The sequence below is a fragment of the Oncorhynchus tshawytscha genome, linkage group LG26, assembly GCF_018296145.1.
Source record: "Oncorhynchus tshawytscha isolate Ot180627B linkage group LG26, Otsh_v2.0, whole genome shotgun sequence".
NCBI lineage: Eukaryota > Metazoa > Chordata > Actinopteri > Salmoniformes > Salmonidae > Oncorhynchus > Oncorhynchus tshawytscha.
Window position 1 is genome coordinate 37,388,227 of NC_056454.1, and position 288,358 is coordinate 37,676,584.

Below are 288,358 nucleotides of genomic sequence, written 5' to 3' on the forward strand. Positions count from 1 at the left end.
TGTCACAGAGACAGATATTTTCCTGCTTTTCCTGCTGTGATCCCTTAAAAGACCTGCTGGAATTGCATGAGGATGCCCTGCACCATTACTGTTCCAGACTTGAACACATTGACAGAGGTTGTTTCAATTTCCTCTAGTATTGTGAGTTTCCACCCTGGGCCAATACCCTCTCTCTTGACATAGGGGTAGTGTGCTCTGATAGCACTGTGCCATGCCAGGGGACGGTCTGTATGGAAAATTCAGTTGCTTACGTTCCCCTCAGCAAATAGTGTCTGTCTCTGGATTGTCCTTGAGGAGCTTTAAAAAATATATTTATTCCGTGCAGTGTTATTTTTAATATCCATGGGGTGCTGTATTGTAATGACCTCTCCACAGGGATAAGCCATGAGGGCTTCAAAGGCCTCTGCATTTGGGTGGTGGGGGGCTGTGAAACTCTCCTGCCATTGTTGGGCTCAAGAATCTTCACACCTCTCACTTCACACTTCAGTGCTAATTGAAGTTGCAGCCAGATCAGTTCTGTGTAACTGACAGATTTCCTCTTCTTCATCTGAAGAAGTGTAGCAAGGATCGGACCAAAACGCAGCGTGGTAAGTGTCCATGTTTTAATTGAAAAACTGAACATGACAGAATACAAAATAACAAAGTGAAATTAAACTAAACAGTCCCGTGTGGCACAAACACTGACACAGGAAACAAACACCCACAAACCAACAGTGAAACCCAGGCTACCTAAGTATGATTCTCAATCAGAGACAACTAACGACACCTGCCTCTGATTGAGAACCATACTAGGCAGAAACAGAAACCAAACATAGAAACACAAAACATAGACTGCCCACCCCAACTCACGCCCTGACCATACTAAATAAAGACAAAACAAAGGAGATAAAGGTCAGAACGTGACATTCTGCCCTAGCAGTTTGGTAGCCTTATTCATTAAGCTTTATATAACACAATTACCTAGAAATTATTGTCTTTTACTTTTTGGCTTCAGAAGTAGAGCTCTCTCTCTCTTAAACACACATACACACGCCTGGACACACACAATGAGGCAGGGTTGCTGTGTCATGGTCCTGGCAATCTCTTAACACATCTTAAATCTTTAATTATGTTATGCCATTCTCCTTAATCACACATCCTGACAATGATGTAACAAAGACCTAATTAAAAAGAGCTTCCCATTCATTTGCAATGTATCCTGAATAGCGCTGATCTGTCCCTTTAAATATATCAGTCCTAAAAACCCCAGCAAAAATCTGCTTTTAATTTATCTGTCCCACCCTAATATTTTGCCTCACAATTATGTGTTTGGCCATTTTCTTTTAAGAACAACCAGGGCCACAAGTAAAATACAAAACAATTTGACATAAACAGTTGCATTCATGAGTTTTATTGACAAATGTCAATAAAAAAACAAGGTCAGCCAAAGCAAAAACATATGAATGCTGTAAGTTCAGAAATTGTCTTCTTAGTAGGAAATGAATATCCAACTAGTCAGTGATAACTGTGTGGAGTTTGTAGTTTGTGAGAGCAACTATGTGAGCTTATTACAGTATTATAGACACCATGTCCTGAGATTTCCTATGATCTTCTATGTAGAAGAAATCCTTCGGGATCTGCTCACAAAGACAGTTCTAGCTCAGTCCCCATTAATCACACAGACTAATGGTTGGTACCAACGGATGCAGAGGGAATAGACGGAAGTCTGTCGCACAAACACACAAAGTTTAAAAGAGGTTAGTAGTCCTAAGTCACGCTGGCGTGACTCATTGGGTTAACTGGATACAATTATGAACTGAAAGTGTTAATCTAAACAAATGAATGTAATAAAATGCATATATATATATATATATATATATATATATATATATATATATATATATATATATATATATATATATATATATATATATATATATATATATATATATATGCATTGATAATATATATACAGTTCTACATTGTAGAATAATAGTGAAGACATCAAAACTATGGAATGGAATCACAAAGCAACCAAAAAAGTGTTAAACAAATCAAAATAAATGTAATATTTCAGATTCTTCAAAGTGGCTACTCTTTGCCTTTGCTTCAAATCAAATCAAAGTTTATTTGTCACGTGCGCCGAATACAACAGGTGTAGACCTTACAATGAAATGCTTACTTAAAGGCTCTAACCAGTAGTGCAAAAAAGGTATTAGGTGAACAATAGGTAGATAAAGAAATAAAACAACAGTAAAAAGACAGGCTATATACAGTAGTGAGGCTATAAAAGTAGCGAGGCTACATACAGACACTGGTAAGTCAGGCTGATTGAGGTAGTATGTACATGTAGATATGGTTAAAGTGACTATGCATATATGATGAACAGAGAGTAGCAGTAGCATAAAAGAGGGGTTGGCGGGTGGTGGGACACAATGCATATATATATATATATATATATATATAGTCAAAAGTTTGGACACACCTACTCATTCCAGGGCTTTTCTTTATTTTTACTATATTCTACAGCCATGTGTCAATACCATCTGACCTTAGAAAAACACCAGTTAGACTGCTTCCTTGTTTATGTTTGGCCTCAGTAATCCACCAGTAGAGCAGAAATTAGAAGCCTTGGCTTCAGCATCCAGTCTCCTGTCCTCTATCAGTATTCAATACAGCTCCAGGCCTGGCCTCTCACTCTCTCCCCAGGGAGGGGGCTACAAACAGCTACAGCTCCAGGCCTGGCCTCTCGCTCTCTCCCCAGGGAGGGGGCTACAAACAGCTACAGCTCCAGGCCTGGCCTCTCGCTCTCTCCCCAGTGGGGGTCCACATACAGCTACAGCTCCAGGCCTGGCCTCTTGCTCTCTCCCCAGCGGGGGCCACATACAGCTACAGCTCCAGGCCAGGCCTCTTGCTCTCTCCCCAGGGAGGGGGCTACAAACAGCTACAGCTCCAGGCCTGGCCTCTCGCTCTCTCCCCAGTGGGGGTCCACATACAGCTACAGCTCCAGGCCTGGCCTCTTGCTCTCTCCCCAGCGGGGGCCACATACAGCTACAGCTCCAGGCCAGGCCTCTTGCTCTCTCCCCAGGGGGGGCCACATACAGCTACAGACCTGGCCTGTGTATAACATGCATCTGTTGATCAGCCCATTCAATTTAAACATCACTACATGCCAGGGAGATGACGCTAAAGGCGAGATGTTGGCAGGATGAAATGCCTGTGTGTGGCATTCAGCTTTGGGGCGAGAAATATTTTCTCTGGGCTGGCTGGTTAGCTGGCTGGCCGACTGCCTTTATGGCTTGATTAGGTGGCTAGCTGGCTGAATGCCTGTATAGTTAGCTAGCTGGCTGCCTGTATGGCAGGCAAGCTGGATGGCTGACTTCCTGTATGGCTTGATTCGATGGCTAGCTGGCTGACTGCCTGTATGGCTGGTTAGCTGGCGGATTGCCTTTATGGCTGTCTTGCTGGCTGGCTGGCTGACTGCCTGTATGGTTGGTTAGTTGGCTGGCTGGCTGACTGACTGACTGCCTGTATGGCTGGTTAACTGGCTGGCTGGCTGACTGCCTGTATGGCTGGTTAGCTGGCTGACTGCCTGTTTGGCTGGCTGACTTCCTGTATGGCTGGCTGGCTAGCTTGGTGGCTGAATGTGGTTTCTGGGCTGAGTCTGACCCGCTAGGGGACAGAGGGGTGCAGGTGTGATGTGCGTCCACTGCCCCACTCTGTCCGACCCGGCTCCACCACCGGACTCAATAATGCACAGGGACCGAGTCACAGACAGCTTTTTAGAGAGAGAGCGAGAGAGCGAGAGAAAGACAGAAAATTACCTCAGAGAACTTGTGTCACTTTCTTTAGGATTCTAACTGGCGCATGATGACTCAGGGGATGACAGAGGGACTGGCACAGAGAGAAAATAATGCTGAATTATGGGTGCCTCTTTCTCAGGGCAGATGTACTGTATGACGTTAGGAGACGTACAGTGAGCTCCAAAAGGAATTTGGGACAGTGACACATTTGTTGGTGTTTTGGCTCTGTACTCCAGCACTTTGGATTTGAAGTGATACAGTTAGAGGCATAAACATTACACCCCCCCCAAAAAAAATGCTAACCTCCCCTGTTATTGTAATGGTGAGAGGTTAGCATGTCTCGGGGGTATGATATAAAATGCTAACCTCCCCTGTTATTGTAATGGTGAGAGGTTAGCATGTCTCGGGGGTATGATATAAAATGCTAACCTCCCCTGTTATTGTAATGGTGAGAGGTTAGCATGTCTCAGGGTATGATATAAAATGCTAACCTCCCCTGTTATTGTAATGGTGAGAGGTTAGCATGTCTCGGGGGTATGATATTTGAGTGTCTGTAACTTTCTCACTCATGATTATTCACGATTCATTAAGGATTATCTGTAATAATAGTAGCATCCACATTAATGTAGAAGTAAAAGTGTTTAGAAACATATTCTATTATTTTTTACAATTAAAAGTGACTCCAAAATTACACAACACATTATTTACCATACATTGCTATTGGGCACAACATAATCTGAAACAAAACCAAAACAAACAGCAAATGCAGTTTGTAGAGTGAGAAGCTTGATGTATTCATTGCATGCTATGAATATGGGACCAAATACTTTTGCTCAGTAAAATGGGGGGACTATGTACAAGAAGTGCTGTAATTTCTAAGCGGTTTTACCCCACATGGATGAAAATACCCTCAAATTAAAGCTGACAGTCTGCACTCTAACCCCTTGGTCATTGTATAATTCCAAATCCAAAATGCTGGAGTACAGAGCTTAAACAACAACAAAATTGTCACTGTCACAAAACCTTTGGAACTCACTGCATATATATATATATATTTTTTTCACCATTATTTAACCAGGTAGTCTAGTTGAAAACAAGTTATCATTTGCAACTGTGACCTGGTGAAGATAAAGCAAAGCAGTTTGACACATACAACAACACAGAGTTATACATGGAATAAACAAACATAAAATCAATAATACAGCAGCAAAAGTCTAGATACAGTGAGTGCAAATGAGGTAGGATAGGAGAGGTAAGGCAATAAATAGGCCATGGTGGCGAAGTAATTACAATATAGCAATTAAAACACTGGAATGGTAGGATGTGCAGAAGATGAATGTGCAAGTTGAGATAATGGGGTGCAAAGGAGCAAGATAAATAAATAAATAAATAAATAAATACAGTATGCGGATGAGGTAGATTGGATGGGCTATTTACAGATGAGCTATGTACAGGTGCAGTGATCTGTGTGCTGCTCTGACAGCTGGTGCTTAAAGCTAGTGAGTGAGGTAAGAGTCTCCAGCTTCAGAGATTTTTGAAATTCGTTCCAGTCATTGGCAGCAGAGAACTGGAAGGAGTGGCAGCCAAAGGAGGAACTGGCTTTGGGGGTGACCAGTGAGATATACCTGCTGGAGTGCGTGCTACAGGTGGGTGCTGCTATGGTGACCAGTGAGCTGAGATAAGGTGGAGCTTTACCTAGCAGGGTCTTGTAGATGACCTGGAGCCAGTGGGTTTGGCGACGAGTATGAAGTGAGGGCCAGCCAACGAGAGCATACAGGTCGCAGTGGTGGGTAGTATATGGGGCTTTGGTGACAAAACGGATGGCACTGTGATAGACTGTATCCAATTTGTTGAGTAGAGTGTTGGAGGCTATTTGTAAATGACATCGCCAAAGTCGAGGATCGGTAGGATGGTCAGTTTTACGAGGGTAGGTTTGGTAGCATGAGTGAAGAAAGCTTTGTTGCGAAATAGGAAGCTGAATCTAGATTTAATTTTGGATTGGAGATGTTAAATGTGAGTCTGGAAGGAGAGTTTACAGTCTAACCGGACACCTAGGTATTTATAGTTGTCCACATATTCTAAGTCAGAACCGTCCAGAGTAGTGATGCTGGACAGGCGGGCAGGTGCAGGAAGTGATCGGTTGAAGAGCATGCATTTGGTTTTTATTGCATTTAAGAGCAACTGGAGGCCACGGAAGGAGAGTTGTAATGGCATTGAAGCTCGTCTGGAGGTTAGTTAACACAGTCTCCAACGAAGGGCCAGAGGTATACAGAATGGTGTCGTCTGCTTAGAGGTGGATCAAAGAATCACCAGCAGCAAGAGCGACATCATTGATGTATACAGAGAAGAGAGTTGACCCGAGAATTGAACCCTGTGGCACCCCCATAGAGACTGCCAGAGGTCCGGACAACAGGCCTTCCAATTTGACATACTGAACTCTATCGGAGAAGTAGTTGGTGAACCAAGTGAGGAAATCATTTGAGAAACCAAGGCTGTTGAGTCTGCCAATAAGAATGTTGTGATTGACAGAGTCGAAAGCCTTAGCCAGATTGATAAATACGGCTGCACAGTAATGTCTCTTATCGATGGCGGTTATGATATCGTTTAGGACCTTGAGCATGGCTGAGGTGCACCTATGACCAGCTCTGAAACCAGATTGCATAGCGGAGAAGGTACGGTGAGATTTGAAATGGTCGGTACTCTGTTTGTTAACTTAATATATGATGTTAGCAGCCCATGATGCTGTGAGGATATACAGTTGAAGTCGGAAGTTTACATTCACCTATCTCAGCTTTTATTTCTTTCATCACATTCCCAGTGGGTCAGAAGTTTATATACACTCAATTAGTATTTGGTAGCTTTGCCTTTAAATTGTTTAACTTGGGTCAAACGTTTCGGGTAGCCGTCCATAAGCTTCCCACAATAAGTTGGGTGAATTTTGGCCCATTCCTCCTGACAGAGCTGGTGTAACTGAGTCAGTTTTGTAGACGTCCTTGCTCGCACACGCTTTTTCAGTTCTGCCCACACATTTTCTATAGGATTGAGGTCAGGGCTTTGTGATGGCCACTCCAATACCTTGACTTTGTTGTCCTTAAGCCATTTTGCCAAAACTTTGGAAGTATGCTTGGGGTCATTGTCCATTTGGAAGACCCATTTGCGAACAAGCTTGAACTGAAGACTGATGTCTTGAGATGTTGCTTCAATATATCCACATAATTTTACTTCCTCATAACGCCCTCTATTTTGTGAAGTGCACCAGTCCCTCCTGCAGCAAAGCACCCCCACAACATGATACTGCCGCCCCCGTGCTTCACGGTTGAGATGGTGTTCTTCGGCTTGCAAGCCACCCCCTTTTTCCTCCAAACATAATGATGGTCATTATGGCCAAACTGTTCTATTTTTATTTAATCAGACCAGAGGACATTTCAGAGGACAGTGGCTTCTTCCTTGCTTAGAGGCCTTTCAGGTTATGTCGATATAGTACTTGTTTTACTATGGATATAGATACTTTTGTACCTGTATCCTCCAGCATCTTCACAAGGTCCTTTGCTGTCGTTTTGTGGAGGTCTACACATTAAAAAAAAAAAAAAAAATCTGAGGTCTTGGGCTGATTTCTTTTGATATTCCCATGATTTCAAGCAAAGAGGCACTGAGTTTGAAGGTAGGCCTTGAAATACATCCACAGGTACACCTGCAATTGGCTCAAATTATGTCAATTAGCCTATTAGAAGCTTCTGAAGCCATGCCACAATTTGACATAGCCATGACACAATAAACAATTGTTGGAAAAATTACTTGTGTCATGCACAAAGTAGATGTCCTAACCGACTTGCCAAAACTATAGTTTGTTAACAAGAAATTTGTGGAGTGGTGGAAAAACAAGTTTTAATGACTCCAACCTAAGTGTATGTAAACTTCTGACTTCAACTGTAAATGCAGACAACAGGAAATCCATCCACCACACACACAGGATATAAGATTCTCCTTAGGACCATTACCATTTGTGGATCTTTTCAATTATGCAGAGAGGAGGAGGAACCATTTTACAGGCACTGTGTTTACAGTCACACTGATTAAATTAACAGAGCACCCCTTCTGCCTCATTCTCTTACATTCAGGACCATCAATGGCTACTTGTGTGTTCCTCCTACAGAAGAACAATGCATTGTCTGTGACCTCACTGTGGCTACATGGAAATGTTTGCTTACTGGGATGAGCTGAGGGGGATACCTAAAATGCAGGACCACAGTACATCTCAACAAATGTCCTCTACTGGTCTGGTTTGTTTTGCAGGAGAGAAGGACAGGGATAACATGTTCTGGGCACTTGGCAAACCACTAGGGCAATGTGGGACACAATGATGGTCTTTGATGATCAGCCCATGAGAGAGAGACAATCAATTGATCAATTGATAGATGAATGCAATGTGGACAGACAGACACAATGCACAAAGAACACAGTGAGACAAGTCGATACATACAGGAAAGGCTCACACACTGACATGTACAGTACATAATCACATAATTGGTCATTTGGTTGTGTCCTTTAAATGAGCTGACACGGGTTAACATAAGTTTTCTATTTTACTTATACTGTGGCTGGTGGGGAATTTCACAACAACAACACAACTCACTCATGCAATGTGGTTAAAATGTCAATGTTATTTCCCAATATCGCATTGTATTACGGACACATATTGACTATGAATACGCCTAACACATGGTCACACACACATCGTGCTAGATGGTTTTGTACACACTAACACACAGCAGAGTGTGTGTGGGGTGGGGGGCAGTGTTATGGCTGTGATGGCTGGGGGCAGCATGGGAACTGGCCCACATTCTTCAGCTGAAGAGCATTCATTGAGTCATGATGATGTTTGTGTGTATGTGTGTGTGGATGCATGTGTGTGTGTTTGTCCAGTTGAATGTTCAGGGATGCATGGACCTGTGAACATCCAACCGTAATGTTAAGGGCACTGCTTAATAAAAAACTGGCATCTATCAGGTCAATGTCAAATGACATCCCTAAAAAGCACATCAGCACACAAACCAGACAAAAGCAATAGCGTAACTATCCAGAATGAATCCATTCCTAGTAAGTGTGATAGGAGTGCCTGCATTAACCAGTAAAGAGACATGTCATCCTTTGTAGAGAGACACCCCACTGAGCACAGACATCAGTTCAACGTTACATTTGGTTGAGTTGTCATCTAATGTGAATTCAGCATGAAGTCACCAGAAAATGTCATCATGTCATTGGATTTAGATTTTCTTAAATGTGGGAGAAAAATACAAAGTGCCCCAAATGGCACCCTGTTCCCTATAGGGGTCTGGTCAAAAGTAGTGCACTATATAGTGAATAGGGTGCTAATTGGGACATGGCCTCTGAGCCTGTCTATGCATACTGTGGCTCTCTGGCTTCCTGCATACTGCATACAACACAGTATGCAGCACAGTATCTCTAGATCGTCCTGATTAAATGTCCAGGGAGCATGCTAACACAATCATGCTAGCAGCAGCAGTACAGTACAGCAAGCCTCCCGATGCGAACCCATGAAATCCAATTTCCCTATCTATCCATTCTCTCTCTCTCTCTCTCTCTCTCTCTGCAGTATGCTGCCTGGGAATATGATCCAGCTAAAGGAAACAGCCATGTCTCACGTTTAATTTGACTACTAATCAGTTGCTGCCCGATACCAGTCACGTAATACAATTGCTGTAAGGAAATGATAGCCACTAGCCTAACACAAATACAAATCATCTGGTGGCTACCAGTCCTATTATTACTACAACTAGGAATACTGGATATTACCAGGTTGTCTCCACAGGGAAATTACATGGTTAATCATCTCTACAGGACATCACAGTAGGATGGGGTATCACTCATTTAATGGCTGACAATTACGTTGGGAAGCCTAATCAACTATCTCACCAGATATGGAATACTGGCCCCAAGCCACTGAGGATGCAGAGGAATGGGGTGGTGCGTATGGGTGTATGTGCACACGTGCGTGTGTGTCCTCATAAAAATTCAAACCGACCCAGTAACCTTTATGGTAATAGCACGGAGGCAGAATGGCAGGACACTTTTGAAGTTGTGTTGATATTTACACAACAAAGCCCGGGAAACCTTGGAAAGTCCTTTCAGCACAGATCCAGCCACCAGGATGGGAGAAACATTATGCAGAATATTTAATGTGCTCAAGAGTCCTGAGAGATATTGTTCTGGGCTGATGAAGGATTTATGAAGGCAACGGGCAAGGATTTGTCCATTACAGACAATATGGCCCATCTGCATATGAAGATTGCTTTTGAAACCATATTCTCAGCCCCTAATGACTTGGCTTACTAAAGAGGACAACAAGTATCATTGATGACTTGTTCATTGCTCTCCAGCCTCCTGCGTCTAGAACACAGCACAGAACACTCAGTATTACTGTGAAAACCCCTCAAGGACACACAAGGCTGTTTTACTAGGAAATGCACCTGAGAAAAAAGTCCATTCCCGAGAAAAAGATCTTGACTACTGAGAATCAACAATGTATTTCTCCTCAGGGACAGATGAAACGAAGAGAAGCATCCATGTGAATAGAAGCTGCTATGACCTGAATAAAAAACCCTGCCCCTTTGAAAAGGGATCATGTTAATTTAGAGAAACAAAACAACACCATTTGACGGATATTCCTTTGTTAAGGCAGGGAGAGCTTCTGTAGCCTCAGGGAGTCAAAGAGAGAAAAAAGGGACATGGTTCCAGTCAGACCAACAGTTTGATTATACTGCTAAACCAGTCACGAAAACATTATTAAATGCAGTGCAGAGTAGCAACTATCAAAGGATGCTATTAAGCCAGACAGAATGCTTCAGTCGAGCAGCTCTCTTCTCATTGGGAGGGACGCTGATTGACAGACTGGCACTAACACTTTTACCTAAACACAGTCAGTAGAGAGCAGAATCAGAAGAAAGCCGATTCAGCTCGTTTGAGAATAACCCTCCCAACTCAACCACAAAGAGCCAGAGTCTGAAGCCTGACCTGAATCTCAATAGATCTCCTGCTGTACTGGGAATCAACAATGTATTCCTTTGCCAGGAAATGTATTCCTTTGCCCGTAGGTTACACATTGCCCGCCTTCAACCGTGCATGTAAAGGAGATATGCCGCATGGCTCTACAGTCATTACCATTCCACATCTGTGTGCCGATTGCTCTCTCGACATGCTCACTTGCACACGGAGCGCATCTCCCTCTGTGAGGAATACCTTCCGGGGTCATTAAGAGACTGTGGAGATATTCTACATCAGTTGAAAAACATGGAGTATAGGCATAAAAGAACAATAGCTCTATGTATGAGTTTTTCTTTGTTCTTTCCTCTAAAATGTACTTGAGGCAAAAACCCAATCTGCTCAGTTAGAATGGTTGAGTGAATGGTGGCTAGCAGCTAATTCCACCAGGGGAACTGATGGGAAGTTCCTGGTGAGCAACTCCCTTAAAATCAGAGAGTGCCGTGGCCTGGAACTGCTATTATTTGGCTGAATGCAGTCTGTAGGCTGGTTCTGGTCCTGTGTGCTAGGCTACTAGCATGGGCAGCACCCCACAGAGAAGAGTGAACAGTCATGACCTTCCAGTCACTCAACCACAGCCAAAGTCTACAGGCAGGCAGGGAGAGAGACCGACCAGTCAACCAGGGCTGAGGTGGAGGGCTATGGGCTGATGCAGGGCTGAGGCACAGGGGTGGGACAGAGCACAGCTGGAGCCTCTCTCTCTATATTTACTCATGGCTAGTCCAATGATGTGTACACACAGAAAGCAGAGAGAGAGCACATTGGGGGAGCTTTTACCGATCAGAGAGCTGTGAACTGTGATGTGTCTGCCTTTCAGCACAAGAGGGACTTTCATCATGACAGAACAGCTATAGGCTACCACAGGTATAGAAAAATAGCTACAGGCCTATCCCTATATAGATTTAATCAACATTGAATGTTCTTTACAAAACAAAGAAAATACCTAAAACATGCATTGGAAAAACATAATGCTGCTATTTTCTTTGCTCAGAAATATGCTAATGCTATGCAGTAATAAACTTGGCTGGATTAACCTAGCACAGCAGTTCATCTCTGGGTTATTAATGGGAGATCAAGGCTAAAATGGAGGTTAATATTTATGCAGTGGCTCAATCAGACACCAACAATGGGTGCTATGGGTAATATTTTCCCGCTGGTCTGCAAGCTTATTAATATCTTGTTAATTGTGTTGTAAATGAAATACATTGTAGTATCATAGGCTAGGATTCATCGTAGGCAGCAAAGGTACTGACATCATAAAAAAGACTGTCAGTGGACCAGGGGTATCATGTGATAATAGAGTAATCGATAGCGAGTGTATGGGAATGTGATAGTGGAACTCCGATGGACGGTGAAACAATATACAACATGACAGGTACAGTGGGGACCGTTTGTAGGCCTACAGTAGGAATGGATTGACCATTGAGACCACGTCTGTGTAGTAACTAGTTTATATATATATATCAGTATCTGGCTTAGAGGCCCATGATGTATGTTCTGTAGCCAGTCCCATTTACAGAGGTTCAACCCCCAACTGATCTCAACAACCGACTGGTGCTGCTTTCCACTTTGACTAAGTGTTATTAAGTGGTGACTGACTGGTGCTGCTTTCCACTTTGACTAAGTGTTATTAAGTGGTGACTGACTGGTGCTGCTTTCCACTTTGACTAAGTGTTATTAAGTGGTGACTGACTGGTGCTGCTTTCCACTTTGACTAAGTGTTATTAAGTGGTGACTGACTGGTGCTGCTTTCCACTTTGACTAAGTGTTATTAAGTGGTGACTGACTGGTGCTGCTTTCCACTTTGACTAAGTGTTATTAAGTGGTGACTGACTGGTGCTGCTTTCCACTTTGACTAAGTGTTATTAAGTGGTGACTGACTGGTGCTGCTTTCCACTTTGACTAAGTGTTATTAAGTGGTGACTGACTGGTGCTGCTTTCCACTTTGACTAAGTGGCATTTATGTTCCACTTGGCTTTTTTTTCTCCTTGTTCGCGGATGTGCAAGGAAATGAAGACAGCTGACAACAAGCCCTGTGTGTATGTGTGTGTGTGTGTGTGTTAATTAACCATTTCACTATCCTAAACAGATAGAAATCAGAAAGCTGTATGTCATTAGTGGTGTGTTGTTGCCCCAGCTGCATAATCTTTAATTATCCCAGCGATGGTAATTAGTGGGTCCCCACAACAGCCGTGTGTGTGAGAGAGAAAGAAAGATAGATAGAGAGAAAGAGAGCTCTGGGGCACCTTCCGCACCACAGCCCCGGGCCTGCCTGTCAGCAGCCTGATGTTGACTGTCTGTTTGGGAGGGTGATCCTCCTCTGCCTTCGTCTCCCTCTCTTTCTTTCTCTTTCTCCCTCCTCTCTGCATGCAGCTGTGATGGATGTTTTAACAAGACACAATGGGATCTGTTTAGCCACCAGCTTGGAACAAAGGTTGCTCTTAGGTCCCTGTGGAAGAGGTTACTGTGAAAGAGGTCCCCGGGGAAGAGGTTACTGTGGAGGTAGGGAGGAGTGTGCCTTCTAAATGAACAGTTGTTATTTACCTGGCTGACACTATCAAATTGCCATTGTATTGTTCTGTTTTTCCATTAGCACGGTGACCTTTAACCAATGAATGACAGCAATATGAGGCAGCCATATCAAAGGAGTTTGATAGTGGATAACCAGTTATGTTTTAACTTTGTCATTTTCCACGTTCTTTCTACATTAGAGGGATGGTGCTGTTGAAACAAGGTAACATTCTTCTGATCAAGGGCAAGCAGCTGATTTGACGTCAGTGCTTTCGCGATACGGGGTACACGGTAGACCCTCCCCTCCATCCAGAGCTAGTGCACTGGGAACTAGGGCCAGAATCGCTCCAGTCTCCACGGCTGATAGAGGACCCAGACAATGACCATCTCCAAATAGGTTACACATGAAGTGATATTTATGGAAATTGGCAACCAATGATTTTCATCCAAGTATGAATATTCCCAGTCTGTCACAAATATGTTGGACAGCAGCAGTTGAGATTGTGTCAATAAGAAGCCAACTGATGACTCACACTGAAATCCAAAGACCAGTACAAGCTGTGTTTGCTAGCAACAGTAAATAGGCTAAATCTAAGCCATTTGAGAAAGAGAGATGAAGGAGCCTCAAACCTAACAGTAGGCTTCAGAACATGATTCTGCTCAGTTATGCTGCAACCGTATCTTATGGCAGAAAAGAGCTTCTGGATATCAGGATAGCGATCACTCACCTTGCATTAGACAAAGAGCTTCTGGATATCAGGACAGCGATCACTCACCTTGCATTAGACAAAGAGCTTCTGGATATCAGGACAGCGATCACTCACCTTGCATTAGACAAAGAGCTTCTGGATATCAGGACAGCGATCACTCACCTTGCATTAGACAAGGAGCTTCTGGATATCAGGACAGCGATCACTCACCTTGCATTAGACAAGGAGCTTCTGGATATCAGGACAGCGATCACTCACCTTGCATTAGACAAAGAGCTTCTGGATATCAGGACAGCGATCACTCACCTTGCATTAGACAAAGAGCTTCTGGATATCAGGACAGCGATCACTCACCTTGCATTAGACAAGGAGCTTCTGGATATCAGGACAGCGATCACTCACCTTGCATTAGACAAAGAGCTTCTGGATATCAGAACAGCGATCACTCACCTTGCATTAGACAAAGATTTTTTCAACAACAAGCAGGACTCACACGATATTCTCCAAACACCCCACAGGGCAGACATCCCAATTTTTCGCAACAGGAAGCGACGCAGAGGAAGAAGAGCCGGATGCCTCGTCCGGACCCGCAGAAGGCAAGTAGGAAAGCTGCCGTTACCGTCAATATTACTTACCAATGTGCAATCATTGGACAATAAACTAGACGAGGTACGATTGCGAATATCCTACCAACGGGACATCAAAAACTGTAATATCCTATGTTTCACGGAATCGTGGCTGAATGATGACAGGGATATTCAGCTAGCGGGATATACGCTGCACCGGCAGAACAGAACACTCTGGTAAGACGAGGGGGGCGGTCTGTGCATATTTGTAAACTGGTGCACGAAATCTAAGGAAGTCTCTAGATTTTGCTTGCCTGAAGTAGAGTATATTGTGATAAATTGCAGGCCACACTACTTGCCTAGAGAGTTCTCAGCTATACTTTTCGTGGCTGTTTATTTACCACCACAGACAGATGCTGGCACTAAGACAGCACTCAGTCAGCTGTATAAGGAAATAAGCAAACAGGAAACCACTCACCCAGAGGTGGCGCTCCTAGTGGCTGGAGACTTGAATGCAGGGAAACTTAAATCAGTTCTACCAAATCTCTATCAACATGTTAAATGTGCAACCAGACGGAAAACAATTCTAGATCACCTGTACTCCACACACAGAGACACGTACAAAGCTCTCCCTCGCCCTCCATTTGGTAAATCCGACCACAACTCTATCCTCCTTATTCCTGCTTACAAGCAAAAAGTAAAGTAGGAAGCACCAGTGACTCGGTCTATAAAAAAGTGGTCAAATGAAGCAGATGCTAAACTACAGGTGTAAGGGTTTTCCTCCTCTTCGTCCGAAGAGGAGGTGTAGCAGGGATCGGACCAAAACGCAGCGTGGTAAGTGTCCATATCGTTTTTAATAACAAAAACACTGAACACTATGAAATACAAAAACAATAAACGAATACGTGAAATGACAAAACCGAAACAGTACCGTGTGGTGAAAAAACACAGACACGGAAAAAAACACTCACAAACAGTGAAACCCAGGCTACCTAAGTATGATTCTCAATCAAAGACAACTAACGACACCTGCCTCTGATTGAGAACCATACTAGGCCGAAACATAGTAATCCCAAAATCATAGAAAAACAAACATAGACTGCCCACCCCAACTCACGCCCTGATCATACTAAATAATGACAAAACAAAGGAAATAAAGGTGAGAACGTGATAACAGGACAGTTTTGCTATCACAGACTAGAACATGTTCCGGGATTCTTCCGATGACATTGAGGAAAACACCACATCAGTCACTGGCTTTATCAATAAGTGCATTGAGGATGTTATCTCCACAGTGACTGTACGTATATACCCCAACCAGAAGACATGGATTACAGGCAACATTCGCACTGTGCTAAAGGGTAGAGCTGCCGCTTTCAAGGTGCGGGACTCTAACCCGGAAGCTGACAAGAAATCCTGCTATGCCTTGCGAGGAACCATCAAACAGGCAAAGCGTCAATACAGGACTAAGATTGAATCATACTACACCGGCTCCGACGCTCGTCGGATGTGGCAGGGCTTGCAAACTATTACAGACTACAAAGGGAAGAACAGCCGTGAGCTGCCCAGTGACACCAGCCTACCAGACAAGCTAAATCACTTCTATGCTCGCTTCGAGGCAAGCAACACTGAGGCATGCATGAGAGCATCAGCTATTCCGGACGACTGTGTGATCACGCTCTCCGTAGTCGACGTGAGTAAGACTTTTAAACAGGTCAACATACACAAGGCTGCGGGGCCAGACGGATTACCAGGATGTGTGCTCTGGGCATGTGCTGACCAACTGGCAGGTGTCTTCACTGACATTTTCAACATGTCCCTGATTGAGTCTGTAATACCAACATGTTTCAAGCAGACCACCATAGTCCCTGTGCCCAAGAACACAAAGGCAACCTGCCTAAATGACTACAGACCCATAGCACTCATGTCCGTAGCCATGAAGTGCTTTGAAAGGCTGGTAATGCCTCACATCAACACCACTATTCCAGAAACCCTAGACCCACTCCAATTTGCATACCGCCCAAACAGATCCACAGATGACGCAATCTCTATTGCACTCCACACTGCTCTTTCCCACCTGGACAAAAGGAACACCTATGTGAGTATGCTATTCATTAACTACAGCTCAGCGTTCAACACCATAGTATCCTTAACGCTCGTCACTAAGCTAAGGAACCTGGGACTAAACACCTCCCTCTGCAACTGGATCCTGGACTTACTGACGGGCTGCCCCCAGGTGGTAAGGGTAGGTAGCAACATATCTGCCACGCTGATCCTCACCACTGGAGCTCCCCAGGGGTGCGTGCTCAGTCCCTCCTGTACTCTCTGTTCACCCATGACTGCATGGCCAGGCACGACTCCAACACCATCATTAAGTTTGCAGATGACACAACAGTGGGTAGCCTGATCACCGACAACGACGAGACAGCCTATAGGGAGGAGGTCAGAGACCTGGCCGGGTGGTGACAGAATAACAACCTATCCCTCAACGTAACCAAGACTAAGGAGATGATTGTGGACTACAGGAAAAGGAGCACCGAGCACGTCCCCATTCTCATTGACGGGGCTCTAGTGGAGCAGGTGAGAGCTTCAATTTCCTTGGTGTCCACATCATCAACAAACTAGAATGGTCCAAACACACCAGGACAGTCGTGAAGAGGGCACAACAAAGCCTATTCCCCCCTCAGGAAACTAAAAAGATTTGGCATGGGTCCTGAGATCCTCAAAAGGTTCTACAGCTGCAACATCGAGAGCATCCTGACCGGTTGCATCACTGCCTGGTACGGCAATTGCTCGGCCTCCGACCGCAAGGCACTTCAGAGGGTAGTGCGTACGGCCCGGTACATCACTGGGGCAAAGCTGCCTGCCATCCAGGACCTCTCCACCAGGCGGTATCAGAGAAAGGCCCTAAAAATTGTCAAAGACCCCAGCCACCCCAGTCATAGACTGTTCTCTCTACTACCGCATGGCAAGCGGTACCGGAGTGCCAAGTCTAGGACAAAAAGGCTTCTCAACAGTTTTTACCCCCAAATCAAATGGTTACCCGAACTATCTGCATTGTGTGCCCCCCAACCCTTCTTTTACGCTGCTGCTACTCTCTGTTTATCATATATGCATAGTCACTTTAACTATACATTCATGTACATACTACCTCAATTGGGCAGACCAACCAGTGATCCAACACATTGGCTAACCGGGCTATCTGCATTGTGTCCCACCACCCGCCAACCCCTCTTTTTACTCTACTGCTACTCTCTGTTCATCATATATGCATAGTCACTTTAACCATACCTACATGTATATACTACCTCAATAAGCCTGACTAACCGGTGTCTGTATATAACCTTGCTACTCTGATTTTCAAATGTCTTTTTACTGTTGTTTTATTTCTTTACTTACCTACACTCACACACACACACACACACATACCTTTTTTTCGCACTATTGGTTAGAGCCTGTAAGTAAGCATTTCACTGTAAGGTCTACTACACCTGTTGTATTCGGCGCACGTGACAAATAAACTTTGATTTGATTTTATGCAGTGAATATGGCGGTGTACAACTGCACCTTGATTTGTATACTATTCAAAGCGGAACATGAGTTATTACTGTAATCACCTAAATACTGTTCTCTAATGACCATTACTTAAATATTTGGATGTCAATGGACCTAAAAGTCCTGAGATCAGCCAATAGCTTAATGGAATGAACACAATTACACTCAGCGCAGTAAAGTACTGCCAACTTGCCCAAAATGAAAATAGAGTGCATTACGATATGGTTCATGTCTCAAATAGGCATCAGCAATAAACATTAGGATGCCTGTCTCAAGTATACATCAGTATTAGACCCCTCACCTACCTGCCTGCCAGGGATATCTGCAGGTTCAGCCTGAGCAATCTGCCTGTCTCATTAAGTCTAGTGCTATTGACTCCTGGTAATGAGCCACACTGTGTGTGTGTGTGCGTGTGTGTGTGGCCAGCTAGAGACAGACTGTAGGAACCAACACGAACATTACTTGACCTTAGTCCACGGCACATCGCTTGATTAAATCCCTGTTGAGCTCTGTGAGGCACAGCGTGAATGATCCACCTGTTAAGGCTATGAGACAGCCCTGATCCTGCTCTATATTCAATGTCAGTCCTGTGTCTTAGTAGTGCAGACCGCAGAGCGAGTTTAATTTAAGCTGGCACTGTACATAGAGTCAAAGAGGGAGCAATGTTCATTTTGGTAGATTGAGTTCAGTAGACCACAGCAACCCTTTCATTTTAATCAGGCCCCGGAACTGTATTGTAAACATAACCTTGAAAAACCAAGGGATATTCAATATGAATCCAGTTGTGTAAAGAAAACATGGGAGCATGGAGGGAGTGCCCTTGCAAGCCTTCCATCATACATGTGATGAGCGATGATAAACTCATCGAAGAGGTCCATCCAGTCATGTGTGGTGACTAGTGATTATTGATTACTGCATTGTTGGGTTTGGAGCTTGCAAGAAAGGCATTTCACTGTACTTGTGCATGTGGCATTAAAATCTTGAAACTTGACTCACGTTGGACTTTTTTTTTTACTGTAAGTGCACTCATGACCAGGGTCAATGCTGACCATGGGAGGTCTCATCTTCAACTTGTATCACTCCCCTTCCCATCTCCCCCCCCCTCTCTCCCCCTCACCATGGTGAAAAAAATACCCACCTTCATCTATATTTAATGTGCTGACAGGATGGAATAATGTTTTCAGATAGAATGGATACTGTTTTCTATCAATGATTTTCTTCCTGTACAGTGTGGTGTAGTCTACAAAGCACAATTGCCATCATTCCTGATCACTTCATCCTGACCCAACGATTCAACATTAAACAGGAGCTTCTGGCTCTATAAAACCTCTACCCCTCTTGGGCCCTATCGCACCAGTGACATGCATACAGCCTGTATGCCTGGAAGTTAATCATCATTTACCTTTGCCTTTCCCCTACATCCCTGCGGCTGGAGTGCACCTGCTCCTCCATCTCGGGAATGAGCACCAGTTAGTGATGAGGTGAGGGTACTCTACTATAGCCTCCAGTGCATGCATAAAGCGGCTGTATAATTGTTGCCCTACCAACAATGGAATCCTAATATAATGTAATAAAAACATATATAATATAAAGCATATCGTTTAGTTCGACAATAGATACAATCTCTGCTCGCATCGTTCCGTATTCCGTATAACAGAAAACCACTACTGTAACCAGCACGACACGTCATCTTGCAAAATTGCTACATTTTTAGCTCGTGGCACTTTACACGTTGAAAGAATAAACTCATGAACACACATTGATACATTGTTGCATTGATGAAGCTCAAACTTACATCTATAGTAGGCTACTTTTCAAAGTAACAACGAAACCCCCAGTTAGAATTGCATCACGAGCAGGTTTCCCTTCCGAATCCCGGACCAACAATTTTACTTGCAGCTTTTACTTTTAATGATTTGCTGACGTTTTAACGATCTCGTTTTTAAATCTTCAGTGTACTGTATGTTTTTCTTTTTGTTGTGGGAGCATGAGGGAGATCACTCGAGCGGTACCCCAGTGTACAACCGTGTAATTACAACTCTCTTCACTAACAAAATCTCCCAGGGTCGGCCCTAGATTTTGGGGGCCCTAAACAAAAATATTTGGTTGGGGGACCCCCCACTTTGTGGGCAAAACGTTTTTGTGACCCCCCTCTTGACAGCAAAGATAAACATTTAAATTTTACATTTAATTTCCTGAAATTCTGCACATTTTGCCAAGAGGCAGAGATAATAAAAAAAATCTACAATTTTACAGCTAATTTCCTGCAAATCTACCCATTTTGCCATGGGGTGGAGATACATTTTTGCACGTTTAAAGCTCATTTCATGCAAGTCTACACATTTTGCCAAGACATACATCCATGTTATTAATGATACCTGAGTGAGAGTGACTAACAAAATCATTGGACTAATTTACCAAACAAAGAATTGTTAGCTGAAATGGCTAATTGAGTGACTGTCAGTGACTGACAATACCAGTGTTTTACACTTCATATTAACTATGCTACTTTTCATTTTCAATTAGCTACTCTGTCGAGCCCTCTCCCACTATAATGAACAATATCCATCTTCTAGCAATCTATTGATAGGATAGGCGCCTGTCAGTCACAAAGCGAGCAGAGAGGAAGAGGCGAAGCGAGATGTTTCACTCTCGCCAAAATCTGTCCTAAATAAGACCAATGTGTTTCCATTGGCTTATTTTGGACCTAAGCTTGTCTCCTGTCTTCCCACTTTTAGGACGACTCCCATTGAGACATGAACATCTCATCCTTATATACAGGTCTCTGTTTGCAGTCAAATTTCTTTACGCGGAAGAGAGCATGATGCTCGTGATTTTGCACATCCCATGTAATGTAACTGGTAACAATGACTAGCACGCGGTAAATTGTTGCGTGAGTGGGTCGCTTGAGCGTGCTGGCAGCATATGGCAGCAGTTCGATTGTGCGTCAAGAATTCAGCATAGCACGTTTTTGTGAATGTCTGGTTATTAAATGGGTAAATAGTTTAATCCATTTCATGAATTTATTCACAGGTAACGCTCTCGTGACAAACACACTTTGTTGCCTTGTTTCCAATCGTCCACATGTCTGGGAGAACCTATTAATGTAAGTAAATACATTTCGATTTTTTTTTTAATAAGACGTATTATTAGCTAACTAGCTACATTGCAGGTTAACTCAAACAAGCTGCTAATGTAGCTAGCTAGCTATCTAGACAACTTAACATACTGTATAGATAGCTAGCCAAGTGAATTAAATATCACAGCTACCTAACTTCATATTAGCTAGCTATCTTGATGTATTTATCACTGTAACAAAAACTCCAAATGCATTTGTAGGTAGCTAGCTAACAGCCATGGAGGAGGGTGAAAGGATAGCAGCCCCAACTGTCAGTGAGAAAGTAGGCTATTCTGTATAGGGCAGGTACTTTAGTGTAGTTCCAGTCCCTAGAAGTGAGGATGGAAATAATAGTAACATAATATTCAGTGTGGTCTAATTTGAGTATAATGAAGTCTGTTTCTTGTGTGGTTTTCTGTCCCCAGATACAGAGAGCTGTGAAAGCCTGTCTGCAGATGAAGAGGTCCCAATGAAGAGCAGTGGTTCTCAGTCCTGGTCCTGGGGACTGGACCGGTTTTTGCCTTAGCTCTGATTCAAATGATCAAGTCATCATCAAGCTTCAAGTGGTATTTATGATTCATTTGTGATGCAATCCTTGATATGATCCTGCTATTGTCACATGCATGTGCACATGCATCTATTTATCAAATGTTATCATTTGTTATAAGAATTATTATACTTTAGTAATCCACAATGACCTGGTGATGTAAAAGTCTAATAATGACATTATCTTCCATATTCCTACAGATAAATTGTAACTGGAGATTCCTTCAAAATGATGATGCCTACAGTTCCCGTGTAGGGCACTGCAAGGTTGGGTGACCAGAGCCATCTGGGACTGCCTCCTGGAGGAATTCAGGCGTTTGAAGGCTACCTGTGTCGTGCATAACTTCATGAGGATGGACACGAGGACCAGGAGGGGGATCTGCAGCTCGCCACCGTGTGCCAGAGGAGAGGTCTGCTGCTCTACAGTATGTTTCAATGATTGGGGCCAACAACGCAGCATGGGAGGAAATCCGTGTGCGGGATATCTTCACCTCCTACTTCTTCAGAGGGTGCTGTTCCCTGGCAAAACCATAGACTACAATGCACAACCAAAGGCTATTTTAAGAGCCATCCACTTTGCAATAAGAGTATTCTTCCATTTACTTAGCTATGTCGACTGCAGTTTTTAAATTCCCAGTTTCTCTCCTTTTGATTTCTACTTCTCAGGTGAGGGTGCTGTTCAGGTAAGGGTGATGTCTGTACAAAACCAAAACAGGCTCTTTTAAGAGTCCCCCATATTGAGAAAATGTTGAACAATTAGACACCCTATAATATAAGACTTGTGTATCAATCTGATTCATGGATTGTGTTGGGCAGTAAGCAGGCTCAGGTGTGGCTCCTTCCACCTTCAAATAGGCAAGAGGACCAGCCACGGAGAATAGTAAGATACATCATTAGTTCTATAACTACGCTATATTGTTTGTCCTTGTGTGTCTGTGCATGTTTTTCAATAAAGTACCCTGCAGCCACTTAGTGTGGATACCAGGTGAGACCACACACACTGATTCCTGTTGAACACTCTTTAACTACCTTATTTTCTCAATAAGTCTCCTTCACTTCATCTCTCTTCTCCTATCACAACTCGGATAAGACCCAGATGCAGACAGCTAGAGTCACAGATGTTTATTGACCCAGACAGGGGGCAGGCAAAAGACAGGTCAAAGGCAGAGGTTCGTAAACGAGTCAGGGTTAGGCAGGTACAGAACGGCAGAGAGGCTCGGGGTCAGGACAGGCAGAGGTTCGTAAACGAGTCAGGGTTAGGCAGGTACAGAACGGCAGGCAGGTTCGGGGACAGGGCAGGCAGAATGGTCAGATCCGGGGAAACTAGGAAACAGAACTTGAGAAAGCAGGGAGACGGGAAAACATGCTGGTAAGACCTGGCAAGACAACTGGCAACAGACAAACAGAGAATACAGGTATAAATACACTGGGGATAATGAGAAACATGGGCGACACCTGGAGGGTGGTGGAGATGAGCACAAAGACAGGTGAAACAGATCAGGGTGGGACACCTCCCTTCTCCCTAAATCCTCTAGGTTATATCAGCTGTGTCGGTGAACCCCTCCCGGAGCTGAACTGGCACATAGAGGGCACAGCATGATCAGAGGTGTGAGGTCACTTGGTCGGGTCAACAGGAAGTATTATTAAAAATATGCTTTACATTGAAATACAGATAGAGATGTAGTAGTCCAAGAGTTAATGATAGGGAGGGTTTTGCATTACACCTCAAGATGATTATGATGACTGACAGTGTTAGCACGATTAAGCCTTTTTAAAATTCTATATCTCTCCATCTGTCTCGTCTGCAGGTATGTTTTGATGTGAGAGAGGATGCCACTCCCAGTCCCGTCATCACCCGCTCTTAAGATAACCTTAAGGACAACTGGGGACCCAAAGCTGGTTAGGAGACACCACTAGAGACACTTATGTACTTGTGATGAACTGAGACAATACTAGGGTAGCACTGTAATTCATTAAACATATGCTGTCTTCCCTGCTCCTCTATTCTTACTTCTTTTCCCTTGTGTATTTTACACTCTTTCTCACACCTCTCTACCCACCTCTTTCTTCCTCTGTTTTTATCATGAACACCAGATGTGCATTGAAGTACAGATTGAACTTGTATTTATAATATGATATTACAATGATAATATTTATAATGGATATATTATGTTTTTATAACACTTGGATAATGAACTTCTTTCAATGAAGTGTTTGACATTCTCTACTGGTTGAAATGAAGTCTCAGTTGAGGAAATACTACACCTATCCTGTGTCCTCAGATCAATGCAGATAAAGGGAGTTAGACATTGAGATGAACCGGTATTAGTGCATTTACAATTGAAGTCGGAAGTTTACATACACCTTAGCCAAATACATTTAAACTCAGTTTTTCACAATTCCTGACATTTAATCCTGGAAAAAAATTCTGTCTTAGGTCAGTTAGGATCACGACTTTATTTTAAGAATGTAAAATGTCAGAATAATAGTAGAGAGAATGATTTATTTCAGCTTTATTTCATTCATCACATTCCCAGTGGGTCAGAAGTTCACATACACTCAATTAGTATTTGGTAGCATTGCCTTTAAATTGTTTAATTTGGGTCAAACGTTTCAGGTAGCCTTCCACAAGCTTCCCACAATAAGTTGGGTGAATTTTGGCCCATTCCTCCTGACAGAGCTGGTGTAACTGAGTCAGGTTTGTAGGCCTACTTGCTTGCACACACTTTTTCAGTTCTGCCCACACATTTTCTATAGGATTGAGGTCAGGGCTTTGTGATGGTCACTCCAATACCTTGCCTTTGTTGTCCTTAAGCAATTTTGCCACAACTTTGGAAGTATGTATGGGGTCATTGTCCATTTGGAAGACCCATTTGCGACCAAGCTTGAACTTCCTGTCTGATGTCTTGAGATGTTGCTTCAATATATCCACATAATTTTACTTCCTCGTGACGCCATCTATTTTGTGAAGTGGACCAGTTCCTCCTGCAGCAATGCACCCCCACAACATGATGCTGCCACCCCCGTGCTTCATGGTTGGGGTGGTGTTCTTCAGCTTGCAAGCCTCCCCCTTTTTCCTCAAAACATAACAATGGTCATTATGGCCAAACTGTTCTATTGTTATTTCATCAGACCAGAGGACATTTCTCCAAAAAGTACGATCTTTGTCTCCATGTGCAGTTGCAAACCATAGGCTGGCTTTTTATGGCAGTTTTGGAGCAGTGGCTTCTTCCTTGCTGAGCGGCCTTTCAGGTTATGTCGATGTAGGACTCATTTTACTGTGGATATAGATACTTTTGTACTTCCAGCATCTTCACACGTTCCTTTACTGTCGTTCTGGGATTGATTTGCACTTTGCGCACCAAAGTACGTTCATCTCTAGGAGCGCGTCTCATTCCTGAGCAGTATGATGGCTGTGTGGTCCCATGGTGTTTATACTTGCATACTATTGTTTGTACAGATGAACGTGGTACCTTAAGGCATTTGGAAATTGCTCCCAAGGATGAACCAGAATTGTGGAGTTCTACAATTTATTTTCTGAGGTCTAGGCTGATTTCTTTTGATTTTCCCATGATGTCAAGCAAAGAGGCACTGAGTTTGAAGGTAGGCCTTGAAATATATCCACAGGTACACCTCCAATTGACTCAAATTATGTTAATTAGCCTATCAGAAGCTTCTAAAGCCATGACATCATTTTCTGGAATTTTCCCAGCTGTTTAAAGGCACAGTCAATTTAGTGTATGTAAACTTCTGACCCACTGGAATTGTGATACAGTGAATTTTAATTGAAATAATCTGTCTGTCAACAATTGTCAGGAAAATTACTTGTGTCATGCACAAAGTAGATGTCCTAACCAACTTGCACAAACTATAGTTTGTTAACAAGAAATTTGTGGAGTGATTGAAAAATGAGTTTTAATGACTACAACCTAAGTGTATGGAAACTGCACATGATGCATAGGAAGGGTAGCATACTGTTTTTTCTGTTTCTGTATATATGAATTCCAAATGAGCCTTTAATTACTTAAATCATGTTTCTAGTCTATTGCTTGGTTAAAATGTGTAACCATTCATGTCCCAGGACCAGGATCGGTAAATGCTGTTGAAGTATATAATTGTAATACATGCAGACACAGCATCATTCAAAGATTGGAGTTTGATACTCCTGGTATTGGATATGAAGGAAAAATAATGTCTCACAGACATATCTGAACCGCACCTTTATTTGCCAAGGTAGAGTACATGATCAGTGAATATATTCAATGTACAGGCTACAATGTGAGGATCTGTCATACCAGCCTTCGCTTTGGCTCCCCCTCCTGTCCAGCTCAGGCATACGGCATCGCCGGCCTTCTAGCTCCCCCTGAACCTGCTGCTGGCAAACGCCCTTCACTCATCATCCCCGGCCTTGTCTCGTCATCATTACACACACCTGGTTCCAATCCCCACTCTATACATACTCACTCTGTCATTTGTCTTTGTCGGCATTGTAAAAGTTGCTTCTTTTCCTTGAGAGGAATCTCTCCTACTATTTCCTGAGTACTTTATTATTTTGTACTTTGGGTTTCGTCCCGCTTTTAGAATTATAGTGCATTAATAAACTCAGTAGTTGTAAACCTGCAACTGCCTCCTGCTCTCTACACCTGTGACCGGATCTCATGCTTGGTAATAATTACATGTATATAGGACTTGCATCCTTGGCAGAATAAAATTATATTATATTCTACTTAATCTATAGGCTTCATTAACGCCATTTAGACTATATTGAAGTCGATACAACAGGCTATGATAGCTGAGGTTCATAGCTAGGTTCTGAACTAATATTTATACAAAATATTTTAGGGTCCATACACAGATCGGCTACACATCCATAGGCATACAGGTATTTTTATCCTCCACTACACAATAATCGAGAAAATAGTTAGGTAGCTATGTTACTTAAGCGACATTGCATGGGAAATATCAGCAAGGCAAGCTTACAAAGTTGTACATAAAATTTGCAGTAAATGCTTTAGCTAGCTAGCGTTAGATTCTTTACGTCCACTGTTTCACAAGACGACAGCCTGGTTTGCTGGTTTTCTAAAACATTATTAAACAACACGAATTACAATTTTTTATTAATGTCACAACACCCATAAAACTAGTTAGCTTGCTGGCAAATGTTAGCTTGTCAGCTAAATTGCTAAATAGCGATTTTCGTAAATTAACTTTATGACAAAACATATGCATAATAATTTGTCTACATTAACTAACATATTCCTCTCAACTGTATTTTTTTTTTGCATGACTCGTCATGACGTTATAATTACTTGCTATGTCAACTGCAGTTATTCAATTCCCAGTTTCTCTCCATTTGATTTCTACTTCTCAGTGAGGGTGATGTTTAGGTAAGGGTGATGTCTGCACAAAACCAAAACAGGCGCCTGGTGTATAATTGAGGGCTGTGCGCCTTCCATCTTCAAAGAATAGGCAAGAGGCCCAACGATGGAGAATAGTAAGACACTCCATTATTATGTGTGTGTGTGTTCCAGTATAAAGTACTCTGCAGCCACTCAGTGTGGACACCAGGTGAAAACACAGACAAACATACAGATTCCTGTTGAACACTTTGTCTCTTTCATGCCTCTTCCCCCTGCTCCCTAAACCCTCTAGGTTATATCAGCAGTGTCAGTGAACCTCTCCCCTTCTGGCCTGCCTGACATACCTTAATCACAGAGATGAGAGGTCACTTGGCTGAGTCAACAGGAAGTGTTACTAAAGAGATGCTTTACATTGAAATACACATAGGGATGTAGTAGTCCAAGAGTTAATGATCCAAGGTCAGTTTTGCATTTTACCTCATGATTATGATGACTGACAGTGTTAGAATGAAAAAAAAAAACCCACAAGGCTCTATCTCTCTATCGCTATCTCTCTCTACATCTGTCTCTTGTTTGCAGGTATGTTTTGATGTGAGAGAGGATGCCAACCCCCAGTCCCGTCACCATCTCACCCGCTCTTAAGATAACCTTCGGGTTAACTGGGGGCCCAAAGCTGGTTAGGAGACACCACTAGAGACACTTATGTACTTGTGATGAACTGAGACAATACTAGGGTAGCACTGTAATTCATTAAACATATGCTGTCTTCCCTGCTCCTCTATTCTTACTTCTTTTCCCTTGTGTATTTTACACTCTTTCTCACACCTCTCTACCCACCTCTTTCTTCCTCTGTTTTTATCATGAACACCAGATGTGCATTGAAGTACAGATTGAACTTGTATTCATAATCTAATAAATATTACAATTATAATATTAATAATGCATATATTATGCATTTATAACCCCTGGATAATGAACTTCTTTCAATGAACCTTTTCACATTCTCTACTGGAATTGGTTCACATTCTCTTCTGGTTGAAATTAAGTCTCATTTGATGAAATACTACACTTATCCTGTACAGTATTTACATGACGCATAGGAAGTGCAATGAAGTGTTTTTTAAAATTCTGGTCCTATACATTTGAATTACAAATCAGCATTTAACTACTTCAATCAAGTGTTTTAGTCTACTGCAGAGTTACAATGTGTAACCATTGATGTTACAATTCTACACTTCAACACTGTTGAATTGTAATTGTAATACATACAGTACATGCAGTCACAACCTTATTCAAGTACTGGAGTTTGATACTCCTGATATTGGATATGACTGGAAAACAATGTTTTACAGACATTATTACTTGAACAACGCCTTTATTTTCCAAGGCATAATAACTTACAACAATAACGTCAAACACACACACTACTGATGTGAGGTTGGTGAAGGACTTGACTGACTCGATAGTAATGATAAATTTTTTTAGTTATTTGTTTGACCTGGGTCTAGTGAGTTATTGGTTTCTGGGGGAGGACTTGTCTCTTGGCAGAGGATTGTGACTCAGCACTGGGAGGCAGCACTGAGTTGCTTGTGGTTGACCACTTCCTTCACCATCACTATCCTCACTCTGATGCTGTGGCTTCTCCTCCGTCTCTCTCCCCCCTCTTTTTCTCCTTTCCCCTGCAGCTCGTCCTCCGTCCCCTCCTACTGCTGCTCCTACTTCTCCTCCTCCTGCCGCTGCTACTGCTGCTCTTACTTCTCCTCCTGCCGCTACTACTGCTGCTCCTACTTCTCCTCCTGCCACTGATACTGCTGCTCCTACTTCTCCTCCTTCCGCTGGTACTGCTGCTCCTACTTCTCCTCCTGCTACTGCTGCTCCTACTTCTCCTGCTACTGCTGCTCCTACTTCTCCTCCTCTTGCCACTGATACTGCTTCTCCTACTTCTCCTCCTGCCGCTACTACTGCTGCTTCTACTTCTCCTGCTACTGCTGCTCCTACTTCTCCTCCTTCCGCTGCTACTGCTGCTCTTACTTCTCCTCCTCCTGTGGCTGCTAATGTTACTCCTACTTCTCCTCCTCCTGCGGCTGCTAATGTTACTCCTACTTCTCCTCCTCCTGCGGCTGCTAATGCTGCTCCTACTTCTCCTGCTACTGCTGCTCCTACTTCTCCTCCTCCTGCGGCTGCTAATGTTACTCCTACTTCTCCTCCTCCTGCGGCTGCTAATGCTGCTCCCTACTTCTCTTCTCCTCCTGCGGCTGCTAATGCTGCTTCTACTTCTCCTGCTACTGCTGCTCTTACTTCTCCTCCTCCTGCGGCTGCTAATGTTACTCCTACTTCTCCTCCTCCTGCGGCTGCTAATGCGGCTCCTACTTCTCCTCCTCCTGCCGCTGCTAATGCTGCTTCTACTTCTCCTGCCGCTGCTTTTACTCCTCCTCCTCCTCAAATCAAATGTTATTTGTCACATGTGCCAAATACAACAGGTGTAGACCTTACAGTGAAATGCTTACTTACAAGCCCTTAACCAACAATGCTTTAAGAAGTTAAGAAACAAAATGAAAAATAAGTGTTAAGTAAAAAATAGATAAATAGAAAATAAAAGTAAAAAGTAATTCAACAGCAGCAGTAAAATAACATGCGAGGCTATATACAGGGGGTACCGGTACAGAGTCAATGTGTGGGGTCACCGGTTAGTTGAGGTAACTGAGGTCATATGTACATGTAGGTAGAGTTAAAGTGACTATGCATAGATTATAAACAGAGTAGCAGCAGCATAAAAGAGGGGTCTGGGTAGCCCTTTGATTAGCTGTTCAGGAGTCTTATGGCTTGGGGGGTAGAAGCTGTTGAGAAGCCTTTTGGACCTCCACCTGGCGCTCCGGTACTGCTTTGACAATTTTTATGGCCTTCCTCTGACTGCCCGATATGGCTGATATGGATGGCAGGAAGCTTGGCCCCAGTGATGTACTGGGCCGTGCAGTGTGGTCGGAGGCCGAGCAGTTGCCATACCAGGCAGTGATGGAACCAGTCAGGATGCTCTCAATGGTGCAGCTGTAGAACTTTTTGAGGATCTGAGGACCCATGCCAAATCATTTCAGTCTCCTGAGGGGGAATAGGCTTTGTCTTTCCCTCTTCACGATTGTCTTTGTGTGTTTGGACCATGATAGTTTCTTGGTGATGTGCTATGTACATAGGGCAGCAGCCTCTAAGGTGCAGGATTGAGTAACCGGGTGGTAGCAAGGTAAGAGACAGAGGCTAAGTTCAGGGCAGGGTACTTGGTGGAGGTCAGCTAGTGATGGCTATTTAAAAGTCTGATGGCCTTGAGATAGAAGCTGTTTTTCAGTCTATGTCCCAACTTTTATGCACTTGTTCTGACCTCACCTTCTGGATGATAGAGTGGGGAACTGGCCATGGCTCGGTTGGTTGATGTACTTGATGATCTTTTTGGCCTTCCTGTGACATCTGGTAGTCTAGGTGTCCTGGATTGCAGGCAGTGAGCCCCCGGTGATTCGTTGGGCAGACCGCACCACCCTCTGGAGAGCTCTGCGGTTGTGGGCAGTGCAGTTGCTGTACCAGGCGGTGATACAACCCGACATGATGCTCTCAATGGTGCATCTGTTAAAGTTTGTGAGGGTTTTATGGCCCAAGCCAAATTACTTCAGCCTCCAGAAGTTGAAGAGGCGCTGTTGCACCTTCTTAACCACACTGTCTGTGTGGGTGGACCATTTCATATTGTCAGTGATGTGCACGCCGAGGAATTTGAAGCTTTTCACCTTCTCCACTGTTGTCCCGTCAATGTGGATGGGGGCGTGTGCCCTCTGCTGTCTCCTGAAGTCCACAATCAGCTCCTTCTTTCTGTTGGCATTGAGGAAGAGGTTATTTTCCTGCCACCACTCCGTCAGGGCCCTCACCTCCTCCCTGTGACTGTGTCGTCGTTGGTAATCAGGTAATCAGGCCTACTACTGAACAAACTTGATGATTGAGTTAGAGGCATGCATGGACACACTGTCATGGGTGAACAGGGAGTACAGGAAGGGGCTGAACACGCACCCTTGTGGGGCCAATGTGTTGAGGAACAGCATAGTGGAGGTGTTGTTTCCAACATTCACCACCCGGAGGCAGCCCTTCAGGAAGTCCAGGATCCAGTTGCACAGGGCGGGGTTCAGACCCAGGGACCCGAGCATAATGACGAGCTTGGAGGGTACTGTGTTGTTGAAGGTGGAGCTGCAGTCAATGAACCGCATTCTTACATAGGTATTCCTCTTGTCCAGATGGGATAGGGCAGTGTGCAGTGTGATGGTGATTGCATCATCTGTGGGGTGGTATGCAAATTGAAGGTAAGATGGAGGTGATATGATTCTTAACTAGCCTCTCAAAGCACTTTGTGATGATAGAAGTGAGTGCTTCTGGGCGATAGTAGTTTAGTTTAGTTATCTTTGCTTTCTTGGGCACAGGGACAATGGTGGACATCTTGAAATAGTGAGAGGTTGAATATCTCCGTAAACACTCCAGCCAGCTGGTCTGCACATGTTCTGACGACGCAGCTAGGGATGTTGTCTGGGACAGCAGCATTGCAAGGGTTAACATGCTTAAATGTCTTACTCACGTCAGCCACGGAGAAAGAGAGCCCACAGACCTTGGGAGCAGGCCACGTTGGTGTTCTCTTACTTAGAAAATAGTTCTGATCATACAGTGCATTCAGAATGATTCCAGACCCCTTGACTTTTTCTAAATAAAATTACGTTACAGCCTTATTCTAAAATGGATAAAAATGATTTTTTCCCCCTCATCAATCTGCACACAATACCCCATAATGACAAAGTGAAAACAGGTTTGTGGAAATGTTTAAAAATAGAAAACAGATATACTTTATTTACATAAGTATTCAGTCCTTTTCCTATAAGACTCAAAATTGTACTCAGGTGCATCCTGTTTCCATTGATCATCATTGAGCTGTTTCTACAACTTGATTGGAGTCCACCTATGGTACATTCAATTGATTGGACATGATTTTTTAAAGGCACACACCTGTCTATATAAGGTCCCACAGTTGACAGTGAATGTCAGAGCAAAAACCAAGCCATGAGGTCGAAAGGAATTGTCCGTAGAGCTCTGTGACAGGATTTTGTCAAAGCACAGATCTGGGGAAGGGTAACAAAAAATGTAGCAGTATTGAAGGTCCCCAAGAACACAGTGGCCTCCATTATTCTTAAATGGAAGAAGTTTGGAACCATCAAGTCTCTTCCTACCGCTGGCCGCCCGGCCAAACTGAGCAATTGGGGGAGAAGGTTTTTTTTCAGGGAGGTGACCAAGAACCCGATGATCACTCTAACAGAGCTCCAGAGTTCCTCTGTGGAGATGGGAGAACCTTCCAGAAGGACAACCATCTCGTCAGCACTCCACCAATCAATCGTTTATGGTAGAGTGGCCAGACAGAAGCCACTCCTCAGTAAAAGGCACATGAAAGCCCGCTTGGAGTTTGCCAAAATTCACCCAAAGATCTCAGACCATGAGAAACAAGATTCTCTGGTCTGATGAAACCAAGATTGAACTCTGAATGCCAAGTGTCACATCTGGAGGAAACCTGGCACCATCCTTATGGTGAAGCATGGTGGTGGCAGCATCATGCTGTGGGGATGTTTCTCAGTGGCAGGGACTGGGATACTAGTCAGGATTAAGGGAAAGATGAACAGAGCAGAGTACAGTGAGATCCTTGATGAAAACATACTCCAGAGCGCTCCGGACCTCAGACTGGGGCGAAGGTTGACTTTGCAACAGAACCATCATGACACAAGGCGAGACCCAGATGCAGACACAGGAGGCAGATGGTTGGAGTCTTACAATGTGTATTAATCGAAAAGGAGTAGGCAAGAGAATGGTCATGGACAGGCAAAAGGTCAAAACCAGATCAGAGTCCAGGAGGTACAGAGTGGCAGACAGGCTCATGGTCAAGGCAGGCAGAATGGCCAGACAGGCGGGTACAGAGTTCAGAAACAGGCAAGGGTCAAAACCAGGAGGACTAGAAAAAGAAGAATAGCAAAAAGCAGGAGAACGGGAAAAACGCTGGTTGACTTGGAAAAACATACAAGACGAACTGGCACAGAGAGACAGGAAACACAGGGATAAATACACTGGGGGAAATCAGCGACACCTGGAGGGGGTGGAGACAATCACAAGGACAGGTGAACAGATCAGGGCATGACAAGAACAAAGACACTAAGCACACAGCCAGGAAAACTTAGGAGTGGCTTTGGGACAAGTCTCTGAATGTCCTTGATTGCCCTAGCCAGAGCCCGGACTTGAACACGATCAAACATCTCTGGAGAGACTTGAAAATAGCTGGGCATCGACGCTCCCCATCCAACCTAACAGAGCTTGAGAGGATCCGCAGAGAAGAATGGGAGAAACTCCCAAAATACAGGTGTACCAAGCTTGTAGCATCATAGCCAAGAAGACTCAAGGCTGTAATCTCTGCCAAAGGTGCTTCAACAAAGTGCTGAGTAAAGGGTCTGAATACTTATGTAAATGTGATTGTTCAGTTTTTATTTTAAATAAATGTACAAAATTTCAACAAACCTGTTTTTGCTTTGTCATTATCGGGTATTGTGTGTAGATTAATGAGGGGGAAAAACAATGTAATCCATTTTAGAATAAGGCTGTAACGTAACAAATAGTGGAATAAGTCAAGGGGTCGATTAAATTAATCATGCAACAATTAACTCATTAGGATCTGGGGCACCACGATACAGGTTCTTTAAAGAGTTACCATCTCCCGAATGAACTCTAATAGGTCTTTACCTATCACATCTATAAACAGTCAACTTATTAATCATAACCTCGTATCATATCATAATTCTGAACAGTCGTAACTTCCTTGCATCTGCAAAAACCAGAGCCTTACTTATGATTCAGGACTACACAAATTGGTTAAAATATTTATTTACTAGCTAATTAAATCGGAACACAAGGATAAACATACAAACTTAATACATTAAAACAGGTCCCTAGCGGACTGACAACAATATGACTGCTTGTTACAAAAGACATGGGAAGGGAGAGAGAGAGGGACAGAGATACTTAAGATTGGTACATTTAGAAACTACTCTCACTTACAATAATCATATACTTTGCACACGAACCATCTGCCATCTTTGAGTAAGAAATCATGAATGTATTTACATTAAATGTCTGGGGTCGCCGTGTACCTCTCTCGGAACCAGGCCGCCTTGGATAGGGGGTAGGGACTATTCGCGGCACGCTTGTAAGGCTCTGACTGTCCAAAAGGGTTCCAAGTCTTCTACTGTTGTTCTTCTTGTCGACTTGTCGTGTAGTCCTGAACAGAACTACAGAGTTTATTTTCATTCCATTCGCTCCTGAAGATGCTTCTTTGAAGATAGGCGAGCCAACCGGGTTGATGATTTCTTGTCGGGTGATGAGAGTAGCTTAAAATACGATGGTATGAGCAGAGTGGTAGGATGGTCCTACTTAAATTCTCTTTCGAAGATACTTTACTTAGGACAGTTATTCAGCCATACTGGTGATTGTCCGGGAGGTGAGTTTACCGTCTCTACCACGTGTTGAGTTTCAAAGTTCAGACCACTTTAAACGTGCAGCTACAGCTTCACGCTTTTCTGGTCTGGTATGTTAATTTCGTTACCCATCATTTATGCAGTTTGTTTGAAAGGGGCGGTTCCGTCAGGCTGACATGCTCTCTGACCTCACTCGGGGGCGTGACTTGTCACTTCATGTAAAGTAATTATCTCTTATAGTTTCTCAAATCATATCCCTCTTTTAACAAAAACACTTTCATCATTGTTCATATTACATGCACAGCACATAGGATGGAAACTTTGTAGCGGGTATACTTTCCAAGTTAGGGTATTTCATTTCAATAACATCACAAAATATCAAACAAAATGACATTAGTGTTCTATAGATTGCCTTCGATCATTCCCTATGTTCTATGTTCGAAATATTGTTCCAGTAATTGCTTTTGAACGTGTTTGAGTTTCGGCGGGAAACAGTATCTTGAAACAGATCATTCCTTTGGTGAATATTGAAGAGGGAGGCCTGAATCTTGATTTACGACAGGACATGAGTTGTTAATCTCGTCTAATCCCGCCCCCTTCTGCGGGTGAGAGGGGTCTGAATGAAGTTATTTATAGCAAACCTGATCTGATCTATTTTGATTCTTCTGGACATTCGTGACACGGCCCAGACCTAGATAATATCCAAAACAACAATACACTGAATTCATACATTTTTTTGTAATTTAGATTGTAAAGTCATGCTTTTCTTCAGCAGGGATAGGCAACTTTGATAGGGGTGGGGGCCACAAAAAATCTAAACTCATCATGTAGGTCTATGTACCCACATACCCTTCACCACCACATTGTGATCAAAACATTTTAGCAGCCCCTCTCTTGACAGCGGAGAGAAATGTTTGAAGTTTTAGAGTTAATTTTGTGCAAACAAATTTTGCCATGGGGCATAAAGAACATTTAGCAGTTTTAAAGCAAATTTGCTGCAATTCTACATATTTTGCCAGGGGGGGTCCCCCATGCCATTGCCATTTTTGTATTAATTTCATGCAATTCTATTCATTATGCCATGGGGTGGAGAGGAAAATTAGTGGTTTTACAGCTAATTTCTGGCAATTCTACACATGTAGCCATAGGGTGGAGAGAAATATTTGCAGTTTTTAAGTATGATATCTGAGTGAGACTGACTAACAAAATCAATAGGGGCCCGTCGGCTGGTAATTCGACCATGTTTACTACATTTAGATGGCTGGCCACTAGACTAACTTACCTATCTAAAAAAATGTAGTTGCTGCTGGCTAATTTAGTGACTGTTAGTGACTGACATTAGAAGAGAAAAAATTCTGATGCACAACCAAATTTAGAAAATTGTAACTTGTGTATTCTACTATTCTAACTCTCAACAGTAAGTTGAGACCCTGTAATGTAGATTGAGAAGCAGGTGGTAAGTTTAATATAACAAGAAACGATACAACGTAGGACTAGACATGAATAACAGAAACAACACTGCACGGGGAAAGAACCCAAGGGAGTTCCAGATAAAGGGGAGGTAATGGAGTCCAGGTGTGCCTAATGATGAAGTGTAGATGCACGTAATTACCGGTGGTTAGTAAACCAGCCACGTCGAACACCAGAGAGGAGGAGTGGGAGTAGACGTGACAGACCCCAACTGAGTCAATATATTTATTTATTTATTTTTAATAGTGGTCGGGGGCCCACTGGCGGCCGGAGGACCGGAGGCCCTAGAGTCGGCCCTGAAGTCTCCTTAGAAACTGGACAAGCCTTTCTATAAGGCTGATAGGCCAGAATGAAAAAAGCTTTGTTCAAGTGTGGTGGTGTGTGTCAACTTGATCCCCTATCAGAAATCAAAAGAGCAGAAAGTAGAGGCTATAGGCCTACATTTGTTACCCCAAAAACATGCATTTAACAGAAATAAATACATGTTATTTGAGGGGGCATTTAACATAGGTAGGCTGAGGCTCATAGGCTATCCAAACATCCAAAAATCAATGTTAACCTCTACAGGATCGGTGTCTGGGGGGATCCGGGAAGGCTGAGCTAAAGTAGGCTAATGTGATTAGCATGAGGTTATAAGAAACAAAAACAATTCCCAGGACATAGACATATCTGAGCAGAGAGCTTAAATTCGTGTTCATCTAACTGCACTGTCCAATTTACAGTAGCTATTACGGTGAAAGAATACCATGATATTGTTTTTTCCCCCCCTTTATTTAACTAGGCAAGTCAGTTAATTAAGAACAAATTCTTATTTTCAATGACGGCCTAGGAACAGTGGGTTAACTGCCTCGTTCAGGGGCAGAATGACAGATTTGCACCTTGTCAGCTCAGTGATTTGAACTTGCAACCTTTCCTTACCGGTCCAACAATCTAACCACTAGGCTACCCTGCCGCCCCTTGAGGAGAGTGCCCAATTATGGACTTCAAAATGTATGAATTAACCAATAAGGCACATTTGGGCAGTCTTAGTACAACACTTTGAACAGATATCCAATGGTTCATTGGATCAGTCTAAAACATACACTGCTGCCATCTAGTGGCCAAAGTCTGAATTGTGCCTGGGCTGGAATAATACATTATGGCCTTTCTCTTGCATTTCAAAGATGATGGTACAAAAAAATGCACAAAAAAAGTGTTTTTTCCTTTGTATTATCTTTTACCAGACAGTTAGATTTGGGTATGTCATTTTAGGCGAAAATTTAAAACAAGCGGAAGATCCTTGATTATGTCCAGTGACAATTAGAAAATGTGTTATACACATTCATCACACTGTTTCCATTGTGTTGTTGTTTTGCTTCATTTATTACACTGACACTATTGCCATGGGGCCTATAGGCAGATTAATGCTCCGTTCAGCTCACAATAGTAGTTGAAACCTGATCCAGAATGGATATATCTTAGTGCATAGTTGGCCACTCGGCCTGCAATATCCTATTACACTAAAGCCTGACACTGGATCCTATAGTGAAGAAGGGGGCCTGGGGTATTCTCTCTCTCTCCCTGCCTGGGTGTTAACGTACTGCACATGGGGGAGCATCCTTTGTGGTCCACCAATAGGCAATACCATTATGAGAAGTGCCACCCTACCATTATATCTCTAAAGTCCTTTTATCCCTCTAACCTCACCTCATCCTTTCTCTTTCATTATATTGCCCATTCTCTCTCTCTCGTAGCCTCCCTTGTTTTCTCTCCCTCGTTTCCTTCCTCGTTCCCTCTCCCTCGTTCCCTCCCTTGTTCTCTCTCTCTCGGGTTGTCATTTACAGTAGCACACCACACTTGACCTAATTTTCCAATAACAACATCTAGACAAAGCAGGTGGGATTGGCACTCCAACCTTTCTCTCTGTGAAGTAATTGGGGAAATTGACACTGGATAAACAGTTACCAATGTTGTCATTATGGTCTTGACAAGCATAATCTTCATATTCTCTTTCTCTAAACTTACATCCTCTACTCTAGCCTACTGTTTGAAGGGGTTACATATGGCTTGGCTTGTACAGACACAGCAAAAGTAGAGACACAGCAGGCATTGAAGGATTATGATTCAGTTTAGGAAAGGAAAAGAGCTTATTTCCCCAGCTTTAGGGGTTAGAGCCTAAAGAGGTTTTTAGAGACTAGCAAACAACTGTTACTAATTCATTACTTAGACCACCTGCTCAGTGTATTGGCCTACTAGGCAACTGTATCAAGATGTCTCTCATTGTCTTGAGAATACCTTATTCTATTTTCCTTCAGCAATGCAAACATGGGCCTAATGCTGTTATGTTAAAAAAATATACATATATATATATTATATATACATGATCAATTCTTAGTTAGAGCTTTTCATTACGCTAGCCTATATTAAAACCAACAATATATATATATATATATGGGCTATTTGTTGGTTTTAATACAGGCTAGCGTAATGAAAATTTCTAATCAAGAATTGATAATGTTGTTTGGCTGCCTGTGTTTGGCCACTTAGAGGCCCATCGCTCATTTGGAGCCGGCCATAGACGCTCTGTTCTGTGTGATGTTGCCATATAGAAGCCCCATGAATATAAAACACTTGTAGTTAGTTATGATGAAGAAATTCTCAGCACGTTTTTTTTTTAAAGCAAACCATGCCATGTGACATGAGCTCTGAAGCAACTTCCGCCTGAAATTCTCAAAATGTTGATTGACAGGTATTTACACGAATCAAAAAAAGCAACTAGATCAGTCTGATCAATCACAACGAAGGAAGGGCAGAACTTAGGTCTAGAAGTGAGTTGGCTCGTTTTGCGTTAGATGGTATCGAATGGACGTGGAAAGTTTACTGTTATTAACATATGATTGAAAACGTTGATTAGAATATGAATGGAACAACATACTCACACTTTGACAGTCAAGAACATGTTTTGAAATTAGGCGAAACATTTGAGAAACAACCCAAAGGTGCTTACCACACGGTGCGATGTAAGTGGCATTTTGATCATACTTGCTAGCTAGCTAACTTGCTAACGTATGCCAATGGATAGCTAGTTAGTTAAAACCCCAAAATATTAGTTTTAAATGAAATAGCTAACTCGTTTGTCTAAATCACTGTCACTTTATTAAACATTTATCACATTTTCGTACTTTTGATTGGGCTTTTGGTTTGCATCACTTGCTGCTGGTATGCAGTTTGTTAGCAACAATAGTGGCCTTGTGGCACCATCTGTAGGTGAACAGTGGCGACTGAAACTTAATTCTGTCAGAACTAACCAAACCAAGAATCTTTTTGTGTGGAGCCTACAGTCTGCTTGTAAAATGTTTCTGTGTAATTCAGTAGTTTGTAACTTTACTGTTCTCTTATCTCTTTGATTCAGATGACTTCAAACCAGCCTCCATTGACACCTCCTGTGAGGGAGAGCTGGAGGTGGGAAAGGGAGAACAAGTTACAATCACACTGCCCAATCTGGAGGTAAGAATGAAGCATTATCATGTATTTTACAGTTGATTATTGAAAAGTGCACATTTTGATTGTTTTTTTCCCCTTTAACTCTTGATATCCAGAAATTAAAATATATATATATATATTGATTTTCCCCAGGGATCCACTGCCCCTGTAACAGTCTTCAAAGGATCCAAGAGGCCTTATATGAAGGAATGTATTCTCATTGTAAACCATGATACAGGAGAGTACCGTCTGGAGAAACTCAACAGCAACATTGCAGTCAAGAAGACAAGGTGGGTAGACAGAGTAGGGTCGACTTGTGTTAATTTGGGCACACTGTAGCGAAACATTAGTGCAATGGAAAATTATAATTTCTTAATGGACAGTAACTCCGTTTCAAACTGCATCCTTCTGTTTCCTTGGTTACCTGGGCTGTCCAGATTCACTTGTCATTCAGATTTGTATTACTTACGTAGTTAGGACCTATAAACTGTGTGTGTGTGTGTGTGGTCAGGGCTGAAGGCAGCAGTAAGATCCAGTCTCGTATAGAGCAGCAGACCAGTCGTCTGAGCCAGCAGATGAAGACTAGTGTTAGCAGCAGCAGCAAAACCCCAGCAGGCTCCAAGAGCTCTCCTCCCAAAGAGAAGATGTCCCCTGCCTCCCCCATGGATGACATTGAGAGAGGTATGTAGACCATCAGTACTGCACAGGGCTCTAAATTAAAAACATTAATTCCCGACAGAGACAGTGATCTCTGTCCCGACAGAGATTAATGCGGCGCGGTGGTCACTTTTTCATGCTGGGAGCGGGCGGTCAGACAAATGAAAACATTTTGTTGTTTGGTTTGGTTTAAGTAATGCAAAAACAAAGTGTTGGAGAAGAAAGTAAAAGTGCAATATGTGCCATGTAAAAAAAGCTAACGTTTAAGTTTGTTGCTCTGAACATGAGAACACATGAAAGCTGGTGGTTCCTTTTCACATGAGTCTTCAATATTCCCAGGTAAGAAGTTTTAGGTTGTAGTTATTCTAGGAATTATAGGACCATTTCTCTCTATACCATTTGTATTTCATTAACCTTTGACTACTGGATGTTCTTATAGGCACTTTAGTATTGCCAGTGTAACAGTATAGCTTCCGTCCCTCTCCTCGCTCCTCCCTGGGCTCGAACCAGGAACACAACGACAACAGCCACCCTCGAAGCAGCGTTACCCATGCAGAGCTAGGGGAACAACTACTCCCAAGTCTCAGAGCGAGTGACGTTTGAAAGCGCGCACCCCGCTAACTAGCTAGCCATTTCACATCGGTTACACCAGCCTAATCTCGGGAGTTGATAGGCTTGAAGTCATAAACAGCGCAATGCTTGAAGCATTGCGAAGAGCTGCTGGCAAAACCCACAAAAGTACTGTTTGAATGAATGCTTACGAGCCTGCTGGTGCCTACCATCGCTCAGTCAGACTGTTCTATCAAATCATAGACTTAATTATAACATAATAACACACAGAAATACGAGCCTTAGGTTATTAATATGGTCGAATCCGGAAACTATCATCTCGAAAACAAGACGTTTATTATTTCAGTGAAATATGGAACCATTCCGTATTTCATCTGACGGATGGCATCCCTAAGTCTAAATATTGCTGTTACATTGCACAATCTTCAATGTTATGTCATAATTACGTATAATTCTGGCAAATTAGTTCGCACCGAGCCAGGCTGCCCAAACTTTTGCATATACCCTGACTCTGCGTGCAATGAATGCAAGAGAAGTGACACAATTTCACCTGGTTAATATTGCCTGCTAACCTGGATTTCTTTTAGCTAAATATGCAGGTTTAAAAATATATACTTCTGTGTATTGATTTTAAGAAAGGCATCAATGTTTATGGTTAGGTACACATTGGAGCAACGACAGTTCTTTTTCGCGAGTGCGAATATTTGGTAACATTTGGGGGCACAGATGTGGGTAATATGGGTCAGGCCTTTTGACCTGGTTGGGATAGAAGCAAGTTGTTTTCGCTGTAGTAATGGTGCAACCACACTAGTGAATCTGCATTCGCTTTTTTCTCCAGGGCACTTGGAAACAAATTGGTTGCACTTTAGAGCCCTGGTAGAGTGTCACGTGTAATAGCTGTCCTAATCTCAAACCATCTAGATTGTAGTCCATGGTCATATAAATGCCCAGGCCTGATCTAGATTGTAGTCCATGGTCATATAAATGCCCAGGCCTGATCTAGATTGTAGTCCATGGTCATATAAATGCCCAGGCCTGATCTAGATTGTAGTCCATGGTCATATAAATGCCCAGGCCTGATCTAGATTGTAGTCCATGGTCATATAAATGCCCAGGCCTGATCTAGATTGTAGTCCATGGTCATATAAATGCCCAGGCCTGATCTAGATTGTAGTCCATGGTCATATAAATGCCCAGGCCTGATCTAGATTGTAGTCCATGGTCATATAAATGGAACATTTGCTATGTTTGTAAATCCTCTTGTGTTGTGATTCAAGGTCAGTCACTGTTTTTGTGTCGGTGTGTCTTCCTGTCTGTGTGTGTCCATGCGCACCAGAGCTAATGGCGGAGGCGAAGGTCATGGACCAGATGAGTAGTGGGGACTCGTCCTCAGACTCCCACAGCTCCTCCTCCAGTAGTGGGGACAGCTCCAGCAGTAGTGATTCTGAGGACGAGTCCCGGCACCCGCCTCCCCCCGGCCCCTCTGGGGGTCCCCTCACAGCGCCACCACCCCACCAGGGCATGCCCATCCTCACCACCGTTACCACCACCACCATCTCCTCACCACCTCGGGGTGGAGGACACCTCATGAGTACGCTAAGTAAGTTCATTCATTACGCTTTATTTTTCTTTGTCTGTCTGTCTGTCCCTCCCTCCCTCCCCTCTCCTCTCATCAGTATTTAGGGTATAGTTTGAATACTTTAATGTTATATCGAACCATTTTATATTTGCATTGCTAGATCAGAATTTCTATTTGCATTGCTATGGATATAGGCTATACTGTATGAGTTAGGCCTATGCCAACTCTATAAGGCTAGAATTGTGACATGTCTGTTGATGGTTTTATGATTTATGATGTTCGTACTTCCCCTTTTTTACAGAGAATGACCTGCAGTTAAGTGAGTCTGGCAGTGAAAGTGACGATGACTGACCAGTAAGAGAACACTGATTCTGTGGCGTGTCAGAGAGGTCCATCTGTGGACAGCTGCACTGACCTTCACCTGGATGGATGGCTGTCCTTTAGGGTCACAACAGGAGTGGAATGAGACTGGGGAATATGGATGTGATCTTCTTAATGACAAATAAGACCAAACCCCTACACCTTTTGGAAGCAACACCCCTCACCACCCCACCAGCATTTCAGTTGAATGTGTCTTCATAGTTCTATCAATAGTCTCAGTTGTCGATATCTGTTAGTGCCTTTTTGAAAGAAATGGGTCAATAGCTGTGATCAATTCTCTTATCTACACATTTGATCTGGGTTATTTTCACTGTTCATTTTAGGTAGTGGTTACTCTACTAGTTTAAGTTTTACTATTAGTTGGCCAAAGGGAACTGGGAACCATACTGCTGAATTGAACAGAGGAGGTATTTCTGTTATCAAGGATCAGCCACATCAATATCAGAATGGATTCCCCTTCATTCACTCATTTGGAAAGACTTCAAGTATCATATAGCGTCAATGTTTCATTATTTAGCCGTTAGACTGTGACTACTGTGAAATATTTACTCTTAAAGGGGATAGGTTGAAGCAGTCTTATCATGTCGTTGCTTTATTAGGAATTATCTTAAAATTGTACTTTTGTTTAATATATGGCCTAGCAATATATGGCCTAGCATATCAAGTCTGAGGGGTATTTGAGGAAACTAGTGCACTACTTGAAGTGGATTGATTTAGCCTAGTGTGGGGTAAACATAACTTAAAGATTTTGCTCAGTGATGCTACGTAATGTATTTGAAAGATTACTTGGCTTTGTTGCTTTAAACCTGCAATACTTGAATCTGATTTATGATTATATTTGACATATTTACTCAGAAAAACCAACAGCTTAATATATTCTATGGGTGTCAGAGCAATGGGAGTGTATGTATGCACCTATAGCCTGATGCCAGTGAAAGTCTTACAGCCCTGCCTTTAGAACTGCCATTCCAATGACTACTATCCCTTCTGTTGTTATGGTTACTGAAGTGAATCTCAAAAGTATTTCCTTGATTCCCTGCATCCTTGATTCATCGATTCTTTTACAAAATGCATTGGAGGAGAAGGTCGTTGGATCTTCTCTTCCAATGTGTTTTTAAAAATTAATAAAAAGAAAGAGGCTATTCATCATGGAGTTTAATGAGACGCGTGATGAATCCAGGAAATGCGTTTGAGACATATCCCAGGTCATATCTCATATCTTAGTGTTCGTCCCAATAATCTCTCCTTTCTCCTGAGGTGTGAACCTGTTCATGGATTTGAATGGAAATGATGGAAATGGAAATGCACTATTCTACAAATCAATATAGGGGGAAAAACCTGACTGTTATGCTAATGTAATGCAAAACCTATATACAAAGGAAAAATGCAGCAAAAATATGAATGGATGTAATTGTAATCTAGTTGAATATATTGATAAAAGTAATCTTGTCCTAGAGAGATTCACAAAACTTCACGCCAGGGTAAGCCTACACAAAACACAGTTTTAATTTGAATTGTTTCTAAAAATCCCCTATGGGAAAAATGAAAGGTGTAAAAATTATAGGAACAATTTGCCTGTTTGACCGCTAGCATTTCTGGGTATTATTACATCTCCACTGTGGGGCTCTGAGACTTGGATTTAAAAGGAATAGACTGGTGCAAAAAAATGAGGTGGAAGGAAACTTTAATTTTAGTAGTACATGTAATCTGGAATATTGGCCCATGGTACATGCACAGATAGAACAATGAGACAGATATTTCACCGGATGTATAAATGTGAAGCATCCACTTGGCGTTTCCACTCACTACCAAATATGGTAGTAAGAAGAAACCCACTGGCCGACAGTGGGAGAAGATGGATTTTGGCCAAAAATGTGGACATTTTCTCGTTGATTAAACATTTGATCTCAATACAGTTTCCCGTTCCCAAAACTATAATCTGTCGTGGAATAAGTTTTGTAAACTTTATCCTTTGCAAAAGTTTTTAAAAATCGAGTTGTTTAGAAGGAGTGCAAAGGCGAATTGAGTTATTACACAGGAGCACTTCACAGAGTAGGTGTTCCCTAACGAAAATATGCAGATGTTCTGCCCACTATGACTAATTTGTTCCCATTGGAAACGACAGGCTGTGTAATATATTGGTTTAGTTATAAAAATCTTTGGTACATGTTTTAGTTTGAAAAATCTGATTTTACGTGTCCATTTAAACCACTGTAAATCCACTCCACAGTGGCCTATCAATTTCAAACTTGTAATCTCTATCATGGAAACACCTAAAATGAACAAAACTGAATTTGGTATTGATACTTTTTTTTAAACAAGGTAACTGTTAACTCATTCTTTGAATATGTAACACTAATGCTCAAAATCATCTGCAGTCATCTTCTCCTCTTGAACCATACTCCAGATTTTGTATTTAGACTCATTACATCAGTTTTGAAAGGTTTTGAGTAAAACAAGTCGCTGCATTGTACCTATAGACGCACGTTACCACACATGCTAATGCTAAAAATACTTTAAAAATCTACTTCTCACTAACCATATCTAAGTGACTCCAGAGTTGGTAGGGTAGCCAAGTGGTTGGGCTAAGGTTGCAAGTTCGAATCCCCGAGCTGACAAGGTACAAATCTGTCGTTCTGCCCCTGAACAAGGAAGTTAACCCACTGTTCCTAGGCCGTCATTGAAAATAAGAATTTGTTCTTAACTGACTTGCCTAGTTAAATAAAGGTAAAATAAAAATATAGACTCAATGAATTAGCCTCTATTGAATTTGAGAATGATTAGATGCTTCATTTAAAGTTGGCCACACTTCACCAATAAATGGCACCATATCACACTAGGGCTACAGTGCCTTGAGAAAGTATTCACACCCTTTGACCTTTTCCACATTTTGTTGTGTTACAAAGTGGGATTAAAATGGATTTAATAGTTGTTTTTGTCAACAATTTACACAAAATACTCTGTAAAAGTGGAAGAAAAAAAATATATTTATAAATATATTTTATATTTTGACAAGATAAGTATTCCATCCCCTGACTCAATAAATGTTAGAATCACCTTTGGCAGCGATTTCAGCTTTCTGGGTAAGTCTCTAAGAGCTTTGCAAACCTGGACTGTTCAATATTTGCCCATTATTCTTTTATCAATTCTTCAAGCTTTCTCAAGTTGGTTGTTGATCATTGCTAGGCAGCCATTTTCAAGTCTTGCCATAGATTTTCATAACGATTTAAGTTAAAACTGTAACTAGGCCACTCGGGAACATTCAATGTCGTCTTGTAAGTAACTCCAGTGTACAGTATATAATTGGCCTTGCGTGCAATTGCTGTCATCCGTTTCCAGCTGCAATAGTCTTTTACAACATTAACAATATCTACAATGTATATCTGATCTATTTTATTTTAATGGACAAAAAATGTGCTTTTCTTTCAAAAACAAGAACATTTATAAGTGATCCCAAACTTTTGAATGGTAGTGTATGTTTTTCCAAAAGCAGACTATGATCAATAATGTCAAAAGCTGCACTGAAGTCTAACAAGACAGCCCCCACAATAATTGTATTATCAATTTCTCTCAATTTCTCTTGTTGAGTGTCCTTCCCTATAAGTGTGCTGAAGGTCTGTTGTCAATTTCTTTTACTGTGAAATAGCTATATTGCTACCACTGTATCATTACATGTATTATCTAAGTGAGTTTCAGAGATAGTCAGAATATGAATGTCATCTGTTACAAGCAAGTTATTGACTTCATGGACCTTGTTTCTCAGGTTGCATATGTTAATATGAGCTATTTTTTTAGCACTTTTCTGTGTTGCTTGATTGTTTTTAATGCAATACTGGGAAGCTTATCAGAGGTAGACTTGCTTATGTTATTTATAGTGGAGCTGATAGTGTAGGGTGAGCTTCATAAAGTGATCTTCCTACTAGGGCACAACGCCTCAGTGCTAACAGTGTAACTCTGGTTCATAGGCTCATGATTACCGCTTACAATAGCTGTAGGATAAACAGAAGAATTCGGTGCAATTAGGGGTACATAAATTAAGTTACTTACATTGTGTTTGCCAATGCCCTTAGGATCATGTACATTTGATGCAGCATTATGACGACTCATTTTTACAATGGTAGGGATTAACTGAGCTGGTCTTGGATCATTGAAAAGTCATTGTTTCAACGCAGCCTTGAAATGCGTGTTCAGAGTCCGGGAGCCAAGATGATTTGGATGGACTCCGTTATTCGTGTAGAACTGGGAACACACAACGCCGTCGGGGGTACGCCAAATATAAGGTGATTCACAGGAAAAAATAAAACATGTTTTCTATTTGTTATTCTTTAATACATTTTTTTTTTTTATCTTCACAATTTCAAACAAACAGTACATTTATATTTTCCAACGGGGCTATACATTTTGGTGAGGTTTTTTTCTCGCCTGAGTAGCCTTGCTTCACTGCCAAAAATAAAATTCAACCATACAGGTAGCCTAGTCAAATAATGAACATCCAATCACATTAACTGTTACTCTCTCGTGGGAAACCTTCACTCTACCGCAGACATGTAGAAATGAAACATGACAATTTGAAAAATAAGCCACAGAAGTTTTTTGAGCGAGAATAAAGACGACTTTCGAGTAGTAAGACGTGTATAAAAGCAACAGATACCGTTAATAAGAAGGGGCTAGAAGCGTCTTATATGGTGAGCTACCGAGTGGCTTGGACAGGCAAGGAGGACTTAATTCTTCCTGCTGCCACGGATATGGCTGGGACAATCCTGGGGGAAAAGGCCCAAAAAACTATGCAGACAATGTCTTCATCAAACAACACCTTTTCACGACGCATCATTGACATGGCAGGAGATGTTTTAAAACAATTACTGCTTTGCATACAAGCCAGTGAATTCTATGCATTACAGCTGGATGAGTTATCAGATGTGGCGGGCCTGGCACAGCTCTTGGTATATGTCTGTTACAGCTGGATGAGTCAACAGACGTGGCGGGCCTGGCACAGCTCTTGGTATATGTCCGTTACGTTTATGAGGGGTCAAATAAGGAAGACATCCTCTTCTACAAACCATTGGAAAATAGGACAACATGAGAGGATATTTTTTAACTAATGGACAGCTTTGTGACATCAATTGGACTTGATCAAGATGTGTTGGTGTCTGTACTGATGGGGCAAAAGCCATGACAGGGAGACATAGTGGAGTGGTAACGTGCGTGCAAGCAGTTGCTCCCGACGCCACTTGGGTACACTGCAGCATCCACCGAGAGGCTCTTGCTGCCAAGGGAATGCCTGACAGATTGAAAGACGTTTTAAACACTACGGTGAAAATGGTTAACTTTGTTAAAGCAAGGCCCATGAACTCTCGTGCATTTTCTACATTATGCAATGATATGGGCAGCGTGTGGTGTGAACTGCTCTCTTGAGGTCATGCCACAGCATCTCAATCAGGTTGGGTCAGGACTCTGAGCCACTCCAGAAGGCATATTTTCTTCTATTTGAAGCCATTCTGTTGTTGATTTACTTCTGTGTCGTTGTTCTGTTTTGATGTGCTGTGTCTTTTTTTCCTCCACACATAGTGTTGTGTGTTCCTTCCAAACACTCAACTGTAGTTTCATCTGTCCACTGAGTATTTTGCCAGTAGCACTGTGGTACATCCAGGTGCTCTTTTGCGTACTTCAAAAGTGCCACAATGTTTTTTTAAAGAAAGCAATGAGTTCTTCTATAGTGTCCTCCCATGAACACCATTATTGTTTCGTGTTTTACCTATCGTAGACTCGTCAACAGAGATGTTAGCATGTTCCAGAGATATCTGTAAGTCTTTAGCTGACACTAGGATTCCTCTTAACCTCATTGAGCATTCTGCGCTGTGCTCTTGCAGTCATCTTTGCAGGACGGCCACTCCTAGGGAGACTAGCAACAGTACTGAACTTTCTCCGTTTATAGACAATTTGTCTTACCGCAGACTGATGAACATCAAGGCTTTTAGAGATACTTTTGTAACCCTTTCCAGCTTTATGCAAGTCAACAATTCTTAATCTTGGGTCTTCTGAGATCTCTTTTGTTCAAGGCATGGTTCACATCAGGCATTGCTTTTTGTGAATAGCAAACTCAAATTTGGTGAGTGTTTTTTATAGGGCATGGCGTCTCTATCCAACATCTCCAATCTCATCGATTGGACTCCAGGTTAGCTGACTCCTGACTCCAATTAGCCTAGGGGTTCACATACATATTCCAACCTACACTGAATATTTAAATTATGTATCCAATATAGACAAGAAAAATACAATAAGTTGTGTGTTATTAGTTTAAGCACAATGTGTTTGTCCATTGTTGTGACTTAGATCAAGATCAGATCAAATGTTATGACAACTGTATGTAGAAATCCAGTTCATTCCAAAGGGTTCACATACATTTTCTTGCCACTGTATATTCAACACCTTATGGAACAGCAGGGTCTGTGAAACAACACAAACATTGGCACACACACACACACACGCATTATACATACATATGGATTTAGTACTATAGATATGTGGTAGTGGTGGAATAGGGGCCTGAGGGCACACAGTGTGTTGTGAATGTATTGTAATGTTTTTTAAAATTGAATAAACTGCCTTAACCTTGCTGGACCCCAGGAAGACTAGCTGCTGCTTTGGCAGGGGATCTATTAGGGGATTTAGTATGGGGGATCCATAATAAATACAAATACAATGTGCGTGACAAAATTGAGGCTATGATTAAGAAGTTGGAGCTCTTTTCTGTCTGCCTTAATTAACAAGGACAACACACAGGTCTTTCCATCATTGTATGATTTTTATGTGTGCAAATGAACTCAAGCTTACGGACAATGTCAAATGTGATATAGCGAAGCACCTGGTGCAAAATTACGCAGGTACTTTCCTGAAACGGATGACACAAACAACTGGATTCGTTATCCCTTTCATGCCCTGCTTCTCGTGCCCTTACTGATATCTGAACAAGAGAGCCTCATCGAAATTGCAGGAAGCGATTTTGTGAAAATTGAATTTAATCGAAGCCACTGCCAGATTTCTGGACAGGGCTGCGTTCAGAGTTTCTTGTATTGGCAAATTGCGCTGTTAAGACACTGATGACCTTTGCAACCACATACCTACCTATGTGAGAGTGGATTCTCGGCTCTCACTAGCATGAAAACTAAAAATGTAGGCACAGAATATGTGTGGAAAATTATTTAAGACTGAGACTCGCTCCAATACAACCCAACATTGCAGAGTTATGTGCATCCTTTCAAGCACACCCTTCTCATTAACCTGTGGTGAGTTATTCACCATTTCTGATGAACAAATACGTTATGTATGATGGCTAAATAAAGAGCAAAATGATTGATTATATTATTATTTATGCCCTGGTCCTATAAGAGCTCTTTGTCACTTCCCAAAAACTCACATTCATTCATATGTTTAATAAATGTATGGCAGGCTTACAATATTGGAAAAAACAACATTTGAGAGTGCACTGACCCTGGTGCTAGAGGGGGTACGCAGCTGGAGGTCGAATGAAGGGGTACGGGACTATAAAAAGTTTTGGAACCACTGTGTTAGAGCAACAGTTCTCAACCCTGGTCCTGGGGATGCAAAGGGGAGCATATTTTAGTTTTTGCCCTAGCACTACACACCTGATTCAAATCATCATCTCATCATTAGGCTTTGACAATTTGAATCAGGTGTGTAGTTGCTAGGGCAAAAATATGCACCCCTTTTGGGTCCCCAGGACCAGGATTGAGAACCATTGTGTTAGAGAAAAGACTTTAAAGTAATTGCACAGGGGTCTTTAGCCATGGTAGTTGATTAGATAAAGCATTGTATAGTGAGTGACTGATCGCTTGAATTCCCTTACAGATATGTGTGAGTGGTCAAGGGCAACAGAATCATCTCAGTAGGAGAGATGTTCCACCTCTCCCCAATCATCATTCTCTTCCCCAAGTCCACCTGGCCCTACCTCCCTTTCTGGAAACAGTTTGTGGCTGTCTGGGATCACCTCTTCAAAGCTGGTGAGTGAATGAATTAAATAATGAGTGAGTGTGTGAGTGAGTAAATGAGTGGGTGAGTGAGTGAATTAATAAGTGAGTGAGGGAGTGAGTCAATGAGTGAATGTGAGTGAATGACTGAATAAGTGAGACATTTGTATGGCATCACATGCTCTATCATGTACACTTAGAAAAAAGTGTTCCAAAATGGTTCTTCGGCTGTTGCCATAGGAGAACCCTTTTTGGTTCCAGGTAGAACCATTTTTGGTTCCAGGTAGAACTTTTTTGGGTTCCATGTAGAAACCTCTGTAAAAAGGGTTTTTAAATGGAACCCAAAAGGGTTCTACTTGGAACCTAAAATTCTTCTTCTAAGGGTACAGCCGAAGAACCGTTTTAGGTTCTAGATAGTTCCTTTTTTCAAAGAGTATAATAAAGATTGAAAAGGTAGACTGCACAATAACATTTCACATAACATTACACATTATCACATACCCATGAACTCAAGTAACCTCTACTGCAAACTTGTGAATGAGGAGGATGTAGGATTTTTTGAGGACGCTCTCACTCGTTTCACATATGAAAATGATGCAATGTGTTTAAGTTATTGATGATATGTTATGTGACATCATGTTTCTCATGTGCATGAGACTCAAAATTGAGCTCAGGTGCATCCTGTTTCCATTGATCCTCCTTCATGTTTCTACAACTTGATTGGAGTCTACCTGTGGTAAATTGAATTGATTGGACATGATTTGGAAAGGCACACACCTGTCTATATAAGGTCCCACAGTTGGAAGTGCATCTCACTGCAAAAACCAAGCCATGAGGTTGAAGGAATTTTCCACAGAGCTCCTAGACAGGGTTGTTTCGAGGCACAGATCTGCGGAAGGGTACCAAAACATTGCTGCAGCATTGATTGTCCCCAAGAACACAGTGGCCTCCATTCTTAAATTGAAGAAATTTGGAACCACCAAGACTCTTCCTAGAGCTGGCTGCCCGCCAAACTGAGCAATCGGGGGAATAGGGCCTTGGTCAGGGAGGCAGCTCAAGTGGGGACACTTCAGGCTGAAGTATGAGTTTCACACACAGGCAGCTGGTGGCACCCTAATTGGGGAGACAGGCTCATAGTACTGGCTGGAATGGAATACATGGACTGGTATCGACACATCAAACATGTGTTCGATAACATTCAATTTACTCCATTCCAACTGTTATGAGCCATCCTCACATCACCAGCCTCCTGTGGTTTCACAGATCCCCATCTGCTACACAAGGAATTGAGAAAAGACCTGAGATTCACCCTAAGCATCTATATTGTGCTGGTTACTGTAACCTCTGACCTCTGTCCCCATACAGCAGCGGAGCAGGTGCTTCAGAAGATGGAGGAGATTGAGCAGAAGGTTCATCTGGGCCAGCCAGTGGAGGGAGAGTACCTCACACACCTCCTGGTCAGTGAACAGATGTCTGTCACTGAGATACTGGGGTCCATCGCTGAGCTACTGCTGGCTGGGATCGATACGGTGAGGTGTGTGTTTTATGAAGCGCTGTTTCACAGTAGGGTGTGACAGGGTGGCAACAGTAGTGGAGAAAGGGGTGAAGGCCTGCTGGGGGACATGTTTTTTTTGTTATTTTAGATTGTGAACATTTCTAATATAACCACATTAGCTACCTACGTCAGACTGTCACAGTAAGCACCATAACAGTATCGGTACCATTGTCTCTCATTGGTGCCTGCCTCCCTAATCAGACCATAAAATTATAATTACCTCGCAATTAACATAATACTAATATTATTAGCCTACAACCTATTCCTATTGTAATTGTATTTCTATGCTGCAGACATCCAACACCATCTCGTGGTCTCTGTACCACATGGCCCTGGAGCCAGAGATCTAGGAGAAGCTGTACCAGGAAGTGACTGCCCAGGGGACAAGGTGCCTACTAGTGATGACATCATTAGAATGCCCTGGCTCAAGGCTGTTGTCAGGGAGACACTACAGTAAGTTGTCAGTCATTCTGTAAATTCACTCATTATAAAATTCATAATGGGTTTTTAAAGTTATTATATTCATAATGAGTTATGAATTGTGACGTGCAGTGTATGTCAATGTGCCTATAATTAATTCTTAATTAGTCAAATGGAGCCAATCCTTTCCTCTCTACCCCTCGTGACTCTTCTATACTCTCTCCAGGATGTACCGAGGAGTACCAGGAAACGCACACATCAATGTGGAAAATGACAGTTGTGGGGGAGCACCTCTAACCCAAAAATGTGACTTACACTTCTACCATCTTGTACTGTTGGAAATGTTTTCTATTGGTAAACTAAAGTACTTGTATTTTCATCCTGTGTGTGGAGATACAATCACACTTGTATATCCAGAGATATACATTACCTTTTGCCCTTAACTTCAGTATTTTAATTCATTAAAATCCAAGGTAGACTTTTGGTTTGTTGATATTGCTCACACCAAACAGTATACCACTGATCAGAGTTAGAGCAGCTGTATTTGGCTGTTCTCCCTCTCCTGTCCTTTCCCTCTATCTCAATTCAAGGGGCTTCATCTCTCTCTCCTCCTTTCTTTCCATCCCAGTCTTGTTCCACCTGTGTCACTATGTTGTGTCCTATGACCAGGCAGTGTTCCCGGAGCCCCAAGTCTTCCTGCCTGAACGCTGGCTCCGTGTGGGCTGGGGAAAGACAAGAACCAGCACCCCTTCAGCTCAGTGCCCTTTGGTTTCGGGGTCCGGGCCTGCCTGGGCAGGAGTTGGCCGAGCTGGAGATGTACCTCATCTTCTCCAGGGTAAGACATCCAGGCCTGCTCTGTAGTTGTATAGTACCCCTACTGTTATGCGGAGCAACACAGGGGAACCCAAGAACAGACTCAAACCAGGAAACGGGGATGAATGAACCAAGATATTTATTGTAACGCAGGGAGAGATGAAGTGCAGATCCAGGGAAGCTTGGATGAGTTGTAGGAAACCAGATGTGGAGGCTGAGGTTGGAGTGAGCTGGGTTGGGACAGGGTAAATGGGTCTGGAGGGGAATCCAAGGGAGTGATGATCAGTTGAATCCAGAACAGAGGAGCAGTGTGGTGAAATGTGGAACAGGAACCAGAGTCAGAGTGGCAACTGCAGTGAGAGGACAAACAGCATCAGGCAAGGAAATGGGCACAGCAGGATACAGGATCTTAAATGACGACAAATAGCTAGACGCATGACTGACTGAACAGAGATTATGATCTGGCAGAGTGGAAGTGGCGGAACTGAATATTTGTAGAGGTCTTGATTATGGAAGGGGTTGCAGCTGGTGGGGAACTGCTGACTCCAGCACAACTGTCTCCAACCACACACACAGAGAAGGAGAGGGAGAGAACTGGGGGAAATGGCTGCAGGTCAAGGAGACGCTGGATGTCCACTAGGGGGTGAAGCAGGAGCAGATGTGACACCTACAGCATATGCCCTTCATTCAACAGTTTTATGTAGAACTGTGATAGTAGCTTGGGATTCAGACCACATGCTTTTCTGCGTCTGGAAATGATCAGGCAACTGTGATAGTGCAAGAGACAATACAGCATTCTCTGTCTTTTATACATTTCCTTCAGTGACTTTCACATTTCATTTGCCAGTGCCTCTAGAGGGCAGATGGGTTAAAGCTACATTAGGTTATACATGTTTAACCTACTTTTTAGCTGCAGCCTCAAGACATTGAGTTAGTTATAATTGTTGATCTAGTCTGTAGTAACCCTCTAATATAATCAGGTTCAGCTGGTTGTGGACCCTCCCCTCTGGAAACCTTTTTCTCAAAGCTCTGGGCATGTTATTTTACACACACTATGTAGCTACTGCTCACACTCCCTATCCGTTTATCTTTCTCACTTTATTCACTCTCTTCTGAACCATGTTACTGTAGCCGATCTCTGCCTCATATTTCTGAACAGTTGAAATGATAAACCCTGTAGCGATTTGAATGACATCCCCCAAAATATTTATTGAAGGTTATACAACCTTCTGTCTGTTGTAACGGTTATTGCAGTTGCACAACCAGGACAGTCCCTACACATTGCATAGGAGCAAAAACAATTTGCGTTTTGTGTGATGTACACATCTATATAGTTGCTGTCATATTGTAGCCATTAGTCAGAGTTCCTGTACAAATGATGTAACTAGTACCGCATGGGTAGGCTACCTAACTGTTCCACCTCTGGGCAGCCAAATGTTCTAGGCAGCTCTAGCATCCGGACAGGTAACCAGAGTCTGACAATGGACGAGTTCATTTTGCAGTAGGCTGCACTATTATTCCTTATGTGGTTTGTCAACTACTGCCTACTAGTTGTCATAATATTCATTGTTATGTTGCGAGAGGAGTTGCTGAAAAAAAGAACTAGCCAATGTTTGCAATGATAATGAGGAAATAATTGCTATTTTGACTGCCTGTATGTCTTGCTTGTGTTTATGTTTGCCTAAATATACTGTTACAACAGACAAAGTTTGTACGAACATGTTGATCATGTCTTTTGTTTAGAACACGATAGCTGAATATCTTTGCATTGACCCCTCCCATTTTTACGCTGCTGCTTCTCTGTTTATCTATGACTAGTCAATTTCCCTCTACCTACATTTACAGTACCAGTCAAAAGTTGGGATTCCTACATGTTGGAGAATGATAGTTTTGATGTCTTCACTATGAAATAACACATGGAATCATGTAGTTACCAAAAGTGTTAAACAAATCAAAATATATTTGAGATTCTTTAAAGTAGCCACCCTTTGCCTTGATGACAGCTTTGTACACTCTTAGCATTCTCTCAACCAGCTTCATGAGGTACAGTAGCCACATGGAATGCATTTCAATTAACAGGTGTGCCTTGAACTTTTAACATTTGTGTAATTTCGTTCCTCAATGTGTTTGAGCCAATCCTTTTTACCTGTCCTTGTGATTGTCTCCACCTCCTCCAGGTGTCACTTATTTTCCCTGGTGTATTTATTCGTGTTTCCTGTCTCTCTGTGCCAGTTCGTCTCGTCAAGTCAACCAGCGTGTTTTTCCCCGTGCTCCTGCTTTTTACTTTCTCTCTTTTGCTAGTCCTCCCGGTTTTGACCCTTGCCTGCCCTGACTCTGAACCCGCCTGCCAGACCATACTGCCTGCCCTGACCTCGAGCCTGCCTGCCACTCTGTACCTCCTGGACTCTGACCTTGTTATGATCTTTTTGCCTGGCCGCAATCATTCTTGCTTGCCCCTTGGATACTAATAAATATCAGAGGCTCAAACCATCGGCATCTGGGTCTCGCCCTTATACAATCAGTTGTGTTGTGACGAGGTACGGGTGGTATACAGAAAATGGCCCTATTTGGTAAAATACAAGTCCATATTTTGGCAACAGCTCAAATAAGCAAAGCGAAACGACAGTCAATCATTACTTTAAGACATGACAAGGGCTATGATGAAACTGGCTCTCATGAGGACAGGAAAGGACGACCCCCTGTTGCCTCTGCTGCAGAGAATAAGTTCATTAGAGTTACTAGCCTCAGAAATTGCAGCCCAAATAAATGTATCACAGAGTTCAAGTAACAGACACATCTCAACATCAACTGTTCAGAGGAGATTGCGTGACTCAGGCCTTCATGGTCCAATTGCTGGTCCAAATTTTTGGTTCCAACCGCTGTGTCTTTGTGAGACGCAGAGTAGGTGAACATGATCTCTACACGTGTGGTTTCCACATGGAGGAGGATGTGTGGGGGTGCTTTGCTCGTGACAATTTCAGTGATTTATTTAGAATTCAAGGCACACTTAACCAACATGGCAAACACCGCATTCTGCTGCGTCTGGTTTGGGCTTAGTGGGACTATCATTTGTTTTTCAATAGGACAATGATCCAACACAGCTCCATGCTTTGTAAAAAAAATATTTGACCAATAAGAGTGATTAAGTGCTGCTTCAGATGACCTGGCCTCCACAATCACCCGATCTCAACCAAATTAGGATGGTTTGGGATGAGTTGGACCGCAGAGTGTGGGGAAAAGCAGCCAACAGGTGCTCAGCATATGTGGGAACTCCTTCAAGACTGTTGGAAAATAATTCCAGGTGAGGCTTGTTGAGTGCCAGGAGTGTGCAAAGCTGTTATCAAGGAAAAGGGTGGCTACTTTGAAGATTTTAAAATATATTTTGATTTGTTTAACACATTTTTGGTTACTACATGATTCCATGTATAATTTCATAGTTTCGATGTCTTCACTATTATTCTACAATGTAGAAAATAGTAACAATAAAGATGAATCCTTGAATAAGTAGGTGTGTACGATTTATTACCTCGACTTACCAAATGTGCGAGGGCAAAGGTGTTTTATTAGGATCCACATTAGCTGTTGCAAAATGAGCAGCTATTCCTGGGGTCCACACAACATGAAACATAATACAGAACATCAATAGACAAGATCAGTGTGGTGGAAATTCTAATCAACAGTGAGGAGAGATGAGATCAATCAGCAATCAGGATATTACTTTATTCAAAACGTATTAATAAGGAAAGCATAGAGCAATTGCTTCTATAATGATGAGGCCGGTCGGCTCAACACTTCCAAGTGTTGTGGTGAGTAGCTCTGACATACAAAAATATTTTATAGAAAAGATACGCCCTTTTAGTCTTCATGACAAACAGCAGATGTATGGAATGGGTCACAAGGTGAAACTTGATATATGAGAAAGGAGTATCCCGCAGCCAGATCATATTTGCCATGAAGACTGTTCTTATTGTTCAGTCTGGCCCCTAAGATGATGCTCCGACCTCGCTCCTGGTACTTCATAGCACAGAAACACCAATGCATTCTATGGCATAAATCAATTGTCGACTCCAGATACTCCCATCTCAAGTAAAACCCCTTCTTGACCCCACGCCTGGACAAACTCACCGAGTGAGCCTCTAGGTCATACACTACCCCAGGATAGGTGCAACATCAGAGAGGACATACCATGGTTCCAGACACTACCCCAGGATAGGCGCAACATCAGAGAGGACATACCATGGTTCCAGACACTACCCCAGGATAGGTGCAACATCAGAGAGGACATACCATGGTTCCAGACACTACCCCAGGATAGGTGCAACATCAAAGAGGACATACCATGGTTCCAGACACTACCCCAGGATAGGTGCAACATCAGAGAGGACATACCATGGTTCCAGACACTACCCCAGGATAGGTGCAACATCAGAGAGGACATACCATGGTTCCAGACACTACCCCAGGATAGGTGCAACATCAGAGAGGACATACCATGGTTCCAGACACTACCCCAGGATAGGTGCAACATCAGAGAGGACATACCATGGTTCCAGACACTACCCCAGGATAGGTGCAACATCAAAGAGGACATACCATGGTTCCAGACACTACCCCAGGATAGGTGCAACATCAGAGAGGACATACCATGGTTCCAGACACTACCCCAGGATAGGTGCAACATCAGAGAGGACATACCATGGTTCCAGACACTACCCCAGGATAGGTGCAACATCAGAGAGGACATACCATGGTTCCAGACACTACCCCAGGATAGGCGCAACATCAGAGATGACATACCATGGTTCCAGACACTACCCCAGGATAGGGGCAACATCAGAGAGGACATACCATGGTTCCAGACACTACCCCAGGATAGGCGCAACATCAGAGATGACATACCATGGTTCCAGACACTACCCCAGGATAGGGGCAACATCAGAGAGGACATACCATGGTTCCAGACACTACCCCAGGATAGGTGCAACATCAGAGAGGACATACCATGGTTCCAGACACTACCCCAGGATAGTGGCAACATCAGAGATGACATACCATGGTTCCAGACACTACCCCAGGATAGGTGCAACATCAGAGATGACATACCATGGTTCCAGACACTACCCCAGGATAGGCGCAACATCAGAGATGACATACCATGGTTCCAGACACTACCCCAGGATAGGGGCAACATCAGAGATGACATACCATGGTTCCAGACACTACCCCAGGATAGGTGCAACATCAGAGATGACATACCATGGTTCCAGACACTACCCCAGGATAGGCGCAACATCAGAGATGACATACCATGGTTCCAGACACTACCCCACACATCTTTTCTCAGACCTTATATTTATTCTGTTTTTATTTCACCTTTATTTAACCAGGTAGGCCAGTTGAGAACAAGTTCTTATTTACAACTGCAACCTGGCCAAGATAAAGCAAAGCAGTCGACACAAACAACACAGAGTTACACATTGTCAATGCCAGGAGGTTTGTCATTATTGATCAATAACAATACATTTTCCACCTCTCCCACACTAACTTTCAAAATTCACTGCTTTTCTTTCACTGCTTACACTGCTTTTCTTTCATAATTTTTTTTTTATACATGAATACAATTGCTCACTCTTCGTTGTTGGCATATCATGCCTAAGTTTGCTCACTTTGCCAATGAAGTAATCATACAAATAATTAGCAACATCAAATGGTTTTGTGATGAATAAGCCATCTGATTCGATGAAAGATGGTGTTGAATTTGTCTTTCTGGGCATAATTTCATTTAAAGTACTCAAGTTTTTTTTCTATTATTCTTTCTGTCATTGATCTTGGCTTCATAATACAGTTTCTTCTTCTTTTTGTTGAGTTTAGTCACACAATTTCTCAATTTGCAGTAAGTAAACCAGTCCGATGTGCAGCTGGATTTATTAGCCACTCCTTTTGCCCATCTCTTTCAACCATACAGTTTTTCAATTCGTCATCAACCCACAGAGCCTTAACAGTTCTAACAGTCAGTGTCAAACTCTGACCATGATTTGCGTTGTTGTTTCTATGTTTTGTTTGGTCAGGGTGTGTTACGGTTTTCTTCCGTCGAAAGAGAGTCGGACCAAAATGCAGCGTGGTTAATATGATACATGTTTAATGACGAATAAACACGACAATACAAAAACAACAAACAGAATGTGAAAACCTATACAGCCTATCTGGTGACAACTAACACAAAGACAGGAACAATCACCCACGAAACACTCAAAGAATATGGCTGCCTAAATATGGTTCCCAATCAGAGACAACGAGAATCACCTGCCTCTGATTGAGAACCGCCTCAGGCAACCATAGACTTTCCTAGAACACCCCACTAAGCCACAATCCCAAAACCTACGAAAAAACCCCATACCTAAACACAACACAAAATAAACCCATGTCACACCCTGGCCTGACCAAATAAATATAGAAAACACAAAATACTAAGACCAGGGCGTGACAGAATCCCCCCCCAAGGTGCGGACTCCCGGCCGCACACTTAAACCCGTAGGGGAGGGTCCGGGTGGGCGTCTGTCCACGGTGGCGGCTCCGGCTCGGGACGTGGACCCCACTCCAACCAAGTCTTAGTCCCCCTGTAACGCGTCCTTTGATTGGCGACCCTCGCCGCCGACCTTGGCCTAATAACCCTCACCAAGGACCCCACTGGACTGAGGGGCAGCTCGGGACTGAGGTAGAAGCTCGGGACTGAGGGGAAGCTCGGGACTGAGGGGAAGCTCGGGACTGAGGGGTAGCTCGGGACTGAGGGGTAGCTCGGCACTGAGGGGAAGCTCAGCACTGAGGGGAAGCTCAGCACTGAGAGGATGCCTAGTACCGAGAGGAAGCCCAGTACTGAGAGGAAACTCAGGCAGGTAGTAGGCTCTGGCAGATCTTGGCTAGCTGGTGGTTCTGGCAGATCCTGGCTGACTGGCGGATCCTGGCTAGCTGGTGGTTCTGGCAGATCCTGGCTACCTGGCGGATCCTGGCTGACTGGCGGATCTGGAAGATCATGGCTGACTGGCGGATCCTGGCTGACTGGCGGATCTGGAAGATCCTGGCTGACTGGTGGATCCTGGCTGACTGGCGGATCTGGAAGATCATGGCTGACTGGCGGATCCTGGCTGACTGGCGGATCTGGAAGATCCTGGCTGACTGGCGGCTCTAGCTGCTCTGGCTGCTCCATGCAGACAGGCAGCTCTGGCTGCTCCATGCAGACTGGCAGCTCTGGCTGCTCCATGCAGACTGGCAGCTCTGGCTGCTCCATGCAGACTGGCAGCTCTGGTTGCTCCATGCAGACTGGCAGCTCTGGCTGCTCCATGCAGACTGGCAGCTCTGGCTGCTCCATGCAGACCGGAAGCTATGGCTGCTCCATGCAGACTGGCAGCTCTGGCTGCTCCATGCAGACTGGAAGCTCTGGCTGCTCCATGCAGACTGGCAGCTCTGGCTGCTCCATGCAGACTGGCAGCTCTGGCTGCTCCATGCAGACTGGCAGCTCTGGCTTCTCCATGCAGATTAGCAGCTCTGGCTGCGTTGAACAGACAGGAGACTCCGGCAGCGCTGGAGAGAAGGAAGGCTCTGGCAGCGCTAAACAGGCGGGAGACTCCGGCAGCGCTGGAGAGGAGGAAGGCTCTGTCAGCGCTAAACAGGCGGGAGACTCCGGCAGCGCTGGAGAGGAGAAAGGCTCTGGCAGCGCTGAACAGGCGAGGCGCACTGAAGGCCTGGTGCATGGTGCTGGCACTGGTGGTACTGGGCCGAGGACACGCACAGGAAGCCTGGTGCGAGGAGCTGCCACCGGAGGACTGGTGTGTGAAGGTGGCACAGGATGGACCGGACCGTGAAGGTGTACTGTAGAGCCTGAGAGCAGGACTGGCACAGGACGTGCAAGGCTAGGTAGGTACACAGGAGGCCTAGTGCGTGAGGCTGGCACACTCTTCACCAGCCGACTAACACGCACCTCAGGACAAGTATGGAGCGCTGACCCAGGTGCCATCAAATCCCCGACATGCTCCGTCGGGCGAATATCGTATCTAAAGCACCAACCTAGCAACTCCCTCATAACTCTCTCCTCCACTTTCCCCATTAACTCCTTCACAGTCTCTGCTTCACTCACCTCCAACACCGGCTCTGGTTCTGGTCTCCTCCTTGGCTCCTCACGATAAACAGGGGGAGTTGGCTCAGGTCTGAACCCTGACTCTGCCACACTCTCCCTGAGCCCCCCCCAATACATTTTTGGGGCTGACTCGCGGGCTTCCATCCGCGTCGCCGTGCTGCCTCTTCATACCAGCGCCTTTCCGCTTTCGCCGCCTCCAGTTCTTCTTTGGGGCGGCGATATTCTCCAGGCTGTGTCCAGGGTCCTTTTCCGTCCAATATCTCCTCCCACGTCCAGAAGTCCTGTGATCGCTGCTCCTCACGATAAACAGAGGGAGTTGGCTCAGGTTTGAACCCTGACTCTGCCGCACTCTCCCTGAGCCCCCCCCCAATAAATTTTTGGGGCTGACTCTCGGGCTACCTTCTGCGCCGCCGTGCTTGTCTCTTCGACTCCATTCTCCTATAGCCCTCTTCGTACTGCTCCAGTGAATCCCAGGCGGGCTCCGGCACTCTCTCTGGGTCGACCGCCCACCTGTCTATTTCCTCCCAAGTCGTATATTCCAACCTTGGTTGCTCCTGCTGCCGCTGCCTGTCACCACGCTGCTTGGTCCTGGTGTGGTGGGTGATTCTGTTACGGTTTTCTTCCGTCGAAAGAGAGTCGGACCAAAATGCAGCGTGGTTAATACGATACATGTTTAATGACGAATAAACACGACAATACAAAAACAACAAACGGAACGTGAAAACCTATACAGCCTATCTGGTGACAACTAACACAAAGACAGGAACAATCACCCACGAAACACTCAAAGAATATGGCTGCCTAAATATGGTTCCCAATCAGAGACAACGAGAATCACCTGCCTCTGATTGAGAACCGCATCAGGCAACCATAGACTTTGCTAGAACATCCCACTAAGCCACAATCCCAAAACCTACGAAAAAACCCCATACCTAAACTCAACACAAAATAAACCCATGTCACACCCTGGCCTGACCAAATAAATATAGAAAACACAAAATACTAAGACCAGGGCGTGACAGAACCCCCTCCCAAGGTGCGGACTCCCGGCCGCACACTTAAACCCATAGGGGAGGGTCCGGGTGGGCGTCTGTCCACGGTGGCGGCTCCGGCTCGGGACGTGGACCCCACTCCAACCAAGTCTTAGTCCCCCTGTAACGCGTCCTTTGATTGGCGACCCTCGCCGCCGACCTTGGCCTAATAACCCTCACCAAGGACCCCACTGGACTGAGGGGCAGCTCGGGACTGAGGTAGAAGCTCGGGACTGAGAGGGGAAGCTCGGGACTGAGGGGAAGCTCGGGACTGAGGGGAAGCTCGGGACTGAGGGGTAGCTCGGCACTGAGGGGAAGCTCAGCACTGAGGGGAAGCTCAGCACTGAGAGGATGCCTAGTACCGAGAGGAAGCCCAGCACTGAGAGGAAACTCAGGCAGGTAGTAGGCTCTGGTAGATCCTGGCTAGCTGGTGGTTCTGGCAGATCCTGGCTGACTGGAGGATCCTGGCTAGCTGGTGGTTCTGGCAGATCCTGGCTGACTGGCGGGTCCTGGCTGACTGGCGGATCTGGAAGATCATGGCTGACTGGCGGATCCTGGCTGACTGGCGGATCTGGAAGATCATGGCTGACTGGTGGATCCTGGCTGACTGGCGAATCTGGAAGATCATGGCTGACTGGCGGATCCTGGCTGACTGGCGGATCCTGGCTGACTGGCGGATCTGGAAGATCCTGGCTGACTGGCGGCTCTAGCTGCTCTGTCTGCTCCATGCAGACAGGCAGCTCTGGCTGCTCCATGCAGACTGGCAGCTCTGGCTGCTCCATGCAGACTGGCAGCTCTGGCTGCTCCATGCAGACTGGCAGCTCTGGCTGCTCCATGCAGACTGGCAGCTCTGGCTGCTCCATGCAGACTGGAAGCTCTGACTGCTCCATGCAGACTGGCAGCTCTGGCTGCTCCATGCAGACTGGCAGCTCTGGCTGCGTTTAACAGGCGGGAGACTCCGGCAGCGCTGGAGAGGAGGAAGGCTCTGGCAGCCTTAAACAGGCGGGAGACTCCGGCAGCGCTGGAGATGAGAAAGGCTCTGGCAGCGCTGAACAGGCGAGGCGCACTGAAGGCCTGGTGCATGGTGCTGGCACTGGTGGTACTGGGCCGAGGACACGCACAGGAAGCCTGGTGCGAGGAGCTGCCACCGGAGGACTGGTGTGTGAAGGTGGCACAGGATGGACCGGACCGTGAAGGTGTACTGTAGAGCCTGAGAGCAGGACTGGCACAGGACGTGCAAGGCTAGGTAGGTACACAGGAGGCCTAGTGCGTGAGGCTGGCACACTCTTCACCAGCCGACTAACACGCACCTCAGGACGAGTATGGAGCGCTGACCCAGGTGCCATCAAATCCCCGACACGCTCCGTCGGGCGAATATCGTATCTAAAGCACCAACCTAGCAACTCCCTCATAACTCTCTCCCACTTTCCCCATTAACTCCTTCACAGTCTCTGCTTCACTCACCTCCAACACCGGCTCTGGTTCTGGTCTCCTCCTTGGCTCCTCACGATAAACAGGGGGAGTTGGCTCAGGTCTGAACCCTGACTCTGCCACACTCTCCCTGAGCCCCCCCCAATACATTTTTGGGGCTGACTCTCGGGCTTCCATCCGCGTCGCCGTGCTGCCTCTTCATACCAGCGCCTTTCCGCTTTCGCCGCCTCCAGTTCTTCTTTGGGGCGGCGATATTCTCCAGGCTGTGTCCAGGGTCCTTTTCCGTCCAATATCTCCTCCCACGTCCAGAAGTCCTGTGATCGCTGCTCCTCACGATAAACAGAGGGAGTTGGCTCAGGTTTGAACCCTGACTCTGCCGCACTCTCCCTGAGCCCCCCCCAAGACATTTTTGGGGCTGACTCTCGGGCTTCCTTCTGCGCCGCCGTGCTTGTCTCTTTCGACTCCATTCTCCTATAGCTCTCTTCGTACTGCTCCAGCGAATCCCAGGCGGGCTCCGGCACTCTCTCTGGGTCGACCGCCCACCTGTCTATTTCCTCCCAAGTCGTATATTCCAACCTTGGTTGCTCCTGCTGCCGCTGCCTGTCACCACGCTGCTTGGTCCTGGTGTGGTGGGTGATTCTGTTACGGTTTTCTTCCGTCGAAAGAGAGTCGGACCAAAATGCAGCATGGTTAATACGATACATGTTTAATGACGAATAAACACGACAATACAAAAACAACAAACGGAACGTGAAAACCTATACAGCCTATCTGGTGACAACTAACACAAAGACAGGAACAATCACCCACGAAACACTCAAAGAATATGGCTGCCTAAGTATGGTTCTCAACTAGAGACAACGAGAATCACCTGCCTCTGATTGAGAACCGCGTCAGGCAACCATAGACTTTGCTAGAACACCCCACTAAGCCACAATCCCAAAACCTATGAAAAAACCCATACCTAAACACAACACAAAATAAACCCATGTCACACCCTGGCCTGACCAAATAAATATAGAAAACACAAAATACTAAGACCAGGGCGTGACAGGGTGTGATAGGAGTGGGCATTCTATGTTGTATGTCTAGTTTGTCTATGTCTTGTTGCATGTTAGCACTAGGTTTCATTAGCAGTCACGTTCGTTTGTTGTTTTTGTTAGTTTGTTCAGTTTACTTCGTGTTTTTGGTCATCCATTAAAATGATGCATTCACGCCACGCTGTGCTTTGGTCCACTTCTTACGGCGATCGTTAGTCAGTTTCTTAACAGGTGCATGTTTATCAATAATTGGACAAAGCAATTTCATAAATGAATCTAGTGCAGCTTCTGGATACTCCTTATTAATCACATCAGACCAACAAATATTGTTTACATCATCTACATAAGAGTATCAGCAAAATCTTTTGTATCTTATACACTATTTTAGGCCCAGCTGTTGGAACTTTGGCTTTCCTGGATATAGCCACTATATCGTGATCACTGCATCCAATGGGTACGAATACAGCTTTAGAACAAAGTTCTACACTATTAGTAAAGATGTGATCGATACATGTGGATGATCTTGTTCCTGTAGTGTTTGTAAACACCCTGGCAGGTTGATTAATAACCTGAACCAGATTACAGGCACTGGTTACAGTAAGAAACTTCTTCTTGAGCGGACAGCTTGATGAAAACCAGTCAATATTCAGGTCCTCAAGAAAGTAGACCTCTCTGTTTACATCACATACACTATCAAGCATTTCACACATATTATTTACATACTGACTGTTAGCACTTGGTGGCCTTTTATTTTTTATTTTTCCCACCTGTATTTAACCAGGTAGGCCAGTTGAGAACAAGTTGTCATTTACAACTGTGACCTGGCCAAGATAAAGCAAAGCAGTGCGACAAAAACAACACAGCGTTACACATGGAATAAACAAACAAACAGTCAATAACACAATAGAAACATCTATTTACAGTGTTTGCAAATGTAGATAGAATATAACAACACCCCAAAAGAAAAGGCTTTAGATGTGCCAAGTGAACCTACAACCACAACACTTCAATAACACTCTACATAAGATCTTCTCTAAGCATTACAGGGATATGGCTCTGAATATATACAGCAACACCTCCCCATAAGCATTTCTGTCTCTTCTATAGATGTTATATCCTTGTATTGCTACTGGTGTATCATCAAATGAATTATCTAAGTGAGTCTCAGAAATGGCTAATATATGAATGTTTTCTGATGTAAGCCAGTTATTGATTTCATGAACCTTATTTCTAAGGCTACATATATTAATATGGGCTGTTTTCAGCCCTTTCCTGGGTAGCTTATCAGAGATAGACATAATACTGAGCAAACAAAGCAAGATATTTTGTTTTACATTCAACAGTCCATTAATCAATTGGTGTGTGTGTGATGCGGGGTTGAAGCTGTGCACCCATAGGCTTGGCTCTCTCATCCCTTACAGGCTTCTGGAAGGGAGGGTGGACAATGAGCCTGTCATAGCGGATGTAAGCAATGTCCCCACGCTCTCTGGCAGCTTTCATGGCTGGGATCAGTTCTTTCCACTTCTGGCGCACAGCTTCAGGATAGTCCTCGTTGAGGAAGATATACGTTCCTCTCAAGATCTTGGAACGTATATAGCACATTGACTCTGTACCGGTACCACCTGTAAATAGCCTCATTGATGTCATTTTATTGTTGCTCTTTAATTATTTTTAATTATATTTTTTATCATATATTTTTTAAAACTTCAGTTTATTTGAGTAAATACTTTCTTAACACGTATTTTTCTTAAAAGTGCATTGTTTGTTAAGGGCTTGTCAGTAAGCATTTCACTGTTGTATTCGGCGCATGTGCCAAATAACATTTGATTTGATGTTGCTCAACACCCCTCCTGAAAAAAATGACATGAAGTCACGCTTGAGGTACAGTATGGAATGCATAGTTCAAATGTGTCTACCATATCTTTAGTATAGCCTACAATATGAAGTTTCCCTCTACATGTCAAGGAGGGGGAAGCAGCAGCTACCTAAAAAATAAAATCCTGCACATGCGCAGAAATCTCCGTATCAACAGCCACGGCAAGTCAGGTTCCAGAAAAATCCGGAACAAATTGTGATTAATCACTGCCATTGATTGTCCCACTAGGAAAGCTCATATTTCTATGTAATTGTACTATTCATGGGTTGTTGTTTTTCTACCTTGTATCTATTCTTTATATCTCTTTTCATTTAACATGTGGAGAGCTGACATTCTATCAGACTAGGACAATAACACAATATAATCAATGTGTTTACCTCTATCCTCACAGTTGATAAAACACTATGAAATACGCACTGATCCTACCGGAGCCACAGTCAAGCCAGTCACAAGAACCCTTCTGGACCCTGCTACCCCAGTCAACCTGCAGTTTATTGATAGGACAGTCTAGCAGCAGGAGGAACCAATGGCAGTAGAAGGAGTTTCCTTGTGAACCACATTAGTATTCACACGGTGTACATCTTTCTGTCACCAAGCACTACTTTACGGATGGTCACTTGGTGTACTTTACCTCACTTAACTTTCCCATACCTTAAAAGACAGCAATGAACATTAAGCTAGCCTGCTAGCCCGAGGATAGTACCTTTCAGACGGGGCTAGTAGAAAATGTGCCTGTCTAACCCGACGGCTAGTGAAATCTGCCCTTTTTCAAGTATCGCATGGCACATATTTTGGACCTGGGCTAGTAAATACTGTGGTCTACTAGTCAGGCTGGCCACTGCCCAAAATCCTTAAATTCCATCCCTGTCATTAACAAGTGACCCACAAATGTATAACATCATGACCACAACACAGCGAGACCTCAGTGAGACCCTGTTGCTGACCATTTGATGTCATTAGTTTAACATGTATTTGTGTAAATAGGTTTATTTTAACTGCTCCAGTTGAGGCTATTTACTCTTTGTCACTAACAAATGCAGTGTCATTTTATTTTTATTTTTTAAAGTTATGTGATTTTAACATGTATTTTATATTAAAATGACTATGCACATACCATTATAGATGATAATTACCTAAAAATATATGTTGTTAATGTTATAAATTCAGTATTGAAGACCAACAGGATTTTCTCCACCAACCATGGCAACTTTAATTATTCAAGCAGTGGATAAAAGTCTTAGGCATACCGAACAGTATTTGATCACAAAATATATTCAGTAAAAGTCTGGTTATTCAAGTTTTCATAGTATAGTTTGATATGACTCCTCCCCATCCCTAGATAATCATTCTTTCTGGCATGATTTGGAGTTAATTGTGATATAAAATGCCCTTTCCAAGTCAGTATTCTGGATTCAGAGAGGTCATTTAAAGTAATTAGATAATAAGAGTTATAATAAGGAATATCACTATCATATCTGTTTCCCACTTGGCACAGACGTCAATTCAACGTCTATTCCGCGTTGGTTCAACGCCATTTCATTTAAATGACGTGGAAACAGTGTTGATTCAACCAGTGTGTACCCAGTGGGCTGCGTCTTTTAGTTACAGTGGTGGGAAAAGTACCCAATTGACATACTTGAGTAAAAGTAAAGATACCTTAATAAATAAAAAATGACTCAAGTAAAAGTGAAAATCACCCAGTAAAATACTACTTGAGTAAAAGTCTAAAATGATTTGGTTTTAAGTATCAAAAGTAAATGTAATTGCTAAAATATATTTAAGTATCAAAAGTAAAAGTAAAAGTACAAATCATTTCAAATTTCTTATATTAAGCAAACCAAATGGCGCCATTTTTTTTTTTTTTTTAAATTTACAGAAAGCCAAGGCACACTTCAACATTCAGACATAATTTACAACCGAAGCATATGTGTTTATTGAGTCTGCCAGATCAGAGGCAGTAGGGATGACCAGGGATGTTCTCTGTTTAGTGAGTCTGCCAGATCAGAGGCAGTAGGGAGGACCAGGGATGTTCTCTGTTTAGTGAGTCTGCCAGATCAGAGGCAGTAGGGAGGACCAGGGATGTTCTCTGTTTAGTGAGTCTGCCAGATCAGAGGCAGTAGGGACGACCAGGGATGTTCTCTGTTTAGTGAGTCTGCCAGATCAGAGGGGCAGTAGGGAGGACCAGGGATGTTCTCTGTTTAGTGAGTCTGCCAGATCAGAGGCAGTAGGGACGACCAGGGATGTTCTCTGTTTAGTGAGTCTGCCAGATCAGAGGCAGTAGGGACGACCAGGGATGTTCTCTGTTTAGTGAGTCTGCCAGATCAGAGGCAGTAGGGAGGACCAGGGATGTTCTCTGTTTAGTGAGTCTGCCAGATCAGAGGCAGTAGGGACGACCAGGGATGTTCTCTTGATAAGCATGTGAATTGTACCCTTTTCCTGTCCTGCTAAGCATTCAAAATGTACTTTTCGGTGTCAGGGAAAATGTATGGATTAAAAAGTAAATCATTTTATTTCGGAATGAAGTAAAGTAAAAGTTGTCAAAAATATAAATAGTTAAGTACAGATACCCCAATAAACTACTTAAGTAGTACTTTAAAGTATTTGTAATTCTCTCTCTCTCTCTCTCTCTTTCTCTTTCTCTTTCTCTCTCTCTCTCTCTCTCTCTTTCTCCCTCTCTCTCTCTCTCTCTGCCTCTCTCTCTCTCTCAACTGCCTCTCTCTCTCTCTCTCTTTCTCTCTCTCTCTCTCTCTCTGCCTCTCTCTCTCTCTCTCTCTCTCTCTCTCTCTCTCTCTCTCTGCCTCTCTCTCTCTCTCTCTCTGCCTCTCTCTCTCTCTCTCTGCCTCTCTCTCTCTCTGCCTCTCTCTCTCTCTGCCTCTCGCTCTCTCTCTCTCTGCCTCTCTCTCTCTCTCTCTCTCTCTGTCACTTTTTGAACAACCCCAGAAATGCATAACTTGTCCCAATTATAAGTACCAGAAAGCATGGAAATTGTCCACTTCATAAAGTGCTCTACTCTGCATCAGCAAACACGTACAGTTATGATCACTTCAGGCTAATTTCAACAGTCACTCCACGCCCAGGCTTGCGGGTTAAAAAACCCTCAACAATAACTCTATTGTGAATCCAAAGAGTGTGGTTCACAGGCGGGTTCCCATACTCAACTGTTCTCTGTAAAGTAAGATCCAATATTCAATTGACTTCGTGACAGGATCAGATCTGCACTGAAAAGTCCTTGAAGATTAAGTAAAAAATTCATGGATCTGGACTGGAATATTAACTAACGGGTTAAACATATGTTATAAGAAAGCTGCGTTTCCATTGCTGTGCTCACAGGCACAAACAGACAAGAGAGGGACGGACTTGGACGCACGTCAAGAAGCCCACCGACCGATGCGACGCTAGTGCCAAAAACACTTCAGAAAATACACGAGAAATGGGGAAACGAAAGGGTAATGCGTGCTCAGACTTTTGGAAAAATAAAGTTTTCGGAATGTGTTTTTTATTGGATGCATGGGCGGTGGATTATTGAAGGAAAGCGTTTTATGCACAAACGTTATCAATAGTTGTGACAACTGACACAAATTACGCGTTTGATAGTACTGTCTACAACTTTCAGACTGTCGTGATAATGATGTATGCATTCAATGTTTTCACAGGATGGATCTAGGCAAATTGCTAACATATGTGCTCGATTTATAGAAATGCTGAAATACTGTATGTGTAGTGGTTGACATTTTGCCTTCAGTAACCACGTTTCCATCCACAGTTTTTATGCAAGTAAAGTGATACTATAATGACAGCTGTGATGGAAACATGAAGTTTCCGAACAATTTTATAAATGCCGACAGATGATTAGTTCATTCTACATGGTGGGATCTTTTGTGTTGGTGAAATGTATTATGCGAGAAATGGCGGTGGAAACTTTTTGTTAAAATATTGATATAATTAACCGTCATATCGAAGTAAATTTGAAGTCACGCGATGATAATGGGTGTGTGGTCCTCCCACTACAACTCGGGAAACGTTGTCTACAGATAATAAATAAATGATGATGAATTTCACAGGGTGGTGAAAGTGCACGGTGATGTTCCTTTTTCAATAATAATTGAGGGTATTTTTATTCGGTACATAAAAACTTAAACGAACAAGTACATTTTGTGTGCACTATGTCATCACTCACTTATTTTTATCCACAGGTATGTTTGTTCGAAACACACCACTAGTGGGAAAATGCACATTTTCTTTATGTGGATTCTAGAATATTTGGATGAAAATCTGTCCATTTTTCTATTTGAAGTGTTCTACTCCGCTAGCTAGCACCTTGCCTAAACATGTGTGCGTTTCTTTCGCCTCCAGATTAGCCAATTGGAATCGAAATCTAGCTAGTGTTAGATTTTTACTGTAGAAAGATGTTTTCCATCACACCTGTCAATAGGCTTCTCAGACACCATCACTATTGTGAGGAAACAGATGCAACACGCACATTTTACTGAGTGTTTGTATTTGCCTATTTTCTAATTTGGCTATCTCAAAAAACACAGTTTATTAGCATCAACCACTGTTTTCTCTTAGACCATAGCCTAATAATAATGAGTAGTCCATCATTAATTATTATTTAATTATTTATAGTCAGTCATGTAAGAGAGTAATAATGACCATTTCCAAATTGACTTGTATTTGTCCCTCCGTAAATACTGCAATACGGGTTTGATTGCATAGTGCTCAAGTGAAAGTCTTACTCCGTCCATAGACCAGCATTAGATAATGTAGATGCAGTATGTCATGTCATGTCCTAGCCAGCCCTACAAATAGTACACCAAATTCATGATATTAATAATACACTTAATATTTGGATATTGTCTTCATAGCGTAAATACATTTAAAAAAAATCAAATCACATTTTATTGGTGACATGCACAGAATACAATAGGTGTAGACTTGTAATGTTAAATACTTATGAATGTTCATTTTGAATATCATGAATTTGGAGTACTATTTATAGGGCTAGTCATGTCCATGCATCTTGTGCATACAATACCTCTAAAATTATGTTATTTTGTGATTACTTGGCAGAGCTCAAATTGGAAATTCATGAAAGTGGAAAGACAAGCAAATCACAGGTATTATTTTATATTTCTTCCTGTTTTATTGCACAATATATTCATGGTCATGTATTTGCGGTCGAATTGAACAGGTAAAACAATGGATATTGACTGGAAAATTCTTGGCAAGATTTCTGGGTTTTCCTTAGTTGATAATTTCAACTTTAATTTCTTCTTCAGACATATTATTAACGTCTCTTTTCTTTGGACCACGATTCATGTCAAATTACCTGTCAGTTGCTCTTTAGTCTAATCTGTAATGTGCTGGTGTGATTAATGAATGACTCTTTATAATGTATCCTAAATGGCATCCTATTCCCTATTTAGTGTACTATTTTAGACCAGAGCTCTATGGGCCCAGGTCAAAAGTACTACCCTATGTAGTGAATAGTTTGCCATTTGGGATAGAGACATACTGACTCTTGCTCAGTAGTAAAGCATTATGGACAATAGCATCAATTCCTTGTTTAACTGACATGTTAGTATGAGACATGTATTACTCTAGAAAACACATACAGCTTTTAATGACTCTCTCTCTCTCTCTCTCTCTCTCTCTCTCTGTCTTTGTCTTTCATTCTCCCTTTCTTTCCCCCTCTCTTTCTCTCTCTCTCTCTCTCTCTCTCTCTCTCTCTCTCTCTCTCTCTATTTGTCTTTGTCTTTCACTCTCTCTTTTCATATTTCTTTCTTTCTTCTCCTCAGAAACTATGTGGAACCAACTACCCTGTCTGCATCTCCTTCATTGTGGTGAATGAGTTCTGTGAACGCTTCTCCTACTATGGCATGAAAGGTAGGTAACCTATAATTAAGAATGGTTCTCCTAACTACTCCTAACTAGAAATAGGACAGAACTCCAGTAAATAACTTAAATTGACATAGTTTTATTGCCGCACAAACGTTTGGGTATGAGCCCTTCTTCAGCGTGTCCTTGCAATGGCAATCAATATCACAACACCACACAGGTTCTAAATGATACACTCACAGTCAGTATTGGACCAATCAAGAGATCCCAGCAGAGGAAGCTGTGAATTATGGTGCATTGTGGAGAAATGTTGTGTGCGGGTAATGAGTCGCTGGCTCATTAACATATTTCGAGACGTGCCTTGTAAGTGGCTATATTTGTTGCACCTGTTAGTGTGAATGCTCTGCAATTTGAACTGATATGTGGTAGTAGTGCCCTAACAATTTAATGTGTATAGGCGACAGAGCAGAGTAGTTCAAGAATTAACACTGTTTTGGTGTCAATACGGGTCCACAGACACAACAGTCTCCATGTTCATTTTGTTTTTCTTTAACACTGGTGAATTTGCTGTGTAGTGTAGAGCAGGTGAGCTGGTTCTACTCTTGTTGCCTGTTTTGTGGTGGAAAACTGAGTGGGTCGAGCATAACACATCAACCCTGTTACCTATAGATAGACAGGCTAGAATAACACATCAACCCTGTTACCTATAGATAGACAGGCTAGAATAACACATCAACCCTGTTACCTATAGATAGACAGGCTAGAATAACACATCAACCCTGTTACCTATAGATAGACAGGCTAGAATAACACATCAACCCTGTCACCTATAGATAGACAGGCTAGAATAACACATCAACCCTGTTACCTATAGATAGACAGGCTAGAATAACACATCAACCCTGTTACCTATAGATAGACAGGCTAGAATAACACATCAACCCTGTTACCTATAGATAGACAGGCTAGAATAACACATCAACCCTGTTACCCATAGATAGACAGGCTAGAATAACACATCAACCCTGTTACCTATAGATAGACAGGCTAGAATAACATATCAACCCTGTTACCTATAGATAGACAGGCTAGAATAACACATCAACCCTGTTACCTATAGATAGACAGGCTAGAATAACACATCAACCCTGTTACCCATAGATAGACAGGCTAGAATAACACATCAACCCTGTTACCCATAGATAGACAGGCTAGAATAACACGTCAACCCTGTTACCTATAGATAGACAGGCTAGAATAACACATCAACCCTGTTACCTATAGATAGACAGGCTAGAATAACACATCAACCCTGTTACCCATAGATAGACAGGCTAGAATAACACGTCAACCCTGTTACCCATAGATAGACAGGCTAGAATAACACGTCAACCCTGTTACCCATAGATAGACAGGCTAAAAAGGTTTTTAGCAATTGTATATTTTTGGGGTGAAGCTTTCATTAAATTTACCCCTCCCGATTGCACAACCAGGTTCCACTCCCCTGTCACAAGGGGCTTTATCTCTGATTTAAGATGGAAACATCACATGATCTAGACTCCCTGTCTGACCTCTACTTCCTCTACTCCCTCTACTTCCCGAAACACACCTCTTGAAAAATAAAATCTGTTATTGCCAAACTCTATTCAACTCTACTCAATTTATTGATAACACATTCTCTTTTACAATAAAGACCTGACCAAGAGGGAGCAATGATATACTGAATTTTTCTCTGATCCCTGGTGATCCTTATCTATTTCTCCTTACTTCCCGGCTGTGCTTGCGTGAAGCGGTGCTGACGCTGTACTTCATCAATTACCTTCATTGGAACCAGAACCTGTCCACAGCAGTGTACCATGCCTTCTCCAGCCTCTGTTACTTCACCCCTATTCTGGGGGCCCTCATTGCTGACTCCTGGCTGGGCAAGTTCAAGTGAGTTAGATGGAGAAGTCAATGCCTCCAATCCCTCAGTGGGAAATATGGTGTCATTTTAGATTGGAGGATGGGCTGCATTCCATTCCAGCCATAACAATGAGCCTGTCCTCAGATTTCTCCCTCCACCAGCCTCCACTGTTATTGTTCCGATGTTGAATCTTGTCTTAGTTGACGAGAAGCTGAAGTAACTGTGAAAGTCACTACTGTGTCATGTCATCCACAGGACCATTGTTTACCTCTCTGTTGTCTATGTGCTCGGTCATGTCGTCAAGTCGGTTGGGGCCATACCGAGTGTGGGGGACTCGACCATACACATGTGAGTAGTCTGACAAATTGATTGATACAGTTGAAGTCGGGAAGTTTACATACACTTAGGTTGGAGTCATTAAAACTCATTTTTCAACCACTCCACAAATTTCTTGTTAACAAACTATAGTTTTGGCAAGTCGGTTAGGACATCTACTTTGTGCATGACACAAGTAATTTTCCAACAATTGTTTACAGATAGATTATTTAACTTATAATTCACCGTATCACAATTCCAGTGGGTCAGAAGTTTACACTAAATTGACTGTGCCTTTAAACAGCTTGGAAAATTCCAGAAAATGATGTCATGGCTTTAGAAGCTTCTGATAGGCTAATTGACATAATTTGAGTCAATTGGAGGTCAACCTGTGGATGTATTTCAAGGCCTACCTTCAAACTCAGTGCCTCTTTGCTTGACATGGGAAAATCAAAAGTAATCAGCCAAGAACTCATAAAAAAATTGTAAACCTCCACAAGTCTGGTTCATCCTTGGGAGCAATTTCCAAATGCCTGATGGTACCATGTTCATCTGTACAAACAATAGTACGCAAGTATAAACACCATGGGACCATGCAGCCATTATACCGCTCAGGAAGGAGACGCGTTCTGTCTCCTAGAGATGAAAGTACTTTGGTTTGAAAAGTACAAATCAATCCCAGAACAACAGCAAAGGACTTTGTGAAGATGCTGGTTGAAACAGGTACAAAAGTATCTATATCCACAGTAAATCGAGTCCTATATCAGTATAACCTGAAAGGCCGCTCAGCAAGGAAGAAGCCACTGCTCCAAAACCACCATTAAAAAAGCCAGACTATGGTTTGCAACTGCACATGGGGACAAAGATTGTACTTTTTGGAGAAATGTCTTCTGGTCTGATGAAACAAAAATTGAACTGTTTGGCCATAATGACCATCATTATGTTTGGAGGAAAAAGGGGCATGCTTGCAAGCCGAAGAACACCATCCCAACCGTGAAGCACGGCGGTGGCAGCATCATGTTGTGGGGGTGCTTTGCTGCAGGAGCGACTGGAGCACTTCACAAAATATATGGCGTCATGAGGAAGTAAAATTATGTGGATATATTGAAGCAACATCTCAAGACATCAGTCAGGGAGTTCAAGCTTGTTCGCAAATGGGCCTTCCAAATGGACAATGACCCCAAGCATACTTCCAAAGTTTTGGCAAAATGGCTTTAGGACAACAAAGTCAAGGTATTGGAGTGGCCATCACAAAGCTCTGACTTCAATCCTATAGAACATTTGTGGGCAGAACTGAAAAAGCATGCGCGAGCAAGGAGGCCTACAAACCTGACTCAGTTACACCAGCTCTGTCAGGAGGAATGGGCCAAGATTCACTCAACTTATTGTGGGGAGCTTATGGAAGGCTACCCGAAACGTGTGACCCAAGTTAAATAATTGAAAGGCTACGCTACCAAATACTAATTGAGTGTATGTAAACTTCTGACCCACTGGGAATGTGATGAATGAAATAAAATCTGAAATAAATAATTCTCTCTACTATTATTCTGACATTTCACATTCTTAAAATAAAGTGGTGATCCTAACTGACCGAAGACAGGGAATCTTTACTAGGATTAAATGTCAAGAATTGTGAAAAACTGAGTTTAAATGTATTTGGCTAAGGTATAGGACGGATACTTACTGACTCTTGCTCAGTATTAAAGCATTATGAACAGCAACATCAATTCATTGTTTAACTGACTCGTTAGTATGAGTCATGTATTACTCTAGAAAACACATACAGCTTTTAATTATTTTTAATGATTGTGAAAAACTGAGTTTTTATGTATTTGGCTAAGGTGTATGTAAACTTCTGACTTCAATGTGCATCTGAGATAGGAATGTTGACAAACCTTAAGCTCAACAATGTTCTCTCTCTCTCTCTCTCTCTCTCAGAGCATTGTCTATGATGGGGCTGATCCTTATAGCCTTTGGTACAGGAGGCATCAAACCCTGTGTAGCAGCGTTTGGAGGTGATCAGTTTGATGAAGAACATGTAAGAGATTCTATCAGTCTAGTCTAAAATACACACTAATAATACTCTTACTGCAACATATGAGGAAGTTCTCAATCTAATACCTGTTATTACTGAAGTATGTAGGCTTAGCTACGGAAGAATGGGATAACAATTATGCTACAAATTGAAGACCTGAAAAAGTATCAAATGAATTTCTGATATTAAACAATGTTCACCATCATTGGGTTTTGTCCCTTGTCACCTCAGACGAACGAAAGGAGGAAATTCTTCTCAATTTTCTACATGTCCATCAACGCTGGGAGTCTCTTATCAACAGTCATCACTCCAATACTGAGAGGTTCGTGTCCACATTAACCTTAACCCTTATCTCAAAGGTGAAAGGCATTGAGGGCTCAGGCCTCTCAGGTGAAAGGCATTGAGGGCTCAGGCCTCTCAGGTGAAAGGCATTGAGGGCTCAGGCCTCTGCCTTTGCTCATGGCTGCTGCTGTGTGTTCCTGCACTTACAGGAAATGTGCAGTGTTTTGGCGGTGACTGCTACGCTCTTGCTTTCGGAGTACCAGCCATTTTGATGGTCATTGCTCTAGGTGAGTGTGCTCTCTTCTTCACACCTTATCTAATCAAGCTAGTCTGGGTTTCTGTTGCATACTTGGAGTAGAATATACCCAGTGGGTAAACCTGGTTGAAATGACGTTATTAAATGACCAGATTACAACCTTGCCGGCTGGGGGTACAGTATGTATTGAATACATTCAGCACAGACCTGGTTGTGCAGCAGGCTTGTATACACGAGCTACTGCACTATTCATATAGCCAAGATACCATTATGGGTCACACCAGGGGGGATGTGGCCCCTCAAGTTGGAAAGCAGGATTTTGTTTTTATGGCACATGCTTTAGTGAGGTAGAGGCAGTGAACACTAAATCCCATATGGATCGAGAGGAATGGGATTCAGAGGCAGTCATCAGAAAGATCCTAGTGGACCACAGCGGTGTGTAAACATGGCTCCTCGCCAGTCAAAACAACCCAGGACTGTGTTACACACACACATACATACATACATACGTATATACACTGCTCAAAAAAATAAAGGGAACACTTAAACAACACAATGTAACTCCAAGTCAATCACACTTCTGTGAAATCAAACTGTCCATTTAGGAGGAGTGGTTCTGCAGGTGGTGACCACAGACCACTTCTCAGTTCCTATGCTTCCTATGCTTCCTATGCTTCCTGGCTGATGTTTTGGCCACTTTTGAATGCTGGCGGTGCTTTCACTCTAGTGGTAGCATGAGACGGAGTCTACAACCCACACAAGTGGCTCAGGTAGTGCAGCTCATCCAGGATGGAACATCAATGCGAGCTGTGGCAAGAAGGTTTGCTGTGTCTGTCAGCGTAGTGTCCAGAGAATGGAGGCGCTACCAGGAGACAGGCCAGTACATCAGGAGACGTGGAGGAGGCCGTAGGAGGGCAACAACCCAGCAGCAGGACCGCTACCTCCGCCTTTGTGCAAGGAGGAGCAGGAGGAGCACTGCCAGAGCCCTGCAAAATGACCTCCAGCATGTGTCTGCTCAAACGGTCAGAAACAGACTCCATGAGGGTGGTATGAGGGCCCGACGTCCACAGGTGGTGGTTGTGCTTACATCCCAACACCATGCAGGACGTTTGGCATTTGCCAGAGAACACCAAGATTGGCAAATTCGCCACTGGCGCCCTGTGCTCTTCACAGATGAAAGCAGGTTCACACTGAGCACATGTGACAGACGTGACAGTCTGGAGACACCGTGGAGAACGTTCTGCTGCCTGCAACATCCTCCAGCATGACCGGTTTGGCGGTGGGTCAGTCATGGTGTGGGGTGGCATTTCATTTGGGGGGCTGCACAGCCCTCCATGTGCTCGCCAGAGGTAGCCTGACTGCCATTAGGTACCGAGATGAGATCCTCAGACTGGTATGGTTGACCATATGCTGGTGTGGTTGACCCTGGGTTCCTCCTAATGCAAGACAATGCTAGACCTCATGTGGCTAGAGTGTGTCAGCAGTTCCTGCAAGAGGAAGGCATTGATGCTATGGACTGGCCCGCCCGTTCCCCAGACCTGAATCCAATTGAGCACATCTGGGACATCATTTCTCGCTCCATGCTTTAGTCCAGGTCTGGGAGGAGATCCCTCAGGAGACCATCTGCCACCTCATCAGGAGCATGCCCAGGCGTGGTAGGGAGGTCATACAGGCACGTGGAGGTCACACACTACTGAGCCTCATTTTGACTTGTTTTAAGGACATTACATCAAAGTTGGATCAGCATGTAGTGTGGTTTTCCACTTTATTTTGAGTGTGACTCCAAATCCAGACCTCCATGGGTTGATAAATTTGATTTCCATTGATCATTTTTGTGTGATTTTGTTGTCAGCACATTAAACTATGTAAAGAAAAAAGTATTTTATAAGAATATTTAATTCATTCAGATCTAGGATGTGTTATTTTAGTGTTCCCTTTATTTTTTTGAGCAGTGTATACACACACACACACACACACACACACACACACACACACACACACACACACACACACACACACACACACACACACACACACACACACACACACACACACACACACACACACACACACACACACACACACGGCTGGTATTGGCTATTTGCAAGTCTTCTTCAACATATGAAAATATAGTCTGAAGGTATTTTGGCTAGTTGGTTTTAGCTCCTGGGTTGAGAAAATGGCACACACCCAGATAACACACATCATCAACACTCCGTGTTAGACAAGAAGTTTACTCTAACAGGGAGTGTGTTTCATCCTTACCTTTCCTAGAATTCAGTTTTACATGAACTCCTAGAATTCAGTTTTACAGGAACTCCTAGAATTCAGTTTTACAGGAACTCCTAGAATTCAGTTGTACATGAACTCCTAGAATTCAGTTTTACAGGAACTCCTAGAATTCAGTTTTACATGAACTCCTAGAATTCAGTTTTACAGGAACTCCTAGAATTCAGTTTTACAGGAACTCCTAGAATTCAGTTGTACATGAACTCCTAGAATTCAGTTTTACAGGAACTCCTAGAATCTACAGTTTTACAGGAACTCCTAGAATTCAGTTTTACAGGAACTCCTAGAATTCAGTTTTACATGAACTCCTAGAATTCAGTTTTACAGGAACTCCTAGAATTCAGTTTTACAGGAACTCCTAGAATTCAGTTTTACATGTCAAAAGGATTTCAACGAGGGAACTCATTTCCCCTTGGATCTGACAGAAAGACAGTATTGATGGTATTTTGTTTTGCGGTCAGGCAATGCTCTTTGGAGGATTTTTTTTACTGCAATAGTACATTTACAATCAGTAAATTCTACTCAACATCTACTCAAATGTGTCTATGTCTTTGTAGTTGTGTTCATCTCTGGAAGTGGGATGTATAAGAAGAGTCCACCTGAGGGGAACGTCTTATTGGATGTGTGTCGGTGCCTGGGGGTAAGTCATTCACCTCTCTCAACAGTCACACATTTCCATAGAAAGATGAGTCTCTTGTGGCAGATTGTTAACATTGCTGGCTAGTACACTCAAGATCTGGCTCTGGGTTCTGAGATAATGGAAAGATAAACAACTGAAAAATACTACCCCTGGGCTTACTACTGGACCATGACTGCTCCTGTTCACTCCATCCTACAGTTGGCCATCAAGAACCGGTGGATGAGTTCTAAGTATGACTCTAAGAGGAAACACTGGCTGGACTGGGCAGAGGAGAAGTATCCGGTATGATTATCAAGAATGAAATAACTCCAGTGAGGACTATAATCACTTCATGGAGCTTTTAACTGTCCCATTAACAATGTTTCAGATTATAATAGGATAATATAATATAAAGATGAGGAACATTTATGGCGATCTGGCTTACAGATAAAAGGTATGTATCCATTCTAAGGAAAAGGTATATGTGTATGTATGAAGAAGTTTCTGGTGAAATGGACCCATACTGTATGTTCTCCTACTGTATGTGCTTCTCTACAGAAACGTCTGATCCATGAGATTAAGATGGTCCTGAGGGTTCTGGTGCTCTTCATCCCTCTGCCCATGTTCTGGGCTCTGTTTGACCAGCAGGTAAGGATCCAATGCGTACCCTAACCCGAAGCAGCTTGGACCTTCCTAAATAGAACAGTAACCACCACCCTAGCTGTTAAAAAGCCTCTAAACAGGACCTTTCATGGTTCCCAAACCCAGGATTCAGGCCAATACAGTAGATTCGGACCAAGTAAAGACAAAACGGTTTGAAATTACATCATTTCAACCAGATTACAACTCTTTACATTTTTTAAATGATATTATTCCAACAAGCTTTGCCCTCTGGGACCCCAAGTTCTGCTTGCCTCACTGCTTGATCTTGAGGCATTTTTCTGTTGTCTCCTCTCATCCCCTCTCTCCTCCTCTCCTCTGGTCAACGACCAAACCTCACCACAATAACAACTGATTAAGAAAAAGTGCAAATCCCAAAACCCCATCCATCCAACCTCCCTGGGCACATTCCTCTGATAAAACACTGTGATTAAATCTAACAAGAAGAACAAAAACCTCCATCTTAGTTTTAATGAAGGGAATCTATATTGTTTATAGGCAATGACATTTTGTTTGGCTTTGCATTAGGCATGTTAGAAGCCAAGGACATGTTGGATTGATGAGGTCTGATTATACCATTGAAGTGAATGGTGATGGCGAAGCAGCTATCCAGTGCTATAGAATACAGGGAATGGGCCAGTGATAACATGATAACATTTAGCCTTCTTTGTTATATGGTACTATAGGGATCCCGCTGGACTCTCCAGGCCACCCGGATGAACATGGCCTTTGTAAGTTGTTTGTCTTTCTTTCAATGTACAGGACTTTACAACAGTGGTAGGAGTCTCGTAGTGAATGGCCTTCGTAAGTTCCTTTCCTTTTCTAGCTTTTGAAACGGTGTAACAATGTGCCCTACAACTGTGGTAAAACCCAAGTGTACAACATTTATGATTTCATAGTATTTTGCATTGTTTTACTATCGTTGACTGTAATCTGAAATAGAAATCTTGTTTGGAATCTGTCTCTATGTTACAGGGATCAGCATTCGTTCTGAAGCCTGATCAAATGCAGGTGGCTGGAGCTTCTTACTCTCTTCCTAGTATTCTATAGTGCATTACGACTGCTGGTGATGTGTATACTGTACCTGTAACCATAGGTTCTCTCTATAATGGCTTTGAATAAGACCATGCGTGTTCTCTCCTGAACCCAAACCCTTTTATAATGGACATTATCACCATAATGCTATCTCACTATTGACAAAATAAATTGAGCAAGAATATTTACTAGTGTCTTTTCTAAGTTTGCTTCAGCAACCAATATGATTTGATGGTATTTTTTGTTGTGATTTTATATTGAGTCATCAGAAGCTTCCCTGTGTTTTGTTCTTCCTCGTTCTTTTAGATGTTAAACGCTCTGCTGATCCTCATGTTTGTGCCTATCTTTGACGTGGTTGTCTACCCACTCATAGGCCTGTGCAGGATCAATCTCACGTGAGTGGACCATGGTTGTGTCTGAAAACGTTACTATGCAGCTGTCAAATCCTTGCTTCCTCTGTCCTTATTTCCTCACTCTGTCTCAAAGCTCATTGGACGGGGATACCGTAGGGAGCTTGGACCTCGGCTCTTGGATCCTCACTTCCAATGAGCTTCAGGAGGAATTGTGGAAACAAGGACGGAGGAAGAAAGGTTTTGACGGCTGGACACTACAGTCTTCAACAGTAGTTGAAGGCTGTTTGGGGCGGCAGGTAGCCTAGTGGTTAGAGTGTTGGGCCAGGAACCTAAAAGGTTGCTGGATCAAATCACTGAGCTGACAAGGTAAAAACCTGTCGTTCTGCCCCTGAACAAGGCAGTTAACCCACTGTTCCCCGGTAGGCCATTATTGTAAATAAGAATGTGCTCTTAACTGACTTGCCTTGTTAAATAAAAAAACAGTCATCATTCATGAATAAGGAATGGGGCAAGAACAAGCATGTGGGTTGGACAACATTTTTGATGCGCCTCTTGGTCATAAAGAAAATGTTTGTAGCTGTTTTTCTACAGTACCTTGTGATCTTGCCAGCAGCATACCACCCTGCTTACCACTGCTGGCTTGCTTCTGAAGCTAAGCAGGGTTGGTCCTGGTCAGTTCCTGGATGGGGGACCAGATGCTGCTGGAAGTGGTGTTGGAGGGCCAGTAGGAGGCACTCTTTCCTCTGGTCTAAAAAATATCCCAATGCCCCAGGGCAGTGATTGGGGACACTACCCTGTGTAGGGTGCTGTCTTTCGGATGGGACGTTAAATGGGTGTCCTGACTCTCTGAGGTCATTAAAGATCCCATGGCACTTATCGTAAGAGTAGGGGTGTTAACCCCGGTGTCCTGGCTAAATTCCCAATCTGGCCCTCAAACCATCATGGTCACCTAATAATCCCCAGTTTACAATTGGCTCATTCATCCCCCTCCTCTCCCCTGTAACTATTCCCCAGGTTGTTGCTGCAAATGAGAACGTGTTCTCAGTCAACTTACCTGGTAAAATAACAGATAAATAAAAAAATAAATCTTATCAAATCACTGAGATGATAAGTGGAAGATACGCTCAAACAATGTTGTGCAAGCATCTTATGTAGTCATTCAGAAAGATAAAACAATTCACAGCATTAATCATTTCTAAGAATGGAAACCGTTGTTTCTGTGTAGTAGGGACAAAATTGAACAATGTGCGTTGACTCCAAGTTGTCTTGTTGGAGTCCATAGGAGTGTGGCTGAGAGACAGAATGTCTGATACGTCTCCATCTCCCCTTTAGAGACAGAATGTCTGATACGTCTCCATCTCCCCTTTAGAGACAGAATGCCTGATACGTCTCCATCTCCCCTTTAGAGACAGAATGTCTGATACCGTCTCCATCTCCCCTTTAGAGACAGAATGCCTGATACGTCTCCATCTCCCCTTTAGAGACAGAATGTCTGATACCGTCTCCATCTCCCCTTTAGAGACAGAATGCCTGATACGTCTCCATCTCCCTGTAGAGACAGAATGCCTGATACGTCTCCATCTCCCCTGTAGAGACAGAATGCCTGATACGTCTCCATCTCCCCTTTAGAGACAGAATGCCTGATACGTCTCCATCTCCCCTTTAGAGACAGAATGTCTGATACCGTCTCCATCTCCCCTTTAGAGACAGAATGTCTGATACCGTCTCCATCTCCCCTTTAGAGACAGAATGCCTGATACGTCTCCATCTCCCCTTTAGAGACACAATGCCTGATACGTCTCCATCTCCCCTTTAGAGACAGAATGTCTGATACGTCTCCATCTCCCCTTTAGAGACAGAATGCCTGATACGTCTCCATCTCCCCTTTAGAGACAGAATGTCTGATACCGTCTCCATCTCCCCTTTAGAGACAGAATGCCTGATACGTCTCCATCTCCCCTTTAGAGACAGAATGTCTGATACGTCTCCATCTCCCTTTTAGAGACAGAATGTCTGATACCGTCTCCATCTCCCCTTTAGAGACAGAATGCCTGATACGTCTCCATCTCCCCTTTAGAGACAGAATGCCTGATACGTCTCCATCTCCCCTGTAGAGACAGAATGCCTGATACGTCTCCATCTCCCTGTAGAGACAGAATGCCTGATACGTCTCCATCTCCCCTTTAGAGACAGAATGTCTGATACCGTCTCCATCTCCCCTTTAGAGACAGAATGTCTGATACCGTCTCCATCTCCCCTTTAGAGACAGAATGTCTGATACGTCTCCATCTCCCCTTTAGAGACAGAATGCCTGGTACGTCTCCATCTCCCCTGTAGAGACAGAATGCCTGATACGTCTTCATCTCCCCTTTAGAGACAGAATGCCTGATACGTCTCCATCTCCCCTTTAGAGACAGAATGCCTGATACGTCTCCATCTCCCCTGTAGAGACAGAATGCCTGATACGTCTCCATCTCCCCTTTAGAGACAGAATGCCTGATACGTCTCCATCTCCCCTGTAGAGACAGAATGCCTGATACGTCTCCATCTCCCCTTTAGAGACAGAATGCCTGATACGTCTCCATCTCCCCTTTAGAGACAAAATGCCTGACACCGTCTCCATCTCCCCTTTAGAGACAGAATGCCTGATACGTCTCCATCTCCCCTTTAGAGACAGAATACCTGATACGTCTCCATCTCCCCTTTAGAGACAGAATGCCTGATACGTCTCCATCTCCCCTTTAGAGACAGAATGCCTGGTACGTCTCCATCTCCCCTTTAGAGACAGAATGCCTGATACGTCTCCATCTCCCCTGTAGAGACAGAATGCCTGGTACGTCTCCATCTCCCCTTTAGAGACAGAATGCCTGATACGTCTCCATCTCCCTGTAGAGACAGAATGCCTGATACGTCTCCATCTCCCCTTTAGAGACAGAATGCCTGATACGTCTCCATCTCCCCTGTAGAGACAGAATGCCTGATACGTCTCCATCTCCCCTTTATAGACAGAATGCCTGATACGTCTCCATCTCCCCTTTAGAGACAGAATGCCTGATACGTCTCCATCTCCCCTGTAGAGACAGAATGCCTGATACGTCTCCATCTCCCCTTTAGAGACAGAATGCCTGATACGTCTCCATCTCCCCTTTAGAGACAAAATGCCTGACACCGTCTCCATCTCCCCTTTAGAGACAGAATGCCTGATACGTCTCCATCTCCCCTTTAGAGACAGAATACCTGATACGTCTCCATCTCCCCTTTAGAGACACAATGCCTGATACGTCTCCATCTCCCCTGTAGAGACAGAATGCCTGATACGTCTCCATCTCCCCTTTAGAGACAAAATGCCTGACACCGTCTCCATCTCCCCTTTAGAGACAGAATGCCTGATACGTCTCCATCTCCCCTTTAGAGACAGAATGCCTGATACGTCTCCATCTCCCCTGTACAGACAGAATGCCTGATACGTCTCCATCTCCCCTTTAGAGACAGAATGCCTGATACGTCTCCATCTCCCCTTTAGAGACAGAATGCCTGATACGTCTCCATCTCCCCTGTAGAGACAGAATGCCTGATACGTCTCCATCTCCCCTTTAGAGACAGAATGCCTGATACGTCTCCATCTCCCCTTTGGAGACAAAATGCCTGACACCGTCTCCATCTCCCCTTTAGAGACAGAATGCCTGATACGTCTCCATCTCCCTTTAGAGACAGAATACCTGATACGTCTCCATCTCCCCTTTAGAGACAGAATGCCTGATACGTCTCCATCTCCCCTGTAGAGACAGAATGCCTGATACGTCTCCATCTCCCCTTTAGAGACAGAATGCCTGACACCGTCTCCATCTCCCCTTTAGAGACAGAATGCCTGACACCGTCTCCATCTCCCCTTTAGAGACAGAATGCCTGATACGTCTCCATCTCCCCTTTAGAGACAGAATGCCTGATACGTCTCCATCTCCCCTTTAGAGACAGAATGCCTGATACGTCTCCATCTCCCCTTTAGAGACAGAATGCCTGATACGTCTCCATCTCCCCTTTAGAGACAGAATGCCTGATACGTCTCCATCTCCCCTTTAGAGACAAAATGCCTGACACCGTCTCCATCTCCCCTTTAGAGACAGAATGCCTGATACGTCTCCATCTCCCCTGTAGAGACAGAATGCCTGATACGTCTCCATCTCCCCTTTAGAGACAGAATGCCTGATACGTTTCCATCTCCCCTGTAGAGACAGAATGCCTGATACGTCTCCATCTCCCCTTTAGAGACAGAATGCCTGATACGTCTCCATCTCCCCTTTAGAGACAGAATGCCTGATACGTCTCCATCTCCCCTTTAGAGACAGAATGCCTGATACGTTTCCATCTCCCCTGTAGATACAGAATGTCTGATACGTCTCCATCTCCCCTTTAGAGACAGAATGCCTGATACGTCTCCATCTCCCCTTTAGAGACAGAATGTCTGATACCGTCTCCATCTCCCCTTTAGAGACAGAATGCCTGATACGTCTCCATCTCCCCTTTAGAGACAAAATGCCTGATACGTCTCCATCTCCCCTGTAGAGACAGAATGCCTGATACGTCTCCATCTCCCCTTTAGAGACAGAATGCCTGATACGTCTCCATCTCCCCTTTAGAGACAGAATGCCTGATACGTCTCCATCTCCCCTTTAGAGACAGAATGCCTGATACGTCTCCATCTCCCCTTTAGAGACAGAATGCCTGGTACGTCTCCATCTCCCCTTTAGAGACAGAATGCCTGATACGTCTCCATCTCCCCTTTAGAGACAGAATGCCTGATACGTCTCCATCTCCCTGTAGAGACAGAATGTCTGATACGTCTCCATCTCCCCTTTAGAGACAGAATGCCTGATACGTCTCCATCTCCCCTTTAGAGACAGAATGTCTGATACCGTCTCCATCTCCCCTTTAGAGACAGAATGCCTGATACGTCTCCATCTCCCCTTTAGAGACAAAATGCCTGATACGTCTCCATCTCCCTGTAGAGACAGAATGCCTGATACGTCTCCATCTCCCCTTTAGAGACAGAATGCCTGATACGTCTCCATCTCCCCTTTAGAGACAGAATGCCTGATACGTCTCCATCTCCCCTTTAGAGACAGAATGCCTGATACGTCTCCATCTCCCCTTAGGCCGCTGAAGAAGATGGCTGTTGGTATGATCTTTGCAGCGCTGGCCTTCGGTGCTGCCACCTTGGTGGAGGTCAACGTCATGGTAAGAAACAGCATCTCTGGCAGAGGAGGCTGGTGGTAGGAGCTATAGGCATATTGTAATGGGTGGAATGGAATAAATGGAACCGTATCCAACAAATGGAAACCACGTTAGACTCCGTTACATTCATTCCATTCCAGTCATTACAATGAGCCCATCCTACTATAACTCCTCCTACCAGCCTCCTCTGATCTTTGGGGGACTTCACTTCCGTAAGTGACACTCCAGTTCATCTTTTTTTGCAGTTGTGCTGCATAGATGGTCTGATCCCACAATGCCTGGAGAAGTGTTTATTGTAGCAGGAACAACATTAATTTGTCCACCTGGATTGCCACCTTTGTAACAGAGACAGTCACCTGTCCTCTGATGTCCCCTCTCTCTCTATTCCTCTGCTAGAAAACGGTGGTGGAGCCTGCACCTCGTGGACAGTGTCTGCTACAGGTCTACAACCTGGCTGACAGTGACGTCAAACTAAGCATCCCTGGGAGTAACCTATTCTCACAACCCATCAAATCCTATGAGGTAAACTGGGCTGGGGAGTTTTACCCTAGTTTTACTCTGCTACGCTAATAATGCTGTGACTAATAATCAACCTTGACCTCATAGAAAGCAGACCTACCAGATAGGATTGCCATGAGAAATGGCTGTAGACTCCGTAGACGCTCCATAGTCTGACTCCATAGGAATCTACAGCTACATCTCATGGCAACAGATGTGCGTTCTGAGGTCAACAGGTCCATTGTTCTACAGCTATTACAGCCAGACCTGGGTTCAAATACTATTTGAAATCTTTCAAAAAATGTGTGTTTGCTTTAGCCTGTCTGGAGTTTGCCGTTTTGTGACTATTTTATTGGTTCCATTGTGCCAGGAAAGCTCGATCAGGCCCAGTTGGCCCATTTGAAATAATTGTAATAATATTTGAACGCAGGTCTGATTAGAGCTGAACATTAATCATGGCAATACATGTAATACACATGCCTCTATGTCAGGATCCTCAAGCATATCAGCATCTTGAACTGGGGGGACACAACAAGACCATCACTGTGGGGATCAATCACAATGGACACTTTCATGAGTGTGGAGAGACTTTCACAGAGCAGAAAGCCTACAGTCTCGTCCTGCACAGCAAAACCTCGGGAATAGTGTGTCAACTAGTGAGTCTGAAGTTCACCCTATAATCTTACAGTCACTACAGAAATCATTTCTGTGTTTGCAATCTGTTTCTGTTTTCATTTTTTTATAATATAGGCGACAGACAACATACTTAAAAGTGAAAAAATGGAAGCATACCTGAGGTAATTATGTGTTTATGTTTGAATTGAAATAGGAGACGGAATAATGCTCCATTGGAAAGACTGACTTCCGTTAGTTCAGTGAATACGCTGCAAAGATTCAAGTATTGCTCTAACAGGTTCATAAACACGCGGAGTGAGGCTGTGAACGTAACGATGGCTGGTGTGGACTTTTACATACCCGCTGACTATGGCATATCTCCCAATAAGAGTGTGGAAAGAAATGAGTGAGTGGCCATATTTCTGTTCCATTGCAGTTCATCTTAAAATAGTGTAAAGTGTCCCTTCCTAGGCCACTGACAAAGCATTCAATAATTGATATTCCTAATTTTCTAACATTGAACATCTGACTAATGTAGTAATAAATTAGAAATAGATACAGTCCACAGGAGGCTGGTGGCACCTTAATTGGAGAGGACGGGCTCGTAGTAATGGCTGGAGCAGAATAAGTGGAATGGTATCAAATACTTCAAGCACGTGGTTTCCATGTGGTTGATATCATTCCATATGCTCCATTCCAATACATTATTATGAGCCGTCCTCCCCTCAGCAGCCTCCACTGATACAGTCAGTGCTAGATCATATCTCAGTATCCACAGATCTCTTTTACCTCTGCCCTCTCTAAATCCTTCACCTATGCCATCTCTCACAGGTATACAAGCGTGAGGTGTACATCAGGCTCACAGGATTTCTCCATCAACCTGGGCCTGCTCGACTCTGGAGCTTCATACACAGTCATCCTCAAAGGGGTGAGTCATCCCACTGCTTATACATGAGATCACAAAATACCATACTGTAGGTACTATTAAGTGCTGCCTGCTATGGCCTGAAACCACATTGGCAGTATAATTACATGGACTAGCTACTTCTAGTACTAGCTACCTAGTAAGTTACACTTACTAAAGATATGTGATCCCTGCGGGAATTGAACCCACGACCTTGGCATTGCTCACATCGTCAGTGCCTGCTCTGGTAGACAGTACTCATGACTTCCTTTACTTTTTTCCAGGGCTCTGGAGACATCATTCCCCAGAAGATGGAGGATGTGAAGGTTATTATTTCTCTTTTTTTCTCTCTGCATTGTTGGGAAGGGTCTGTAAGTAAGCATTTTACAGTTACCGGTAGTCCACATCTGTTTACGAAGCATGTGATTCAATTATTTTTTATTTGATTTGTGAAGGCCAACAATGTTCACATAGCCTGGCAGATCCCCCAGTATGCCCTGATGACAGCAGGAGAAGTCATGTTCTCCATCCCAGGCATCGAGTTCTCCTATTCACAGGTCAGTAGGTATCCAGTGATTGTTGATTGAGTATTGGTTGAGTATTGACTAATAAACCTCAAATGCTTACTTAGGCACCTCTGTAGATCTGAAAGAATTGGTGTCCAGTATGATGAACACTTAGTTTATACCAACCAGAAACCTTTCAGATCTACTAGAAGTGGCTAGGGGGTATAGACAGCTACGGGTTGATTACTAGGAATTCAGCCTCTACAAGGAGATCATGTTTGAGTGAAGAACATGTGATATGCTTTTCCCTGCCAATGATAAACAACATCTAGGTCTATGTTCAATACAGGCCCCAGCCAACATGAAGTCACTGCTGCAGGCCGGCTGGCTGCTGACTGTAGCCTTTGGCAATGTCATTGTGCTAATCGTAGCAGAGGGGGCAGGTCTGGATCAGGTAAGTCCCAATGGTAGAAGATGGTTTTTACTGTGCCTTTTAGGAAGCCTTGTCAGTGCGCCATTGAACCCATAGACCTCATAAATCCGTTAAAAAAGAGTCAAACAGAGCAGTGTCTGCAGTAGTCCACTAGAGGGAAACCAATCACAACAATAAGAATGGCTGGTTCCCTTTCTCTCTCCAGCTTGAGTAACGAGTACACCAGGATAATAAATATGGCTATCAAATAACCACCATAGTCCCCAGTGTTAAATGTGTTTAACATTGATTCTGACATTCCCAGTGGATGGAGTTCCTGCTGTTCGCTGGCCTCCTGGTGGCAGTCTGCATCATCTTCTCCATCATGGCTTACTTCTACACCTACGTAGACCTAGGCGAGCTAGACAAGCTGTTCCCAGACAAGACAGTCAATGAGGATGAAGATGACCTGAAGAAGGACCAGACAGACGACACTACTTGAACTCAATAGAGAAGAGCACCAATATGTAGTCTGGTGACTGAATTCAGAGTATTTCCCTCTCAGGAGATTTGTAAGCCCCCAGTGTGGAATCTTTTTTGTTTTATACATTTGTAAATCGAAGCAAAGTATTAAGATATGGGGATTGAGTGTATTTTACTTGCTGAACCTTACTATATGTTGTTAGTTATTGTCACACCCTGTCTGTGTGATCTTATAGTATGGACTAACCAGTCAGCACTCCAACTGAGACACTTCTCAAAATCTGGAGGTCACACCAGGTCCGGTGGTAACAAAACACATTGTTCAAACGCTGTATTTTATTTGTGTGAATTTCTAAAATGTTACTGAACATAGTAGAATGATCTGAAGTCCCCTGTTTAAATGATGGTCAAAGATGAAAACAACAGACTCTTGTAGTTGATAAACAAAACAATTACAGAACATTGTGAAAAGGGTCCTTCTTTAGCAGGCATGAAACTTAAGGATTTTGGTTACTAGTAGAGCCATTTTTACAAGTAGAACCATTTTTACTAGTGGCCTAGATTCATTTCCATCCCTGCTCTTTAGACTGGCTACCTGAGACAAATACTGGAGTAGACTTAACTCCAGTAATACTTGACTAAAAGAGCCTCATTCAAATGTCCTAATCATTTGATAGATAGACCTTCATAAAACGTTCCACTCCTGGGAACCATTTTACTCTAATTTTACTCTTGTGGTACGTAAATAAAAATGTGTAAATTTCTCTGAATATGATATAATTCTGTTTCTGAAATCTTGCTGCTCTTACGGTTTTGCAGGACTACCTCATTGTTGGTGGCTCTACATGTTTCTAGTCTTTATTCATTCAGAGCTTTGGTTTCCTTCCTTTGTCACAGACCCAGGACTATAGAGAGAGAGAAAAATAACACATCACTTCCTGGTAACTGGGACATAACACATCATCACTCCTTAGACAGCATTCATTAATCACAATACCATAACAGGCTGCCTTTCTAACATCTTCACCCCAACTGCCACCCTATATAGTCCTTCCACTTCAGACCAGAGCCCTTGGACACAAACAGAATGTACCAGCTGGGGAATGGAAGGCAGAGCCCTGGTCTAAAGAGGAAGAGTAGCTCCTGGAAGCTCCAGGTTGGCAGCAGCTAAAAGGAGATCCCAATAAATACCAAAAAACACTAAAAAAGGAGTGCACTAAATATAGAATAAGGTGCCATTTGGGACGCAAACATAACCTACCAGCTGGGGAATGGAAGGCAGAAAATGTAGCCGACATCTGAGAAATACTAGCTATCACTGTTATTATTACAAGGATTATACAAAGTTTAATTTTAAGTGCTATTTTGGAGCGCTATTTGCTCGGCATGGGTAGAAAATAAATGTCTAATATCACAAGACTACAAACATGGTAAGAATGGAAGAAATGCTCTTGACTTGGATTTGACCTCATGGAGTCGCCAAGACTATAACATACTACAGTAAACCATATACACTGAGTGTATAAAACATTAGGAACACCATCCTAAAATTGAGTTGCAACCTCTTTTGCCCTTAGCACAGACTCAATTCGTCGGGGCATGGACTCTACAAGGTGTCCAAAACATTCCACAGGGATGCTGGCTCATGTTGACTCCGATGCTTCCCACAGTTGTGTCAAGTTGGCTGGATGTCCTTTGGGTGGTGGAACATTCTTGATGCAAACGGGAAACCGTGCAGCGCTAAAAACTCAGCAGCATTGCAGTTCTTGACACAAACCAGTGTCAAGAACAGGTGACATCAATAAGGGATCATAGTTTTCACCTGGATTCACCTGGTCAGTCTATGTCATGGAAAGAGCAGGTGTTCATAATGTGTTGTACACTCAGTGTAGATGGGGTAGAAAAAGAAGGAGCAGAAGGGTAAGAAAAAGAGGAAAGTGTGAAACGTCTTTCCGTTCTCCCTTCTCTGACACTTTGGAATAACTATCAGCCAGGCAGGATTTCCCATGTGGGCACTGCAGAGCATGGCCGTTCATTCAGTGGTTTCTGAGTCACTGTTAACTCCACAGAGGCTTGCGTCCCAAATGGCACCCTATTCCCTATATAGTGCACTACTTTTGACCAGGACCGTTCTACTCTCGCCTAATCATCAAGCCGTTCTGGTCAATAGTAGTGCACTATATAGGGAACAAGGTGCCATTTGGGACGTAGCCAGAGACTCCCAGCAGCATTAGGGGAAATAAGAGCCAGTGTCAGAGGTATTAATACCATGATATACTCCACCTTGACTACCTCAGCTGTTAAAGTCAACTGAACCCAGTTAAACTCTATAGACTTACTGATGATGACTCCTTTCCCCATTTTTAACAATTGAGGGAAGTTACGTACAATCTACTTGTTAGGCTCTGTTTCAATATCCATACTAGCTTAGCACTTAGAATGAAGCGATGTATTTTGGCATTCAATCTCAGTAGCATACTAGTATGAACGTTGTAATGTAGATTATGAAGCTATGGTGTTGTGGCTGTCCCTGACTGGACTCTCTCCATCAGTAGCTCAGAGACTCTAGCAATGACCTCAGGGTGAACCAGGCACTGCAGTAGGTCGTTGGTGGTGATGGAGACGGGGCAGTGTGCTCTGTCACCCTTGCCCTGGTCTCTGTCCCTAGGTGGTGGCCTTCCTCCATCTCTGCACCCTGGCTGTGGTAACACTAGGGGGTCTGAGGCTGAACCGGAGCTGGACATGCCTTCCCCTCCATGCTGATGCTGGGCTCTACTTCCACTGACAGGTCTGGGAGGGGTGTTTTGGGTTATGCTGCTAGACCTGATTATGTCACAGTCTCTGGATGGTGACGGTCTGTCTTGGTTTTTGGGGTTCTGCTCTGGAGGTTCCTGGTTGGTGATCTGGTTCCAGGCCACGGGGATGAGGTGAGGGCCGAAGGGCATGGTGGATGGTGTGGAAGAGGAGGAAAGGCACTCTGCTGGTGGTGATGAAGAGTTGGTGTTCTTAGCTTGGCCCCTGGAGTCACGTTTTGCCCTTGGACATGCTGGGGTGTCCTGGGTCTGTTGGTCACGGTGACTTGTTAACCCTCTCTTCTCCATGCAGGCCCCCACAGCCAGGTTCAGGTACTGCATGTTCTCGTCATGTCCCACCAACCCCTCCTTTGGAAAAATACAAAAGTTGAAACTATAAACACAACCGTTATGAAACGAACCAATGTTTCGTCATTCTCCGCTTTACTCAGGGACTATGGTCAATACTGTGTGTTTACAGGGACTATGTCTCTTAACTTTGGGGAGGCAGGTAGCCTAGTGGTTAGAGTGTTGGGCCAGTAACCGAAAGGTTGCTGGATTGAATCCCCGAGCTGACAAGGTAAAAATCTGCCGTTCTGCTCCTGAACAAGGCAGTTAACTCACTATTCCCCAGTAGGCCGTCATTGTAAATAAGAATTTGTTCTTAACTTACTTGCCTAGTTAAATAAAAAAAAATAAAACTAGTCACAAACACTATGCTCTGCTTTGTCATCTCTGAGGAGTTCTTCATTTCTTAACTAAAAAGGCTGGTTTTAGGCTAGGTATTCTCCAGCACAAGATCAGTCAACAACTCAAATGCTAACTGGAGCTAGACAGATTGGTCAATCTGGGGGGGTTGGAATCTCCTCTGTTGTTCTATGCTGCATTCCTGGGACTTTTTCTTTCTCTGGACCTCAGCCCACCAGAACAAGTTCCTCCTTCTGATCTGTGCTCTTATAAGGAGAACAAATGGTCAGACTGCAGTCAGAATGACCCTGAGTGTGCACGGCAAATGTGCCATCAGATTCTGCACAGTACAAGGGGTTCGTTGTGGCTTGTGACGATGCTAACTGAACTGCCAATCTTTAGACCTAGAGTTTGAAGAGGTTAACTCAGGGTCAAGGTAGCCTGGTCCGAGATCTGTTTATGCGGTCAGATCTAGGACTCAGGCTAGTGTCAGGATACTGTACCTCAGTGGGATTGAGCCAGTCATCATCATTGTCATTACTAGGTGTCGTCTTCAGAGCACAGACGATGGCTTTGGTGAGGGCCTCGCCTACTCTCGCCTCATCGTCAACTTCCTGTATCAGATCAGGAAGTAGAAAGAAAAACTCCTATTAAGTTGCTGCTAAAGACATTATGTGCAGCAGGCATAATTGATTGTGTCTGTGACCTTGTCTCAGAGACAGTTATCAGGAGGCATCGAAGGTGACACACTACCTGAATACACATTCCTCTGATCTAGATACAGGTAACTTCCAAAATAAAGGAAACATCAACAAAGTGTCTTAATAGGGTGTTGGGCCACCACGAGCCTCCAGAACAGCTTCGATGCACCTTGGCATAGATTCTACAAGTGTCTGGAACTCGATTGGGGGGGGTGTGACGCTATTCCTCCACGAGAAATCCCATCATTGTTTTGTTGATGGTGGTGGAAAATGCTGTCTCAGGCGCCACTCCAGAATCTCTCATAAGTGTGGAATATGGTTTTCATCAAACCATTCAGTGACCACTCGTGCCCTGTGGATGGGGGCATTGTCATCCTATGGGGGCATAGCCATGATAGCCAAAATAATGGCCTGCCCAGCATCTTTATACATGACCTTAAGCATGATGGGATATTAATTGCTTAATTAACTCAGAACTTAATTAACCCACACCTGTGTGAAAGTACCTGCTTTCAATATACTTTGTTTCCCTCATTTACTCAAGAGTTTCCATTATTTTGGCAATTACCTGTATGTGACTGTGTTATGCAGCGCACCACTCCTCTACATGAAAACTCACAAATCATTATGACAGGGGTATCTTTACTCTGATGCCTGTTCATTACTCAAAAACCCACAGCATCAGAGAGCCTCAACACCCCTCACATCCATCACTGTGGCTGTGTCCTGAATAACACCCTATTCCCTATATAGTGCACTAATTTTGACCATGGCCCTATGGGCGGTAGTGGTAGCTAGTGGTGGGAAACTCTTCATCAAGCTGTACTGTAATTATGGCCCTCCTCTCAAACGTCCAATTTCCACATAAACAAACATACTTAACACCATTTAGTTGGAGGTGACTTTACTGTACATACCAACTCAATCCAGGAGTTGACACTGACGGTGATGGGGTCAACAGACTCCACATAGTGCCACCAGTGTCTGGGGACAAACAGCACCTATTGGAGCAGAAGGGCAACAGGGTCAGATCGCATCAGAAGAAATGCAAGGTGATCAGTAGGAATACGGATAAGGAACATATTACAGAGTAGAAACTTTGAAGGAGTCCAAAATATCTATAAATATCTGCTAGCAGCACAGCTCATAGTCCAGGGGATGGGAGAGCAGAGCATAGCCAGTCAATAAGTAGTAGAGCTGAAGGTGTGATCAGTTCGATAAAACATTTACTACATCGTATGGCGGTTTGTACTGAACGACACATTTCCCCAAAACGTTCTTGAACAGACATGGAGGTACATTTGGTGGGAGTGACAGGGTGCGTCTTGAAACAATGAGTGACTAATTAAAAAGGGCATGTTGACAGCGTTCCCTATCCTACAACCCAACCCCGCTTTACAACTGGTCATTCAGAACAGAGCGTTTCCGTTTAATTGAACGTTGCACACCGTTTTTTTCGCACTGAACGCCACCTAATTTAACACAGTGGGAGAGACTAGCCATTAGATGGCAGCTTGTATCCTCCCTCCCAAGTGCTTCTGTCTCATTCATGATGTGGATTTGGTCTTTATTAAAGTGAACAGCCCTTATTGATCCCCTGGTTCCACTGCAGTCTTAATTCATTCAGTCTACAAAGCTCTGACTGCTGCATGCTTTGTTTCATTTGCACAGACAGACGAATCAATATCTGATGTCAAGACAGACGCATCAATATCTGATGTCAAGACAGACGTATCAATATCTGATGTCAAGACAGACGCATCAATATCTGATGTCAAGAGAGACGCATCAATATCTGATGTCAAGAGAGACGTATCAATATCTGATGTCAAGACAGACGTATCAATATCTGATACGTCCAACTGTTTGTCGGGAGCTTCAAGAAATGGGTTTCCATGGCCGAGCACACAAGCCTAAGATCACCATGCGCAATGCCAAGCGTCGGCTGGAGTGGTATAAAGCTCGCCGCCATTGGACTCTGTAGCAGTGGAAACACGTTCTCTGGAGTGATGAATCACGCTTAACCATCTGGCAGTCCAACGGACAAATCTGGGTTAGGCGGATACCAGGAGAACGCAACCTGCCCGAATGCATAGTGCCAACTGTAAAGTTTGGCGGAAGAGGAATAATGGTCTGGGGCTGTTTTTCATGGTTCGGGCTAGGCTCCTTAGTTCCAGTGAAGGGAAACTTAACGCTACAGCATACAATGACATTCTAGACGATTCTGTGCTTCCAACCTTGTGGCAACAGTTTGGGGAAGGTCCTTTTCTGTTTCAGCATGACAATGCACCATTGCACAAAGCGAGGTCCATACAGAAATGGTTTGTCAAGATCGGTGTGGAAGAACTTGACTGACCTGCACAGAGCCCTGATCTCAACCCCATTGAACACCTTTGGGATGAATTGGAATGCCGACTGCAATCCAGGCCTAATCGCCCAACATCAGTGCCCGACCTCACTAATGCTTTTGTGTCTGAATGCAAGCAAGACCCTGCAGCAATGTTCCAACATCTAGTGGAAAGCCTTCCAGAAGAGTGGCAGCAAAGGGGGGACCAACTCCATATTAATGCCCAGAATTTTGGAATAAGATGTACGATGAGCAGGTGTCCACATACTTAACACTATATGACCAAACTTTTTGTAATGGTGAGAGGTTTGCATGTCTTCGGGGTATGAAATTTGTGCCTCTGTAAATTTGTCACTCATCATTATTCATTCAGCCGTAATCATGGAAGCATCCACATTAATGTAGAAGTGTTTAGAAACATATTATATTCTTATTTACAATAAAACTGGATGCTAACAATTACACAATACATTATATACCATTAATTTCTATTGGGCACAAAATAATCTGAAACCAAAACAACAAACAGCAAATGCATCCAACAACTTTGTAGAGTCACAAGCTTGATGTAATCATTAAGTGCTAGGAATATGGGACCAAACACTAAACCTTTGATACACATAAACCTTTAGTACACATAAGTGAATTTGTCCTAATACCTTTGGTCCCATAAAAAAACTTCAGTGATCTCTAAACGGTTTACCCGATATGGATGAAAATACCCTCAAATTAAAGCAGACCGTCTGCACTTTAACATCAGTCGTTGGGACAGTTATTTTGAAATGATACAATACTTTTGGAGCGCGATATATAGCGTGTGCCACTGTCTTAATATTTTTATACAGTTCACTCTCCGTTACTCAGCACCTCTACAAACATTTTGGGGTATGCCTCAGCTTATGCTTTTGATCACACCACAGAGACAAACATGTGCTCTATTGTATTTATGTAGTTCAAACACATTTGTCTCTGAGGAAATATTTTCTCATAAATTAAGAGATTAGCACTTTCACAGTGTCAGTTTGTACAAATAGCTGTGTTTCCTGAATGGATTCTCTTTGATACACTTGTAGAGAGAGTTACATATGTTGCCCCTGTTGGGCTGGTTTCCTGGAAAAAGATTAAACCTAGTCCTAGACTAAAAAGCATGCTCAAGGGAGAATCTCCATTGCGATAGTTTTTTAGTACAGATTAGGCTTAATCTATGTCCGGGAAACTGGTCCAATGTGTTGTACCTGTCCAGGCTGCAGGGTGACTGTGTAGGCCCTGGCGTGTCTGAAAGCAGGGAACCTCTGGAGGTCTGGTTGGAGCACGTCCACCTGGCTGAACACACTAGACTCCTCATAGGGGATCCTGCTGGGGTACAGACAACTCGTGTCTGCAGGGGGGAACAGGTGCCAACGCTTCCTAAAACACAACAGGGCATCTCAGACTAGGAGTGCTGATATAGGATCAGCTCATGTAGGATCTAGGATCAGTTTAGATTCATACTGAATGAATATTTATTTGAAAGGGACAGCAATCATCACCAAAGCCACCACAATGGTTACACCCTACGTAGTTGAGGAAATTTAAGAAACTATAGTTCAATACAATCCATCTCTATATTGAAAATATCATGTCATGCGAGTTCTTTGTTGGTTAGGTCATCACTTCAATGTGAAAGGTTTCAACAGCCAATTTAAACAAAACAAGGATAGAGTGATCTTCATAATGTGATATTTTTTGCTTTTGTCGTAGACTCAGTGCTCCACATGATAACTAATGTCTCTCTGTTCTAAAGAGCCTCACCTCATATACCCCCATCTCCCTCCCTCCAAATGGCTTTATTGGCATGGGAAACATGTTTACATTGCCAAAGCAAAATTACTTTATCTTTCAGGGGCCGGTGGAACAATCTGACTCTCTCACCAAGTGACCCCACCCACCACCTCTCAGCCCCCTCACCCCTCCCTAGCCCACATTTCCCCCTTTCACTACCTTACCCCCTGACTCTCACCCCTTCCCTTCCTAGTATCTGTCTCCTCTCTATCATCCAAAATAGGTTTTTAAATCCTTTCCTCAAAGTTAGAGGGATGGTGGGTAGATCACTACCGTACAGAGCCAGTTCTCATTGAATGGTGGGTAGATCACTACCGTACAGAGCCAGTTCTCATTGAATGGCTGGTAGATCATTACCGTACAGAGCCAGTTCTCATTGAATGGCTGGTAGATCATTACCGTACAGAGCCAGTTCTCATTGAATGGTGGGTAGATCATTACCGTACAGAGCCAGTTCTCATTGAATGGTTGATAGATCATTACTGTACAGAGCCAGTTCTCATTGAATGGTTGGTAGATCATTACCGTACAGAGCCAGTTTTCATTAGAGGGTTGGTAGATCATTACCGTACAGAGCCAGTTCTCATTGAATGGTGGGTAGATCACTACCGTACAGAGCCAGTTCTCATTGAATGGTGGGTAGATCACTACCGTACAGAGCCAGTTCTCATTGAATGGTGGGTAGATCACTACCGTACAGAGCCAGTTCTCATTGAATGGTGGGTAGATCACTACCGTACAGAGACAGTTCTCATTGAATGGTGGGTAGATCATTACCGTACAGAGCCAGTTCTCATTGAATGGTGGGTAGATCACTACCGTACAGAGACAGTTCTCATTGAATGGTGGGTAGATCACTACCGTACAGAGACAGTTCTCATTGAATGGTGGGTAGATCACTACCATACAGAGACAGTTCTCATTGAATGGCTGGTAGATCATTACAGTTCTCATTGTGTTGATTTGCTGAATCTATTGTCTGCCTCCAGCACTTCTTTCTTCTCAGCTATAATGCTGTTAGATTGTTTCATTTTAATCTATAGTGCAATTCCCTTGGTGAAGGGGAAACATTCATCATCTGCACCACTACTACAAGCAGCTCAGCGGAAAGGGAAAAGTAGTGTGTGGTATAGTGAGGTATGTAAAACTGGGTTGTGTTCATTTAGGATTCATTGGAGCAAAACAATTTGCAACAGAAACCTAAAACAATGCTTCTTATTGGACAAGTCCAGCTCATCCTGCTCGGTTTCACTGTGTTTCCCCCCGCTTTGTGCTACTGAACACAATACGACTCTGTATAATTACCTTCCTTGTACCTGTAGTACCACGTTATACCCATAGGAGTCCTATATAATTACCTTCCTTGTACCTGTAGTACTAGGTTATACCCATAGGAGTCCTATATAAATTACCTTCCTTGTACCTGTAGTACCAGGTTATACCCATAGGAGTCCTATATAATTACCTTCCTTGTACCTGTAGTACCACGTTATACCCATAGGAGTCCTATATAATTACCTTCCTTGTACCTGTAGTACCAGGTTATACCCATAGGAGTCCTATATAATTACCTTCCTTGTACCTGGAGTACCAGGTTATACCCATAGGAGTCCTATATAATCACCTTCCTTGTACCTGTAGTACCACATTATACCCATAGGAGTCCTATATAATTACCTTCCTTGTACCTGTAGTACCAGGTTATACCCATAGGAGTCCAGGTGGCACGGGGTATTGGCACCTTCGGTACCAATCCACAGTGTGCTGTCTCTCCCATTACGACCCGGGAACCCAAACTGAGACCACACTACGTCCTGTAAGGCACACAATACAGTTCCAATTACTAACACTGTAATTATCAATCATAAAACATATATTCATGCAGTTGCTACAGTCTCATATCAATTCCTGCTGTCATCTAATCGAACATTTATATATATCTGTAATTGTATACAACACAATTCATATTCATGGTACAAATATGACAAACCATTCAAACATGACAAACTGTCACGAGCAGTTTCAATGTTATGGTATAGCAGCAATACATCCTCTGGAGGCAAACCTCCATTATCACAAGACACAGGTGAAAATGCAAACCCCATTCCCCATCTCATCGATTGCTTAATAGACAGTGTAATGATTGGCAACAAGGTTGCGTCCCAAATGGCACCCTATTCCCTATATAGTGCACTACATTTGACCAGACCCCTATGTGCCCTGGTCAAAATTTGTGCACTATATATGGAATAGGGTGCCATTTGGGACAAACACTACTGTATAGGAAACAATATGTTTGTTGTCTGTAGGCTCTTTATCAAACCATTTAGTCTGTCAATCATTTTTCATGGAAAAAATAAAATGTAAAAAAAACTTGGATTCTGCCCAGCACCCAGGATAATGATCCCATTACCATATTCAGGCAACTGTAAATGATAGACTGTGCAATCTTCACTTTCAGCAACTTTTAAATGGCGCTATTCATCATGTAAAAAGGCCTCTGTCTGCCTGTCTCGAAGGCATGAATTTCGTCAGATCTGTCAAAAATGCAGGTCGCCCTATATGCATGTTTCATCATTGAAGGAAAATGAAAGAATGGAGTGGCCCGCTCGAACTAGAGTGAACTTTCAAGTCCTTTAGTACCCAAGGACTAAAAAGAAAAAAGCTGCTGCCATTGAAATGTCCCACTGAAAATGTCTATGCCATCACGACAGGATATCATTAAAAAGAGAGAGAAAATGTCTGTGCCATCACGACAGGATAACATTAAAAAGAAGAGAGAAAATGTCTGTGCCATCACGACAGGATATCATTAAAAAGAAGAGAGAAAATGTCTGTGCCATCACGACAGGATATCATTAAAAAGAGAGAGAAAATGTCTGTGCCATCACGACATGATATCATTAAAAAGAGAGAAAATGTCTGTGCCATCACGACAGGATATCATTAAAAAGAGAGAGAAAATGTCTGTGCCATCACGACAGGATATCATTAAAAAGAGAGAGAAAATGTCTGTGCCATCACGACATGATATCATTAAAAAGAGAGAGTAAATGTCTGTGCCATCACGACAGGATATCATTAAAAAGAGAGAGAAAATGCCTGTGCCATCACGACAGGATATCATTAAAAAGAGAGAGAAAATGCCTGTGCCATCACGACAGGATAACATTAAAAAGAGAGAGAAAATGCCTGTGCCATCACGACAGGATAACATTAAAAAGAGAGAGAAAATGCCTGCTAATGGCAAAAAAGTTGTTTTATTTGAATTACTATATCATTGTAGGTTTAGTTAGCTTCTGTTTTGCCGATGTAGCAAAGGAATTTATTAAAAATGACTTTCATGCATCTGTTTGAGATGAACAATTGTGTATTTTATTGTCAGGGTGTGGGAGTCACTTTTAGATCAGCTTATTGATAAATTAAAAATTCAAGTCATTACTTGATAATCATCCATTATTCTAGTGCTTTTAAAAAAAAATCCATGATTTTTTTTTCAATAGATCTCCTGACCTGAACTGACTGAGTTTAAAGCCCATAGGTGTGTCAGTGCTTTGAACAAAACAGAGCAGCCCATGTGTTACAATGACTTTAATTGAGCAGAGCGGTGGCAGATCTAGGTGAACACTCCATAGAACTAGCCCCATGGCCTGAATCCGTCTAGCACTAAACAAATCTAATTTTATTAGTCACATGCGCCGAATACAACAGGTGTAGACCTTACAGTGAAATGCTTACTTACAAGCCCCTAACCGACAATGCAGTTTAAAAAAATAGGAATAAGAAATAAGTATCAAGTAATTAAAGAGCAGCAGTAAAATAACAATAGCTATATATGTACCAGTACAGAGTCAATGTGCGGGGGCACCGGTTAGTCAAGGTAATATGTAGTTATTAAAGTGACTATGCATAGATGATAACAGCAGAGAGTAGCAGCGGCATAAAAGGGGGGAGGCAATGCAAATAGTCTGGGTAGCCATTTGATTAGATGTTAATTTGTGAGTGCTCTCCTCAGTTGCCCTCAAAGTTAGCCATCATTCATGGCAATCGTAAAACAAGTGATTGACAACTGTCACGACTTCTTCTGAAGTCGATGCCACTCCTTGTTCTGGCGGTGCTCGGCGGTCAAAGTCACCGGTCTTCTAGCCATCATTGATCCATTTTTCATTTTCCATTGATTTTGTCTTGTCTTCCTACACACCTGGTTTCAATCCCATTCATTACCTGTATTGAACCCTCTGTTTCCCATCATATCTTTGTCAGAGATTGTTTCTTGTTTCAGTTTCGTGTTTGTATTTGGTGCGAGACGGGTCCTCGTACCCAATTGGTTTAATTTGTATTTATGGTTTTGGAGTTATGTTTTGTTTTATTAAATTACTCCATTTACTGAGTTTATTCTCCTGCGCCTGACTTCCCTGCCACCTATACACACGTTTGTGACAGAATCTCTGACCACCAATGAAGTCAGCAGGAGAAGGTACCTCAATACCGGAGGTGGAGGAGCACGTCATGGAACATACGGCAATGATTTCCAAACTGAGCGTCGACATAGATCGCATTGTCCAGAATATGGACCTCTGGGAGACACAGCGCTGTGTATGGAGGGGGAGATGCAGCGTGGGACGATTTTGAGGAGCTCACCCGCTGTTTCCGGACAGTATTCGACCACCCACCTGAGGGCAGAGCGGCAGGTGAGCACCTCTACCAACTGAGGCAGGAGAAGAGGAGAACCCAGGAGTTTGCACTGGAGTTTAGGACCCTGGCTGCCGGAGCTGGATGGAGCAGCCGGGCCTTAATCAACCATTACTACTGTAGTCTACGTGAGGATGTCCGTCGGGAGCTGACTTGCAGAGACACCACCCTCACCTTCGACCAGCTGGTGGACCTGTCCATCCGGCTGGACAACCTGCTGGCTACTCGCGGACGTCCAGATCGGGGTCTGGTTGTTCCATCCTCCCGCACACCCTCTCCGATACCTATGGAGCTGGGAGGTGCGGTGCACAGGGAGAACGGAGGGGGTTCCTGCTCGTGCACCATATGTGGCCACAGAGGTCACACTGCTGGTCGGTGCCGGGATGGTTCCTCTGGGTATCGAGGCGACAGGCAGGGCACTCTGGTGTCACCCCAGGTGAGTAGGCACCATTCTCATCCAGAGCCCTCTGTTGCACATATGTTGGTCTCTGTTACCTTTCCTGAAATTCCCCCGTGTTCCCAGCATAAGGCACTAGTAGATTCAGGCACGGCTGGGAATTTCATTAATAAAGGATTAGCTCATAGTTTAGGGATTCCCATTGTTCCTGTAAATATGCCTTTCCCGGTTCATGCCTTAGATAGTCGACCATTAGAGTCAGGGTTTATCAGGGAGGCCACCGCTCCTTTGAGTATGGTAACGCAGGAGGGTCACAGGGAAAATATTAGTATTTTTCTTATTGATTCTCCTGCATATTCTGTGGTGCTAGGCCTACCCTGGTTAGCTTGTCATAACCCTGTTTCGTGGCCACAGAGGGCTCTCACGGGGTGGTCGCGAGAGTGTTCAGGTAGGTGTTTAGGTGTTTCCGTTGGTGCTACTATGGTGGAAAATCCAGACCAGGTCTCCACAGTGTGCATCCCCCCCAGAATATGCCGATTTGGCTACAGAAGGCGACTCAATTACCACCCCATCGACGGGGGGATTGTGCGATAGATCTCCTAGTAGACGCTGCACTTCCCAGGAGTCACGTGTATCCCCTGTCGCAAGCGGAGACGGTGGCTATGGAGACATATGTCTCTGAATCCCTGCATCAGGGGTACATTCAACCCTCCATTTCTCCCGTCTCCTCGAGTTTCTTTCTTTGTGAAGGATGGAGGTTTGAGCCCGTGCATTGATTATTGAGGTCTCAATAAAATCACGGTGAGGTATAGTTACGCTACCTCTTATCACTATGGCGATTGAGTCAATGCACGGGGCGCGCTTCTTCACTAAACCGGATCTCAGGAGTGAGTACAATCTGGTGCGTATTAAGAAAGGAGACGAGTGGAAGACGGCATTTAGTACACGTCACCCTCCTCTGGTCATCCTGGGATAGGTCGGACGGTGCGCTGTCTTGATGGGAGGTACTGGTGGCCCACTTTAGCTAAGGACGTGAGGATTTATGTTTCCTCCTGCTCAGTGTGCGCCCAGAGCAAGGCTCCTAGACACCTGCCCAGAGGTAAGTTACAACCCTTACCCGTTCCACAATGTCTGTGGTCACATCTGTCAGTGAATTTCTTAACTTCTTGAGTGTAGGGGGCAGGATTTTCGTTTTTGGCTAAAAAACGTACCCATTTCAAACTGCCTATTTCTCAGGCCCAGAAACCAGAATATACATATATATACACATATATACATTGTCAGATTAGGATAGAAAACACTAAAGTTTCCAAAACGGTCAAAATATTGTCTGTGAGTATAACATAACTGATATTGCAGGCGAAAACCAGAGGAAAATCAAACCAGGAAGTGGCTTCTATTTTGAAAGCTCCATGTTCCATAGCCTGCCTTCGCTCCATTTAAAGGGATATCAACCAGATTCCTTTTCCTATCGCTTCCTCAAGGTGTCAACAGTCTTTAGACATAGTTTCAGGACTTTATTTTGAAAAAATGAGCGAGAAAGATAACATTGCGTCAGTGGATAGCTGGGTGTTCGCATGAGTTTTGCTTGCGCAACAGAGTGGGGCAGCCATGGTCTTTCCCTCTCCTATTGAAAAAGTGACAGTCCCGGTTGATATACTATCGATTATATATTTTAAAAACAACCTGAGGATTGATTATAAAAAACATTTGACATGTTTCTGTGGACATTACGGATACTATTTGGAATTTTCGTCTGCGATGTCGTGACCGCTCGCGCCTGTGGATTTCTGAACATAACGCGCCAAACAAATGGAGGTATTTTGGATATAAAAATAATCTTTATGGAACAAAAGGAACATTTATTGTGTAACTGGGAGTCTTGTGAGTGAAAACATCCAAAGATCAAAGGTAAGCAATTTAATCTATTGCTTTTCTGACTTTCGTGACCAATCTACTTGGCTGCTAGTGTTTGTAATATTTTGTCTGCTGCGAGAGATGTTCTTACATAAACGCTTGTTATGCTTTCCCCGAAAAGCTGTATTGAAATCTGACCCGCCAGGTGGATTAACAACAAGCTAAACTGTGTTTTACTATATTGCACTTGTGATTTCATGAAAATGAAATATGTTTAGTAATTTAATTTGAATTTGGCGCGCTGCAATTCAGCGGGTGTTGATGAAAATGATCCCGCTAACGGGATGGGTGCGTCAAGAACTGATCTTCCACCTTCACAGGGTAACACCACGATCCTGGTCGTTGTGGATCGTTTTTCTAAATCCTGTCGTCTCCCTTTGCCCGGTCTCCCTACGGCCTTACAAACTGCTGAGGCTCCGTTTACACATGTCTTCCGGCACTATGGGGTGCCTGAGGATATTGTGTCTGATCGGGGTCCCCAGCTCACGTCAAGGGTCTGGAAGGCGTTCATGGAACGTCTGGAGGTCTCGGTCAGCCTTACCTCAGGTTTTCATCCCGAGAGTAATGGGCAGGTGGAGAGTTAATCAGGATGTAGGTAGGTTTCTTATTGCCAGGACCGGCCAGAGGAGTGGGGGAAATTCGTGCCCTGGGCAGAGATGGCCCAGAACTCACTACGCCACTCCTCCACTAACCTTTCTCCCTTTCAATGTGTATTAGGATATCAGCTGGCTCCATGGAAAGTTGGTGCAGACCGTCACCGCAGTGAGGCCCAGGTGTTTGCACCAGGGGACAGGGTCTGGCTCTCGACCCGAAACCTGCCCCTCCGCCTGCCCTGCCGGAAGCTGGGTCCGCGGTTTGTGGGGCAGTCTTCTGCCAAAGTCGATGCCTCTCCTTGTTCAGGTGGTGCTCGGCGGTCGACGTCAACCGGTCTTCTAGCCATCATTGATCCATTTTTTATTTTCCATTGGTTTTGTCTTGTCTCCCTACACACCTGGTTTCAATCCCATTCATTACCTGTTGTGTATTTAACCCTCTGTTTCCCATCATATCTTTGTCAGAGATTGTTTCTTGTTTCAGTTTCGTGTTTGTATTTGGTGCGCGACGGGTCCTCGTACCCAATTTGTTTCATTTGTATTTATGGTTTTGGAGTTGTTTTATTAAATTACTCCATTTACCGAGTTTATTCTCCTGCGCCTGACTTCCCTGCCACCTATACACACGTTTGTGACAACAAGAAATGCCTACAATTCAATGTAAGAAATCACAGGCACAGACAAATTGCAGGATGACAACTTGCAATCCAACACATATTCTGCGGTTGGTGTTTTTTGTAATGATTTAAGTGACCATTTTCTTCTGAGCTGTCTTGTATTATACACGACCGTAATCTAGCCTGGGCTAAAGCAAGGAAATCATGTTCTGATGCTGATTGGCTTATTTTTAGGCAGTTACGAAACAAGTGTTATTTTCTTCTCAGGAAGGCCAAGTCTGAATATTTTATGTCTGTTACCACTGATAACCTGAATAACCCTTAGGTTTTGGAAGGGAAAGTCTATGTCTGGTAATGTTAATGAATTACCATCATGTGTTTTGAAGGACTCTGTTGCTATATATATGACAAAACTGAAATGCTGAATTGTTTCAATGAGCACGTTGTATCATCTGGTAGGCTGTTTGATTCAGTGTCATCTGTCTCTGTACAACCCTGTGTGGATGAACCAGAGAGAGCTGGTCAAACTTTTAGCTTTTTGCCATTCTCAGTGCAGGTGATACATAAAGCCCTGAAATCCTTAGATCAGAGAAAGCCTGCAGGTCCTGATCTTTTGGATCTCTGCTTTTTAAATGTGGCAGCTGATTTCATAGCTGAACCACGTACATATCTGTTCAATCTAACCCTGGAATGTAATGAAATTCCAAAGATCTGGAAATCAGCATTTGTCCTACCACTTTTAAAAGGGGGAGATCCAACTCTTTTAAATAATTGTAGGCCAATCTCAAAGCTGTCACCCCTGGTGAAAATACTTTAAACCCTTGTAAGTGAACAGCTAAAATAGTAAATAAAAACTAACTCTATTTTGTCAAATGTACCAATCTGGCTTCAGGAAGAAGCATAGCACAATTACAGCAGCCATGAAGGTTTTAAATGATATCACTGAAGCCCTTGACAAAAAACAGCACTGTGTCTCACTTTTTATTGATCTCTCTAAGGCTTTTCATACAGTTGATCATGCTATACTAAGGCAGAGATTGTCAAGTGTAGGTCTTTTGGGCATGCAGTTGCATGGTTTGCTATCTGTCTGATAGAACTCAGTGCACTCAATTTGATGGGCTTATGTCTGTTAAATTGTCTGTCTTTAATGGTGTGCCCAAAGGCTCTGTACTTGGTCCTCTCTTATTCACTATTTATATAAATGATTTAGACAAAAATGTCCAAAATGCACAACTTCATTTTTATGCTGATGATACTGTTATTTACTGTTGTGCCTCGTGTCTTACAAAAGCTTTCCAGAACATGCAAACTGCTTTTTATACTGTTCAACATACCTTGTGTCAATTGAAGCTTATCCTCAATACTGAGGAAACGAAACAAATGGTGTTTTCTAATGCAAGAAATAGACCTCTGAACCTTTCACCTATTACTACCTGTCAGGGCAAGGAGATTGAGGTTGTAACCTCATAAATATCTTGGAATTTTAATTGATGACGGCCTCTCTTTTAAATTGCATATTTAACAACTTACAAAAAAATTGAAGCTGAAATTGGGATTTTATTTTAGGAATAAGGCACGTTTTTCTTTTGAAGCCAGGAGGCTAATATCAGCTACATTTATGCTTTTACTAGACTATGGGGATATTTTATATATGAATGCTTCCGCTCAGTGTTTGAGATCAATTGACACTCTTTACCATGGCACTATGAGATTTATTTTAAACTGCAAAACCCTTACGCACCACTGCACTTTGTATACCAGGGTTGGCTGGCCTTCTCTAGTCACTCGTAGGCTCAGTCACTGGTATACTTTTATTTACATTTTGGGTTTACTACCTTTTTATTTGGGCATTTTTATTGTTCAGATATGTGGTGGGTACTCTCTTCGGTCATGATGACCGTCTCAAGCTAATATTTTTTTTATGTTCAGAGCTTTCTCTGTGCACTACTGTATCAGTTCTGCCCCACATTTTGATGTAATTAAGACATTAAGATGGTTCCAAATGTCTGAACTGATTTTGGGAAAAGGGCTTTTATATACTCTGCGCCATCGTCTTGGAACGCCTTACAAAATACTTTTAAACTGGAAGAACTTGTCCCGATTGGCGTTTTTAAATCTCTGATGAAGGATTTTGAGACTGATTCCCTGACCTGTCAATGTTTTTAATTTTGTTATACTCTTGTGATTTCAAAGGTTTTTACTAGATTTCTTGTAGTTTTTCATGTCGGTCTGTAATTTTTGTAATGACTTGGTGCTGCCTATCTTGGCCAGGACACTCTTGAAAAATAGATTTTAAATCTCAATGAGCCCTTCCTGGATAAATAAAGGTTAAATAAAATACAAAAAATGTTTTTTTGTTTCCTTGATTATAGGATAAAGGTGCACTGTGTAGCATCCCTGTGTAGCACTGTGTAGGCCGTCATTGTAAATAAGAATTTGTTAACTGACTTGCCTAGTTAAATAAAGGTAAATAAAAGATTGTGTCATAATGTATCATTAATGTGACGACTGCTATTCATCGAATAATTAACGGTTTATAATTACGTGATTAAAATAATCGGGTAATCATTGACTCAGTAACCTGGGGCACCATGGGAAAAGTTTGTTTAATGAGTTTCCGTTTCCCAAATTAACTCAGAATATCCGAATATGGATTTTACAACTTTCACTAATGAATGAATTTCCTCTACAGTCTCATCCTGAATGTCACATAATTCGTAAATCTGCACAAACCCGGGTCTCACTAAATCCTCCCGTACCACACCAATTGAGTTGATTATTTATTTACTCACAAGCTAAATGATAGTGTAAAGATACACAAGCATACAGTCCAGGCTATTGATTAGAACGTAGTACAATGAAACAGGTCCCTAGCAGACCAACACAATTTGACACGTGTTACTCAAGATGGGGATTTAGAAAGAAAGAAAGCTTTGTGGGCCGAGTTCTGCTTAGTGAGAGACTTTCGGCCGACGTCCCGCTCTCAAGGTGGTCGTCTACTTCGGTCGCGGGTGTAAGTCTCTGATTGTCCACCAGATGTCACAATGTCCTTTTTCTTAGTAGTCGGTTTCCTTACCCTCGTTCTGTAAGAGGGGTCTTCTGAAGACGGCTAATCAGCCATGAAGATGGATCACCACTATTTTAAGAATGTGAAATGTCAGAATAATAGTACAGAGAATTATGTATTTTAGCTTTTATGTCTCATCACATTCCCAGTGGGTCAGAGGTTTACCTACACTCAATTAGTATTTGGTAGCATTGCCTTTAAATTAATTTCTAAGTTAAGCTACGTGAGAGATGTTCAGCCAACACACTGTTCTCAAACGTTTCGGGTAGCTTTCCACAAGCTTCCCACAATAAATTGGGTGAATTTTGGCCCATTCCTCCTGACAGAGCTGGTGTACGTTTGAGTTTATTTTATTTATACAGGGACAGTGCACATTAATCAAAGTTTCAACCGCAGTCCCTGGGCAGGTTATTAAAAACAATTACAATATAGACAATCATTAAGCAGTGAGCACACGCAGAGCAACATAGGACAAGCAAGACATAGCATACAGACAGAGCAACATAGAACAAGCAAGACGTAGCATACAGACAGAGCAACATAGAACAAAAAGCAGCAAGGCAAAATTCATAAAAGCAACAAAGTGTTTCCACACCTCACAAGCTACAGACAACAGACATAACTGAGTCAGGTTTGTAGGCCTCCTTGCTCGCACACACTTTTTCAGTTCTGCCCACACATTTTCTATAGGATTGAGGTCAGGGCTTTGATGGTCACTCCAATACCTTGACTTTGTTGTCCTAAAGCCATTTTGCCACAACTCTGGAAGTGTGCTTGGGGTCGTTATCCATTTGAAAGACCCATTTGCGACCAAGCTTGAACTTCCTGACTGATGTCTTGAGATGTTGCTTCAATATATCCACATAATTTTACTTCCCCATGATGCCATCTATTTTTTTAAATGCACCAGTCCCTCCTGCAGCAAAGCCTCCCCACAACATGATGCTGCCACCCCCGTGCTTTTTCCTCCAAACATAACAATGGTCATTATGGCCAAACAGTTCTATTTTTATTTTATCAGACCAGAGGATATTTCTCCAAAAAGTACAATCTTTGTCCCCATGTGCAGTTGCAAACCATTGTCTGGCTTTTTTATGGTGGTTTTGAAGCATGGCTTTCGACCTTCGTCTCTCCCGAGCCCGTACGGGAGTTGTAGCGATGAGGCAAGATAGTAACCACGAACAATTGGATACCACAAAATTGGGGAGAAAAGTAAAATAAAAAAAAATGAAAATAATAATAATGTTCCAACCGGAGAATTCCTGTGTCTGTAGAAAAGCAATGGAACGCAAGCTAACTTTCACATGACCGCGCGTCACGAGCTCGTGGCAATCTCCCAGACACCTGGCTCAATCCCCTCATTCGCCTCCACTTCACAGTAGAAGCCCCAAACAAAGTTCTAAAGACTGTTGACATCTAGTGGAAGCCTTAGGAAGTGCAACGTGGCCAATATCCCACTGTATCTTCAATAGGGAATGAGTTGAAAAACGACCAACCTCAGATTTCCCACTTCCTTGTTGGATTGTTCTCAGGTTTTCGCCTGCCATATGAGTTCTGTTATACTCACAGACATCATTCAAACAGTTTAGAAACGTCAGAGTGTTTTCTATCCAAATATACTATTTATATGCATTTGTTAGCTTTTATGGCTGAGTAGCAGGCAGTTTACTCTGGTCACCTTATTCATCCAAGCTACTCAATTCTGCCCCCCAGTCACCAAGAAGTTAACTCACATGTTTTATACCCCCGGGGCAAAAAGGGGCGTTTCCATCTTCATGGCAAGTTCTCTGGGGCGTATCTAGTTACGAGGCAAGGTATCACAATGTACTTTGATCTCAGACAACTAAAATTCACAGTTCATCTTTACAAAAACACGCTCTTTGATCTGAATATATTCTACACAAACGCACAGTAAGTAAACATCATGTACATATGAAAGCTCTTCAAGTTAATGTTTTCATTATAATGTTGTCTTAACTTTTAGTTACAAAAATGACATTGATTTTCATATTCCATCTATCGTTGTTACCACCAATTTGGCTGTTAAAATATATTGTCCCAAAGTCCATTTATTGCACGTTACCGTTCTGAGGTAGATTCTCCATAGACCCACCATTCATTGTAGTCCTCTACACTGAGAGGACAATGGATTTGTCTACTTGCCTTATGATTTACAATGAGCATGAGGTGTCATAAACCCCCCCCATCAATCTCTCTCGCCCACTGCGGGGGTGAGAGATGTCTCTGTAGGACTGTGATCCACTGTAACCTGACCCGAACAGTCATGACAAGTGTGTGTGTGTCAAACAGAGAGTGTTACCTCAAACATGGAGGGCTTTTCTTGAAGCAGCAGTGCAATGTATTTGTAGTCTGCATAGGCCCAGTACAGAGAGAGGGGGTAGTTCGAGAAACACCCCACATCTTCTGCACCAGTCTGACCCTCTGTCCAGGACTGAAACTCCTCCAGTTTGGCCTCCACATATGAGCATTGAGTCTCAAAAAGAGGTGCTTTGACATTAAAAAAAAGATAGAGGGACAGTTGGAGAGAGAGAGAAAGCCAAAGAGAGTGATAGAAAAGAGACAATGAAAGACAGACAGAGGAGAGAGAGAGAGAGACAATCATGATAACATGTAATGCGCTTCAATAAAGCTATTAAATCAATCAATTCCATGTCTAAACAACATTTTTAATCAAAAGACTATTATAAAGACTTGACATTTTATTTACACCCTGATTTCAATCATCTAGGCCTATTCTCTATTGGCTTCTCAATTTGATTTAGTCTGGTTGAACAATGTTTCAGTACCACGTGGCGGTATTCAAATGTATAATCAACCATGTTAAATTATACCTTGTCTGCTGTTGTCACAAATTATGTAGCTGTAATTGATTTAGCAGTCAAATTACCCCAGCTCCATATTATTGGAGGATACAGTCTCTATTGTTGCCCTTGAAATAAATGATCTCTTTAACATAGGCTACTGAAGGCTGGCAGACCAAGGGCAATATTTATGCTACCAAATGTACAAAGCAACTTTTATGGAGCTTTATTTAAGACCATATCCAACTGCAAAACTTGCCAGAGACGACTGGAGGAAGCTTGAGGTCAACTGTTCTGCAGCTGAACAATGACTAATAGGCCATTAACAATGGCTTGAAAACATTGGGAAGGCACAATATATCACCACCAAAGCAGAACTAAACTAAACATGGGCATACATTTGCAGTTTTCTACCATATTTTATTTGACCTTTATGAACATAAATTGTTATATACAACAGTAAACAACAAGGTCTTTGGTCCCAAAGAGGCAACTTATCAAGGAGAAATATTAACAACAACATAGCCATGCAGGATGCATAGCACAGTGCTCAATGGCTGACTGCACTTCAATTATGATGACTGGTGGAGTAGAATATCTTCATGACAAAGCCTAAAAAGTTTAGTGTACATTGCCTAAAGTTGTTAGTCTCAGCAGCTGAGGTGATACAAAGTACTCTGAAACACAATCAAAACTAACTGCAAATGCATCCAACAAGTTTGTAGAGTCAAAAGCTTGATGTAAATCATTGCATGCTAGGAATATGGGACCAAATACTAACATTTTGACTACTTTATTTATAATAGTTTTTAGGGGTGGCAATCATTTTGACCCCTACCTTTGAGAAAAAAAGTATTACTTGTTAAACAGTATTAGTGCCATACAATTAATATTATTAATGCCATACAACACTCCTTCCGTGGCCTCCAACTGCTCTTAAATGCAAGTAAAAGTAAATGCATGCTCTTCAACCGATCACTGCCCGCACATCTAGCATCACTACTTTGGACGGTTCTGACTTAGAATATGTGGACAACTACAAATACCTAGGTGTCTGGGTAGACTGTAAACTTCTCCTTCCAGACTCATATTAAGCATCTCCCATCCAAAATTAAATCTAGAATCAGCTTCCTATTTCGCAACAAAGCATCTTTCACTCATGCTGCCAAACATACCCTCGTAAAACAGACTATCCTACCAATCCTTGACTTTTTATTTATTTATTTATAATTTTTAATTTATTTCAACTTTATTTAACCAGGTAGGCTAGTTGAGAACAAGTTCTCATTTGCAACTGCGACCTGGCCAAGATAAAGCATAGCAGTGTGAACAGACAACACAGAGTTATACATGGAGTAAACAATTAACAAGTCAATAACACAGTAGAAAAAAAGAGAGTCTATATACATTGTGTGCAAAAGGCATGAGGAGGTAGGCGAATAATTACAATTTTGCAGATTAACACTGGAGTGATAAATGATCAGATGGTCATGTACAGGTAGAGATATTGGTGTGCAAAAGAGCAGAAAATTAAATAAATATAAACAGTATGGGGATGAGGTAGGTAAAATTGGGTGGGCTATTTACCGATAGACTATGTATTACTTTGGCGATGTCATTTACAAAATAGCCTCAAACACTTTACTCAGCTAATTGGATGTAGTCTATCACAGTGCCATTCGTCTTGTCACCAAAGCCCCACAAATCAAATCAAATTTGATTTGTCACATACACATGGTTAGCAGATGTTAATGCGAGTGTAGCGAAATACTTGTGCTTCTAGTTCCGACAATGCAGTAATAATCCAACAAGTAATCTAACTAACAATTCCAAAAAAAAAAGAAACTACTGTCTTATACACAGTGTAAGGGGATAAAGAATATGTACACAAAGATATATGAATGAGTGATGGTACAGAGCAGCTTAGGCAAGATACAGTAGATGGTATCGAGTACAGTATATACATATGAGATGAGTATGTAAACAAAGTGGCATAGTTAAAGTGGCTAGTGATACATGTATTACATAAGGATGCAGTAGATGATATAGAGTACAGTATATACGTATACATATGAGATGAATAATGTAGGGTATGTAAACATTATATTAGGTAGCAAGTGGCTAGTGATATATTTTACATCATTTCCCATCAATTCCCATTATTAAAGTGGCTGGAGTTGAGTCAGTGTGTTGGCAGCAGCCACTCAATGTTAGTGGTGGCTGTTTAACAGTCTGATGGCCTTGAGATAGAAGCTGTTTTTCAGTCTCTCGGTCCCAGCTTTGATGCACCTGTACTGACCTCGCCTTCTGGATGATAGCGGGGTGAACAGGCAGTGGCTCGGGTGGTTGTTGTCCTTGATGATCTTTATGGCCTTCCTGTAACATCGGGTGGTGTAGGTGTCCTGGAGGGCAGGTAGTTTGCCCCCGGTGATGCGTTGTGCAGACCTCACTACCCTCTGGAGAGCCTTACGGTTGTGGGCGGAGCAGTTGCCGTACCAGGCGGTGATACAGCCCGCCAGGATGCTCTCGATTGTGCATCTGTAGAAGTTTGTGAGTGCTTTTGGTGACAAGCCGAATTTCTTCAGCCTCCTGAGGTTGAAGAGGCGCTGCTGCGCCTTCTTCACGATGCTGTCTGTGTGAGTGGACCAATTCAGTTTGTCTGTGATGTGTATGCCGAGGAACTTAAAACTTACTACCCTCTCCACTACTGTTCCATCGATGTGGATAGGGGGGTGTTCCCTCTGCTGTTTCCTGAAGTCCACAATCATCTCATTAGTTTTGTTGACGTTGAGTGTGAGGTTATTTTCCTGACACCACACTCTGAGAGCCCTCACCTCCTCCCTGTAGGCCGTCTCGTCGTTGTTGGTAATCAAGCCTACCACTGTTGTGTCGCCCGCAAACTTGATGATTGAGTTGGAGGCGTGCGTGGCCATGCAGTCGTGGGTGAACAGGGAGTACAGGAGAGGGCTCAGAACGCACCCTTGTGGGGCCCCAGTGTTGAGCATCAGCGGGGTGGAGATGTTGTTGCCTACCCTCACCACCTGGGGGCGGCCCGTCAGGAAGTCCAGTACCCAGTTGCACAGGGCGGGGTCGAGACCCAGGGTCTCGAGCTTGATGACGAGCTTGGAGGGTACTATGGTGTTGAATGCCGAGCTGTAGTCGATGAACAGCATTCTCACATAGGTATTCCTCTTGTCCAGATGGGTTAGGGCAGTGTGCAGTGTGGTTGAGATTGCATCGTCTGTGGACCTATTTGGGCGGTAAGCAAATTGGAGTGGGTCTAGGGTGTCAGGTAGGGTGGAGGTGATATGGTCCTTGACTAGTCTCTCAAAGCACTTCATGATGACGGAAGTGAGTGCTACGGGGCGGTAGTCGTTTAGCTCAGTTACCTTAGCTTTCTTGGGAACAGGAACAATGGTGGCCCTCTTGAAGCATGTGGGAACAGCAGACTGGTATAGGGATTGATTGAATGTTACTACCCACCACTGTGACCTGTATGCTCGTTGGCTGGCCCTCGCTACATATTCTTCGCCAAACACACTGGTTCCAGGTCATCGATAAGTCTTTGCTAGGTAAAGCCCCGCCTTATCTCAGCTCACTGGTCAGCATAGCAGCACCCACCCGTAGCACGCACTCCAGCAGGTATATTACACTGGTCATCCCCAAAGCCAACTCATACTTTGGCCACCTTTCCTTCCAGTTCTCTGCTGCCAATGAATGGAACGAATTGCAACAAAAAAAAAATCAATGAAGCTGGAGTCATATCTCCCTCACTAACTTTAAGCATCAGCTGTCAGAGCAGCATACCGATCATTGCACCTGTACACAGGCCATCTGTAAATAGCCCACCCAACTACTTCATCCCCATATTGTTATTTATCTTTTTGCTCATTTGCACCCCAGTTTCTCTACTTACACATTCATCTTCTGCACATCTATCACTCCAGTGTTTAATTGCTAAATTGTAATTATTTTGCCACTATGGCCTAGTTATTGCCTTACCCCCCTAATCTTACTTCACTTGCACACACTGTATATAGACTTTTCATTTGTTTACTCCATGTGTAATTCTTTTGTTGTTTGTGTCGCATTGCTTTGCTTTATCTTGGCCAGGTCGCAGTTGTAAATGAGAACTTGTTCTCAACTTGCCTACCTGGTTAAATAAAGGTGGAAAAAAATCTAATAAATCTGAGCAATTGTATTAGTATAAATAAAGTAATTCCCAACTTTTTGGGGGCATACGATAAAGCCCAGTATTTTAATTATTTATTTTACACAGTCATTATTGCTGATCTTTATCAAGGGTGTCAATCATTTCAGACCCCACAGTACATACGGAAAGTACTCAGACCTCTTGACGTTTTCCACATTGGTTACGTTACAACCTTATTCTAAAATAGATGGAGAAAATAAATCCCCTCATCAATCTACACACAATACCCCATAATGACGAAGTGAAAACAGGTTTTTAGAATTTGTTGCAGATGTATAAAAAATTAAAATAACTTATTTAAATAAGTATTTAGACCCTTTGCTATGAGACTCAAAATTGAGCTCAGGTGCATCCTGTTTCCATTGATAATCCTTCAGATGTTTCAACAACTTGATTGGAGTCCACCTGTGGTCAATTCAATTGAATGGACATGACTTGGGAAGGCACACATCTATCTATATAAGGTCCCACGGTTGACAGTGCATGTCAGAGCAAAAACCAAGTTATGAGGTCGAAGGAATTGTCCGTAGAGCTCCAAGACAGGATTGTGTCGAGGCACAGATCTGGGGAGGGTAACCAAAAATGTCTGTGGCATTGAAGGTCCCCAAGAACACAGTAGCCTCCATCGTTCTTAAATGGAAGAAGTTTGGAACCACCAAGACTCTTCCTAGAGCTGGCTGCCCGGCCAAACTGAGCAATCAGGAGAGTACTCAGGATTGAGGGAAAGATGAACGGAGCAAAGTACAGAGAGATCCTTGATGAAAACCTGCTCCAGACTGCTCAGGACCTCAGACTGGGGCAAAGGTTCACCTTCCAACAGTACAACGACCCTAAGCACACAGCCAAAACAATGCAAGAGGGGCTTCGGGACAACTCTCTGAATGTCCTTGAGTGGCCCATTCAGAGCCCAGACTTGAACCTGAACGAACATCTCTGGAGAGACCTGAAAATAGCTGTGCAGCGACACTCCCCTTTCAATCTGACAGAGCTAGAGAGGATCTGCAGAGAAGAATGGGAGAAACTCCCCAAATACAGGTGAGCCAAGCTTGTAGTGTCATACCAAACGTGCATAAGGGGTAGGGGCTGTATGACGTGCATAGGGGGTAGGGGTGCATGACGTGCATAGGGGGTAGGGGTTGGAGTCGTTTCTGCACTGGGCCGTTCTCTTACTCTTCTTTTCATGCTGTCTCCTTCCCATTCTGAACCGGACAGCCTTCCCTCCAAGGCATCGTGACAGGTGGTCTACAGTCCAGAGGAGCACTGGCCAATCACAGGTAATGTTGAGGAAGACAGCAGGCCTCTGGAGAGATCCCAGGATCTTCTGGATCTCTTCTGGGCTGAAGGGCTTGGGGGTCATAGCTGAGCCTGAGGATAACAGGTAAACAGGGTCAGGAGAGAGGTTAATTAATACAATTATTATTCGCTAGTTGCCCAAATTCTATGTGATTTGGGTCTGACACACTTGTTGCCACATAGCCAAAATTTTAATGAAAGGCGACATGAGGAACGTTCTGATTGCCTGTCATATGCATCATCAGATCAAATGATCTTAAAAGGTAATTATACAATGGATGCTGAATGCCGATTGGTTAAAACCGCATTCCAGCCAGTGTCTATTTCATAAACAGATTTACTGTTCCATCTGACTGCACAATCCACTGTCATCAGCACAGCCAGGCAATTTATAAACTTGATCTCCACTATAAAAAGCGTCTAGACATTATCTCACATTTCTTTTAGACATTTTGTTTAACGGCGGAGATTTGTATAAACCTTGCTGACTGTCTCACCGACATTTGCAACATTGTTCTGATATTTCAATTTGATCTCCAGATGTCCCATAGTAATGAATGTGTCGGAAGCCGAGATGAGACAGGCAGACAGCTTTTCTCAGCCAGTCGAAATCATGAATCAGCATAATTTGTATTGATATGTACAAAGAACTATAAATAGAAAACATGTAAAACAAAATTAAGTGCAACTAGTTTGCAGTCTTTCCAGCTTCAGTTTGTGGTGATTGTGTTAGCTGTGTTGTTGGCTAGCTCCTCTGAACAACAGTGTCCTGCTTCAGTTTGAAGGGATTGTGTTAGCTGTGTTGTTGGCTAGCTCCTCTGAACAACAGTGTCCAGCTTCAGTTTGTGGTGATTGTGTTAGCTGTGTTGTTGGCTAGCTCCTCTGAACAACAGTGTCCAGCTTCAGTTTGAAGGGATTGTGTTAGCTGTGTTGTTGGCTAGCTCCTCTGAACAACAGTGTCCAGCTTCAGTTTGAAGGGATTGTGTTAGCTGTGTTGTTGGCTAGCTCCTCTGAACAAAAGTTTCCTGACGAGAGAGTACATTTTCTATGCAAGGTGAAATCGTGCATGATTAGTTCATTGTTATGGATGTATCAAAATTGTATTTGTCACATGTGCCGAATACAACAGGTAGACCTTACCGTGTAATGCTTACTTATAAGCCATTAACCAACAATGCAGTTAATTTTTTTTAATAGATTTTTTATTTCACCTTTATTTAACCAGATAGGCCAGTTGAGAACAAGTTCTAATTTACAACTGCGACCTGGCCAAGTTAAAGTAAAGCAGTGCGACACAAACAACAACAGAGTTACACATGGAATAAACAAACGTACGGTCAATAACACAATAGGGGGAAAAAAGTCTGTATTCAGTGTGGAAATGGCGTGAGGTAAGGCAATAATTATAAGCCATAGTAGTGAAGTAATTACTATTTAGCAAATTAACACGAGTGATAGATGAGCAGATGATGTGAAGTAGAAATACTGGTGTAAAAAAGAGCAAACAAGTAAATAAAAACAATATGGTGATAAGGTAGGTTAGATTGGATGGAAAATGTACAGATGGGCTGTGTACAGCTGCAGCTATCGGTAAGCTGCTCAGATAGCTGATGTTTAAAGTTCGTGAGGTAGATGCGTCTCCAACTTCAGCGATTTTTGCAATTCTTTCCAGTCATTGGCAGCAGAGAACTGGAAGGAAAGGTGACCAAAAGAGGTGTTGGCTTTGGGGATGACCAGTGAGATATACCTGCTGGAGTGCGTGCTATGGGTGGGTGTTATCGTGACAAGTGAGCTGAGATAAGGCGGAGCTTTACCTAGCAAAGACTTAGATGACCTGGAGCCAGTGGGTCTGGCGACAAATATGGAGTGAGGGCCAGCCAACGAGAGCATACAGGTGACAGTGGTGGGTAGTATATGGGGCTTTGGTGACAAAACGGATGGCACTGTGAGAGTGCATCCAATTTGCTGAGTAGAGTGTTGGAGACTATTTTGTAAATGACATCGCCAAAGTTGAGGATCAGTAGGATAGTCAGTTTTATGAGGGTATGTTTGGCGGCGTGCGTGAAGGAGGCTTTGTTGCGAAATAGGAAGCCTTATTCTAGATTTAATTTTGGAATGGAGATGTTTAATATGAGTCTGGATGGAGAGTTTACAGTCTAGCCAGACACCTAGGTATTTGTAGTTGTCCGCATACTATACAGTGGGGCAAAAAAGTATTTAGTCAGCCACCAATTGTGCAAGTTCTCCCACTTAAAAAGATGAGAGGCCTGTAATTTTCATAATAGGTACACTTCACCTGTGACAGACAAAATGAGAAAAAAAAATCCAGAAAAATCACATTGTAGGATTTTAAATGAATTTATTTGCAAATTATGGTGGAAAATAAGTATTTGGTCAATAACAAAAGTTTATCTCAATACTTTGTTACAGTGCCTTGCGAAAGTATTCGGCCCCCTTGAACTTTGCGACCTTTTGCCACATTTCAGGCTTCAAACATAAAGATATAAAACTGTATTTTTTTGTGAAGAATCAACAACAAGTGGGACACAATCATGAAGTGGAACGACATTTATTGGATATTTCAAACTTTTTTAACAAATCAAAAACTGAAAAATTGGGCGTGCAAAATTATTCAGCCCCTTTACTTTCAGTGCAGCAAACTCTCTCCAGAAGTTCAGTGAGGATCTCTGAATGATCCAATGTTGACCTAAATGACTAATGATGATAAATACAATCCACCTGTGTGTAATCAAGTCTCCGTATGAATGCACCTGCACTGTGATAGTCTCAGAGGTCTGTTAAAAGCGCAGAGAGCATCATGAAGAACAAGGAACACACCAGGCAGGTCCGAGATACTGTTGTGAAGAAGTTTAAAGCCGGATTTGGATACAAAAAGATTTCCCAAGCTTTAAACATCCCAAGGAGCACTGTGCAAGCGATAATATTGAAATGGCAGGAGTATCAGACCACTGCAAATCTACCAAGACCTGGCCGTCCCTCTAAACTTTCAGCTCATACAAGGAGAAGACTGATCAGAGATGCAGCCAAGAGGCCCATGATCACTCTGGATGAACTGCAGAGATCTACAGCTGAGGTGGGAGACTCTGTCCATAGGACAACAATCAGTCGTATATTGCACAAATCTGGCCTTTATGGAAGAGTGGCAAGAAGAAAGCCATTTCTTAAAGATATCCATAAAAAGTGTCGTTTAAAGTTTGCCACAAGCCACCTGGGAGACACACCAAACATGTGGAAGAAGGTGCTCTGGTCAGATGAAACCAAAATTGAACTTTTTGGCAACAATGCAAAACGTTATGTTTGGCGTAAAAGCAACACAGCTCATCACCCTGAACACACCATCCCCACTGTCAAACATGGTGGTGGCAGCATCATGGTTTGGGCCTGCTTTTCTTCAGCAGGGACAGGGAAGATGGTTCAAATTGATGGGAAGATGGATGGAGCCAAATACAGGACCATTCTGGAAGAAAACCTGATGGACTCTGCAAAAGACCTGAGACTGGGACGGAGATTTGTCTTCCAACAAGACAATGACCCAAAACATAAAGCAAAATCTACAATGGAATGGTTCAAAAATAAACATATCCAGGTGTTAGAATGGCCAAGTCAAAGTCCAGACCTGAATCCAATCGAGAAATCTGTGGAAAGAACTGAAAACTGCTGTTCACAAATGCTCTCCATCAAACCTCACTGAGCTCGAGCTATTTTGCAAGGAGGAATGGGAAAAAATTTCAGTCTCTCGATGTGCAAAACTGATAGAGACATACCCCAAGCGACTTACAGCTGTAATCGCAGCAAAAGGTGGCGCTACAAAGTATTAACTTAAGGGGGCTGAATAACTTTGCACGCCCAATTTTTTAGTTTTTGATTTGTTAAAAAAGTTTGAAATATCCAATAAATGTCGTTCCACTTCATGATTGTGTCCCACTTGTTGTTGATTCTTCACAAAAAAATACAGTTTTACATCTTTATGTTTGAAGCCTGAAATGTGGCAAAAGTTCGCAAAGTTCAAGGGGGCCGAATACTTTCGCAAGGCACTGTATATACCCTTTGTTGGCAATGACAGAGGTCAAACGTTTTCTGTAAGCCTTCACAAGGTTCTCACACACTGTTGCTGGTATTTTGGCCCATTCCTCCATGCAGATCTCCTCTAGAGCAGTGATGTTTTGGGGCTGTTGCTGGGCAACACAGACTTTCAACTCCCTCCAAATATTTTCTATGGGGTTGAGATCTGGAGACTGGCTAGGCCACTCCAGGATCTTGAAATGCTTCTTACGAAGCCACTCCTTTGTTTCCTGGGCGGTGTGTTTGGGATCATTGTCATGCTGAAAGACCCAGCCACGTTTCCTCTTCAATGTCCTTGCTGATGGAAGGAGGTTTTCACTCAAAATCTCACGATACATGGCCCCATTCATTCTTTCCTTTACACGGATCAGTCATCCTGGTCCCTTTGCAGAAAAACAGCCCCAAAGCATGATGTTTCCACCCCCATGCTTCACAGTAGGTATGGTGTTCTTTGGATGCAACACAGCATTCTTTGTCCTCCAAACACGACGAGTTGAGTTTTTACCAAAAAGTTATATTTTGGTTTCATCTGACCATATGACATTCTCCCAATCTTCTTCTGGATCATCCAAATGCTCTCCAGCAAACTTCAGACGGGCCTGGACATGTACTGGCTTAAGCAGGGGGACATGTCTGGCACTGCAGGATTTGAGTCCCTGGCGGCGTAGTGTGTTACTGATGGTAGGCTTTGTTACTTTGGTCCCAGCTCTCTGCAGGTCATTCACTCTGTCCCCCCGTGTGGTTCTGGGATTTTTGCTCACCGTTCTTGTGATCATTTTGACCCCACTGGGTGAGATCTTGTGTGGAGCCCCAGATCAAGTGAGATTATCAGTGGTCTTGTATGTCTTCCATTTCCTAATAATTGCTCCCACTGTTGATTTCTTCAAACCAAGCTGCTTACCTATTGCAGATTCAGTCTTCCCAGCCTGGTGCAGGTCTACAATTTTGTTTCTGGTGTCCTTTGACAGCCCTTTGGTCTTGGCCATAGTGGAGTTTGGAGTGTGACTGTTTGAGGTTGTGGACAGTTGTCTTTTATACTGATAAGTTCAAACAGGTGCCATTAATACAGGTAACGAGTGGAGGACAGATGAGCCTCTTAAAGAAGAAGTTACAGGTCTGTGAGAGACAGAAATGTTGCTTGTTTGTAGGTGACCAAATACTTATTTTCCACCATAATTTGCAAATAAATTCATAAAAAATCCTATAATGTGATTTTATGGATTTTTTTTCTCATTGTGTCTGTCATAGTTGAAGTGTACCTATGATGAAAATTACAGACCTCTCCCATCTTTTTAAGTGGGAGAACTTGCACAATTGGTGGCTGACTAAATACTTTTTTGCCCCACTGTAAGTCAGAACCGTCCAAAGTAGTGATGCTAGATGGGCGGGCGGGTGCAGGCAGCGATCAGTTCAAAAGCATGCATTTAGTTTTACTAACGTTTAAGAGCAGTTGGAGGCCACGGAAGGAGAGTTGTATGGCATTGAAGCTCATTTGGAGGTTTGTTAACAGTGTCCAAAGAAGGGCCAGATGTATACAGAATGGTGTCGTCTGCGTAGAGGTGGCTCATGGAATCACCCGCAGCCAGAGCAACATCGTTGATATATACATAGAAAACAGTCTGCCCGAGAATTGAACCCTGTGGTACTGCCATAGAGACTGCCAGAGGTCCGGACAACAGGCCCTCCGACTTGACACAGTGAACTCTGAGAAGTAGTTGGTCAACCAGGCGAGGCAGTCATTTGAGAAACCAAGGTTGTTGAGTCTGCCGATAAGAATACAGTGATTGACAGAGTCAAAAGCCTAGGCCAGGTCGATGAAGACGGCTGCACAGTACTGTCTTTTATTGATGGCAGTTATGATATCGTTTAATACCTTGAGTGTGGCTGAGGTGCAACCGTGACCAGCTCGGAAAAGAAGGTACGGTGGGATTCAAAATGGTCAGTGTTCTGTTTATTACTTTAATAATGACTTTAGAAAGGCAGGGCAGGGTGGATGTAGGTCTGTAACAGTTTGGGTCTACTGTCACCCCCTTTGAAGAGGGGGATGACCACGGCAGCTTACCAATCTTTAGAGATCTCGGACGATACAAAAGAGAGGTTGAACAGACTGGTATTACAGGTTGCAACAATGACTGTGGATAATTTTTAGAGAGGGTCCAGATTTTGTAGACCAGCTGATTTGTACAGGTCCAGGTTTTGCAGTTCTTTCAGAACATTTGCTATCTGGATTTGGGTGAAGGAGAAGCTGAGGAGGTTTGGGCAAGTAGCTGCAGGGGGTGCGGAGCTGTTGGCGGTGTTGGGGTAGCCAGGAGGAAAGCATGGCAAGCTGTAGAGAAATGCTTATTGAAATTCGATTATTGTGGATTTATCATTGGTGACAGTGTTTCCTAGCCTCAGTGGGCAGCTGGGCAGCTGGGAGGAGGAGCTCTTATTCTCCATGACTTTACAGTATCCCAAAACGTTTTGGAGTTAGAGCTACAGGATGCAAATTTCTGTTTGAAAAAGCTAGCCTTTGCTTTACTGACTGTGTATTGGTTCCTGATTTCCCTGACAAGTTGGATATCGTGGGGACTATTCAACGCTAGTGCAGTCCTCCACAGGATGTTTTTGTGCTGGTAGAGGGCAGTCAGGTCTGGAGTGAACCAAGGGCTATATCTGTTCTTAATTCTACATTTTTTGAAAGGGGCATGCTTATTTAAGATGGTGAGGAAATTACTTAAAGAATGACCAGGCATCCTCTACCGACGGGATGAGGTCAATATCCTTCCAGGATACCCGGGCCAGGTAGATTAGAAAGGCCTGCTCGCTGAAGTGTTTTAGGGAGCATTTGACCGAGATGAGGAGTGGTCATTTGACCGCAGACCCATTACGGATGCAGGCAATGAGGCAGTGATCACTGAGATCCTGGTTGAAGACAGCAGAGTGTATTTGGAGGGCAGGTTGGTTAGGATGATATTCATGAGGGTGCCTGTGTTTATGGATTTGGGGCTGTACCTGGTAGGTTCATTGATAATTTGTGTGTCCAGTGCACAGCTGGGGGCAGAAGGTGGTCTATAGCAGGTGGCAACGGTGAGAGACTTGTTTCTGGAAAGGCAGATTTTTAAAAGTAGAAGCTCAAATTATTTGGGCACAGACCTGGGTAGTAAGACTGAACTCTGCAGGCCATCTCTGCAGTAGATTGCAACTTCGCCCACTTTGGCAGTCCTATTGTTTTGGAAAATGTTATAGTTAGGGATGGAAATTTCAGGGTTTTTTGGTGGCCTTTCTAAGCCAGGATTCAGACACTGCTAGGACATCCGGGTTGGCAGAGTGTGCTAAAGCAGTGAATAAAACAAACTTAGGGAGGAGGCTTCAATTCTTAACATGCATGAAAACAAGGCTTTTACAGTTACAGAAGTCAACAAATGAGAGCACCTGTGGAATGGGAGTGGAGCTAGGCACTGCAGGGCCTGGATTAACCTCTACATCACCAGAGGAACAGAGGAGGAGTAGGAGTAGGATAAGGGTATGGCTAAAGGTTATAAGAACTGGCCGTCTAGTAAGTTCGGAACAGAGAGGAAAAGGAACAGGTTTCTGGGCGAGGTAGAATAGATTCAAGGCATAATGTATTGATTTTAAGAAAAACATTGGTGTTTATGATTAGGTACACGTTGGAGCAACGACAGTCCTTTTTCGCGAATGCGCACTGCATCGATTATATGCAACGCAGGACACGCTAGATAAACTAGTAATATCATCAACCATGTGTAGTTATAACTAGTGATTATGATTTAAGTTTAATGCTAGCTAACAACTTACCTTGGCTTCTTACTGCATTCGCGTAACAGGCGGGCTCCTCGTGAGGCAGGTGGTTAGAGCGTTGGACTAGTTAACCGTAAGGTTGCAAGATTGAATCCCCCCAGCTGACAAGGGGGATTTCGGCCAACTCACCCTTCTAATTTCCTTAATTTTGTGGCTAGAGTCAAATACTTTCTGTGGCACACACTACTGATCAACATGAGCTACCAAAATGATTCTGAAGTGTGCCAGGCCTTACAGTCCCAAGATAGAAGGCAAGAAAAAGGCCTTGCCGAAATCCTCCCCACCCCCTTCTAATTTCCTTAATTTTGTCACTATAATCAAATAATTTCTGTGGCACACATCAGTCAAATACTTTATATAGAACAAACTTCACGCCAGGATAGGCAACCTAAATTAATAATTAACGTATGTGTGTTACATTAAACATAGAGGGAGTAAAATGTAGGCAAGCAATAAACATTTCACAACTACTTGTCGAATAAGACATGGGAGAGATGAAGAATTTTGGCAAAGAGATTTATTTATAGACTAATACACTATAAACAAATGGCCAAACCGAAAACTGGAGACATTACTAGTGCCTCCCCCGCGATCAAATCGCCATAAAAAAAAAATGAAACGCAGCTTAACGGGATCATTGACAGCTGCCTTGAAGGACACACATAAAAAATGCCTTCTACTACGAAGATCAGTGAAATATAGGCTAAACTGACAACAGAGTGCACAAGCAACAGAGTCCATCAAGCAAGTCGCAGTAATGAAGAATTGCGTGTGTGCGCGTTCACGCGAAACAGGGGAGAATTCTGACTGGGGGAGATTTTCGGCACAACACCGGTTCTCTACTTCGTCTCGGGCCAACAACACCCGTACCAATATCCTCCAAACACTGGCTTCTCGGGCATTATCACTTAACCAGAGAGACTCAAACAAACACACATATTACAACTCTATTGTGACAACAGCATAGAAGACAATTGATAATAAAAGAATGACACATATCTAAACTCTCACCACACTTCACGAAAATAAACCTAAGTATGCAGCTTGGCAAGCACAGCAATAATTTGGGGCTCACCTTTCTTTACACGTCCACGAACAAATCAGAGAGGAAGTAAACAAAACTCACGTGAGCGACTTTTTCCCAATAATACCGTAATGTTAAACTAGGGGGCCATTCCGACTCAATAAGGGCTGAAAATCCCGTTCACATCTATTGAGGAAGGGACCAACATGGATGACAACGGGTTTAAGTTTCAAAATTGTGACCACTTCCGTTCAGGCATGCGCAGTGCAGTTTGATTTGTTGCAGCGACATGGGTTGTTATTGTTTCTCTGGGCAACTGATATTGAAGTTACATACATTTGTTGCCATTGTGTAATCGAATATTGGACATCGCGCGCGGATTAAGTCACTGCTGAACGAACGCTACGTTGTATGACATGCGATGGGTGCTGCATCGAGCACCGAGGGCGAAAGGGAACCACTTATTTTTCCTCCTAACCCCGAGACGAGCATTCAGCCAGTTTACAGCCGAGTCTACGGGAGAAGATGGCTGGTTCTGACTCTATTTTCTTTATTGGCGTTCATGCAAGGGATGGTATGGAACACTTGGGGCCCAATTCAGAACTCTGCCATTCACGCGTACGATTTCGCCAAATCTGACATCGCCGTGCTGGTTCTGTGGGGACCAGTAGGGTTCACCCCTTGGCTGCTATTTATGTGGCTGATGGACAAGAAAGGTGAGTTGTTTTGTTCGAGGTGGCAGTACGTCTTTACAATTGTATGTCCCCATTGCCAAATTATATTTCCCCAGGGTTGTGTCATTGCATGCTGCAGCGACTTGGGAATTGTTGACGTATACATCATGGGGAAAAAAGGAGAAGGTATTGATAACTAGATATCATAGGTCATAATTGATTGCCGTTTTTTTATCCAATCAACCATAAGAATGGGAAACAAACATTTCCCTCAACGTATACACAACATCTGTTGAAATAACTGGCCTAGTTTAATTTTGGTGGGCCTATGTTGAGATAAGAATAGTTAAGATATACATCCAGTCCAAAGACTACCTTACATTATTAAACTATGAGAAAGGGTCTGAAAACCAGGTAAACAATCAAAATAATTCCCTGTATTTACATCTGTCATCTCAATGAAAAATCACATGAATTTCACGTGATCACAAGTGAAGTGTTTCAAAAACACGTTTTCATGTAATGTTATGTGAAGTTAATGTGATGACAACAGTAAAGCAACATGTGAGAACATGAAACTGCACAAGATCACATGTGAAGTGTTCCACATTTGAAATCATGTGTTTTTTTTTCCCTCACCGATTGTCTGACACACAGAAAGAACATAATGCTTCTGTCTTTTCAGTAAGTTCAAGTCTTTTGTTGTAGTCATTATGATCTAGCCATCACAAAATAACATGTTCCTATACGAAATGGTGACTGACTGGCTGCCTAGTGGAATTTGTGCTGCCGGCCACTTATGTGTTATTTTGTGAAATTGTGAAATCTCTTTCATTGAGCTCTCAAACAACAGTCAAGTATTGTTTACTGACAGTTAAAGTAACACTCAGAAGTGCTGCCTACCAGTCATGCCTGCTAATCACCAAACCAGTTCCTCCACATCACCTGTTAAAAACAGTTACCATCTAACACCCTGACCACACTATCAGCTGACAAAAACAGTTACCCATCTAACACCTGGACCACACTATCAGCTGTTTAAAACAGTTACCATCTAACACCTGGACCACACTATCAGCTGTTTAAAACAGTTACCATCTAACACCTGGACCACACTATCAGCTGTTTAAAACAGTTACCATCTAACACCTGGACCACACTATCAGCTGTTTAAAACAGTTACCCATCTAACACCTGGACCACACTATCAGCTGACAAAAACAGTTACCATCTAACACCTGGACCACACTATCAGCTGTTTAAAACAGTTACCATCTAACACCTGGACCACACTATCAGCTGTTTAAAACAGTTACCCATCTAACACCTGGACCACACTATCAGCTGACAAAAACAGTTACCCATCTAACACCTGGACCACACTATCAGCTGTTTAAAACAGTTACCATCTAACACCTGGACCACACTATCAGCTGTTTAAAACAGTTACCATCTAACACCTGGACCACACTATCAGCTGTTTAAAACAGTTACCATCTAACACCTGGACCACACTATCAGCTGTTTAAAACAGTTACCATCTAACACCTGGACCACACTATCAGCTGTTTAAAACAGTTACCATCTAACACCTGGACCACACTATCAGCTGTTTAAAACAGTTACCCATCTAACACCTGGACCACACTATCAGCTGACAAAAACAGTTACCATCTAACACCTGGACCACACTATCAGCTGTTTAAAACAGTTACCATCTAACACCTGGACCACACTATCAGCTGTTTAAAACAGTTACCATCTAACACCTGGACCACACTATCAGCTGTTTAAAACAGTTACCATCTAACACCTGGACCACACTATCAGCTGTTTAAAACAGTTACCCATCTAACACCTGGACCACACTATCAGCTGACAAAAACAGTTACCATCTAACACCTGGACCACACTATCAGCTGTTTAAAACAGTTACCATCTAACACCTGGACCACACTATCAGCTGTTTAAAACAGTTACCCATCTAACACCTGGACCACACTATCAGCTGACAAAAACAGTTACCCATCTAACACCTGGACCACACTATCATGAGTTTAAAACAGTTACCATCTAACACCTGGACCACACTATCAGCTGACAAAAACAGTTACCCATCTAACACCTGGACCACACTATCAGCTGTTTAAAACAGTTACCATCTAACACCTGGACCACACTATCAGCTGTTTAAAACAGTTACCATCTAACACCTGGACCACACTATCAGCTGTTTAAAACAGTTACCATCTAACACCTGGACCACACTATCAGCTGTTTAAAACAGTTACCATCTAACACCTGGACCACACTATCATCTGTTTAAAACAGTTACCCATCTAACACCTGGACCACACTATCAGCTGACAAAAACAGTTTCCCATCTAACACCTGGACCACACTATCATGAGTTTAAAACAGTTACCATCTAACACCTGGACCACACTATCAGCTGACAAAAACAGTTACCCATCTAACACCTGGACCACACTATCAGCTGTTTAAAACAGTTACCATCTAACACCTGGACCACACCATCAGCTGTTTAAAACAGTTACCCATCTAACACCTGGACCACACTATCAGCTGACAAAAACAGTTTCCCATCTAACACCTGGACCACACTATCATGAGTTTAAAACAGTTACCATCTAACACCTGGACCACACTATCAGCTGACAAAACAGTTACCCATCTAACACCTGGACCACACTATCAGCTGACAAAAACAGTTACCATCTAACACCTGGACCACACTATCAGCTGTTTAAAACAGTTACCATCTAACACCTGGACCACACTATCAGCTGTTTAAAACAGTTACCCATCTAACACCTGGACCACACTATCAGCTGACAAAAACAGTTTCCCATCTAACACCTGGACCACACTATCATGAGTTTAAAACAGTTACCATCTAACACCTGGACCACACTATCAGCTGGCAAAAACAGTTACCCATCTAACACCTGGACCACACTATCAGCTGTTTAAAACAGTTACCATCTAACACCTGGACCACACCATCAGCTGTTTAAAACAGTTACTATCTAACACCTGGACCACACTATCAGCTGTTTAAAACAGTTACCATCTAACACCTGGACCACACTATCAGCTGTTTAAAACAGTTACCATCTAACACCTGGACCACACTATCAGCTGGCAAAAACAGTTACCCATCTAACACCTGGACCACACGATCAGCTGACAAAAACAGTTACCCATCTAACACCTGGACCACATTATCAGCTGACAAAAACAGTTACCATCTAACACCTGGACCACACTATCAGCTGACAAAAAAAGTTATCCATCTAACACCTGGACCACACTATCAGCTGACAAAAACAGTTACCATCTAACACCTGGACCACACTATCAGCTGTTTAAAACAGTTACCATCTAACACCTGGACCACACTATCATGAGTTTAAAACAGTTACCATCTAACACCTGGACCACACTATCAGCTGACAAAAACAGTTACCCATCTAACACCTGGACCACACTATCAGCTGTTTAAAACAGTTACCATCTAACACCTGGACCACACCATCAGCTGTTTAAAACAGTTACCATCTAACACCTGGACCACACTATCATGAGTTTAAAACAGTTACCATCTAACACCTGGACCACACTATCAGCTGACAAAAACAGTTACCCATCTAACACCTGGACCACACTATCAGCTGTTTAAAACAGTTACCATCTAACACCTGGACCACACCATCAGCTGTTTAAAACAGTTACCATCTAACACCTGGACCACACTATCAGCTGACAAAAACAGTTACCCATCTAACACCTGGACCATACTATCAGCTGACAAAAACAGTTTCCCATCTAACACCTGGACCACACTATCAGCTGCAAAAACATTTTATTTGACTCCTTGGAAACGTACAAAAGCAAATAACATATACAGCATATGAAAACAAAGGGCACCTGTCATAAGTTTGTGGTTAGTTAGTCATCTAGGGACATCTCATGACAGTCTCTTTTAAAACAAAAGATGAAGTGGCTATTGGGTGTTACATAGTAAAGGCCATAACAGTGTCATATCGTTCATTGTGTTTCGTAACTTTATTCATTCGGGCAAATACTAACTTCCTCTTCAATCGAGTTTTCACTTAGACTTGCATTGTTGTCAATAGGAGTTTAGGATTTACAACCTCTAAGTCAATAAAATCCCTTGAAATGTAACTCTTTAAAAGCATGTGTTAATCTGTAGCATGATTTGGTCTGTGGCCCATGTGGAGCAGTGAGGTACACTGCTCCACATCCAAAATGGCACCCTATTCTCTATATAGTCCACTGCTTTTGACAAGAGTCTGTGGGGTTTAAGGATAGACTGCAGGCGTAGAGATGAGGCTTAGCTGTTACTAAGGTGAAATATGCTTGCTGCTGGGATTTCTCTTACCACCATTTTAAAAAATGCTGATGATCTCTTCTCCTCTCTGGCATCTGAAAGGTGACATACAGAATCCATCATATATGACCCATCTGTGGAATAGGCTCCTGTAATATGCTTAAGTAGAGTGGAGGGCACACATGCTGAGGGTGGCAGAATGTGTCAGAGAAAGGAGATCACTTGTTGGAAGTTTGCGTTACAAAGTTGTGTGTTGTGGTGCATCTGATTTTCTGATTTTCTAAGTCAACATGTTTAAATCCATAAAATCCTGCCAGACATTGATTTTCAGAGACCCCTCAGGGATGTACATACAGGCATGTACATGTTGGTATGTTTCTCTGCAAAAACAGTAGCTATGCAGTAACCTTCAAAGGATGGTGTGCCTGACTCAAATTAAGGAGATGATTTCCTAATCAAGTTATAATCCGGCATGACAAGTCACACTTCTTCTATTTCTACCTATTACACTCAGTTGGAAGTTTCAGTTTCTGGTTTGTTTTGCTGCTGGGTGATTCCTCACAAAACTAGAACCAAGTAAGACCACGATTTTGGGAGATTTTTACTAAATGTACTGATTAGGACGGACCTTTTGGAGTAGCGATTGTTGACATATATTTGTAAACCTAAAGCATAATTGAGAAATAATTAATTCAAGTTGGAATATTTGTGATATTTTGACCTTCCCCAGGTCTCTCATATGATGCTTTACCGCTTGCTCTGTAATATGAGTAGTATTTTGATTTCAATAATCAAAATCTAAAACAATAAACTAGCAGAGAACTTTAATATGCCTGTAGAGTATATTATGTTCAACAATTATATAGAAAAATTAGTAAAATCAAAATGTTTATATTTAACCATTAAGCAGACTCCTATTAAGCATCTCCAATCCAAAATTAAATCTAGAATCGGCTTCCTATTTCGCAACAAAGCATCCTTCACTCATGCTGCCTAACATACTCTCTTAAAATGTACTATCCTACCGATCCTTGACTTCGGCGATGTCATTTACAAAATAGCCTCCAACACTCTACTCAGCAAATTGGATGCAGTCTTTTACAGTGCCATCTGTTTCCTCACCAAAGCCCCATATACTACTCACCACTGTGACCTGTATGCTCTCGTTGGCTGGCCCTCGCTTCATATTCGTCACCAAACCCACTGGCTCCAGGTCATCTATAAGTCTTTGCTAGGTAAAGCCCCGCCTTATCTCAGCTCACTGGTCACCATAGCATCACCCACCCGTAGCACGTGCTCCAGCAGGTATATTTCATTGATCACCCCCAAAGCCAATTCCTCTTTGGGCCGCCTTTCCTTCCAGTTCTCTGCTGCCAATGACTGGAACGAATTGCAAAACGCACTGAAGCTGGAGACTCATATCTCCCTTTAACTTGACGCATCAGCTATCTGAACAGCTGAACAGATCATTGCACCTGTACATAGCCCATCTGTAAATAGCCCATCCAATCAACCTCATCTCCATATTGTTGTTTATTTTATTTCTATTTTTTTTCTCCTTTGCACCCCAGTATCCCTATTTGCACATTCATCTTCTGCACATCTATCACTCCAGTGTTTATTTGCTAAATTGTCATTATTTCGCCACTGCAGCCTATTTATTGCCTTACCTCCCTAATCTTACTTCATTTGCACACACTGTATATAGACTTTTCTATTGTGTTATTGACTGTTTGTTTATTCCATGTGTAACTCTGTGTTGTTTGTGTCGCACTGCTTTGCTTTATCTTGGCCAGGTCGCAGTTGTAAATGAGAACTTGTTCTCAACTGGCCTATCTGTTTAAATACAGGTGAAATAAAAAATATGGACAATATACCATGGCTAAGGGCTGATGCAACGCGAGTGCCTGGATACAGCCCTTAGCCGTGGTATATTGGTCATATACCCCAAACCCCCGAGGTTCCTTATTGCTATTATAAACTGGTTACCAACGTAATTAGAGCAGTAAAAATAAATGTTTTGTCATACCCGTGATATACTGTCTGATATACCACGGCTGTCAGCATTCAGGGCTCGAACCACCCAGTTTATAATTGTCAATATTCATAAATGTATCTAAGGAATGTGTTTTTGAAATCAAAATACTACTCATATTACAAAGCTTTTTAGCACCTTTTACATTTTTAAAAATGTATTATTCATATTTTTGTTTTACCTTTTATTTAACTAGGCAAGTCAGTTAAGAACAAATTCTTATTTACAATGATGGCCTACACCGGCCAAACCCGGACGACGCTGGGCCAATTGTGCACTGCCGTATGGGACTCCCAATCACGGCCGGTTGTGATACAGCCTGGAATCGAACCAGGGTGTCGGTAGTGACTCAAGCACTAAGATGCAGTGCCTTAGACCGCTGCGCCACTCTGGAGCAAAATATAAAATATTATGGAGTCTTAAAGGAGGTCATTCTCAAATATATGTAAACTATCCTACCTCTAAAGGACCTTTCTATAGATAACATTTATTGAAAATCCCCCAAATCATGGTATTTCTCTCTAGTTTCATGAGGAGCCACCCTGCTATAATATGTAGGCCAACCAGATGAAAGGCAGCTCTAGCGACTGCATGGTAGAGATTAGAATGAAAGATATTTTGTACACAAAGAAATTACATACCAGCATCTGCCGTTGTTTAGTTGTGCCCTCTTTAGTACAGAGAGAGAGGCCAATCTGACAGACAGAAACGGGGAGTTCCCAACGGGAACCCGCATAAACATTCAGACACCGATGTTTCTCTACATTTCATATCAGATTAAAGTCATATTTTAGTTTGTAATACTAGTAATTTGTCACCAATAATTGTGTACTTTCTCAACTAGTAACTCTCTCACTCATCACTACCAAGAGGAAATGAGAGAACAGGGAACAGAAGTTCCCTTAAATTATGGTGATGTGGTGGAAACTGAAAATGTAGACTTAAGTCAGGAACAGAATTGGGATGTGGTGGTTTGGAGAGAGTTGGCTGGGGACTCGTGATTCATATTTTGGATAATGTATAGAATGAGGTCTCAACAATTATACAAAATATATGACCTTTGGAACAGAATTTCAGAATACAAAATAACCTCCACTTTTTCTCTCTGTACTCTCCCTCTCCCCATTTCACCTCTTCCCTGTCCCCTCTCTCCCTCTCCCCATTTCACCTCTTCCCTGTCCCCTCTCCACCTCTCCCCATTTCACCTCTTCCCTGTCCCCTCTCCACCTCTTCCCTGTCCCCTCTCCACCTCTCCCCATTTCACCTCTCCCCATTTCACCTCTTCCCTGTCCCCTCTCCACCACTCCCCATTTCACCTCTCCCCATTTCACCTCTTCCCTGTCCCCTCTCCACCTCTCCCCATTTCACCTCTTCCCTGTCCCCTCTCCACCTCTCCCCATTTCACCTCTCCCCATTTCACCTCTTCCCTGTCCCCTCTCCACCTCTCCCCATTTCACCTCTTCCCTGTCCCCTCGCCACCTCTTCCCTTTCCCCTCTCCACCTCTTCCCTTTCCCCTCTCCACCTCTTCCCTTTCCCCTCTCCACATTCTTCCCTTTCCCCTCTCCACCTCTTCCCTTTCCCCTCTCCACCTCTCCCCATTTCACCTCTTCCCTCCCCATTTCACCTCTTCCCTGTCCCCTCTCCACCTCTCCTCATTTCACCTCTTCCCTTTCCCCTCCTATGCTGCAGGTCTGCGGGCGTCTCTTTTACTGTCAGTCTTCTTCATGGTGATGGGGGCAGCGCTGCGTAGTGTCCCTGTACCAGACCTACAACTAAGGCGATGGTAACACCCCCTCACACCCAGAGCTTTACTGTATACTCTCTTTATAAAACGGCTTGTTTGGAAGCTCGCAATACTTTCCCATACAAAATCATGCCCCATATAGGGCTGTGGTGCTCATTACATTTTGTCTGACGGTTATTGTCATTGTCATGTGAAAGACATTGTACAGTAACTCTACCTGTGTTTCTGTCTGAAAGTTGGTTATGTCGCCTTTCATATTTTTGTAATCAACATATGAATTATGCTGAGACAAAAAATAAATAATAATCTTCTCGCCATAATTGACCGTTAATTAACATAAACATGTTTAGCATCTCCAGGCCAATAAATCAATTTAATGTACACCATCACAATAAATCCATTTAATGTACACCATCACAATAAATACATTTCATGTACACCGTCACAATAAATCCATTTCATGTACACCGTCACAATAAATACATTTCATGTACACCGTCACAATAAATCCATGATTTATTTTAGGCAGGTCTAAAACATTATGATATAAAGAAAAAATGGATTTCAGATAAGCAATATATAAGTTGGCCTACTTTATGTTATCTGGCTATGTGCCATGCCATAGGCTCTAGGCTTGCTTTAGCATACAAGATATGCGTATAAGTCCCATGCCATTATATTATGAACTAGGTGGTCCGAATACTGATGGCTGAAAGCCGTGGTATATTTAGTCATTTTTTATTTGGATCCCAATTAGCTAACACCGTAACTCTTTATTTGGATCCCAATTAGCTAACACCGTAACTCTTTATTTGGATCCCAATTAGCTAACACCGTAACTCTTGCTAATCTTTCTGGGGTCCAACACCAATGAACAAAACATTACAAACAACCACAAATCAAGACATCACAAACATTCAACAAGTAGACAATACAGGCAATTAAAATACCTGACAGGAAATACATTTAACATTCAGTTTATGCTTCATATTTCCTGTCCAGTCATATGGTCCATCACATTAGATGTTCTTTTATTTTTTCCTTGAAGGTGGATTTATTTTTTGTCTGAGAAATATGGATTGGTAAAGAGTTCCATTCAGCTATGGCTCTATATAAAACTGTAGATTTAAGGCTATTTGTTCTTGGCTTGGGTTGTTTTAGCTGCCCTGAATTTGCCTGTCTGGTTTGGTGGTTATGCATGTTGCTAGTATGTACTAACTGACCAGAAAAATACTGTTTTTAAAATGTTTATTTTAAATTAAACATTCCTAAAGAAAATCAGAAGACTGGATAGTAGTTTGTTTTTAACATGAAGCCATGAGAGATTCTAATGCATTTGGATAATATTCATATGGATAGAGCAATGAAGAGCTAATCTACCAGCCCTGTTCTGAGCAATGAAGAGCTAATCTACCAGCCCTGTTCTGAGCAATGAAGAGATAATCTACCAGCCCTGTTTTGAGCAATGAAGAGATAATCTACCAGCCCTGTTCTGAGCCATTTGGAGATGTTTTATATCTTTCGTTGCTGCAGATGACCATATAACTGGACGGTACTCTAAGTGTGATAGGACCAGGGATTGACCATATAACTGGACAGTACTCTAGGTGTGATAGAACCAGGGATTGAATCACCTGATTCAGTGTGCTAGATGTTAAATACTCTGAACATTTTCTTGTAACAGTACTTCCCTTACCCATCTTAATAACAATATTATCTATGTGTTCTGACCATGATAAAGCTGCGTCCAACATGACGCCTAGTAGTTTATTTTTATTTTTTACTTGCTCTACATGCGTTCTATTCATCGACAAATTCAATTGGGGATCATCAGCAAGAATATATCTTGAACCAAATACAATACATTTAGTTTTAGAAATGTTCAACACCAATTTGTTCACATCAGCGCACGCAAACACCATTCTTAGTTCACTGCTCAGTACATCTGTTAGCTCATTACATTCTGATGCTGCGCTATACATTGTAGAGTCATCAGCATACATGACCACTCTTGCTTTGTTCATTGCTGAAGGTAAATCATTAGTAAAGATAGAGTAGAGATGTGGGCCTAGGCAACTTCCTTGAGGAACACCACAGTGTATCTTTACTGTTTGAAAAGCTACCATTAAAGAACACTTTTTGCCTTCTGCATAGATAGCTTTCCATCCAGGATAGAGCTGCAGACTTAAAACCATAACATTTAAGTTGACCTAGTAACAGTTCATGATCAAAAGCAGACTGAAATCTAGCAACACTGCACCAACTAACTTCCTGTCATCCATACTCTTTAACCAATCATCTGTCATTTGTGCTAAGGCCGTATTCGTAGAATGCCCTTTGTATGCATTCTGGAAACCCATTATCAGACCATTTACATGAGAAATAAACCTTAATTTGTACAGATATAATTTACTTAACACAGGCAGCAAGTTTACAGGATGACTTCGGACCAATAAATGCAGATTTTTTATTTTTTATCCTTAGGTAGTGGAATAACCTTTGACTCCTTCCAGACTTCTGGGCACACCCCATACATCAAGCACTTAGTAAAATATGAGAGATTGGGGTAGATATTTGGTTAGCTGTGCCTCTAAACAATTTGGCGTCAAGATTATCTGGACCAGGTGACGTCATCCGAAAGAGACAACAGCGTCCTTTGTACCTCTTCCCTTTCTACTGGATGAAATTCAAACATGCAATGCCTCTCCTTCATGATACAATCTTTTAGAAGGGTATATTGGAATCATAGCATTCCTCAACTTGTCCACTTTGCCTGTAAAATATTCATTAAAGTAGTTTGCGATGTCATTTTGTCATAAATATACCCTCTGATTCAACAACAGAGGCAGACATGTTGGAATTCCTACCCATAATAGTGTTTTTCTGTGTTTTTCCCCATCACCCTTTACTTCATCAATTTTGCAGATAGAATCCCTTCTTTCCTTTGTTTAGCTTGGTCACTAGATTTCTTAATTTACAATAACTTTGCTTATCAAACAGAGTGGCAGATTTATCTGCTACTTTTTTGGCATCATAACGTTGAATCATTCAATTTCTCAGCTCATCATCAATCCATGGGGCACCGTTTGACCTCACAGTGCATTTCCTCAAAGGGCATGCTTATCAGCTATACTTATAAATAATTTCATGAACAAACTTAGTGACATTTCATGATCATTCTTACTATTGCTAGGTTTGGACTTCTGAACTTTAAATGTTATTAATCATTAGTTGTAATAGAGACCTAAGGGGTGCCATAGTCGAGGGACTACACCAGAGATGAATGGTTAAGTTTGGAATGTACTGAGTGTAGGGAAAATAATCACATGTGGCAGGTATTGATAAGGGGAGAGAGCCATGGATTAGTGATGAAGGGGGTCGAGGTCAGGTCAGGTTAGGTTAAGGGAGAAAGAAAGGTTTTTATGGCCCGTAATCACTTAGTTTCCTGCCTAGCAATAAAGATACCATGTTTGTTCAGATGTGTAGGAGGAGACTCGGCCTATGAGAAAGGGTTAAATATCAGTGCTTGTGTGAGTATGTCTTTGTCTAATGCAGCTGTATTGATCGTCTGGGAGAATAAGCTTGGTTTGAGCTTTCATATTGTCCGTAGAGTTTTTACTCTGAGAATTAGAACCACTACACACATCTAACCATTGCACATTCTTAATCTCATCCACAAAGGAGTCCTGATTGAACTCTCTGTAGGACCTTCGGTAGATTACCTTAGGTCTAGCCTTTGGTATTTTAGTTTTCCTAGAGAGTGCAACCAAGTGTATCAGACTGTATACCACGCATATGACAAAACATATGAGAAAACATGTATTTTTACTGCTCTAATCAAGTTGGAAACCAGTTTATAATAACAACTACTTGTTGAATCCCTCAGGGGATTGTGGTACATTGCTGTTTGCAAGCACTCCGTTTTGCGTCGTACTGTGGTTTATCCCCCCCAGGCCTTATTGCTTAATTATGATTTTATAAAATAGAAAGGATATTTTTCCCATTCTGGAGCGAGTGTGCATATGAAGTGGCTATGTTGAGGGTAAAAGTGATCATTTGAAACAGGCCCTATACGCTAGATTTAGAGTTATTTGGAAACTTTAGTTGTGAATGATACAAACCTTAGAATCTCTTAGAAATCAAAACATATATGGGCTGCATGATGCGACTAGGGCCTATTGATGATTTTAGAAATTTGCAAAAAGCTTGTTCCTTAGGCTGCACATGCTGTTCTCCCATCAAGCGTTAATATTTTCACCCATCAGACTATTCTCAATTTAATCTAGTCTTAACTAATGTGTCAAATTTCCTTTGATTTAGAATGGCCCATTATCAAATGGGTAGGAGCAGGGTCAGGGGGAAATACATGTCATCAGTATGCACTGGAACAGCGAATGGAGGCCACATTCCAGACAGTTACTTTTTCACTCATGCTGGGTAGGCTACTCTGGTTATTTCACTCCACTCATCAACCACTGTTTGAGAAGCATGCGGCCTCGCTGCGCCACAGGTGATATTCCACCCAAACCCTGTATGTCATGGGCTCTTTAACCCTGTTCTTGCAGCTTCCCAGTGCTAAATTAGTGAAATCTGTTTGGGAACATCAAAACATATTTCATTAAACTGTTTCATTAAATAATTGTTTGCGAGTTTTCAATTGTGTTTGCATTGACGTCAGAGTGGTTAGAAGGACAGAGCCCTGAGTAGCAGGCCATTAGGACCTGATGGTCGTTAGCGAGTTGGGTACTACCAACACATGTCCAGAGTGCATAAAAGGACATTACTGTGACTCAACGGTCACATGAATTTTACTGCGGTCATGACTCATGACTGCCAGTGTGGAAGTAATATGGTCACCGCAATAGCCCTAGACTTACAACTAAGGCGACGGTAACACCCCACACAACCCCTCACACCCAGAGATGTGCTATACACTCTCTTTATAAAACGGGTTGTTTGGAACCTGGTAGTGCTTTCCCAAAATGATGCCCCATTTATGTACTATGTTGGACAATTCTTCCTCTGGAAAAGTCTTCTCAAAGGCTACACAGAAATGTATATACTTATTACAATTACCAATATTGTGAATAGTTATGGTAATTTTCTGGTTTCAGGGTGCCCGGTATTGCTTGTAAATTGCAGTTTTAGGGAGGAAAGAAATTACCCATCTAGTCTACCATAGTTTTGATGAATGACAGCATTTATAAATCTCTAGTTTGCCAGGTGCATTGTTGTGTTGCGGTATTGAACTGTCGTATTGAAATAGTTTCTGCTCGTTTTGAATGCCTCACAATAGCAGAGACATGGAATGGGATTGAGGTGCACCATTTCCTTCAAGAGATTAGAATTCTATTTAAATTGTTGAATTGTGTGGATACTTGTTTTCTGTTTCTCTTATCGACTACGGCTTTCATTCACTTTTCTTTCTGACGTCCTTATTTTTACCAGAAAAAAAAACACTGTCCTTTCTTCCATTGCTATTATCAAAAAAATATAGGCAATATTTCCTTTCTAAAACAGTACCTGTGTGTTTGAACGAGGCCCAGACGACAAGGTTATCTGAATTACTTTGGTGATAAAAGTCATTTTATGACCTTCTCTATTGTTAATCTGCCGCTTATTTCTTATTAGGCTCCACATTGACTTCAATTCAGGTGATGCATTATGGGTATTTCAATTGAGGAAGGAAATTGTATTCTCTTAAATATAGCACTTTCACCCACTGAATTTATTATGTTAGGTTGCTGATTTGGGGTCCCAAAGAACAGATAATGAAAACTAGTCGTAGTCTAACTGCACATTTTCTCTGAGTGTGATTGGATCTGTAAAATGAAGACCATTAGTTCAGTTTATTGCAATATTAATGCAGACTAAAAAAGAGTAAAATAAAATGATTGGCTCTCATTCTAGGAGGGATACTTAGAAAATTATACTTACGAATGATTCCTTTTTTAAAGAAAATAATATTCCACTAATTGAAAGTGTTTGCAGAGAAGAATCAGCTTTTATATTGCCCCAGGCTTTGTTTACCTCGTCCCAAATCTGTTTTTGCTGCCAGACATATCTGGGACCAAACTAAGGCTGCACTTAACTGAAAACAACCTCTTCAGTCCTACTCACTAGTCTTCATTCTCGCTGTAACCTTCATGCTTCAGAGGGCAGCTGAGTATGGAACAACAGAATGTGTGTGTGTGCGCGTGTGTACTATAGACCTGCATAACGCTGACTTGACAGTATACATGTATTTGACCATCCATAAGCATTCCAAAATGTCTATGCTGTTGGTGTGGACCATTTTACAGTGACTAGGCCTCCTGGCTGAGTAGGGCATATGCTGTTGTACTCTGTCGTGAGAAATACAGGGTCACGGGCCGAGGCACACGCCATCTAACGAGAGATACAGGGTCGCGGGCCGAGGCACACGCCATCTAACGACAGATACAGGGTCGCGGGCCGAGGCACACGCCATCTAACGAGAGATACAGGGTCGCGGGCCGAGGCACACGCCATCTAACGACAGATACAGGGTCGCGGGCCGAGGCACACGCCATCTAACGAGAGATACAGGGTCGCGGGCCGAGGCACACGCCATCTAACGAGAGATACAGGGTCGCGGGCTGAGGCACACGCCATCTAACGACAGATACAGGGTCGCGGGCCGAGGCACACGCCATCTAACGAGAGATACAGGGTCGCGGGCCGAGGCACACGCTATCTAACGAGAGATACAGGGTCGCGGGCCGAGGCACACGCCATCTAACGAGAGATACAGGGTCGCGGGCCGAGGCACACGCCATCTAACGAGAGATACAGGGTCGCGGGCCGAGGCACACGCCATCTAACGAGAGATACAGGGTCGCGGGCCGAGGCACACGCCATCTAACGAGAGATACAGGGTCGCGGGCCGAGGCACACGCCATCTAACGAGAGATACAGGGTCGCGGGCCGAGGCACACGCCATCTAACGAGAGATACAGGGTCGCGGGCCGAGGCACACGCTATCTAACGAGAGATACAGGGTCGCGGGCCGAGGCACACGCTATCTAACGAGAGATACAGGGTCGCGGGCCGAGGCACACGCTATCTAACGAGAGATACAGGGTCGCGGGCCGAGGCACACGCCATCTAACGAGAGATACAGGGTCGCGGGCCGAGGCACACGCCATCTAACGAGAGATACAGGGTCGCGGGCCGAGGCACACGCTATCTAACGAGAGATACAGGGTCACGGGCCGAGGCACACGCCATCTAACGAGAGATACAGGGTCGCGGGCCGAGGCACACGCCATCTAACGAGAGATACAGGGTCGCGGGCCGAGGCACACGCTATCTAACGAGAGATACAGGGTCGCGGGCCGAGGCACACGCCATCTAACGAGAGATATGGTTGTAGTGGAGGGGTGTTTATTGGAGACAGAGATATATTGCAAGCAGTAAGGATGCCAACACAACAGCACACCTCAGAGTATTCCCTCTGTTGTAAAAGATCTCACCATCCAACTGAGACCTAGACAGCGTTGCTATATGGGGGTGATAAAGTGCCAATACATAAAGGTTTTACACCCATACTATCCAAAGCACTATCCCTGAGAAGGCTGCCTTGCTCTCTCAGTTAATCACAGTTCCTGGGATTACACTATTAAACATCTCTAGGCTATCTGGGACAAACAATTCAAGACGGGCTCCCCAAGCCTAACTCCTGTACTTATTCATGGTTTGTAGTTGTAGTAGTAGAGTAGGTAACAGTTGAAATGTCAGTAAGTGACGCTTTTATGGTCAACGTTAGCCTTTTGTTGGAAGCACATTGGTGATGTAAAAATTTAGATCTAGAGTTAATGTAGCGTAGATCATCAGACCAAACTTGTGGAACTTCATACCATGCCAACCAGAGAACTGGGATGTCCAGGGAACTTTATAGTGCTTGAGCAAGCAGCTTCTGTGTGTTTAAACCATATAGTGGATTTGTGAAGTTTCTGTTTGGGCTTTACATTTACCTGACCTTTGGGAGTTGGAGCAGATAAGCTGAGGTGACCTTTGACCCTTCCATTGAGCCTTATATGATTCCTTATTATTTTTCAGTGCACCGTAACGCGTTATTGTTTAACAGTTAAGTAGTGCAACAACAGTACCCTAAGAGTACAAAACATTAGGAACACCTGCTCTTTCCATGACAGACTGACCAGGTGAATCCAAGTGAAAGCTATGATCCCTTATTGATGTCACTTGTTAAATCCACTTCAGTCATTATAGATGAAGGGGAGGAGACAGGTTAAAGAATGAGTTTTAAGCATTGATACAATTGAGACATGGATTGTGTACATGTGCCATTCAGAGGGTGAATAGGCAAGACAAAATATTTATGTTTTTACCTTTATTTAACTAGGCAAGTCAGTTAGGAACAAATTCTTATTTTCAATGATTGCCTAGGAACAGTGGGTTAACTGCCTGTTCAGGGGCAGAACGACAGATTTGTACCTTGTCATCTCGGGGGTTTGAACTTGCAACCTTCCGGTTACTAGTCCAACGCTCTAACCACTAGGCTACCCAAAAAATATTTGAGTGCCTTTTGAACAGGGTATGGTAGTAGGTGCCAGGCGCACCGGTTTGTATCAAGAACAGCAATGCTGCTGTGTTTTTCACACTCAACAATTTCCCGTGTGTATCGAGAATGGTCCACAACTCAAAGGACATCAGGCCAACTTGACACAAATGTGGGAAGCATTGGAGTCAACATGGGCCAGCGTCCCTGTGGAACGCTTTTGACGTCTTGTAGAGTCCATGGCCCCAGACAAATTGAGGCTGTTCTGAGGGCAAAAGGAGGTGCAACTCAATATTAGGATGTTGTTCCTAATCTTTTGTGCACTAGGTGTATATTGTCCCTCCACAAACAGTTCCCAAAGCCACCAGCAGGTGTCAGTCATTGCATTGTGTGTTCTTTTGCTGCACACAGGTCTATTAAATCAAATAACATTTTATTTGTCACATGCTTCGTAAACAATTGGTGTAGACCAACAGTGAAATGCCTACTTACAGGTCCTTTTCCAACAATGCAGAATTAAAGATAATGCAAATAGTGACACTAGAAATAAATAAGTATACAGTGAATAACAATAACAAAATAGCATGGCTATAAACAGGAAGTACCAAGTCCAAGTGCAGGGAGTACGAGGTAATTGAGATAGCTATGTGTGTATATATAGGTAGGGTTAATGTGACTAGACAACAGGATAGATAATAGACAGTAGCAGCAGTATACTGTAGGTAGGGGTAAAGGATAGATAATAGACAGTAACAGCAGTATACTGTAGTTAGGGGTAAAGTGACTAGACAACAGGATAGATAATAGACAGTAACAGCAGTATACTGTAGGTAGGGGTAATGTGACTAGACAACAGGATAGATAATAGACAGTAGCAGCAGTATCAAATCAAATCAAATTTATTTATATAGCCCTTCGTACATCAGCTGATATCTCAAAGTGCTGTACAGAAACCCAGCCTAAAACCCCAAACAGCAAGCAATGCATGTGTAGAAGCACGGTGGCTAGGAAAAACTCCCTAGAAAGGCCAAAACCTAGGAAGAAACTTAGAGAGGAACCAGGCTATGTGGGGTGGCCAGTCCTCTTCTGGCTGTGCCGGGTGGAGATTATAACAGAACATGGCCAAGACGTTCAAATGTTCATAAATGACCAGCATGGTCGTATAATAATAAGGCAGAACAGTTGAAACTGGAGCAGCAGCACGGTCAGATGGACTGGGGACAGCAAGGAGTCATCATGTCAGGTAGTCCTGGGGCATGGTCCTAGGGCTCAGGTCCTCCAAGAGAGAGAAAGAAAGAGAGAATTAGAGAGAGCATATGTGGGGTGGCCAGTCCTCTTCTGGCTGTGCCGGGTGGAGATTATAACAGAACATGGCCAAGATGTTCAAATGTTCATGAATGACCAGCATGGTCAAATAATAAGAAGGCAGAACAGTTGAAACTGGAGCAGCAGCATGGCCAGGTGGACTGGGGACAGCAAGGAGTCATCATGTCAGGTAGTCCTGGGGCATGGTCCTAGGGCTCAGGTCCTCCGAAAGAGAGAAGGAGAGAATTAGAGAACGCACACTTAGATTCACACAGGACATTGAATAGGACAGGAGAAGTACTCCAGATATAACAAACTGACCCTAGCCCCCCGACACAAACTATTGCAGCATAAATAAATACTGGAGGCTGAGACAGGAGGGGTCAGGAGACACTGTGGCCCCATCCGAGGACACCCCCGGACAGGGCCAAACAGGAAGGATATAACCCCACCCACTTTGCCAAAGCACAGCCCCCACACCACTAGAGGGATATCTTCAACCACCAACTTACCATCCTGAGACAAGGCTGAGTATAGCCCACAAAGATCTCCGCCCATGGCACAAACCAAGGGGGGGGGCGCCAACCCAGACAGGATGACCACATCAGTGAATCAACCCACTCAGGTGACGCACCCCTTCCAGGGACGGCATAAGAGAGCCCCAGTAAGCCAGTGACTCAGCCCCTGTAATAGGGTTAGAGGCAGAGAATCCCAGTGGAAAGAGGGGAACCGGCCAGGCAGAGACAGCAAGGGCGGTTCGTTGCTCCAGAGCCTTTCCGTTCACCTTCCCACTCCTGGGCCAGACTACACTCAATCATATGACCCACTGAAGAGATGAGTCTTCAGTAAGGACTTAAAGGTTGAGACCGAGTTTGCGTCTCTGACATGGGTAGGCAGACCGTTCCATAAAAATGGAGCTCTATAGGAGAAAGCCCTGCCTCCAGCTGTTTGCTTAGAAATTCTAGGGACAATTAGGAGGCCTGCGTCTTGTGACCGTAGCGTACGTGTAGGTATGTACGGCAGGACCAAATCAGAGAGATAGGTAGGAGCAAGCCCATGTAATGCTTTGTAGGTTAGCAGTAAAACCTTGAAATCAGCCCTTGCTTTGACAGGAAGCCAGTGTAGAGAGGCTAGCACTGGAGTAATATGATCACATTTTTTGGTTCTAGTCAGGATTCTAGCAGCCGTATTTAGCACCAACTGAAGTTTATTTAGTGCTTTATCCGGGTAGCCGGAAAGTAGAGCATTGCAGTAGTCTAACCTAGAAGTGACAAAAGCATGGATACATTTTTCTGCATCATTTTTGGACAAAGTTTCTGATTTTTGCAATGTTATGTAGACGGAAAAAAGCTGTCCTTGAAATGGTCTTGATATGTTCTTCAAAATTGAGATCAGGGTCCAGAGTAACGCCGAGGTCCTTCACAGTTTTATTTGAGATGACTGTACAACCATTAAGATTAATTGTCAGATTCAACAGAAGATCTCTTTGTTTCTTGGGACCTAGAAAAAGCATCTCTGTTTTGTCCGAGTTTAAAAGTAGAACGTTTGCAGCCATCCACTTCCTTATGTCTGAAACACATGCTTCTAGCAAGGGCAATTTTGGGGCTTCACCATGTTTCATTGAAATGTACAGCTATGTGTCATCCGCATAGCAGTGAAAGTTAACATTATGTTTTCGAATAACATCCCCAAGAGGTAAAATATATAGTGAAAACAATAGTGGTCCTAAAACAGAACCTTGAGGAACACTGAAATTATAGTTACTGTAGTTAGGGGTAATGTCACTAGACAACAGGATAGATAATAGACAGTAACAGCAGTATACTGTAGGTAGGGGTAATGTGACTAGACAACAGGATAGATAATAGACAGAGCTGAAGCAGCAGTGTATGTGGTGAGTGTAAAAGTGTGTGTGTGAGGCGTCAGTATGCATGGTGTGTGTGTGTGTGTGTGTTGGGGTGTCAGTGTAAGTATGTGTGGGTAGAGTCCAGTGTGTTTGCAGTTAGTGCAAAAAAGGGTCAATGCAGGTAGTCTGGGTAGCCATTTGATTAGCTATTTCGCAGTCTTATGGCTTGGTGGTGGAAGCTGTTCAGGGTCCTGTTGGGTTCGGACTTGGTGTATCGGTACCGCTTGCCGTGCGCTGGCTGAGAGTCTATGATTTAGGTGGCTGGAGTGGTTAAAAACATGTTGGGCCTTCCGCTGACACAGCCTGATATAGAGGCCCTGGATGGCAGTGAGCTCGTCTCCAGTGATGTACTGGGCCACAGTCAACACCAATGTTCCCTCAAAATGATTGGGGCACTGAGCAAACTTTTAGGTCTTGTTAGTGGAAACTTGAATGTTGTGAGAAGTTTGCGCAACTTCTGGCGCACGTTTACAATGAACACTGAGGCTGTAGCCTTACAGTTTTAGACAGTAGTCAATAGGCTATTGTGGCTATTTAAGTATAATGTAGGCCTACAAACAAAACCAATGGAGCAAAACCCATAACATTTTTTCACATGGAAATAGCTTTTGATTTCTATGATGCGCTCAGTCTCTGCCTACAACAAAATCAACACTCAATCTTGGAAAGTTAGATATGTTTTAATTTGTTGCATTGAAAAGGGCTGGTATAATGTTGATTTTTCTTCTTCTGATATTTAACTTCTATATAGTGCAAACTAATGGGGCGAACTCAGTGAAGTTCAATCTCTTGCGTTTCTGCACGGCCTGGCATTTCTTCTGCGAGGCAGTCCTGGAGGAGGTTTTCAGATGAACCAAGGAGGAGGGCAGATGAGAACAGCAGGCCAGCAGAGCACTTAGAACAGCAGCAGTCAGGGGCAAATGGTAGGAAGAGGATGATTTCGGTGAACCCAGACACAGACCCCAAACAGCTTAGAGGGACATTGCTCACCACCTTTATCCTTGAGTAGAAGTGTGTGTATATATATATATATATATGCCTTTAATAGAAAGTTACTCAAGTAAAAGTCACCCAGTAAAATACAACTTGAGTAAAAGTATTTGGTTCTAAATATTCTTAAGTATCAAAAGTATAAATAATTTCAAATTCCTTATATTAAGCAAAGCAGACGGCACCATTTTCATGTTTAAAACATTTACGGATAGCCAGGGGCAGACTCCAACACTTAGACATCATTTACAAATGATGCATTTGTTTTTTTGTGAGTTCGCCAGATCAGAAGCAGTAGGGATTGACCACGTGTTCTCTTGATAAGTTCATGAATTTGACCATTTTCCTGTCCTACTAAGCATTCAAAATGTAACGAGTACTTTTGGGTGTAAGGGATGTATGGAGTAAAAAAGTACATTATTTTAGTGAAGTAAAAGTTTTCAAAAAAATATATAGGAAAGTACAGATACCCCCCCAAAAACTACTTAAGTAGTACTTTAAAGTATTTTTTACTTAAGTACTTTACATTAAAGTTAAAGTTAAGTTAAAGTTCTGAGACATGGGGTTTGTGTTATTGTCAACCAATACTGCAGCTATGTATGTGTCTCACACACATACATATGTAATTTACATATCTCTTTCCAGAGTGTGGGTGCTAGGCTTGTGATTGTGATTTAGATGTAGGCTAGCGCGTTTAATCTTGAATCTTGTTCTGAAGGCAGCTCTGCAGAGTGGTCACTAGCTGGCACAGCCACGAAGTCATTTTTTACAATATAGCCAATTTTGACTTTGCAGCTGGCCTATCTAAGGGGAAATCACTCATGTCTGCCTCCAGGACAAGACTCATGACAATAAACGTCAACCTGTGATTTAGATACAATAAGCCCAATTGGCTACTGATCTGATTTGGAATAGCACTTTGTGGAGATGAGCAGGAGAGGAGCTGAGCAGGAGGGGAGGAGAGCAGCTGAGAGGAAAGGAGATAAACTTAGAGGAGAGGACTGGTGGAGGGAAGAGAAGCTGAGGAGTTCAAGGGCATTGCAGGCAGTGATCAAACGGAGAAGGATGGCTGTGCTGTAAGGGAGAAGGATGGTTGCAGTTAGCTTGATTTAGGAACAGGAGGGATCCATTGACAGCATGCACTAGATGTTATTTTTAAAGGAGGGAGAACCATTGTTTCATGTGCGATTGGCATCTTTTTTTAACCATATGCTCTGGAGTGTAAACGTTGTTAAGTTTGGAGCTAATTTCTGAGAATCAAAGGGAGTGAGTTGTGAGATTGAAACACCTTCCTGTTGTCAGAGCTATTCTCTAGTCTAGTTCAGAGAAAAATACCTAAGGAGAATCTGAGTCAGTCAGAATATCTGAAAAGAGGCCAGGGCAGGAGAGGAGGAGAAAAGACATTACAGTGGTGACTGATTAAACAGAGGTCAGAGCAGAGCAGCATTGATGATAACTCTCGAATCAAACCAGGTTAAGGTAGCTGTCTGAAAGCCAATGAATCTTCATTTTTGCTATTTTTTTCATGTATTAAAAACAGTAACTCCCCTCAATGTACTCTGAACATTTCATGACTCTAGGATCAAGAAAATATGTTAAATAGCCTCTGAAGTTTCAAAATGGTATGTTATTGGCAAAATATGGCTGTTTTTTTCTGTTTTGGAGATATAAGGTTTTCATCAGACAGCGACATTATGCTCCCTCTCAGAGGTCTATTAATTTCTCATTGATTGGCCACACACACACACATACACACATACACACGCACCGCCATGACCCATTGTGCCAATGATACTGCCATGGCTTCTCTGATTGTGCCATGTTAGATTGGAGTGGGTTTCTGGCAGTGGCATTAGTATTACCTCTGTCACACTATGACAGGTTAAGAGACATGAGCATACTGTATATCTAACTGACTTTCTTCCTCGCTGGCCTGGCTTGGTCTCAGAGCAATGAGATTCTCTCTGACAGGGTTCATCAATACACATTAAGTGAATCATCTCTCGTAGAACGACCGCTCTCCCTCCCGTCCTCCTCTCTTCCACTCCTCTTCTCCTCCTCCCTCCACTCTTCCACACCCCAGAATCATCAAGCAGGAATTGATTAATCATCCCTTTATCTGAGAATTTGATTAGCAGTCTCCTGTCTCCTCCATCTATCTGAAGACCTTTATATTATGTTGATTGCTTCAGTTGAGGCCGAGGTCACATTTCATATTAGGTCACATTTCATTTTAGGCCACACAGTGATAAGGTCACACAGATGGTTTTTAGAAGGTATATCCCTTGAGACTGAATGATCTTGATCAGAATCCTTCAGATATCCATGCCTCAAATCTAGTGTGTTAAATCAGATATCATATCTAATGAAAATTATTATCAGTTAGATACAGTACTCGTAGTCTTGTACCGATCACCAGTGATTGAGGATTTGGAATTCTCCAAGGATCAGTGGAGGATGGGATGTCATCAAGTATAGCGGATGGAACATAGATCTTTGGAACAGCGGGCACCATAAATAATTTCATAATTTTGATAATTCTGTTTGGCTTTAATGGAATGAGTGATCACAGTGTGAGAGGGAGAGAGATGGGGGAGGGGGGCGAGATGGAGAGCGAGTGGAGGGAGAGAAATGGGAGGAAGGTGGAAAGTGAAGGGAGAGAGACCGAAGAGAAGTGAGGGAGACTGTTTTAGTGTAGAAGACAGAGGGGGAGGGAGGGGGTGGGTTAAGAGTTGTTTGAGAAGATCTCAGGAGGAGGTAAGGGATAAAGACACTTCCATCAATCTGCCTTGTCAGCGTTGGCGGCTCTGTCATCTGCCATGAGCTGCTCTGGTTTGAACTGTTTTTGGTTTGTGCTGCTCTGGTTTGAACTGTCAAGGCAGACGGTGGCAGACTGTCTGAGAGTTGCTCGTTTTTCTCTATCTGTATCCACTTCTCTCTCTCTTTCTAAGCTCAATCATTTTCTCTCTCTCTCTCTCTCTCTCTGCTGTGTGATCTCAGACAGGGCAGACTGAACCTTGTCTTTACAGAGCTGAGCTCACAGACAATTAATCAGAACAGCAGTGTTCTGTTCTCCCTGGCCACTCAGGCCTCAGACACACTGGGCTGGCTGGTGACAGGACTCAGAGTTACTGAACATTAAGGAGGAAATGTGGGACCACTTATTGTATGTTCATAAATTATCTAATGATAATTTCTATAGTTCTGAATGAAATGAATGAAAAATATTGAGAGCTTATCACATGTACAAGCCATGTACAATAACGTTTATCTGGTTACACTGTTTGCCTTGTCTGTATGCATGATGTGACATTAATGTTTCATGTTTCTCCCTGTCCTCTCTTCTCTGCAGGTTAATACACGGTGGTCAGCTGTTGAATGGTTTGGCCGGACCAACAATAATGAGCGCTGGACCCCTTCTCTCCACCACATGGTTCGCTCCAGACCAGAGAGCCACAGCCACCGCTGTCGCCTCATTGGTCAGCTATCTGGGGGCGGCGTGCTCCTTCATCGTCGGACCGCTGCTTGTGCCCGCCCCTAATGACACCACCCGTGTCATGGTGGCCCGAGCTGTTGTCGCGACAGACACCCAGATCAATCACATACGAGACAGGATTCAGCTGGTTTTGTATGCAGGTACTGATGTTTTGTCTTATGTAGTTATTATAAAGGCTTTATGAATGCATACTTAAGGGGGCGTGCAGTAAAGTGTTACCCAAGTACACAAGACAGGATCCAACTGGTTGTGTATGCAGACAGGCACTGCCAAACAAAAAGAAATGCTGTCGCTACCTCGCATTCAAACCAAGGTGCATGAACACTGGCGCAATGAGAATACTGAAGATGAGAAGATATTCAGTACAATGTCCTACAAAGAGTTGTATGTATGTAGGTAGGTAGGTACTGACAGCAGCACAGACAGTCAGTCATCATTACCCTGCAGGAATCAATAACAGACCATCTCTGGTCTGGATCTTCTCTAGGGAGAGATTCAAATCAAATCAAATCAAATTTTATTTGTCACATACACATGGTTAGCAGATGTTAATGCGAGTGTAGCGAAATGCTTGTGCTTCTAGTTCCGACAATGCAGTAATAACGAACAAGTAATCTAACTAACAATTCCAAAAAACTACTGTCTTATACACAGTGTAAGGGGATAAAGAATATGTACATAAGGATATATGAATGAGTGATGGTACAGAGCAGCTTAGGCAAGATACAGTAGATGATATCGAGAACAGTATATACATATGAGATGAGTATGTAAACCAAGTGGCATAGTTAAAGTGGCTAGTGATACATGTATTACATAAGGATGCAGTCGATGATATAGAGTACAGTATATACGTATGCATATGAGATGAATAATGTAGGGTAAGTAACATTATATAAGGTAGCATTGTTTAAAGTGGCTAGTGATATATTTACATAATTTCCCATCAATTCCCATTATTAAAGTGGCTGGAGTAGAGTCAGTGTCATTGACAGTGTGTTGGCAGTAGCCACTCAATGTTAGTGGTGGCTGTTTAACAGTCTGATGGCCTTGAGATAGAAGCTGTTTTTCAGTCTCTCGGTCCCAGCTTTGATGCACCTGTACTGACCTCGCCTTCTGGATGACAGCGGGATGAACAGGCAGTGGCTCGGGTGGTTGATGTCCTTGATGATCTTTATGGCCTTCCTGTAGCATCGGGTGGTGTAGGTGTCCTGGAGGGCAGGTAGTTTGCCCCGGTGATGCGTTGTGCAGACCTCACTACCCTCTGGAGAGCCTTACGGTTGAGGGCGGTGCAGTTGCCATACCAGGCGGTGATACAGCCCGCCAGGATGCTCTCGATATTGTGAAACTGTAGAAGTTTGTGAGTGCTTTTGGTGACAAGCCGAATTTCTTCAGCCTCCTGAGGTTGAAGAGGCGCTGCTGCGCCTTCCTCACGATGCTGTCTGTGTGAGTGGACCAATTCAGTTTGTCTGTGATGTGTATGCCGAGGAACTTAAAACTTGCTACCCTCTCCACTACTGTTCCATCGATGTGGATGGGGGTGTTCCCTCTGCTGTTTCCTGAAGTCCACAATCATCTCCTTAGTTTTGTTGACGTTGAGTGTGAGGTTATTTTCCTGACTCCACACTCCGAGGGCCCTCACCTCCTCCCTGTAGGCCGTCTCGTCGTTGTTGGTAATCAAGCCTACCACTGTTGTGTCGTCCGCAAACTTGATGATTGAGTTGGGGGAGTGCGTGGCCACGCAGTCGTGGGTGAACAGGGAGTACAGGAGAGGGCTCAGAACGCACCCTTGTGGGGCCCCAGTGTTGAGGATCAGCGGGGAGGAGATGTTGTTGCCTACCCTCACCACCTGGGGCGGCCCGTCAGGAAATCCAGTACCCAGTTGCACAGGGCGGGGTCGAGACCCAGGGTCTCGAACTTGATGACGAGCTTGGAGGGTACTATGGTGTTGAATGCCGAGCTGTAGTCGATGAACAGCATTCTCACATAGGTATTCCTCTTGTCCAGATGGGTTAGGGCAGTGTGCAGTGTGGTTGAGATTGCATCGTCTGTGGACCTATTTGGGCGGTAAGCAAATTGGCGTGGGTCTAGGGTGTCAGGTAGGGTGGAGGTGATATGGTCCTTGACTAGTCTCTCAAAGCACTTCATGATGACGGAAGTGAGTGCTACGGGGCGGTAGTCGTTTAGCTCAGTTACCTTAGCTTTCTTGGGGACAGGAACAATGGTGGCCCTCTTGAAGCATGTGGGAACAGCAGACTGGTATAGGGATTGATTGAATATGTCCGTAAACACACCGGCCAGCTGGTCTGCGCATGCTCTGAGGGCGCGGCTGGGGATGCCGTCTGGGCCTGCAGCCTTGCGAGGGTTAACACGTTTAAATGTCTTACTCACTTCGGCTGCAGTGAAGGAGAGACCGCATGTTTTCGTTGCAGGCTGTGTCAGTGGCACTGTATTGTCCTCAAAGCGGGCAAAAAAGTTATTTAGTCTGCCTGGGAGCAAGACATCCTGGTCCGTGACTGGGCTGGGTTTCTTCCTGTAGTCCGTGATTGACTGTAGACCCTGCCACATGCCTCTTGTGTCTGAGCCGTTGAATTGAGATTCTACTTTGTCTCTGTACTGGCGCTTAGCTTGTTTGATAGCCTTGCGGAGGGAATAGCTGCACTGTTTGTATTCAGTCATGTTACCAGACACCTTGCCCTGATTAAAAGCAGTGGTTCGCGCCTTCAGTTTCACACGAATGCTGCCATCAATCCACGGTTTCTGGTTAGGGAATGTTTTAATCGTTGCTATGGGAACGACATCTTCAACGCACGTTCTAATGAACTCGCACACCGAATCAGCGTATTCGTCAATGTTGTTGTCTGACGCAATACGAAACATCTCCCAGTCCACGTGATGGAAGCAGTCTTGGAGTGTGGAGTCAGCTTGGTCGGACCAGCGTTGGACAGACCTCAGCGTGGGAGCCTCTTGTTTCAAAGCGATCTGACTGTCTCATCACACGAATACCAGTCTCAAACGTTTCAACCTTGTACTATTCAGAACAGAACGGGCTGCCATAAAAGATGGGAGCTTGCACTGGTCTGCTTAACTGATTCAGAAAATTAAAGCATTTAATTAAAAATATATATATATTATCCACCCACAATGGTACATTGAAGCTGTGGCTTTGTGTTAACCTAAGGGCGCATTCATATTACATTTAAAAGGACAAAACAGACACATTTTCTGAACCGAGCCCTTTAGAGGTCATAGGGAAATTAATTTCAAGTCAGAAAGCATTTAGAGGGAATTATATTCCTTGATGTTTTCCTTCTGCTTCTCTGAGGATAATAAATTCTGCACCTCCATACACACACTACAGAAAAGCAGCAGTCAACCCTTGTGCCAAATGAAAAGGCTGATGTCTTTTTTGGGTTGAAAAAACTAATGTGAGCTGCGTTGCTCTAACCAGCCAGTAAAAATGCAGCTGCTGTCCAACCAATCTGCACATTGTGACAAGAAAAAACATGATTTATGATTCTGGTGGTACTTTTTGGGAAATAGATTGTCTGAAAATGCCATAGATTTTCCAAGTGAGATGTGTCCGATTCGGTTGCCCTTGCCAAGCCATGCCAGGCCAGGCCCAGTGAAAAGGGTTGGGGGATTTAGTAGCTTGTTTGGAAGCCAGGGCCATGAAGGCAGGCTACCAGAGAGTATCAGAGGCCTCTACAGTGTCTGTGCCAGCTGAATAATCTAGTCCCAGGGCCATCTCTCTGATAAACTGCTGCTCTCTTCATTGACTACACTGGACATCATCAACACAGCAGGTCTGTATGTTCGCAGGTTCTGTGCTCTGCTGTCCTGTTCTGTTCCATCTAAAAGTAGGGTGGAATCAGAGACGTATACATGTACAGTTGAAGTCAGAAGTTTACATCCACCTTAGCCAAATATATTTAAACTAAGTTTTTCACAATTCCTGCCATTTAATCCTAGTAAAAATTCCCTGTCTTAGATCAGTTAGGATCACCACTATTTTAAGAATGTGAAATATCAGAATAATAGTTGAGAATGATTGGTGTATTTCAGCTTTTATTTCTTTCATCACATTCCCAGTGGGTCAGAAGTTTACATACACTCAATTAGTATTTGGTAGCATTGCCTTTAAATTGTTTAACTTGGGTCAAATGTTTCGGGTAGCCTTCCACAAGCTTCCCACAATAAGTTGAGTGAATTCTAGCCCATTCCCCCTGACAGAGCTGGTGTAACTGAGTCAAGTTTGTAGGCCTCCTTTCTCACACACGCTTTTTCAGTTCTGCCCACAAATGTTCTAGGATTGAGTTCAGGGCTTTGTGATGGCCACTCCAATACCTTGACTTTGTTGTCCTTAAGCCATTTTGCCACAACATTGGAAGTATGCTTGGGGCCATTGTCCATTTGGAAGACCCATTTGCGACCAAGCTTGAAATTCCTGACTGATGTCTTGAGATGTTGCTTCAATATATGCACATCATTTTCTTTCCTCATGATGCCATCCATTTTGTGAAGTACGCCAGTCCCTCCTGCAGCAAAGCACCCCCATGTTTGATGCTGCCACCCCCGTGCTTCATGGTTGGGATGGTGTTCTTTGGCCTTCCCCTTTTCCCTTCAAACATAATGATGGTCATTATGGCCAAACAGTTCTGTTTGTTTCATCAGACCAGAGGACATTTCTCTAAAAAGTACTGTCGTGTCTTTGGCTATGCCAGATTAAGTGATATGACATGCTATTCTATAAAATCCTTTCTCTTTAATTAATATTGTTTTAAATTGTATTTATTTTTATTTCACCTTTATTTAACCAGGTAGGCTAGTTGAGAACAAGTTCTCATTTGCAACTGCGACCTGGCCAAGATAAAGCATAGCAGTGTGAACAGACAACACAGAGTTACACATGGAGTACACAATTAACAAGTCAATAACACAGTAGAAAAAAAAGGGGAGTCTATATACATTGTGTGCAAAAGGCATGAGGAGGTAGGCGAATAATTACAATTTTGCAGATTAATAACACTGGAGTGATAAATGATCAGATGGTCATGTGATGGTCATTATATTACCTGATTGAGCTAATCATGTAAATGGAACTAGAGAGTCGGGGCACCACAAAATAATATTTATATAGCTGTTATCTTCCAAATTAACTCTCAAGGCCTAGTAATATTTTACAGCAATATTAGTCAATATTAATCGTCACCTTAATTCAGTCTCATCTGAAAGTTGTACATTCTTGGTTATCTTCACGAACCCTGGCTAACAAGTTGAATCAGCAATACAAAATTGAGTTTAATGATTTATTTACTAAACACCTAACTAATCACACAGAATTACAAATTCATAGAATGAATCATACCTTGATTACAAATTATATCATAAAGGAAAACGTCCCTAGCGGATGGAATAGATATGACAGCTGGTTACACAAAAGAAAAGGGCTGGGTTTGAGTGAAAGAGCGGGAAGACTGAGGAACAAAGGGAGAAGCTGTGCTATCGTACAGTATCTTATGCATTCTAAATTACCGCCCATTTGGAAAAGGAAAATGCAATAAATATTTACTCTGAGCTGCGCTTCGGTAGGTTGGTGGTAGATGGATGGCTGTAATGCCAAACCGAGTCCTTTGTCCTTTGAAGAATGTCTCTGGTGGTCAATTGGATACGTTGTAGTAACGTCATTGTGTGGTAGACGGGATATTCTGTCTGTTCTTTCCTAGCCCGCGTTTGCAGCGGCCGCTGCTAACTCAACGGCTAGCAGGTATCACTTCTGTAGTGAATAAGAGTTCAAAGTTCATACCATTCGCAACCAAAGCTCATGCTGAGGTTGGCTTAGTTCTGTAGTTGACATGTTAGACCTTTTAACACAGAGGCTGCAGGCCTCACGTACTTGGAACAGGAGGTTACATTTTCGTCAAGGCTTTATATAGTGGAGCGAGAAGGGTGTGTCTGAAAAGTTTTATAACCCATGTCTCTTCACAGGGGCGGCCCACTGATTGATGAGAGCCCTAACCTTATTAAAACCCAAATCTCTCATTTGGAAGTTAAAATTACATTTAATCTCTTCACCAATCATTTTATATTCAAACATTTAAATTGACTCCGATAACCACAATGTCCAGACTTTCTGTAGAGTTTGTCATCATATCATTGATGAGAAAGTCCCAGATGACAACCGAACTGACATCATATTCATTAAGTACCACCGCATATGTTCAATTGGTCAGATTACCAGAATATAGTTCATTTCCCCCCACCTACTGATGTTCCCAGAATCTCTGTTAACCAAGGGGTTTTCAAATTTCACATCAGTAGGGTAGAGAGAGGAAAAAAGGGGGAAGAGGTATTTATGACTATCATAAACCTACCCCCAGGCCAACGTCATGGCAGTACGATCTTTGTCCACATGTGCAGTTGCAAACCGTAGTCTGTCTTTTTTATGGCGGTTTTGGAGCAGTGGCTTCTTTCTTGCTGAGCGGCCTTTCAGGTTTTGTCGATATATGACTTGTTTTACTGTGGATTTAGACACTTTTGTACCAAAGTACTTTAATCTCTAGGAGACAGAACGCGTCTCCTTCCTGAGCGGTATCACAGCTATGTGGTCCCATGGTGTTTATACTTGTCTACTATTGATTGTACAAATGAACGTGGTACCTTCAGGCGTTTGGAAATTGCTCCCAAGGATGAACCAGACTTGTGGAGTTCTACAATCTTTTTTCTGAAGTCTTGGCTGATTTTCTTTCCCATGATGTCAAGCAAAGAGGCACTGAGTTTGAAGGTAGGCCTTGAAATACATCCACAGGTACACCTCCAATTGACTCAAATGATGTCAATTAGCCTATCAGAAGCTTCTAAAGCCATAACGTCATTTTATGGAATTTTCCAAGCTGTTTAAAGGCATAGTCAACCTAGTGTATGTAAAATTCTGACCCACTGGAATTGTGATACAGTGAATTATAAGTGTAATAATCTGTCTGTAAACAATTGTTGGAAAAATTACTTGTGTCATGCACAAAGTAGATGTCCTAACCGACTTGCCGAAACTATAATTTGTTAACAAGAAATGTGTGGAGTGGTTGAAAAACGAAAAGTTGTAAAGTTCCGACTGTATCTCTGCATGGAATGGGTTTGTTACTGACACATTGACTGAGTTCAGGTCATTAGGAGGCTAATAATAACCTTTATCTTTGACCTTAAGGTTAATAACCCACTGAGCTGTCTTTCTTCCTATAGAGCTTGGTGTGGTGGCGGTGCTGTTTGCTGCGGTGCTGTTCTACTTCCCCTCCCGGCCCCCCAGACCCCCCAGTGTAGCCGCTGCCAGCCAGAGACTCCGCTACAGCAGCAGCATCTGCAGACTACTCAGGTATGTGCTGTCTGGTCCTTTGACATCATCACACACCAACACTAAAAGCAGGAATTCATATTACTTTACTTTACTGACAGGCAATGCACCGTACAGCAATGTAGAAAGCATATTGATGTAGTTTTACAGAACCACTCTGAATAGAGCAGCATGCTGAGATGAACCTGTCATGAACCCGAATCAACGGAGTGATCTGCAATTAAGTTGTATGATGCCTTCAATCACATTTATTTCTAAAGCTATTTTTACATCAGCAGATGTGACAAAGTGCTGTACAGAAACCCAGCCTAAAACCCCAAACAGGAAACAATGCAGATGTAGAAGCACAGTGGCTAGGAAAAACTCCCTAGAAAGTCCGGAACCTAGGATGAAACCTAGATAGGAACCAGGCTCTGAGGGGTGGCCAGTCCTCTTCTGGCTGTGCAGGGTGGAGATTATGTACAGTGCCTTGCGAAAGTATTCAGACATACCCCAAGCGACTTACAGCTGTAATCGCAGCAAAAGGTGACGCTACAATGTATTAACTTAAGGGGGCTGAATAATTTTGCATGCCCAATTTTTCAGTTTTTGATTTGTTAAAGTTTGAAATATCCAATAAATGTCGTTCCACTTCATGATTGTGTCCCACTTGTTGTTGATTCTTCACAAAAAAATACAGTTTTATGTCTTTATGTTTGAAGCCGGAAATGTGGCAAAAGGTCGCAAAGTTCAAGGGGGCCGAATACTTCGCAAGGCACTGTACATGTACTGTTTGGGCCGCTAGTTAATGTGCATCAAAGACATATCATCTCTCCCCCTAGATTAATTACACTGCCTTAAGGTGCCCCTGGCATTCCCATGGCATTCCACTGGCCATGCTTAATAAATAAATAATCAGAATCGTCATCTCCTCATCCATACACAGCCAGGGTCTTCTGGAGTCTGGGGTCCTGTAACATACTGTACTCATACAGCCAGGGTCTTCTGGGGTCCTGTAACATACTGTACTCATACAGCCAGGGTCTTCTGGGGTCCTGTAACATACTGTACTCATACAGCCAGGGTCTTCTGGGGTCCTGTAACATACTGTACTCATACAGCCAGGGTCTTCTGGGGTCCTGTAACATACTGTACTCATACAGCCAGGGTCTTCTGGGGTCTGGGGTCCTGTAAGATACTGTACTCATTCAGCCAGGGTCCTCTGGAGTCTGGGGTCCTGTAACATACTGTACTCATACAGCCAGGGTCCTCTGGAGTCTGTTGTTCTGTAACATACTGTACTCATACTGCCAGGGTCTTCTGGGGTCTGGGGTCCTGTAACATACTGTACTCATACAGCCAGGGTCTTCTGGGGTCTGGGGTCCTGTAACATACTGTACTCATACAGCCAGGGTCCTCTGGAGTCTGGGGTCCTGTAAGATACTGTACTCATACTGCCAGGGTCTTCTGGGGTCTGGGGTCCTGTAACATACTGTACTCATACAGCCAGGGTCCTCTGGAGTCTGGGGTCCTGTAACATACTGTACTCATACAGCCAGGGTCCTCTGGAGTCTGGGGTCCTGTAACATACTGTACTCATACAGCCAGGGTCCTCTGGAGTCTGGGGTCCTGTAACATACTGTACTCATACAGCCAGGGTCCTCTGGAGTCTGGGGTCCTGTAACATACTGTACTCATACAGCCAGGGTCTTCTGGAGTCTGTGGTCTTGTAACATACTGTACTCATACAGCCAGGGTCTTCTGGAGTCTGGGGTCCTGTAACATACTGTACTCATACAGCCAGGGTCCTCTGGAGTCTGGGGTCCTGTAACATACTCATGCAACATTCAGAATGCACTGTCCCTCTAGCCTTGCATCACACACACACTGAGAGCTGGGGGGAAATGGTGCTGTTTTTGGATGAGAGCTAGAGCACTCATTGCCATCCGCGGATTCTGTTCCTGTGGTGCGTATCCTGTCTGGTTGTGGTGGACTGGAATGGGCCGAGGAATGATGGCCTGTGGGTTGTGGGACTGGGATGAAGCGCTGGGCTGTGGACAGCAGTCAGCAAGTGGGTTGGCTGCTTGGCTTTCTGTAACTCCCTACAGTCAGCCCCTCCAGACAGGCAGATCTCTCTTTCTCTCTCTTGCTCTCTCTCTTTCTGTCTCTAGTTCTTACTGACTCTCACTGATGATAAACAATAACAAACTAAGCTGCTAAGCACAGAGCTTCAAGAGAGGTCATAAACCCAGTGTGCACACTGTCTGACACACACACACACACTTTGTCTGGACTGCCCCATTGGGACTGTAATGCGATCTGGAGTCCCACTGATAAGCAGCCTTCCAGCGGCCAGTCTGAACTGTATCACACTCAAGCAGCATCAGTGGCTGTCTGGCTCCTGGGAGTTCTACTCTACAGAAGGATTGTGGACAGAAGGAAGGGAAAAATTGGGCCTTGAGTATCTAAGTTCCACTCGTCAAAGAAAGATGGACCTGGGTTAGCAGCAACATTCTGTTTTCTAAAGTTTGCTCTGTTTTCTAAGCCAGTATCCTAAGCCACCATTTTTGCCCCTTCCTTCCATTCTGTTGTTGTGCCAGACAGAGTTTTGAACCGTAGTAAATGATAGGTTCGCCCAGCCGTTCCCTTCCGCTGCAGAGCCTAATCACAACACGGGTCTGGTCAAAAGTAGTGCACTATATATGGAATAGGGTGCCATTTGGGATGTTACCCAGCTCTCCACACATTTAGAAAGGTTATCAGTACTACGTGACCACTGCCCTGAGAATAGTAATGATGTTAGCTAGCAGCATTAATGAAGGTCCCATTATTACAATAACAGTCATTTTGCCTTGGAACGTTTTCTCCTGCTCATTCTGATGCATTGAACTCCAGCCAAGACCTGTCAAGGACAAATGGCACTTAGCTGATGATGCCTCTGGCTTCATGGCTCCCCGGAATATTTCACCCTGCACAGGGCGGACCTGTGCTGTGCTTACTTAGCCTGTGTCCCAAATAGCACCCTATTACATGGATTAAACCTTTTGACCAGAGCCCTGTGGGCTATATAGTGCACTACATGGGGCATAGGGTGCCATTTGGGACAGCCTTTCTATACAGTGATCTAACTAAGCTGTGGGATGGAAAAAGGTGCTGATATTGATTCCTGCCATCACAGCAGAGATAGAGAGAGCGTTCCATCAACACACTTTTACGAGTCCGTCTCTCTCTCGACTCTCAACTCCTCCAAGGCCAAGTAGTCGAGTACCACAGGACAGGGTACTGGGTGGAAAACATCATGGAAAACTCCCTCCAGCCAATGCTTACACAAATCCAATTATTTTAAATCCATGATCGGTCCGTTTTCACAAAGTAGGAGTGAGGATCTAGGATTAGCTCAACCTTATTGATTATAATGAATGAAGAGGGGTACTTGATCCTCAGCATTTCTACTCTTGATACGTACAGCCCCTAGTCTACTTCCCTGTCCGTCTCTCTCCTTAGAGTTAGTTTATGCCTGTTCCGTCTCAGCACGGACGAATAGCTAATCAAGTGAGAGGAGTAAGAGTGCCAGCCCTTCGTGGTTTATGAGCATTTCTACAAATGTCTCTCTAATCATCAGGCCAGTGCGTCCAGGAGCCTGTATGTGTGTGTCTGAACACAGAGCGGAGACTCTCGCTAACAGAGGAGCCCCCCCATCCCCCACTCTCACCTCGCTGCTAACACTGTCTGTCTGGCACCACTCCAATCACTCTATGACCAATTACAATCAACCATAAGACCCTGTCCCCGCTGCGTCTCCACGCCGCTGATTTCATTTGGGAACCATCACTTCACCCGCCTAACAGCACCATTAAATCACCAGGCGTCTAGGCTGACAGTGACAGCAGCCGTCATGGAAGGGGAAATCTGTCTCCCCTGTCTCTCTGTGGAGGATTGTTTTTGTTTCCCTAACGTCCGTTCACTACGGACAGCAGCCGTTTACTCATGCATTTGTTTGTTTCCATTGATATGCCAGCGGCGTCCTGTGCGTATGGTGGAGGGGCAGCCGGTGAATTCTTAAGGCGTTCCTCATCCTCAGGGGGAGATCAGAAACAACCCTGAGGAAAACCACAGAGAGGGTGGTTATTTGTCAGTGTTTACAAAGACTGACAGAACTGGCCAAAGTCCCATTGATATGACCAAACCCTTACAACAGTTTATATTAAAGACCCTCAGTCTCGTATGTCTCTCCTCTCAGGCTGTTAGCTAGTGAAAGAGCACACAAGATTAGGTTCTGTTTCCCTAATGTGGGTATCTCACTTAGTTGTCCCTGGTCCTAACCGATACACTCATCATTTCTGACTGCATAGCATCTAGCCTTAATGTTCTCACAACCATGAACACTATGTTTACAGCAGGTGGTAAATGTGTTATTTGTAGACTCACAGAGAGGAAGCAGGGCCGGGGGAATTGATTCAGATGTGATTGGCGTAATCCACTCGATTAGCAGAAGGCCATAATCTTCCTTCCAGGGATCTTGGAGTCACAGAACAATCAGAGGAAATCATTGTCTCAGATCAACATCTCAGATGCGGGAAATGACTTTGTTTGACATGCTACTATTTCCAAACCCATTTATACAAGTAAATATGTTATTAAGTAGGTGTCTGTGTGTCTGTGTATGTGGTTGGTGTCACCACATGAAAGGTTCCCGGTTCTCCATTTGACGATTCCATTTCTTAGCTGCTCTCCCCCGTATTCCAACCTCATCTTGGAGCTAGTATTGCCAGCCTGTCAAGCAGCTCTTCTCATCTCTTCCTGGTTCATGGCCAGGTGTTTATCTCTCTGTCACCACATTGTGATGTGGGATAGATCGTGCCTGACAGTCAGAGATGCTGTGTGGTGCTAGCTGACAGGATAGGAAAGCCAGAGGCTGTCTGGTGGCACGTCTCAACACATTATCAACCAGAGAGAAGGAAGGAGACGGGTGAGGCTTTGCTCTGCTCTATATTGTCTCAGACAGACATATGTACTCCTGCCATGCACACGGGTTATAGTTTTTCTTGCCCCAGAGATTACCCTTCGTTCATCACCAAATGTAAACTTTTTGAGTTAAATGTTTAGTTTGTCATGATGACTCATAATGGACTTAAATGGGACTTTGCTAGTTTAGGATAGTGTAGGACTTTACTAGGTAGTGATAGTGTAGGACTTTACTAGGCAGTGATAGTGTAGGACTTCTCTAGGCAGTGATAGTGTAGGACTTTACTAGGCAGTGATAGTGTAGGACTTCTCTAGGCAGTAATAGTGTAGGACATTACTAGGCAGTGATAGTGTAGGACTTTACTAGGCAGTGATAGTGTAGGACTTCTCTAGGCAGTGATAGTGTAGGACTTTACTAGGCAGTGATGGTGTAGGACTTTACTAGGCAGTGATAGTGTAGGACTTCTCTAGGCAGTGATAGTGTAGGACTTTACTAGGCAGTGATAGTGTAGGACTTTACTAGGCAGTGATAGTGTAGGACTTTACTAGGCAGTGATAGTGTAGGACTTTACTAGGCAGTGATAGTGTAGGACTTCTCTAGGCAGTGATAGTGTAGGACTTTACTAGGCAGTGATAGTGTAGGACTTCTCTAGGCAGTGATAGTGTAGGACTTCTCTAGGCAGTGATAGTGTAGGACTTCTCTAGGCAGTGATAGTGTAGGACTTTACTAGGCAGTGATAGTGTAGGACTTCTCTAGGCAGTGATAGTGTAGGACTTTACTAGGCAGTGATACTCTAGGACTTTACTAGGCAGTGATAGTGTAGGACTTTACTAGGCAGTGATAGTGTAGGACTTTACTAGGCAGTGATAGTGTAGGACTTCTCTAGGCAGTGATAGTGTAGGACTTTACTAGGCAGTGATAGTGTAGGACTTTACTAGGCAGTGATACTCTAGGACTTTACTAGGCAGTGATACTCTAGGACTTTACTAGGCAGTGATAGTGTAGGACTTTACTAGGCAGTGATAGTGTAGGACTTCTCTAGGCAGTGATAGTGTAGGACTTTTCTAGGCAGTGATAGTGTAGGACTTTACTAGGCAGTGATAGTGTAGGACTTTACTAGGCAGTGATAGTGTAGGACTTCTCTAGGCAGTGATAGTGTAGGACTTTACTAGGCAGTGATAGTGTAGGACTTCTCTAGGCAGTGATAGTGTAGGACTTTACTAGGCAGTGGTACTGTAGGACTTTACTAGGCAGTGATAGTGTAGGACTTTACTAGGCAGTGATAGTGTAGGACTTTACTAGGCAGTGATAGTGTAGGACTTTACTAGGCAGTGATAGTGTAGGACTTTACTAGGCAGTGATAGTGTAGGACTTTACTAGGCAGTGATAGTGTAGGACTTTACTAGGCAGTGATAGTGTAGGACTTTACTAGGCAGTGATAGTGTAGGACTTTACTAGGCAGTGATAGTGTAGGACTTTACTAGGCAGTGATAGTGTAGGACTTTACTAGGCAGTGATAGTGTAGGACTTTACTAGGCAGTGATAGTGTAGGACTTCTCTAGGCAGTGATAGTGTAGGACTTTTCTAGGCAGTGATAGTGTAGGACTTTACTAGGCAGTGATAGTGTAGGACTTCTCTAGGCAGTGATAGTGTAGGACTTTACTAGGCAGTGATAGTGTAGGACTTTACTAGGCAGTGATAGTGTAGGACTTTACTAGGCAGTGATAGTGTAGGACTTTACTAGGCAGTGATAGTGTAGGACTTTACTAGGCAGTGATAGTGTAGGACTTTACTAGGCAGTGATAGTGTAGGACTTTACTAGGCAGTGATAGTGTAGGACTTTACTAGGCAGTGATAGTGTAGGACTTTACTAGGCAGTGATAGTGTAGGACTTTACTAGGCAGTGATAGTGTAGGACTTTACTAGGCAGTGATAGTGTAGGACTTTACTAGGCAGTGATAGTGTAGGACCTTACTAGGCAGTGATAGTGTAGGACTTCTCTAGGCAGTGATAGTGTAGGACTTTACTAGGCAGTGATAGTGTAGGACTTTACTAGGCAGTGATAGTGTAGGACTTTACTAGGCAGTGATAGTGTAGGACTTTACTAGGCAGTGATAGTGTAGGACTTTACTAGGCAGTGATAGTGTAGGACTTTACTAGGCAGTGATAGTGTAGGACTTTACTAGGCAGTGATAGTGTAGGACTTTACTAGGCAGTGATAGTGTAGGACTTTACTAGGCAGTGATAGTGTAGGACTTTACTAGGCAGTGATAGTGTAGGACTTCTCTAGGCAGTGATAGTGTAGGACTTTACTAGGCAGTGATAGTGTAGGACTTTACTAGGCAGTGATAGTGTAGGACTTCTCTAGGCAGTGATAGTGTAGGACTTTACTAGGCAGTGATAGTGTAGGACTTTACTAGGCAGTGATAGTGTAGGACTTTACTAGGCAGTGATAGTGTAGGACTTTACTAGGCAGTGATAGTGTAGGACTTTACTAGGCAGTGATAGTGTAGGACTTTACTAGGCAGTGATAGTGTAGGACTTTACTAGGCAGTGATAGTGTAGGACTTTACTAGGCAGTGATAGTGTAGGACTTTACCAGGCAGTGATAGTGTAGGACTTTACTAGGCAGTGATAGTGTAGGACTTTACTAGGCAGTGATAGTGTAGGACTTTACTAGGCAGTGATAGTGTAGGACTTTACTAGGCAGTGATAGTGTAGGACTTTACTAGGCAGTGATAGTGTAGGACTTTACTAGGCAGTGATAGTGTAGGACTTTACTAGGCAGTGATGGTGTAGGACTTTACTAGGCAGTGATAGTGTAGGACTTCTCTAGGCAGTGATAGTGTAGGACTTTACTAGGCAGTGATAGTGTAGGACTTTACTAGGCAGTGATAGTGTAGGACTTTACTAGACAGTGATAGTGTAGGACTTTACTAGGCAGTGATAGTGTAGGACTTCTCTAGGCAGTGATAGTGTAGGACTTTACTAGGCAGTGATAGTGTAGGACTTCTCTAGGCAGTGATAGTGTAGGACTTCTCTAGGCAGTGATAGTGTAGGACTTCTCTAGGCAGTGATAGTGTAGGACTTTACTAGGCAGTGATAGTGTAGGACTTCTCTAGGCAGTGATAGTGTAGGACTTTACTAGGCAGTGATACTCTAGGACTTTACTAGGCAGTGATAGTGTAGGACTTTACTAGGCAGTGATAGTGTAGGACTTTACTAGGCAGTGATAGTGTAGGACTTCTCTAGGCAGTGATAGTGTAGGACTTTACTAGGCAGTGATAGTGTAGGACTTTACTAGGCAGTGATACTCTAGGACTTTACTAGGCAGTGATACTCTAGGACTTTACTAGGCAGTGATAGTGTAGGACTTTACTAGGCAGTGATAGTGTAGGACTTCTCTAGGCAGTGATAGTGTAGGACTTCTCTAGGCAGTGATAGTGTAGGACTTTACTAGGCAGTGATAGTGTAGGACTTTACTAGGCAGTGATAGTGTAGGACCTCTCTAGGCAGTGATAGTGTAGGACTTTACTAGGCAGTGATAGTGTAGGACTTCTCTAGGCAGTGATAGTGTAGGACTTTACTAGGCAGTGATAGTGTAGGACTTCTCTAGGCAGTGATAGTGTAGGACATTACTAGGCAGTGATAGTGTAGGACTTCTCTAGGCAGTGATAGTGTAGGACTTTACTAGGCAGTGATAGTGTAGGACTTTACTAGGCAGTGATAGTGTAGGACTTCTCTAGGCAGTGATAGTGTAGGACTTTTCTAGGCAGTGATACTGTAGGACTTTACTAGGCAGTGATAGTGTAGGACTTTACTAGGCAGTGATACTGTATGACTTTACTAGGCAGTGATAGTGTAGGACTTCTCTAGGCAGTGATAGTGTAGGACTTCTCTAGGCAGTGATAGTGTAGGACTTCTCTAGGCAGTGATACTGTAGGACTTTACTAGGCAGTGATAGTGTAGGACTTCTCTAGGCAGTGATAGTGTAGGACTTTACTAGGCAGTGATAGTGTAGGACTTCTCTAGGCAGTGATAGTGTAGGACTTTTCTAGGCAGTGATAGTGTAGGACTTTTCTAAGCAGTGATAGTGTAGGACTTCTCTAGGCAGTGATAGTGTAGGACTTTACTAGGCAGTGATAGTGTAGGACTTTACTAGGCAGTGATAGTGTAGGACTTTACTAGGCAGTGATAGTGTAGGACTTTACTAGGCAGTGATAGTGTAGGACTTCTCTAGGCAGTGATAGTGTAGGACTTCTCTAGGCAGTGATAGTGTAGGACTTTACTAGGCAGTGATAGTGTAGGACTTTACTAGGCAGTGATAGTGTAGGACTTTACTAGGCAGTGATAGTGTAGGACTTCTCTAGGCAGTGATAGTGTAGGACTTTACTAGGCAGTGATAGTGTAGGACTTCTCTAGGCAGTGATAGTGTAGGACTTTACTAGGCAGTGATAGTGTAGGACTTCTCTAGGCAGTGATAGTGTAGGACTTCTCTAGGCAGTGATAGTGTAGGACTTTACTAGGCAGTGATAGTGTAGGACTTTACTAGGCAGTGATAGTGTAGGACTTCTCTAGGCAGTGATAGTGTAGGACTTTACTAGGCAGTGATAGTGTAGGACTTCTCTAGGCAGTGATACTGTAGGACTTTACTAGGCAGTGATAGTGTAGGACTTCTCTAGGCAGTGATAGTGTAGGACTTTACTAGGCAGTGATAGTGTAGGACTTCTCTAGGCAGTGATAGTGTAGGACTTCTCTAGGCAGTGATACTGTAGGACTTTACTAGGCAGTGATACTCTAGGACTTTACTAGGCAGTGATACTGTAGGACTTTACTAGGCAGTGATACTGTAGGACTTCTCTAGGCAGTGATACTGTAGGACTTCTCTAGGCAGTGATACTGTAGAACTTGCTGCTAAAACACATTTGTTTCTCTCTCTCTTGCCCTCCAGTAATTTCCGGTTCCTGATGATAGCGTTGGCCTACGCGGTGCCTACAGGAGTGGTGGCAGGCTGGTCAGGAGTTTTGGACATGATCCTCACCCCTGCCAGAGTCAGCCAGGTGAGGAACACACACCTGACCCAACACCCACAACATGTCTGCTGGGTTTAGAACATACCAAAGATACAGATTGTCTTCAAAGTTGAGAATTGTTTTCTGAACTAGCGTATCATTACTCACTTTATTCACTCTGAATGTACTACAGTAAAAGCAGTTCTGGAAGACAATTTAGACATTTTCAAACTGATCACTTCTTAAGGTCATTTTTTACATTAGAGCATTTACAGCATTTTCTGCCAATTTCATACAAATGACCTGCTCTGGTACGCACCCATAATGAAAAAGGTGTGTTTCAATAGCTATCTGAACTCTGTGTTGATGCTCACCTTCTGAAGCACTGAAACAGGCCCGCCAGCCTGCCTGAACTTCCCCTTATTCTAACTGGGCCTGTGATGTAGCTAATTGTCTGAGGCAAACACACAGTTTGATTTCCCTGGCTGAAATGAATGTTTACTTTTGAAATGGCACTCTATTCCCCACATATTGCACTGCTTTTGACTAGAACCCTGTGGCTAAAATGGATGTTGACTCATAATTGTTGCCACAGCAACACAATTTAAAAACTTCTTCACAAAGTCGACTTTACTTTCCCATCCTGGACTCATTAAAAATAAACAGGCCCTTGTGAATAACACTTTGAAGTAAAAAATGATCCTCCACATGGGGCTTGTTTGGTTGGGCCGTCCTCCTCTTTTTTCTGTCCACTTCCTCTCTCCAAGTGGTTTCACCTTTTAAGGGTCTAATGAAACATACATGGAATCGACAGAACTTTATTTGCATGCGGGAAAATGTGGAGCACGTCAAGATAGCCAGGCACTTAACACTTGAGATTCTTATCTTAATGAGACCGACATCGTCTCAGACCCTTCAACCGTCCTGGATTAGCATCAGAGATTTCAGGATGAGAGAGAGACAAGAGGAGATGATGGGATGCAGACCAGAGCACCCTCTACTTCCACCAAGATAGTAGTGGCTCAAAGGAGACAAAAGAGTCTTCTTTTCAAGGTTATCATCAGACAGGTACTTGAGAAAAAATGACAGAGCTGTGGGATCACACACACACACACACAGCCTTGTTGTATTCACCTCGCTATCTTTCCTTTCTGTCAGAACCTACAGGCAGTATCCTCAATTCTTTATACTCTTTATGTCTAATGGTTTCATTTGTCGTGGAAAGGAAATCATAAGGAACTATTCTTATCTCCCTATCTAAAGACGGTGTCACAAAGATGTTGGCATAGCTGAACTCTAAACAGTTTCCCCAGGTTCAAAACATATAAATACACTGAGTCATTAAAATGCATCACAATGAGAGCATTCACTCCTGTGTTAGTTTGACTTGAACAGCCATCACTAGCCTTGCTCCTTGAGACGAATGTCCCATGTATGTAGAGTCATTATAAAACAGGCTGTTTGCATCCTGGATGCTAATTGGTTGATTTGAGGGATAACAACTTCCACAAAATACCATGATGTATTCATCTCCCGCTGAAGAAAATTGTCTACACAATATATTTCCATGCTGCTATTTGGTTTGAAACAGTTGGGGGTTATAAACCTACCGGTCTGCCTCTACGACCTGTGCAACAATGTATCATTTTACAAATGCGTGCTCTCCTGTGTATCAACAAGAAACTAATAATTCAACATGGAAACCGTAAACACTCAGAATTCCATTAATTCATTAACCAGCTTATGTAGGCCTATTGGATATTATTAAATCATTAATTATTGAACTTGTTGTCTCTCATAATCATTGAATCTCAGCTAGCTACATGCCACTGATTTGTTTTACATAGCAACATTGAATGTATAGAACGATTTAGAATGAATGACTGGGTCAAGACTCGAGAAAATATCTAACGATCAGCCCGCTTGGTTAGCAACTTGAATGCAAAAGTTATCCAATGCGGGCCTGTATGCAAGGACCAGCTGACATCATGTCAGGGATTCTCTCATTAACAAAGGTGTGAGTGTTGACGAGGACAAGGCTGGAGATCACTCTGTCATGCTGATTGAGTTCGAATAACAGACTGGAATGGCTATGAGTGGAAATCGGTGTGAGAGCTCACTCAATAGTTATTGGCAGAAAGCACTGGAGTGCCATTTTCGCTGCCAACGATGTGAGTGGGACGTCCCATTCTCTGCCAAAGAAGAGGCAAGCACCCGCTGTCAGCAACCAGCGCCAGGACCATAGACAGTTCTTCCACACGTGCCATCAATGGAAACATTACTATTAACATCACCAACAAGCTTGGTAAGCTCGGACTGGCTCACCATAATAGTTGTTACCTATGTATGCCTATTGGATATTTTTTTAATCATTCATTATTGAACTTGTCTCATCATTGAATCTCAGCTAGCTAGCTACATGCCACTGATTTGTTTAGCATACCAACATCGAATGAATAGAACAATTAGAATGAACGACTGGGTCAAAACATACAAAAATAACTAAAGTGACCAGCCCGCTTGGGTAGCAACTTCAGAATGCAGTAGTAGGTATATTCGGATGAGATATGTGGAGAATAAAGTATATACATACACAGTGAGTTAACAGCATTATAGAAACAGAATATAAGGTGACCAGTGTTCAATTAACCAATAATGCCCGAGAACCCGGGAATTATTGTGTGACAACTCCCTCCAAGGGCTGTATCCTGGCCCGAGGTGGGAACCGCCCTTATCGGGAGTTATCAAATTATAATTCCTGGATATGTACAGTCGTGGCCAAAACTTTTGAGAATGACACAAATATTAATTTTCACAAAGTCTGCTGCCTCAGTTTGTATGATGGCAATTTGCATATACTCTAGAATGTTATGAAGAGTGATCAGATGAATTGCAATTAATTTCAAAGTTCCTATTTGCCATGCAAATGAACTGAATCCCCAAAAAACATTTCCACTGCATTTCAGCCATGCCACAATAGGACCAGCTGACATCATGACAGTGATTCTCTCGTTAACACAGGTGTGAGTGTTGACGAGAACAAGGCTGGAGATCACTCTGTCATGCTGATTGAGTTTGAATAACAGACTGGAAGCTTCAAAAGGAGGGTGGTGCTTGGAATCATTGTTCTTCCTCTGTCAACCATGGTTACCTGCAAGGAAACGTGCCGTCATCATTGCTTTGCACAAAAAGGGCTTCACAGGCAAGGATATTGCTGCCAGTATGATTGCACCTAAATCAACCATTTTTTGGATTGTCAAGAACTTCAAGAAGAGCAGTTCAATTGTTGTGAAGAAGGCTTCAGGGCGCCCAAGAAAGTCCAGAAAGCGCCAGGACCGTCTCCTAAAGTTGATTCAGCTGTGGGATTGGGGCACCACCAGTACAGAGCTTGCTCAGGAATGGCAGCAGGCAGGTGTGAGTGCAGCTGCACGCACAGTGAGGCAAAGACTTTTGGAGGATGGCTTGGTGTCAAGAAGGGCAGCAAAGAAGCCACTTCTCTCCATGAAAAACATCATGGACAGACTAATATTCTGCAAAAGGTACAGGGACTGGACTGCTGAGGACTGAGGTAAAGTCATTTTCTCTGAATCCCCTTTCTCATTGTTTGGGGCATCTGGAATAAAGCTTGTCCGGAGAAGACAAGGTGAGCGCTACCATCAGTCCTGTGTCATGCCAACAGTAAAGCATCCTGAGACCATTCATGTGTGGGGTTGCATCTCAGCCAAGGGAGTGGGCTCACTCACAATTTTGCCTAAGAACACAGCCATAAATAAAGAATGGTACCAACATTTTCCAGCATGATGGAGCACCTTGCCATAAGGCAAAAGTGATAACTTAGTGGCCCGGGGAACAAAACATTGATATTTTGGGTCCATGGCCAGGAATCTCCCCAGACCTTAATCCCATTGAGAACTTGTGGTCAATCCTCAAGAGGTGGGTGGACAAACAAAAACCCACACATTCTGACAAACTCCAAGCATTGATTATGCAAGAGTGGGCTGCCATCAGTCAGGATGTGGCCCAGAAGTTAATTAACAGCATGCCAGGGTGGATTGCAGAGATCTTGAAAAATAATGGTCAACACTACAATTTATGCAGCAAGACAATCGGTTCAACAGGTACAGCAGGCTTTACAAGGAAATTTGGAGAATATCAGAAAGTGGGTTTGCCAAAACAAACTTGTTTTAAACACCAAGAAAACCAGAGTTATGTTGGTCTGTTGAACTAGGAAAAGACCAAAACAGCATGGGATAAAATTAAGTATGGGAGGAGTATAAATTGAAGAAGTGGCAGAAACCAAACTATTGGGAGTGCAGCTAGTGCAGCTTATCATGGTCGTCTCAAATAACTAATCTATGTAAAAAAAAATATTAAAACACCATGCATAATCAGAAGGATCGCTAAATATTTACCAGGGAAAATTATTCAGCAAATAACAAGCATTAATTGAGAGTCAGGTGAACTACTGTTCTGTGGTCTGGGGAAATGCATCATTAAGTGAAGTAAGGAGGCTGCAGAATGCACAGAATAAAGCAGCAAGGATTGTTTTAAGGTGGAGATATGGTTCTTCTGTTGCAGTCATGTGCAGTGTTCTTGGTTGGTCATCAATCGACAGGATTATTGAAAAAAACCATGCTTATTTTATTTCATAATATACATAATTTAAAACGGCCAAGTTCTATTCACAACGGTATTCAGTTGGTAAGAGACAGACATTCCGTAAATACTAGGAATAGATTGTCCACCATCTATGCGTTATCCAGACAGAAAAGAGAAATAAACTAAATGTTATTTTGCTTTAGAGCAATAAAGAAATGGAATAAATTAACTGAGCAAACTAGAAACCTTTCAATATATAAATGTAAATATTATTTTAAACAATTTAAATATAGTATATAGAAATGTTGTGGGACTATAGTAGATGAAGAATCAATATTTTTTAGATTGAGTATTTATTGGGTCATTGTGTTAGCACCTTAGTATATTATGTATGTTTGAAATAGTGTGTTATATGTGAAAATGTGTTTGTATTATAAATTGTATTTTAATGTTTAAGGACTCTTGGAAGATTAGTCCAAATGGGGACTAAAAGAGATTCAAATCAAATACTGCAAATATTGACTCTTTGCATCAACCTCATGTAATTGTCAATAAAAGCCTTTGACACTTATGAAATGCTTGTAATTTTACTTCAGTATTCCATAGTAACCTCTGACAAAAATATCTAAAGACACTGAGGCAGCAGACTTTGTGAAAATATATATTTGTGTCATTCTCAAAACTTTTTGCCACGACTGTATACACTTCTCCACATAGTTCATGCTAATAAGCCTACTACTGTACACACCATTTCCCTTCCAAATGATATATGGTCTATATACAGCATGTTTTTATATTCTGGATTCTGACACAGGCTCACTCTAATACAGGGGTAGGCAAACCTTTTGGCTCGAGGGCCTTTTGGCTCGAGGGCCACATAATACAGGGGTAGGCAAACCTTTTGGCTCGATACGCTACGAGGGCCACATCGGGATTTTGAAATTCATCGGAGGGCCGCATTTATTGGGGGGACAAATTGTTTGTTCAAATCCATTTGCGGGGGCTGCACGAGTGGCGCTGCGATCTAAGGCACTTGAGGCGTCACTACAGACCCGGGTTCGATCCCAGGTTGTGTCACAGCTGGCCGTGACTGGGAGACCCATGAGGTGGCGCACAATTGGCCCAGCGTCGTCCGGGTTAGGAGAGGGTTTGGCAAGCCGAGATTTCCTTGTCCCGCGCTCTAGCGACTCCTGTCGCATGCACGCGAACATGGTCGCCAGGTGTACGGTGTTCCCTCCGAAACATTGGTGCAGCTGGCTTCTGGGTTAAGCGGGCATTGTGTCAAGAAGCAGTGCAGCTTGGCTGGGTCATGTTTCGGACTTTAAGGATGTGTTATGTTTGCACTTGATTTCAAAGTTTCAAACCTCATACACTACTGTAACTTTCTATACAGCTTGGGAGCTGCAAACATCATACACTACTGTAACTTTCTATACAGCTTGGGAGCTGCAAACCTCATACACTACTGTAACTTTCTATACAGCTTGGGAGCTGCAAACATCATACACTACTGTAACTTTCTATACAGCTTGGGAGCTGCAAACCTCATACACTACTGTAACTTTCTATACAGCTTGGGAGCTGTAAACCTCATACACTACTGTAACTTTCTATACAGCTTGGGAGCTGCAAACCTCATACACTACTGTAACTTTCTATACAGCTTGGGAGCTGCAAACCTCATACACTACTGTAACTTTCGATACGCTACAACCTGCAAGGTGCACATTAGTCTTGGCACCAACGAACCATGACCTTATTCTGATAAGACGCTATCAGGAGATTCATTGAAAGGAATACAGTGAGGGTAGATATGAGGTGTGAAATGATAGCTCTATAGCTGTGACTGTCTGACACACATACTAAACCTATTTAGGTCAGCGATCAAGAGGAAAACAGTGCAAGCGAAGTGAGTGGTGTGGTACACAGACACACACACACACACACACACTCTATCCCTCCTATGGAAGGTTAATTTGCCGGTCTTCTCTACGCTACACGCTGTGTGGTCCCACTGTCATCCCAGACAGAGCTCTCTTTCTCTCTCTCTGCAGCGAGGTGAACACTATAGAGGTGCTGCTTTAGCCCCTCATCCCCCTTCACTGCCTCCCTCTCAGCTGCTCTCCACTTCGCCAATCAAATGCCACTTGCCAATGTTAGTGCTGCAGTGTCACTCCAGCCACTCCAGGGGCTGTGCTCGTCTCTGCTGTTCTCATGAACAGGCTATGTTCTGCAGATATCAAATGCTGTTTTCAATCTGCGTGCCTGTAGACAAAGCAGTCAGACTTTCTTTTTCTTTCTTTCCCTGATAAGGTGACCACTTTGTTTTTCTTCTTCTCTTTTTGCATAATCCTGTCTTTCCCAGAACACCCACTCCCATTAGCCCACTACCCCTGACACGTAGTTTGCATCCCAAACGGCACCCTATTCCCTATACTGAGCACTACATTTGGTCAGGGCCCATGGTGCACTTATTTTGACAAAAGCCCTATGTAGGGAATATGGTGCCATTTATATGGACAGGGAATTGATCCTATAAATAAGACATTTTTGCACAGAGACAAGTATGGTTTGGTGCAGCAGCTACTGCTCTATCATGGGAAAATACTATGTTGGGGAGGGTTGAGGTGGATGGGGCTGGGGAGGGTGTTTGTGGATGTGGATGGGGCTGGGGAGGGTGTTTGTGGATGGGGAGGGTGGATGGGGAGGGTGGATGTGGTGTGGATGGGGAGGGTGGATGTGGATGGGGCTGGGGAGGGTGGATGTGGATGGAGCGGGGGGAGGGTGGATGTGGATGGAGCTGGGGCTGGGGAGGGTGGATGTGGATGGGGCTGGGGAGGGTGGGGATGGATGGTGCTGGGGAGGGTGCTGGGGAGGGTGGAGGTGGCTGGGTAGGGGAGGGCAAGGTTTGAAGTGGATGTGGCTGGGGAGGGGAGGTTTGAGGTGGCTGGGGCTGGTGGAGGTGGCTGGGGCTGGGGCGGAGGAGGTTTGAGGTGGATGGGGCGGCGGAGGTTTGAGGTGGATGGGGCTGCGGAGGTTTGAGGTGGATGGGGCTGGGGAGATTTGAGGTGGCTGGGTTAGGGGAGATTTGAGGTGGCTGGGTAAGGGGAGGTTTGAGGTGGCTGGGGCTGGGGAGGTTTGAGGGGACTGGGGAGGGTTAAGGTGGATGGGGTGGGGTGGGGAGAGTTGAGGTGGATGGGGTGGGGGAGGGTTGAGGTGGATGAGGGAAGGGGAGAATTGAGGTGGATGGGGACAGGTTGAGGGGGATGGAGCTTGGGACAGGTTGAGGGGGCTGGGGGATTGAGGTAGATGGGGTTGAGGGGCTGGGGAGGGTTGAGGGGGATGGGGCTGAGGACAGGTCGGGGGCATGGAACTGGGGACAGGTGGAGGTGGATGAGGGAAGGGGAGGATTGAGGGGGCTGGGGACAGGTTGAGGGGGCTGGGGACAGGTTGAGGGGCTGGGGACATGTTGAGGGGGATTGAGCTGAAGACAGGTTGAGGTGGATGGGGCAGAGGACAGGTTGAGGTTGAGGGGGATGGGGATGGAGCTGGGGACAGGGTGAGGAGGCTGGGGACAGGTTGAGGGGAATTGGGACAGGTTGGGGGATGGGGAGTGGACAGGTTGGGTGGGATGGGGCTAGGTTGAGTGGGATAGGGCTAGGTTGAGGGGGCTGGGGCTGGGGACAGGTTGAAGGGGTTGGGGACGGGGACAGGTTGAGGGGGATGGGAACATGTTGAGTGGGATGGGGACAGGTCGAAGGGGATGGGAACATGTTGAGGGGGATGGGGACAGGTTGAAGGGGATGGGAACAGGTTGAGGGGGATGGGGACAGGTTGAAGGGGTTGGGAACAGGTTGAGGGGATTGGGCTGGGTAGAGGACCTTGCAGCAGCTAGGGGCTGGGGATAAGGATGGGGGGGCTGGGGATGAGGATGGGGGGGCTGCGGATAAGGATGGGGGAGCTGGGGATGGGTGAAGGGGTTTGGGATAGATGGATGGATGGGACTGGGCAAGTGGCTGTAGCTGAAACTTAGTACTGGGTGGAGTGCAGGAACCCTCCCTCCCTTCAGACACCCAGCCTAATGCTGGACTAGACAGTGTCCTGAAGCACGTAGCTAAGTGTCTCTGTGTCGTTGTACGCAATTAGCATCGCTTTAATTAAGAACAAGGTCCCACCCTGCGTTAATCACTCATATCTAATTGGTCCGTTAATGGAGGGTGGCCATTAAGTCGTTACGCAGGAAAAAACCTCTGAAGGTTGATACTTCACGTGAGAACACAGCGGCATCAGCTTTCTGATTACAGAGAATCTTTCTGTACTGGGAAAGTCACTGTTGTGAACTCCTGGTACTTTTCCTGGGCTACAAAATGGAAAATAACATTGCAGATAAAGTTTGGAATGACACAATTTCATGTGTACAGAATCTAAAGACCTGTATCACTATACTGAGAGCTTTGCCTTTTCTAAAAGGATATATTTGGGTGTTTTTGTTTTTCGGGGCCCCCATACTACACAACGGGGATAAGGAAGTGATTTGCTGTTTGGGGTAAGTTTATCAAAAACATGGAAAATCACAAAAAAGGTTTCTAGACATTTCTATAACATGTCATTTACATAAAGGTTTGGTTGTAAAATGTCTCCTTTAATTCTGCAGACAGACAGTGTAGTGTAACCACTGGACATTTCAGAGTAGGAAGGCTAATCTAGGATCACTTTAGCCTTTTTAAATAATAATGTATCCTAGATCAAAACTCCTACTCTTAGATGCTTTGTGAATATGGGTCCAGTCCGGGTGCTGGTTGGTTATGCCTCCAGACAGACAAACAGTGTACCAACTGTCACTTCCATTGTGTCTTTTGAAGCTGTCTGTGGTTACCCCTGTTGTGCTAAACCCACAGTGTCATGATAACTGTCTTTAAAAGGCTTAGAAACAAGAGAGAATAACAGAAAAACAAATAAGGGAACGTGCCAAGAACCTGAAGCCTTGGCTTCCACAGTGTACAAAATGTCGGCATGGCAAAGGCAACAATTTCCTGGTTATTGACACAGTAGTAACAACACGCATGATTAAGCTGAGCACGGCACAAATCAGGTCTGCACAGGTGCAGCTAGCACTGAACATATTTCAGTTAATTAACCACACACACACACACACACACACACACACACACACACACAAAATGCAATGATTTCTTCTTTGACACTCAAATAGCTTACAGAATGATTTGCGTTCAAGTTCTCAAATTGATGTGATTAACGTGATATCAAGAACCTTTGTACCATTGCTAGAAACGTTTAGAAATGGCCTCTAGACCTCTTCTGTACGTTTTGGTCTCATCCTGTTGACTCATACAGTGGGGCAAAAAAGGATTTAGTCAGCCACCAATTGTGCAAGTTCTCCCACTTAAAAAAATGAGAGAGGTCTGTAATTTTCATCATAGGTACACTTCAACTATGACAGACAAAATGAGAAAAGAAAATCCAGAAAATCACATTGTAGGATTTTTTTAAATGAATTTATTTGCTAATTATGGTGGAAAATAAGTATTTGGTCACCTACAAACAAGCAAGATTTCTGGCTCTCACAGACCTGCAACTTCTTCTTTAAGAGGCTCCTCTGTCCTCCACTCGTTACCTGTATTAATGGCACCTGTTTGAACTTATCAGTATAAAAGACACCTGCCCACAACCTCAAACAGTCACACTCCAAACTCCACTATGGCCAAGACCAAAGAGCTGTCAAAGGACACCAGAAACAAAATTGTAGACCTGCACCAGGCTGGGAAGATTGAATCTGCAATAGGTAATCAAATCAAATCAAATTTTATTTGTCACATACACATGGTTAGCAGATGTTAATGCGAGTGTAGCGAAATGCTTGTGCTTCTAGTTCCGACAATGCAGTAATAACGAACAAGTAATCTAACTAACAATTCCAAAAAAACTACTGTCTTATACACAGTGTAAGGGGATAAAGAATATGTACATAAGGATATATGAATGAGTGATGGTACAGAGCAGCATAGGCAAGATACAGTAGATGATATCGAGTACAGTATATACATATGAGATGAGTATGTAAACCAAGTGGCATAGTTAAAGTGGCTAGTGATACATGTATTACATAAGGATGCAGTCGATGATATAGAGTACAGTATCTACGTATGCATATGAGATGAATAATGTAGGGTAAGTAACATTATATAAGGTAGCATTGTTTAAAGTGGCTAGTGATATATTTACATCATTTCCCATCAATTCCCATTTTTAAAGTGGCTGGAGTAGAGTCAGTGTCATTGACAGTGTGTTGGCAGTAGCCACTCAATGTTAGTGGTGGCTGTTTAACAGTCTGATGGCCTTGAGATAGAAGCTGTTTTTCAGTCTCTCGGTCCCAGCTTTGATGCACCTGTACTGACCTCGCCTTCTGGATGACAGCGGGGTGAACAGGCAGTGGCTCGGGTGGTTGATGTCCTTGATGATCTTTATGGCCTTCCAGTAGCATCGGGTGGTGTAGGTGTCCTGGAGGACAGGTAGTTTGCCCCCGGTGATGCGTTGTGCAGACCTCACTACCCTCTGGAGAGCCTTACGGTTGAGGGCGGTGCAGTTGCCATACCAGGCGGTGATACAGCCCGCCAGGATGCTCTCGATTGTGCATCTGTAGAAGTTTGTGAGTGCTTTTGGTGACAAGCCGAATTTCTTCAGCCTCCTGAGGTTGAAGAGGCGCTGCTGCGCCTTCCTCACGATGCTGTCTGTGTGAGTGGACCAATTCAGTTTGTCTGTGATGTGTATGCCGAGGAACTTAACTTGCTACCCTCTCCACTACTGTTCCATCGATGTGGATGGGGGTGTTCCCTCTGCTGTTTCCTGAAGTCCACAATCATCTCCTTAGTTTTGTTGACGTTGAGTGTGAGGTTATTTTCCTGACACCACACTCCGAGGGCCCTCACCTCCTCCCTGTAGGCCGTGTTTTCGTTGCAGGCCGTGTCAGTGGCACTGTATTGTCCTCAAAGTGGGCAAAAAGTTATTTAGTCTGCCTGGGAGCAAGACATCCTGGTCCGTGACTGGGCTGGGTTTCTTCCTGTAGTCCGTGATTGACTGTAGACCCTGCCACATGCCTCTTGTGTCTGAGCCGTTGAATTGAGATTCTACTTTGTCTCTGTACTGGCGCTTAGCTTGTTTGATAGCCTTGCGGAGGGAATAGCTGCACTGTTTGTATTCAGTCACGTTACCAGACACCTTGCCCTGATTAAAAGCAGTGGTTCGCGCCTTCAGTTTCACACGAATGCTGCCATCAATCCACGGTTTCTGGTTAGGGAATGTTTTAATCGTTGCTATGGGAACGACATCTTCAACTCACGTTCAAATGAACTCGCACACCGAATCAGCGTATTCGTCAATGTTGTTGTCTGACGCAATACGAAACATCTCCCAGTCCACGTGATGGAAGCAGTCTTGGAGTGTGGAGTCAGTTTGGTCGGACCAGCGTTGGACAGACCTCAGCGTGGGAGCCTCTTGTTTTAGTTTCTGTCTGTAGGCAGGGATCAACAAAATGGAGTCGTGGTCAGCTTTTCCGAAAGGGGGGCGGGGCAGGGCCTTATGCGTCGCGGAAGTTAGAGTAACAATGATCCAGGGTCTTTCCACCCCTGGTTGCGCAATCGATATGCTGATAAAATTTACGGAGTCTTGTTTTCAGATTAGCCTTGTTAAAATCCCCAGCTACAATGAATGCAGCCTCCGGATAAATCGTTTCCAGTTTGCAGAGATTTAAATAAAGTTCGTTCAGAGCCATCGATGTGTCTGCTTGGGGGGGGATATATACGGCTGTGATTATAATCGAAGAGAATTCTCTTGGTAGATAATGCGGTCTACATTTGATTGTGAGGAATTCTAAATCAGGTGAACAGAAGGATTTGAGTTCCTGTATGTTTCTGTCATCACACCATGTCACGTTAGTCATAAGGCATACGCCCCCGCCCCTCTTCTTACCAGAAAGATGTTCGTTTCTGGCGGCGCGATGCGTGGAGAAACCCGCTGGCTGCACCGCTTCGGATAGCGTCTCTCCGGTTAGCCATGTTTCCGTGAAGCAGAGAACGTTGCAGTCTCTGAGGTAAGCAGCTTGGTTTGAAGAAATCAACTGTGGGAGCAATTATTAGGAAATGAAAGACATATAAGACCACTGATAATCTCCCTCGATCTGGGGCTCCACGCAAGATCTCACCCCGTGGGGTCAAAATGATCACAAGAACGGTGAGCAAAAATCCCAGAACCACATGGGGGACCTAGTGAATGACCTGCAGAGAGCTGGGACCAAAGTTACAAAGCCTACCATCAGTAACACACTACGATGCCAGGGACTCAAATCCTGCAGTGCCAGACGTGTCCCCCTGCTTAAGCCAGTACATGTCCAGGCCCGTCTGAAGTTTGCTAGAGAGCGTTTGGATGATCCAGAAGAAGATTGGGAGAATGTCATATGGTCAGGTGAAACCAAAATATAACTTTTTGGTAAAAACTCAACTCGTCGTGTTTGGGGGGGGGCGTGTGCGCGCACGTATGGTTGACTCATTGGCGCCTCCATCTGTGATGCAGTCAGCCTCTCATACTGATACTGCAACAGTAGGCCCTGGGTCAAGTTCAGGGGAGAACACCGTGTCAAAACTTTTTGCAACGCAAAGCTTACATATCTCTTCGTATTGGGCAAGTTGAGGTAGTGCCTCTCTGTTTCACTCTGTTTTCTCTCTACTGAACACAACCATGGTCATGACGTCTGTCCTCTCTTCTCCGTCTCTATCTGTCAGAGCAGGCATTTGTCTGTGATGAAACATCATGCTGACATCACCAGCTGTTTCCATTGACTCCAATTCCACTTTCAAAATACAGGGCTTCAATTTACCCTGGGCCTGATTGACAGGTTTCCCCGGTCTTCAGACACTCTGAGCCTGCTGTCTGTCTACCCTAGGTCCTCGGAGCCGTGTATGGCATATTGAACATGGAATAATAACGGAATCTCTGTCTCTCTCCCCTCTAATTCTTTCTCCCCCCTCTCTCTCTCGCTCTCTTTCTCTCTCGATCTCAATCTCTCTCTTGTCTTAATGGACCATTATGCTCTGTTGATTTTTATTAAAATTGCATTTAACCTTTTATTTAACTAGGCAAGTCAGTTAAGAACGAATTCTTATTTACAATGACGGCCTACCAAAAGGCAAAAGACCTCCTGCTGGGACGAGGGCTGGCGATGAAAAATCAAATCTAGGAGAAAGCACACATCACGACAGGAGAGACAACACTACATAAAGAGAGACCTAACTTAACAAGGCAGAAACACATGACAACACAGCATGGTAGCAACACAACATGGCAGCAGCACGACATGGTAGCAGCACAAAACATGATACAAACATTGGGCACAGACAACAGCACAAAGGTTAAGAAGGTAGAGACAACAATACATCACATAAAACAGCCACAACTGTCAGTAAGGGTGTCCATGATTGAGTCTTTGAATGAAGAGATTGAGATAACTGTCCAGTTTGAGTGTTTGTTGCAGCTAGCTGCAGCAAACTGAAAAGACGAGCGAGCCAGGGATGTGTGTGCTTTGGGGACATATAACAGAATGTGACTGGCAGAACAGGTGTTGTATGTGGAGGATGAGGGCTGCAGTAGATATCTCTGATAGGAGGGAGTGAGGGCAAAGAGCGTTTTATAAATAAGCATCAACCAGTGGGTCTTGTGATGGGTATACAGAGATGACCAGTTTATGGAGGAGTATAGTGTGCAGTGATGCGCCCTATAAGGAGCATTGGTGGCAAATCTGATGGCCGAATGGTAAAGAACATCTAGCCACTCGAGAGCACCGTTACCTGCCGATCTATAAATTACGTGTCCGTAATCTAGCATGGATAGGATGGTCATCTGAATCAGGGTTTGGCAGCTGGGGTGAAAGAGGAGCGATTATGATAGAAACCAAGTCTATATTTAACTTTAGCCTGCAGCTTTGATATGTGCTGAGAGGACAGTGTACTGTCTAGCCATACTCCCAAGTACTTATATGAGGGGACTAGCTCAAGCTCTAAACCCTCAGAGGTAGTAATCACACCTGTGGGGAGCATTCTTCTTACCAAACCACACAACCTTTGTTTTGGAGGTGTTGAGGGGGATCTGAAGTTGTCCCTTCAAACTGGTGTTTTTCTTACAGGCTGGTACACATGACCGCGGTGCTAAATGATGTCTGAGGGTTGAAAGTGGATGTCCTGTAGGCATCTTCACCCAATAAAGGGAATTTAAAAAATTCCAATTCTCCCCCTCTCTCTCTACAGGTGGATGCTGGCTGGATTGGGTTCTGGTCTGTTGTGGGCGGCTGTGTATTTGGAGTGGCCATGGCCAGGTAAGCAACAGAAACAGCAGATCATTTCCATGTGGTTTAACATTGTAGCGTGACTTTACTGTCTGCCTCCAACATGCTATGGTAATGTGATAATGTTGGACTGCTATTGTTATAGACTGTCTAGAATATGATGGCCTGAGAAGATGTGCAATGTCCTAAAAGGCTCACAGTGGGAATTATGGCTTATGATCCACAGGCTTAATTCAAATTCCTCAAAAGTCCTGAAATCATTGAAGGATTTAAGTTGAGTATGCTTATCTCAATTGTGAATCAGGCCTCTAGATACTGTCTACAATAGGCCTCATCCAGTCTGAATCTAGCCTCTAGATACTGTCTAAACTAGGCCTCGTCCAGTCTGAATCTGGCCCCTAGATGCTGTCTACAGTAGCCCTCATCCAGTCTGAATCTGGATAAAATATGCTGTCTACTACAGTAGGCCTTGTCCAGTCTGAATCTGGCCCCTAGTTGCTGTCTAAAGTAGGCCTCGTCCAGTCTGAATCTGGCCCCTAGATGCTGTCTACATTAGGCCTTATTCAGTCTGAATCTGGCACCTAGATGCTGTCTACAGCAGGCCTCGTCCAGTCTGAATCTGGCCCCTAGATGCTGTCTACAGCAGGCCTCGTCCAGTCTGAATCTGGCCTCTAGATGCTGTCTACAGCAGGCCTCGTCCAGTCTGAATCTGGCCCCTAGATGCTGTCTACAGTAGGCCTCGTCCAGTCTGAATCTGGCCTGTAGATAATGTCTACGGTAGGCCTCGTCCAGTCTGAATCTGGCCTGTAGATACTGTCTACGGTAGGCCTCGTCCAGTCTGAATCTGGCCCCTAGATGCTGTCTACAGTAGGCCTTGTCCAGTCTGAATCTTGCCCCTAGATGCTGTCTACAGTATGCCTCATCCAGTCAATCTGGCCCCTGGATGCTGTCTACAGTAGGCCCACTCTTGTCTGCAGTTAGGCTGTGCTTGTACTGTGCCAGACTACAAACAGCTTGCTGTGTCCAGCGGAGTGTGAGGAGAGATCCTCCTAGTAATAGGCTTGTCTCATAAATTCAGCCCTAAATGATCTCCCTGGACCTGGTGAGCCGTCAAATTAGAGGATAAGCATACACTCGTTTAGTATCGTCAAATTAAGTATGCATGAAAATATACGGTCCATGTTTGGTCGTAATAGCTTCGGCTCTGCCTCCAAGGCCTGTCAACAAGATTAGCAACTAGAAACCATTGCTAAGTATGTTCACAGCAATATGTTCACAAGAATATGTTAACAGGAATAAACGGGTGTACTACTCTGTCCCTGGACTCTCTCTGCTTGTTCTGCATTCCAGTCTGGTTCTCTAACCTTGTCACATTTCAGTATTTAGTGATATCAATCATGAAAAATACTTCCCCAGGTTTGTTTTTAAGAGGCAGAGGATGTTTTTTTTTTGGTGGGGGTGGGGTGGGGGTTAGGAGTCTCAGACTGTATCCCAAATGCCTATGAGTCCTGGTCAAAACTTGTGCACTACGTAGGGAAAAGGGTGCAATTTGGGATGTACACTCAAACCCCTTAACTCCACTCTTTCCCTCCACCCCTTTCTCTGTCTCGCTGTCTCTATCTCAATCTCAATGTATTAAGTCCATGGTTGTGATAGACGAAGGGAGATGAATGAGTGAATAGTAATGCAGTAGCTCATGTCCGTGTAGCTGGTGGATAGAGCCATACACCGTAGGCCCCAAACTGTGGACTATGCAGAAGGAAGGGATCAGTCGTCTAGCTGAAAGATATATATTCATCGCCCGGCCCAATCAGCACTTCCAGGCAGGGCCAACATCTGACTGCGCTGTAATTAGGAAAATTAGACCATGACTCTACACTATTGATTCATGGAAGTAATCTGTTCTTGGTATAGGCTGGAGTGGATCTACACATGTAGGATCTTAATTTGATCACCCTGTTACAGGAAATGTAACATTTGTAGTGTATTTGAGGTTTTAAAATGTTCTGAAGTTTGTAATTCCAACTTTGAATTAAAAAATGTATCAGCCCCTACAAAAATGTTCATGAATTAATTATTTTCCTGCTGTTGCAAACTTACTCAAATATGTTATTTGTTTGGTGTCGATCCAGGTTTAATGAGGTTTGGGTAAGGTTTGCCTCTGTTTGCAACCTCTGGTTATATGCAACAGAAAGTTGAAACAGAAACAGGGTTCTAGATTTGCATTGTAGGAGAGAAACAGAAATGGAACAGAGGGGGAGAACTAACTCATTAATGAGTCTCTGTCACGCAGTTGATTGGCTTCCTCCTCACGTCTGGCTAAATTGGCCATCTGTTGGGGGTTAGCTAAGGGAGTTGTGTGTGTGTGTGTTGCCATGATGGGTGATGTGTTTGGGAAGCGCAGTAACAGATTCCCCGTTACCTAGCACTGGATCCTTGCTGACACCATTAATGATCCTTTGCCTACTGTTTTTCTGTTGATAGAGCTGCTGAGTTACATTACAGAGCACACATTAACACACACACACACACACACACACACACACACACACACACACACACACACACACACCCTCCTGTGCCTGAACGCCTCACCTTACGTCACACAAACATTAGAGAGCAGCTTGCAATGGGCAGCAGAAAAATAGCCCCATTAAAAACTTTTGCTGCAGGTGTTATGGTCATACTAAATTTGTCACATGCGCCGAATACAACAGGTGTAGACCTTACAGTGAAATGCTGAATACAACAGGTGTAGACCTTACAGTGAAATGCTGAATACAACAGGTGTAGACCTTACAGTGAAATGCTTAATACAACAGGTGTAGACCTTACAGTGAAATGCTTAATACAACAGGTGTAGACCTTACAGTGAAATGCTGAATACAACAGGTGTAGACCTTACAGTGAAATGCTTAATACAACAGGTGTAGACCTTACAGTGAAATGCTTAATACAACAGGTGTAGACCTTACAGTGAAATGCTGAATACAACAGGTGTAGACCTTACAGTGAAATGCTGAATACAACAGGTGTAGACCTTACAGTGAAATGCTGAATACAACAGGTGTAGACCTTACAGTGAAATGCTGAATACAACAGGTGTAGACCTTACAGTGAAATGCTGAATACAACAGGTGTAGACCTTACAGTGAAATGCTGAATACAACAGGTGTAGACCTTACAGTGAAATGCTTAATACAATAGGTGTAGACCTTACAGTGAAATGCTGAATACAACAGGTGTAGACCTTACAGTGAAATGCCGAATACAACAGGTGTAGACCTTACAGTGAAATGCTGAATACAACAGGTGTAGACCTTACAGTGAAATGCTTAATACAATAGGTGTAGACCTTACAGTGAAATGCTGAATACAACAGGTGTAGACCTTACAGTGAAATGCCGAATACAATAGGTGTAGACCTTACAGTGAAATGCTGAATACAACAGCTGTAGACCTTACAGTGAAATGCTGAATACAACAGGTGTAGACCTTACAGTGAAATGCTGAATACAACAGGTGTAGACCTTACAGTGAAATGCTTACTTACAAGCCCTTAACCAACGATGCGGTTAAGAAAAGACCTAAAAACAAAAAGTAACAGATAAGAGTAACATAATTAAAGAGCAGCAGTAAATAACAATAGCGGGGCTATATACAGGGGGTACCGGTATAGAGTCAATGTGCGGGGTCGAGGTAATTGAGGTAATATGTACATGTAGGTAGAGTTATTAAAGTGACTATGCATAGATAATAACAGAGAGTAGCAGCAGCGTAGAAGGGGGGAGGGGTCTTATGGTTTGGGGGTAGAAGCTGTTAAGAAGCATTTTGAACCTCGACTTGGCGCTCCGGTTCCGCTTGCCGTGCGGTAGCAGAGAGAACAGTCTATGACTATGGTGGCTAGAGTCTTAGACAATTTTTAGGGCCTTCCTCTGACACCGCCTGGTATAGAGGGCCTGGATGGCAGGAAGCTAGTGCCTTGCGGTCGGAGGCCGAGCTGTTGCCATACCAGGCAGCGATGCAATCCGTCAGGATGCTCTCGTTGGTGCAGCTGTAGAACCTTTTGAGGATCTGAGGAACCATGACAAATCTTTTCAGTCTCCTGAGGGGGAATATGTTTCACGACTTTCTTGGTGTGCTTGGACCGCGTTAGTTTGTTGGTGATGTGGACGCCAAGGAACGTGAAGCTCTCAACCTGCTCCACTACAGCCCCGTCGATGAGAATGGGGGCTGCTCGGTCCTCCTTTTCCTGTGGTCCACAATCATCTCCTTTGTCTTGATTACGTTGAGGGAGAGGTTGTTGTCCTGGCACCACACGGTCAGGTCTCTGACCTCCTCCCTATGGCTTGTTTCGTCGTTGCCTGTGATCAGGCCTACCACTGTTGTGTCATCAGCAAACTTAATGATGGTGTTGGAGTTGTGCCTGGTATAAAGTAGTTTGCTTCATGGGATGCGCTTTGTGATAGCCAAACAAACACTCCCCAACACATACACGTGCACACACACATGCTCCCAAATAAAAGGGGAGGAGAAGGGGGAGAGAGACATTTCTTTGTTCTTTTGAAACTTTTGTGTAATGTTTACTGTTCATTTTTTATTGTTTATTTCACTTTTGTTTTATCTATGCCACTTGCTTTGGCAATGTTAACATACAGTTGAAGTCGGAAGTTTACATACACAGGTTGGAGTCATTAAAACTTATTTTTCAACCACCACTCCGCAGATTTCTTGTTATCAAACTATAGTTTTGGCAAGTCGGTTAGGACATCTACTTTGCATGACACAAGTCATTTTTCCAACAATTGTTTACAGACAGATTATTTCACTTATAATTCACTGTATCACTATTCCAGTGGGTCAGACGTTTACACACACTAAGTTGACTGTGCCTTTAAACAGCTTGGGAAATTCCAGAAAATGATCTCATGGCTTTGTAAGCTTCTGATAGGCTAATTGACATCATTTGAGTCAATTGGAGGTGTACCTGTGGATGTATTTCAAGGCCTACCTTCAAACTCAGTGCCTCTTTGCTTGACATCATGGGAAAAATAAAAGAAATCAGCCAAGACCTCTGAAAAAAAATTGTAGACCTCCACAAGTCTGGCTCATCCTTGGGAGTAATTTCCAAATGAAGGTACCACATTCATTTTAACAAACAATAGTACGCAAGTATGAACACCATGGGACCACACAGCCGTCATACCGCTCAGGAAGGAGACGCGTTCTGTCTCCTTGAGATGAATGTACTTTGGTGCGAAAAGTGCAAATCAATCCCAGAACAACAGCAAATTATCTTGTGAAGATGCTGGAGGAAACAGGTACAAAAATATCTATATCCATAGTAAAACGAGTCATATCGACATAACCCAAAAGGAAGCAACAACTCAAGGCATCAGTCAGGAAGTTAACGCTTAGTCGCAAATGGGTTTTTCAAATGGACAATGACCCCAAGCACATGTCCAAAGTTGTGGCAAAATGGCTTAAGGACAACAAAGTCAAGATATTGGAGTGGCCATCACAAACCCCTGACCTCAATCCTATAGGAAATTTGTGGGCAGAAGTGAAAAAGTGTGTGTGAGCAAGGAGGCCTACAAACCTGACTCAGTTACACCAGCTCTGTCAGGAGGAGTGGGCCAAAATTCACCCCACCTATTGTGGGAAGCCTGTGGAAGGCTACCCGAAACATTTGATCCAAGTTAAACAATTTAAAGGCAATGCTACCAAATACTAATTGAGTGTACGTAAACGTCTGACCCACTGGGAATGTGATGAAAGAAATAAAAGCTGAAATAAATCATTCTCTGTACTATTATTCTGACATTTCACATTCTTAAAATAAAGTGGTGATCCTAACTGACCTAAGACAGAGACTTTTTAGTGGGGTTAAATGTCAGGAATTGTGAAAAACTGAGTTTAAATGTATTTGGCTAAGGTGTATGTAAACGTCTGACTTCAACTGTATGTTTCCCATGCCAGTAAAGCCATTCAATTGAATTAATCGAGGAAGGGGGAGAAGAAGGGGGAAGGGGAAGTCGGGGGGGGAAGGGATAGTTTTTACCCCCACTTACTCACATTAAAGACTTGAAAAATGATCATGTATTTATGTTTAGATGAACAAGAGATTTAAAATGAGTAATTAAAGTTACTGAATTTGGCCTATTTTTTGGGGCTAGTGATGGCCATTGTCGCTCGGTGATATCATTCCGTGGTCCTGTGTGACTCAGTTGGTCGAGCATGGTGCTTGCATCACCAGGGTTGTGGGTTTGATTCCCACGGGGGACCAATATGAAAATGTATGCACTCACTATTGTAAATCGCTCTGGATTAGAGCATCTGCCAAATTACGAAAAATGTAACATGTTTGACTGGTTCGATCATTCAGTCCATGCCCTTGTCTTAGATCAGAATAGAGACAAATAGACCTGGTAATGATCATATCAAATGGAATAAGAATTGAATTATTTCTGAGGTTAGCCAGAGGAGAATGTGATGCTACAGAATATTCAAGCCTCACTATCTTCATGCCAATAAATCTGACACAACTGTAATTTATGTGCTTTTAGTTGAGACATTACCTCACAACAAGATACGTTTATTCTCCTGTCTTGTCAGCTGACTTTGTAGGGCATAAAGGAGTCTTGAATTATGCTACTTAGATTCAGTCATGCTGCATTTATTGATGGTTTCAATGCACAAATGATATATGAGTTTCAGAGGGAAGATACATGATACCGGCAGTGGTGGTGGTGGAGGTAGGGGACTGTTACCCAACAAGATGAAGGGTTGACTGGGCTGCAGCCTCTGGCAAAGCCAGGGGAGAGTTGGAGAGTTGGGTCTGGGGGGGGCTAGTGGCAGATGGGTATGAGCTAAGGGCTTTGGTCAGGGAAAAAGTTAGCAGACTTGGTTGGGCAGTGCTTTGCTGTGCCTACCAAAGCACCCACTTCTAGGGTCCAGCATCCATGTAACGTGTTCACTTCCAATAAGTAGTGTACATAATTCTGTTATGATTCTCAGCTCATTAATGAATAGAAAGTAGATCCTAGATGTATTCTTCAGTCAGACAGAACACTGTGGGGGTGATATGTTAAAACAGTGACATATGTCCACACACAGACAGTGCATCAGTGCCGGAGCACAGACCTTTCAGGGAGCAGGTACTCAAACTGTATTTTAGTATATAGTGATTGGCTAGTCTAGACTACCTGTGTTGGGTTGTTGATGTTGGGTCTTTCTGCCTTAGCCAACCAGACCCAATATTGATGATGTAAATCAAGGGTTATCCTGCTGTAGCAGGACTGTTGATTTGTAAAGTAGGTAGCTTGCTACACGACCGGTAAGCGCATCTCCCAAGCTCAAGCCATGCATGTTTGGATACTGGGCGCACACAATCTCTGTATAGGGTAAGGGTAATGGTGGGGTGGCAAAACCTGATGACTTCACAATGACTTGGGGGCAGTGGGTTCAAAACAACAATGGCAAAGGGCCGGTGGGAGGGCACAGGTAGACCCCTTTCTGTGCACGTGCCTGCAGTGCCTCTATGAATGTCTAATCTAAAATGAACTCACTGAAAATAAATGGTTTGAAGCTAAACAGTTTTGTTGGCTGAGAGGCTGTTCAAAACTGATTTCTGTCATATGTTCCCTGACTACACTTTTATTGAACTCTGAGAGACTGTGATGCTTATTTAACATTTCCTGTGTTTTCTTTCCATAAATAGTTCATTGTCAGGTTGAACACTCTCTGAAGCATCTTTTCTGAGCACAACATAACAATTGGCAATTAGTGTCTTTCCACTACCAGCTTCTATATGTACGATGTTGAAAGGTTCTATGTACGATGTTGAAAGGTTCTATGTACGATTTTATTTTTATTTTTTATTTTACTAGGCAAGTCCGTTAAGAACAAATTCTTATTTTCAATGACGGCCTAGGAACAGTGGGTTAACTGCCTGTTCAGGGGCAGAACAACAGATTTGTACCTTATCAGCTTGGGGATTTGAACTTGCAACCTTTCGGTTACTAGTCCAACGCTCTAACCACTAGGCTACCCTGCCGCCCCAACGATGCTGAAAGGTTCTATGTACGATGCTGAAAGGTTCTATGTACGATGCTGAAAGGTTCTATGTACGATGCTGAAAGGTTCTATGTACGATGCTGAAAGGTTCTATGTACGATGCTGAAAGGTTATATGTACGATGTTGAAAGGTTCTAATTCTCAGAGTAAAAACTCTACGGACCATATGACCCAGAGGATCAATACAGCTGCATTAGACAGACATACTCACACAAGCACTGATATTTAACCCTTTCTCATAGGCCGAGTCTCCTCCTACACATCTGAACAAACATCATTCTTTACTAAGTGATACGGGCCATAAACTTTTATTTCTCCCCTAACGTGACTTGACCTGATCTCGACCCCCCCGCCCCCTCCATCACTAATCTATGGCTCTCTCCCCTTATCAATGCCTGCCACATGTAATCGCTTCCCTGCACTCGACACACAGCTGTCACGGTGCCTGGTACCAGACTGTGTCTCTTCTCCTCCCAGAGGATACCTCCCTGATGGCTAACAATAACATATCCTGACATAATGTAAACGTTATACATTACCCTCTCTCCCTCAGTGACCTGAATAAGTACATTTCATATTCTCAGAATCCAACACTGCGTTCTGTGCTGGCAAATATACCCAGAGGACAGGAGTAAACCTGTCAGGGGTTGGTGGTTCAACACATGCTGAGAGGAATGCTAAAACACAAGAGGCTTTGTTTGGACAGCTTGTCTGGATGGATAGAGAGGAACAGACATCAAATATCTGCCTGCTTGCTTCACAGTCACTGGTGATCTAAATTACATCAGCTCATATCATGGTGTATGGCTGTAAACTGTCACCAGTTGTAACCCACGGACTGCTACATTCTCCTGTCACCATGTCTGCTTCCATTTAATGCATGGAGGCATATAAGTCTACCTGAGACATGTTTACACAGTTGTGTTTGGAAGCCATGCTAAGCCATTTCTGAAGCATACCAAATTAGGCCAGGTTATACAAGTTGTTGTTTGGTTTTGTTGTTGTTTCAAACAATCCTTTGATTGTTTCTGTCTGTGTGCTCCAGGTTTACTAACTCGGTCTCTGTCTCTCCCCAGGTTTGCAGACTCTATCCGGGGCATGCTGAAGCTCATCCTGGTCCTGATGATGGCTGGGGCTTCCCTGGCCTCCACCTGGTTCACACTCACTTGTCTAACCAGGCTCACACACCTACCCTCCACTGCAGGTAGGCCTGGTAGAGCATGGTTTCCATGTCAGGAAGTGAGCATTTTACATGTAGGCAGTGCAACTGGCGTACACCCAGAGCATCCTAGAGCCACAATGGATACTTCAATAGCAGGTTTGTCCTTTAGATTCAGGAAGGAACACATGGACTTAGTATAGTAAGTAGCCATTGGCTTGTGCTAGTCAGAATGGCTCACAGGAGCAGGAGTGAGGTAGCTGTTTCTGTAGTGAGGCAGCTTCATGTACGGTACCAGTCAAAAGTTTGGACACACCTACTCATTCAAGGGTTTTTCTTTATTTTCACTATTTTCTACATTGTATAATCATAGTGAAGACATTGCAACTCTGAAATAACACATATGGAATCATGTAGTAACCATAAAAGTGTTAAACAAATCAAAATGGGCAGAGAGGAGCGGCTGTGTCAACAACCCGACACAGGTAGTCTAGACTAGCCAATCACTATATACTAAAATACAGTTTCAGAACCTGCCCCCTGAAAGTTCTGTGCCCGGCACTGATGCTCTGTCTGTGTGTGGATCACATATGTCACTGTTTTAACATATTTATTTATCTTATTTCACCTTTATTTAACCAGGTAGGCAAGTTCAGAACAAGTTCAGAACAAGTTCAGAACAAGTTCACATTTACAATTGTGACCTGGCCAAGATAAAGCAAAACAGTTCGACACATACAACGACACAGAGTTACACATGGAGTAAAACACACATACAGTCAATAATACAGTAGAAAAATAAGTCTATATACAATGTGAGCAAATGAGGTGAGATAAGGGAGGTAAAGGCAAAAAAGGACATGGTGGCAAAGTAAATACAATATAGCAAGTAAATACAATATAGCAAGTAAAACACTGGAATGGTAGATTTGCAGTGGAAGAATGTGCAAAGTAGAGAGAGAAATAATGGGGTGCAAAGGAGCAAAATAAATAAATAAATACAGTAGGGAAAGAGGTAGTTGTTTGGGCTAAATTATAGATGGGCTATGTACAGGTGCACTAATCTGTGAGCTGCTCTGACAGCTGGTGCTTAAAGCTAGTGAGGGAGATAAGTGTTTCCAGTTTCAGAGATTTTTGTAGTTCGTTCCAGTCATTGGCACCAGAGAACTGGAAGGAGAGGCGGCCAAAGGAAGAATTGGTTTTGGGGGTGACCAGTGAGATATACCTGCTGGAGCACGTGCTACAGGTGGGAGATGCTATGGTGACCAGCGAGCTAAGGGGGGACTTTACCTAGCAGGGTCTTGTAGATGACCTGGAGCCAGTGGGTTTGGCGACGAGTATGAAGTGAGGGCCAACCAACGAGAGCGTACAGGTCGCAGTGGTGGGTAGTATATGGGGCTTTGGTGACAAAATGGATGGCCCTGTGATAGACTGCATCCAATTTGTTAAGTAGAGTGTTGGAGGCTATTTTGTAAATGACATCGCCGAAGTCGAGGATCGGTAGGATGGTCAGTTTTACAAGGGTATGTTTGGCAGCATGAGTGAAGGATGCTTTTTTGCGAAATAGGAAGCCAATTCTAGATTTAACTTTGGATTGGAGATGTTTGATGTGAGTCTGGAAGGAGAGTTTACAGTCTAACCAGACACCTAGGTATTTGTAGTTGTCCACATATTCTAAGTCAGAACCGTCCAGAGAAGTGATGTTGGACAGGCGGGCAGGTGCAGGCAGCGATCGGTTGAAGAGCATGCATTTAGTTTTACTTTATATCACCCACACAGTGTTCTGTCTGACTGAAGAATATATCTAGGATCTACTTTCTATTCATTAATGGACCGAGAAGCATAACAGAGTGTTATGTACAGTACCAGTCAAAGGTTTGGACACACCTACTCAACCCAGGGTTTTTCTTTATTTCTTTATTGTCTACATTGTAGAATAATAGTGAAGACGCTTCAGGTCCCAAAGTAGTCTGTTTCAGAAGAGGTGTTATGTTAGGGCCTGGTCTGGCTCTGTCATATGGCTGTGAGCTACACTAGTTCATTTAGTAGACAAGATTAGCTTATAATTCTGTGGCATTATTTTTTATATATATATATATATATATATATATACATTTATTTATTTATGAAGCATACAATAGAACCTAGCTGAATAAAATATAAAGGATATTTTCTCCAAACGATTTGAGGGAGTGTGCACATGTGATATTCTGTGTTGAGTAGTTAACATAGAAACAGGTACTCCTATATGATTATTTTAGTTATTTACGTAACTTTAGTTGTGATACAAATGTTGGACTATATGTTTCGATTTCTAATACATTATATGGCTGCAAGATGCGACTCTAATGATGATTTGAAAATAGTTGCATGAAATGCATGAGCTCTGCTTTGTTTTTTACGCAGGCTGTACACTCTCCATCAGTCTCTCACTCACAGCTTGACAAGCACTTGATAATGCCACAAATTTCCCAGCGGCAAATATATAACTCACAAGTGATAGGCTGATATTGTCACCCATCAGACTATTCTTGATTTAATCTGGTCTTTACATAAATAAATGTCATCTATGCACTTAAATAGCGAATAGAGGATGCCTTTCTCATGGTTCTTTTTCATGCCATACAGGCAGGCTATACTCCTGTTGTTAAGAGAAGCAATGTGCTTAATATTAGGAAGGTTGAGAAATATATATATATATATATATATATATATATATATATATATATATAGTACTATAGAAAGCTGGTGGGATCCTCTTCTTTTTAATAGAGGTCATCACTCTGTTTTCTCACGCAATTGTATAGCCTATAGAGATGTTGCGCAACATGAGCTCATGGGTTCTCATGTTGCGCAACATTTCTATAGGCTATACAATTGAAGTGTTTGAATGAAACTCTAATCACATTTGCATTGATGTCAGAGTGAATAGAGGGACAATAGAGTGCTGAGTACCAGGCAGTTAGCATGTTTGGTAGGCTACTAATGACGATCAGCAGCATCAGAGCTTGGAGAAGCCTAATTACCATGATTAAACGGTCACATCGATTTTGACTGCCCCCATGACTCGTCTCTGCCGGTGTGGCGGTAATACGGTCACCGTAACAGCCGTAAGAAAAGAGGACTAAAATATTATCATGGAGCAGCACCATACTTCCTCTAATAAAGAGGACTAAAATATTATCGTGGAGCAGCGCCATACTTCCTCTAATAAAGAGGACTAAAATATTATAGTGGAGCAGCGCCATACTTCCTCTAATAAAGAGGACTAAAATATTATAGTGGAGCAGCGCCATACTTCCTCTAATAAAGAGGACTAAAATATTATCGTGGAGCAGCGCCATACTTCCTCTAATAAAGAGGACTAAAATATTATCGTGGAGCAGCACCATACTTCCTCTAATAAAGAGGACTAAAATATTATCGTGGAGCAGCGCCATACTTCCTCTAATAAAGAGGACTAAAATATTATCATGGAGCAGCGCCATACTTCCTCTAATAAAGAGGACTAAAATATTATCATGGAGCAGCGCCATACTTCCTCTAATAAAGAGGACTAAAATATTATCGTGGAGCAGCGCCATACTTCCTCTAATAAAGGGATCAACTAGCCACAACCTGGGAGCAACGGATGTAGTGGAGGAACAGAGCAGCTGTGGTTGACTGTGTTTGATACCAGCCGGTCATTAGAGCAGGACGGGGGTGGTAGAACAAAGGGCAGAGAGGATATTCACTGATGCCTGTGTCACCGGTGCCGTGGTGTCGCCTCAGTTCCTCTGTGGCAGCAGACAGGCAGGCAGAGAGGCTGGCAGACAGACAGACAGGCAGATAGACAGGCAGACCGATTGGCTGCCTTGGTCCTCACAGACAGCGTGTGATTAAGAGCGGTGCTGGGTAATGGGGAGTTGATTTGACCCAATCTGCAGTGATAAAGGAGACGGCCGTGGAGAAAACTGAGAGCCATGCTCTGCAGCCCAAATGGCACCTTATTCCCTATATAGTGGATTACCATAGGGTTCAGGTCAAAAGTAGTACACTATATAGAGAATAGGGTGCCAATTGGGACAAAAAACATGGTCTGCTCCATGGTGATGGCTTAATCCGCTCACCCACCCCAGGGCCCCAGGGCTCAGCCTCCGAGCAGCTGAGACCTTGATCAGTGGCCAAGGCACACAAGCATGAACACACGCGCACACACTACCGTTCAAAAGTTTGGGGTCACTTAGAAATATCCTTGTTTTTGAAAGAAAAGCCATTTTTTTGTCCATTAAAATAACATCAAATTAATCAGAAATACAGTGTAGACACTGTTAATGTTGTAAATGACTATTGCTGCTGGAAACGGCTGATTTAAAAAAACATTTTTTTTAACGGAATATAGCTCATCCTGGTCCTGATGATGGCCTCTTCACTGTTGACGTTGAGACTGGTGTTTTGGAACACAGGAGTGATGGTTGCTGATAATGCGCCTCTGTACGCCTATATAGATATTCCATTAAAAATCTGACGTTTCCAGCTACAATAGTAAATTACAACATTAACAATGTCTACACTGTATTTCTGATCAATTTTATGTTATTTTAAAGGACAAAACATTTGCTTTTCTTTCATAAACAAGGACATTTCTATGTGACCCCAAACTTTTGAACGGTAGTGTCTTTCCACATGCGCACACACACACCATGTGTAAGCATGTGGACACACACACCATGTGTAAGCATGTGGACACACACACCATGTGTAAGCATGTGGACACACACACCATGTGTAAGCATGTGGACACACACACCATGTGTAAGCATGTGGACACACACACCATGTGTAAGCATGTGGACACACACACCATGTGTAAGCATGTGGACACACACACCATGTGTAAGCATGTGGACACACACACTAGATGAGACGCATTCACTCTCTCATACACACACACACCATGTGTAAGCATGTGGACACACACACCATGTGTAAGCATGTGGACACACACACCATGTGTAAGCATGTGGACACACACACCATGTGTAAGCATGTGGACACACACACCATGTGTAAGCATGTGGACACACACACCATGTGTAAGCATGTGGACACACACACCATGTGTAAGCATGTGGACACACACACCATGTGTAAGCATTTGGACACACACACCATGTGTAAGCATGTGGACACACACACCATGTGTAAGCATTTGGACACACACACCATGTGTAAGCATGTGGACACACACACCATGTGTAAGCATGTGGACACACACACCATGTGTAAGCATGTGGACACACACACCATGTGTAAGCATTTGGACACACACACCATGTGTAAGCATGTGGACACACACACCATGTGTAAGCATGTGGACACACACACCATGTGTAAGCATTTGGACACACACACCATGTGTAAGCATGTGGACACACACACCATGTGTAAGCATGTGGACACACACACCATGTGTAAGCATGTGGACACACACACCATGTGTAAGCATGTGGACACACACACCATGTGTAAGCATGTGGACACACACACCATGTGTAAGCATGTGGACACACACACCATGTGTAAGCATGTGGACACACACACCATGTGTAAGCATGTGGACACACACACCATGTGTAAGCATGTGGACACACACACCATGTGTAAGCATGTGGACACACACACCATGTGTAAGCATGTGGACACACACACCATGTGTAAGCATGTGGACACACACACCATGTGTAAGCATGTGGACACACACACCATGTGTAAGCATGTGGACACACACACCATGTGTAAGCATGTGGACACACACACCATGTGTAAGCATGTGGACACACACACCATGTGTAAGCATGTGGACACACACACCATGTGTAAGCATGTGGACACACACACCATGTGTAAGCATGTGGACACACACACCATGTGTAAGCATGTGGACACACACACCATGTGTAAGCATGTGGACACACACACCATGTGTAAGCATGTGGACACACACACCATGTGTAAGCATGTGGACACACACACCATGTGTAAGCATGTGGACACACACACCATGTGTAAGCATGTGGACACACACACCATGTGTAAGCATGTGGACACACACACCATGTGTAAGCATGTGGACACACACACCATGTGTAAGCATGTGGACACACACACCATGTGTAAGCATGTGGACACACACACCATGTGTAAGCATGTGGACACACACACCATGTGTAACCGCACATTACAGTGACGGAAGGAGCCATTTAAGATGAAGGAGGACAATTTTTATTTTTATAAACATTTTACGAGCATGGCCTTATTTCTATTACAGCATGTTGGATGACTGTCATTCATATTCCATTCACCTTGTTCAATGTAACATCGATAGGTTTAGGCTACTACATGATACTCATATTTTCCCTATACCCTATACCTAGCTTCAAATAAAAGTTTATAACTTAGGTACACAGTTCAAGAAACAAATTTGAGTAGTCAAGGTGACAGACTGTGACAGACTAACCTGTACCCCTGCACATTGACTCGGTACTGGTACTCCCTGTATATAGCCTCGTTTTTGTTATTTTATTGTGTTACTTTTTTAGTAACTTTAGTTTATTTAGTAAATATTTCTTAACTCTGCGTTGTTGGTTAAGGGCTTGTAAGTAAGCATTTCACGGTAAGGCCTACACCTCTTGTATTTGGCGCATGTGACAAATACAATTTGATTTGATTGATTTGACACCTTCAATAACGCCTTGCACACTCTTGCTTGCATTTAGCTGATCTGGGGTGGAATCATTAGTCTAAACAGTTGCAAAACATTTACTAAACAACTGTTTCTATTGGACAAATTCAGGTAGGTGTCATGTCCTGACCTTAGTTCCTTTGTTATGTTTCTTGTTTATGTTGGTCAGGGCGTGAGTTGGGGTGGGCATTCTATGTGTTGTTCTAGTTTTGGTTTTCTATGTGTTTGGCCTGGTATGGTTCTCAATCAGAGGCAGCTTTCAATCGTTGTCTGATTGAGAATCATACTTGGGTAGCCTGTTTTTCCCACTTGATTTGTGGGTAGTTGTTTTCTGTTTTGTGTGTTTGCACCTTACAGGACTGTTTCGTTCGCTCTCTTTGTTGTTTTGTTATTCAGTGTTCAGTTGATTTATTAAATATTAACATGGACACATACCACGCTGCGCATTGGTCCGATCTTGACTACTCTTCCTCAGATGACGAGGAGAACCGTTACAGTAGGTCCCTCCCCGTTTCGTTCCGTTTGCCTCCGTTTATGAAAGCTTTTTCAAAAGAATCGGTGCAATGAATACACCCCTAATCACCCGCACACTCAGTTCATTTTCATAGCAGCGACATACAGCATCAGCACTTTGCTCGTTGTATAAGTCCTTCTCTCATCTACGCGCTCGCCGCCTCTAACCTTTTCCCTTTGCTTAGGAACTTTAGTGCACAACACAACAGCTGTCTGTGACCAGGCACAAAAACCTCTCCAAGCCAAACCCTCACACCATAAACGTTTACCTCTACACAGCCTACGTCATTGTGACCATATTAACATTGTCAATAAACTAGAACTAATGCGTTAGTAAACCCACAATCCAATCGATATGTAAAGTCCTGTGTACGATGTACAACAAACTATTGTCTTCCTCTCTCTTTGAGTCAGCTACTCACCATATTTTATGCAATGCTGTGCTAGCTAGCTGTAGCTTATGCTTTCAGTACAAGATTCATTTTCTGGTTGGCCAACATGTCAATTCACACTGCAAGAGCTCTGATAGGTTGGAGGACGTCCTCTTGAAGTTGTCATAATTACTGTGTAAGTTTATTGAAGGGGGTGAGAACCATGAGCCTCCTAGGTTTTGTATTGAAGTCTATGTACCCAGAGGAGAACAGAAACTAGCTGTCTTTGGCTACACCATGGTGCTACCCTAGAGAGTAACTGTTGAGGCTGTTGTAGACCTTCATTGCAAAACAGTCTGTTTTAATCAATTATTTGGTGACGTGAATATATGTAGTATAGTTTTATCCTAAAAAAAGACAACATTTTTAATGTTTCACTTTTATTTTTATGAAATTCACTGAGAAGGATGGTCCTCCACTGACACACACACACACACTTGGGACATTGGCCAGCACTAACTAACACAATTTGCCTTTTGCGTTGGAACAGAAACATCCCTCTGTGCCCTGAGAATAACTAAATGTAGTCAATCTCATGAAAAGACCCAGACAGGCTGCACAGCAGGGTTTTTGCCTGTGGTTTATTCCCTATCCAATACCCACTGTTAAACCACCATTGACTTAGCTGGAATGACATTATGAGTGATCTTTGATACCTGTAGGAACCCGGAGGCCGGTATTTGTTCTCATGGAGACACTGTTCTCACGGTCTCGCTAGACTAGTGTAATTTCACACTAGTTATAGTGCCGTATCTAATGCACTCTGTGAACTGTTGATGTAAAAAGGTATTTTTAAGTCTCATTTTATTGATTCATTGATTTAACACACACATTGACTCCCTGTCCTCTGCTTCATACAATGTGATTTTTGATTGATTTACTGTTCGATTAATTGATTGATTAATTAACCCTCCGCCCCTCTGTCCTCCCCTCAGCCACCCTGTACACCTCCTGTATCGTATTGGGCATCTTCATCAACAGTAGTGTGCCCATCTTCTTTGAGCTCTTAATCGAGACCGTGTACCCCGTGCCCGAGGGCATCACCTGCGGGGTGGTCACCTTCCTCGGTAACCTGGTCACAGGCTGCCTCCTCTTCTTCCTCACCTTCTACACCACAGGTAAGACCGACAGGCTGATCACAGGTACAACACAAGATAGAGAGAGAGAGAATGAAATGAGAGGAGACAGCCCTAGAGCAGCGGGTCAGATTCCAACCCAAATGAAGAGGTCTGATGTGCCATCCATCTCCCCTGAGGAGCATTTAAAGAAATAGATATACATTAGCTTTTGAGACCTTTTATAGTTATAAAATGTATTTTGATTACAATTAAAAACACTGTTTTATCGCTCCCAGACTGGCATTCATTGTCTGAATCTTGCGGAACTTCATGTGAAATATGTAAGCACAGCATACAACAGAAAGGACAGAATATCTCTTCCTGGTTGGAACAGAAGCAGGCCGGGAGCCTGTAGTGGAGCCAAACCATCATACCTCCTCTTTGTGTGTTCATCCCAAATGGCACCCTATTTCCAATGGGCCCTGGTCAAAAGTAGTGCTCTATGGAGGGAATAGGGTGCCATTTGGGAAGAAACCTCTGTTTCCCTCCCCTTTTAGCTGAGCTCCTTTCTGTTTGCAGAGCTCCTCTGGCTGATTAACCTTCACAGTAAGGTCAAACGCATCACAAAGCCAATCAGGTGGAATGATGAATAATGCTTAGAGAAACTTGACAGCATTCCCCTCTCAAACACTCTGGAGTAAATAGATAGAATATACTGTATACATATTTATACATACTGCATTTGTATTCATGAGATTCACACACACACACACGTATGTACACAAACACATACTCACACACACATTCTCACACAAACACACACACTGGCAAGTCCCCCTGGTGGTAAGCTGTATGAACTGACAGATACAGCTGTTGCCTGACAACTACATTCTGTCATGATCTACTAACTGGCTGGTCCCTCAGAGTACAGGTGGTGGATAGTCAGCCCTTAATTAGGGTGGCCACCTTGGACCAGAGGTTCTTTCTCCACTAACAAAGCTGACACCCGGACAGTGCATGTTCACCTATTTGACTGTGAGTGTTCCTGTTCCACCCAGCAACAAGCAGAAAGGGATTCAGGAGATTCGACAGGTCAGGCAGCAGAAGCAGAAGCCAGGTGCTGATGAATAAACATCAGTTTAGGGACCTTTACACTGTGATTCTAATCACTAGCGATATGTGTACAGTTTCCTCAGACTGGAGCGAGCTAGTGATTAATCATGAATTACCCATCAGTATAGATGCATGCTTTCCAAATTGTACACTATCCTCTTCATAGTGCAATACTTTTGACCAGGGCCCATAGCGCTCTGGTCAAAAGTAGTGCACTATATTAGGGAATAGGGTGATGTTTAGGACACAGAAACCGTGTCATGTGGACAGCCAGGTGGTGTCAGATAGAGATGTCTGTAGTGTAGGATCAGGAAACTGATTCAGGCCTCATAAAGTATACATTTTCCCCCTTCTAGTCGGTGGTGGTGAATGATAGCCTGCTGGATGTGTACAGAGGGGTTTGTTTGTGTACTGGAGACTGAGGACCCATGTGGTCAGAACTGAGAAGGGAACAGTGTTGGCAGCTTCCTCTCTCCCTCTGACACCCAGGAAGATTCAACCGAGATTAGAGCGCTTTGGCACAGCTTTAGCTTTTCAAATCTGACCTTGTTGCGGTCACAGAGAGTAGTGTGGTTTGTTACCCATTGGTCTCACTCGCTCTCTCTCTCTTCTGTTCTGCTCTGAGTGATGCTCAGAGGCTATACCCAGCTGAGGCTGGTCTGAGATCTGTAATTATGGCCCCAGACATCTTGAGTAACACACTCTTGTGGTATTCCTGTGTGGACTGCACACTCTTAATGACTGCCAGCAGCTCAGACCTTTATAAATAGAGCAGTTGGTGTTCCTCAGGGCTGAGTGTTAGGACCAATTCATATGATATTTACATGTCTCTAGGAATGTAGAGCCCATTGGTTTAGATACTAGTTGAGATACTAATAACTACAGCTAAATCCAACTAGTTCCTGTTGATCAATCATTGGGGATGAACTGAGGAGAATATACACCACTAACAGTATGATGAAGCTCCAATATTTTCTCTTCTACCTGTAATTCATCTGTCATTAATTTCAGTTTATAACCGTAATTGATGTGACAGATATGTTGGTGTGGAATTAAAGCTGAACTCCATATAAATCTTAGCCTTTTCAAAATCCTCCCCACTCCCTCCTATATTTAAAATTGGCAACCTCAGCCTCAAGGATGTTCATTTATTTTTTGGCTACAGTTTTTTAAAGAAGTTATACATTTGTAAATGTATTAAATGTCTATTTTAATATCACCTTAGTGGGTCCCAACGGTCTTCTATCCCAGCAGAGTGTTTTGTCCAAAATGGCACCCTATTCCTATTATGTAGTGCACTACTTTTGACCAGAGCCACTATAAAGGAAATAGGGTACCATTTGGGAAGCAGTCGAGCCTAATCCCCAAGGTCACTTAAACACTGAGTCTGAAAACATGAATGGAGACAACACTGGCTATATGAATACATACTGCTACAGTTGTTGGTACTTTAGAGTTCATCTGCTAGTTGTTTATGTGATTTAGCTATGGAGTGGTGGGTGGAATAGAGAGCAGGGAGCCGTATTGTTGAGCATCAAAGACTCCTCGTCTATGTGGAGCAGTTAGGGCTTGTGTGTGGTAGGCGGCAATATTGGTTGCGTTTGTTGTCAAGACTTCAACACTGGAAACAGAAATAATTCACAGAGCTGAAATAATTGCCACTCTTCTGTTTTCTTCAAACTTCTTTTTGTAAACTTTGCCAAATTTGTCTGAAGTACAAAACTATGAGATTAATAATATGTTCTTTGGTGACATACAGTTGAAGTTGGACGTTTACATACACCTTAGCCAAATACATTGAAACTCATTTTTTATGTTTTTTACATTTAATCCTAGTAAAAATTTCCCTTTCCTAGGTCAATTAGGATCACCACTTTATTTTAAGAATGTGAAATGTCAGAATAATAGTAGAGAGAGTGATTTATTTCAGCTTTTAATTCTTTCGTCACATTCCCAGTGGGTCAGAAGTTTATATACACTCAATTAGTATTTGGTAGCATTGCCTTTAAATTGTTTAACTTGGATCAAATGTTTCGGGTAGCCTTCCACAGGCTTCCCAAAATAAGTTGAGTGAATTTTGGCCCATTCCTCCTTGCAGAGTCCGGTTTATAGGCCTCCTTGCTCTCACACGCTTTTTCACTTCTGCCCACAAATGTTCTATAGGATTGAGGTCAGGGCTTTGTGATGGCCACTCCAATACCTTGACTTTGTTGTCCTTAAGCCATTTTGCCACAACTTTGGAAGTATGCTTGGGGTCATTGTCCATTTGGAAGACCCATTTGCGACCAAGCTTTAACTTCCTGATTGATGTCTTGATGTTGCTTCAATATATCCACATCCTTTCCCTCCTCTTGCTGCCATCTATTTTGTGAAGTGCATTAGTCCCTCCTGCAGTAAAGCACCCCCACAACATGATGCTGCCATCCCCGTGCTTCACGGTTGGCATGGTGTTCTTCGGCTTGCAAGCCTCCCCCTTTTTCCTCCAAACATAACGATGGTCATTATGGCCAAACAGTTGTATTTTTGTTTCATCAGGCCAGAGGACATTTCTCCAAAATAGTACGATCTTTGTCCCCATGTGTAGTTGCAAACCGTAGTCTGGCTTTTTATGGCGGTTTTGGAGCAGTGGCTTCTTCCTTGCTGAGTGGCCTTTCAGGTTATGTCGATATAGGACTAATTTTACTGTGTATATAGATACTTTTGTACATGTTTCCTCCAGCATCTTCACAAGGTCCTTTGCTGTTGTTCTGGGATTGATTTGCACTTTTTGCACCAAAGTACGTTCATCTCTAGGAGTCAGAATGTGTCTCCTTCCTGAGCGGTATGACGGCTGCGTGGTCCTATGGTGTTTATACCTGCGTACTATTGTTTGTACAGATGAACCTGGTACCTTCAGGTGTTTGGAAATTGCTCCCAAGGATGGACCAGACTTGTGGAGGTCTACCATTTTTTTTCCGAGGTCTTGGCTTATTTCTTTTGATTTTCCCATGACGTCAAGCAAAGAGGCACTGAGTTTGAAGGTAGGCCTTGAAATACATCCACATGTACACCTCCAATTGACTCAAATTATGTCAATTAGCTGATCAGAAGCTTCTAAAGCCATGACATAATTTTCTGGAATTTTCCAAGCAGTTTGAAGGCACAGCCAACTTAGTGTATGTAAACTTCTGACCCACTGGAATTGTGATACAGTGAATTGTAAGTGAAATAATCTGTCTGTAAACAATTGTTGGAACAATTACTTGTGTCATGTGCAAAGTAGATGTCCTAACCGACTTGCCAAAACTATAGTTTGTTAACAAGAAATTTGTGGAGTGGTTGAAAAACGAGTTTTAATGACTCCAACCTAAGTGTATGTAAAGTTCCGACGTCAACTGTATCTGGAATCTGTAACCTTTAGTGAGTGTTATGGAGGCAGCGAAGACCATAGCTCCGTGTAGAGACATGTTGATCCAGAACAATGATTTTGTTTTGCAGTTGCTCTTTCATTTCCGGGATGTTTTTGAATGATTGTGGTGGGAACAGTTGATACTATAATCACACCTCCTATGTGAAATACACACATTCATATTAAATGACACAACAGTCTCAATGTCTTCCCACCTAGTCTGAATATTCTGACAGTCATAGAAAGTCATTATTCTCATTTTGTTTCATTGAACGTTTAATGATTTCATTTCGATTAGTTAAGTCATATTTATATCAGACAAATGTCAGCCAGCTTCATTCCCCTTTTCCCCTAAAAAATAAATAAAACTGAGGAAAGTGAGAATGGGAGGAATAAATCAGTCTGAAACGTGACGTCCATTTTAAACGCACCAGCATCATTGGCCACAATTAGGAATAATTGCGGCAGCAATAAGTGACTTCTGCTCGCGACTCGAGTCTCTGTGCGTGTGTGAGTTTGCGTGTGTGTGTGTGTGTGTGTGTGCGCGTGCGTAAGTCTGTGGCAGCCATGAAATTGTGTCAGCTATTGTCATGCAAATACATGCTTGTCTCACGATAATTGACTGTTAATTAACATTAACACATTTAGCATCTCCAGGCCTCCACACATACAAGCTGCGTACAGGCTGCTGATGCATGCCTTTGGAACATCTACATTTCAAAAAGTTAAATAAATCCATTAAATATACACCATCACAATAAATCCATTTCATGTACACTGTCACAATACATCAATTTCATGTACCCCGTCACAATACTTCCATTTAATGTACCCCGTCACAATAAATCCATTTCATGTACACTGTCACAATACATCAATTTCATGTACCCCGTCACAATACTTCCATTTAATGTACCCCGTCACAATACATCCATTTCATGTACCCCGTCACAATACTTCCATTTAATGTACACCGTCACAATACTTCCATTTAATGTACACCGTCACAATAAATACATTTCATGTACACCGTCACAATAAATACATTTCATGTACACCGTCACAATACATCCATTTCATGTACCCCGTCACAATACATCCATTTCATGTACCCCATCACAATACTTCCATTTAATGTACCCCGTCACAATAAATCCATTTCATGTACACTGTCACAATACATCAATTTCATGTACCCCGTCACAATACTTCCATTTAATGTACCCCGTCACAATACATCCATTTCATGTACCCCGTCACAATACTTCCATTTCATGTACCCCGTCACAATACTTCCATTTAATGTACACCGTCACAATACTTCCATTTAATGTACACCGTCACAATAAATACATTTCATGTACACCGTCACAATAAATACATTTCATGTACACCGTCACAATACATCCATTTCATGTACCCCGTCACAATACATCCATTTCATGTACCCCATCACAATACATCCATTTCATGTACCCCGTCACAATACATCCATTTCATGTACCCCATCACAATACTTCCATTTAATGTACACTGTCACAATAAATCCATGATTTATTTTAGGCAGGTCTAAAGAAACATTATGATATAAAGAAAAATGTATTTCAGAAGAACAGAATATGAGTTGGCCTACTTTATGTTATCTGGCTAAGTGCCATTCCATAGGCTGTAGGCTTGTTCATTTAGCAGACAAGATATGCTTAAGTCCCAAGCCATTATTTTATATTATATGATTTTATAGTAAGAACAATATAATTGAACTTACTGAATACAATAGAAAGGATATTTTTCCCATTCTGGAGCGAGTGTGCATATGAAGTGGCTATGTTGAGGGTAAAAGTGATAATTTGAAACAGATCCTATACCATGGGTGTCAAACTCTGGCCCGTGGGCCAAATTTGGCCTGCGGGGTAATTATATTTGGCCCGCGAGACAATACCAAATTACTACTAGAGCTGGCCCGCCGGTATTATACAGCGCATTCACCACTAATACTACGAATCCCATAATGCTCTGCTGTTTTCGCGTGCCAATCAGGACAGGACCCAGAAACGCTCTCTCCTCTGTGACAGTAGTCATAGCAACATAGACGCTACAACTGTCAGCGAGCTAACCCTTCCCAAAAATGGCGAAAAGAAAGGCAGAAAACAGGAGCTTTCTGGACAAGTGGGAGGCAGAATATCTGTTTACATATGTAAAAGACAAACCTGTTTGTCTTGTTTGTGGAGTCAACGTGGCTGTAAGTAAGGAGTACAACATTAGACGACACTATGAAACGAAACACCATGACAAATACAAGGACCTGGACATGACTCAAAGGAGCCAGAAAGTAGAGGAGATGAAAAGAAGTTTGGTTTCACAACAGAATATGTTTAAAAAAGCCACATCACAAAGCGAGGCTGCTGTAAAGGCTAGTTATATAGTGGCAGCAGAGATCGCAAAATCAGCCCGGCCCTTTAATGAGGGAGAGTTCGTGAAAAAGTGCATGATGAAGGTTTGTGACCTCGTATGCCAGAGAAAAAACAAGCATTTTCAAACGTGAGCCTGAGCAGGAACACAGTAGCTGATCGCACATGTGATCTTGCCACCAATCTGTATGACCAGCTGATGGAAAAGGGAAAAGATTTTGTTGCGTTCTCCCTCGCTGTGGATGAGAGCTGCGACGCATCTGATACTGCTCAGCTGTCAGTCTTCATCCGTGGAGTGAACTCAAATCTGTGTGTTACGGAGGAGCTATTAGGATTCAAATCAATGCATGGCACAACCACAGGAAAGGAAATCTTTGAGGAGGTTTCCAAATGTGTAACTGAAATAAAGCTGCCGTGGGATAAACTCGTTGGATTAACGACAGATGGTGCGCCAGCGATGTGCGGTAAAAAGAGTGGACTGGTGGGCATGGTTCGGGAGAAGATGCGGGAAGAGAACTGTGCAGGTGAGCTAACTGTTTACCACTGCATCATACATCAGGAAGCACTGTGTGCCAAAGCCCTAAAGATGGAACATGTTATGACCACAGTAACACAGGTAGTTAACTTTATAAGAGCCAAAGGTCTAAATCACCGCCAGTTTAAATATTTTCTGGAGGAGTGTGGTTCGGAATACGCAGACGTGCCGTATCACACAGAGGTGAGATGGCTAAGCAGAGGAAAAGTACTGAACAGATGTTTCGAGCTGCGTGAGGAAATATGTCAATTCCTAGAAACCAAAGGGAAGGATACAGCAGAGCTCCGGGAGCAAAAGTTCCTGTGTGAGCTGGCCTTTCTCTGTGACATCTCGAGCCATCTCGATGCGCTGAACCTGCAGCTTCAGGGGCGGGGGCGCATCATCACAGACATGTACGCTGCAGTGAGGGCCTTCAAAACTAAACTGTGCCTGTGGGAGAATCAGATGCTGCAAGGAAACCCTTGCCATTTTCCCTGCTGCCAATCCATAAAAGCGCAGATCTCTACCGCCGTGTTCCCATGCGCACAGTTTGCTGAAAAACTCAGTGTTCTCGCCGCTGAGTTTAGCCGGTGATTTGCCGACTTCGATGCCCAGAAATGCAAGTTTGAACTGCTTAGTAATCCCTTCGCAGTTGATGTGGAAAATGCACCAACCAACATCCAAATGGAGCTGATTGAACTCCAGTGCAACGACACGCTGAAGTCAAAGTATGATGCTGTGGGCGCCGCACAGTTTCCACGGTTCATCCCTGACACAATGCCTCAGCTCCGCACCCAAGCTGCTCAGATGCTCTCCATGTTCGGCAGCACTTATCTATGCGAGCAACTTTTCTCCTTGATGAAGATGACCAAAACAACTCACAGGAGACGTCTGACTGATGAACATCTTCGCTCGATACTGAGGATTTCTTCAGCTCAGAGCTTGAGCCCAGACATTTATGAACTAGCATCCAAGAAGAGATGCCAGGTATCTGGCTTGGGCACATCAGATTAGACCAGTGTGCAATAATTAACATTTCCTTTATGCACTTTTTCTTGCTACAAGGCATGGGCTTGAATGGTTGATTGATTTATTATCATTTTATTTGTAAAATTATTAGCCAGTGGAAAAAGTTTATTTTGGTATTTAAATCAGAAGGCTGCAAATAGAAAAGAGGCAAACAATTTTTATTTACATTTTATTTATTTAATAAATGAATGCCATTGATGTGTTTTTTCATTTGAAATTCGATTTTGCATGTCTCCACTATTAAATTATATATTGTATGGTAATAAGCGATGCTTGTTCCATATTCAATGTTAAAGCAAAACTTGTTTGGGTCCATATTAAAAGGTTAATTTGTTCAATGTTGGCCCGTGACTTTGTTCAGGTTTTACATTTTGGCCCACTGGGTATTTGAGTTTGACACCCCTGTCCTATACGCTAGATTTAGTTATTTGGAGACTTTACGATACAAACCTTAGAGTGATACAAACCTTAGAATATCTTAGAAATCAAAACATACAGTAAGTTTGGACACAACTACTCATTGAAGGGTTTTTCTTATTTTTTAAAACTATTTTCTACATTGTAGAATAATAGGGAAGACATCAACTCTGAAATAACATATGGAATCATGTAGTAACCAAAAAAGTGTTACACAAATCAATATATATTTGAGATTCTTCAAAGTAGCCACCCTTTGCCTTGATGACAGCTTTGCACACTCTTGGCATTCTCTAAATACATAAATAAATAAAAACCCTGGAATGAGTAGGTGGGTCCAAACTTTTGACTGGTGCTGTATATGGGCTGCACTAGGGGCTATTGATTCGAGAAAGTCACACAAAAAACTTGCACTCCTTTCCTCAGACTACACACGCTGTTTTCTCATCAAACCATAATATTTTCACCCATCAGACTATTCTCAATTTAATTTGTCATTACTAATAATTATCGACTGGGCAGAAATAGGGGCAGGAACAAGTCATCCGTATGCACTGGAATAGCGAATAGAGGCCATTTCCACACAGTTTGTTTTTCAATCATGCCGGGTAGGATACTCGTGTTTTATAGCGGAGCTTGTGCTTAATATGAGCAGCTGAGAAATAAATATAGTAGCAGCTGGGATCCTCTTTTTAGTGACAACCATCAAAACTCTACTTTCACACAGAATTGCATAAAGAAATGTCTGGGCTTATAAGGATACGTATTTCACTCCATGCATCAACACTGTCTTAGGAGCACGCAGCCTCTCGCTGCGCGACAGGTGATATTCCGCCCACCCAACCTCTGTATGCCATGGGCTCTCCAACATTGTTCCTGCAGCTACCCACTGCTTCATTTGGGAAACCAAGTGGAATCTGTTCTGGAATGTCAATCTTAACATGTTTTCACAACAAAACCTATTTAATGAAACTGTTGACAGACCCTCTCTCTGCGCGCTGGAGAAAGGAATGAAGGAGAGAGAGGAGGAGCTGGCAATGCATTGTGGTGAGATATTCTGTAGCTAAAGGTAATGTCAGCCTATTCAATAAATATATCAAAATCCCTGTTACTAGGCTATTCAAAATCAAATACAGTGAGCCTCCCTGTTACTAGGCACTGCATCACAGTGCTAGAGGTGTCACTAAAGACCCGGGTTCGATCCCAGGCTGTGTCGCAGCCGGCCAGTTATTTTTTGTCATATTTATTTTGCGTAATATGCTATGTATTGTATAACAGCACAATCATTATTTTAATTCCATTATTTTTTTCGGGCTTGGGCCTATGTGCCTTTTTCTACTCAATATGCCTATGTGCCTTTTTCTACTCAATTGGTCAGGAGCTGGGACTCTACAAGGTGTGGAAAGAGTTCCACGGGGATGCTGGCCCAAGTTGACTCCAATGCTTCCCACAGTTGTGTCAATAAACTCTAATATGCATATGTGGTTTTGAAAGAATCATCACCTTAGAAAGCACTGTCCATTTAGTGTAATGTTTGAAACAACACCCAAATGACCATGTTTTCTACTCAGTTTCAACCTGTTTTCTTTCTTCAAATTGATAGATGACAGTGAGGTGAGTTTTAAAAGCATGATACTGTTTTGATGAGATTTTCGATTGCATTGATGTCAGAGTGGTTAGAGGGATAATGGAGCCCTGGCTACGAGGCCATTAGGACCTGATGGAGGGACAATAGAGCCCTGAGTACCAGGCCATTAGGACCTGATGGAGGGACAATAGAGCCCTGAGTAACAGGCCATTAGGACCTGATGGAGGGACAATAGAGCCCTGAGTAACAGGCCATTAGGACCTGATGGAGGGACAATAGAGCCCTGAGTACCAGGCCATTAGGACCTGATGGAGGGACAATAGAGCCCTGAGTAACAGGCCATTAGGACCTGATGGAGGGACAATAGAGCCCTGAGTACCAGGCCATTAGGACCTGATGGAGGGACAATAGAGCCCTGAGTAACAGGCCATTAGCAACCAGACTGTCATTATTTATTTTTTATCTTACCTTTATTTTACTAGGGAAGTCAGTTAAGAACAAATTCTTATTTTCAATGACGGCCTAGGAACAGTGGGTTAACTGCCTGTTCAGGGGCAGAACAACAGATTTGTACCTTGTCAGCTCGGGGATTTGAACTTGCAACCTTCCCATGCTCTAACCACTAGGCTACCTGCCGCATTAGCGAGTTGGGTTCTACCAACACATATCCAGAATGCATAAAAGGAGATTACCTCAACAGTCATGGAATTTTACTGTGGTCGTGACTCATGACAGCCAGTGTGGCAGTAATACGTCCACCACAACGTGCATAGGGTGAGGTGTCAGAGCTAAATAGCCATCTGTGCCTGGCCTTGACGCACCCCCCCAGTCCCCCGTGTCCCCCAGTCCCCCGTGTCCCCCAGTCCCCGTCCCCCAGTCCCCCGTGTCCCCCAGTCCCCGTGTCCCCCCAGTCCCCGTGTCCCCCGTGTCCCCCAGTCCCCGTGTCCCCCAGTCCCCAGTGTCCCTGCTTTGTGTGCCAGCATGTGGGTGTCTGCAGCTGTTTATGTTATTCCACTCCCTCCCGCTGGTGAGGATATTTATCAGCTTTTAGACCCTCACTTCTGAAATCGACAGAGACACAGACAGAAGGAGAAGAGAACACCTGCCTAATATTGAGTTGCAACCCCTCACCCCTTTTGCCCTCAGAACGACCTCAATTCGTCAGGAGCTGGGACTCTACAAGAGGTTGAGAGAGTTCCACAGGGATGCTGGCCCATGTTGACTTCAATGCTTCCCATAGTTGTGTCAAATTGGCTGGATGCCCTTTGGGTGGTGGACCAATCTTGATACACACAGGAAACTGTTGAGTGTGAAAAACCCAGCAGTTCTTGACACAAACTGGTGCGCCTGGCACCTACTACCATACCCGCTCAAAATCTTTTGTCTTGCCCATTCACCCTCTGGCACACATACACAATCCATGTCTCAAGGCTTAAGCATTCTTCATTATCCTGTCTCCTCCCCTTCATCTACACTGATTTGAAGTAGATTTAACAAGTGACATCAATAAGGGATCATAGACTGACCAGGTAAATTCAGGTGAAAGCTATGTCATGGAAAGAGCAGGTGTTCCTAATGTTTTGTACAGTCCGTGTAGAGCCAGAGGAAGAAGTGAAAACATCATTTAAATGGTCCTTTTTAACTGAGCACTGAGGTACTGGAGCTATGATAGCTTGTGAGGAATTGCATCGTCGTCTCTCTCCCCAGAGGCTCTTTCATTATTACTGTTCAGAAAGGGAAATGATGTCCACTCCTATTCCCCTTTGATTTGCTGTTCAAGCAACTCCAAATAGTTTTGCTTTCTCTCTTACTTTCCACACACTGCAGCCCTGCTACTCCTCACTGATGATGTCACTGGGACCATTGGCTGCTCTTGAGCCGGTTAGCCACTTCTTTACCACCAAATACCTGACTGGATTACGAGAGATTTGGTTGGTTGGTGGGCATACATAGAAACATTAGCAGTCATTCAGACTCCACACCAATTCACACATCTCTCCTCCCAACATCTCTCCTCCCTCTCTGTTCTCTGTCTTCATCTAAATGGATGAGTCTGGGTCAGGCAGGCTGTGGAGACAGAACTGTCAGATAAACACAACTCCCATAACTTCCCACACAACCAGGCAACAGGTTACTGATCTAACCTGATTAATGATTGTGCTACTTCAGGATGAAACATCTTCCACCTCATCACTTCTCTTAACTCTCTCTCTGTCCACTGAGCTCTGGACTCACAGATGTTCTCTCTCTCTGTCCACTGAGCTCTGGACTCACAGATGTTCTCTCTCTCTGTCCACTGAGCTCTGGACTCACAGATGTTCTCTCTCTCTGTCCACTGAGCTCTGGACTCACAGATGTCTCTCTCTCTCTCTCTCTCTCTCTCTCTCTCTCTCTCTCTCTCTCTCTCTCTCTCTCTCTCTCTGTCCACTGAGCTCTGGACCCACAGATGTTCTCTCTCTCTCTCTCTCTCTCTCTCTCTGTCCACTGAGCTCTGGACCCACAGATGTTCTCTCTCTCTCTCTCTGTCCACTGAGCTCTGGACCCACAGATGTTCTCTCTCTCTGTCCACTGAGCTCTGGACCCACAGATGTTCTCTCTCTCTCTGTCCACTGAGCTCTGGACTCACAGATGTTCTCTCTCTCTCTGTCCACTGAGCTCTGGGCCCACAGATGTTCTCTCTCTCTGTCCACTGAGCTCTGGACTCACAGATGTCTCTCTCTCTCTCTCTCTCTCTCTCTCTCTCTCTCTCTCTCTCTCTCTGTCCACTGAGCTCTGGACTCACAGATGTTCTCTCTCTCTCTGTCCACTGAGCTCTGGGCCCACAGATGTTCTCTCTCTCTGTCCACTGAGCTCTGGACTCACAGATGTTCTCTCTCTCTCTCTCTGTCCACTGAGCTCTGGACTCACAGATGTTCTCTCTCTCTCTCTCTCTCTCTCTCTGTCCACTGAGCTCTGGACTCACAGATGTGCTCTCTCTCTCTCTCTCTCTCTGTCCACTGAGCTCTGGACCCACAGATGTTCTCTCTCTCTCTCTCTCTCTGTCCACTGAGCTCTGGACCCACAGATGTTCTCTCTCTCTGTCCACTGAGCTCTGGACCCACAGATGTTCTCTCTCTCTCTCTGTCCACTGAGCTCTGGACTCACAGATGTTCTCTCTCTCTGTCCACTGAGCTCTGGGCCCACAGATGTTCTCTCTCTCTGTCCACTGAGCTCTGGACTCACAGATGTTCTCTCTCTCTCTCTCTCTCTCTCTCTCTCTCTCTCTCTGTCCACTGAGCTCTGGACTCACAGATTCTCTCTCTCTCTCTCTCACTCTGTCCACTGAGCTCTGGACTCACAGATGTTCTCTCTCTCTCCCTCTCTCTCTCTGTCCACTGAGCTCTGGACTCACAGATGTTCTCTCTCTCTCCCTCTCTCTCTGTCCACTGAGCTCTGGACTCACAGATGTTTTCTCTCTCTCTCTCTCTCTCTCTGTCCACTGAGCTCTGGACTCACATGTTCTCTCTGTCCACTGAGCTCTGGACTCACAGATGTTCTCTCTCTCTCCCTCTCTCTCTCTGTCCACTGAGCTCTGGACTCACAGATGTTCTCTCTCTCTCTCTCTCTGTCCACTGAGCTCTGGACTCACAGATGTTCTCTCTCTCTCTCTCTGTCCACTGAGCTCTGGACTCACAGATGTTCTCTCTCTCTCTCTCTCTCTCTCTCTCTCTCTCTGTCCACTGAGCTCTGGACTCACAGATGTTCTCTCTCTCTCTGTCCACTGAGCTCTGGGCCCACAGATGTTCTCTCTCTCTGTCCACTGAGCTCTGGACTCACAGATGTTCTCTCTCTCTCTCTCTGTCCACTGAGCTCTGGACTCACAGATGTTTCTCTCTCTCTCTCTCTCTCTCTCTCTCTGTCCACTGAGCTCTGGACTCACAGATGTGCTCTCTCTCTCTCTCTCTCTCTGTCCACTGAGCTCTGGACCCACAGATGTTCTCTCTCTCTCTCTCTCTCTGTCCACTGAGCTCTGGACCCACAGATGTTCTCTCTCTCTGTCCACTGAGCTCTGGACCCACAGATGTTCTCTCTCTCTCTCTGTCCACTGAGCTCTGGACTCACAGATGTTCTCTCTCTCTCTGTCCACTGAGCTCTGGGCCCACAGATGTTCTCTCTCTCTGTCCACTGAGCTCTGGACTCACAGATGTTCTCTCTCTCTCTCTCTCTCTCTCTCTCTCTCTCTCTCTCTCTCTGTCCACTGAGCTCTGGACTCACAGATTCTCTCTCTCTCTCTCTCACTCTGTCCACTGAGCTCTGGACTCACAGATGTTCTCTCTCTCTCCCTCTCTCTCTCTGTCCACTGAGCTCTGGACTCACAGATGTTCTCTCTCTCTCCCTCTCTCTCTGTCCACTGAGCTCTGGACTCACAGATGTTTTCTCTCTCTCTCTCTCTCTCTCTGTCCACTGAGCTCTGGACTCACATGTTCTCTCTGTCCACTGAGCTCTGGACTCACAGATGTTCTCTCTCTCTCCCTCTCTCTCTCTGTCCACTGAGCTCTGGACTCACAGATGTTCTCTCTCTCTCTCTCTCTGTCCACTGAGCTCTGGACTCACAGATGTTCTCTCTCTCTCTCTCTGTCCACTGAGCTCTGGACTCACAGATGTGCTCTCTCTCTCTCTCTCTCTCTCTCTCTCTCTCTCTCTGTCCACTGAGCTCTGGACCCACAGATGTTCTCTCTCTCTCTCTCTGTCCACTGAGCTCTGGACCCACAGATGTTCTCTCTCTCTGTCCACTTAGCTCTGGACCCACAGATGTTCTCTCTCTCTCTCTGTCCACTGAGCTCTGGACTCACAGATGTTCTCTCTCTCTCTGTCCACTGAGCTCTGGGCCCACAGATGTTCTCTCTCTCTGTCCACTGAGCTCTGGACTCACAGATGTTCTCTCTCTCTCTCTCTCTCTCTCTCTCTCTCTCTCTCTCTCTCTCTCTCTCTCTCTCTCTCTCTCTGTCCACTGAGCTCTGGACTCACAGATCTCTCTCTCTCTCTCTCTCTCTCTCTCTCACTCTGTCCACTGAGCTCTGGACTCACAGATGTTCTCTCTCTCTCCCTCTCTCTCTCTGTCCACTGAGCTCTGGACTCACAGATGTTCTCTCTCTCTCCCTCTCTCTCTGTCCACTGAGCTCTGGGCCCACAGATGTTCTCTCTCTCTGTCCACTGAGCTCTGGACTCACAGATGTTCTCTCTCTCTCTCTCTCTCTCTCTCTCTCTCTCTCTCTCTCTCTCTCTCTGTCCACTGAGCTCTGGACTCACAGATTCTCTCTCTCTCTCTCTCTCACTCTGTCCACTGAGCTCTGGACTCACAGATGTTCTCTCTCTCTCCCTCTCTCTCTCTGTCCACTGAGCTCTGGACTCACAGATGTTCTCTCTCTCTCCCTCTCTCTCTGTCCACTGAGCTCTGGACTCACAGATGTTTTCTCTCTCTCTCTGTCCACTGAGCTCTGGACTCACATGTTCTCTCTGTCCACTGAGCTCTGGACTCACAGATGTTCTCTCTCTCTCCCTCTCTCTCTCTGTCCACTGAGCTCTGGACTCACAGATGTTCTCTCTCTCTCCCTCTCTCTCTCTGTCCACTGAGCTCTGGACTCACAGATGTTTTCTCTCTCTCTCTCTCTGTCCACTGAGCTCTGGACTCACATGTTCTCTCTGTCCACTGAGCTCTGGACTCACAGATTTTCTTTCTCTCTGTCCACTGAGCTCTGGACTCACAGATGTTCTCTCTCTCTCTCTGTCCACTGAGCTCTGGACTCACAGATGTTCTCTCTCTCTCTCTCTCTCTCTCTCTCTCTGTCCACTGAGCTCTGGACTCACAGATGTGCTCTCTCTCTCTCTCTCTCTGTCCACTGAGCTCTGGACTCACAGATGTTCTCTCTCTCTCTCTCTCTCTCTCTCTCTCTCTCTCTCTGTCCACTGAGCTCTGGACTCACAGATTCTCTCTCTCTCTCTCTCTCTCTCTCTCTCTCTGTCCACTGAGCTCTGGACTCACAGATGTTCTCTCTCTCTCCTTCTCTCTCTCTGTCCACTGAGCTCTGGACTCACAGATGTTCTCTCTCTCTCCCTCTCTCTCTCTGTCCACTGAGCTCTGGACTCACAGATGTTTTCTTTCTCTCTCTCTCTCTCTCTCTCTCTCTCTCTGTCCACTGAGCTCTGGACTCACAGATGTTCTCTCTCTCTCTCTCTCTCTCTCTCTCCGTCCACTGAGCTCTGGACTCACAGATGTGCTCTCTCTCTCTCTCTCTCTCTCTCTCTCTGTCCACTGAGCTCTGGACTCACAGATGTTTTCTCTGTATTATTGGACCGGCCTTCTGAAATTAATGCTCTGCAGAGGGGTTTTAAGATGTATGCTCTGCTTAGTCGCGGTGGCAGGTAACCTAGTGGTTAGAGCGTTGGGCCAGTACCCGAAAGGTTGCTGGATCGAATCCCCGAGCTGACAAGGTAAAAACCTGTCATTTTGCTCCTGAACTATGCAGTTAACCCACTGTTCCCCAGTAGGCTGTCATTGAAAATAAGAATTAGTTCTTAACTGACTTGCGTAGTTAAATAAGCTCAAGTTTGATAAAAAATAAACATTTAGTCCCCAGGGGTCAGTGTGTTTTGATCTCATTTCTCTATATTTAGTACTACTGGTTCCTACTGGTCCTTTATCAGGGCTCGGATAGCTGCTGGAGACCTTTCATCTTCTCCCTTATCAGGCCGTGTGGTTCCCCTCTTAGTGATGGGGATGCTGGGCACCCCAATCACTATCTTTCTGTCTGTCTGTCTCTCTTTCTCTCACCCACACCTCTACATCATGTTAGAGGGCATGCCTAGTATTGTGCAGCTAGCTATATCTGAGCAGGAGACCTATCGATGGTTTTCCTGGGGCAGCAACAGGAAGTAATGTGTGAGTCAAGATGTATGCTCTCTCCACCTGGCCTTCCATAACCTCTTCATTACAGGTCTGCTGAGCTCTACGCTCGGGCCACCTGAGTTTGAACAGGAAAACGGGGAAAAATAAACTCTTTGAGGTTCAAGTTTAGGTCAATGCTGCAGAGGAAAATGTGCTATTACTTACATAACTTACATTATTTAGATGCATGAAACAAAGTTCAGCTAATTCATTCACACTCTAGGTTATATTGTGTGATTAGGGCTTGTTTTGAGGTAATGGACATAAATAACCTCATCACGTTATACTATTGTATATCATCGGTTTCTGGCATCGGTTTATACACAGTAACGAAGTCAATACTTGAACTAAGTGATTGGTTATTTTTAACATCTGTTATAAAGAACAGTAGTGTACCGATGATGACTTGCCTGCAGTGTGTAGAGATACAGATGAGTGACCTTCAACAAAGATTTACCAACAAATAATGTTCCTTTTCCCCCTCTTCTCTTCTCCCCGTCTCCTCAGATTTGTCGTGGCTGAACTGGTGTCTGACGGGCTCCTGTGCCTTCAGCCTGGTCCTCATCCTCTTCTTCAGGGAATCCTACGACCGCCTCTACCTCGACGTCTTCGTCTCAGTCTGACAGACAACACACAAACAAACTGACCCAAGAGGAAAACAAAGACTGGAACAGTGTTAAACACATTGCACAAAGAAGAGGAGAAAAATAAGCGATATAGGAAGTCCAACCTAGCCCCCTTTTTGACCTTATATTAATTATAACTAACTGTAGTTGTAAATGTGTTATATGACGGTGGTCGTTGAGGCATTGTGATTTCCATGTAGCCAATGAGAAGAGCTGAAGAGCCGAGGGCCTCAGACAGTTAGTCATTAATGTTAACTGTAAGGGACTGTTTGTCCTGCTGGCCTGGTCCTCAGATGCAGCATCGTCTTTTTCGTAGTGTAAAGTTCAAATTACAGTTGAACCGTTGTTTTTTTACCCGATCATGGCATGATGAGGGACTGTTGTTGTTTACAGAAGTAATGTCTAAAGAGGCACTCTGTGGCAGGTGACCTGTGACCTGGCTGTTCTCTGGTTTTAATCAGGAAGGAGAGGCATGATTGGCTGAGGAGCTCTAGCAGCCAATCAACAGGCCCAACCGTGCCCGTCTATTCTAACAAGGGACCGCATAGCGTTTTAGTGTCACTCATAACTGCTGGTTATGAATGGCAGGGGGGAAACTGTCAAACTGAGCTGTTCTGCAAATGACCTGTGTACCTGTTGTTTAATAGTGACATATGAGCTCCCTTTTTTAAACCCCCCCCCCCTCTCTCAAGGAATATTATGCAAGACTGATAATGACAAACCGTTCCTCCCCTCCTGCATTTATATATTTTTAAAATCTCCCTATTGAATTGATTGGTCCCTGCCAGTGTCATGGGCCGTGATTGAATGAGCCCCATTGAGTGTCTCTCTCAGCATGCAAAGTCAGAACTCTCTCTGTGTATTTCGAGGCTCTGCTGTGCAGGTCTCATGGTGTAATGAGACGATCCGTTTTCAGCAGTTGATAATGAGGAATTAGGAAGTAGCAGTTTCCCCATTGTGACCTTTCAGCTTTGTTAAAGAAACTGACTACAGGAGTCAGCCATTTTGTTTCCGAGTTGGTTATTATGTAGACATTTTAGAAGTTGTTCTCAAATGTTATTTTCTTAGTTTTTAGTTTGTTTTAATATGTGGGAGATTTTTTCCAATTTCAACTTGGCAATGCATTATTATTTTTCTATATTCCTCAGTAGACATGTCTGTTATTATTCCAGATATTTATGTATTGAGGGATCAGAACACTAACACAGTTGATAACAGTAACAGACAAATACAGAGACTCTATAATGAAATATGGGAATATTGCTTTCTGTTGCCCAGCTGAGACGTGGCTGATTCTGTATGGAAATGTGGTAATGGAGCCACATAACATAACCAGGAAGCTGGTCTACATGTAATGCACAACGTTCACCAGCAGGGAGCGCTGTGCTGGGGACACTGACAAAATAGGGAGTGGTTCTGTTAGCAGCTCTTTCCCTGGCATGCATGGAGTTGGTGGTGATGCTTCCCACCAAATACAAAACAGACGCGTAAACAGCTCAGAAAAGTGACATCCACAGAAAAGACAGGAACAACAAGGAACAAACTCGGCACAGAGTTTAGAGTGACAGGTCTAGCACACCCCCTGACCTTGTCACCTAATCACTCATCCGCAAGGTGCGACTGGGAACTGACAACCTCTGTACAAGGGGTTCCCAGTCACTCAGCTGTATGGCAGAGAAACTGTCTGTGGAAAAAGTTTTCTTTGGGGTATAATGTATGTCCTAAAAAGCTTGCCTTTCATTTACTCCTTGTTTTACATTTTTTACACTCTGTCTAGAGAAGTGTCATTGTTATCGTTACCATAGTAATAGAAGACTTTGTTTTTATCTCTGCTCTTTACCTTCATTCAATACCTTGTGACATGTTGCCTTAATTACCTGTGATCTGTGCATCCTGTCCCCACCCACACTGTGTCGAAGATGTAGTCTGTATGTGTACAGTAGTGAAACACACGTTTCCATTACACTGCTAATCATGACTTCCTAGGTTGGGGGTATAGATGTTCTTATCCTTGTTCTGTGAAACCAAAAACTAATGTATGTGAGATTTTAAGCACCTTATTAAAAATACATTTTGAAAATATATATCCACTCTTCTCCTCCCCTTAATTTTCAGTTTCACAATTAACTGTAGTAATATTTCTCAATACTGTAGTTATGGAGGAACATACATGCTATGTTATTCTGGTTGTTCTGGCAGGGCTGTAGGAAATGTTAGTTCCCATTTCCAGTTAATGAAACAAATCAACATTTCCTCAGTGTTGTAAAGTCCATAAAGACCCCTCTACCCCCTAGAACAGTGTTTCCCATGTCCAGTACCTCAGTAAATGTTTTTGTTGTGGCCCGGACAAGCACAAGTCTCATGGTTTGGATAAGCATTTGTTTGGGTGTGCCTTAGCCTGGATCAGAACATGGCATGCACAACGTTCATGACCCAGAGGATCAACTGGAATGTAATAGTACTCCAGCATTCGTCCTCACACTATCCTCTATGGCAGCGTTTCCCAAACCTGGTCCTTAGCCCCCCCTAGGTGCACATCTTTTGTTTTTTTGCCCTAGCATTACACAGCTGATTCAAATCATCAAAGCTTGATGATGATTTGGTTATTTGAATCAGCTGTATAGTGCTAGGACACCGGTGGGGGAAACCCTGCTCTATGTCAGTCATACGCACAAGTATTTAGCTTTTAGGGTAGTTGGATTGCAGTTCATTGCAGCAGTGCAGAGAGCAAGAATAGTCTTGTACTGTAGTGTTAGCTTAGAGGCAGTGCACTTACATTTAAAGACAATGTTCCCCGCTTTAGCGGAGACCTCATTCACGGTAAACGCTACATATGTCGGCTCAATCGGAAATGACCTTTACATTTCTGTTGCAGAATCTGTAACTCTTCATCTTGACAGATTGAATAGAGCACTAACTCTTCTTACTTCTAAGTGGAAAGTTGATAAAAATAGAGCCACCGTGTTTTCTTGTCAGAGAGAGATAGGCAATGATACATACACTTTCAATTGTTCAGGATAACAAAACAACAATTGGCCTGTTTAACTGCTTTCAAAAGCAGTCAACAATTTCTTCCACTTGTTATGAATCCAGCCTTCGCCACCACAGATAGACTTGTCTTTGACACGCACATTTGTCTTTGTCATTGACGGCAGGTCTCTTGGGAGCAGAGCAGCCTGTTGGAAACAATAGTTTTCATTTTCTGACAAGCAATTTGGTGATTTTCTGTTTGGCTTTGTTCTCTCTGTCTGTCTTTTGTTTCCGCCGTTGTTGTTCCGCTGTCTGTCGTAGACTATGAGACTGAACGGATGCTGGTAGAAAATAGGCCTCCCTGTCTCTCCAGGTGACATTTTTATCTTTTCCATTCCAACTGCCACTCTTCACATCTCCATGCTGGGTTCCATTTAAATTGGTTGTTTTTTCTCAGGTTTTATGAAGAAGACGGCTTTGCTTCCCTCCATTCTTGGCAGGCAGGCAATTCTCCTGTGCTTCAGTCTTCTTGGGACTTCCTTTGCTATGTGTCCTAACTGAAAACCCTGGATTATGAAAAATTGTCTGCACTTTCAAATGTCTCCTTTTTAAAATGGTCTTATCTTATACATACTGTATTACTGGGCTGTAGTGTTGATTAGGAGGGATGGGTTTAGGGGCCGGAACTATGAGCTGCATGACAGCTGGATCCTAGTTGGAATATCCATCATGAGTGACTTTGAGGTGTACGCATGCACAAACACACACATGTGCACGCACAAACACAAATGCACACGCACACCACACTCTTAAAAACAAAGATGCTTGTTGGAACCAAATAAGGTTCTTGAGAGCGATGCCATAGGAGGGTCATTTTAGCGTCCCTGAAGAACCATAAGTGGGATGGTTCTTTGAAAGTCCATACAAAAATCCCAAACCAGAAATGTTTCAGCCCTCCAGGATTGGAAATGAATAGCTCTGCTATAGGACTGTGTTTCCCAACCCTGGTCAACCAGTACCCCCAACAGAACACAGTTTCATTGTACCTGTGGACAAACACACTCGGCTCATTGAGGGCATGATGATTAGTTGACAAGTTGAATCTATTGTGCTTATCCAGGGTTACAATAAAATGTGTACTGATGGGGGTACTGGAGGACCAGGGTTGGGAAACACTGCTATAGGCTTTTAAGCCTCATTTGCATATTGCCTAGGGTACCTTTTAAGGGAATTTTTGAGTTTTCAGTAACAACTATGACTGTGTTTGCTAGTGATAGAGACATCATTACTGCATTCATTCATTTTCAGTCTTGTGGTCTTCACGAATTGAGATCCTACATGAATATGTTCTTATTAAAATATTATTTATCAGTCAAAATCATGTTTTTCATGAAATGTGATGATATTTTGATGAAAACAAATCAAAGTTTAAAAAAATGTCTGATGATTCTACATTACCACCATGTAACCAACATTGTAGAAAGTGTGTTTACAGAGGGACGTGGTGTATATAGCTACAGTGAAGGAAAAAAGTATTTGATCCCCTGCTGATTTTGTACGTTTGCCCACTGACAAAGAAATGATCAGTCTATAATTTTAATGGTAGGTTTATTTGAACACTGGGAGACAGAATAACAACAAAAAAATCCAGAAAAACACATGTCAAAAATGTCAAAAATTGATTTGCATTTTAATGAGGGAAATAAGTATTTGACCCCCTCACAATCAGAAAGATTTCTGGCTCCCAGGTGTCTTTTATACAGGTAACGAACTGATATTAGGAGCACACACTTAAAGGGAGTGCTCCTAATCTCAGTTTGTTACCTGTATAAAAGACACCTGTCCACAGAAGCAATCAATCAATCAATCAATCAGATTCAGAACTCTCCACCATGGCCAAGACCAAAGAGCTCTCCAAGGATGTCAGGGACAAGATTGTAGACCTACACAAGGCTGGAATGGGCTACAAGACCATCGCCAAGCAGCTTGGTGAGAAGGTGACAACAGTTGGTGTGACTTTCGCAAATGGAAGAAACACAAAAGAACTGTCCTGGGGCTCCATGCAAGATCTCACCTCGTGGAGTTGCAATGATCATGAGAACGGTGAGGAATCAGCCCAGAACTACACTGGTGGCTCTTGTCAATAATCTCAAGGCAGCTGGGACCATAGTCACTAAGAAAACAATTGGTAACACACTACGCTGTAAAGTACTGAAATCCAGCAGCGCCCGCAAGGTCCCCCTGCTCAAGAAAGCACATATACGGTGGGGCAAATATACAGTGGGGCAAAAAAGTATTTAGTCAGCCACCAATTGTGCAAGTTCTCCCACTTAAAAATATGAGAGAGGTCTGTAATTTTCATCATAGGTACACTTCAACTATGACAGACAAAATGAGAAAAAAAATCCATAAAATCACATTGTAGGATTTTTAATGAATTTATTTGCAAATTATGGTGGAAAATAAGTATTTGGTCACCTACAAACAAGCAAGATTTCTGGCTCTCACAGACCTGTAACTTCTTCTTTAAGAGGCTCCTCTGTCCTCCACTCGTTACCTGTATTAATGGCACCTGTTTGAACTTGTTATCAGTATAAAAGACACCTGTCCACAACCTCAAACAGTCACACGCCAAACTCCACTATGGCCAAGAGAGAACTTGCACAATTGGTGGCTGACTAAATACTTTTTTGCCCCACTGTACATGCCTGTCTGAAGTTTGCCAATGAACATCTGAATGATTCAGAGGACAACTGGGTGAAAGTGTTGTGGTCAGATGAGACCAAAATGGAGCTCTTTGGCATTCGTTTGCGGAGTGTCTTGTCCAAGCTGCTCCTTTTTGCTCTTCGCCTGTCTGTCAGTGGCAGCTCAACAATCTCAACGTTCTCTCTATCGACCTCAACACCCAATCTACTCACACGTGCAAACACTCACATTCAGATTCATACATACACACTGTCTCTCTCTCCCCTTACCTTCGTTGGCCTCTACTTTTATTTTTTTGGTCAGAGAAAATGACCGTTTTTGTGGTATTGCTTTGTGCACTGACTTTACTGAAAACGAACATTGTCACTGGGTGAGTACATTTGACAATGTGCTCTCCCGTCCATTGGACATTTTGTCTGCAGGAACTCGCTCTTTTTCACTCGGTCCACTCGTCCAAGTACCGATGTATTTGTGGCCTGATGTGAACAGTACGAATTTGTGTCACTACCAAAGTCTAATGGTTTTAAATGACTGTTTTGTATTGTCTGGGAACTCACTTGTAGAATGTGCTTGCAGTAGGTCTCTTAACAAAGAGAAGCCGTGCAAGGTTATTAAACAGAGGTGCCTAGTTATTCTTCTTTTGTTGTTATCAGGTAACGTGCAACCTAACCCTGGCCCTGATATGCAATGTCTCCAAACCCCTCTGATTTTAAATCAAGATCTGGTTTTGGTATTTTTCAGTTAAATGTACGCAGCCTGTTGTCAAAAATTGATGTGGTTAGGATTTGTGCTAAATCAACTGATGCTGATGTAATTGTGTTTTCTGAAACCTGGCTCAGCAAAGTCTGTTTTTGATAAGGATATTTGTATAAGTGGTTACAATGTTTATCTCACTGATCGGGTTAAGAAAGGTAGGAGTGTGGCTATATATGTAAAAACTAGATTCCCTTTAAGTGTGGAGAAGTCTGGAACTATTTGTAAACAGTTGGAATTTCTTGCTTTGAATATTGAGGTTTCAAAGGGTCTCTAACTGTGATTGGCTGTTACAGACCCCCCTCTGCTCTCTATAACTGTGATTGGCTGTTACAGACCCCCTCTGCTCTCTATAACTGTGATTGGCTGTTACAGACCCCCTCTGCTCTCTATAACTGTGATTGGCTGTTACAGACCCCTTCTGCTCTCTATAACTTTGATTGGCTGTTTTAGACCCCCCCTCTGCTCTCTATAACTGTGATTGGCTGTTACAGACCCCCTTCTGCTCTCTATAACTTTGATTGGCTGTTTTAGACCCCCCTCTGCTCTCGGTGATGCATTTTCTTCTTTGATGAACCTTATGTCTAAACTTCTTTACAGTGAAATGATTGGTGAACTCAACTGGTGTTGGTTAAAGCCGGTGTCTGATGATTTAAAAATGTTTTGTAATTCTATGAATCCTACCCAGTTGATTAACTCACCCACTCGCCCAAATCTTAAATGCCCAGATAAATCTACCCTGATTGATTTGATATTGACAAATGTTCCACATAAATATTCTGCGGTTGGTGTTTTCTGTAATGATTTAAGTGACCATTGTGCCGTTGTTGCTGTTAGAAATACTGAGGTTCCAAAGACAAAACCCACGTTTTATTCGTAAGAGAAATTTGAAGTGTTTTAATGAGCAGGCTTTCTTTTATGATTTGTTTTATTTTGACTGGAGCAAGATTGAGTTTATTCCTGATGTGGAAACTGCCTGGATTCTTTCATGTTGGTTTTTCCCAAATAGTAAACAAACATGCCCCATTCAGCAGGTTCAGGGTTAAAGGGCGGGATAATCCATGGTTTTCTTCTGAGCTGTCTTGTATTATTCACAACCGTAATCTAGCCTGGGCTAAAGCAAGGAAATCATGTTCTGATGCCGACTGGCTTATTTTTAGGAAATTACGAAACAAGTGTTATTTTCTTCTCAGGAAGGCCAAGTCTGAATATTTTATGTCTGTTACCACTGATAACCTGAATAACCCTTAGGTTTTGGAAGGGAAAGTCTATGTCTGGTAATGTTAATGAATTACCGTCATGTGTTTTGAAGGACTCTGTTGCTATATATATATGACAAAACTGAAATGCTGAATTGTTTCAATGAGCACTTTGTATCATCTGGTAGGCTGTTTGATTCAGTGTCCTCTGTCTCTGTACAACCCTGTGTGGATGAACCAGTGAGAGCTGGTCAAACTTTTAGCTTTTTGCCATTCTCAGTGCAGGTGGTACATAAAGCCCTGAAATCCTTAGATCAGAGAAAGCCTGCAGGTCCTGATCTTTTGGATCCCTGCTTTTTAAATGTGGCAGCTGATTTCATAGCTGAACCACGTACATATCTGTTCAATCTAACCCTGGAATGTAATGAAATTCCAAAGATCTGGAAATCAGCATTTGTCCTACCACTTTTAAAAGGGGGAGATCCAACTCTTTTAAATAATTGTAGGCCAATCTCAAAGCTGTCACCCCTGGTTAAAATACCTGAAACCCTTGTGAGTGAACAGCTAAAAGAGTTTTTATATACTAACTCTATTTTGTCAAATGTACCAATCGGGCTTCAGGAAGAAGCATAGCACAATTACAACAGCCATGAAGGTTTTAAATGATATCACTGAAGCCCTTGACAAAAAACAGCACTGTGTCTCACGTTTTATTGATCTCTCTAAGGCTTTTGATACAGTTGATCATGCTATACTAAGGCAGAGATTGTCGAGTGTAGGTCTTTTGGGCATGCAGTTGCATGGTTTGCCATCTGTCTGATAGAACTCAGTGCACTCAATTTGATGGGCTTATGTCTGTTAAATTGTCTGTCTTTAATGGTGTGCCCAAAGGCTCTGTACTTGGTCCTCTCTTATTCACTATTTATATAAATGATTTAGACAAAAATGTCCAAAATGCACAACTTCATTTTTATGCTGATGATACTGTTATTTACTGTTGTGCCTCGTCTCTTACAAAAGCTTTCCAGAACATGCAAACTCCTTTTTATACTGTTCAACGTATCTTGTGTCAATTGAAGCGTATCCTCATTACAGACTAAAGTAATGGTGTTTTCTAATGCAAGAAATAGACCTCTGAACCTTTCACCTATTACTACCTGTCAGGGCAAGGAGATTGAGGTTGTAACCTCATATAAATATCTTGGAATTTTAATTGATGACGGCCTCTCTTTTAAATTGCATATTCAACAACTTACAAAGAAATTGAAGCTGAAATTGGGATTTTATTTTAGGAATAAGGCCTTTTTTTCTTTTGAAGCCAGAAGGAGGCTAGTATCAGCTACATGTATGTCTTTACTAGACTTTGGGGATATTTTATATATGAATACTTCCGCTCAGTGTTTGAGATCAATTGACACTCTTTACCATGGCACTTTGAGATATATTTTAAACTGCAGAACCCTTACACACCACTGCACTTTGTATACCAGGGTTGGCTGGCCTTCTCTAGTCAGTCATAGGCTCAGTCACTGGTATACTTTTATTTACAAAGCCATTTTGGGTTTACTTCCTTTTTATTTGGGAATTTTTATTGTTCAGAAATGTGGTGGGTACTCTCTTCGTTCGCTGGACTTTATCCTGCTAACTGTTCCAAATGTCCGAACTGAATTTGGTAAAAGGGCTTTTATGTACTCTGCGCCATCGTCTTGGAACACCTTACAAAATACTTTTAAACTGGAAGAACGTCCCGATTGGTGTTTTTAAATCACTGATGAAGGTTTTTGAGGCTGATTCCCTGACCTGCCAATTTTTTTAATTTGCTGTTTTATACTCTTGTGAATTCAATGGTTTTTACTAGATTACTTGTAGTTTTTTTTTATGTCTGTCTAATTTTTTTCGTAATGACTTGGTGCTGCCTATCTTGGCCAGGACACTCTTGAAAAAGAGATTTTTAATCTCAATGAGCCCTTCCTGGTTAAATAAAGGTTAAATAAATAAAAATGTATTAACTCAACTTGCCGTGTTTGGAGGAGGAGGAATGCTGCCTATGACCCCAAGAATACCTTCCCCACCGTCAAACATGGAGGTGGAAACATTATGCTTTGGTGGTGTTTTTCTGCTAAGGGGACAGGACAACTTCACGCATCAAAGGGACAATGGATGGGGCCATGTACCGTCACATCTTGGGTGAGAACCTCCTTCCCTCAGCCAGGGCATTGAAAATGGGTCATGGATGGGTATTCCAGCATGACAATGACCCAAAACACACGGCCAAGGCCTAACCAGTCTCCAGACCTTAATCCCATAGAAAATCTGTGGAGGGAGCTGAAGGTTTGAGTTGCCAAACGTCAGCCTCGAAACCTTAATGACTTGGAGAAGATTTGCAAAGAGGAGTGGGACAAAATCCCTCCTGAGATGTGTACAAACCTGGTGGCCAACTACAAGAAATGTCTGACCTCTGTGATTGCCAACAAGGGTTTTGCCACCAAGTACGAAGTCATGTTTTGCAGAGGGGTCAATTACTTATTTCCCTCGTTAAAATGCAAATCAATTTCTAACATTTTTGACATACGTTTTTCTGGATTTTTTTGTTGTTATCCTGTCTCTCACTGTTCAAATAAATCTACCATTAAAATTATAGACTGATCATTTCTTTGTCAGTGGGCAAACGTACAAAATCAGCAGGGGATCAAATACTTTTTTCCATCACTGTAGATAGCCAATCTACTAGTAAAAAAATAAATATTGTAGGATGTCAGCAAGTATAGTTAGGATAATATAATGCATGTAGATTTCCCTTAATACAGTGGCCACATCAGGCCTACAAGTCATATTATACTGGCTTGCAAAGTGATGTGTAATTCCTATCGGAATCCAACCAGACTGAGGATATTCAACATTAACAATGTTTATTCACCTGCATCCTGTATTCAGAAGGATGGCCAGGGTTGGGAACACTAAGTTAAACATCTAAACTGGACCAACCAGTTCAGTAACGGGTGAAATAAGGATTTTATTTACATTTGAGCTAGCAGGCCACAGGGAAGTACCATCACTGACCTCTGGGTCTTGTGCTTCCAGGTGTGTCTGCTCGCTACTCAGGTTGTCCTTCCACCAGTCCCGGTTCCATCACCAGACCACAAGCCACAACACAAACACTGGACACAGCACAGACCAACCACAGCTGCCAATTCCTTTCAGCAGCTGTCAGACAAGACTCAACCCCTTCCCCACCGTCAACACAAAGACAGACACATTGTGGATGGACTAACACACTGAATGGACTGATAGATTTTTTGATTGATTGATTGCTTTTGTTTCGTTGTTTTTTTGTGTTTGGTTGGATGATCGTTTGGTTTGCCTAATTTGAATTTATTATTTATTCTTTTGAATGGTTTATTATTTAGATTTTTAAATTAATTATGGATTGAATTTTAACTTGTTGAACATTTATAACTGTAATGAATTTAGGAAAAAATAAATACATTTAACTGTTATTTCTATTTGAGTAGCATATGATGAAGGAATCAATCAGTGTACATGCAAAAACATCTACCTAGAGCATTCTGGGAAATATGATAATGATGGGTGTGGTTTTGGTTCAACTCTGTTTATTAATTAACACCAACACTGGGGTTCTTACACAACACTGTGTTCAGATAACTCTTTACAGTGTTAATTTAACTCTTTAATCAAAACTAGAAATCGGGGTGGCAGGTAGCCTAGTGGTGAGAGCGTTGGACTAGTAACTGAAAGGTTGCAAGATTGAATCCCTGAGCTGACAAGGTAAAAATCTGTCATTCTGCCCCTGAACAAGGCAGTTAACCCACTGTTCCTAGGCCGTCATTGAGGGATTCGATCTAGCAACTTTTTGGTTACTGGCCCAACGCTCTAACCACTTGGCTACCTGCTGCCCCGATGATGAGGAGGATGAACTGGCCAATCAATTAATATTTTTAATGATACGTCCATACAATTCTGTTGTTGGGGTACACCCACACCATTCTGTTGTTGGAGTACACCTACAACATTCTGTTGTTGGGGTATACCTAAATCATTCTGTTGTTGGGTTACGCCCACACCATTCTGTTGTTGGGTTACGCCCACACCATTCTGTTGTTGTGGTACACCCACACCATTCTGTTGTTGGGGTACACCCACACCATTCTGTTGTTGGGGTACACCCACACCATTCTGTTGTTGGGGTACGCCCACACCATTCTGTTGTTGGGGTACACCCACACCATTCTGTTGTTGGGGTACACCCACACCATTCTGTTGTTGGGGTACGCCTACATCATTCTGTTGTTGGGGTACACCCACACCATATTCTGTTGTTGGGTTACGCCCACACCATTCTGTTGTTGGGGTACACCCACACCATTCTGTTGTTGGGTTACGCCCACACCATTCTTTTGTTGGGGTACACCCACACCATTCTGTTGTTGGGTTACGCCCACACCATTCTGTTGTTGGGGTACGCCCACACCATTCTGTTGTTGGGGTACACCCACACCATTGTGTTGTTGGGTTACGCCCACACCATTCTGTTGTTGGGTTACGCCCACACCATTCTGTTGTTGGGTTACGCCCACACCATTCTGTTGTTGGGTTACGCCCACACCATTCTGTTGTTAGGTTACGCCCACACCATTCTGTTGTTGGGGTACACCAACACCATTCTGCTGTTGGGGTACACCCTCACCATTCTGTTGTTGGGGTACACCCACACCATTCTGATGTTGGGGTACACCCACACCATTCTGATGTTGGGGTACACCCTCACCATTCTGTTGTTGGGTTACGCCCACACCATTCTGTTGTAGGGTTACGCCCACACCATTCTGTTGTTGGGGTACACCCACACCATTCTGCTGTTGGGGTACACCCTCACCATTCTGTTGTTGGGGTACACCCACACAATTCTTTTGTTGGGGTACACCCACACCATTCTGTTGTTGGGTTACACCCACACCATTCTGTTGTTGGGGTACGCCTACACCATTCTGTTGTTGGGATACACCCATACCATTCTGCTGTTGGGGTACACCCATACCATTCTGTTGTTGGGGTACACCCACACCATTCTGTTGTTGGGGCACACCCACACCATTCTGTTGTTGGGGTACGCCCACATATTTCTGTTGTTGGGGTACGCCCACACCATTCTGTTGTTGGGGTACGCCCACACCATTCTGTTGTTGGGGTACGCCTACATCATTCTGTTGTTGGGGTACGCCTACATCATTCTGTTGTTGGGGTACACCCTCACCATTCTGTTGTTGGGGTACACCCACACCATTCTGTTGTTGGGTTATGCCTACACCATTCTGTTGTTGAGATACACCCATACCATTCTGCTGTTGGGGTACACCCATACCATTCTGTTGTTGGGGTACACCCACACCATTCTGTTGTTGGGGCACACCCACACCATTCTGTTGTTGGGGTACGCCCACATATTTCTGTTGTTGGGGTACGCCCACACCATTCTGTTGTTGGGTTACGCCCACACCATTCTGTTGTTGGGGTACACCCACACCATTGTGTTGTTGGGTTACACCCACACCATTCTGCTGTTGGGTTACGCCCACACCATTCTGCTGTTGGGTTACGCCCACACCATTCTGTTGTTGGGGTACACCCACACCATTCTGTTGTTGGAGTACACCCACACCATTCTGTTGTTGGGGTACGCCCACATATTTCTGCTGTTGGGTTATGCCTACACCATTCTGTTGTTGAGATACCCCATACCATTCTGCTGTTGGGGTACACCCATACCATTCTGCTGTTGGGGTACACCCACACCATTATGTTGTTGGGGTACACCCACACCATTCTGTTGTTGGGTTACGCCCACACCATTCTGTTGTTGGGGTACACCCACACCATTGTGTTGTTGGGTTACACCCACACCATTCTGCTGTTGGGTTACGCCCACACCATTCTGCTGTTGGGTTACGCCCACACCATTCTGTTGTTGGGGTACACCCACACCATTCTGTTGTTGGGGTACGCCCACATATTTCTGCTGTTGGGTTACGCCCACACCATTCTGTTGTTGGGGTACGCCCACACCATTGTGTTGTTGGGGTACGCCTACATCATTCTGTTGTTGGGGTACACCCTCACCATTCTGTTGTTGGGGTACGCCCACACCATTCTGCTGTTGGGGTACGCCCACCCCATTCTGCTGTTGGGGTACACCCTCACCATTCTGTTGGTGGGGTACACCCACACAATTCTTTTGTTGGGGTACACCCACACCATTCTGTTGTTGGGTTACGCCCACACCATTCTGTTGTTGGGGTACGCCTACACCATTCTGTTGTTGGGGTACACCCATACCATTCTGCTGTTGGGGTACACCCATACCATTCTGTTGTTGGGGTACACCCACACCATTCTGTTGTTGGGGTACACCCACACCATTATGTTTTGGGGTACACCCACACCATTATGTTTTGGGGTACACCCACACCATTCTGTTGTTGGAGTACACCCACACCATTCTGTTGTTGGGGTACACCCACACCATTCTGTTGTTGGGGTACGCCCACACCATTCTGTTGTTGGGGTACGCCCACATATTTCTGTTGTTGGGGTACACCCTCACCATTCTGTTGTTGGGGTACGCCTACATCATTCTGTTGTCGAGGTACACCCACACCATTCTGTTGTTGGGGTACACCCACAACATTCTGTTGTTGGGTTACGCCCACACCATTCTGTTTTTGGGGTACACCCACACCATTCTGTTGTTGGGTTACGCCCACACCATTCTGTTGTTGGGGTACGCCCACACCATTCTGTTGTGGGGGTACGCCCACATATTTCTGTTGTTGGGTTACGCCCACACCATTCTGTTGTTGGGTTATGCCCACACCATTCTGTTGTTGGGGTACGCCTACATCATTCTGTTGTTGGGGTACGCCTACATCATTCTGTTGTTGGGGTACACCCTCACCATTCTGTTGTTGGGGTACACCCACACCATTCTGTTGTTGGGTTATGCCTACACCATTCTGTTGTTGAGATACACCCATACCATTCTGCTGTTGGGGTACACCCATACCATTCTGCTGTTGGGGTACACCCACACCATTATGTTGTTGGGGTACACCCACACCATTCTGTTGTTGGGTTACGCCCACACCATTCTGTTGTTGGGGTACACCCACACCATTGTGTTGTTGGGTTACACCCACACCATTCTGCTGTTGGGTTACGCCCACACCATTCTGCTGTTGGGTTACGCCCACACCATTCTGTTGTTGGGGTACACCCACACCATTCTGTTGTTGGAGTACACCCACACCATTCTGTTGTTGGGGTACGCCCACATATTTCTGCTGTTGGGTTACGCCCACACCATTCTGTTGTTGGGGTACGCCCACACCATTGTGTTGTTGGGGTACGCCTACATCATTCTGTTGTTGGGGTACACCCTCACCATTCTGTTGTTGGGGTACGCCCACACCATTCTGCTGTTGGGGTACACCCACCCCATTCTGCTGTTGGGGTACACCCACCCCATTCTGCTGTTGGGGTACACCCTCACCATTCTGTTGTTGGGGTACACCCACACAATTCTTTTGTTGGGGTACACCCACACCATTCTGTTGTTGGGTTACGCCCACACCATTCTGTTGTTGGGGTACGCCTACACCATTCTGTTGTTGGGGTACACCCATACCATTCTGCTGTTGGGGTACACCCATACCATTCTGTTGTTGGGGTACACCCACACCATTCTGTTGTTGGGGTACACCCACACCATTATGTTTTGGGGTACACCCACACCATTCTGTTGTTGGAGTACACCCACACCATTCTGTTGTTGGGGTACACCCACACCATTCTGTTGTTGGGGTACGCCCACACCATTCTGTTGTTGGGGTACGCCCACATATTTCTGTTGTTGGGGTACACCCTCACCATTCTGTTGTCGGGGTACGCCTACATCATTCTGTTGTCGAGGTACACCCACACCATTCTGTTGTTGGGGTACACCCACAACATTCTGTTGTTGGGTTACGCCCACACCATTCTGTTTTTGGGGTACACCCACACCATTCTGTTGTTGGGTTACGCCCACACCATTCTGTTGTAGGGGTACGCCCACACCATTCTGTTGTTGGGGTACACCCACACCATTCTGCTGTTGGGGTACACCCACCCCATTCTGCTGTTGGGGTACACCCTCACCATTCTGCTGTTGGGGTACACCCTCACCATTCTGTTGTTGGGGTACACCCTCACCATTCTGTTGTTGGGGTACACCCACACTATTCTTTTGTTGGGTTACGCCTACACCATTCTGTTGTTGGGGTACACCTAAATCATTCTGTTGTTGGGTTATGCCTACACCATTCTGTTGTTGAGATACACCCATACCATTCTGCTGTTGGGGTACACCCATACCATTCTGTTGTTGGGTTACGCCCACACCATTCTGTTGTTGGGTTACGCCCACACCATTCTGTTGTTGGAGTACACCCACACCATTCTGTTGTTGGGGTACGCCCACATATTTCTGTTGTTGGGGTACGCCCACATATTTCTGTTGTTGGGTTACGCCCACACCATTCTGCTGTTGGGTTACGCCCACACCATTGTGTTGTTGGGTTACACCCACACCATTCTGTTGTTGGGTTACGCCCACACCATTCTGTTGTTGGGTTACGCCCACACCATTCTGTTGTTGGGTTACGCCCACACCATTCTGTTGTTGGGTTACGCCCACACCGTTCTGCTGTTGGGGTACACCCTCACCATTCTGTTGTTGGGGTACGCCCACACCATTCTGTTGTTGGGGTACGCCCACACCATTCTGTTGTTGGGGTACGCCCACACCATTCTGTTGTTGGGGTACGCCCACACCATTCTGTTGTTGGGGTACGCCCACATATTTCTGTTGTTGGGGTACTCCCACACCATTGTGTTGTTGGGGTACGCCTACACCATTCTGTTGTTGGGGTACGCCTACACCATTCTGTTGTTGGGGTACGCCTACATCATTCTGTTGTTGGGGTACGCCTACATCATTCTGTTGTTGGGGTACGCCTACATCATTCTGTTGTTGGGGTACGCCCACATCATTCTGTTGTTGGGGTACGCCCACACCATTCTGTTGTTGGGGTACGCCCACACCATTCTGTTGTTGGGTTACGCCCACACCATTCTGTTGTTGGGTTACGCCCACACCATTCTGTTGTTGGGGTACGCCCACACCATTCTGTTGTTGGGTTACGCCCACACCATTCTGTTGTTGGGGTACGCCCACACCATTCTGTTGTTGGGTTACGCCCACACCATTCTGTTGTTGGGTTACGCCCACACCATTCTGCTGTTGGGTTACGCCCACACCATTCTGCTGTTGGGTTACGCCCACACCATTCTGTTGTTGGGTTACGCCCACACCATTCTGTTGTTGGGGTACGCCCACACCATTCTGTTGTTGGGTTACGCCCACACCATTCTGTTGTTGGGGTACGCCCACACCATTCTGTTGTTGGGTTACGCCCACACCATTCTGCTGTTGGGTTACGCCCACACCATTCTGCTGTTGGGTTACGCCCACACCATTCTGCTGTTGGGTTACGCCCACACCATTCTGTTGTTGGGTTACGCCCACACCATTCTGTTGTTGGGGTACGCCCACACCATTCTGTTGTTGGGTTACGCCCACACCATTCTGTTGTTGGGTTACGCCCATACCATTCTGTTGTTGGGGTACACCCACACCATTCTGTTGTTGGGTTACGCCCATACCATTCTGTTGTTGGGGTACGCCCACACCATTCTGCTGTTGGGGTAAAACCACACCATTTTGTTGTTGGGGTACACCCACACCATTCCAACACAGAAAAGCTGCTTTTTAACATATTTAATTAGCATTTTTGGTAGGAAAACAATTTCATATTGTAATTAATTATCGTTAATTTTTCATAGAAATTTGAAAACACTGGACAGTTACTTTAAACTTCACAAGGCTCATAAAGGATAACATTTACATGTATAGAAGTAAACTCAGAAGTCATGTGCTAAGGTGAAATATATTTTTGTGGATTGAGTTGTCAATGACAAACAGCATTCTCCTTTTCCTGTCCATGTCAAAATGAGCTACATCAATATTTTTAACACTTTTATTTCTAGCTGTAGAGGGTTAAGAAGAATTAGCAAGCAGACAGCCATTTTAGGTTTCAGTCTTCAAACTGCACACTCACAGGGCCATACACACTACACACACTGACACTCCAACACACATACACACACTCACTCCATCATTTGCTCACACATTTATACTGACTACACACACTCACAGGCAATCATTATATACGCTGCTGCTACTCTGTTTATCATATATCCTGATGCCTAGTCAGCTTACCCCTATAAATATCTACCTCTATCGAGTCAGTATCCCTGCAGATTCTAAATATGGTACTGGAACTTACCCTGTATATAGTATGCTTACCTAGTTTATAGTGTTCATATTTTTATATCTTGTGGGTTTTTGTTCTACCTTGTTATTTTTATATCTTGTGGGTTTTTGTTCTACCTTATTTTTACATAGGTATTGATTACTGCATTTTCGCGGTTAGAGCTGGCAAGGAACTATACTTTAAAAATGTCAAACTTGAAACTAATGTAGGAAGACAATGCCTAAAGGAGGCAGCATGTCGTCAGAGTTAAGGCTGTTATGGTAACCAGGCAGGTGGAAACGTCACGGCCAGGAGAGCACTGGACCCTTTGATCCAGCAGGCTTCCTATTTAAATCACACACACCTACACACAGACGCACGCACACATATGCTAACTTTTTAAAGTGCACCTCCGTCCGTCTGTCTGCTTACCTTGGTTAATCTAAAAAGGCAGAAAGTTGCCCCAGCTATATCTCTGTGGGTTCCTGGGAAACAGTCTCTCTCTGTCTCTCTCTGTTGCGCACACATGCAAGCACGCACACACACGCACGCACGCACACACACACACACACACACACACACACACACACACACACACACACACACACACACACACACACACACACACACACACACACACACCTTCTCTTCCTCTCATCACAAGTGAACTAAGGTATGTTTTGTTTCATGTTGGAGACCAGGGTTGCCTTTGATAGCTCTGTTCAGACAATGTGACTAAGCACTCAATGCATGAACAAAGTGTAGGAGGGGGTACAGGGACTTAGCATCCTTTTTCACTCTGGATGAAAACGTGTCAGGCAGGGTTTGGCTGTGTAGTGAATGTCTTGGAGCAGTCAGCAGGTGACTGGGTTACTGGGAGTTCATGGTGGCTCAGCAGGGGTTTGGATGACTGAATGGCTGGGGAACGCAGAGGGGCGGTGGGCAACAGTTTCCTTCCTCTGAATAAAAATATGGCAGGGTTTAGGTAGTGAATGGTTGGGTGAGAGGTACAATCAAAGGTGCAATCAGCAGGCAACGGAGCGTCCATGGAGGGTCTCCAGCTTCATTAACCTATAGTCCCCTGCCCCTATGGCGCGTCAGAGTGGCACTGAGACCTCCACTGCGGCCGGCTGCTGTCACAGCAGATGCTCCGGGCCAGACCATCACTGGCCTGACGCTGACGTCAAGTACCTGTCACACACCTGATGTTGCTCAGCTGCTGCTCTCTCAGAGGAGGGGAGAGAGAGGGGGAGAGAGGGAGAGAGACCGGGGAGATGGGGGGAGAGAGGGAGGGAGACAGGGGGAGATGGGGGGAGAGAGGGAGGGAGACAGGGGGAGATGGGGCAGAGAGGGAGGGAGACAGGGGGAGATGGGGGGAGAGAGGGAGGGAGACAGGGGAGATGGGAGGAGAGAGGGAGGGAGACAGGGGGAGATGGGGGAGAGAGGGAGGGAGACAGGGGGAGATGGGGGAGAGAGGGAGGGAGACAGGGGGAGATGGGGGGAGAGAGGGAGGGAGACAGGGGGAGATGGGGGAGAGAGGGAGGGAGACAGGGGGAGATGGGGGGGGAGAGAGGGAGGGAGGGAGACAGGGGGAGATGGGGGAGAGCGGGAGGGAGAGAGGGAGAGAGACCGGGGGAGATGGGGGGAGAGAGAGAGGGAGATGGGGGAGAGAGGGAGGGAGACAGGGGGAGATGGGGGAGAGAGGGAGGGAGACAGGTGGAGATGGGGGGAGAGAGGGAGGGAGACAGGTGGAGATGGGGAGAGAGGGAGGGAGACAGGGGGAGATGGGGGGAGAGAGGGAGGGAGACAGGGGGAGATGGGGAGAGATGGTGGGAGATGGGGGAGAGAGGGAGGGAGACAGGGGAGATGGGGGGAGAGAGGGAGGGAGACAGAGGGAGATGGGGGAGAGCGAGGAGAAATGAGATACAGGAAAGGGAGGGAGAGAGAGAAAGTGAGAGTGAGACAGAGAGGTAGAGGGAGAGAGTGATGAGTATTGAGGTAGTGTGCTGGAAGATGGAGGGACCGAGTAAAGTCACCCTTCTCTCTCTCTCTCTCTCTCTCTCTCTCTCTCTAACACTGTCTCTCTCTCTAACACTGTCTCTCTCTTACTCTCTCTCTCGCATTCTCTCTCTCCCTCTACCTCTCTGTCTCTCCCTCTTTCTCTCTCTCTCTTTCCCTCTCTAGACCCTGTCTGCTTAGTTAGGTGGTTAGGTGACTGCAGCCAGAACACAGACACTGTGATTGAAACATATTGCCTCGCTGTTAAAAAGAGTCAGACAGGTGAGGGCAGGGCTGACGAAGTACACTATCTGCCAACATAACCGGATCAGGGTGAAATACAGCTCTTGGCAATGTCTCTTTCTCATTGTCGCATCGCCTACAGTATGTTGGTAGGATTTTCACCCACCTCTGAAGCAGACAACAAATCTGCCAACAGTTAAAATCTTTGAAGAAATCTTTGATCTCTACCTAACACCTCCCCCAAAGTCCCATCGTCCTCCATTTATCATGGAAGATACACTGTTCAGCTACAGTATGTGGGCTTTATAAATCCCTCCATCTTGCTCTTTGTCTAAACACAAAGTCTAGCACAACCACCATGCCTATTATTATGTGGAATATAATGAATTTACATTATTTTGTCAGGGTTGATACGTTTTTCAATAGAGCAGATCAAGTCTGACGATTTAAAGTGGAAATTACAAACATCAGAAGCCTTTTTACACCTAGAATACACTAAAAGTTTGCGTATCCTGAAAATTCTCAGCAACAAATGAATATCCTACATCTACGGTCAACTAGCTGAACCATAGAGTCTTCCATCTCCTCCTCCACTGTGTTTGTGAGCTTATACAGATTTCCCCTACGCTCAGCATAGAGGGTATATAATCTGTGACAGAAAGAACGAGCACGACTTGATAGATCCGACAGCAGCTTACAGCCCTGGTCACAGCAGCAGAGGAGTGGATAGAGGAGAGGATAATGCAGGCTAGAGAAAGGTAACAGCCACAAGAGATCTACTAACAATTAACCTGTTTGTCATATTTAGGTTAAACATAGTGCAGCTTTGTCACTGTTCACATGAGGACCCTACTGGGAGACCTAGAGGACCCGGAGGCTTACAGGGGCTTACCTGGGATGTAAGGTGAGAAAAGACCCCATTTAGAACCAGAGAACCAGAGCTATCTGGCTCTTTCCACCAAGTCTCTCCCTAAGCAGTCACCTCTTCCCTGGCTGCGATGAGGCAAGGGGTGGCCAGGGGAGAAGTGACGGCTCAGGGAGAGACTTGGTGGAAAGAGATGGGTATATCTGTTTCTCTGGTTCTTTTTTGTGGTTAAAATACACATAGGCCTATACATTTCTGAACAGCCATCCACAACAACCACAATCCATAAGGCACAAATAGCTAAATGAAGTAGCAGCAGTGTGATTCACATCAATGCACTATGTAGATATCCATAATAAGTGATATCGCCCCACCCGTAGGCTATAGAGCTTCCCAGCTTGTAGTTCTAAAACCCAGAATTGAATTACCTCTGGTTTGTTCAGTCATTCCTATTGGGAAAATGAATGGGGAAAGAATACGGTTTTGGCATAAACATAGAAAATAAGGTCTGAGGTTAACACAGGTGTCACGCCCTGACCGAGAGCTTTTTAGGTTTCTATTTTTGGGTTGGTCAGGGTGTGATTTGGGTGGGCATTCTATGTTCTTTTTCTATGTGTTTTGTATTTCTTTCTTTTGGCCGGGTATGGTTCTCAATCAGGGACAGCTGTCGGTCGTTGTCTCTGATTGAGAACCATACTTAGGTAGCCTTTTCCCACCTGTGTCTTGTGGGTAGTTGTTTTCTGTTTTGTGTCTTTCTGCACCAGACAGAACTGTTTCGTTCGTTCTCTTTGTTAGTCAGTGTTCAGTTCCAATAATAAAGATGAACACGTACGACGCTGCACCTTGGTCCTCCACTCCTTCCAACAGCCGTTACAACAGGCTTAGGAGAAGTTTTGTTTTGAGATAATATCAGTAAATTAACATGATCTTTATGAAGCATTTTAGTTTTTTTCTTATTACAAAAATGTTACAAAATTCACAAAAAGTGACATCAGCTGATGAAGATGATCTCCTAGAACAAAACGTATAACATCTCCCAAGCCTGTTTTGCAACATTCCTTATTTTAGTATATATAAATAAAAAAACATTTTCCCATAAACTTTGTCCAACGAACCATGGCGGAGGTACAAAAAGATGCATTACTATTGCTCTTTACACCACTGCTGTCATCCTTCCCTCCAAGCATTTATTCAATTGGATAATCTTTGGATGCCGACAGCAGTCGTACCATTGGAAGACATACTGTAGCCTACAAAAGCTTATTCCTGCTCTTTTTCCACAATCCATCAAACGCATTTGGTGCGTCATGATAGTGGTCTCTGCCTTGTGGTCAGACTTGCTCAGCCGGAACAAGCTTACATTTTTGCTGGTAAAGTAACAGATTACAGTTAATTGTTTTGTAATCAGTTACATGTAATCCGCTTCTCCCAAACCCTGCATATAGACAGCATACAAGTACTGCAGGATTTTGTTCCAACTAGGCACCACACCTGACCAACTGAGTTAATTGATCAGTTCAGTGATTGCCTAAATTCAACACACCTGGTCTTCCAGGTCAGTTAACTCCAGGACCAGGGTTGCCTACCCCCGCTGTAGAATATATAAACTTATCTAAAGATTCATCATCATCATCGGAAAATAACAAACCCGACCACCGGAAAGACAGAAATACAAAACAGCATTTATGCATGACCCATTTTAAAATATTACAGTGGTGAACATTATAGACTGGCATCGGTTACGTCCCAAACGGCACCTTAGTGCTCTACTTTTTAACCAGGACCCATACTGTAGGGTGCACTATATAGGGAATAGGGTGCCATTTGGGACTAAGTGTCATAGAAGAAGCCCTGTATAGCTATTACAGCCCTCTCAGACATAATGCTCTCCAGCTGAGAAATAATAGGTCCTTTCCTCCTCCGAAAGAGAGCTGCATGTGCGCGTTTGTGCACGTATGTGCATGTACGCGTTCCTCTGAAACAGTAGGAAAAGCTACCTCAAAAACCCATTCATTACATTACCCTCCTCCCTATAAGGACCATTATGAATCATCAAACACGACATGACCTTCTCAGCTGCTGCACAATTTATATAAATACTGCATTTTCACTGTAACAAATTGCTGTAAATTTATAGCAAAACATTTATAGCTACTGTAATTTTATATTACCAAAGAGTACTGTAAAGAGCAATGCATTATGGAAGCTCACAGGCATTCTGCTACACTGCTGTAAAATATACAGCAAAGTGCTGTATTACCTGTTTTCCTGCATATTTACAGCAGCATTCTGTGAGTGATGGTGCATTGTGGGAAAATGATGTGGGCGGGGAAAGAATCTTTGGGTCATTAACATAATTTGAGGCGTGCCTTGAAAAAGGCTATATTTGTTGTACACATTAGTGAGAATGCTGTGTCCCAGAAAATATTGTACCATACCATACAGTGAATTCAGAAAGTATTCAGACCCTTGATGATTTCCACATTTTGTTACGTTACAGCATTGTTCTAAAATGTATTACATTTTTTTTCTCTCATCAAGCTACACACAGTACCCCATTATGACAAAGCAAAAGCAGGTTTTTAGAAATGTTTGCAAATGTATATAAAATGTAAAACTGAAATACCTTATTTACATAAGTAGTCAGACCCTTTGCTAGGAGACTCAATTGAGCTCAGGTGCATCCTGTTTCCGTTGATCATCCTTGAGATGTTTCTACAACTTGATTGGAGTCCACCTGTGGTACATTTAATTGATTGGACATGATTTGGAAAGGCACACACCTGTCTATATAAAGTCTCACAGTTGACAGTGAATGTCAGAGCAAAAAACCAAACCATGAGGTCAAAGGAATTGTCCATAGAGCGCTGAGACAGGATTCTGTCCATGCACAGCTCTGAGGAAGGGTACCAAAAAACGACTGCAGCATTGAAAGTCCCCAAGAACTCAGTGGCCTCCATCATTCTGTGTGTAAGTGCGTGTGCGTGTGTACACATGCATCTGCCTTTATGGTACAGACGTTTGGAACCACCAAAACTCTTCCTAAAGCTGGCTGCCCGACCAAACTGAGCAATCGGGGGAGAAGGGCCTGATAGTCACTCTGACAAAGCTCCAGAGTGCCTCTGTGGAGATGGGAGAGCCTTCCAGAAGGACAACCATCTCTGCAGCACTCCACCAATCAGGACTTTATGGTACAGTGGCCAGACAGAAGCCACTCCTCAGGGCCTGGGAGAAACAGGAACTGGGAACCAAGAACTGGGGATGGTGCTGGGAAGAGATCTGTAGAGGGGAGGAAGAACAACCTCAGGAGCTCCAAAAAGCAAGTCCTGCAGGCTCTAGTTTTGTCTTATCTTTATTCTTGTCCAGTCGTGTGGTCCTGGGCTGCAAGGAAAGACATAGTTAAGCTGCAGCTGACCCAGAACAGAGCTGCACATCTAACTCTTCATTGTAATCAGAGGGCTGATATAAATACTATGCTGCCAGTCTCTCTTGGCTGAGAGTTGAGGAGAGACTGACTGCATCCCTTCTTCTTTTTATTAGAAACATTCATGTGTTGAAAATTCCCATGTTTTTTTTTTTTGCATAGTCAACTTACACACAGCTCTGACACACACACTTACCCCACCAGACATGCCACCAGGGATCTTTTCACAGTCCCCAAATCCAGAAAAATTCAAGAAAGCGTACAGTATTATATAGAGCCATTATTTCATGGAACTCCGTTCCATCTCATATTGCTCAAATTAAGAACAAACCAGTTTTTAAAAACCAGATAAAGCAACACCTCACGGCACAACGCCTCTCCCCTCTTTGACCTAGGTAGTTTGTGTGTATTGAGATGTAGGCTACTTGTGCCTTTTGTATTTTTTTTATTGGTTCTGTCCTTGAGCTGTTCTTGTCTATTAATGTTCTGTATTGTGTCATGTTTCATGTTGTGTGCTGCTTTTTCAACAGCTAATGGGGATTCTAATAAATGACCTAAAATACCAAGCAGACACACAAGGGAGCCCTAGACCTGGAGGTTAATGGTGGCACTCCCCTGTGGTCCGCTCACTCTGGGGGAAGGTTCTGGTGTTTGGTCTCTCCTGATGCTGGAAACCGGTATCTGGCTTGGTGCTGAATCTGGAGAGGGGAGAAAGAACACCCTGAGGTGCAAGCAGACCTACAAGGGAATCCTAGACCTGGAAATCAATTATGGCACTCCCCTGTGGTCTGCTTAATACATAAAAAGATACCTTTTGATGTAACAACATACTGTATCTTATTACAAGTACAAAATACCTTGTAGACCAATGTATCCTTAACTACAACAACATTCTCAGTCACTGTTACAGAAACGTTTTACTTGTTTTATCTGTAACTGTGATGTTTTTAATCAACCTTAGTTTAATTAATGCATTGAATAAGTTGCTCTGGACAGGAGCATCTGCTAAATTACATGTAAATGTAAAAAGAAATTATTGCAAAGCTCACTGCTGGGTATTATTACAATGAGGTCCGCCCTAAAACTATTTGTATTTTGATCAAGTTTAGCCATGCGGGGCGGAGCTCATTCGAATAATACCCAGCAGTGTGCTTTGCAAGTGTTTTTTTTCCAGAGCAACTTGCAGTCAGGTCATTCAACTGTAAATGCACAGTAACCTACTGTAAAAATGCCAGGAAATGTTTTACAGTGTAGGAGTATTATGATGACATGGTGGAAAGGCTTTGAAAGCTAAAAGGGTTCTGAAATGTTAACACATGCGATGTGTACGTGTGGCCTTTGCAGCACAGTAGCTTCATTTAAATATTGTATGTTTGATGACTAGCAGCAGCATTATGTATAGTATGTGATTGAGCAGCTCTGAAATGTCAGTGAGAAGTTCTTTCACTCTGTAAGTACAAAAAAGGTCACTGTGCTGCTGCGAAAAACAGATGTTTATGTAGGCAACTGTGAACAATATAAGATAGTAAGCACTTTGATTTGATTGTTCTTTTCAGGCACTTTAGACAATGTAGGCGTTTCATTGTTTTTCACTGAATTCAAGTGTTTATGTAAATTCAGGAATCCATGTTGAGAGCGTTTGGTTGATGTTGGATTATTCAACATAAAGAAGGATTGCTGTACACATCTGTTTGTCTAAATGCATTTAGGAAAATGACAGAGAAGTAGTCAATGTTTTGAGGGCAGAAATAAGTACACACCACTTCAAACAACACCTGGTGGTTCAAATAGAGTGTGTTGTGTGTGCACGTGTGTTTGCTATCGTGTTCGTGTGGAAGCTTTTTAGGGACACAGTAGCAAAATGCTTTAAATAAACACAAGGACAGGGAAATTGCTTAAAGCCTAGAATACGGCCTGACACACTGATTTTCACTTACTTTTTGCTCCCGTTTTATTGCTCCTAAAAGTTGCACTACCACCTGAGACTTTTTGTGTTGCCTAAGCACTCGCCTGTACCCCTTTCATAACTGCCAACTTCAGATGAATACAAGGGGGAAGAAAAAGGCTTGTGGTGCATTTTGAAAACAGGCCTTGCATTTCTGTGTATAAATGATTCAGGTTTACCAATTTGCAAAATGTTACCAAGCTTGGGTTTATTTTCAACGTATTCAACCACAGGGAGTAGGGGAACTGCAAGCCTATTTCTCAATAATACAGTGACGCTATGATGGAAGAGTTCTATTCAATCATATCCGCTTCAGCTGACATCCACATAGCATTTGTTTTGGAGATGTCGGAGGTGGAACAGCATTAGAGCTGTCAAATCCACAAGCGGCTCATGGCGTTATACCAAAAGTGGACATTGCCATTGGCTGCATAGAGTCGCATTAACAGAAATCCCATGCAGCCTTGTTTACAAGTTTGAACACTGGATCATGAGATGTAATCTACACCTCGATTAGGCTCATAGAAATCCTCATTATTTAGTTGAATTCTTTTTCAATTTGAGCATAATTGTCTCTATATAGCCTATACTTTCTAGTTCTGAATTTCTAACATGAGTGGGGGGGGTAAGTGGCTTCGTGACAATGATCACAAGAACAGCGGCTCACCGATTTGACACTCCAATGCAGTTCTACCTCCGACACCACCAAAGCATCAGCTATGTGGGTGTCTGCTATCACTGGTTAACGTCTGATCTGTTTGAATTTAGGCCTAACTCTTTTTATCATTTGTGACAGGAGGGAGAAAAGTATAAAGTATGGATTTGGGCTTTCATTGTCTAGACCAGGGTTTCCCAAACTCGGTCCTGGGGCCTCACCCCACCTGGGTGCACATTTTGGTTTTTGAAAGCTTGATGATGAGTTGGTTATTTGAATCAGCTGTGTAGTGCTAGGACAAAAACTCAGCCAGGACCCTGGTATAGACTACCTCTCATGTCCTCAGTAGGTTGTTGTCTTTGCTAAGGTGGATATAGACCTTACTGGTTTTAGGACAGAAGACTTGTTTCCTAAAAAGCTCAATAGAAGATGACATAAGGATATAATGTTGGGGATAGCGTTCTGTAGTACCTTTAAAGTGTTATGGTTTACAATAATACTCTCTGTATAGAATTGTACTGCCAGATATCACACTGTGACCGGTCCTAGAACAACTGGGATAGAGGCTACTTTGTGGCTCTGTACACACTCAGGCTGTACAACTAATGTCCAACACATTTTGCACAATGGTCCTGATCGAAGAGAGAGTTTTTCTATAGATACACGAACAATGTTTGTGTAAACATTTTTGTGCAAACAAACTCTCTGCTTGTTACGTTCCTCAGTTCCTGTGTTGTAGTCTTGTTTGTATGTGTGTGTTTCAGGAAAATGGCTTCATGGATTCCCCCAAGCAGCTGATTGGTCAGCCCCATTGATGATTGGAGAACTGACCCCGCCCCCCGTCAGGATACAGCTGTATCCCATTACAGACTCCTCCTCCAGCTACATGAGCCAGTGTTCTGTTGCTCAGAAGGAGATGAATAGTGTGTCCTGTGTTGGTTGTTTCTTAGAAAGGGCTTATTGTTATAGCCTCTATTGGATGTTGCTCAGAGAGAGCTTCTTTGGTATCTTGTGTTGGTTGTTGCTCAAATCGTTTGTGTATAGTATTTTGTATCCGGTCCTTCTAAGGTATGTCTATGACAAAAGGACTGTGTTTTTCATTACAGAAATAGTTTGTATTATTCTGTTTAATTTGTTCCCAGGGGGAAGGCACCTAGGGAGTGTTTAGGTAAGAGGCCTGCGAGCATACATAACCCATAGTATTTACTATCTATACACTCTAGGTAAGACCTGGGCGGACCACCCCATGTATTTCAAATCAAATCAAATCGTATTTGTCACATACACATGGTTAGCAGATGTTAATGCGAGTGTAGCGAAATGCTTGTGCTTCTAGTTCCGACAATGCAGTAATAACCAACAAGTAATCTAACTAACAATTCCAAAACTACTGTCTTATACACAGTGTAAGGGGATAAAGAATATGTACATAAGGATATATGAATGAGTGATGGTACAGAGCAGCATAGGCAAGATACAGTAGATGGTATCGAGTACAGTATATACATATGAGATGAGTATGTAAACAAAGTGGCATAGTTAAAGTTGCTAGTGGTACATGTATTACATAAGGATCGATGATATAGATGATCGTCGATGATATAGAGTACAGTATATACGTATGCATATGAGATGAATAATGTAGGTTAAGTAACATTATATAAGGTAGCATTGTTTAAAGTGGCTAGTGATATATTTACATCATTTCCCATCAATTCCCATTATTAAAGTGGCTGGAGTTGAGTCAGTGTCAGTGTCAGTGTGTTGGCAGCAGCCACTCAATGTTAGTGGTGGCTGTTTAACAGTCTGATGGCCTTGAGATAGAAGCTGTTTTTCAGTCTCTCGGTCCCAGCTTTGATGCACCTGTACTGACCTCGCCTTCTGGATGATAGTGGGGTGAACAGGCAGTGGCTCGGGTGGTTGATGTCCTTGATGATCTTTATGGCCTTCCTGTAACATCGGGTGGTGTAGGTGTCCTGGAGGGCAGGTAGTTTGCCCCCGGTGATGCGTTGTGCAGACCTCACTACCCTCTGGAGAGCCTTACGGTTGTGGGCGGAGCAGTTGCCGTACCAGGCGGTGATACAGCCCGCCAGGATGCTCTCGATTGTGCATCTGTAGAAGTTTGTGAGTGCTTTTGGTGACAAGCCGAATTTCTTCAGCCTCCTGAGGTTGAAGAGGCGCTGCTGCGCCTTCTTCACGATGCTGTCTGTGTGATTGGACCAATTCAGTTTGTCTGTGATGTGTATGCCGAGGAACTTAATACTTGCTACCCTCTCCACTACTGTTCCATCGATGTGGATTGGGGGGTGTTCCCTCTGCTGTTTCCTGAAGTCCACAATCATCTCCTTAGTTTTGTTGACGTTGAGTGTGAGGTTATTTTCCTGACACCACACTCCGAGGGCCTTCACCTCCTCCCTGTAGGCCGTCTCGTCGTTGTTGGTAATCAAGCCTACCACTGTTGTGTCGTCCGCAAACTTGATGATTGAGTTGGAGGCGTGCGTGGCCACGCAGTCGTGGGTGAACAGGGAGTACAGGAGAGGGCTCAGAACGCACCCTTGTGGGGCCCCAGTGTTGAGGATCAGCGGGGTGGAGATGTTGTTGCCTACCCTCACCACCTGGGGGCGGCCGTCAGGAAGTCCAGTACCCAGTTGCACAGGGCGGGGTCGAGACCCAGGGTCTCGAGCTTGATGACGAGCTTGGAGGGTACTATGGGGTTGAATGCCGAGCTGTAGTCGATGAACAGCATTCTCACATAGGTATTCCTCTTGTCCAGATGGGTTAGGGCAGTGTGCAGTGTGGTTGAGATTGCATCGTCTGTGGACCTATTTGGGCGGTAAGCAAATTGGAGTGGGTCTAGGGTGTCAGGTAGGGTGGAGGTGATATGGTCCTTGACTAGTCTCTCAAAGCACTTCATGATGACGGAAGTGAGTGCTACGGGGCGGTAGTCGTTTAGCTCAGTTACCTTAGCTTTCTTGGGAACAGGAACAATGGTGGCCCTCTTGAAGCATGTGGGAACAGCAGACTGCTATAGGGATTGATTGAATATGTCCGTAAACACACCGGCCAGCTGGTCTGCGCATGCTCTGAGGGCGCGGCTGGGGATGCCGTCTGGGCCTGCAGCCTTGCGAGGGTTAACACGTTTAAATGTCTTACTCACCTCGGCTGCAGTGAAGGAGAGTCCGCATGTTTTCGTTGCAGGCCGTGTCAGTGGCACTGTATTGTCCTCAAAGCGGGCAAAAAAGTTATTTAGTCTGCCTGGGAGCAAGACATCCTGGTCCGTGACTGGGCTGGATTTCTTCTTGTAGTCCGTGATTGACTGTAGACCCTGCCACATGCCTCTTGTGTCTGAGCCGTTGAATTGAGATTCTACTTTGTCTCTGTACTGACGCTTAGCTTGTTTGATAGCCTTGCGGAGGGAATAGCTGCACTGTTTGTGTTCGGTCATGTTACCAGTCACCTTGCCCTGATTAACAGCAGTGGTTCGCGCTTTCAGTTTCACGCGAATGCTGCCATCAATCCACGGTTTCTGGTTAGGGAATGTTTTAATCGTTGCTATGGGAACGACATCTTCAACGCACGTTCTAATGAACTCGCACACCGAATCAGCGTATTCTGCAATATTGTTATCTGACGCAATACGAAACATCTCCCAGTCCACGTGATGGAAGCAGTCTTGGAGTGTGGAGTCAGCTTGGTCGGACCAGTGTTGGACAGACCTCAACGTGGGAGCCTCTTATTTTAGTTTCTGTCTGTAGGCAGGGATCAACAAAATGGAGTCGTGGTCAGCTTTTCCGAAAGGAGGGCGGGGCAGGGCCTTATATGCGTCGCGGAAGTTAGAGTAACAATGATCCAAGGTTTTTCCACCCCTGGTTGCGCAATCGATATGCTGATAAAATTTAGGGAGTCTTGTTTTCAGATTAGCCTTGTTAAAATCCCCAGCTACAATGAATGTAGCCTCCGGATAAATGGATTCCAGTTTGCAAAGAGTCAAATAAAGTTCGTTCAGAGCCATCGATGTGTCTGCTTGGGTGGGGATATATACGGCTGTGATTATAATCGAAGAGAATTCTCTTGGTAGATAATGCGGTCTACATTTGATTGTGAGGAATTCTAAATCAGGTAAACAGAAGGATTTGAGTTCCTGTATGTTTCTTTCATCACACCATGTCTCGTTAGCCATAAGGCTTACGCCCCCGCCCCTCTTCTTACCAGAAAGATGTTTGTTTCTGTCTGCGCGATGCGTGGAGAAACCCGCTGGCTGCACCGCCTCGGATAGCATTTCTCCAGTGAGCCATGTTTCCGTGAAGCAAAGAACGTTACAGTCTCTGATGTCCCTTTGGAATGCTACCCTTGCTCGGATTTCATCAACCTTGTTGTCAAGAGACTGGACATTGGCGAGAAGAATGCTAGGGAGTGGTGCACGATGTGCCCTTCTCCGGAGTCTGACCAGAAGACCGCCTCGTTTCCCTCTTTTTCGGAGTCGTTTGTTTGGGTCGCCGCATAGGATCCATTCCGTTGTCCCGGTTGAAAGGCAGAACACAGGATCCGCGTCGCGAAAAACATATTCTTGGTCGTACTGATGGTGAGTTGACGCTGATCTTATATTCAGTAGTTCTTCTCGACTGTATGTAATGAAACCTAAGATGAAGTAGTGGGTAGGCAGGTAAGGTAGGAGAGGGTAGGTAAGTAGTGGGTAGGCAGGTAAGATAGGAGAGGGTAGGTTAGGTAAGTAGTGGGTAGGCAGGTAAGGTAGGAGGGGGTAGGTAAGGTAGGAGAGGGTAGGTTAGGTAAGTAGTGGGGAGGCAGGTAAGGTAGGAGGGGGTAGGTTAGGTAAGTAGTGGGGAGGCAGGTAAGGTAGGAGGGGTAGGTTAGGTAAGTAGTGGGGAGGCAGGTAAGGTAGGAGGGGGTAGGTAAGGTAGGAGAGGGTAGGTTAGGTAAGTAGTGGGGAGGCAGGTGAGGTAGGAGAGGGAAGGTTAGGTAAGTAGTGGGGAGGCAGGTAAGGTAGGAGAGGGTAGATTAGGTAAGTAGTGGGGAGGCAGGTAAGGTAGGAGAGGGTAGGTTAGGTAAGTAGTGGGGAGGCAGGTAAGGTAGGAGGGGTAGGTAAGGTAGGAGAGGGTAGGTTAGGTAAGTAGTGGGGAGGCAGGTAAGGTAGGAGAGGGAAGGTTAGGTAAGTAGTGGGGAGGCAGGTAAGGTAGGAGAGGGTAGATTAGGTAAGTAGTGGGAGGCAGGTAAGGTAGGAGAGGGTAGGTTAGGTAAGTAGTGGGGAGGCAGGTAAGGTAGGAGAGGGTAGGTTAGGTAAGTAGTGGGGAGGCAGGTAAGGTAGGAGGGGTAGGTAAGGTAGGAGAGGGTAGGTTATGTAAGTAGTGGGGAGGCAGGTAAGGTAGGAGAGGGTAGGTTAGGTAAGTAATGGGGAGGCAGGTAAGGTAGGAGAGAGTAGGTTAGGTAAGTAGTGGGGAGGCAGGTAAGGTAAAAGAGGGTAGGTTAGGTAAGTAGTGGGAGGCAGGTAATGTAGGAGAGGGTAGGTTAGGTAAGTAGTGGGGAGGCAGGTATGGTAAAAGAGGGTAGGTTAGGTAAGTAGTGGGGAGGCAGGTAAGGTAAAAGAGGGTAGGTTAGGTAAGTAGTGGGGAGGCAGGTAAGGTAGGAGAGGGTAGGTTAGGTAAGTAGTGGGGAGGCAGGTAAGGTAGGAGGGGTTAGGTAAGTAGTGGGGAGGCAGGTAAGGTAGGAGGGGGTAGGTAAGGTAGGAGAGGGTGGGTTAGGTAAGGAGTGGGGAGGCAGGTAAGGTAAAAGAGGGTAGGTTAGGTAAGTAGTGGGGAGGCAGGTAAGGTAGGAGAGGGTAGGTTAGGTAAGTAGTGGGGAGGCAGGTAAGGTAGGAGAGGGTAGGTTAGGTAAGTAGTGGGTAGGCAGGTAAGGTAGGAGAGGGTAGGTAAGTAGTGGGGAGGCAGGTAAGGTAGGAGAGGGTAGGTTAGGTGGGTAGGCAGGTAAGGTAGGAGAGGGTAGGTAGGTAAGTAGTGGGGAGGCAGGTAAGATAGGAGAGAGGGCTTTGACATTTACTTTCTTTGCTTTGGATCCGTTCAGCCCCTTTTCCCCAAATTTACCGTATGAAGGACAAAATTCCTAGTAAAAGGTAAATTCTCTGCCTTTGTCATCCTTACTCGCACCTACAGTCCCATACCTCTTTTACTCCACGGGGAGTTGCGTTGTAGCAGGGTGTTACGTTCCCTCTCCAAGAGGCGTATGTAACACTGCTGTATCACAAAAATATCAGTATCACAACCAGTGTGTCAAATGCTTTGTACATCAGTTGACAACCTGAGTGTGTACGGGGCCTCTGATTCAGTATGACCCTATTGATATGGTGATACTGTGCCTTTCCCTACCCTCTTCAGATGTGCACATGTCCCCATCAAACTTTTAGTATCATCAACATTTTTGTTTAAGGCCCAGTCATCAATATACCTTCTCCTTAAAATGGGCATTAGCATTTACAACCCCTGGCAGGTGCTTAAGTATATTAAATTATACACAAATGAATGGCTTCATCACTGCCTTCCTTGCTCAGCAATGCAGAACAACTATAAACTGGAGGTGCTCAAATGAGTCTCTAATAAATAAGATGAACAAAAAATAAAATATTCTAGAATTAATTTGAGACTGGTGCTATATATTTGTTTTCTTTTTAAGGAGAAGTTTATCTATAATTCCATGCATAACACTTGTATCTTTTATCAATGTTTATGATGAGTATTTCTGTAATTTGATGTGGCTCTCTAAACTTTCACCGGATGTTTGTTTGAGATAATGCATTTCTGAACATAACACATCAATTTTAAATGGGGTTTTGGACATAAAGGTTAACTTTATCAAACAAAAGACACATTTATTGTGTTACATGAAGTCCTGTGAGTGCCATCTGATGAAGATCATCAAAGGTTAGTGATTCATTTAATCGCTATTTCTGACTTTTGTGAGCCCTCTCCTTGGCTGGAAAATGGCTGTATGGTTTTCTGTGACTAGGTGCTGACCTAACATAATCGTTTGGTGTGCTTTCGCCGTAAAGCCTATTTGAAATCGTACACTGTGGCTGGATATACAAGAAGTTTATCTTTAAAATGGTGTATAATACTTGGATGTTTGAGGAATTTAAATTATGGGATTTCTGTTGTTTTGAATTTGGCGCCTTGCAATTTCACTGGCTGTTGGCGAGGTGGGATGCTAGCCCACATATCCCAGAGAAGTTAACCTTTTTGGGATAGGGGGCAGCATTTTCACTTTTGGATGAATAGCGTGCCCAGAGTGAACTGCCTCCTACTCTGTCCCAGATGCTAATATATGCATATTAGTATTACTATTGGATAGAAAACACTCTGAAGTTTCTAAAACTGTTTGAATGATGTATGTGAGTATAACAGAACTCATATGGCAGGTATTTTGTCTCAGGTTTTTGCCTGCCATATGAGTTATGTTATACTCACAGACATCATTCAAACAGTTTTAGAAAATTCATAGTGTTTTCTATCCAAATCTACAATTTCTGGCATATTCTAGCTTTTGAGTCTGAGTAGCAGGCAGTTTACTCTGGGCACCTTATTATCTAAGCTACTCAATACTGCCCCCCAGTCCCAAATAAGTTTTAAAGATGTGAGCCTCATGGTGATTTAACAGAATTTAATTTCCTCTCTTTCTTTCCTCTCTTTCATCCCTCTCTTTCATCCCTCTCCTTCATTAGCAGGGACTGGGAAAGGACGGTGTACAGGAGAAGACCCTACATCACTGCCATCTCTCTGTCTCCCAATCATCACTCACCGTCAGCCTTAACCAATAACAACATTAACCCATTCTATATTGTTCTGGCTAATGGAGGTTGGAATATGGTCACCTATGGTTAGGGCTAGTGTTAGGGCCAAGGTTAGGGCTAGTTTTAGGGCTAGTGTTAGGTCTAAGGTTAGGTCTAAGGTTAGGGCTAGGGTTAAGGTTAGGGCTAAGGTTAGGGCTAAGGTTAGGGCTAAGGTTAGGGCTAGGGTTAGGGCTAACGTTAGGGCTAAGGTTTTTGCTAGGTTAGGGCAAAGTTTAGGACTGGGGTTAGGACTAGGTTTAGGGATAGGGTTAGGGTTAGGGCTAAGGTTAGTGCTAGGGTTAGGGCTAAGGTTAGGGTTAGGGCTAAGGTTAGGGCTAATGTTAAGGTTAGGGCTAATGTTAAGGTTAGGGCTAAGGTTAGGGCTAAGGTTAGGGATAAGGTTGTGGTTAGGGCTAAGGTTAGGGCTAGGGCTAAGGTTAGGGCTAAGGTTAGGGCTAAGGTTAGGGTTAGGACTAAGGTTAGGGCTAGGGTTATAGGGCTAAGGGCTAAGGTTAGGTTTAAAGGTTAACCTTAGCCTCAACCCTAACTCCAACCTTTACCTTACCCCTATAAGGTTAGGGTTGTTTATTGGTCCACTACAGGTCCTCTACTGGTCCACAACTCTGCCTGCTTCAACAAAGGTCATTCCAGAACAAAAGATTAGCTTGCAACTTGCCTCTGATTTAAGCGTTGATACTTTTCATAAAGATAGGTCACTGAAATGATCAGTTTGAAAGTGTGAAAACCCAAATGTATACAAATCTATAAAGGGACCTTATAATTGTCCTTCTACTGAGGAGGTACACACAGTATCTCCTCAGTAGAATCTAGACTCTTTGATAACATTTCAAATGCCATCGTGTCCCTTTCAGTTCCTTTGACGTTCCATTGTACACTGCAGAGATTAGTTGGCTAGTGGATTAATTGTAAGCTTCTGCGTCAAATCAAACAATTTCCCAGGACAGAGATCTCAGTGGAGTGTGTGACCAGCCACTGAACACGACAACAGACTCCAGAACCCCCAGACATTGAGATGAGAGCCATCATCTGGCATAGAGATCTGTTGTGCTGTGTGAACTTATCCGCTATGTAAACACACAAACGCTGTCTCCCACTCTTCATCTTTCCTCCCTTCGGGGGTGGAATACTTCAAAACAATCAACCACGGCCCTCCACTTGGTAAACATCAACAGACAGAAGTAGAACATCTGAGCTCCACTAGGCCTACTGGTCAGTGTGTAAAGTACATCAGAGGGTTGCACTGACGCTAAGCTAATGCTAAAGTACTGGAGCAAATAACCAGCACATTCCTGAAGATCCATGTTTCTCAAACCAGCTGTTTGCTGTCCCATGAGGCCACATCAGAGGGCCTTGGCGCACTGTCGCCATGGTAAAATACTGGAGCCAATAAGCAGAGTCCTGAGGATGTTAGCAGTGGTGCATCTGAAGTAACAAGGAGAACTGGGGACACTTTGATACTAACTTGCAGCTCTGCAGCCAAGAGGACACTGACTCGTACCCTCATCATCATCATAGTTACCTCACACACCAACCATCCCTATAGGACAGTACTCAGCAGCATTAGTCCATAGGACAAGACTACTGTAGATGGATAGTGACCCCCAAAACTGTGAGCCAGCTTGCCCATCACTCCATGATTACTCTATCATGTCCATGCCAGTCAGCCACCTCAGCAGATAAGGGGTGATTAATTCATGTAACCGCTGCATTCATCAATAAAGCCACTCTCAGCTGCTTGAGCTTCTCTGGGTAATGGAGAGGCACAGCGGGCCAGGAGAGCACTCCAGTCAAATGTGGAAGCAGTGCTATACTCACTTTCTCTCTGTGGATGAGTGGGGTGAAGTTCCTGACATATCAGATGAATGTCAGGCCTGCCATGGACAGTACTGTAGGCTACATCCAGTACATGGATACTTTCAGCTTTAAGGGAAATGTCTAGTTAGTGTAGGTCTAAAATGATAGTGATGGATATGTGCTGTCAATCAGGTGAAACCTGTACACATAGCGTAATCTGCATACAGAGGCATTGAGGCAAGATATTCTGTTTCAGCAGGATTATATCCTTTATTTAGACACTGGCACTGATCAATGTGGCACTCTTCTTGACTGCTTAGCTGGCACCAGGAAGAGAGCTTTCCGTCTGGTGCTGCACTGGGGTGATGTGATGGAGTACATGCGCGCACACACACACACACACACACACACACACACACACACACACACACACACACACACACACACACACACACACACACACACACACACACACACACACACACACACACACACACACACACACACACACACACACACACACACACACACACACACACACACACACACACACACACACACACACACACACACACACACACAAAATGACTCATGTGATGTTGGCATCAAGGTTTATTATCCTTTATAATGTACAATATACAAAAATATAGAGTACCAAAAAATTCACAGTGTCTAAAAGGCAGTGATTACAGTCTATGTCACATATCTAACAGTACCACCAGGTCAGTTGCATAGAAGGGCACCGAGCCAATCAGGGGACAGAGCTCCACAATGTGACATCCAGCTTGTCCAATCAAAAGTGACTACAGGGCCAGGGGAAGCAAATTAGAGGGAGTCACCATTTAGGGGGAGCCAATTACAAACCCAAGAAACGTGGGTGAGGCATGTGTGGAAAAGGAAAACCACAGGATGGAAGTGTTACTTTAAGTCCTCTAAACAGCAGAAGTACTTTTATCTAATTTACATAACTCTTTGTTGTACATTTGCTGTATCAAGTTCTTATTTTACATGTTTTATTAAGGTAGGTCTTTTAATTATAAATGTTTTATTGTGGTGGTGACATTGATTCTGTATTAAACTGGCACAAGTGCCTCTAAAACGATGGGCTGTCTTTGTTACTCTAAGATACTACACAAGATGTAGCCAAACTGTACATCTGCACAACGTAACAAAACAGCTGTTGTGTATTCATTACGGAAACCGTTTAAGACCCAAATGGAAAGCTAAAAGAGAAAAACAAGAGTTTTTATTGGACAAATTCATGTACGTCCCTCTTCGTTTCATTCCGTTTGCGAAACATTTTGCAACAGAATCGGTGGAATGAATACATCCCTGGAAAAGATGTATAGGCCGTAGTCAACCAGTCACATTGAAAAGCTCTATCCCCTTACAAACCCCATGGTTGGTGTGTACATAGCTGCTGCACTTTTTTACAACTATAAGGCTTCAAACAAAACAAACAAAACAAAAAACAGTGTTAGCTATACAATAATATACATTTACATTATACTAACCTTTAGATGTCATTAATGGTCTGCAGATCGAAGGCTGTCTCTTATGTACAGATAGAGCTCTCGTGCATATAGCGGAACTATAGAATTAGAATGATAGAATAAAATCCTTCTATTTCTATGAGAGGAACTAGAAGCATCGCTGCTGAATTAGCATAACATCAGGCATAATAAGAAAATATAGCTCAGTTGTGTTTCTCAAATTCCTTTATGATCCAAGCTTCCCCATGAGAACCGTGCAGCTCTCCTTAAACTTACAATGATTAAACATCTTATACGTGGAACACACAGAAACCCAGCGGAACGTCAGGAGTGCCATCATCATAATGTGTGAAAAAATGCACATAGTCCTTTACAGATCCCGTCATATACAGTCATATGTAATAAAGCATTACATTTACATTGTACAAAATACATACAGAGTTGTCTGTTCCTCTCCTCATTCAAGCTCACAGGCATACACATACGAAGCAAGCAAACATACACATACGAAGCAAGCAAACATACACATACGAAGCAAGCAAACATACACATACGAAGCAAGCAAACATACACATACAAAGCAAACAAACATACACATACAAGCAAAACATTAATCTCATACCAGTATTTCTAAGCATGATTTAGCAATGTTAAGAGAGGGATCCATTAATATTTGCTACAGTCAGACTTATATTTGCTTCTACATGAATCTGTGTTTGATTTTTTTGTTCTTATTTGTAAAATATGTCAGATACACATTGGCTACTAAGCTGCTTTGAAAAATGTAAAAATTATGTATTTTGTGATGTGAAACTGATGAGAAACTAAAAAGTGAATCAGCTATTATTTGTGAAATAAAACTTTTCCTCCTATACTACTGTTCTCTCTCTCTCTAGCATTAAACAAATAACCTCCCTCATAACATAACCACTTAAAAAAAGGTGCCACACTACTAGCTTATTATCCTAGCTTGTATGATAGCATATCAAAATGCGGTTGCAGTCCAGTTTTGCACACTGAGCGGTAGTAGGTAGGTACAGTGCTCAGTAGAATGCATCCATTTCATTCTAGAATCAAGGGAATTCCCTTCTAGAAGTCTTTATATAATCTGACCCCACATTATCCCCTCTGTTGCATACAGACAGGCACCCGAGGCAACCCAAAGCTGTACCAACTATATCCCGTCAACTGATTCCAACTCTCTCAGTCAGACACCTCAGATCTCTATCCCATGTTCAGATCATTCCCTGGGAAGCCTACCTATACATTACATAACACAGCTAGGCAGCCTGATGTGTGGGGCCTTGTTTGGACATAAGCAGATTAAAACTAGAGTCTATCCAGCAATGAGTATGTCTGTATCTGTGTGGACCAATATAGGTAGTGTTTTGTCCATAACCGATCACACGCTGCCATCCATGGATGTGCCTCTGTTCCCCTGGTCCTCTAGTACCACCCCAAAACATGGCAGAGCTGAAGTCCCAGGTTCTTGTCCTCCTCATGTCATGTGATGAGGTGAGCTGAGTGCATTCATCCATCCACCTCCAAACACAATAGAACTGATATTGGCCTCCTGATCTCTTGAATTAATTTAGTAATTTTTTTGGTTTCCTCATGATTTGCAACCACCGCACTGAAGCAAGGACAGACACCAGGATATGTGCCGGTTGGGATGTTCCCGGTAACTTGTTGTTGGGAGAATTCAGAGTTTAGAATGGGGATAAAAGCTGCAGACAGAGGGGATGTTGGTGTCATAGAGACTCATTCATAGAGGTGACCAGACAGACCAGAGAGGAGAAGATGTGGCCATTTTGAGTATCTCTTAAGGCCACCTCTAGCCTCTCTGAATAGCACAACACCCACAGAAAGGCGATCAGGTTGTCAAGTTCCACAGGGATAAGTCATTGTCCAAATCCATACTGTAGCTTATAGTGTCTTATGGAGTTCATCATTCAGCTCTCCATCAAAGCACTACGTTGACACTGTGATGTCCAGTACCAGGATCAGGTTCCTGGCTCTAGTTAGTGAGTCTAGGGGAGGCATCAGTATCCATACTGTATCCACCCCTACAGAGTGCTGATAGTACGTTCCAGGTATACCCTTACACACACACACCCCACCATTTTGGCGATACCATGGGATAAAGGAAAGGAGAGCAAAAATGAGATCCAGGTCTTAGGTTGTGTTCAGTCACCATGGCATTTGTCACCATGGCGATGGGGGTGGAGTTCAGTCTGGATAAGGTAGGTGGGGCTGGGGTCCTTGGGGTGTGTGTCTCAGCTGTGATTATAGGTCCTGCAAGGGGAAGGGGAGGAGTCAGGCCTGTTGTAGTCGAATTTGCCCAGCGCTGTGGGGTAGTAGGTGGTAGTGTAAACGTTAGTTTGCTGCAGGGGCGTTGGGTAGAAGTTAGACCTCTCGTCTGGGAGCAGGTTGTTCTTGTTCAGAGTCTGGAAGTGGAGAGAAGATAATCATAACAGATGACAGTGGCTACAAACTTAGACAGAAAACACTGGAGGGTGTAAAAGGTACGTACTGTTCAGTAAAGTGTAGCATACTGTTAGTGTATGTCTGGGTGAGGTGGAAAGAGTAGAGAAAACAGGCATAACAGTGACATAAGAGTTTCATAACAGTACCATAACAGATGGTTTAGTTTACCAATGACTCAGACAGGAGCAATATCCATATATTATACTCTTACAAGTTGAAAAGTGGGCTACAGTGCTGGGTACTGGAAGTGCATCTTTAAGCAAGGTAGAAAACTTCAACAAAATGTGATTTATCAGCCATAAATCAAGCATAATCAATTAACAAATATGAGAGGGATGAATAAATTACAGTAGGTCCTTCTAAATGAGGAAACAGCACAAAATACATTTTTACTGTAGTGTACATTCAAAATGGAACCCTTTTACCTTTATAGTGCACTACATTTGACCAGGGCCCATTTGGAAAGTAGTGCACTATATGGGCAATGGGGTGTCATTTGGGACTCACACTTAATGTAATGCACTTGCACTTTACAGGCAGGTTGCGGCTGCTAGAAGCCACAACAAGCCGACGGAGGGAACACTACGGAGGGCTGCTCAGTAATGTAATTTATCTTAACAGCTCTGGTCCCTGCTCTGTAATTGGGTTCCAGAATCAGTGAAATGCACAACAACGTCAGCCATTTTGAAACGCCCTGGAGGAGGGCGGTGAGGGCCTGTGAAGAAAGACCAATGATAACCGCAGTAGTTCTCAGGTTGAGTGAGTGGCTCTAGCTAGCTAACCTGGTTAAACCAGACTGAATGCTGTGCTCACAGGTTAAACATAGCAAAATCAGTTAAGATGCCAGGCTAATAGTTAGCTAGCTACCTGTGGTATGAAACCTGCCTATCCATACTTATTCTATTAAGCCTCTGCTCTCACTGTATGGCTCTGATCATCAGTGCCAGGTATTAGAACCCAGCCTCAACTACTGCACCACAACACATCACTCACCCAGCTGGCGGCTGGCAGCTTTAGAAAAACAATCATGTGTCCTTCTGAGAAGCAACAACCATCATCTGAGATAGACTGTCCTAGCACAGTACTTGACTAATTAGGGGGAAGAATAATATGGAACTATGTATACTAGGTGGATCATGACCTTGGTCCTAAGGCTAAACCCTGACGTACGTATGAAGGGCAATGCCACAGTGGGACGGATCGATGGGGTCAGAAGGTGGCTCATAGGCACACGCAGGTGTTAGGTCCAAGAGTGAGGAAAGGTGGGGCAGGCAGGTGCAGCTTGACTTTACATTTATTATTGAATTTAATATAGCTGAGCCAACCTCAATGTTTTGGCTGATGCTTTCTCAAGAGATGATGGTTCAGCATTATAGACAGCAGCGGGAGTCAGTTGCTATAACAGCCCAACGGGGTCCAATAATAAGGACTGAGGCTATGATCAGGCAGAGACACAAGACACCATGGAGTAAGGAAACCAGGTGAAGACAGATAAGAGTTCTGAGCTCTCACTATTACTCATCCTCATATAATGAAAGAACCCTAAACATAAGGAAAATCTTCTCAAAGCCATATGAATGGCTGGTCTTACAGCATCTCTTTGCTACGCAGACAATTGTGCATGTCTGTGTGTGTATATGTCTGTGTGTGTATATGTCTGTGTGTGTATATGTCTGTGTGTGCATATGTCTGTGTGTGTATATGTCTAGTGGTTAGAGCGTTGTACAAGGAACCAGAAGGTTGCAAGTTCAAACCCCCGAGCTGACAAAGTACAATTCTGTCGTTCTGCCCCTGAACAGGCAGTTTACCCACTGTTCCTAGGCCGTCATTGAAAATAAGAATTTGTTCTTAACTGACTTGCCTAGTTAAATAAAGAAAAAAAATATGTCTGTGTGTGTACATGTCTGTCTGTGTGTGTGTACATGTCTGTGTGTGTACATGTCTGTGTGTGTACATGTCTGTGTGTGTACATGTCTGTGTGTGTACATGTCTGTGTGTACATGTCTGTGTGTGTACATGTCTGTGTGTATACAGTTGGGCAAAAAAGTATTTAGTCAGCCACCAATTGTGCAAGTTCTCCCACTTAAAAAGATGAGAGAGGCCTGTAATTTTCATCATAGGTACACTTCAACAATGACAGACAAAATGAGAGAAAAAACCCAGAAAATCACATTGTAGGATTTTTTATGAATTTATTTGCAAATTATGGTGGAAAATAAGTATTTGGTCAATAACAAAAGTTTATCTCAATACTTTGTTATATACCCTTTGTTGGCAATGACAGAGGTCAAATGTTTTCTGTAAGTCTTCACAAGGTTTTAACACACTGTTGCTGGTATTTTGGCCCATTCATCCATGCAGATCTCCTCTAGAGCAGTGATGTTTTGGGGCTGTTGCTGGGCAACACGGACTTTCAACTCCCTCCAAAGATTTTCTATGGGGTTGAGATCTGGAGACCGGCTAGGCCACTCCAGGACCTTGAAATGCTTCTTACGAAGCCACTCCTTCGTTGCCCGGGCGGTGTGTTTGGGATCATTGTCATGCTGAAAGACCCAGCCACATTTCATCTTCAATGCCCTTGCAGATGGAAGGAGGTTTTCATTCAAAATCTCACGATACATGGCCCCATTCATGGCCCCAGTCCCTTTGCAGAAAAACAGCCCCAAAGCACGATGTTTCCACCCCCATGCTTCACAGTAGGTATGGTGTTCTTTGGATGCAACTCAGCATTCTTTGTCCTCCAAACACGACGAGTTGAGTTTTTACCAAAAAGTTATATTTTGGTTTCATCTGACCATATGACATTCTCCCAATCTTCTTCTGGATCATCCAAATGCTCTCTAGCAAACTTCAGACGGGCCTGGACATGTACTGGCTTAAGCAGGGGGACACGTCTGGCACTGCAGGATTTGAGTCCCTGGCGGTGTAGTGTGTTACTGATGGTAGGCTTTGTTACTTTGGTCCCAGCTCTCTGCAGGTCATTCACTAGGTCCCCCCGTGTGGTTCTGGGATTTTTGCTCACCATTATTGTGATCATTTTGACCCCACAGGGTGAGATCTTGCGTGAAGCCCCAGATCGAGGGAGATTATCAGTGGTCTTGTATGTCTTCCATTTCCTAATAATTGCTCCCACAGTTGATTTCTTCAAACCAAGCTGCTTACCTATTGCAGATTCAGTCTTCCCAGCCTGGTGCAGGTCTACAATTTTGTTTCTGGTGTCCTTTGACAGCTCTTTGGTCTTGTCCATAGTGGAGTTTGGAGTGTGACTGTTTGAGGTTGTGGACGGGTGTCTTTTATACTGATAACAAGTTCAAACAGGTGCCATTAATACAGGTAACGAGTGGAGGACAGAGGAGCCTCTTAAAGAAGAAGTTACAGGTCTGTGAGAGCCAGAAATCTTGCTTGTTTGTAGGTGACCAAATACTTATTTTCCACCATAATTTGCAAATAAATTCATTAAAAATCCTACATGTCTGTGTGTGTGGACATGTTTAATTATACTTGTGGAGAACAGAAGTCCCAGTAAACTGAACATTTTCTGACCAACTTGGGACATTTTGCAAGCCCCCACAAAGAAAAAGGCGATTTCCAGGGGGTTTAGGGTTAGGGTTAGAATTAGGTTTAGGAGTTAAAGGTTAGGTTTAGGGTTAAAGTTAAGTTTTGGGGTTAAGGTTAGGGTCAGGGTTAGGGCTAGGGTTAGGGTTAGGAAAACTAGGATTTGGAATGGGAATCAATTGTGTGTCCTCACAAGGTTAGTAAAACAACAGTGGATGTGTGTGTGTTTATGCATGTGTGTCTGCATGCAGAGGACTCAGGCCTGTTGTGTGTGTATATGCATGTCTGTGTGTATCTATCCACGTGTGTATCTGCATGAGTGACAACCCTTGTATACTGTACCTGTGACAATACCTTGAACTCCATGGGCGTGTACTTCTCGTTCTTTGGTGTGGTGTTGCCCTTGTAGTTGAGGTGGTTGGGTGTGGTTGGGTGTATGACGGCAGACTCCTGCGAGGGCTTGTGGAAGTGCTGGCAGTACACATAGACCAGGAAGGACAGAAGGCCCGCCCCCAGGAAACAAGACACGCCTGTGGCTATCAGGTGCAGAGAGGTGAAAGCTGTGCAAAAACAACAAAGCAGACAGATGGGAGGAGGTCAGTCATGATGTCTAGTCTCGTCATGATCTCTAGTCTGTCTCAATTATCGGTGTCTGTTATCTGTCGTTTTCGTTCTCTCATCATAACTCTTTCTTTCTTTCCTCATCCTCCTTCACATATTGTATTGCAGCAAAGTGGTAGCCTGGTCACATATCTGTTTGTTCTGTCTTGCCAACTCTTATTGACAATGACCTCAGGAGTTGGCAAGACAGCACAAACATATTGGGGACCAGGCTAGTAAAATGGTGGTTCATTCAAGGGAATCAAGCTCCTCCTCCTCAGTGCTCCTGCCGTCACAAACCTGGAAGCTGTCCAATGGAATGGCGGCACAGCCTTGAAACCATTACCCTTCCCAGCATGGTTCCTACACTTTATTATAATGGCCATCCCCCCTCATGCATATTCCACTTCTGATGATTGGTTCAAAGGCTTGTGCAGCATCACCATGGTTTCAAAACAGACATGGTGGCATCCCCCTAAAGGTAGATTAAAGTAGAGGAGGGGAAGAGGAGAGGGGGGGTGTACCTACAGCGCTCCTATTACCTCCTGCTGACTGAATGAAAGGATTCATGGAACACACACACATACACACACACACACACACGCATTCACACGTACTGTAGGTGGTTGTTAATCCACTTACCTCTGCATTGCTGGTCCTTATCAAAGCCAGACGCAGGGAGAATCACTGCAACACAACACACACACAGACAGACATGCAGAGACAGACAAACAGTCAGCTACCAGCACATGCACATTCTCACCATGCACAGAAATATCTGGAAACCATCCAAGAGTTCAGAGTGATTTGAACTGGTAGATGGTACTTGCAGAACAGTACACACAGTATACAGTACACAGTACACACAAATAAACATACATCATGAAACACTAATGAAAACTTCAGACAGTTGGGATTGTTGTGTAGACTAGCTTCTATGATGTTTGACCGACACTTAAAGTCATTCATCAGGAGGGAGAGGAGGGAAGAGGAGGGTGTGTGTTTTTAATTGAGATGTGGCCATCCTATGATTACATTTTGGGGCAATTTCGGCTGAGCGAGTGTCACACGCCATCCCAGTGACCTTACGATTTCCAACGCCTCCTCCGAAATTGCAATGAAATTAGATGTGATTTGGACCGCGTCCCAAATGGTACCCTATTCCCTATATAGTTGGATACTCATGACCAGGACACATACACGGGTTGGTTGTTTAGAAATGGTGGGATTAGATTGTTGATAGCAAGTCAACTATATTTGGTTTCCAATGTTTATTGAAAACATGAATACAGTTACACAATGAGCTCTTGTCCCACCCTCCGTTTCTTGTCATTGTTGCTAGCTATCTGGCCACCCAGAACCATAACAAGACTCGGCCTTTGAGGCGCACACATCATTTTCATGATGTTGACCGCTTACCCGTCTATAGGGCTCTGGTTAAAAGTAGTGCACTGTATAGGGTGCCTTTTTGGGATGCTAATTGCATCTGTCTTGTCTCTGGTAGCCAGGGACAGAAAGACCATTACTCTGTTAAAAGTCAAAGAAAGGAAACAGCCTCCTCATCAGAGGAGCACTCTAAGAAGCCTGATTTACATAGACTTCATTAGCACAAATTAAGATAGAAGATCTTATTCTGGTGGGGAAAATTTGATTAGATGTTTGACTTAGCCACATGCACAGGGTCGCAGATGTAGTTGTAGTGTACAGTGAAATACTTAATCTCTGAGCTCCAACACTGCAGGTGTGAATTAAACAATAATAATCCTAAAGAAATGTCCATAGAAGTAGCAGCGGGGTGGGGGTGGGGGGGGTTCCCGGACACGGATTAAGTCTTGTCATGGATGGACTAAAAAGCACTTTCAATAGAGAATATCCATGCTTTTTTGTATTGTATTAGACTTAATCTGTGTCCAAAAACTGTCCCTATGTGTATGATGCGTCTTATCTCAGAGTGGTTATTATCTCAGAGTGGTTATTATCTCAGAGTGGTTATTATCTCAGAGTGGTTATTATCTCAGAGTGGTTATTATCTCAGAGTGGTTATTATCTCAGAGTGGTTATTATCTCAGAGTGGTTAATATCTCAGAGTGGTTATTATCTCAGAGTGGTTATTATCTCAGAGTGGTTATTATCTCAGAGTGATTATTATCTCAGAGTGATTATTATCTCAGAGTGGTTATTATCTCAGAGTGGTTATTATTTATTATCTCAGAGTGGTTATTATCTCAGAGTGGTTATTATCTCAGAGTGGTTATTATCTCAGAGTGGTTATTATCTCAGGGCGGTTATTATCTCAGAGTGGTTATTATCTCAGAGTGGTTATTATCTCAGAGTGGTTATTATCTCAGAGCGATTATTATCTCAGAGTGGTTATTATCTCAGAGTGGTTATTATCTCAGAGTGATTATCCCCCCATTCTTATCGCCAGACTCAACAACCTTGGTTTCTCAAATGACTGCTTCGCCTGGTTCACCAACGACTTATCAGACAGAGTTCAGTGTGTCAAATCGGAGGGCCTGTTGTCTGGACCTCTGGCAGTCTCTATGGGGTGCCATAGGGTTCAATTCTCGGGCCGACTCTTTTCTCTGTATACATTAATGATGTCGCTCTTGCTGCTGGTGATTCTCTGATCCACCTCTATGCAGACGACACCATTCTGTATACTTCTGGCCCTTCTTTGTACACTGTGTTAACAAACCTCCAGATGCACTTCAATGCCATTACAACTCTCCTTCCGTGGCCTCCAACTGCTCTTAAATGCAAGTAAAACTAAATGCATGCTCTTCAACCGATCGCTGCCTCCACCTGCCCGCCACTATGGCCTATTCGCCACTATGGCCTATTTATTGCCTTACCTCCCTAATCTTACTTCATTTGCACACACTGTACAGTATATAGACTTTTCTATTGTGTTATTGACTGTACGTTTGTTTATTCCATGTGTAACTCTGTGTTGTTGTTTGTGTCGCACTGCTTTGCTTTATCTTGGCCAGGTCACAGTCGTAAATGAGAACTTGTTCTCATCTGGCCTACCTGGTTAAATAAAGGTGAATTAATTAATTAAATGGTGATGATGATGATCATGATAACGGTTATGATAATGATGATATTGATGATTATGAACGATGGCGATGATCAGGATGATGATCATGATAACGGTTATGATAATGATGATAGTGATGATTATGAACGATGGCGATGATGATGAAAATGATAACGGTTATGATGATGATGTTGGTGGTGAAGATGATGATGACATATATGATGAAAGTGTGTATGGCTCACCTGGAATCTCGTTGCAGTCCCTGTGCTCAGTGCTGTTTCCCACACAGGGGGCGGCGCCTTGAGCCCCACAGACCCGGCTGCGTACCTGCAGCCCTACGTCATCACATGCTGACCACAGAGACCAGGCCATCCAGCCGCCTGCGCACACACACACAAACGTCAGTACACAGACAAATGACCAAAGATTCACTCTGAGTTGAGGTAACCACTGCATTCCTAAAATGCCTGGAACCCAACTTGACCACCCAAGCGCATGAAAACAAACAAACTAGCCCCACCACAGCACAGCCACAAACAACCCTAACAACCCTAGCCATATACAAAGAAACCCAAGTGGTTGTGAGGTAAACTGTTTTGAGAAAGCAAACCCATAGTTTGTTTAGTGCATAGCCAAGATGTTTTCGTCAAGAGCCAAGTGTTAGCCATGTTTCCCAGGCGACAGGCGCCTGTGTACAGTAAACAGGAAAGACCCTCTCCCAGAAACCTCTCCCCCTCTCCCGTGTTTCCAACCCGTGATGCCAAAAGCCATTCACCCAATGAATGATGGCTGCCATTTTGTTTACCTCTCCTATCAGTCAGCCTTTCAGTCACAGGCTGCCGAAGCTGCTCCTCGTGCTCTCTGATCTCCCCACACCAGTCTACAATGAACAACACAACACAACACAACCCTCACGGTACAGCATCCATATTAGGACAGCCTCACAGGGAGTTGGTGTCCTTGCGACTCTTGAGGCTGTACTAATATGGACACACACACACACACACACACACACACACCCTCCTGTCCTTCATTAGTTAGCACAATCTATTTAATCAAGCCATCTCTGACAAGGCCATCAGATAGGCCGGGGACTGACAGACACAAGGTTTTTCGGCTAATTGGAGGTTCACTGTATCTATAGGGAATAGATGACCAATGTCCTGCCTGTTGGTAAATGTATCGAAGCAGGAGACAGATGAGGACAAGACATTAGCATGGCAAACTGTGGACACAAGCAGGGACAGACAGACAGACAGACAGACAGACAGACAGACAGACAGACAGACAGACAGACAGACAGACAGACAGACAGACAGACAGACAGACAGACAGACAGACAGACAGACAGACAGACAGACAGACAGACAGACAGACAGACAGACAGACAGACAGACAGACAGACAGACAGACAGACAGACAGACAGACAGACAGACAGACAGACAGACAGACAGCTAATGGGAAGTGTTAGCCCTACATCAAAAGAGAACATTAACCAGATGAAAAGGGTTGTTTGCATCCCAAATGGCACCCTGTTTCCTATATATTTGTTATTTTTTGAGGCTTACGGCACCTGGTATTCCCAGGCGGTCTCCAGTCCCAGTACTAACCAGGACTGACCCTGAACAGGCGTGTTCAGGGTGATATGGCCACAAGCATTTTCTCCCTGAAATTAGGTCCCTTGGCTCATCTCTGAAACACCTCATTGGGCTCGGGAGAGGCGAAGGTGGAGTCATGCGTCCTCTGAAACATGACCCACCTGGCCTCCTACTTCTTATCACCCTGCTCTCTTAACCCGAGTGTCAGCCGCACCAATGTGTCAGAGGATCCACAGTTCGACTGACAACCGGAGTCAGCTTGCAGATCGAATCCCAGGCTGTAGCGGTGCCTCAGCACTGCGGTGCTGTGCTTTTGACCGCTGTGCCACCCAGGAAGCCTTCCCTATATATTTTGACCAGGGAATAGTGAATAGCCATTTGGGACGCAACTCAAGTAAAAGACAGAAACCAATTCCCTTCCGTGTCTTTAATTACCATCAGGGAGAACTCAGTTTCCACTGACTGACTGCTGGTCTAATTAAATATGAATGACAGTTTGCCAGACACACACACACACACACACACACACACACACACACACACACACACACACTTTGTGGGGACACACAGCTCAGTCCAACTCAAAATCCTTTTTTCCCTAACCCGTACTCTAACGCTAACCTTAACCTCAACCGGAAAACTTAACCCTAACCCTAAACCTAACCCTAACACTAACTCCTAACCTAAACCTAATTATAACCCTAACACTAATTCTAACCTTAACTCTGAACCCCCTAGAAATAGCATTTGACCTTGTGGGGACCAACAAAATGTCCCCAGTTGGTAAAAAGGTTTTCATTTACTATTCTTGTGGAGACCAAAAAATGTCCCAGTAAATGTTTTCATTTACTATTCTTGTGGGGACCAACAAAATGTCCCAGTAAATGTTTTCATTTCCTATTCTTGTGGGGACTTCTGGTCCCCGCAAGTATAGTTATCACGTAAACACACAGACACACACACACTGGAAGCCGCAGCAGGAACACAATAAATAGTGACACTGGCCAGTTTGCTGGAAAATAAAGAATGGATTAGGATAGGAATCAGACAAACTCTTTAGACAAGAGATTAGATTTAGTCTTGTCTCTCATTAAGGCTGTGGGCTTATTCAGAGGAATGTCTGAGAGTAACTTTCTACCCAGTCCAGGATTAGCAATAGCTGGCTCACACATATTACAGAGTCCTATAGGAAACAGAGACACTACACAGAGACACTACACAGAGCAGAGGGCCTGGTTAGATAGACAGTATACATGTCACATCGTCACACATTATTGGGCAACAAGGTACACTATCAGACACAATTGGGCTGCCTCCCAGCACAGCAGGGAATAGGCATGGGAACTCCGTTTCCCAATATGCACCTCTTTCACACCCTTCTCTGGAGTGACATAACAAGGTGCTGACTGGCACAGTATTGATCAGTGAGCAATTATCACGATAGGCTTGCAATGCATTGATTAGGAAAGACTATGCAACTATTGTGACCACTAAGAAATAGAAAATGAAACTAATTTGATCCTCTATTGCCCTTCCTACCACGATATGCAACTGTTCTTATTCCAGAAAGCACACCAGATATACCATGGCATTATGTGGCTGAGTGACGAGGAGACAGACCACCAGATATACCCTGGCATTATGTGGCTGAGTGACGAGGAGACAGACCACCAGATATACCCTGTCATTATGTGGCTGAGTGATGAGGAGACAGACCACCAGATATACCATGGCATTATGTGGCTGAGTGACGAGGAGACAGACCACCAGATATACCCTGGCATTATGTGGCTGAGTGACGAGGAGACAGACCACCAGATATACCCTGTCATTATGTGGCTGAGTGACGAGGAGACAGACCACCAGATATACCCTGGCATTATGTGGCTGAGTGATGAGGAGACAGACCACCAGATATACCATGGCATTATGTGGCTGAGTGACGAGGAGACAGACCACCAGATATACCCTGGCATTATGTGGCTGAGTGACGAGGAGACAGACCACCAGATATACCCTGTCATTATGTGGCTGAGTGACGAGGAGACAGACCACCAGATATACCCTGGCATTATGTGGCTGAGTGACGAGGAGACAGACCACCAGATATACCCTGTCATTATGTGGCTGAGTGACGTGGAGACAGACCACCAGATATACCCTGGCATTATGTGGCAGAGTGATGAGGAGACAGACCACCAGATATACCCTGTCATTATGTGGCTGAGTGACGTGGAGACAGACCACCAGATATACACTGGCATTATGTGGCTGAGTGACGAGGAGACAGACCACCAGATATACCCTGGCATTATGTGGCTGAGTGACGAGGAGACAGACCACCAGATATACCCTGTCATTATGTGGCTGAGTGACGTGGAGACAGACCACCAGATATACCCTGGCATTATGTGGCTGAGTGACGAGGAGACAGACCACCAGATATACCCTGGCATTATGTGGCTGAGTGATGAGGAGACAGACCACCAGATATACCCTGGCATTATGTGGCTGAGTGACGAGGAGACAGACCACCAGATATACCCTGGCATTATGTGGCTGAGTGATGAGGAGACAGACCACCAGATATACCCTGGCATTATGTGGCAGAGTGATGACGAGACAGACCACCAGATATACCCTGGCATTATGTGGCTGAGTGACGAGGAGACAGACCACCAGATATACCCTGTCATTATGTGGCTGAGTGACGTGGAGACAGACCACCAGATATACCCTGGCATTATGTGGCAGAGTGATGAGGAGACAGACCACCAGATATACCCTGTCATTATGTGGCTGAGTGACGTGGAGACAGACCACCAGATATACACTGGCATTATGTGGCTGAGTGACGAGGAGACAGACCACCAGATATACCCTGGCATTATGTGGCTGAGTGACGAGGAGACAGACCACCAGATATACCCTGTCATTATGTGGCTGAGTGACGTGGAGACAGACCACCAGATATACCCTGGCATTATGTGGCTGAGTGACGAGGAGACAGACCACCAGATATACCCTGGCATTATGTGGCTGAGTGATGAGGAGACAGACCACCAGATATACCCTGGCATTATGTGGCTGAGTGACGAGGAGACAGACCACCAGATATACCCTGGCATTATGTGGCTGAGTGACGAGGAGACAGACCACCAGATATACCCTGGCATTATGTGGCTGAGTGACGAGGAGACAGACCACCAGATATACCCTGTCATTATGTGGCTGAGTGACGAGGAGACAGACCACCAGATATACCCTGGCATTATGTGGCTGAGCGATGAGGAGACAGACCACCAGATATACCCTGGCATTATGTGGCTGAGTGACGAGGAGACAGACCACCAGATATACCCTGTCATTATGTGGCTGAGTGATGAGGAGACAGACCACCAGATATACCCTGTCATTATGTGGCTGAGTGATGAGGAGACAGACCACCAGATATACCCTGGCATTATGTGGCTGAGTGACGACAAGACAGACCACCAGATATACCCTGGCATTATGTGGCTGAGTGACGACAAGACAGACCACCAGATATACCCTGGTATTATGTGGCTGAGTGATGAGGAGACAGACCACCAGATATACCCTGGCATTATGTGGCTGAGTGATGAGGAGACAGACCACCAGATATACCCTGTCATTATGTGGCTGAGTGATGAGGAGACAGACCACCAGATATACCCTGGCATTATGTGGCTGAGTGACAACAAGACAGACCACCAGATATACCCTGGCATTATGTGGCTGAGTGATGAGGAGAAACTGAATTGTGTTTTGTCCATTGTGTACTTCCGATTGTGGAATATTTATATAAAGCCTGGAATAAAATAAAAAGTGCTACCTATAATGAAATTGTAAAAAACAACGTTTAGCTTCTATGTGGTAAATGATATGTGTGTATATAGATTGTGTATAGGCTTGTCTCCCATATGAATCTTCTATGTGGTAAATGGTATGTGTGTATATAGATTGTGTATAGGCTTGTCTCCCATATGAATCTTCTATGTGGTAAATGGTATGTGTGTATATAGATTGTGTATAGGCTTGTCTCCCATATGAATCTTCTATGTGGTAAATGGTATGTGTGTATATAGATTGTGTATAGGCTTGTCTCCCATATGAATCTTCTATGTGGTAAATGGTATGTGTGTATATAGATTGTGTATAGGCTTGTCTCCCATATGAATCTTCTATGTGGTAAATGGTATGTGTGTATATAGATTGTGTATAGGCTTGTCTCCCATATGAATCTTCTATGTGGTAAATGGTATGTGTGTATATAGATTGTGTATAGGCTTGTCTCCCATATGAATCTTCTATGTGGTAAATGGTATGTGTGTATATAGATTGTGTATAGGCTTGTCTCCCATATGAATCTTCTATGTGGTAAATGGTATGTGTGTATATAGATTGTGTATAGGCTTGTCTCCCATATGAATCTTCTATGTGGTAAATGGTATGTAGATTGTGTGAATATGTGGTAAAGATTGTGTATAGGCTTGTCTCCCATATGAATCTTCTATGTGGTAAATGGTATGTGTGTATATAGATTGTGTATAGGCTTGTCTCCCATATGAATCTTCTATGTGGTAAATGGTATGTGTGTATATAGATTGTGTATAGGCTTGTCTCCCATATGAATCTTCTATGTGGTAAATGGTATGTGTGTATATAGATTGTGTATAGGCTTGTCTCCCATATGAATCTTCTATGTGGTAAATGGTATGTGTGTATATAGATTGTGTATAGGCTTGTCTCCCATATGAATCTTCTATGTGGTAAATGGTATGTGTGTATATAGATTGTGTATAGGCTTGTCTCCCATATGAATCTTCTATGTGGTAAATGGTATGTGTGTATATAGATTGTGTATAGGCTTGTCTCCCATATGAATCTTCTATGTGGTAAATGGTATGTGTGTATATAGATTGTGTATAGGCTTGTCTCCCATATGAATCTTCTATGTGGTAAATGGTATGTGTGTATATAGATTGTGTATAGGCTTGTCTCCCATATGAATCTTCTATGTGGTAAATGGTATGTGTGTATATAGATTGTGTATAGGCTTGTCTCCCATATGAATCTTCTATGTGGTAAATGGTATGTGTGTATATAGATTGTGTATAGGCTTGTCTCCCATATGAATCTTCTATGTGGTAAATGGTATGTGTGTATATAGATTGTGTATAGGCTTGTCTCCCATATGAATCTTCTATGTGGTAAATGGTATGTGTGTATATAGATTGTGTATAGGCTTGTCTCCCATATGAATCTTCTATGTGGTAAATGGTATGTGTGTATATAGATTGTGTATAGGCTTGTCTCCCATATGAATCTTCTATGTGGTAAATGGTATGTGTGTATATAGATTGTGTATAGGCTTGTCTCCCATATGAATCTTCTATGTGGTAAATGGTATGTGTGTATATAGATTGTGTATAGGCTTGTCTCCCATATGAATCTTCTATGTGGTAAATGGTATGTGTGTATATAGATTGTGTATAGGCTTGTCTCCCATATGAATCTTCTATGTGGTAAATGGTATGTGTGTATATAGATTGTGTATAGGCTTGTCTCCCATATGAATCTTCTATGTGGTAAATGGTATGTGTGTATATAGATTGTGTATAGGCTTGTCTCCCATATGAATCTTCTATGTGGTAAATGGTATGTGTGTATATAGATTGTGTATAGGCTTGTCTCCCATATGAATCTTCTATGTGGTAAATGGTATGTGTGTATATAGATTGTGTATAGGCTTGTCTCCCATATGAATCTTCTATGTGGTAAATGGTATGTGTGTATATAGATTGTGTATAGGCTTGTCTCCCATATGAATCTTCTATGTGGTAAATGGTATGTGTGTATATAGATTGTGTATAGGCTTGTCTCCCATATGAATCTTCTATGTGGTAAATGGTATGTGTGTATATAGATTGTGTATAGGCTTGTCTCCCATATGAATCTTCTATGTGGTAAATGGTATGTGTGTATATAGATTGTGTATAGGCTTGTCTCCCATATGAATCTTCTATGTGGTAAATGGTATGTGTGTATATAGATTGTGTATAGGCTTGTCTCCCATATGAATCTTCTATGTGGTAAATGGTATGTGTGTATATAGATTGTGTATAGGCTTGTCTCCCATATGAATCTTCTATGTGGTAAATGGTATGTGTGTATATAGATTGTGTATAGGCTTGTCTCCCATATGAATCTTCTATGTGGTAAATGGTATGTGTGTATATAGATTGTGTATAGGCTTGTCTCCCATATGAATCTTCTATGTGGTAAATGGTATGTGTGTATATAGATTGTGTATAGGCTTGTCTCCCATATGAATCTTCTATGTGGTAAATGGTATGTGTGTATATAGATTGTGTATAGGCTTGTCTCCCATATGAATCTTCTATGTGGTAAATGGTATGTGTGTATATAGATTGTGTATAGGCTTGTCTCCCATATGAATCTTCTATGTGGTAAATGGTATGTGTGTATATAGATTGTGTATAGGCTTGTCTCCCATATGAATCTTCTATGTGGTAAATGGTATGTGTGTATATAGATTGTGTATAGGCTTGTCTCCCATATGAATCTTCTATGTGGTAAATGGTATGTGTGTATATAGATTGTGTATAGGCTTGTCTCCCATATGAATCTTCTATGTGGTAAATGGTATGTGTGTATATAGATTGTGTATAGGCTTGTCTCCCATATGAATCTTCTATGTGGTAAATGGTATGTGTGTATATAGATTGTGTATAGGCTTGTCTCCCATATGAATCTTCTATGTGGTAAATGGTATGTGTGTATATAGATTGTGTATAGGCTTGTCTCCCATATGAATCTTCTATGTGGTAAATGGTATGTGTGTATATAGATTGTGTATAGGCTTGTCTCCCATATGAATCTTCTATGTGGTAAATGGTATGTGTGTATATAGATTGTGTATAGGCTTGTCTCCCATATGAATCTTCTATGTGGTAAATGGTATGTGTGTATATAGATTGTGTATAGGCTTGTCTCCCATATGAATCTTCTATGTGGTAAATGGTATGTGTGTATATAGATTGTGTATAGGCTTGTCTCCCATATGAATCTTCTATGTGGTAAATGGTATGTGTGTATATAGATTGTGTATAGGCTTGTCTCCCATATGAATCTTCTATGTGGTAAATGGTATGTGTGTATATAGATTGTGTATAGGCTTGTCTCCCATATGAATCTTCTATGTGGTAAATGGTATGTGTGTATATAGATTGTGTATAGGCTTGTCTCCCATATGAATCTTCTATGTGGTAAATGGTATGTGTGTATATAGATTGTGTATAGGCTTGTCTCCCATATGAATCTTCTATGTGGTAAATGGTATGTGTGTATATAGATTGTGTATAGGCTTGTCTCCCATATGAATCTTCTATGTGGTAAATGGTATGTGTGTATATAGATTGTGTATAGGCTTGTCTCCCATATGAATCTTCTATGTGGTAAATGGTATGTGTGTATATAGATTGTGTATAGGCTTGTCTCCCATATGAATCTTCTATGTGGTAAATGGTATGTGTGTATATAGATTGTGTATAGGCTTGTCTCCCATATGAATCTTCTATGTGGTAAATGGTATGTGTGTATATAGATTGTGTATAGGCTTGTCTCCCATATGAATCTTCTATGTGGTAAATGGTATGTGTGTATATAGATTGTGTATAGGCTTGTCTCCCATATGAATCTTCTATGTGGTAAATGGTATGTGTGTATATAGATTGTGTATAGGCTTGTCTCCCATATGAATCTTCTATGTGGTAAATGGTATGTGTGTATATAGATTGTGTATAGGCTTGTCTCCCATATGAATCTTCTATGTGGTAAATGGTATGTGTGTATATAGATTGTGTATAGGCTTGTCTCCCATATGAATCTTCTATGTGGTAAATGGTATGTGTGTATATAGATTGTGTATAGGCTTGTCTCCCATATGAATCTTCTATGTGGTAAATGGTATGTGTGTATATAGATTGTGTATAGGCTTGTCTCCCATATGAATCTTCTATGTGGTAAATGGTATGTGTGTATATAGATTGTGTATAGGCTTGTCTCCCATATGAATCTTCTATGTGGTAAATGGTATGTGTGTATATAGATTGTGTATAGGCTTGTCTCCCATATGAATCTTCTATGTGGTAAATGGTATGTGTGTATATAGATTGTGTATAGGCTTGTCTCCCATATGAATCTTCTATGTGGTAAATGGTATGTGTGTATATAGATTGTGTATAGGCTTGTCTCCCATATGAATCTTCTATGTGGTAAATGGTATGTGTGTATATAGATTGTGTATAGGCTTGTCTCCCATATGAATCTTCTATGTGGTAAATGGTATGTGTGTATATAGATTGTGTATAGGCTTGTCTCCCATATGAATCTTCTATGTGGTAAATGGTATGTGTGTATATAGATTGTGTATAGGCTTGTCTCCCATATGAATCTTCTATGTGGTAAATGGTATGTGTGTATATAGATTGTGTATAGGCTTGTCTCCCATATGAATCTTCTATGTGGTAAATGGTATGTGTGTATATAGATTGTGTATAGGCTTGTCTCCCATATGAATCTTCTATGTGGTAAATGGTATGTGTGTATATAGATTGTGTATAGGCTTGTCTCCCATATGAATCTTCTATGTGGTAAATGGTATGTGTGTATATAGATTGTGTATAGGCTTGTCTCCCATATGAATCTTCTATGTGGTAAATGGTATGTGTGTATATAGATTGTGTATAGGCTTGTCTCCCATATGAATCTTCTATGTGGTAAATGGTATGTGTGTATATAGATTGTGTATAGGCTTGTCTCCCATATGAATCTTCTATGTGGTAAATGGTATGTGTGTATATAGATTGTGTATAGGCTTGTCTCCCATATGAATCTTCTATGTGGTAAATGGTATGTGTGTATATAGATTGTGTATAGGCTTGTCTTCCATCTTAATCTTCTCTATGAGCCAGACTGGGTTCAAATACCTTCTTATTTTTTTGCTGTATTTATTTATCTGTATATGTTATGTATGTATGTACAGTTGAAGTCGGAAGTTTACATACACTTAGGTTGGGTTCAATTAAACTCGTTTTTCAACCACTCCACACATTTCTCGCTAACAAACTGTAGTTTTGGCAAGTCGGTAAAGACGTCTACTTTGTGCATGACACAAGTCATTGTTCCAACAATTGTTTACAGACAGATTATTTCACTTATAATTCACTGTATCACAATTCCAGTGAGTCAGAAGTTTACATACACTAAGTTGACTGTGCCTTTAAACAGCTTGGAAAATTCCAGAAAATGATGTCATGGCTTTAGAAGCTTCAGATAAGCTAATTTACATAATTTGAGTCAATTGGAGGTGTACCTGTGGATGAATTTCAAGGCATACCTTCAAACTCAGTGACTCTTTGCTTGACATCATGGGAAAATCAAAAGAAATCAGCCAAGACCTCAGAAAAAAATTGCTCATCCTTGGGAGCAATTTCCAAACGCCTGAAGGTACCACGTTCATCTGTATAAACAATAGTATGCAAGTATAAACCCCATGGGACCATGCAGCCGTCATACCGCTCATGAAGGAGACACGTTCTCCTAGAGATGAACGTACTTTGGTGCGAAAAGTGCAAATAAATCCCAGAACAACAGGACCTCGTGAAGATGCTGGAGGAAACAGGTACAAAAAAATCTGTGTCCACAGTAAAACGAGTCCTATATCGACATAACCTGAAAGGCCACTCAGCAAGAAAGAAGCCACTGCTCCAAAACCATAATGAAAAAGCCAGACTACGGTTTGCAACTGCACACGGGGACAAAGATTGTACTTTTTGAAGAAATGTTCTCTAGTCTGTTGAAACAAAAATTGAACTGTTTGGCCATGATGGCCATCGTTATGTTTGGAGGAAAAAGGGAGAGGCTTGCAAGCAAAGAACACCATCCCAACCGTGAAGCACGGGGGTGGCAGCATCATGTTGTGGAGGTGCTTTGCTGCAGGAGGGACTGGTGCACTTCACAAAATAGATGGCATCATGAGGTAGGAACATTTTGTGGATATATTGAAGCAAATTGGTTGCAAATGGGTTTTCCAAATGGACAATGACCCCAAGCATACTTCCAAAGTCGTGGCAAAATGGCTTAAGGACAACAAAGTCAAGGTATTGGAGTGGCCATCACAAAGCCCTGACCTCAATCCTATAGAACATTTGTGGGCAGAACTGAAAAAGTGTGCGAGTAAGGAGGCCTACAAACCTGACTCAGTTACACCAGCTCTGTCAGGAGGAATGGGCCAAAATTCACCCAATTTATTGTGGGAAGCCTGTGGAAGGCTACCTGAAACGTTTGACCCAAGTTAAACAATTTAAAAGCAATGCTACCAAATACCAATTGAGTGTATATAAACTTCTGACCCACTGGGAATGTGATGAAAGAAATTAAAGAGGAAATAAATCTTTCTCTCTACTATTATTCTGACATTTCACATTCTTAAAATAAAGTGGTGATCCTAACTGACCTAAGACAGGACATTTTTACTAGGATTAAATGTCAGGAATGGTAAAAAACTGAGTTAAAATGTATTTGGATAAGGTGTATGTAAACTTCAACTGTATGTGTGTTTATGTATATATACAGTGTGTATGTGTATATATATATAGTGTGTATGTGTATATATACAGTGTGTATGTGTTTATATACAGTGTGTATGTATATTATTTAACTGCTCTAGGGATGTAGTTATTGTTTGGATAACCTTATTTACTATTATGTAGTGATTTTTACCTTACATTTTTCCAGTCTTTATGCGATGCGCAATGCAGAGAACACCAGAAGAAGAATTATGATTTAATTACCACAGTGAATTATTGTAATGTTTGTTTATTTGTCAATTAATACCATAAGGGATGGGCCGCCAACTGGCAATTTGACATGGAAATAGCATGTAATTCATTCATTCATGTAAAGAACAGGAAAGCCTGCGACTCTGATGGATGTGTGTGTGTCTTTGCCTTACCGTCACAGGTGTGTGTGTTGCACAACGCTTCCTCAGTGTGTAGGCCAATACAGATATCTCCTCCGTTGACAGGGCTGGGGTTGTTACAGGAGCGGGTACGCTGATAGTGCCCTCCACCACAGGGTACCGAACACTGAGACCAAGACGACCAACAGGACCAGGCTCCACTCACTAGATGGGAAAACACACACACACAAAAACACGCAAGCAAGGTCAGATACCTCTTTCATTGCCAACTAGGCAAAAATCAACATATGAAATGCTATCCTCTTCTAGCTGCAACAGACACACATAAAGTCTACCTAGAAGACCAGATTGATTAGCCTATTAGAAAACAACTAAGACTCCTGCTGCCCATGGTCTCTATCCATGTCTGTGAGTAAGACTCATCAGAACAACTACCCTGTGCTTAAAACCCTTCTATAGTATTTAGTGTGTTGTCATTTCCTCACACATTGGCAGTTGCAGTCAGTCTTCCCTCCTGTATGACAGTGTTTGAGCTGAGAGAGTGAGTGATGAGTGGAGAGAGGTGAGTGAGCTGGGGTTGACCTGGAGCCCTCGTCTCTCTGCTCCAGACAACTCAATTTACTTCAGTGGATTAGACAGTAGGGGCAGTGAAATGTGGCATGCCTGCTTTGGTTGCCTCAAACTGCTCTGACTGTCTGGCAACTGGGAGTGCATTGTGACGGGACTGGGAGGGTCATCATGGAGAAAGAATAAAATAGAGAGAATAAACAGAAGCCTTGAGGATGTATGATAACGTTAGATCAAACCGGACCAGTTCTCGTTACAGACATTTCTCTCTAACTCTCTCCACCTCCATCTCACTCTTGTCAAATCCATTTTCTTTAACTGTCTCCCTTTCCCCTCTCTTTGTCCCTCTTTCTCTCAATCAGTACGAATATCTCTCTCTGAGTCATTGTCCCTCTTTCTCTCAATCTCCCTCTCTCTCTCTCTCTCTCTCTCTTTCTGTCAATCAGGTATCCCCCCCTCCCAAAGTCACATAATATACAACTTTCAGAGGCACAGAGAGATGGCAGGCTGATTCATGGTACATCATTCAGAGACAGAGGATAACAGGCTGGCATACACAGCCAGTAAACATATGTAGGTAGTAATGGCCAGTGACCAGTCATTAAATATACACTCAAGAGATGTGTTCATCAGTGATTCACCAAACATAAAACATTCATACAGTCAGTCAGTCTGTCCACATTCCATTTACATGAGTGTTAAGATCAGAGCTGGGTTGAGCTGAGACGAGGTGCAGTTACCTCCAGTTAAAGCAGGTCAACTGCATGATTATGGTAATGATGAGGTGCTTTAGTTCAAACACTGAACTGACTCAGCTACTGAAACCAAGGACTCGGCTTAGCAGGGTTCTGCTCCACTGCCATGCTAGCCATTAGCTAATTAATGATTCCCTTAGCATTACTTTAGAGGACTGGCATTAGCATTAGCATACATGTCTCTCCCCTGGTGCTGTGTGTTAAATTGTGTATTATGCCAACCACAACTATAGATAATAGTTTGTAGTTATGGGAGCAGTGTGTGCATGCGTGTATGTGTGCGTGTGTGTACACATTGGGGCAAAAAAGTATTTAGTCAGCCACCAATTGTGCAATTTCTCCCACTTAAAAAGATGAGAGAGGCCTGTAATTTTCATCATAGAGGTAACAAGTGGAGGACAGAGGAGCCTCTTAAAGAAGAAGTTACAGGTCTGTGAGAGCCAGAAATCTTGCTTGTTTGTAGGTGACCAAATACTTATTTTCCACCATAATTTGCAAATAAATTCATAAAAAATCCTACAATGTGATTTTCTGGATTTTTTTTCTCATTTCGTCTGTCATAGTTGAAGTGTACCTATGATGAAAATTACAGGCCTCTCTCATCTTTTTAAGTGGGAGAACTTGCACAATTGGTGGCTGACTAAATACTTTTTTGCCCCACTGTACCTGCCAGACTGAAGACTGTCCCAATAGGCAACAGTGCATAACAGTGTGTTTGTGGATGTGTGCTTGTGTGTGTGCTTGTGTTCTTTCCCCTTTACCTGGGCAGGCCTGAGAGTTGCAGTCTTGGTACTCTACGGGCGAACCCCTGCAGGCTGGGGGGGCAACCTTGCCCTCTGGCGTGGCACAGGTGCGCTTGCGGGTACGGTACCCTTTGGCACAGTCCTGGGAGCAGGTGGACCACGTCTCCCATGATGACCAGCCGGAGCCCGCCACTCGTACCACAGGGGTCCTCAGGAGGTCCTCCACCAGAGCTATAGGAAAGGGTTAATACACAGGTTACTGGTCTACTCAATACACTTGATCACATCTACTTCTACATTACACTGGTCATAGAGTACTACGGTAGCAGTATATGTTATAATATGTCTATGGAATAGCTCACACATACAGTGGACAGATTACTGAGACCAGGCCAGGGGACCAATTGCTGTCCTCCTGTCCTATGGTCCTCCTGTCCTCTTGTCACCCTATTCTCTTGTCCCCCTCTTCTCCTGTTCCCCAATACACGTCACCTCCTGTTGAACGTGGAACGAGGAAGAGCTAGGTTTTGTTTGTTTGGAAAGTTTGTTGTTTATAAGTGTATTGGAAAGTTATTGGTAGCTACCTAGCTTCTTAGTTTGGACTAAGAAGCAGTTGGCGTCAGTTGCTGGGACTTCTGGTCTCTTTCCAGTGATCCTGCCGACCAAGGACTGGTCTGCGGAGCTATTTGGCATTGCAGCTAGCCTAGCTGCTAGCTAGCCGATTATCAAGCTAGTGAGGTTTTCTTGAACGCAGCCCGCAACGTGGTTAGCCATTGTGGCTGGGACCGTGGATTGTCAAGGGTTTGTGGCGGTCTAGATCCCACCTGTTTGTTGTTTTGAATCTTCCCTGTGACCTTCCCTGTCTGGAACTGCGAGGAGTAACAACGTAACCTAAGTTGCTAGCTACCATGACAAAGACCAAAGCCGGCGGGAGTACCGTTGAGGATAGTGGTGTCTCTCCATCACACGTGAAGGATTTTTTTAACTAACAAAAAGAGACCTACAAGCAGTTGTTACAGCAACAAGAAAATAGCTTCAAATGTTTTGTCCAAATACTCGTGAATTCTACTAATAAAGAATGGATGACCTGACCAGAAAGGTACAGGACCTGCAGAACAGTTTGCAGTTCTCCCAGGGTCAGCTCGATGAGTTAAAACAGGAGAACAGCAAGACGACAGCAATCTGTAAGTCATTGAGAGAGGACGTCAGTTCTGTGATAACAATGACAGATAAATCAGTTTTGAGGGACAATCAAGGCAGAACAACATAGTTGTGGAAAGAATTGCAGAATCTCCACATGAGACCTTTTAAAAAATATTTTTGACCTTTACTTAACTAGGCAAGTAAGTTAAGAACAAATTCTTAGTTTCAATGACAGCCTAGGAACAGTGGGTTAACTGCCTGTTCAGTGGCAGAACGACAGATTTGTGCCTTGTCAGTTCAGGGATTTGAACTTGCAACCTTCAGGTTACTAGTCCAACGCTCTTACGACTAGGATACCCTGCCACCCCCTGAGGACAGAGTGAGGGAAATGATTTCTGAGAAATTGAAGATGGACCACAGGAAGATTGAGATGGAGCGCGCCCACAGGACTGGAAAACCCACCACCAGCCCAGGTGATAGACCCAGGCCGATAGTGGTCAAGATCCTGAGGTTCTAGGACAAGGTAGCTGTTCTGAAAAGAGCCAAGAACATGAGGGGAACATATATCTTCCTCAATGAGAACTATCCTGAAGCTGTGTGCCAGAAGAGGAAAGAACTGATCCCAGCCATGAAAGCTGCCAGAGACCGTGGGGACATTGCTTACATCCGCTATGACAGACTCATTGTCCACCCTCCCTCCCGGAAACCTGGAAGGGATGAGAGCCTATGAGTTTGTAGCCTCAACCCCGCAGCACGCGCACACACACACACACACACACACACACACACACACACACACACACACACACACACACACACACACACACACACACACACACACACACACACACACACACACACACACACACACACACACACACACACACACACACACACACACACATTGATTAATGGACTGCTGAATGTATATTTTTTTCTCTTGCTTTGTCTGCTCTTTTCAGTATTATGTCTATCTCTGATAAGCTACCCAGGAAAGGGCTGAAAATAGCCCATATTAATATATGTAGCCTTAGAAATAAGGTTCATGAAATCAATAACTTAGATAATTCATTTGATGATACATCAGTAGCAATACAAGGATGTAACATTTATAGAAGAGACAGAAATGCTTATGGGGGAGGTGTTGCTGTATATATTCAGAGCCATATCCCTGTAATGCTTAGAGAAGATCTTATGTCAAGTGTTATTGAAGTGTTGTGGTTGCAGATTCACTTGGCACATCTAAAGCCTTTTCTTTAGCTATAGGCCACCAAGTGCTAACACTCAGTATCTAAATAATATGTGTGAAATGCTTGATAGTGTATGTGATGTAAACAGAGAGGTCTACTTTCTTGGGGACCTGAATATTGACTGGTTTTCATCAAGCTGTCCACTCAAGAAGAAGCTTCTTACTGTAACCAATGCCTGTAATCTGGTTCAGGTTATTTAATCAACCTGCCAGTCTATCTACAAACACTACAGGAACAAAATCATCCACATGTATCGATCACATTTTTACTAATGCTGTAGAACTTTGTTCTATATCTGTACCCATTGCTATATCTGTACCCATTGGATGCAGTGATCACAATATAGTGGCTATATCCACGAAAGCCAAAGTTCCAACAGCTGGGCCTAAAATAGTATATGAAAGATCATACAAAGATTTTGCTGTGAATCTCATGTGGATGATGTTAAAAATATTTGTTGGTCTGATGTGATTAAGGAGGAGCATCCAGACGCTGCACTTGATGAATGCTTCTTCCAATTATTGAGAAACATGCACCTGTTAAAGAAACTGACTGGTAGAACTGATAAACCTCCATGGATTGATGAGGAATTGAAAAACTGTATGGTTGAAAGAGATGGGGCAAAAGGAGTGGCTAATAAGTCTGGCTGCACATCTGACTGGTTTACTTTACTGCAAATTCAGAAATGATGTGACTAAACTCATCAAAAAGATGAAGAAACTTTATTATGAAGCCAAGATCAATGACAGAAAGAATGATGGAAAACAACTTTGGAGTATTTTAAATAAAATTATGGGCAGAAAGACAAATTCAACTCCATCTTTCATTGAATCAGTTGGCTAATTCATCACAAAACCATTTGATGTTGACAATTATTTTTGTGATTATTTCATTGGCAAAGTGGGCAAACTTAGGCAGGATATGCCAACAACGAAGAGTGAGCAATTGTATTCATGTATAAAAAAACAAATAATGAAAGAAAAGCAGTGCAAGCTTGAATGTTGTAAAGTTAGTGTGGGAGAGGTGGAAAAAGTATTCTTATCGATCAATAATGACAAACCTCCTGGCATTGACAAGTTAGATTGAAAGCTACTGAGGATGGTAGCTGAGTCTATAGCCACTCCTATCTGTCATATTGTTAATCTGAGCCTAGAAGAAAGTCTTTGTCCTCAGGCCTGGAGGGAAGCCAAAGTAATTCAGTTACCCAAGAGTGGTAAAGTGGCCTTTACTGGTTCTAACAGCAGACCTATACGCTTGCTGCCAGCTCTTAGCAAACTGTTGGAAAAAATGGTGTTTGACCAAATACAATGCTATTTCTCTGTAAATAAATTAACAACAGATGTTCAGCATGCTTATAGAGAAGGGCACTCAACATGTACTGCACTGACACAAATGACTGATGATTGGTTGAAAGAAATTGACAATAAGAAGATTGTGAGAGCTGTAGTGTTTGATTTCAGTGCAGCCTTTGATATTATTGACCATAACCTATTGTTGAAAAAACCTATGTGCTGCCATATCATGGATTCAGAGTTATCTATCTAATAGAACTCGGAGGGTTTTCTTTAATGGAAGCTTCTCTAATGTCAAAAATGTAAAGTGTGGTGTACCGCAGGGCAGCTCTCCAGGCCCTCTACTCTTTTCCAGTTTTACCAATGACCTGCCACTGGCATTAAACAAAGCATGTGTGTCCATGTATACTGATGATTCAACTATATACGCATCAGCAACCACA

General features: G+C 43.5%; 6 protein-coding genes, 1 long non-coding RNA gene and 1 pseudogene across 17 annotated transcripts in view; 5 read left to right on the top strand and 3 right to left on the bottom strand.

Moving 5' to 3' along the window:
• Positions 1-20,194, bottom strand: part of LOC112225586 — a 109,267-nt gene extending 89,073 nt beyond the window's left edge. The window contains exon 1 of the mRNA XM_042306368.1: positions 19,979-20,194. The gene's annotated coding sequence lies outside the window, so the exon portion shown is untranslated. The remainder of the gene's footprint in view (positions 1-19,978) is intronic.
• A 776-nt stretch (positions 20,195-20,970) lies between these two features.
• On the top strand, positions 20,971-24,293 carry LOC112224952. Of its 2 annotated transcripts, XR_006080084.1 has the most exons (4): positions 20,971-21,289; positions 21,727-21,867; positions 22,049-22,272; positions 23,656-24,293. It is a non-coding gene; the product is annotated as an uncharacterized LOC112224952 (long non-coding RNA). The 2 variants fall into 2 exon arrangements; XR_002949515.2 differs by lacking the exon at positions 23,656-24,293 and having other exon boundaries at positions 22,049-22,843.
• Positions 24,294-38,971: 14,678 nt separating this feature from the next.
• Positions 38,972-44,760, top strand: LOC112225587 (ELL-associated factor 2). Its single transcript, XM_024389670.2, has 6 exons — positions 38,972-39,199; positions 39,592-39,686; positions 39,816-39,952; positions 40,174-40,343; positions 42,226-42,489; positions 42,770-44,760. Exons 1-6 carry the CDS (start codon positions 39,097-39,099, stop codon positions 42,817-42,819), a joined length of 819 nt encoding a protein of 272 aa, XP_024245438.1. The 5' UTR covers positions 38,972-39,096; the 3' UTR covers positions 42,820-44,760.
• Positions 44,761-50,608: 5,848 nt separating this feature from the next.
• LOC112224953 lies at positions 50,609-53,290 on the top strand (annotated as a pseudogene).
• Positions 53,291-70,248: 16,958 nt separating this feature from the next.
• LOC112225588 (solute carrier family 15 member 2) lies at positions 70,249-92,139 on the top strand. Of its 2 annotated transcripts, XM_024389671.2 has the most exons (24): positions 70,249-70,580; positions 72,205-72,251; positions 72,933-73,020; positions 74,763-74,904; positions 75,131-75,223; positions 77,129-77,228; positions 77,457-77,547; positions 77,717-77,794; positions 80,610-80,692; positions 80,891-80,974; positions 81,230-81,319; positions 82,018-82,062; positions 82,307-82,342; positions 82,673-82,761; positions 87,873-87,954; positions 88,348-88,473; positions 88,941-89,105; positions 89,200-89,246; positions 89,363-89,470; positions 89,896-89,992; positions 90,253-90,294; positions 90,424-90,525; positions 90,824-90,928; positions 91,212-92,139. In XM_024389671.2, exons 1-24 carry the CDS (start codon positions 70,565-70,567, stop codon positions 91,386-91,388), a joined length of 2,133 nt encoding a protein of 710 aa, XP_024245439.1. In that variant the 5' UTR covers positions 70,249-70,564; the 3' UTR covers positions 91,389-92,139. The 2 variants fall into 2 exon arrangements, with proteins under 2 accessions (XP_024245439.1, XP_024245440.1); XM_024389672.2 differs by lacking the exons at positions 70,249-70,580; positions 72,205-72,251; positions 74,763-74,904.
• Positions 91,686-128,457, bottom strand: hspbap1 (hspb associated protein 1). 4 transcript variants are annotated; one of them, XM_024389674.2, is made up of 9 exons: positions 128,339-128,457; positions 126,547-126,615; positions 119,206-119,400; positions 113,321-113,508; positions 101,395-101,531; positions 99,132-99,303; positions 96,467-96,550; positions 95,352-95,462; positions 91,686-94,530 (listed from the first exon to the last, which is right to left on the bottom strand). In XM_024389674.2, the coding sequence occupies exons 2-9, from the start codon at positions 126,575-126,577 to the stop codon at positions 93,880-93,882; spliced, it is 1,569 nt and encodes a 522-aa protein (XP_024245442.1). In that variant the 5' UTR covers positions 126,578-126,615; positions 128,339-128,457; the 3' UTR covers positions 91,686-93,879. The 4 variants fall into 4 exon arrangements, with proteins under 4 accessions (XP_024245442.1, XP_024245443.1, XP_024245444.1 ...); XM_024389675.2 differs by lacking the exon at positions 126,547-126,615 and having other exon boundaries at positions 128,288-128,457; XM_024389676.2 differs by lacking the exon at positions 126,547-126,615 and having other exon boundaries at positions 128,339-128,456.
• Positions 128,458-128,483: 26 nt separating this feature from the next.
• LOC112225590 (solute carrier family 49 member 4) lies at positions 128,484-223,609 on the top strand. Its single transcript, XM_024389678.2, has 9 exons — positions 128,484-128,952; positions 137,011-137,104; positions 153,158-153,441; positions 160,541-160,670; positions 170,546-170,654; positions 185,519-185,586; positions 194,709-194,836; positions 203,395-203,577; positions 221,407-223,609. The coding sequence occupies exons 1-9, from the start codon at positions 128,658-128,660 to the stop codon at positions 221,520-221,522; spliced, it is 1,407 nt and encodes a 468-aa protein (XP_024245446.1). The 5' UTR covers positions 128,484-128,657; the 3' UTR covers positions 221,523-223,609.
• A 35,347-nt stretch (positions 223,610-258,956) lies between these two features.
• LOC112224859 (semaphorin-5B) overlaps positions 258,957-288,358 on the bottom strand; it is a 289,959-nt gene continuing 260,557 nt past the window's right edge. For 2 of the 6 annotated variants that reach the window (XM_042306577.1, XM_042306578.1), the window contains 7 exons: positions 284,249-284,461; positions 282,199-282,369; positions 270,343-270,417; positions 269,780-269,917; positions 267,137-267,181; positions 266,237-266,454; positions 258,957-262,299 (listed from right to left, as the gene is read on the bottom strand). In XM_042306577.1, coding sequence (XP_042162511.1) covers positions 262,129-262,299; positions 266,237-266,454; positions 267,137-267,181; positions 269,780-269,917; positions 270,343-270,417; positions 282,199-282,369; positions 284,249-284,461 — 1,031 coding nt within the window. In that variant the 3' untranslated portion in view covers positions 258,957-262,128. The remainder of the gene's footprint in view (positions 262,300-266,236; positions 266,455-267,136; positions 267,182-269,779; positions 269,918-270,342; positions 270,418-282,198; positions 282,370-284,248; positions 284,462-288,358) is intronic. The other 4 variants (XM_042306579.1, XM_042306582.1, XM_042306580.1 and 1 more) reach the window with 4 other exon arrangements.

Coding starts and splice junctions, on each gene's coding strand:
- LOC112225587 (XM_024389670.2), top strand. CDS start 39,097: ATGAATGGAACAACATACTCACACTTTGACAGTCAAGAACATGTTTTG. Junction 40,344..42,225: donor CATGGATGACATTGAGAGAG/GTATGTAGACCA, acceptor CATGCGCACCAG/AGCTAATGGCGGAGGCGAAG. Junction 42,490..42,769: donor ACACCTCATGAGTACGCTAA/GTAAGTTCATTC, acceptor CCTTTTTTACAG/AGAATGACCTGCAGTTAAGT.
- LOC112225588 (XM_024389671.2), top strand. Junction 77,229..77,456: donor ATCAGTTTGATGAAGAACAT/GTAAGAGATTCT, acceptor TTGTCACCTCAG/ACGAACGAAAGGAGGAAATT. Junction 90,295..90,423: donor AGAAGATGGAGGATGTGAAG/GTTATTATTTCT, acceptor TGATTTGTGAAG/GCCAACAATGTTCACATAGC.
- hspbap1 (XM_024389674.2), bottom strand. CDS start 126,577: ATGGCCTGCAGAGTTCAGTCTTACTACCCAG. Junction 101,532..113,320: donor AAAAGCCCTCCATGTTTGAG/GTAACACTCTCT, acceptor TGTGCCTTACAG/GACGTAGTGTGGTCTCAGTT. Junction 99,304..101,394: donor GTACTACAGGTACAAGGAAG/GTAATTATATAG, acceptor GTTGTGTTTTAG/GAAGCGTTGGCACCTGTTCC.
- LOC112225590 (XM_024389678.2), top strand. CDS start 128,658: ATGGGTGCTGCATCGAGCACCGAGGGCGAAAGGGAACCACTTATTTTT. Junction 137,105..153,157: donor GACCTACAACTAAGGCGATG/GTAACACCCCCT, acceptor TCTTCTCTGCAG/GTTAATACACGGTGGTCAGC. Junction 153,442..160,540: donor TCAGCTGGTTTTGTATGCAG/GTACTGATGTTT, acceptor TTCTTCCTATAG/AGCTTGGTGTGGTGGCGGTG.